The sequence below is a fragment of the Polypterus senegalus genome, chromosome 13, assembly GCF_016835505.1.
Source record: "Polypterus senegalus isolate Bchr_013 chromosome 13, ASM1683550v1, whole genome shotgun sequence".
In the NCBI taxonomy this organism is placed as follows: Eukaryota; Metazoa; Chordata; class Cladistia; order Polypteriformes; family Polypteridae; genus Polypterus; species Polypterus senegalus.
This window is the reverse complement of record NC_053166.1, coordinates 115299660-115588017: the sequence shown is the minus strand read 5'-3', so window position 1 is coordinate 115588017 and position 288358 is coordinate 115299660. Positions and strand designations below refer to the sequence as shown.

General features: G+C 38.4%; 2 protein-coding genes across 6 annotated transcripts; one reads left to right on the top strand and one right to left on the bottom strand.

Annotated features, from left to right (window-relative positions):
* The first annotated feature begins 101669 nt into the window (after positions 1-101669).
* On the top strand, positions 101670-231392 carry cdhr2 (cadherin related family member 2). The gene is made up of 32 exons (XM_039776154.1): positions 101670-101694; positions 101937-102005; positions 122302-122370; positions 123986-124125; positions 127839-127892; positions 128829-128918; positions 133408-133491; positions 133581-133706; positions 135554-135697; positions 139242-139317; positions 139436-139554; positions 141725-141955; positions 160045-160200; positions 163641-163805; positions 169302-169363; positions 173268-173517; positions 179291-179530; positions 182472-182541; positions 183281-183880; positions 185492-185563; positions 186336-186385; positions 191608-191759; positions 195721-195823; positions 200421-200509; positions 203487-203555; positions 204961-205038; positions 215960-216020; positions 217130-217254; positions 222749-222862; positions 222982-223065; positions 227834-227897; positions 230637-231392. Exons 2-32 carry the CDS (start codon positions 101963-101965, stop codon positions 230781-230783), a joined length of 3927 nt encoding a protein of 1308 aa, XP_039632088.1. The 5' UTR covers positions 101670-101694; positions 101937-101962; the 3' UTR covers positions 230784-231392.
* Positions 231393-259285: 27893 nt separating this feature from the next.
* On the bottom strand, positions 259286-287905 carry LOC120542987. 5 transcript variants are annotated; one of them, XM_039775777.1, is made up of 2 exons: positions 287661-287905; positions 259286-263970 (listed from the first exon to the last, which is right to left on the bottom strand). In XM_039775777.1, the coding sequence occupies exon 2, from the start codon at positions 263846-263848 to the stop codon at positions 262046-262048; it is 1803 nt and encodes a 600-aa protein (XP_039631711.1). In that variant the 5' UTR covers positions 263849-263970; positions 287661-287905; the 3' UTR covers positions 259286-262045. The 5 variants fall into 5 exon arrangements, with proteins under 5 accessions (XP_039631711.1, XP_039631713.1, XP_039631715.1 ...); XM_039775779.1 differs by lacking the exon at positions 287661-287905 and adding an exon at positions 287458-287625; XM_039775781.1 differs by lacking the exon at positions 287661-287905 and adding an exon at positions 284910-285028.
* Between the last annotated feature and the right edge of the window lie 453 nt (positions 287906-288358).

Genomic DNA, 288358 nt, shown 5'->3' with positions numbered 1-288358 from the left:
CAATCCTTTTCAGAGGTTGCTTCCTATTTGACAGTGTCTCCCATCTTGTATTTATAATTGATGTGCCTTTTGCCTATGTGTAGCACTTTGCACATTTCTATATTAAACTGTATTTTCCAGGTGTTCATCCAGTTCTGAAGGTTGTCCAGATCATTTTAAATTTCGTGTTGCTGCCTCCTCAGTGTCTGCCATTCCTCCAGTTTTATTTTCATCTTGAAATTTGATAAGTCTATTAGCTATACCAGAATCAATACCACTAATATAAATCAGAAAAGTAATGTTCCAAGGACAGACCCCTAATGGACTCCACTGATGAACTTGCTCCATGTGGAGCATTCTCCTCTTATCTGCACCTTTTTTCTCCTGCTGGTTAATCAACTAGATTTCAGATTTTGCAGGTTACCTCTGATTCCAGCTTCTAATTTCAGAATTAATATTTGGTGTGGGACTATATCAAATTGTTTTTGTCAACTATTCCTGTTGCCTCTTCAAAAAAATCTAAAAAGTTTGGTTTGGCAGGATCTACCTTTTATAAAGCCACGTTGCATGTTATTTAGAATATTATTTTCATTTAGGTATTTTTCCAATTTATTGTCTATTATAGTTTCCATTATTTTGCATGGCACAGAAGTAAGATTAATTGGTCTGTAATTACTATGATCCATTTTGTCTTTTAATGAAGATTGGAGTCACATTTGCAACTTTCCAGTCCTCAGGTACTTCTCCTTTCGGAAGTGACTGTTGAAATATACCTAATAAGAACTTATAGATGACATCTTTAATTTCTTTCAATACAATTGGAACAACCCCATCAGGTTCAGGGGTTTTATTAGTTTATTGAGGGCTTGAAGCACATCTGACTGTTCTATTTTAAAATCTATGAACTCAGAGTTTGTTTTTACAGTACTTCTTCATGAGGCATCAAACTTGTTTTTCCCTTTATAAATATTTGAGTAAAATATTTGTTCAGTTCATTTGCTATTTCCTTCTCATGTTCAATGATTTCACCATTTATTCCTCTAAGGTTTCTTAAATTCTCTTTTATCATCTTTTTACTGGAGTAATACGGAGGAAATTGCTTGTTGTTTGTTTTGGCTTCTCCAGCATTTTTTATTTCAGTTTCTGTTTTGACATTTTGAATGTTTTTATTTGATCTCTTGCTGTAGTTTCTGCTATTCTTCTACATCAGAATTATCTGTCTGTTTTAAAAATGTTCTTATACAGTGGTCTTTTCAGTTTTAATTTTTTAATAATACTCCTATTTATCCATTTTGACCAATTCTTTAGTCTTTTTGTTTTATTGCTTTTAAGAATAAACTTATTTTGAGCCTGGATCAGAAGATCTCTAAAGTGACACCGTCATTTGCAGAGTTTTTGTTTTCTCATTTGATGTTCTGTGGAAACTTCCTCGTCCCCATAAAGACTGTTTTCCTCAAGCTATAAGTTTTTGATTTGGTGTACATTTGTGTGTTTTCAAAGATTATCTCAACTTTTGCCATGTTGTGATCACTGTTGCTTAAAATATCAGTAACTTCTGTTCTTGTTACTCTGTCTTTATTGTTTGAAAAGATAAGATCTAGAATGGCATCACCACGTGTTGAGCTTGAGACAAACTGAGTAAAAAAACAGTCATTTGCCATCTGCATTGTTTCCTCTTTTGTATTCCTGTTAGGGGCTTCCCAATCAAAGTTCAGAAAGTTAAAATCACCTATGACCATTACGTATTCCCTATTGCACATATGCCTTATTTGGTTAAATAATGTTATTTTCTAAAATATCACAATTTGGCAGCCTGTAGCAAACTCCAATAACCAGACCTTTTTCTTTATTCCTCACTAACTTAATTCACAGTGATTCTGATGTGTCTCCTTCTTCCATCTTGAAGATGTGGGCCTGAAAATTATTTTTCACATACAATGCCACACCCTCTCTTTTCCATCCACGTCTGTCTCTCTTGAATCATGTGTAGCCACTAATATTATATTCCTTTCAATCACTCTCATTTTGCCAAGACTCTGTAATTCCCACACTGTCATAGTCCCACATCAATACTGTTGCCATTCATTCATTTTATTTTTAATTCTTTTCACATTAAGTAGTAAACTTTTTAAATGATTTTGTATTTTCAGTTGGGTTTTCTTTAGGTTCAGTTGACTTTTTTTTTGCATGTTCCTCAGATATTCCAACCACATAGTCTAGTTTAAATGTCTTCACATTTACCTGAAAATTATTGCTCCTAGAATGTTTGTCCTTTTCTTTTGTAATTGTCCATCTCATCTGTAAAATAAATGTTCATGGTAAAAGGCATTCCAGGGGCTGAGAAAAGTAAAACCTTCCTGTTGACATCATGCTTTCATCCATGCATTATGGCTGAATATTATATTCTGCTAGTGTAGTCTTTTTTTCAGGTACTGAAAGGATTTCAGAGAAAATTGTGGTGGGAAGATTATTCTTATGAGCCCTTAGTGTTTCATATGGTCTACAATATTCAATGTAAGAATAATCATATCATTACATGTGCCAGATGATAGCAGCTATCCTCACAGTCAATTATGCCTTACACTTTCCTTGGACCTCCAAAGTGCATATGAGTGGCACTATAATGCTGCTCATGATCTTGAGCACTCAGTTGTGGAGCACAACCAGATATTTTTGAACGAAAGTGGCAGAGTCTTGATGTGTCAGGAGGGAGAGGCTGCTCTACCAGCCAATGAAATTCTGTGGCATTGTGATTGCATATGTATGAGGTTGATCAGTATGCGTTACATATGGATGTTTCACGGTAGCATTCGAGGCATGCTCACATACACATATTTACAAGGTGATTGTGATTTTTTTTTTTTTTGCCATATACATTTTCCTGCTTTTTTTTAACATACACATACTGTATTTTCATGCCTGAATCCAAACAAAGTTTTCTAAATGAGGACCCAGGGCAAGCAATAACACCTTATTTATTTTCTGGGAAATTCTTTGCCCTCTTTTTTGAATCATCCTGAGGTTCGTCAGATGATGAGTTCCACTTCCTTGTTGGAGAAGCTTTTGGGCTGACTGGGCAGCAGCGGCCCAAAATCCTTGAGGGGTTTGCATGTCCCAATGATCCTAGGAGCTATGTTGTCCGGGACTTTATGCCCCTGGTAGGGCCACCCAAGGCAAACTGGTCCTAGGTGCGGGATGAGACAAAGAGCGGTTCAACAAACCTCCAATGATGAGAGAAAACTTTGGACGATGTTATCCCTTGCGCCGACGCGGGTTACCAGGGTCCCCCTCTGGAGCCAGGCCTGGAGGTGGGGCTCGATGTTGAGCACCTGGTGGCCAGGCATGTACCCATGGGGCTTGGCCGGGCACAGCCCGAAGAGGTAACGTGGGTCCTCCTTCCCATTGGCTCACCACCTATGGAGGGGCCAAGGAGGTTGGGTGCAGTGTGAGTTGGGTGGTGGCCGAAGGTGGGGACCTTGGCGGTCTGATCCTCGGCTACAGAAACTGGCTCTTGGGACGTGGAATGTCACCTCTCTGAAGGGGAAGGAGCCTGAGCTAGTGCGCAAGGTCGAGAGGTTCCGGCTAGATATAGTCGGACTCACCTGACGCACAGCTTGGACTCTGGAACCAATCTCCTTGAGAGGGGCTAGACTCTACCACTCTGGAGTTGCCCCCGGTAAGAGGCGCTGAGCAGGTGTGGGCATACTTATTGCCCTCTGACTTGGAGCCTGTGCATTGGGGTTTACCCCGGTGGACGAGAGGGTGGCCTCCCTCCACCTTCGGGTGGGGAAGGGTCCTGACTGTTGTTTGTGCGTAGGCGCCGAACAGCAGTTTGGAGTATCCACCCTTTTTGGAGTCTCTGGAGGGGTGCTAGAGGGCATACCTTCTGGGGACTCCCTCGCTTCTGCTGGGAGACTTCAATGCTCCGATGGGCAATGACAATGAGACCTGGAAGGGCATGATTGGGAGGAATGGCCCCCCCCGATCTGAACTCGAGCAGTGTTTTTGTTATTGGACTTCTGTGCTCATCACGGATTGTCCATAATGAACACCATGTTCAAGCATAGGGGTGTTCATATGTGCACTTGGCACCAGGACACCCTAGGCCTCAGTTCGACGATCAGCTTTGTGGTCGTGTCATCGGACTTGCGCCATATGTCTTGGACACTCGGGTGAAGAGAGGGGCGGAGCTGTCAACTGATCACCACCTGGTGGTGAGTTGGCTTCGATGGTGGGGGAAGATGCCGGTCAGACCTGGTAGGCCCAAACGTGTTGTGAGGGTCTGCTGGGAACGGCTGGCAGAGTCCCCTGTCAGAAGTAGCTTCAACTCCCACCGTCCGGCAGAACTTTTACCATATCCCGAGGGAAGTGGGGGACATTGAGTCCGAATGGGCCATGTTCCATGCCTCTATTGTTGAGGCGGCTGACCGGAGCTGTGGCCGTAAGGTGGTCGGTGCCTGTCGTGGCGGCAATCCCCGAACCCGTTGGTGGACACCAGCGGTGATGGATGCCGCCAAGCTGAAGAAGGAGTCCTATAGGACTTTTTGTCCTGTGGGTCTCTGGAGGCAGCTGATAGGTACCGCAGGCCAAGCAGAATGCGGCTTCGTTGTTGCTGAGGCAAAACTCGGGCATGGGAGGAGTTTGGGGAGGCCATGGAGAACGACTTTCGGACGGCTTCGAGGAGATTCTGTTCCACCGTCCCGCGTCTCAGGAGGGGGAAGCAGTGCAGTGTCAACACTGTCGACTCGGGATGTTGTAGGTCGGTGGGTGGAGTACTTCAAAGATCTCCTCAATCCCACTAACATGCCTTCCAATGAGAAAGCAGAGCCTGGGGACTCTGAGGTGGGCTCTCCCATCTCTGGGACTGAAGTCACCGAGGTGGTCAAAAACTCCTTGGTGGCAGGGCCCGGGGTGGATGAGATAGCCCGAGTTCCTAAGGCTCTGGATGTTGTAGGACTGTCTTGGTTGACACGTCTCTGCAACATCGCATGGACATCGGGGACAGTGCCTCTGGATTGGCAGACGGGGTGGTGGTCCCCTCTTTAAAAAGGGGGACCGGAGGGTGTGTTCCAACTATAGAGGGATCACACTCCTCAGCCTCCCTGGAAAAGTCTATTCGGGGGTTCTGGAGAGGAGGGTCCGTCGGATAGTCGAACCTCAGATTCAGGAGGAACAGTGTGGTTTTCGGCCCTGGTCGGAACAGTGGACCAGCTCTACACCCTTAGCAGAGTCCTGGAGGGTGCATGGGAGTTTGCCCAACCAGTCTACATGTGTTTTGTGGAGTTGGAAAAGGCGTTCGACTGTGTCCCTCGGGGAATCCTGTGGGGGGTGCTCTGGGAGTATGGGGTACTGGACCCCCTGATAAGAGCTGTTCGGTCCCTGCACAACTGGTGTCAGAGCTTGGTCCGCATTGCCAGCAGTAAGTCAAGCCTGTTTCTAGTGAGAGTTGGACTCTCCAGGACTGCCCTTTGTCACCGATTCTGTTCATAACTTTTATGGACAGAATTTCTAGGCGCAGCCAGGGTGTTGAAGGGGTCCGGTTTGGTGGACTCAGGATTGGGTCACTGCTTTTTGCAGATGATGTTGTCCTGTTTGCTTCATCAGGCCGTGATCTTCAGCTCTCTCTGGATCGGTTCGCAGCTTAGTGTGAAGTGGCTGTGATGAGAATCAGCACCTCCAAATCCGACACCATAGGTAGAATGCCCAGAGGGGACTGGGCGGTCTCATGGTCTGGAATCCCTACAGATTTTATTTTTTCTCCAGCCGTCTGGAGTTTTTTTGTTTTTTCTATCCCCCCTGGCCATTGAATCTTACTCTTATTCGATGTTAATTAATGTTGATTTATTTTGTTTTATAATTGTGTCTTTCATTTTTCTATTCTTTAATATGTAAAGCACTTTGAGCTACTGTTTGTATGAAAATGTGCTATATAAATAAATGTTGTTGTTGTTGTTGTTGTCCTCAGCTGGAAAAGGGTGGAGTGCCCTCTTAGGGTTGGGGGAGAGATCCTGCCCCAAGTGGAGGAGTTCAAGTATCTCGGGGTCTTGTTCACGAGTGAGGGAAGAATGAACTGTGAGATCAACAGGCATCGGTCTGTTGTGGTGAAAAAAGAGCTGAGCCGTAAGGCAAAGCTCTCAATTTACCAGTCGATCTACGTTCCTACCCTCACCTATGGTCATGAGCTATGGGTAGTGACTGAAAGAATGAGATCGCGAATATAAGCGGCTGAAACGAGTTTCCTCCGCAGGGTGCCTGGGCTTTCCCTTAAAGATAGGGTGAGAAGCTCAGTCATCCAGGAGGGGCTCAGAGTAGAGCCGCTACTCCTCCGCATCAAGAGGAGTCAGATGAGGTGGCTTGGGCATCTGATCAGGATGCCTCCTGGACGCCTCCCTGGTGAGGTTTTCCGGGCACGTCCAACCGGGAGAAGGCCCCGGGGAAGACCCAGGAGACGCTGGAGGGAATATGTCTCCTGGCTGGCCTTGGAACACCTTGGGATTCTCCCAGAAGAGCTGGAAGAAGTGGCCGGGGAAGAGGGAAGTCTGGGCCTCTCTGCTCAAGCTGCTGCCCCCGCGACCCGATCTTGGATAAGCAGAAGAGAATGTTTGGATGGATGGATGGGCAGCAGTGGAATTTAAATAAGAATGAAATCAGGAATCAGATAATGTTTTATTAACAACAATGATTAATACATGGAAGACGATACAATAAATAAGCCCAAAACATGACATCAAAATCATAATAATCATCATTCAAAGAATGCAGAGGTGGAGTCGGTACCAAAATAGTTTCACATAACCAGAAACATAAAGTAAAACATAAATTGTAGTCAATTAACAAAAGATTTTGTTGCCAAAAATCAGACTGAAACACTACTGAAAATGCTAGTGCTAATCCCGACAGACACAGGATTTCAGGGGGTGACTGGAAGAAAAGAATGTAGTAAAAAAAAATGTAGTGAGAGTCAGAACCTTGAGAACAACTATTATTAACCAAAGCAAACATCACAAGATAAAATCAAAGTCAAAACGACGGCAGAGAGTACAAAAACCAGGGGAAAAAAAACAAAGAAAATATTATGAAAGGTTTGAAGAGTTTTGGAATCCAAGTAGTCAGATGAGGAAGTATACCCTTCAAAGTCCTTTTATCCAGTCTCATTGTAATTGTCAGGGCCACAACCTCTGAGGACATGTCCACTCTGAGATTATCCTTGCAATGTGAATCACCATTAGTTTTGTTAAAATGGCAGCAATAAAAACAGGCAAAATCAGAAATCAAAACCATGATATATTTCCAGAATAAATGAAACAATGCATTCCTTGGGGATAAAAAATATCCAGTTGAGGCAAAAGTTTACATAGATTACATAGACCCCTAGGCAAGATGCAAAAATTATTCAAAATAGGAGATCTAGACAGCTAGCTTTACTTTGTTGTATCCACAAAGGTAGACAACCAGGAAGATGGCATCTGCCACATACCTCTGGTTGACATTGCCTAGCTTGGCATCCAGACCAAACAAAATGCACAAAAATCACAAACAAAATCATGCTGCAGCAAACCCTATATATTTTTTAAAGTTCTTACAAATGTGTCCAAATTAAAAAATATTACACCCACTCAAAGTGTTTCACTCAAAATGATGCCTTGGCCTTGGTTATTTTTAAAGGTCAGGGAACAATTGCAAAATAATACAACGTAGCTCTGATCTTGGCATCTCCTGCCAATTAACCATCTGACCCTGCCCAGCCCAGGAAGAGCTGTCTGCTGGCTGCTACAATATTTTCTTACAAAAAAAAAAATAATGATTTATAACACAGTAGTGTACTTTTAAAATGTGCTCTCACTAATGCCCTAAAATGTTGACTTTCAGTAGGTTTATAGGGTTAATTAGGGAGTTCCCCCAGGACCCACCCCTTATTATTCACCAATATGTCCTTCAATCTTCATTCTGAAATATGCAGCAGTATAGGTTAACTCACTCTACGCAATGATCTAGAACAAAACCATGTGTAATGTATTAACAAATACACCTTTTAGGTTAGTCACATAAATTCCGAGGTACTTTACTGGCATTTTTTATTAATTTTTTGCCTGGCCTTTCCCAATGGTGCCCCTACATTGGTCTTTTCAAAAATTCCACCCTGGGCTCCACCCATTATGATAGTTCATTCTTTGACTCAAATTATGTTAATGTAAATGGCCCACCAATTTCCTAATAACTATTGATTAGAAGGCAGATATATAATAGTGGGGGAACAAGAGAATAAAAAAGTAGTGGTTTGTCTCATGGTTCATGCACCTACTGTATTTGTGTTTCCTCAAGATTTTAAGGGGATTTCTTGTTTTTTTCATAGTTTTATAGTTTAAGGTTTTGTAAGTATTTGTTGCATTTTCTTGTTTTCCAGAAGTTAGGCTTATGGTCTTCATTTTCATGAATGGTAGAGCTTAAATTTTAATTACTGAAATTACGTATATTTATGATCAAAGCTTTAGTTTTAGAGTTCTAATTTGCATTCCAAACTGTTAATTAAGGTTTCAGTCTAGTCTTTAGAGATGGCTTGATTTCTGAAAATTAAGAACTTTATGTTCTTTTTGCTAGCAAAGTTTATTATATAGTTTTATTTACAATTGCTCTGATAATTTTTTCTTATTTTCAAATTATTTCTGTGTACTGATTTTTCTTCTTGAGAAAACAATCTTAGAGATTTGTCTTTGTTTAATCAATTCCAATTATGCCCTTGTTAGAGTGTCTAATTTTGTTGTTTCTTTTTGTGCGGTTTTTCTTTTCTTCTTGATAATTTAGGATTTTGTCTTTCTAAAAAATATATTAATTTCCCTTTCAGTTTTCTGAATTGTTGTTAATGAAGGTCATGCAACTACATTAACTGGGATATTCACTGAAGTGCTCACTATTAGGTGCTTTTTTAAGTTCAAGCTTTTGTTAAAGTACTTCAGCACATGACACTTACTTTTTGCAATTTATGTAAAACTAGCTGTGTTACCCAGCTTCTCCTGGGAAATTTTGTAAGACAATGGATCTTAGTTGTAGTTCATAGTATCAGAAGTATTATGTAACTGACCTAGTGCTTTTCTTTATTTATGTTTTTTTTTAAACCAAGGGTTTATATTATTGCCAGGCAGAGTGTTGTAGTAGTTAAGGCTTTGGACTTAGAACTTCAAACCCTAAGGTTGTAGGCTCAGATCCCACTACTAATACTGTGTGACTGTAAGCATGTCACTTTACCTGATGTACTCCAACTAGAAAAACAAAAAAAATGCAACCAATCTCATACGTATCTCATATGTTGTAAAACACCTCGGATAAAGACATCAGTCAAACAATCAAGTACTAATAATATTATTTCAGGTCACTTAATCTTTAACATGCTATACACAATTATCCATGTGTAAAACATTTCTGCATTAGGTCAATTCCTGCTTTTTTCCATTTTTCCTAGTGATCTGGGTTTTTGTTGATGGTCATTACAAAACTCAGTTTTACAGGAAATTATATTCTATTTAATTGAACAATGCAAAATTTGAGTATCTATTATTATCATTATTAGATGTTTATGATTTTCATTTGTTTATACTGTTCTTTCACGCTCAGTGTTTATTTTCATGTTTTTCATCAGTTTTATATAGTCCCTCTTTAAAGTCTGCAGATGTGAATGTATATAGAATGCAGTACTTGAAGTGGAGGTACACAAGTGCCAATACCCTTTGTATTACATGGGCAATCTGCAGCAACCTTTGGAGCATTACCCTGAACTCGCTAAACTATTTAAAATATTGTGGCAACCTTTAATGGAGAAAATAATACTTGACTATTCCTAGTTAATCACTGGCTTGCACTGTGTTGCCTTCATTGAGAAAAAGATGAAATCTATTGTGAACACGAAATATCAAAAGAAAATAAAAAGAGACATTCATTTTTCTGGTAAAAATGAGGTGGATAAGGGTGCTAACCTCCACCCACAACTGGGAAAATGAAAGATCAGGTTGCACTTTGGCACATATGTTTAAAGTTTTTGGAAGATGCTTTACCCTTTCTAACTGGCAGATTTCAGTTAATAGGCTTCAGTCTTATGGAACTATGTAAATTTGAAGGGCAAAGCTGAATTCAAATTATCTTACATATTTAGAAAGTGAAGCAGCACCTTACAATGTTTGTAAAGTGTGTTTTTGTGCAGCTTTGAGTAGTTTTTACTTCCTGTGAGAATATAACCTTAAGAATATGATAAAGATTTAGTACCATTTTCTGTGTTTTGAGAAACTGCCCTCCCTGCTAGGTGTGTGTACTCTTTTAGGGTAAGAAGGAAGGGAGGGAGATTGCCTTTTGTTAGACTATTTTCAAACAGAGTTCACTTAGCTTAGTTGCTGTCTTGTTGCAAAACTGGGGCCATTTTCTCTGTTCAGTTGCTGCTTTTCTGACACTTTTCCAAAGAGGTCAGCTCTGGAAAAATGGACACTTTGAAAAGTACCTTTCTCTTAGCTAAAACTGACACATCAATTGAGTCTTCTGAAGTTTCCCTCCAGCAAGAAATCTTTTTCCTTTCATTTTATTGATTAAGCATATAGATATAATATTCAGCTAAAGAAAAGATGCCATCCGAGAATTGTCATCTGGGAAAGAATGAAGACTTGGCCCAACAAGATTGTATAATTCTTTGTTATTACTTAAATTTGAGGATATTAGTTTTCATGCAAATAAATATAACTTTAGTTGAAATCTTAAAGCCAGTGTCTCTTTGTCTTATGTCTATTAGCATAACCGAGAAGCTGTATTTTTTATTCTTGTCTAGCTGCGGTCTCTTAAAGACACCAGAGGACATTCTTGTAAAGCCCTGTCTTGGATGTAAACTGGGTTGAAGTTATTGACTGAAAGTAAAAGACAGTCAAGTCAGATCACCATAGAAGTCCCTGGGGTTGAATATGCACGTTACAGTACAGACAGTGATACAGGTAAGGGATTACAGGTAATAGTCATGTCGCTGGTTTTGACATTTCATCCCTGCTTCCAGCTCCTGCCGTTGTCTGGGACTTAAGTCCGTACCGAAGTTAAGGTTGTGTGTGTGAGTGAAGAGTGAGCGGGGCTGGCCGGAGGAGGGATCGGGGTCCCTGTCCTTCCACAGTTTCAGCAGGTTCACATGATAAACCCGCTCCTTCGGCCGACGATTGGGTTGACTCACCAAATAGTCGATCAGTCCCTTTCCTCTCCTTAACTCCGTAGGGGCCTTGCCAATGGGCAAGCAACTTAGAATGGGAGGTAGGCACTAGGACCATGACCTGATCTCCCGGGTGGAACTCCCAAAGAGAGGTGCCGCGGTTGTAATAACGGGCCTGTGCTGCTTGAGCCTCTTCCATGTGACTTTTAAGGAGAGGCCGAATCTTTCCAAATCTATCGGGTAACTGCGCGATATACTCCAATATGTTTGTAGATGGAAGAGCCTCTTCTTCTCATCCTTCTTTTAAAATATCTAATATGCCCCGAGGTTGTCGTCCATACAGTAATTCAAAAGTGGAGAACCCCGTGGAAGCTTGTGGGACTTCCCGATAGGCAAAAAGGACGAGGGGGAGGAGCTGATCCCAGTTCCTTCCATCCTCGCTGACCACCTTACGCAGCATTTGTTTGAGAGTTTGATTAAACCTCTCCACTAATCCATACAGTATATATAATTCTCTGTAAAGGTGCAATTTATAGTATCATCACAGTCTTCAAATAACGTTTGCATTGGTTTTACATTCCAGATGTGTTTTAAATCACCAGGTTTTTGGCAGTTTGTAAAGATAATTGGTGTACAGAGCAAAGTAAACAAGGATGAATTACAACAGAATTTCTTTTTCATGACTAACAGCTGGTAAAATTTCATTCTTAACTGATTCTATCAGTGGTTTCATAGTGTATGTATTCACAGCCCATTAACCGAAAGGCAAGGCACTGTCATGTTCCCATCTACTTTAGGTCTCTAAAGAATAATTTCTTTTTGTCTTTGTGTTGCTAATGAAGAAAGTAATGATTACATTCACTTTTTAAAGAAGGATTTGTTGATAAGATAGAATTCAATTAGATTATGCTTTATTTGGCCCCAAGAGGATATTAAAATTTTACAGAAGCTGCCCTCAAAACCAATCTTTCATTGTTTGCACAAGTAGATACTTGGAGGTTTCATGGTGACGTGGAATTAAAACAGTGATAAGGAACACCCTTTTTTGTTTTAATGTTATAAGAAGAAATAAGAAGTTATATTATTTGTGTGAAATTAAGTTTTTAGGCTGCATTATAAATTTAATACATGGACATGTATTAAGTTCAAACTCAGATTTATATAATGTGATGAACAAGTGATCTCATTTGACATGATGGAAGATTTTCTTTTGTATCTAAAGACAGAAAGATCTCAGGAAGATCTATAGCTGCTCAGGCATCAGTTGAACATCATGACGGCACTAGAGACTGGCAGCATATTGCGTGTTGTTCCCTGCAGATACATTTACATGTACAGTATATAACCATGTTGTTTTGTTTGTAAAATCAGTAAAACCATTGTAAAACCATGGTTTTTACCTATGATCACAAAACACTTTCAACCATGAGACCTGCTATCATCATTTATCTACTGATAACACAACCAGGATCAACCTGACAAGCAGAACTCGGAAGCATGAATGAAGGAGAGATGTCCAGATAAGGGCAAAATATCATGGCAGCTGGTCTCCTCTGCCCAGAAAGTTTCTAGCCAAAGGTCAGTTGCTAAATTGTCTTCTCTAGCTGGTGCATGAAACAACCAGACAACTTGTTTTAGTTTCCCTTTAATGGAGGGATGACTGGCTTCAAAATCAAATCAACTTGTCATCCCATGATGATCATAGACACTTCTAATATCCATAAAAAAAACAATGTTTCATGTCTCACAACACCTATCTCTTAAGATTTCTAGCATCGCTCTAATTCTCTAATTGTCTTCACAGGTTTAACTGAGAGAAGACAGGAGGACCAACACTAGGAAATGGTTAATTTATGATTGTGTGCCACATTATGCAGCATGCTATATGCTTGTACAATGCAACACTTTCTGTGGACTATAGAGTAGCACATTAATAGAGTGGAATTACTTTCTATTTACATAGGAAAATGAATTCTCTTGAGTCACCTTTATAGTGTAGCATTGGCACCAAGTGCCACAATGGACAAATTATCAGCTCTTTACATGGCTCTTTGAGGTGACTCACTATCCTTTTGCTGCACTAGTTGGAAAAAGCATCTTCGACTGTGCAGAGCTGCCATTTTCATAGGCTCTCCTGCTATACATGATGTAATGCCAGCTCATTCTTTTGGAGATTCATCCTTGGCTGATGTAATTTGCCCAGTGATGTTTCAATAGCAATGTGTGCAGCTGAATATTACATTTGGAAAACAGGACATTGCTGTGAATTGTACTTTGATGTTTCCCAGTTTAACCACAATGTAACAAAGTCTTCTATATCTGGATGACAGACGGGTAGTACCCTCTCATACATTTGGCATGGTGCAACTCAGTGATGTTTGTGAAATACCTGATCAGTCAGCAAGTTCACGTTGAGAAGCTCATGTAGCTAAAAACCTGAGAGTGGACAGAACTTGCAAAGGAGCAGGTAGAGCACAATACTGTACCTCAAAGTCTGCCTTTGTAAAGCCAGCGCCAGTTAAGCACAGAGCTCCAAGAGAAATTTGGAAATTCAAATCGACTTAGAAGCCAGTCATCATTATCTAGAAATACGCACTCTCTTCTAATTCTTCCATTTGCAATGTCGTCTAACAACGCTGAAGCAGCCATGATAGTTTGAATAGCTCCATTATATTGTTATAGAATGAATACAATCAAGTGAATACAATTTGTAAATGATCTGCAATTAATTTCTGTGTATTTGATAATGCCTGTGTCATGGATGTAAATATAATAAAGAAAGGGAAACAACGCAGAAGCAGTAGCAATGCTTTTATGCTAGGTGCTACTTATTTGCAAAATGTAGCAGAAAAGTGCTTACGCAAGGTGTACGGCTGCTGTGAAAATGTACATGGCCAAGGTTAGTTGTTATACATCTGTTTCATAGTGAGAGTTGAAATGGGCATACACAACATTTTTGTGCATATGCACCATTTATACATAAGGCCCCTGGCATGGAATATTTAATGACTAAGTGCTATCTGTTTTTACTTTTCCCACCACAAGCCTACTGAATTAATAAACTGTACAGTCCATCTTAATTACCAGAAAAGGGCATTTAAATTCTGTGGAATTATCATCATTGAGGATTAAGTAGATTCAAGGCATATTTACCCTAAAATTTATAACATGTCACTTATCCCACTTTGGTTTTAATAGTCACAAAAAAAACCAAAAAAACTTCAAACGTGGCTTGTTTTGCTTTTATTTTCCAAAAAAATCTGAAATTTGCTGATGGGATAAGCAAAGTTTATTTGACAAGATTTCTTAAAGTAAGCTTAAATGCAATTTTTTCTGATAATTCAATAATCTTCCAATAACAAAAACAAAGTTTAATGGTTTGATATGAAAATTCTTCACTGCCATGTGCTTCCCTGTCCTCACCAGTCACAGTGCTTCAACTTCCAAATTATAAGTAGAGACTGAAACAGAAGAAACTGTTAAGGAAAGTGGTTTGATGTTGGACTAAAGAGGCATGGAATTATTTTGAATCTGTAAATTACAACATGTTTAGAGATTCCTTATCAGATCTGGATGAGTGTACAATGGTAGTAAAATGACTCATTAAAAATGTGTGGACATCACCTGCTACTTTCAGAATTTATTGAAAACTTGGGGATTTATTTCATTATTGTAACATAGAAATGTACAATAAATGCAGGTACGAGGTTAGGAAAGCATTTAAAGCAGTTAAATGTCAAAACTAGGATAAGCTGTAAACTGAATACAGAAATCCTCACACATGTAAAACATGGACAAGTGTTAAAATGTTTACTTATTACAAGTTAAAATCTCATCCAATTTCATCTAATTTCTTTTCCAGGATTGTAGAGTGGACTCAGTTTCTTGGGAGCAAATGTCCTACCTTAATAGATAGAACAGGAAAATTTGTAATAAATGAAGAGTTTTTCAGAAATGTGCCTAAAAATAGGTAAATATACTTACTGTAAATAAAATTGTTAAGCAAAGAAAAGTAACTCTGTAGTAATGTGTGACATTATTGTCATTGAGTTTGATTCACTCTACAGATTGGTCTTAGCAACTGGTGCCATGAGCTTAAATTTTATAGGAGATGATTCACTGGTGTAGCGCAAAATTAGTGCCCCCCCACAAAGCCCACTTCTTGAAAGAATGTTTTGTATTTACAGTAGAACTCAATATTTTAACATTTAAAATTTTTTGTATGGTGTTGTTGACTATCAACAAACTCTTTTCTGATGAAGCACAAGTCTTTTAAGGCTATGTTCACACTTCAGCTAAAAGTGACTGTATCCTGACTTTTGTCTCATATCTGATTTTTATTTTGACTGCTCAGATTCATTTTGTGACAGATTGAAATTTTAAATTATGAGTTCAGATGTCTATCCTGAACATCCCCCACATGGACAAAATGAAAAAAAAAAAACAATTTTATCAGACAAACTAATCAGCAGATGCTGGTTGCTGTGCTATTTCTCATTGTTTCAGTGCAGGATGTTTGTAAATTTATACGTTAGTGATAGCAAGGAAAAGAAGCAGGAAACAAAATGTTATAGCTGTTGGTTTAAGTGTATTTATCCCTGAAAATTGAAACAACTTGTCCAACTAAGGGGAGACATGACAGGTGGGAGTGCAACATGGAGGGCCTGGATACAAAGCAGTTGTTACAAGAGCAGCGTAAAGTTTTTATTCCATATAATTTTTTTGCTATTTACACTTTGCTAAAAACATTAGATCTGTGTCACATATAAGTGAAAAAATGTAAATTGGGCTTTGGGTGAACATAGCGTTTTTTGGTTTTATAAAGCAAAGTGCTGCACTGCAATCACTGCCATTCATTTTTCTTAATTTGTGTATGTAGTTGCTGTTTACACCTGAGTACTACCACAGATTATGTCTAAATGTCAGGATATACTTTTCTTTAATCTTTTTTTTTGGTCATTTTCCTTCCTTTTGTTCAAGGTTACAAAGGTCTTGCTAAAATATGCAAAAATACCATGTACTGTAGAAGTTTTTGTTTTACTTTGTCCCGATTTGCTTGCCGTACTTCATGCCTAATAACTGTACGATACTGGACTACTTCTTCTTCTTTCGACTGCTCTTGTTAGGGGTTGCCACAGTGGATCATCTTCTTCCATACGATACTGGACTACTAATAGTCATAAACGTTTATTTTAGATCAATACCTTAATTGTATGCATCTATGTGCAAATATCACCCACATACTGTAATTACAGAATGAACTGTGTCTGAATATTGCCTGTTTTAATCTTTTCTTTTTATTTACTGGTTTCAGATATGGCTTTTTCTTTGAAAGTCTTATTCTAAAGCTAGCATTTTGGAGTCCTCTTTTCAGATGCAGATAGCACTGGTATTTGATGTATACTGTTTAAGAAAACAAACTAAAGATCTGTTTCTCTTTTCTGTGTCTCAAACTACAGATTCTGATGTACCTGTCTCTTCTGCAGTTGTACCTCTGGGTCTTTGGTTCCCTTTTAATCCTAGTTAGATTCAGTTTGCCATCTTCTTGCTGTAATGGAGAAGCACACAAAATGCTGTGAGGCCTTTAAAATACCCACAAAACCAGGTCAGAGCTTTTCCTAGTGAACCTAGAACAGGCCTCACACTAGATATTCTGACCCACAACTCCACAGGCAATCGTTCGGCTCAGGGTGGCTTGGAAATTTCAAATTATTTTAAATGTCCCAAAATATATCAAAATAACTGTCAAAGGAAAGGAAAATCAGAAATATATTTGGCTTGAGAAAAAATCCACAAGGAGTATTTGCACAAGAAGACTTTATTTATATAAACAAAAAGAAGAATAAAAATAGCAAAATAAGGCAAAAGAATTTGCCTAAAAAGACAATCCAAGGTGAACAATTACAAACACAAATTCCTAAGCTAAAACCACAAAACAGAAGTTAATATCCATAATCCGAAAAACAATATTCATTATAGCACAGAACTCTCCAAACTTCAATGAGACACTAAATGTTCTGCACCCAGCTTCACAACACAAACGCTGAGTGGCATCAGAGTGGCCCCATGTTTTGGGGGCACAACCACAAGGAACATAAGGAACATAGAAGCACAATATATAGATGCTGATTAATAAATAAACAGAACAATATTAATTTAAAATACATTAATTTAAAATTATAATAGACACATAAAAAATGATACTTTAAGATAAACAAAAAAGCCACAAAAATACACATAAGTCAGGAAACAAACCCTAACTATAACATAATGCTTCTCTCAAAATAGTGGTGAATACCATTAGTGTAAAATAGTCAGTTACTTGGTAATCTGTTGTATAGAATAATCTTCATGTTGCAAAACAACAATAAACTGTCATGTTTCTTGAGAAAGCAGTTTTATTTTGACCCACTTTAACCTAGGACTGAACTTCTGGAATACCTGAAACTCCAGAAGTGGTGGCTCTGAGGCTAGGGATGTACACTGGCAATTGAAAGGTTGCAGGTTCAAATCCCATAAATGCCAAAAGTAATTTCACTCTGTTGGGCCCTTAAGCAAGGGCTTTAATCTGCAACCCCTAAATGTTCACTTTCAAGTTTTGATTACTTTTTAAAAAGTATGTGTTTGACATCCAAAGTTTTAGTTAGGTTTGTTATATGTAATTCTTGGTTATGTATTATAAATTTATATATTTATTGTTCAAATTAAAGCAAGAGGAAGAACATAAGAACTACTAATGTAGTGGATTCAGAGAGGGATGGGGAGGGGCAGCGCAGGGTGTGAGTGGGGTGAGGGCTAGAACTGATTATACCAATGTAGCAGACACTTTAAGGCTGAGATTTTACTATCAGTTTCTCTTGTACATGATATTCATTTATTCAAGCTGTTCTTAACTTATACATAATGTAATCTATAGAAAGAATTTGGCATCTGAATCTTTTTATTTGAACAAGTCTTCCTCAAATACAACCTTCCAGTAACACATTTCTTTCACCTTCCAGAATAGACAATGTTTTAACAGAAACCTTCCTAGCTTTCCTAAAATAACATTAATTTTCATTGTTGAAGCTGTTTTATCTACTCTGGTCTCTCTATTATATAAAAAAATCAGTTGACGTAACAAAGCTTTTTGGAGGCAAGACTTTTTGGAAGAGAGATTTTTTCAAATCCCACAAGTCGAGACTTTTGAAAATTCTTGAAATTTTTTCCAAGTCACTCCCTCCATTGCCTCGCAGTTAGTTCACTTCCTGGGTCCTCCCTGCGTGGAGTTTGCATGTTCTCCCCATATCTGCGTGGGTTTCCTCCGGGTGCTCCAGTTTCCTCCCATAGTCCAAAGACATGCAAGTTAGGTGCATTGGCGATCCTAAATTGTCCCTAGTGTGTGCTTGGTGTGTGGGTGTGTGTGCATGCCCTGTGGAGGGCTGGTGCCCTGCCCGGGGTTTGTTTTCTGCCTTGTGCCCTGTGTTGGCTGGGATTGGCTCCAGCAGACCCCTGTGACCCTGTAGTTAGGATATAGCGGGTTGGATAATGGATGGATGGACTCCCTCCATTTGTGTGAATGCTTTTGTCAGACACACTTCCTGCGCTCTCAGCTCTTATACATTTTAATGTTTTCCTCTCTTTAAGAAGTGCACTGAGAAGTCAAACTAATTAACGCCAAAAATGTCAATCGGTTACACATCAAATTGGTTAAATGCATCCAAAAATGTCAAATGGTTACACGGCAAATTGGTTAAATGCATTTATTAGACTATGCTGAAAACAGTTGGTGGTGATCGTGCAGAAGATGAAAACAACAACTTACAATATCACAAAGAATATCTACAACTGTTAACAACATCCGGTCTTACAATGCATGAATTACTGTAGAAAGAAGGATGTATCCAAGAAAGGTAATGTAGTACATTTTCTGTGGATAACATTAGACAATAAAGGAGATCTTGATATGTCATTCGTATTAAAACATTTACAGTTTCCCGTTAGAATAGCTTTTGCAAAGACAATTAACAAATCTCAGAGCCAAACATTTGAAAAAGTAATTTTATTTAATAGAGAGAAAGAAACAAAATTCAATCCCAGGCAGTTATACGTTATGTTGATGCATATGTAACAATTCCCATGACAATACAAATCTGTTTATATTGTACATCCTCATTCCCATACGCGAGCGGCAGAACTGCAAACAGACTAGCGAGTGGCGAGCGAAGCGAGCAGCAGGCAAACCCCGTAGTAATTATAAAGATTCAGGCAGCATCCACAAAATCAATGCATTTATTTCAAAGAGTGCATCCCTGGAGGGTCTAAGGTAACTTAATAAGAATCTCTGATAATGAATGGAAATCAGTTACTTTAAAAGATGCCTTGTTCATTTATTAGTATGATGAACTCAGTTTAAAACTGTACATTACATGGAACTATTTGAATTAAGACTACCCAAAATATAATATTCAAAGTCATCAGGTGTCTGCCTTGACAGGACATAGGTTCTGGGAATGTCATACACTAATACATTGGGAGAAATCTTTGCTTCTTTATCAGGCACTATGAATTCAAACTTATTTCAAATCCACTGTACTCTGTACATGTAACAATTATAATCATCAAATCCTAAACCTTTAGATAGATAGATAGATAGATAGATACTTTATTAATCCCAAGGGGAAATTCACATACTCTAGTAGCAGCATACTGATCAAGAACAACATTAAATTAAAGAGTGATAACAATGAAGGTATAACAGACAGACAATAATTTTGTATTATATTGACGTTTACTCCCCTGGGTGGAATTGAAGAGTCGCATAGTGTGGGGAAGGAACGATCTCCTCAGCCTGTCAGTCGAGCAGGACAGTGACAGCAGTCTGTTGCTGAAGCTGCTTCTCTGTCTGGAGATGATACTGTTCAGTGGATGCAGTGGATTTTCAATTATTGACAGGAGCCTGCTTGGTGCCCGATGCCAAACTGTCCAGCTCCGTGTTTACAATAGAGCCTGCCTTCCTCACCAGTTTGTCCAGGCGTGAGGCGTCCCTCTTCTTTATGCTGCCTCCCCAGCACACCACCGCGTAGAACAGGGCGCTCACCACAACCGTCTGATAGAATATCTGCAGCATCTTATTGTAGATGTTGAAGGACGCCAGCCTTCTAAGGAAGCATAGTCGGCTCTGTCCTTTCTTACACAGAGCATCAGTATTGGCAATCCAGTCCAATTTGTCATCCAGCTGTACCCCCAGGTATTTATAGGTCAGTACCCTCTGCACACAGTCTCCTCTGATGATCATGGGGTCCATGAGGGGCCTGGGCCTCCTAAAATCCACCACCAGCTCCTTGGTTTTGCTGGTGTTCAGTTGTAGGTGGTTTGAGTTGCACCATTTAACAAAGTCAAATTAGTTTGATTAGTTTCCTATACTCCTTCTCCTGCCCACTCCTGATGCAGGCCACAATAGCAGTGTCGTCTGCAAACTTTTGCATGTGGCAGGACTCCGAGTTGTATTGGAAGTCTGATGTATATAGGCTGAACAGGACAGGAGAAAGCACAGTCCCCTGCGGAGCTCCTGTGTTGCTGACCACAACGTATTGAGGTCTGTCTGTAACATAGTCCACAATCCATGCTACCAGGTATGAATCTACTCCCATCTCTGTCAGCTTGTCTCTAAGGAGCAGAGGTTGGAAGGTGTTGAAGGCACTAGAGAAGTCCAGAAACATAATTCTTATAGTACCACTGCCCCTGTCCAAGTGGCAGAGGGATCGGTGTAGCATATAGATGATGGCATCCTCCGCTCCCACTTTCTCCTGGTATGCGAACTGCAGAGGGTCGAGGGCGTGGCGGACTTGTGGCCTCAGGTGGTGAAGCAGCAGCTGCTCCATGGTCTTCATCACATGTGACGTCAGAGCAACAGGCTGGAAGTTGTTCAGCTCACTAGGACATGATACTTTTGGAACTGGGGTGATGCAAGATGTTTTCCAAAGCCTCGGGATTCTCTAAGCTCTCTTCTTACTTGGGCTGCTGCAATTGTGGGTTGGGGGAAACTCTCTCCTATGCTGATATCAACAGAAGGATGGGTGGAGGGTGCAGTACTCTGAGGTGAGAGTGGGTTAGGGTGGTCAAACCTGTTGAAGAAGTTGTTCATCTAGTTTGCTCTCTCCACATCTCTCTCAATGGTGGCCCCCCGCTTCAAGCTGCAGCCAGTGATGATCTTCATCCCATCCCACACTTCCTTCATGCTGTTATTCTGCAACTTCTGCTCCAGCTTTCTCCTGTACTGCTTCTTCGCCGCCCTGAGCTGGACTTGGAGTTCCTCATTTAAAAGCCCTTTTCTTTTGGTTCAAAAGGCCCTTGATGTCACTTGTAATCCATGGCTTGTTGTTAGTATAGCAGCGTACTGTTCTTACTGAAACTACAATGTCCATACAGAAGTTGATGTAGTCAGTAGTGCAGTCAACAACCTCCTCAATCTTTAATCCTCAGACAGCATTATTAAGTGTAACATCTGGTGGGACAACATTATCTTAAGAAAAATCTTCGGTGATATATTACTGACTTATCTTTTTAAAATTTTCAGTTGGAAGAATCCTAATGGAGCATCCATAAATCAGAGCAAATAATTTATTTTTAATTTAAGAGAAAAGCCAAGCAAAATTACACCTTTTATTGGCTAACTAAAAAGATGACAATATGCAAGCTTTCGAGACAACTCAGGCCCCTTCTTCAGGCAAGATGTAAAATTAAAGATGTAAAATTAAATTTTTGAATTTAAAAAATTAAAATCCAAACTTTCAGGTGCTGTACAAGCAGCAGCCTTTTTACAGAAACTCCGTATTTCACATTGTTTTTCTTTTTTTCTGAACTTATTTACAAGTTGCTAGTGTTATTTAAAATTTGAATTGATCTGGTTTATCAATGATAATAACTACTGGAAATTGGGGGAATGGATTTTAAATGGGTTTAAATTTACCAATGTACTGTAGTACATGCAAACCCAGGTGTGGTTTTGTCACGACTGCACTTCAGATGCGATAAGAATTTGGATGGTGTTGGAAAGAAGTCTCAAAGGCTGCCTTATATCTGCAACACCTGAAATAGTAAGAGACACTGAGAAAATGAAAATGGGGTGTATTAAAGACTCTTGTATTCAGCTACCTGCAGTGCGATCATGAGTGCCAAATCAACTCAGTTACACTTTACTGCAGGACCTGTTTGTGCACAGGTGGCAAGGGCAGCATGGTGGTGTGAGAGTAAAAACAAAATGAAAAGGTTTTAGAACTGGTTTACCACTGTTAAATAAAATGGATGATCTGTCTACGCTTATAGGAACCCATGGAGCATACAAGTATAGAGACATTTTGTGCTTTATGGAGAGCTGGCTTAAACCTGATATACCCTGACACTATTTAATTGCTGGATGGATTTCATCTTATTCAAGCAGACAGAGACCCAGTGCGGTGTGGAAAAAAGACAGGGTTACTATAGTTGGTAATTCAGACATTGAAATCCTGGCTGTCAGAATTTGTCCACGTTATTTGCCCAGGGATATAAATTACATCATCCCTATTATTGTTTATATTCCTCCCTCCACAAATGGGGACCTAGAAACGGGAATGATTCATTCTGTCACCAACACTTTAATAATGACTCACTCCAACCCTGCAGTTATAATATGTGGGGACTTCATCCATGCAACTTTGGAACAGACTATTACAAATTTCTGTTAATTTGTAACCAGTTCCACACGAGGTAGACTTGCTGTATTCAAATGTTAAAGATGCCTTTGAGGGTAATCTGTTGGTTCCGTTAGACAAATTTGACCACAACCTGATTCATCTTATTCCTAGCTACCAGCCTGTTATTAGACGGCAACCTGTTACGAACGAGAGCATTGTGGAAATGAAGCCTGGAGGCTGAAATGGCATTGAATGACTGCCTTTAAATGACAAATTGGGAAATGATGTGTGAGTCCCATGGCGACTATATATATACTGTATATCTCTGTGGTGGCCAGTGTAGTTTTCAACACTGCGGTGTGCTGGGCTGGTAACATCCCTGAATCAATAAGCTAATTAAAAGGACAAGGTCGGTTAATGGATGCACTCTGGACCCTCCAGAGTTTGTAACAAAGGAGAGAATGAAAACAAAACTGAGTACCATTATGAACAATGCTACACATCATCTCTCTGACACACTATCATTGAGTACTTTCAGCAAACAATTGTATTTAGCAGAGGTGTGTCAAGAAACACTACTGTGGCTCCTTTATACCAATAGCAATACAGCTGCATAATGCCTCACCATGACTGTGACAGCCAAGTCAGAACTTTTCTTTCTCTTTAATTTTCTTGCTTTATAGTCATTCCTGTGCATGTTCAGAGCAAATTGTGTGTGTTTATTTATGTATGTAAGTATGCATGTATGCATGTATGTATCTATTTAAAGCGCTTCTATAAAAAGCTAAATTTTTCCTTGGGGACCATTAAAGCTCTAATCTAATCTAATATAATCTAATCTAATGTATTTAGGATGGCCCAGAGTTTTTCTAAAATTTGGTAAGAATCTGCCAATATAAAATGGTATAGTCTGTCCAATTGTCACACAATTACCCACAAACTAATACAGCTAGAACCTTGATCTTGGCCTTAATTAAAAGCTTATGACTTGATATGTTCTGGAAATTAAAAAAAATAGGTAGCGGCAATCTAGTGGGCACTTTATGGTGGGCAGAAAAGTTTATTTTAATTAAAGCATGGTCCCTGCAAGCCCATCTATTGACATACTGTATGTGTTCAGAATTCATAATCAAGTGTAAGTTGTTACATTTACAACATGTGGAAAGTTTACTGTTGTTTATATCTAGCTTTTTGTATCATTTTGTTTTATGACTGTAGATAACCGTGTTTCACTACTTTATTAATAATGTTCAAAACTAAACCAGCTGGACCTCTGTTAACTTGTTTGATGTCTCAAAATCTATGAGGGACTACTATATTTTGGTCTCCCTGATCACATAGTCTTCTGAGATGGGTAGGGGATGGGTGTTGAGATTGACTTGAAAAACACATCTATGGGATGGGGTATAGATTATATCTTTTTCTGATTCATATTGTATTCATAGTAATGTAATTTACAAAATTAATTAAATAATAAAAGTAAATTAAATTGCTGATTATCATCTTTTACAATTTCATATTTAGGTTAGCTCAGAGGTCATTTTTTTGTAAAGATGGAGGGTCCTATAGATCATAGATTAGACTAAACTAAGTCTACTCAATGTTTAACTCTAGTGCTACATCCCAGGTGTCAATCTTTTTGGAAGCGTATTAGCTCAGGTTGTAGTGAAGACAGTAGACTAAGGTTGGTGGTGGTGGAAATTAGCGTGGGAGCAAAGAGAAGAGATTATGCAACATGCAGAGCCACTTGGTGCAAATGTTTAACCTGTAATAACTTATAATTGACTTTAATTTACATATGTTGTGTGATTTATTTATTTATTTATTTATTTTTTATCAAATAATTGCTGTCAGCACACAGATCAAAGACAATTTGGAAACCATGGTTACAAATATTAGTGAGTCCATGTATTTATGAAGCTCCCATGAGATGTATTGCTTCTACTTGTACTTTACTTAAGGCCTGTACAGCTGGTCTTGAGCAAATAACCTGCATATTCATGCTTAGTAATATATGCATTTTGTTCTGCATTTTGTTCTGTTACACCCATCACCTGCATGTCCTCTCTCATCACATCCATAAACCTTCGCTTAGGCCTTCCTCTTTTTCTCTCCCCTGGCAGCTCTATCCTTAGCATCCTTCTCCCAATATACAGCATCTCTCCTCTGCACATGTCCAAACCAATCTCGCCTCTCTGACTTTGTCTCCCAACCGTCCAACTTGAGCTGACCCTCTAATATACTCATTTCTAATCCTATCCATCCTCGTCACACCCAGTGCAAATCTTAGCATCTTTAACTCTGCTACCTCCGGCTCTGTCTCCTGATTTCTGGTCAGTGCCACCGTCTCCAACCCATATAACATAGCTGGTCTCACTACTGTCCTGTAGACCTTCCCTTTCAGAAGAAGAAGAAGAGCGACGGGCGCTGAGCAGGCTCCTGTCAATCATGGAGAATCCACTGCATCCACTTAGCAGTATCATCTCCAGACAGAGGAGCAGCTTCAGCAACAGACTGCTGTCACTGTCCTGCTCCACTGACAGACTGAGGAGATCTTTCCTCCCCCACACTATGCAACTCTTCAATTCCACCCAGGGGGGTAAATGTTAATATTATACAAAGTTATTGTCTGTTTTACCTTCATTTTTATCACTCTTTAATTTAATATTGTTTTTATCAGTATGCTGCTGCTGAAGAATGTGAATTTCCCCTTGGGATTAATAAAGTATCTATCTATCTATCTATCTATCTATCTATCTATCTATCTATCTATCTATCTATCTATCTATCTATCTATCTATCTATCTATCTATCTATCACTCTTGCTGATACCCGTCTGTCACAAATTATTCCTGACACTCTTCTCCACCCATTCCACCCTGCCAGCACTCTCTTCTTCACCTCCCTTTCACAATCCCCATTACTCTGTACTGTTGATCCCAAGTGTTTAAACTCATCCACCTTCACCAACTCTACTCCCTGCATCCTCACCATTCCACTGACCTCTCTCTCATTTACACACATGTATTCTGTCATGTTCCTACTGACCTTCATTCCTCTCCTCTCTAGAGCATACCTTCACCTCTCTTGGGTCTCCTCAACCTGCCCCCTACTATCGCTACAGATCACAATGTCATCAGCAAACATCATAGTCCACGGGGACTCCGGTCTAATCTCATCTGTCAACCTATCCATCACCATTGCAAATAAGAAAGGGCTCAAAGCTGATCCCTGATGTAATCCCACCTCTGCATTGAATGCATCCGTCGCTCCTACCGCAGACCTCACCACTGTCACACTTCCCTTGTACATATCCTGTACAACTCTTATGTACTTCTCTGCCACTCCAGACTTCCTCTTACAATACCACAGCTCCTCTCGAGGCACCCTGTCATATGCTTTCTCCAGGTCCACAAAGATGCAATGCAACTCCTTCTGGCTTTCTCTAAACTTCTCCTTTAACATCCTCAGAGCAAACATTGCATCTGTGGTGCTCTTTCTTGGCATGAAACCATACTGCTGCTCACTAATCATCATCTCACTTCTTAACTTAGCTTCTACTACTCTTTCAAATAACTTTATGCTGTGGCTCATCAGTTTTATGCCCCTGTAGATACTGAAGTCCTGCACATTACCCTTATTCTTAAATTTCGCCACTAGTACACTTCTTCTCCACTCCTCAGGTATCCTCACACTTTCTAAGATTCCATTAAACAATCTGGTTAAAAACTCCACTGCCATCTCCCCTAAACACCTCCATGCTTCCATAGGTATGTCATCTAGACCAACAGCCTTTCCCTTTTTTGGTCCTCTTCATAGCTGTCCTTACTTCCTCCTTATTAATCCATTTTCACTATCTCCACATCATCCAACCTCTCTCTCTCGTTCTCTTCATTCATCAGCCTCCCAAAGTACTCTTTCCATCTACTCAACACACTCTCCTCGCTAATGAGTATGTTTCCATCTTTATCCTTTATCACCCTAACCTGCTGCACATCTTTCCCAGCTCAGTCTCTCTATCTAGCCAGTCAGTACAGATCCTTTGCTCCCTCCTTAGTGTCCAGCCTCTCATACAACTCATCATATGCCTTTTCTTTAGCCTTCACTACCTCTCTCTTCACGTTGCACCTTATCTCCTTTTACTCTTGTCTACTTTCTGCATGTCTCTGACTATCCCACTCCTCTTCCGCTTTAAACTCTCCTGTATTTCCTCATTCTACCACCAGGTTTCCTTTTCCTCCTTCCTCTTTCCAGATGTCACGCCAAGCACCCTTCTTGCTGTCACCCTTACTACATCTGCTGTAGTTTCCCAGCTGTCTGGTAACTCTTCACTACCACCCAGTGCCTGTCTCACCTTCTCCCTAAACTCAACCTTGCAGTCTTCCTTTTTCAACTTTCCACCATTTGATCTTTGGCTCTGCCCTTACTCTCTTCCTCTTCTTGATCTCCAACGTCATCCTACAGACCACCATCCTATGCTGCTTAACTACACTTTCCCCTGCCACCACTTTGCAGTCTTCAATTTCCTTCAGATCAACTCTTCTGCATAGGATGTAATCTACCTGTGTGCATCTTCCTCCACTCTTGTACGTAGCCCTATGTTCCTCCCACTTCTTAAAATACGTATTCACCACAGCCGTGTCCATCCTGTTGGCAAAATTCACTATCCTCTGACCTTCTTCATTCCTCTCCTTGACACCATATCTACCCATCACCTCCTCATCTCCATTGTTCCCTTCACCAACATGCCCATTGAAATCCGCTCCAATCACTGCTTTCTGTCCCTTGGATACACTGTTCATCACTGCATCCAACTCACTCCAAAAATCTTCTTTCTCACCCATTGCACACCCAACTTGCGGTGCATATGCACTAACAACATTCATCATCACACCTCCAATTTCCAGCTTCATAATCATTACTCTGCCTGACACTCTTTTCACCTCCAAAACACTCTTGACATACTGTTCCTTCAGAATAACTCCTACCCCATTTTCCTCCCATCCACACCATGATAGAACAATTTGAATCCACTTCTAATCCACCTGGCCTTACTCCCCTTCCATTTAATCTGTTGTACGCACTATATATCAACCTTTCTTTTCTCCATCATATCTGCTAACTCTCTCCCCTTACCAGTCATACTGCCAACATTCAAAGTTCCTACCCTCAGTTCCACTCTCTTTACTTTCCTCCTCTCCTCCTACCTCTAGACACGTCTCCCCCATCTTTTACTCTTTCTTCTTCTTCGGCCAGCAGTAATTAATATAAAACATGGAAAAGCCCTTGGTGGGATGTCTCTTAATTCCTGGGCCAATGAATCATGTTACTTTAATGACAGACCATTGTACATTTCATGTTTTTAAACTATTTTCTACAGTTAATAATTACATTATTGGTTTTGACACTTGTGTAAATCTGCTTTCTATCTTTTATTCATGGCTTCTGGAAAATACAGCCTTGAATGTAAGGTGTGGATGGGTGATTTTCAGGAGATGTTGTAAAGATATGTTCATTTTCAAAAGGCATTCAGAGTATACCTGATATTAAATAAATGCTTCATGAAATGTTTGCATTTTTGATCCAGATGACTAGGAAATGGCACAATCAAAAATCTTCCAATATTAACTAATTGAAATGTATGCTTCCATTTAAATTGTTCAATTGCCTCTTCCTTCAGTTTTGTATTAAGTAATTACTTGATATAATTTTATGTAACAGAATTTAGCAGAAAGATGGTTAAGTATTATATGACACAACCAATGATTTATTTGGAAAAATAAATTGCTTGCTTCTACACATAAGATATGTCACAATCATCTCTCCTGGCATGAAACTGAAACATCATCATGCAAGAATGAAGAGTATCTGCTTTACAGATTAGATAGAATGGTGCAGGTGTTATGAGGGTTGATACTTTTATTCTTTAAATGTATTAGACTTGATGATTTTCTGTGATTTATTAACCTTACCTTGAAAATATATTGGTTATTATTTACACCTTCAACATCAAGAAAATTCAATAGTTTGATTCCCAGTATGTATTTCATCAACATGAGCTACATGTGTAAACATGCAAAACAGACTCAGAGTTCAAGTTTTTGAAGAAACAAATAACTACATGAATTTTCAGTGCTTTTGTTTAAATTTAAAAACCTTAATAGTAATGTATCCATAACCTAAAACATAATGCATAACCTTCACAGTAATGACTATAAAATGCGATTATACAGTTATAACATACCAGGCACGCTGCTGTAGAGTATGATGTCTGACTTGTTATATTACTCATTTTATTTTGCACCAGCTCAGGGCAAGGTGCCCTACATTTTCCACACTGTTTATTTTGAAATATTCATAATCATATATTTTTATTCATCTACTATCTTTAAATGTAAGCTATGTCAAAATAAAATGATATTGATGACTGAAATCTGGCAAGAAAATAAATATATGATTATATCAGTAGTTATTTTATTTCCTTGCACAATTTAACTTTTTAGTTGCTTATGCTATGGAAATTCCTTAAATAGGCAGTCTGCAATTATATAGCATATTGGTTTGTTTGACTGTATTTATTGTATGTTATTTATTAAATATGACACATGTCTCTTGTTGACTTGCTGCTTTGCAGGCTCTGTGTATCCTTGCACAAAGAACATTGGTTTGTATTATAAACATTGTGCACATAAGAAGGTGTCCTGTGAGTAAGGGGACATAAGGAAGGAAAATGACCAAGAAATGGAAGAAGCAGTCAAAATCAGTCCAGCAATGGGTTGAAGTCATGTAAAGAGACTGAACCAATAGAATGTAAAATCTAGAAAAAGAAGACCAATGTCCAAAATACTGTAGCAAAAGCAAAAACCTAAAGTCAAAGATCAGAAAGGAGTCTAAAAAACCTGACACTTGAGCCAACCTGGAACTGAAACTAACTCTAGCTAGATTCTTCAAACGTGGATCCACACAGGGAAAGTTATGTTGTGGCCAGGGTTCTTTCCTTGGCTTATTTTTTTTTTTTTTGTCTTTTTCATTAATTTTAAAATTGTAATAATTTACAATGATTATTTCTTCTAAAATTCTGTTTTTTGTTATTTTGTCAATATGTCCATCCATCCATCCATTTTCTAACCCGCTGAATCCGAATACAGGGTCACGGGGGTCTGCTGGAGCCAATCCCAGCCAACACAGGAACCAATCCTGGGCAGGGTGCCAACCCACCGCAGGACACACACAAACAAACCCACACACCAAGCACACACTAGGGCCAATTAAGAACCGCCAAGTCTTTGGACTGTGGGAGGAAACCGGAGTACCCCCATGCAGACACGGGGAGAACATGCAAACTCCACGCAGGGAGGACCCGGGAAGCGAACTCGGGTCTCCTAACTGCGAGGCAGCAGCGCTACCACTGCGCCACCGTGCCGCCCTTTGTCAATATGTTTAATTTCTTATTTCATTTGTTATGTTTGAAAACATGTATATATTGTTTCTTTAGGTGCCTTTGTGTTCCATATATTTTGTGGTGTCAATCACTGTTTAGGAACTGCTCCCAGCCCAATAAAGGCTGATGGGATTTACAGTCCCTCTGTGGTTTTTCAGATAAAAAAAATTACAAGACATTTACAAAATAAACTACATATGCCCATTTAAATTAAAATAGAAAACTAACTACAGAAATAGAATCTTTGATGCAAAAAAAAGAACATGATCTGAATACAATTACACATAAAGAATGGTAATATTATATGCTGTCCCATTTGGGAATTCATCTGCTCATTTTTATGCCATTTGTGTGCACTAGGTCTTCACTTATTAATGATAATTACATTTTTCTTTCAATCTTCTTTCCACTACCTAACAGGCTTGCTTGTTCTCTTTGAATAAAAAACAAATATGCAGTTGAAGGGTTGAGGTCCACTGTTTCATGTCCACCAAATTCAAAATAAAGAAACAAGGATAAAAAGGTTTTCTGACTTGTCGTGTCCGTCCTCAGAGGCTTGAAATGAGTAGATAATGTGCTTCTTTCTCCTCCACTCTAAAGATGGAAATGGAACCAAATTAGTGATAGTGCCTCAAGTGAAGTGGTGGTGGTGTGCAGGGAAAATGGTGAGAGAGAGCTCAGCTGACATCACCACAAAGCACTCTGGTTGCAATTTTCAGAAGCAGTCCCTTCATGGCTAAGGCTAGGAGTTCTCCTATTAGATCATGCTATAAGGAGGCCACTTTTGAGATAGTTGTTGTGGGTTTTTGGCTGGCCACCGGCAATTCACCACACAGTGCAAATCTGTAAACTGAGATGCTTTGTTGTATGAATCCACAGTATTTCACACGGTGACAAGGATGGGATTAGCACTGGATAGGTGGAGTGTAGTGGCAGTGTAGCACAGAAAAGGTGGGGACTAAGAGAGAGCGAGCTCTGCTGATGTCACTAGGAAGCACAATGGTATTGTTTCTGAGCCAGACAATCATCCTTATCCTTGCCCTTGTGTTTCTTATTGCCACAGCCCATGAGGCACTCCCCATACTTGTGTGTCTGACACTTCATACTGGAAAACTTTTTTTTTAGACTATTACCCAGTCTATGTTTTGCTTCATGTCTTTTAAGTTTTAGCTACGTGTTTGTAAGAAATATGATTTATGATTATATTGCAAAAAGCAAAATACATATTACTTCATACATCACTAAAAAGCTGAGATTATTGGTACATACTCTTAGATTTCCAATATTATTTTATTTTAGATATAAACAGTTAGATACTGCCTGGGTTGTAAGATCATAAGCCTTACATACTAAGTTACAGCACTTCTTGGTGCAGTGATTGCTGACAGCGGAGTTCTGTCCTGTACATGGTTGCAATACTAGCGAATTAGATTAATATTAATGAAAGTCCTTTTTTTCATTGTCACATACTATGACATTGAAAATATTCCATGAGTTATTAGAATTACATCTTAAAAATGCATCTGTCCATACATCCATTTCCAAACATGCCTAATCAAATTCTGGGTCATGGGAGACAAAATCAAGCACAAGGCAGGAAGCCGGTCTGGACTGGGTATTTTAAACATAAATTAATTTTTTTAAATGTCAGTTTTCTGTTGTGTGTACTGAAGTAATATATGAAAACATGTTTTTTTTATAGTAAGCCAACTAATACACATATAAATAAATATATACTGTATACTTGTAAATGTATACAGTATAATGCAGTATTTATACAGTTTAGCACTTAATGTAATTTTTTTAAGTATTTGGACTTAGTTGTTTTACTTTTTACTTTCAAGTTACTCTGTGTGAACTTTGATGAGGCTGATGGCATTGAGCCAAGGTTACAGCAGCCAATTTTTTTTTTCATTTAACAAAGCTTATTGACTGTTCGACTGAATGCTTTAAACCACTTGTCTCGGATAATTTTATTACTAAACAGACGAGACTGCTGATTTCATTTTTAGACAGTGAATCATAAATGAAGCAATGTTACTTCCAGTCATATCATACAACATTCCTGTTCTGAAATCTGAAGCCAAGTAAAGAGAATAAGTTCTTAAATCTGTTAATGGAAAAACATGGTCATAAATCAGGTTGTCTTACATTAGTTTGTTTTATATGATCTTAAGTAAGTGACCAGGAAAAGGTCATTATAATCATACAAACAGTCGAAGCAGAAACAGGCAAAATTTATTTCCACATTTAAAAATGGAGTTCTAAAAATATTGATTTGCCTGTTAGTTCTTCATTAAGTGTGTGGTCTCAGACATTTCTTATGTTGTATTGGCCCTTTTTTCTCTATAAACAGTTTATTGCCTCTTCTGTATACCAGTGTCATTCTACTCTTACTTGTCCTTGAAAACTGAGTTAATATCATAGCAGACCATAGCAGAAGACTCACACCAAAACATTTCTTCAAACAGGAATACACAAAACAAGGCAAAGTTATTTAAAGCTTTTGTTTTAACTATGTGACCATCCTGAACTGGATTAAATGCATTTGAAAATATGATGCAATATAGTATGTTTTAATGGATTATCAGTAGTTTATACTGTTATACTTTTAATACTTAAAAAATAATGTGCTTTGAGATCTTTCAGGTGAGGAAGACAGAAGGTTAGGTAATTATACTTAATAATCATGGCACCAGAGACTAGCGGTTTGTTGCATGGTGATTAGCATACGCGAGTAAGAATTTCATTGTACTCTGCGCAAAAATTTCATTATACTAGACTATTATTAGCTGAAAAAAATGATGGAGGAAAATTTCAAGGGATAATAAATAGTTTCAAATGAAAATAAGCAAAACAACATTTTGCCCAATTAGTCTTGCCTTTACTGGGTTTTGTCTGTAGGGTCAGGTGACCCCCACGCCTCCAAATGACACAAAAAAGCAGCTTCCATTTCATCCTTTCTTACTACTTGTGAATTACTCCTTCCTGTCTGCAGACTCAATGGGCCTCTCTGGCATGGATCAATATTTGAAACCCATGCAAGTTGTGATTTCTGGACCAAACTCAAGTATTACTTCTAGGGTTAGAGGTGTTCTATGAAATCTGAGGCTGCAGGATGCCAGTGACCCCAGTAGCTCCTGTTGGAATGAAATTGCTGAACCACAATCCAGGCTGGGCTCTCTACTCTTCGCTCTGAGATATGTATGCATTTGTTTCCCAAACTGAGTGAATATAATTGTTCTTCATTCCCCATCTGTCCTCTCTCCAGTGCTTTGATAATATTACCTTCCAGCACACCACCAGGCAAACACAGTGTACTGTATAGCATCGCTGGTTCTTTCTGCATACTGGTGGTGGCATGATGACACCCTCTATGTTTAATAGCTTGAAGATTCTCTCTCCCCCTCTTCCTCCTTCTCACTCTCTGCCCGTTTCAGACTCCATGTCATTCTGTACCACCCAGCTGCTGCCTAACTTTTTGGCAAGGCAAAGCCAGCTTGGAAACTGGCCACAGGACAAGTAAAGATGCTTTCTTCTTCATTTGTTATGCTTTATACTGTAGTCTTTTCAAGAATTCTATGTTAATTATACTTTAACAAATAGTCTAAAAAACGTGACTTCAATCAACCTCGTGTGAGAAGAAAAGGATCATTAGGCAGCATGACCTGTAGGGGGTATCATAGCACTCTGAACCCTAGACACAACCATACAAACACAAGTCCAGGGTGCAAATAAAATGTTTATTTCAACCAAATAACTTATAAAAGGCCTCTTTCCACACAGTTGCAAAAATCTGTTCTTTTCCTCTTACTCCACTCCACCCAGGCGAGCTTTGTCTGTCTTCCATTCCTGACTTCAATTCACTCGGATAAAATGGAGCACCTCTTTTTAGAAAGAACTCATGAGTACTTCTGTTGCCATGGCATAGCCTGCAAGAAGAACGTAATGTATGAGTCAAATGAAAGTCCCAAAAAGTTTGGATCATGAATCTGGCAGCTCCCCATAGCGGCACCCATGAAACCAACCAGGACTGGCCCACAGGACTATACTTTCCAGCATACCCTGCAGGTGTCCAAATTTGAACCAAGGCCCCAAGATGTTGCCATCCACTGTGCTGGGGAGAATATAGTCACAACTGGTTATCTCCGTCAGTCCCTATATTATATTGGCCTCCTGGCCAGATGAGGGTTTTTGCTCCATCCAAGTCAGGACACCAGCCCTTGCATATGGTCTGTCACAGCTGTAAAGGTTTGGGGTACCAGTTGGTAATCCCCCTTTAGTAATGGAAGCTAAAAAAAGTGGAAACAAAATGTATTTGCTGGTGCAAAACAGGGTTGGCATCAGTCAGTGCTAAAAAAAGTAGTAGCCCTTGAGAGTTGTTCTGACCTACTCTGGTCTTTTAGTGAATAGCTATTTCTGGTGGCCTTGGGAGTTTTTTTTTATCACTGTCCTGGAAGGGACATGACTTTGCGGCAGAAGCATGAACTGGGTTGCTCATTATCCAGCCAGTGACCTTCTGAACTGTGAATAGAAAAGGAGATGGTGTTTACCACCATGAGGAGAGTCATTAACACCATCTGACTCTCCTCAGGGTGGTATTGCCTCCCTTACCGGAGTCTTGCAGATATCCCTGAAGTGTGTGTGCTTGACTCCCTATATGCTCAAGATAAATGAATTAAAAGGTTGATTTCAGATTATAATGAACACTGACAAAAAAATCTATAGAAAAAAAAATAGGGAGGTGAAAGAACTCAAAGGAACAGATAAAAATCATTGTCAGGGGACAAAATAAAAACGAGAAGGATGATTATGAATCATAAATTAAAAAGTCATAGCCAATAAATCATAGTGCCACCTTGTTTTAATTACCCCTACCTGCAGCTAAAAAAGTGTTTTTGAGAGAAAATATCTAAAGACAGAATATGGGAAGCTGTGTGCCACCATCTTAAATAAGACATGATAATATCACAAAACTTGTCACATGACTGGAAATGAGTACAGCAACTGTAGACATTATGGCCACGACCATGACAAATATCCAGAAAATAGTAACTTCCAAGAAGAAAAAATGTCCTAAGATATCATCGTCACAATGATAACATTTTCTAACAACACAAAAAGCAAACGCACAAACTCAAAATGGTAAATAAAACACAAAAGGAAGTGTGAAAAGCAACCCATACACAATTGTTAGTTAATTATTTTTTATGATATCTATATAGTAACACAGCTCTGACATTTATAGCAACAAACAAATTCTTCTTTACCCTACACATCTTTACAGCAATTCTCAAATGAAAACACACATACTATTTAATGTGCCCATAATATAGTGACAAATTCTTATTAACCTATACTTTAAATAATTCAGAATATCAATATTTTGAATATTAATAGGTACTATAGGTGGGTTTTCATACATTGTGAATGTAGTTTTTTAATAAATTCAGATATATTCTGGACAAGTGCAAAATTTCAAATCTTAAGCAAAGTAATGTTGGGGTGGCAAATCAGTTATCCCTGTTTATGTCTTCAGAATTATAACAAAAATAAAGGCCCTCACAGGGGCAAAGGCAACAAAATAATAACAGCTAAGTAGCGGCAGTCGAACTTAGATCAAGTTGAAGTTTGGGTCACATCATGCTACAGGATCACTTTCGTGCTCTGCTCACAGAGTGGTGTCTCCTTCTGCCAGCTCACAAAAATTTGCAGAAAAACCAGAAGAAGCAGTGTCAGGTGCTCTCAGGGGGCATTTTCTTGGTCTTGCTGGAGGAAAAGGTGAGGACATGGTTAGTGATGGCGCCCACTCTCACCCCGAGATGGTACTTACATATCTTAGAGAAGCCCTGAGGATGATCCACAGATGCCCAAGTGTGGCAGCATATCAAGCTATTTAGTGACTTTCCTCATATCAGTGAGTGTGTGTGTGTGTTAGTGTCTCCTGTGGTGGGCTCACTCCAACTCTAGATAACAGACAGATAGCCATTCGTGAGAAATTCACCTTTTTAATATGTCTCCATTTTGAATTCAAAATAAAAGAGTTTAGAAATGAGTCTAGGCTTTTATTGAAGAACTAGGCTGACCTGCCTTTTAAGGCGACCGACTTTTAAGTTGACCACTTCTTAAGGCAATTCAATATGTAGATCAATTTGATATTTTATACGAACTCGTTAATTTGGTTATATTGCATTTGAGCGGTATTACTTTAATACTAGTAGTTTCTGTTATTTTTGTGATGAAATGTAAACTTTTTTTCTATATTGAAGTCGCCCTTTTGAACCCCCCTGATATTTACTACGTGGTGAGGCATTTGTACTCCATTAACATTAATCATTTCCAGAGACATAATTTTGTCTATTTTTCCAGCGCAACGCGCACAAAAGCAAGGGAACGATGGGAGCACCAGAACTCTGCTCACATCATGTCGCTTCGTACCGCAAGCTGCAAGTAGTAAGTCTGTGATAAGCGGAATACCGCCACGCTTTCCATTCACGGGACGGAAGGACAATCCCGACCGCTTTTATATAGTAAGAAAGAAGAAGAAGATATCGCACAGTCTGGAGTAGAAAATCATCTTTTACCTGGAAAAACGAAACAACAAATCCCATTGTGCATTGCAAAATGGACGGGACGTGTGTGAAACTTTGCGCCTGCTTAGCACTCATGGGACGGAAGGACAATCCCGACCGCTTTTATATAGAAGAATGTGTAAATGTAAGGATGCTATGAAAAACATGAGCTTTGGGAGGATATTCATTTTGACATATTCTTGTTACTAAAGTATGGCAAAATATGTCAATGGAAATTTATTAAAATCCTGTTTTATTGTTAATCTTTTGAAATTATGTTTAAAGAGATCAGTTTGTTTTATTGTAATCATAATTCCCAGGTGTTTAAACTGTTTGGGTATAATCAGTGAAAAGTGATCCAGCTTGATATGCTGTGCAAGGGATACAATAGAAAATGCATGCTTGTGTACAGATTTATTTTGAATCAGGAGATTTAATGAAATTATCCCTATAAATTTGATATAAGGAACAAGTCTGGTCACAATTTAACTTCAGTCTGTCATATTTTGCCTTAAAATCAAGTAAACAACACATGAACTGCAGTATAGTAAAGAATTTCCCCTCCACCCTATAACCTCTCGTATCTTGCTGCCCTAAACAAGGCTAAAGCCGATGTCACAATACACAACTTTTAGTAAGAGAGGATGTCAAAAATGATGACTGCAGTTGCCGATCTCCCTGACTCTGTGTGTCAGTATATCATATTAGATGACTGCACAATGACTTTCTAGTACAGTTTCACATTTCAAATGTACTCCTCATTCGTTCCTTTTCCAGATAGCTGATAATACTGTATACTGCCTGATTGAACCAGTGCCTGTACAAAGGGTTTATAAGGATGGGGAATACAGCAATAATAGCAGACTTTTTTCTATTCTGCAATGAAATTTAAATCATGAGATATCAGACAGAACAGCCATGTTTTCTATTCCCTGTCACTGCTGTAGGGCAAAGTGGACATTGCCCATTCTGCTAGGCTTTACAAGGCCTGTTAAGATAGAAGATTTAATTGGGATGCAGAAAGCCATTTGCACCCCATCAGCATTTCAGGGTGAATAGCTGAACAGCAGCTTGTACCACACTTTGGATAGCAATGTACTTCATCTGATAACAAAGATTTGAGCTGATACCTTTGCAGAGACTACTTCAAATGAAAAGGTGTCCAAATGGACATTCATTTTAGGCTTGTGATCGTGGACTGAACCATGTCTGGATGTGATAGACTAAATAAAATATCTATAAGCAGTCACTGGATCAGTAACTGAAAGACACCTTGATCCAATAACCTGAGGTTACACCTTCCTTCAAAGCTAGCTCACCTCTTGTCTCACTTTGAAAGCTGAAAGCAAATGATTTGTTTCTCGTTGGGGGATAAACTCATGGAGCTTGATGCCCTGAGCTTAGCTTTGAGTCTTGCATGAGGAAACTGAAAAATAAGTTGCAGAAGATGCAAAAAAGAGACTACCAATGAGCTGAGGGAAGTATCACAGCACACATATTGGAGCACAAGCCATGGCAGAAGGATATGAAGATCAAGCTGTTGCCCATGCAGCAGGTTCCCCTTCTCCACACAGATGACAGGTCCAAAGGAGCAGCATAGACCAATACAGTTTGGCATCAGCTGTGTTGAAAACAATGTATGACTGCTTGAGGAATGCTGGCTTTTGATTTTTGTCTCGGGGTTTACTCCCAAAGCCTTTATCTGACCAAAGATTGCCCACAAGGCAGTGGAGGACTCATGGAGGGCAGGATCGTCTGTTTTCCACTGGAAGTCCCACTGCACACCATGGACAAAGGGCCATGTACCAAAAACCAAGAGTGCACTACAACACACGAAGAGTTCTCTACTTGAATCCAGACCAACATTTTGGTAACACCATGTGGAAATGACAACACTTTTTATACATGACTCCTCAATTCATGCCATCATAATATTTGGGAGAATTACTGTCACAGGTGTTTATGATTACTCAGGTGTGTTTCATTGCTTCATTAGTACAGACATAAGATATTAGGCTTGCTTCTATTTTTTGGAATCTGTAGTTGCCATTGTTCAACATGAGCCCAAGAGCTGTGACATTGAACAAGAATAAAAGCATTAGAGACATCGGTAAACTCTTAGGATTACCTAAATCAACTGTATGGCATTTAATTAAGAGGAAAGAATGTACTGTTGAGTTCAGTAATCTCAAAGGGACTGGTAGGGCATGGAAGACCTCCACTGCTGATGAATCCTTACTATGGTAAAGAAAAAAACGTCCCAAACACCTGTCCTACAGATCAGAAGCAGTCTTCAGGAGGCAGATGAGTATGTGTCAGAGATTACTATCAGCAGAAGACTTAATAAATAGAAATACAGAGACTAAACTGCAAGATGCAAACCATTAGTTAGCCACTAAAACAGAAAAGCCACATAACAGTCTGCGAAAAAGGACTTAAAAGAGCTTGCAGAATTCTGGAGAAAGGTCTTACGGACAGATATGACAAAGATGACTCTGTATCAGAGTGATGGTAAGAGCAAAGTGTGGAGATGAAAAGGAACTGCTGTTAAACATGTTGATGGGGTTGTTATGGCTTGGGAATATATGGTTGCCACAGGCATTGGCACACTTCTTTTGATTAATGATATAAGTGAATTCGGTGGTGTATGGAAACATCTTATCTGCTCAAGTTTCAGTAAATGCCTCCAAACTCATTGGACAGAGCTTCATCCTACAACAAGATAACGATCCCAAACATACTGCTAAGGCAGCACAGGAGTTTTTCAAAGCATTCATCGTGGAGGTGGGATTACACCACGGATTGGCTCTGAGCCTAACCATAACCCTAACCCTTTCTCACCTGCAGTGGTGATGGACAGGTTGACAGACGAGATTAGGCAGGAGTCCCCATGGACTATGATGTTTGCTAATGACATTGTGATCTGTAACAATAGTAGGAAGCAGGTTGAGGAGACCCTGGAGAGGTGGGGATATGGTCTAGAGAGGAGAGGAATGAAGATCAGTAGGAACAAGACAGAATACATGTGTGTAAATGAGAGGGAGGTCAGTGGAATGGTGAGGATGCAAGAAGTATAGTTGGCGAAAGTGGATGAGTTTAAATACTTGGGATCAACAGTACAGAGTAATGGGGATTGTGGAAGAGAGGTGAAGAAGAGAGTGCAGGCAGGGTGGAATGGGTGGAGAAGAGTGTCAGGAGTGATTTGTGACAGACGGTTATCAGCAAGAGTGAAAGGGAAGATCTACAGGATGGTAATGAGACCAGCTATGTTATATGGGTTGGAGACGGTGGCACTAACCAAAAAACAGGAGACAGAGCTGGAGGTAACAGAGTTAAAGATGCTAAGATTTGCATTGGGTGTGACGAGGATGGACAGGATTAGAAATGAGTACATTAGAGGGTCAGCTCAAGTTGGACGGTTTGGAGACAAAATCAGAGAGGCGAGATTGCATTGGTTTGGGCATGTGGAGAGGAGAGGTGCTGGGTATATTGAGAAAAGGATGCAAAGGATGGAGCTGCCAGGTAAGAGGAAAAGAGGAAGGTCTAAGAGAAGGTTTATGGATGTGGCAAGAGAAGACATGCAGGTGGTGGGTGTAACAGAACAAGATGCAGAGGACAGGAAAATATGAAAAAAGATGATCCACTGTGGCAAACTCTAATGGGAGCAACCAAAAGAAGAAAAAATGGAAAATTCTTGAAAGGCCAAGGCAATCATCTGATTTAAATCCAATTGAGCATGTCTTCCATGTGCTGAAGAGAAAACTTAAGGAACAAGCCCCCGAAACAAGCAGGAGCTGAAGATAACTGTATTAGAGGCTTCACAGAGCATCACTAGAGAAGATGTCTATGAATCGCAGAGTTCAAACAGTTATTGCATGCAAAGGATATGCAACAAATACAAAATATGACTGCTTTAATATCTCTGCCATTGCTATATCCCAAATTTAATGGTGCCCTGAAATGGGGGACGATGTAGACAGAGAGATGTCATTTCTACATGCTGTGACCAAAATATATGACAATTCTCTAAAATGACAGTCTGCAATCTGCACTTTAATCAGTTCTGGATTATTTGATTTGTAACTTCAAAGTGTGGAGCAGAGGGGTAAATCAAGGAAAAATGTGTATTTGTCCCAGACATTATGGAGGGCACTGTATATACAGAGTTAGCATATTTCTTTAATCCTGGTGTTAATCTGTAAATTGTATTATTCTGTTTGGTAAAGCAAATGTGCCTCAGTTACCTTGATACAAGCCTAATGACCAGAAACTCCAGATACAAATAAAGTTGGAGTCCCTTACCAAATTATTTAATTAACTAGCTGTGCTACCTGTCTGAAACAGGTTGAAATCTAAATATTTAACATAGACCTCAGCATTAACATTTGCAGTGCACCATGTAATGCATGTGCCTCTATTCTATGCTATTTGGTATGGGAGTTGTAAAAGCAGGGTTAAAGTTTATGATGGGCCGTCTATTGGAATGACAAATGCAATGCATTTTATTACTTAAAATGCTTGTGATGTGCTGTCTTCTGGTATGACAGAGAAACAGCAACTGGGCGGAGACACAGGTGCTTATCTTTGGTGGATTACTGGTATTGCCAAAGTCAAAACTGATAATTAATAAACTGATTAATGCCATTATTTTTTTTTCACATCCATACACAAGTTTCCTATATTTATTTGGTTTTCCTGGGTAAATGAAACAGAAATCACTAAATTTCCTGCACTGTATTATATGCAATTGTACTTTGAGGTGAACTGTTATTGGTTGTCATCTCTCATGCCCACAGTGGCCGCTCCTACAGTGTAAAACGAGTCACAGCCGTTGGGTATGTCACAATACTACTTGGTAAGATTATGTGCACGGGGTCTACAACTGAAAATTGCTAAAAAAAAATTGTGTAATGTGACATGGCCTTAAGATTAGACATTTCACAGTACCAGTCCTTGAATATTCCAAAAGAATTGGTAGGTCCAATCATGCAGAAACTGCTCTGAGGTATCAACAATTACAAATCTTCAAAATAATGGTCTTAGGAGGACAGACCTAGGGTAACAATTGCACTAAAAAAGGGAAAAAAGCAGAAGAAAAACACAGCTAAACAAACCAATACTATATTAACTACTGCATAGTTAAAATACAAAGTGACTAGTAACATCTGAGAGAGAAAGAAAAGAAAAAAATGGCTTAAGGGAATATGGTTTCATTATACTTTATGAACTATCGCATCAATTAAAATAGTAGAAGTGATCAGGAAGTACATTGGAAGAATGGTACTGAGGTAACAAGGCAACTTACTCCTTATCCTTTTTGCTATAGCTGCAAAAATACACCAGATGAAGAAACCTAGCTCCACTCCTTCTCATCCAGCCATTCTATAATAAAGAAAGAAAAGAACAGGAAACAGTCATCATTATGATGGGGCAACAACTCAGAGTACTCATCTGAAGTGTCTACTACCAATAAACTCTCAAATGTGAATTTCCAACCATCAAGGCTAATAATGATTGATATATCACCCTTTACTGTCTCATATTGTTTCTTTCCTGTGTTTACAACGTACAATATACTGCTTATGTGTTCAGCTTATATATGAGCACACACATATAAATATATTTATACAGCATACTGTACATACTTTATATATATATAAAATCTTGTTCATATATATATATGAATATTTTTTTTCAAAAGGAATGAATAACACAAGGAAAGCTTGCTTATATTAAAACAAGCCAGACATTCTCACATTACTGACATACTGTATTTATCACAATCCCCTGACTTTAAACTGTCCATTTGCAGTCTCTGCTCCAATACTTGATAGGATGTATTTGTGTTTTAAAAACAGAGGGAATTATTAATTTTAGCTCTTGCTCGGCTGCCTCTGGAGAGTTGTAGATGAGGCTGTGACCAAGCACAATTACTTTGAGTCTTGCTGCTTTGCTCAGACACTGCTTGATACATCAAAAAAGGACGTACAGCATGTGCTAAAGAAAAAAGCTAAGTGCAGGAAAGGAAGCTTACCACGCTAAAATAGAAAACAAACTCATTTTAGAATAACATGAAGGATGTCTGGGATGGACTGGGTATTATTACTGGGCTCAAACAATTGGGGGCTAAGGTGGTAGAAGGGGCAAAGCTAATGCCCTGAATCAATTTTTAATAGAGTTTCCCTCCCACTGCCACCTTCTTTCAATGACCAGCCTCTCCACACCAACCATAATATATCAACAACTCCTACTATGTCAACTAGAATGGCCAGTGACAAAACCAACTTGACCATCAGTGTGGACTGTCTATAACTGAAGACCAAGTAAGGAGACAACTGAGGAAGCTACATACAGAAAAAGCTGCAGTACCATATGGAGTCAGTCCTCGAGTTCTTAAGGCCTGTCCTGGCCAAGTTTGTAATGTCCTTTGTCATCTGTTGAGTCTCTCCTTAAAGCTTCAGAAAGACCCTGCATTGATCCTGCATTGTTTCTGTTCCAAAGAAGGCAGGTGCCTCTTCTCTTAATGACTGCTGCTGAATGGCACATATGTCTCACATCATGAAAACCTTTGATAGACTAGTCCTGGACTATAAGAATCCACTTGTTGGTAAACTGCCTGATCCCACTGGAGTTTGTCTATTGGACAAAGATTAAAGTGAGGTATGCCATTACCTATCTGCTCCACAAGGCTTATTCTCCCCTGTAGAAAGCTGGCAGCACTGTGAGGATTATGTTTTTTTAATTTCTCCATAGCCATCAATGTCATCCAGCCATCCATGTTAAGGGATAAACTCAGAAGCATGACAGGTCAAGGAGCCTATGGTGTCCTGGATAATGGACTATCTGTCAGGTAGACAACAGTTTTTGAGACTCAAGAACTATGTTTCTAATATGCATGTGAGCAATATGGTAACATCACAGGGAAAAGTCCTGTCAAATATTCTCTTCACTCTGTACACCCCTGACTAGAATTATGACACCAAGTCATGTCACTTGCAGAAATTGTTAGATGGTTCTGCATTTACGGGGTGTTTTGATAAAGGGGATGAGACAGAGTATAGGAGTCAGGTTAAGAAGTGTGTTTCTTGGTGCAGAGAATTCTCTGCTTCCTAATATTAGCAAAACCAAGGACTTGGTTACAGTATTGAATTTCGAGAACTAAAGAACCTCCTACTTGGAGGTACACATTAATGACAGGCTGGACTGGACTGGCTCATTTTTCTTAGGAGACTGCATTCCTTTAAAGTGGGACATGTGATGTCCTTCACATCTTCTACAACTCTGTGATGGGCAGTGCGATTTTCTATGCTGTGATATGCTGGGCCAGTACCATCATTTCAAGAGAGGCCCACCAAATCAACCAGCTAATTATAAGGGGAGGCTCAGTTTTGGGATGCACTCTGGATCCCCTGGAGGTTGTAGTGAAGTAGAGAACTAAAACAAAACTGAGAGACTTTATGTACAATGCTGCACATTGTCTCTCTTACATTAACACTGAGGACTTCGAGCCAACAAATTATTCAGCAGAAGTGTGTCAAGAAACGCTACCGGGGCTCCATATTATTAGCAACAATATGTGTGTGTAGTGCCTCTCCATGACTGTGAGAATTCAGAAGTTTTCTTTGTTTTTAATTTAATTTAATCTATCTATCTATCTATCTATCTATCTATCTATCTATCTATCTATCTATCTATCTATCTATCTATCTATCTATCTATCTATCTATCTATCTATCTATCTATCTATCTATCTAAAATGCAGAACTTGTTCCAGTGGTTACTGCAGAAAAATCCAGAAATCTGTGGATTGTTTGAAATATGTTTTCAAACAAAATCTTTTTCTTCTGTCTCCTATGAAGTAGCAAGAAGCAAATTTAAACATAAATCATTGTGAGAATTGATTTGCATGGAGGTGATAAGTACTTACTCCTGAGTTTTCATTGATGTTATCGCTCAGCATTCCTGTCATGAATTTCACTGGATTCTATCGTTACTAGCATTTGCTGCAATGCAAAACACTTTAATGATATTCAGTTTTTTTTAACAATTATGAATTGATCTTATCTGTTCCAATGGCTTTTAAATTAATAGCACTAACCTCATACCTCAAATAATTCTAGTAATTGCTTCTGGCACTATCTCTTCTAAAATGTATGTACTCACTGGGCTTAAAGAGTTTCTCAAACTGCTTCTTCCACCTACTGTATTGCTGATGAAGAACTTAGTCAAGGTCAATGTTTCACCACCCTTACTTAGAATGACTTGGGTAATGCCCTTCTTACCCTTTCCATTATATGAAATGTTTTGCCAGAACTTATTTAAGGCTCTCTGGAAATTGTTTTTATAAGCCTCAAAACCTTCACTTTAGCCACTCCTGCAGCTGCCACCTTACCGGCCTACTGGTACTACGTAATCAAATTCAGAGATTCTCCTGCTAACATTTCAAAGAAGGCAACTTTCATTATTTGACATTTTTCCCTCGTCATTACTTTCCAACATAGGACTCTGGAACCGATGGTCACCTTACAGGTGGTGAGGCCATGTAGCCACTTCAGTGGCCTTTTCTTGGGTTGAGCTGGACCAGAGTATGTGGGTCACCTAACTAGAAGATGTTTGATCATGAAAACTATTCTCAGTTGTTCTGAGTAGATTCAATTACATTTATTTAAAACCATCACAGAAGTATTTTTGGACTGTTTTTGCATGGCTTTTCCTCTTAGACTGATTTGCCATGTGTAAGTCAAAATCAGAAACTCAAGTCTCTTAATAATCTAACTCTAAGGAACATGAAGTTACACAAGGTCCTTGATCATGCCAAGATAGAAATCCTAGGAGGAAATATTATAACCCTGTTATTCATTTTTCAAGCATAACGTTTTTCTTAAGCTAGTGAAAGATAGCTTAATCTTAGGAGTTCCACTGCAAGGCACGCTCAAACACACACTAATACTTATACACACTGGACCAAATCAGAGCTGCTAAAAACTAACATACAATTCTTTGGGATTTAGAAGGAAACTGGAGTCCTTGCAGCAAAAAACAACAACAATATGAGCATTGGGAAAATTGGATTTCACACCAGATCCTTGGAGCAGTAATGCAGCAGTGCTAACCTCGGCCACCATGCTGCCTTGCAAGTTAATAAGAGAAAAATCATTCACATTCTTAATGCCAAATTACAACTTTATACTTTTGTTCACACACTCTACATATTATCTCAGTTCATTGCCTCTATATGCAAAATGTGCTGGAAGCAACAGGGGAGCCACTAAAAATAAGGCAGAGAACTCAGAATGCCTTATAGCCTATTTTGCTGTTTTGTCTGAACATGACTGGAGGTGCATCACCTAGGACATGCCCCAGAATGACAATCAGGGAAGCCAGGCCAGCTCAGAAAGGTCCAAGAGTAGAGGAATGGAAGTTCATTGCCATGTTCAGTATTGCAAAACTCTGTCTGACAGCCTGCTCCACTCACTTTAAAGAGGACCAGATCCATGTGTTAAAAAAGAACTACTCTATTAGCTGAGACCTGAGAAGTTGATACACAATTTCATTATAATAACCTCCTTATTTTGGCAGGGAGATATTTTGTTTTATTTGAATGATCAAGAACTATTGTCAAAAACAGGACGTTGTCAAACACATGTACAGTATGTTGAGAGAACTATTCAGCAAAATCAAATATCATTCCAAATATCTTTGTTAAAGGACTAATCACAGTCATTAATAAACTAAATTTAATACATTCCTGAGGGTTATGTTCCTGTAAAACTCCACGGGAAAAATGGGGTTGAGTTTTGTCAGGATGGCAGATTGACTGGATGGATCCACTGGCCCTACACTTTCACCACTCGATGCTTCCACTGGTTCACCTACAGAAGCCTTGTTAAGATTTTTGCTTCCTGTATAGTCAATTTCCACCATCTTCTAGGTGTTTCACCAGAGCCTATGAGAGATCACAGATCAGAGAATCCTCACCAAACCATCTAATCGGTACTAGAGATGAGTGTGTACAAAGGGCAAGGACTTAATCAATGTGAGATTATGATCCACATTTACTGGAAATTCCTGGTTCATGGGGAACAATTGCAAGCCAACATGTGTTCCTACCCATCTTTTAGTGCCGAGTAGAACACATTCATTCCTTCAGTGTAGTGCATGTGCAGACAGGGACATCTAAGAGCATCACAGGCCTACCATTGCTCAATCTCAAGTATCACTCTGGCGTGATGGGCATCTTGAAAAATTTTTTTCTACTGAACATGGCCATTATTATAACCATCTGATAATCCATCCCTGCCTAGTCCTGCAGCCCACAGAGAGGACCTTCTCCGGGAATAGGCGTGATTAGGTCGCAGGTTGTGCAAAATGGGACACACTTTTATAATAACAGATAAATCAATCTGCAGGAACGAGATCTGTAAGGATTTACTGTAATTCTTAGTGTCTTTGAGCCTCTAAGCTATTGCAGAGTTCTTCCTTGGTGACCTTTACTGGTGTCTTTTATAATGGCAATATGATGTCTTCACATGATGCATTGGCCTACATGACTATTAATGGGTGTTACCATCAGCAATAAAGCGGCACCCATTTAAAGCATGAATAAAATGGAAGCCTCCATTAAACAAAGCATAGCAAAGAATGTTATGTTGTTTTTTTTGGTAAATATATCTAACTCCATTCAAAACACAAAACAGCAAATAGAATTTAAAGTGCTTACTTCAATTCTGTGCTGAAAAGTGTTAAATGTAGAAGCATTAATAATGCATAACCTGTACATTTTGTCCAATTCCCTTTACTGCCACTGCTAAAGTGTGAATTTTACATTAATATATGAAAAAAGGAGAATGTTGTCCCCTTGTTGGGTCATCTTGGAGTAACCACTCAAATCTGAATATAGAAGAAGGCTGCAAACTTCACTTTTATATTCTGAAGACACACGTGCAGAAGGCTGATGGCTGCCAGCTTTGACCATTGTTTATTACTTTTGTTGAGAAGCCCCTTTAATTACTGATAACAGGCTGCTAATTTCCTGCTCAGCAATTTAAAGCCCATTGTTCATGACAAAAGCCTGGCAGTGAATCACAGTTGCACTTTCCTGCTTATAGTCTCCAAGCTCTTCATTTTTCATATCAATCAATCCAGTCTCTGCAATAAGTGAAAGTTTGTATTTTCCCCTCAGGTGACCTGCATGTTGCTATTAAATACAATTTGCACTTATGGACTGTAATCTCTGTGTCTGTCTGAGCTCCACATTAGTGGAGTTTGTGCCACATGTCAGAAAGAGAGAGAAAGAGACAGAGAGGCAGTATTATGCAATACTGTAGACAACAAAAGCTCTTTCATTAATGACCCTGAAAAGCAAGGCAAACAAGGAAAGAACATAAAGTGAAAGGAAAAAAAAGCAAAAAAGTGAAACATAAAAGAGACTAATCAAACAGAATGGGTGATGCTGTAAAATCATCCAAAAGTTAACTCCTCAAAGTTGAAGTGTTGTGAAATTAAACAAAAGAATTACGCAGAAAACAGAACTTACAATTAACTAAAGAATTATAAGATAAAAATCAGCAAGATGGCACAGAAATAAATCAAAAAGAATGAGTGTTAGATTTAAACACTAAATGATGGAAAAGGTCATACTATAGTGTAGAATAACCGAAAATTGGGTGATAAGAGATATAAAAAACTCTATAAAATAGATTAGTAGACAGATATGAAAAGCCCTATAAGACAGACAGACAGATAAAAAGGTAGATCTGAAAACTGTGACCTCATGGTAAAGTGAAGTAAACAGGGAGACTTAACTCTTAAGAATGTCTTTGAGCCCACTGTCACAAAGATGAGACATACTCAAGGAAAGGTTTGGGGCAGCCACCCGTATAAATTGTGAATTTCCCCTTGGGATTAATAAAGTATCTATCTATCTATCTATCTATCTATCTATCTATCTATCTATCTATCTATCTATCTATCTATCTATCTATCTATCTATCTATCTATCTATCTATCTATCTATCTATCTATCTAATCTCATTTCCTGGCTGCAAAAGTGTTCTTTTTGTAAAGATACAGTACAGCACTTAAGTGCATACAACGAGTCCAAGACAAGACTGAGGGAAAAGGGAAAAAGAGCAGGCTTTTAAAGGGGAAGACAGGAAGTGAGGTCATAAGGATCGGGCACGTGTTCATCACTCATTGGATCAGGCCCAGACGTGACATCAGGGGGGCCAGAGCTGGTAAGGTTTGTTTCCATTGGTTCGGTCCCGGAAGTGATGTCAAGAGAGCCAGGTGGAGTCTCCCAGGAATGGTCTACAGGGAAGTGAGAAAAAGAGTCAGTGCACTCTGCCACATCCCGGCATGCCTCAGAACTGCCTTCACTCAAGTCCTTTAGCTGCCTCCCATACGCACATGTGTGACACCACAGATTCTGGTCCATTTAGTTAAACAAGTAAACTCTCTTTTTTGACCTTTGGACAGGCCAGACCTCCTGGACTACACTTTGTCCTCTGTGGCAGAATTGTTTTTTAAATTGTGGTCATACATTGCCATTTGTCAGCATTTGTGTCATTTTATATTCTTTGAGGAAGCTGCAAATGAAGGAGTGGTCCTCATCAATCCCCATGACGTCTAGGGTGGTGTTATAGACCCTCTCAGGGCATACATTGGGCACTTCCATTTCTTATAAGCAAGATAATGTCAGGTTCAGACATGTGGAGTTCTCAGTCACCTCCTTTGTGGTCTAATATGTGCTCCCTGAGCATTTGATTAAAATCAAACCAAACTGTGTCAATATACAAAATGAATACAAATTAATATTGATAGATACTTAAAATATTTCTATACAGTGATTTAGTTTAAAAAAAATCCCCTGTTCATGGGAATAATACTTTCTAATAAAGGAAAATCATAAGGAATCTTATATGTAAAATGTATTTTTTTAGAGTGTTAAGTGCTGCCACCCAAGCATGTGTTCATGTGGTAGATATAATTCCCAAGGATCAAACACAAAGGTATCTTGAAAAGAGACTTCTCTTCTTTTTCAAGTATATTTTTACATGTACAATTTCTGTGGATACTGCTTCTTTATTCATACAGATATTTTGTTTTCTTGTCAATCTTTCTCTTAAACAGTACTATCCATTGCAAACATTATATCAAGTATATCATCCATCTATCTCACTGTATCCTAACTACAGGGTCTCGAGGGTCTGCTGGAGCCAATCCCAGCCAACACAGGAATCAAACCCCAGGCAGGGTGCCCAGGCACACTAGGGACAATTTAGGATCGCCAATGCACCTAACCTGCATGGCTTTGGACTGTGGGAGGAAACCGGAGCACCCGGAGGAAACCCACGCAGACACAGGGAGAACATGCAAACTCCACGCAAGGACGACCCAGGAAGCGAACCCAGGTCTCCTAACTGCGAGGCAGCAGCACTACCCACTGTGCCACCGTGCTGCCCTCAAGTATAACAATGACTCCAAATTAAATGGCAGTTCTAATTAGCAAACCTTGGTATAATATGGAAACAAACATTTGAGATTATTTTTCAGTGTTCTGTGTGTATTTAAAAAATAGTTCAGATGGCAGAAGATCTCAGTATATAACAGCAAAGAATTAAATAAGGTATGACTTCTGGAAATAATATCAAGTAGTGCAGTACAAAGCATAAATAGGAGTTAAAACAGGCAGCACTGCAATTCCAAGTCACCTGTACATTTTGAAGACAGGCCCAGATTTTGGAGTAGGCAACATGAAATCAGTAATAGAGTCAGTTTAAAATGATTATGAACTGTACAGAAAAACTGAAGAAAATTCTGCTGCATATGTACGTGTTTGATCAACAGTTACCTGTAAAATGTGAAATAAATGAATAAATAACTTATTAGAATGTTACCAATGCATTCAATACACACTTCAGTTCTCAGTTAGGAATGCTGCACACCTTTGGAGTGGGCATGAAAGGCTATCATGCACACTAAAAACAAATTAAATAAAAGAAAACCCTCAGTTTCTAAAGATGAATTCAAATAATGACACACATTGACAAAGGAGAAGTAATGCGATTAGAATAAATGAGTAGTGAGCACTTAATCTTTATCAAACAATAAAACATAAATTTTAAATCTTCCAGAAGAACTTATGCAGTAAATAATATTGTTATAACATCCTAAAGGGTTTGGTTTGATAACACCTTCCTAATGTTTTAAAGACAACAACAGCAGAATTCTGTTCACATAGAGTCTTTTGTCGTAAGAATAAAAAATATTTAGTAATTCAACTAACCATTACCTGTTAAATATGCAATTCAGTATTTTTATATCTTTGATCGTATCCTAAACTGAATAATAAAGATTAATATTTTAAGTGATAGATAGATAGATAGGTGAAGTGGCAGCTGCTGGCTAAAGTGAAGATTTTGAGGCCTAAAAAAACAATTTCCAGAGAGCCTTAAATAAGTTCTGGCAAAACATTTCATATAATGGAAAGGTTAAGAAGGGCATTACCCAAGTCATTCTAAGTAAGGGTGGTGAGACATTGACCTTGACTAAGTTCTTCATCAGCAATACAGTAGGTGGAAGAAGCAGTTTGAGAAACTCTTTAAGCCCAGTGAGTACATACACTTTAGAAGAGATAGTGCCAGAAGCAATTACTAGAATTATTTGAGTATGAGGTTATTGCTATTAATTTAAAAGCCACAGGAACAGATAAGATCCTTCCATAATTGTTAGAAATGTTGAATATTGTTAAAGTGTTTTGCATTGCAGCAAATGCTAGTAATGATAGAATCCAATGAAATTCATGACAGGAATTCTGAGCAATAACATCAATGAAAACTCAGGAGTAAGTACTTATCACCTCCATGCAAATCAGTTCTCGCAATGGTCTATGTTTAAATTTGATTTGCTACTTGCTACTTCATAGGAGACAGAAGAAGAAGATTTTGTTTGAAAACATATTTCAAACAATCCACAGATTTCTGGATTTTTCTGCAGCAACCACTAGAAAGAGTTCTACATTTTAAATAGATAGATAGATAGATAGATAGATAGATAGATAGATAGATAGATAGATAGATAGATAGACCTGTATGGCATCCTTTTGTGGAAAAAAGCACAAAAAGAAGTTCTTTATAAAAATAATCTACTAATACTGATGAAACAGAATAGATAGACAATTAAAACAGAAACAATGGTTTAGCAGAAAATAACCAATAAACCAACATAAATAAAACTGTAGCTGCTGCTCTGTGCCTAGCTAAACAGATTTTGGACCCTGTCTGTTATATGGAGTGGCTTACGTACTTTCCCACAATGCCACAAGTCCAACTCACCATGAAGCTCTCCAACTCTTACTCCTCTGATCATAAAACTTTCCTGCCACATAAGACTTTTTCATATCTCTTATCCCCAAACTCAAAAGGTTGCTGCCACCAAAAACACACCCATGATGCCCTGTGACTATGCACTAGAAACCCCCTTGGTGGATCTTGAAGCTATGCACATACTTAAAGGGCTAAACATTTCCAGTGTTCCTGAACTCACTTGCTTCCCTCATAAGAGAGCATAGGACTTTATCAGATAAGCATCGAGTGTTACATCATTGCATTTTGGGAGGAATCTACAGTACCAGGTTCCTACTCAATAGTCCAACCTCCTTGTTGGCCTAGTTTACATCAAAGAAAACAACCCTCTAAAAGTCACTTACTCACTCTTGGGGGTTTCTGTGTTTATAAACTGAGAAGGTATAGGGAACACAGCTTTCCAATACTTGCAAGTTCCTGCAGAAAAGGACAGACTGTGCCACCTGCATCTTCTCTTGACTTTCTGCCTCTTGCACTTTAAACCTGCTGCACCACCTAGTCAGGCCAACTTCCTCACACAATAGTTTGATGGATATACAGACAAATCTTTGTAGCCCTCTCTAATGAGCTTTGAATTGAATGATAGATTTATAGAAAGATTTCTCTAGCCATCTCTAAGTCAATAGTCTGGCTGCCAAGCCTAATAAAATTTGAACATAGCTTTTTACATTACAAGACAACAGAGGGACAGAATTAGCAAGCACCCTAATCCACTGAAAGCATCTTACAGCACTTACAAGCGTGTTGTCAAATCTAAGCTTTAAGGTTTATCTTGTGGTACAACTAAATTCTGCCTGACACATAGATAAGCCTTAGATTAACAGAATGCAAAGCAAATTTTCACAGCTGCATATTAGACTTAATTAATTGCACTTATATTTATAATAATGTACATAGTATATATACTTATTTAAGCTTGCTTCGCAAATCTTTCTATATGTGATATTGATTTCTATAAAGTGGTTGTGTTTTTGCAATATAAATATCTTTCAGTAGATGGCGACCTACGCACAGATTCAGAGTAAATAAGATAAAAATCTTTAACATTGAATACAAACAAAAAGTCAATTTAATAGTTTTTCTCACATAAAGCTTCTGTTATTATTATTGATCTCAGATGACAAATAGCTGTATTATTTGTTAACAGAACATTTGTTTTGTCATATCGTTTTTGCTAAAAAAATTTGAGAACACTTGTAGGAAAGTGGTAAAAAGTAAAAAAAAGTTATGTTCAGCTCCCTTTGGCAAGACTTCTCACACTTAATTTTTACAGATAACTGAAATTCTGCATGCTTTTTTACTAATCAAATGTGAGCATTGTTTAATAGGTTATGAAAGGGAAATCGATCATTATTTAGTATAAACATTTTCTCTTAAGAACCCAGTGAACTATATAATAAACAGAAAATCAGCATATTTAGAAGACAGACATGGTCAGGTCAGGGCATTTTGGGGAGCATGCACTGGTACAGCCTGTTGCTGCACCCACCTTTTGACAAAACACTTCAGGATCCTGGTTAGCAACCCCCCAGGCAGGCACGCAGCTCAGTCCAATTCTTCAGAAATAACCATCTATCTGCCACAGCCAGGTGTTACGTGGGTGTCACCTTGGCTTGGTCCAGCCACTTGGATCCTCAACAATGAGGATCACCCTCAAGAAATTGCGCCACATGGCTGTAGTGCCATAACTGATGCTCCTTCACTATGCAGGTAATGTGCCTTATTTGGGGCTCCATAAACAAACGCATATTCGACACAAAGTCAAGCCAGTGGTACCCAAGGATTCTCCAAAGAGACATAGTGTTGAAGGTGTACAGTCTTCATCTAAGGTCACTGGATAGCATCCATGTCTCACAACCATATAACAAAACAGGGAGCCTCAGGATTCTAAAGACTTAGACCTTCATCTTTTTGCAGAGATATCGGGAGTGCCACGCATACCCTTCTAGCAACCTCATTATATCCTGCAAAGTCTCAGAATGTCCCATAGGGCAGCTCGATCAACTGAGTAGAATGCTTTATCAAAACCACCAAAAGCTGCAAATAAACTCTGCTGAAATTTGCTTTTCCGCTTGATGAGAGCCCACCGAGTCAAGATACAGTCGATGGTAGATTTCTTACACATAAAACCATACTGCTCTGGTCGCTGGTAGGGGAGTAAGTGATCACGGATCCTATTGAGGATGACCCTAGCAAAGATCTTAACAGGCACCGAGAGCAGTGGTATCTCCCTGTAGCTGCTGAAATCCAAGTGATCACCCTTCCTTTTCCAGATAAGAATGACAAGTCCTTTTTTCCAGTCATAAAACAGAAATATCATAAAAATATACATGTGCCTTTTTTTACAAATCATACAAACATTTCAATAACACATTGGCCCTTTGACTTTATTGGTGGCTTCATATCTCTCATACTTCCTTCTGTTCCATAGAATATTAAGCCTATTTGGTCCTAGAAAAACTGTAAACTGGCTATGGTCAAATAACATGGAACATGCAAGAAGGAAAAAAGTGGACTGTTGCAGAACAGGATAGAACAACAATTGTGTAGCAGTAAATAACTCTTTTGCTTACCTTGCTTATGATGTACACTAGCAGCTTCAAATAATCAATGGTCAATGTTGGACATTTTCACTGTCCTACTTCTCCAGGGTCTTGTGCCCTTTTGCACAAGACAGACCAGATTGCACCCAGAACTGGCTGCTACTGTCCTTCATTTTTCCTATTAGCCAATATCTTCTCTTTATTATTCATTTATACTCTAGGCATCAAGAGAGAGCAAATATTACATGCAAACAAAGATAACAGGCAATAAACTTTTATTTACTCATTATAGCTTTTAAATTTTCAAATATTCTCAAGGTTCCCAAAACATAGGAAAAAACAGATGGATGTGGCAAATCATTGGTACAACCTGGATATTTCAGGAGCTGTCATAGATGATCCTGGCCAACACCCCCAATCAGCATATTATTCAGTATCTTAAGGTTACATTGCTGCATTTTCCAGCATGGGTTTTGGTGGCTTTGTTCTCCCAGGTTCTCCCTCTTCCTCATTTCCGTTCTTCTTTATTCTTCCTCAAACTGCTGACTTTTAAAAGCTTATCAAGGCCAAGGCAAACATCCCTATCATGACTCTATCCAGTGTCATTTTGACAGACCATATCAGTACATGTTCAAAAGGTTTGCACGCTCAGAATTCAGAAGTTTGAGGGCTTTGTTTTTATGTATGTGGAAAGTTCAGGAAATGACAATTTTACCATTTAAAGTTTTGACCTTTCATCCTGACAGACTGTCCTTTTGCTGGGCTAAGTTTAATTTTTGATAGTTTAGCCTTTTGTCTGCTATGTTTTTCTCTTCATGTGGTTTAGAGAATCTACTGTTACAGAGCCTAAAGGCTTAAGTTCAAATCGCAGTTCTATGTTGCACGTATTGTTCAGAAAATCCTTTTTAACACTTTAAATCACACGAAATATAACATAACCAGCCATGAGGACAGGCAATAATTTTAAAATATTTGCTTTCTCTTGCCTTATGTGTACCTTCAGAGAATTTTCTCTGCATTCACATTTGTCTGAACCTCTCTTCACCTATGCTCCTTCTCTTGAGTACATTCCCATCAAGTCTGCTTCTCAGACTCTGTCATTATTTTTGAGGCACCTTTCTCGGCCCCTGTCCACCATCTTTGAAGGCTTCTCAGCTTCTCTCACAATTGCACTTCCTCCCTCAGTTGTGTCACCAAAGCCAAACTGACTAATCAGTGTGTTCTTAAGGACTAGACCTGTATTTTATGATATAGTAGACAAAATATCCTTCCCCTACATGTGTGTAAAAAGAAAGTTATTTAAAACCACTTTTCATCTTATGAACCATAGTGAAGCAAAATTTTCAGTTTTACAAAGTGTGGCGGACGCCCCTTTGTCACTAGATGCAGGTGAGCAGCCATGGGACCCACGCTACGTCCCTCAGAACCTTTGTTAGTAGTGCCCCTGGGTTGCTTCAGGGCCACTTTTGTGGAACACCGGAGCGGATCTTGGTTGGGCTCCGTGGCCTCCGCCAGGGGGAGCTGCATAGAGCTGCACAGCTTAATGAGTGGGTAGGTTTTAAGAGGAGCCTGCAGCCACTACTCAGGGAGCCAGAGTCAGGAGGAGGTGGACGAAGCTGCCCTGGGAGGAGTAGAAAGAAGAGTGTGATTTGGGGTGATTTTCTTTGTATTTTGGGACTGTGTTGTGCCTGTGGGGTTCACGGGGGGAAAATCTTTTTGTTTATTTTGCCCGTGCCTCTGGTGTCAGTCTGTGTTGGGTCGACGCCAACCAAGCACCAATCTCACAAAAGATTGGGTCTGAGATGATCTTCACTGTTTTTGTAGCAAGGTTATTTGTGCCAAATGTAATTTTCACAAAAGCCATGCAATTCAGCTGAAAGAGTAGAGACAGCCAGGGAGACTGACAAATGACAGCTGTAAGTCAGGTTAGGGAGACAAGCAGAAAACATGAGAATGACACAAGCAGGTTATTTTAAAAGGTGTTGATGTCTGCTTGACCAATATGGTTAAAAAACCCAGAGTCTGTGAAAATATTAATAACCAGCCAGACAATGTCAGTTGTCACCCATATCTGATATGAATTCTATGAATATGTAATTATGCGAGTGTTTATAATGACGAAGATCCAGCATGACATCAGAAGCATCTCACTATGGCACCGACATTCCTCACCGCTGGATGGGACATCTGTGTGTCAGCATTCTCCCACTTGGCTGTGATGTCTTTTTGCTTCTCTCCGGCCTGAATATGTATGTTGTAAGAACTGGAGACCAGAGGCGTGGAAAGGTTTGGGGCAGCCACCCGTTTAATGCGGTTTCCCGGCTGCAAAAGTATTTGAGGCATTTTCAAACAGTTGTTCACACAACAGAGTCCAAAACAGAACTGCCTGCCTAAGCAAAGGCAGTGAGCTTTATAGCTCAGAGGGCGGAAATGATGTCGTCCTCTGGGCCGGAACTGGAAGTGACATCACCCTTGGGGCCGGAACCGGAAGTGACCTCATTCTTGGGGCCGGAACCGGAGGTGGTGTGTCCTTCCTGGAAATGGCGGCTCCTGGTGGGATTTCCGGTAAGACCTGCAGAGAACTCAGAAAGAGCGTCAGCGTCACCCGCCCTGGGCAGATGTATAAACAGTATTGTCTAAGCCCTTCAGCTGCTTCCCATGCACACGTGTGTGACAAGACTCCCCCCTCAGCCCAGACCCGTCGGGTCGGGCGACCTGCACCGAGAGGTCGTGGGCCCGGGAGAGGGCATCGGCGTTGGCATGAAGGGACCCCTGTCGATGAACGAGCGTATATTTGTACTGCTGCAGGTCAAGAAACCACCTCGTGACCCGCGGATTCGACTCCCTGTGAAGGGCCATCCACTTTAAAGGCGCATGATCCGTCACCAGAGTGAACACGCGACCCAAGAGGTAGTACCGCAGCTGCGCCACCGCCCATTTGATCGCCAAAGCCTCCTTCTCCACCGCCGCGTACCTGGTCTCCGTCCAACAGTTTCCGCTCAGGTACATAACGGGTGTTCAACACCGCCGACGCTTTGGCTCAACACGGCTCCCAAGCCTGTGTCGGCGTCCGCCTGGAGGACAAAAGGGAGAGAGAAGTTAGGGGAGATTAAGATAGGTGCTGAAGTCAGAGCCCTTTTTAAGTCACTGAATGCAGCCCCCGCTTTATCAGACCATACCACCGTATTAGGAGCTCTTTTCTTTGTCAAGTCGGTCAAGGGCGCCGCTCTCGGAGAACGAGGCACAAACCGGCGGTAGTACCCGCCAAACCGAGAAAGGATTGGACTTGCCGCTTGGTTTATGGACGGGCCAGGCCATTATGGCTTGCAACTTGGAACACTGTGGCCTCACAGTACCCCGCCCACTAGGTAGCCCAAATATTTGGCTTCTCTCAACCCAAGTAACATTTCTTGGGGTTGATGCGAGCCCGCCTCTCCCAATGTCCGTAATACTGCTGTGACCTGCTGTATGTGCTCCTTCCAGGTGCTGGAATAGATGACAACGCGTCATCCAGATAGGCAGCACAGAACGAGTTATGGGGCCGGAGCACTTTGTCCACCAGACGCTGAAAAGTCGCAGGCCCGTGTAACCCGAATGGAAGGACACGATACTGCCAGTGTCCGCTAGGAGTGCTAAACGGTTTTTCCTTCGCGGACTCCGTTAAAGGAACCTGCCAGTACCCCTTTGTCATGTCAAGTGTAGTCAAGAATTTGGCTGGTCCCAGTCTCGAGGAGGTCGCCCACGCGAGGCATGGGATAAGCATCAAATCGGAAACTTGGTTGAGCCGACGGAAGTCATTGCAAAACCTCCAACTGCCGTCAGGCTTAGCAATCAAGACGATGGGGCTGGACCAGGGACTACTACTTTCCTCGATCACTCCTAGTGCCAGCATTCGCTTGATTTCCAGTTCCACTTCTACTTTCTTTGCCTCCGGGAGTCTGTAGGGTCGCCACGGACGATCACCCCGGTCAGTCACTATATGTCGCGCAATCAGAGAGGTCCGACCTGGTTGTTCACTTACCACCTCTGGGACCGGCGGATAGCTGCTTCGAGCTCCTGTCTCTGTCTGGGAGATAGCTGTTGCAAATTAAGGGCACTTACTTCCGCAAAGAGAGCAGGGCTGTCCGGAGGAGGGATCGGGATCCCTCTCCTTCCACGGTTTCAGCAGGTTTACATGATATATTCGCTCAGCTGGTCGGCGATTGGGCTGTTTCACCAAATAGTCGACCAATCCCTTCCTCTCCTTAATTTCAGAGGGGCCTAGCCAATGTGCGAGCAGTTTAGAGTGTGAAGTAGGAACCAATACCATGACGATCCCCGGTTGGAACTCCCGGAGAGTCGTACACGGTCATACAGGCGGGCCTGTGCTGATTGTGCCTCCTCGATATGACTTTTAGTATAGGTCTTATTACATCAAATCTATCGCAACTGGGCGATATACTCCAAAATGTTAGTGGAGGGCTGTGCCTCCCCTTCCCAGCCCTCTTTAAAATATCTAATAAGCCCCGGGGCTGTCTTCCGTATAGTAATTCAAAGGGAGAGAACCCCGTAGAGGCTTGAGGGACTTCCCGGTAGGCAAAGAGGACAAGGGGAGGAGTTGGTCCCAATTCCTCCCATCCTTGCTGACTACCTTACGTAGCATTTGCTTGAGAGTTTGATTGAATCTCTCCACTAGCCCATCGGTTTGAGGATGATACACCGAGGTTTTAAATGCTTTATTTTCAGTAACTTGGCAGTCTCCTTGAACGCTTCCGAGGTGAAAGGCGTTCCTTGGTCCGTCAGGACTTCTCTAGGAATGCCCACGTGAAAAGACTCCTACTAGTTCCGTGCAATATTTTTAGTGGTAGCCGAGCAATGGAACGGCTTCAGGGAATCGGGTTGCATAATCCACGAGGACGAGTATATATTTATATCCTCGGCTGAGGGCTCCAGGGTCCTACTATATCCACCCCAATCCTGTCAAAGGGAACGCCAATAAGGGGAAGGGGAATCAGAGGAGCACGGTCCTTCCTAGGAATTTGCCGCAGTTGACACTCCGGCAGGAAATGCAAAAGCGCTAACCTCCTCATTAATCCCCGGCCAAAAAACGGAGCTTAATGCGCTCTAATGTTTTATCGGAGCCGAGATGGCCTCCAAGAAGGTGAGAGTGGGCTAACTCGCAAACCTGCCGCCGGTAGGTCCGCTGGACTAGCAACAACTTCGGACCTTCCCTCATGTTCAGCAACCCGATACAATAATTCATTATCCATGACAAAGTGAGGTCCCTGTGGCATGGGCAAATGCGTGCGTTGGCTGTTAACGAGAACCACTGCATTCTTTATGTGCTTCAGAGAGTCGCCATTCCACTGTTCTCTCTTGAAAGAAGCCGAGTCGCTCTAAACTGAAAGTGCAACTCAGAGAGCGGGTCGGTCTGACCTCAAGGGGCGGAGAATCCTCCTCGCTGCCGGGCGCTAGTGGATGACGTAGTAGCCCGCGACGGTCCGGGAGTATCTTCGTCACTCTCTTGGCCTACCGCCCCACTCCCTGTCGGCTGATTACACGGTGTGGAAGCAGCTTGAGATGAGTCTTTATCATCTATAACGAGGCCAAAAGCTTTTCGGGGAATGCTTTCTAAACTACCGCGGTTACTGTCAGACCAGTCCGCCCGAGGATTACGGAAACGGAGGATCCGGTGTACCGCTACGTAAGCGCGAAGGGTTCCTCCGAGACATACGTAACACCGGGCGGTATTGTACGAGCGGATATCTCCGTGTATACATTTTAGACTGGTCTTTTCTTAATCCATTGTTGCGGTAGAACAAAACGGCGAGCAACGACAGACACGCTACTGCCGGAATCAAACAGCGCTGTTATCATATGTCCATTAATAAGAAGCTCTCCCGTATGTTTATCCGCCAGGGGATTGCTAAGGGCACACAAACAACCCCGCCATTGTCCCCTACGGTCCGCCTTGTTCCCCGACAGGTCGCAAGCCAGACGGCCCGGCGACTTCGGAACAGGCTCTGGATTGCGTGGAAGGGACTGCTTTTGTAGGACATAACTCCCGGTAGTCCACAGAGCGGCTGTTCTGCCTCCCGGTTTTCACAGCCGGCCTCTAGGGTTGCAAGAGCTGTAGCAGCTCGTCCATGGAATGGAATTCGCCCCAGGCCGGCTGGGCAAATTCCTGGGGTATCCGCTGTAGCAGCAAAAAACAGGCCACTTGCTGCACTATTTGCAAGGGGTCAATCAAATGGCCGTAGCCACTCACCCACCTGTTGCCAGAGAGCCATAGCCTGCTCTGACAGCCCTTTGTTGGGTTAAACTCCCAGTCTATTATATTCTTCCCCTGCCGGCCTGGGGACAGCCCATCGTTAACAGGGACCTTGGTCCCGATGGGCGGCTCGGCTTTCCTACCCAGAAGAGCATACTGAGCCACTCGTGTGTTTTCCCCAGAAGCCAGCCCACGCCTGTGGGTCCCCTCTACCTTCTCCACGAGATGGGTTGGTAGCCCCGGTTATGCTCGTGGAGCAGAGCCTGCACCGCCCTTCCTGACCCTCCGCGCACTCCCTGCCCCAAACTCGGCCCCGTACTCACCCACCTGGTTCCTTGAAGTCCGTGTCCCGGTTCTTCGGGACACCATCCTGCCGACTACGCCACTGTAAGAACTGGAGACCAGAGGCGTGGAAAGGTTTGGGGCAGCCACCCGTTTAATGCGGTTTCCCGGCTGCAAAAGTATTTGAGGCATTTTCAAACAGTTGTTCACACAACAGAGTCCAAAACAGAACTGCCTGCCTAAGCAAAGGCAGTGAGCTTTATAGCTCAGAGGGCGGAAATGATGTCGTCCTCTGGGCCGGAACTGGAAGTGACATCACCCTTGGGGCCGGAACCGGAAGTGACCTCATTCTTGGGGCCGGAACCGGAGGTGGTGTGTCCTTCCTGGAAATGGCGGCTCCTGGTGGGATTTCCCGGGTAAGACCTGCAGAGAACTCAGAAAGAGCGTCAGCGTACCCCCCCCTGGGCAGATGTATAAACAGTATTGTCTAAGCCCTTCAGCTGCTTCCCATGCACACGTGTGTGACAATGTATACAAGATTACACATATTCTGGGAATTAATGTTATCTTTTAAAGCAAGTTAAAAACATATACATCTTTTTGTGCCATATTTCTCTCTTGTAATTATTTTCTGCCATGGGTGCAAAAGGGATGGTATTGGTTCTAGTGAATTCTGCATCAGGAAACACATCCCAGGGGAGAAACAGTGTCCCCTACTGGATATGGTTCTGCCAGTACTAATACTGTCTCTTTGAAGTCATTCTACATGTAGATTACCTCACTGCAGCCTACAAAATAGAGAAGGGCTGGATGTTTGAGGCAGGGATGGATGTTGGAGATGTTCAAGCACAGTCTCTGTAGCTATCTTAGCCAATTCTGCTTTCACATGCTGTAGTTCAGTCAAATTATCACGTGTTCACATATCTGCTGACATTTTCTTAGGCAGTCTAGTTCCAAAAAGATGGTGAAAGAGTTGGAAAAGTCAAAGCTATTGATAATGAAAAGCTATTACTTTGAATGAAAAACGTGAAATAATAAAGGATAGGTTAGCAGTCTTATCAAAGTGTATTTAATGTGGGGAAAATGTCATATTAAAACTTATGTTGATGAATGTTATTATTGAACTGAATACATTTCAATGTATTTTGTTAATGTAATGTTATTTGAGGAAAATTTGGATAATGTTTAAGGCCAGGGAACACTTAAACAAGTTTTAAATTCAGATAAATCAATTATATGTTCACATTACAAAAAAAATTCACCATTTTCAGGAACAGGGAAACCTGTATATTTATAATTATACATGTGATTTTTCATGAAAAAGGTCAGAGAAATTTGAATGTGCAATATTTGATATTAATATACAGGGATGCAAAAACTCACAGAAAAATTATGTGTGAGGAGCGAGTAAATGGAAGCAATTTTCAAAGTGGAACGTGTCCTTGATGGCATACCCTTATCCGTACTCAGTGGAGATGTCATGTCAACAGAATCTTGTTTGGGTGTGAACTCAATAGGAGCAATAATTCCTGTGCCCAGTGGTGGGCAGCTGCATTTTTTTCTGCTGCAAGGGCAAAACTTTCATTAAAGCTTCCTTGGAAATGTAGTATGTGCGGGTCTCTGTCAGAATAGAGGCAAACTGGGAAGTTATTTCTATTTGACTGGAGTGGCAGAAGAAATATTCCTTGGACTAGTCTTTTCCTCGGCTAGATGTGCTTGGAGGGTAGGACTCAGGTGCTGAGAAAAGGAGGCGACCAGTGTGTTGTGGAAGATGAAGGCTGAAAAGCAGGTGAGAACATTTTTTATTTTATTCTTGGGTAGTATGAAAAGTCCAAAGGGTGCATAGTTTTGTGATTTTTTTTACTGTTTGTGTTATGTACATCTTTTCCCACTACCATCTATTGTATTTTTTGAGGTGTTCTCTTCCTCACTTCCTCACCATTATCTGGACAATACCAGTGTCTTTCTGGGTTCGGGGTCTGATTTAGAAAGCCCTCATTTGGTCACACCCTACATAATAAAGAATTTTAAATTTTGATTCACCAAATCACAATTACAAATGAAGCTTCACAGTTGAAGTAGGGCAGACTAATTACTAATTTTCAGTATGTGTCCACTGTAAAGGATGTCTGACAATATGTCAGTTTTAAAAGTGACGTAAGGCAACTAAAAGAGATTTAAAAAGCCAAACTTTATAGGAGCATTACTTTTATAAAGAAGTTTTAACAACAGTTGCAAACTACTAAAAATTGTCAATGATCCTCAATGTTTCGGACAACCATCTTGTAGGAGCAATTAGTTCTGATGACTGTTCTTCATGGTTGTAAAATAACCAATGGATATGAGCCATTTTATAGGTGCAGCCTATGTTGCAAACATTTTTCCCCCATGCAGTTCCAGGATGAAAATGTCCCAATTTACTGAACACTGCAGAACTAATTGATGAGCTGTTTCATTAACATCAGGATTAACTAAAATGCTTTTCATAGCTTCCCCAATTACCAGATCTAAACATCATTTGTCCTGTGTAGAAAGTTCTGTAGTGCAGATTGCTAAATAGATTTCAATCTCCTTCATCACTAAAAGTGGAGGCTTTTTTTGAAGAATGGTGTAATAACTGTCATTAATCTCACAAATGGTAAAGTCAAAACCACCCAACACAAACATTTTAATCTTTAAACTAATTTGTCCTGCTAAACTGAAACATCTGACTATAAAACAGCACAAGAAAGAAAAGAAAAATTGAAAAGAAAGTCAAAATGGTCCAAGATCAAAACTAGAAGTCAGAAATTGAAATATCAAAGCCCAGTATGCGAAGTTATTGTCAAAAACTCACGCAAGTATCCCAAGTTCATAAATAGGTTTTGTATAATTAAGCACACAGAAGTCTTTTGATAACAATGCAGAAACTTAAAGAGGGAGAGATGGAAATAGCATGCTTTATTCTACTGGTGAGACTGTAGAACACCACAACGTCATGTCATCATTTTGATAGCAATGGAGCATTTTGACCAGCACCAAAAAAAAAAAAAAACATGTAATGACACTGTTCACAACCATAAATGAGAAACAAAATAAAGGTGAAAACTATTCTGCCAAAGGATGATATGTGGCAGGTTTTGAGGAATAAGGGACTTGAAGAAGAAATGTTGTCAATGATATCAGCCAAGGTTTGTTACCAAGAGATCAGAATTTGAAATATTGGCAGGTCAAAACACTAAATTTAATTTGTAGCCAAATTTCTTAGTGAAATTCTAATGTTACATAAAAAGCAACAAAGAAAACATGCTGGAATTTGAATGATATCGACAATTCTGGATGACCAGGAAGTGTATGGCGCCGACATTTATACCGTCACAAATGATAATGTCATGCGCTGTGCACCATAAATTGACTTGCATACCCATCCCATAGCAAACAGCAACAGAACAACCCAAAAACAGCATCATCCATAGAAAAGCAATATTGTGAATAATGTTAGTTACTTCAGAAAATATCCAAACTAAAAATAAATGATTTAAACACAGTTATATAGACAGAGACCCAATAAACCTGAAGCTAAAAGGCCACAAAATCTAGTACTAAATCCTAAATCGCAAAATTTAATAAGGGAAAATTCAAAATGTAAACTTGTAAACCGTGTGTGGTGGGCAGGCAGTGAAACCGCTTGCCGCCAGGAGCCGCCCGAGGCACACTACACTGCACAAGCAATGAAGTCGCCCCCCTCCAGCCTCCGTCCAGCCACCGCTTGCAGCGTCTCCAGGTTGAAGGTGATGGAGCGGCAGTTACTGAGGCGCATGTGTTGCAGCTGCGGCCCCATTTGTAAGTCGTAGGTCAGATGTCCATGACCTGGGGACTACCTGTAGTCACTTGGTTCCTTTGCCACTCAGGGAAATGTTTGGTTATACAGTAAAACAAAATGTAGTTCATGTGATTATATATAAAATATGATTAGGTCATTGTTGTTGAGCAGAGTTGGACATTTTTTAATAAATAATAAATAAATAATAAAATATTAAATTTGTGATTCAAGTGTATGGAGGAAACTAAATTGTTCTGTGGTTGAACAATATAACAAATCTTTTTTGACTTCTGTCTGGGAATAAGGCTTAGGGAGCGCACTGGACTAATCTCCAAGTTTTCACTGTGTAGGCCCTGTAGCCATTTAGCTCAGGATTGACAGCACATGTACATGTACAGCATGAAACGTTTTGATGGCTATCATATGCTGGATTAAAAAATGGTTCACAGAAAAGGAAGAACATTCTTGGCAGCTGATAACAACTTATCACTCATTCATCTTTGCCATGTCAGATAATACGATTGTACTCTCCTAGAAGCTTAACTTGCTAGTGGATTCTGAAAGTATTCAGACCTCTTCACTTTCTGCACACTTGTGTTGTAGATTTTCATTTTATTTGGGTAAATTTGAATTTTCTGCCAATGGATTCACACGCAATAACATAAACATCAAAGTGAAAATATATTTTCACAAAGGTTAGCAAATGTATTAAAAAGGAAAAACTGAAATCTCTCCTTCATATAAGTATTCTGACTCTCATTTCAGTACTTTTGTAGAAGCCCCTTTTGACAGCAATTCCAGCTTCTTATCCTCAAGCTTTGTACCCCTGGATTTGAGTAGTTCATGTCATTCTTCATGGCATATCCTCTCCATTAGATTAGGTGGGATGGGATTAGTCAGGTAATGAGCAGTGCCTGGTCATTGCCAGACATAGTACTTTTCCCAACTCTCTCAGTGTCCTGTCACATGCTTTTTACTCAAGAGTGGGTCCCATCTAGCCATTCCACCATAAATGCCTGATTGATGGAACACTGCTGAGCTAGTCATCATTCCGACTGGTTCTCCCATCTCAGCAGAGGACTTTTGAAGCTCTGTTAGTGTGACCATTGGCTTCTTGGTCATCTCCCTAGCCAAGGCCCTTCTTGCCCAGTTTGAAAAAACAAATAAGAGAACAGAGTAAAGAGTTGGAGAATCCACCACATATAATGCAACAGCAAATTGCTGGAACAAAATGAGTAATCATACAAGAAAGAGTCAACACTGATTGAGAAGAAGAATGAATGCTTGGGTTTTTATAGGTGAAGGACAGGAAGGGGTGGGATCTCAGGCAGAAATGAGGTCTGCAGGATGGCGTGACAAAGAAATGGGTGGAGACTTAATTGGTTTGACCTTCTGGTGGGTTGTGGAAGAGGGAGAAAAGGTATTAGTACTGTTCATCAACCCCTGTCTCTGCATCTTACGCCCAGTTAAGCCCTTAGACTGTCTTCCATGTGCACGGGTGTGACACCGTTAACTTAGTTTGACCAGACTGCCATCTCTAAAGAGTCCTGGTGGTTCCAAACTTCTTTCTAACTCAATTCTAATTTATTGAGGCCAGTGTGTACCTGGGAACAATCAAAGCTTTCAAAAGCTTTTGACCTCATCTATGCCTCACCACACATAGAAAACAGAGGTCTACAGAGAAATCCTTATAATTAACAGCTTGTTTTTGTCTTGACATGTAGTATGAATTGTGGGACCTCCTATATACAGATGTGTGTCCAATCAATGCATTCTGCTACAGTGATCTCCAATCAAGACACAGACATTTCTCAATGAGAATTAAAACAAACAGGATGCACCTGAACACTATTTATAGAGTCACAACAAAGGGACATGATACTTACATGAATGACAGATTACTGTTTTTAATTATTAATAAATCTGCAACTAAAAGAAGTGTGCAGAAAGTAAAGGGGTCTGAATACTTTATGAATCCATTGTACTCTGAAAGCACAACCTGCATCATGGACAGATTTATTAAGCTGTTCTGCTATATATATCTATTGTGACAAATACGAGTATAAGCTATCTCCTATAGGGAATATTTCTGAAGAGATGGAGCATTACATTTCTATAAATAAATAGATCTTTACATAGCTGTTATTGCAAAGAACCTAGATTTTGAGCCCCTTTCTCTTCTCAGCCCTGTGGTTTTATATATAATAATGTTCTGATAGATAACAATACTTGCCTGATGAGCCGTGAAGTAGTTAGGATAGCGTCCACTCAAAAGACAGAAGATGTTCAAGAGTCACACTGAACAGCTCTGCAGCATTGTGCTCTATAATTATTCCTGGTAAAAAAATATATTTTTTCATGATTGGTTTTCATCTCTACAGTTTTTTTTTAGTAAAAAAATAACCTGGTTGATTCTCTGAGTCTTTTTGATTGTCTCATATCAGCTTCTTTGAAACCGCACAATAAAATCAAGATGACTGGTTATTTTTATGAAGAACAATAATAAACAAAGTCATTGTAATATCTGTAAAACCATTAAAGCAGCTAGTGAATGGTATGTCTACTGTTGTACACCCTAATTTGTGTCTTCTAATCAAACTATGTAAATAATAAATATGTAGGCTACATTTAACAAATTACCAAAATTTATCACTGATTATTTTCTAACAATATGATATAAACTGGGATTGCAATGCTGCATAAAAAGATCTAGCTCTGTGGTTATGTTGTGATTTGGAGTAATCATAAAATTTGTATGTGCAAGTAACAATTCTTCATGCATGCAAATATGATAAACACACATATTTGCTTAGAAATGTTCCTCCACACGTTATACACACATTTGTTGCACCCAAATAATTTATAATTCCCAGCCTATTTAGTGGATCTTATCCTGAGTGGATCCTTGAGGCACAGGCCAACTCTGTCTATTGCACTTGATTGAAAAAATACATTTGGTAGGGCAGCTGAGCCGACTAAGAGTTACAAGAAGATGGAGATGCCACAATGTCAAAACAACCTCAGCTAGAAGTTACTTTCCCACAACTACTTTTTTTTCTCCACAGTGGTTCTTTGTATCGTAACACAGACTTCAAGGTAACTGTTCTTTCTCTGTCTTTTTGTCTCTTTTCAATATAGACGAGTGCTTAGGTGGTTCACAAGGAGGTCCACCAGGGCATGAAACCAGCCTGGGTTCAATTTGGAGCATGCTGGGTGCAAACAAATAAAAAATAAATTAGATATACAGTATAGATAAGAGGAAATGATTAGTCCAGTAGAGTCTTAAGTAGTATAAAAGGCTAGGTGTGCTACAGAGAAGATAATAATCATGGAAAAAAAAAAACAGTAAAGAATCTGTGAGGAACATCTGACTTGCTCATCAATGTCTGCTTTGCGATATCTTAGCTCTACTTTTTGCTATTTTAATACTCCTCTTAATTTGTCATCATTACTCTCTCACTCCTAGTATGATCCCTCATAGTCAAACACTCAATGGCAGTTGATCTGGTGTCTCTCTTTGACTTGCCTTTTCCTTGTTGAACTTTAGATTTTTTTTCAGTCTTCTCATTTAAAAATGATAGTAACCATTGTCACCTCTGCTATGGAAGGACCGGGGGAGCCAGTGTGGAGAGAACACTAACTCCCTCGAAACACTAGATGGCAGCCACCCCAGGTGGAAGCCGTACCTTGGATTCCCACAGGACTTCATGGGAGATGGAGTCCGATATAGCCCTGTTGGGATCTGGGGGGCACTGCATATGTTCCTGAGCCTGTGTGGGTGGCTCTTCTTCCACACCCGGAAGTGCTGCCCGAAGTAAGGCAATGAACACCAGAAGCACTTCCAGGTGCCTTATATAAGGGACCAGTGGACAGTACTCGGGGAACCAGAGTTGGGTGGAAGGTGGACGAAGCTTTCAGAGGAGGAGGGGAGGAGTAAAGACGGAGAAGAATTGTTAGTATTGTGTGCTTTTGTGTTTGTGGGACTGAGTTGTGCCTGTGGAAAATGTGGAAGGCGTTTCACACGCGGTGAAGAAACAAATAAAAATATCTTTGTTTTTATCAGTGTGCCTCTAGCTTCTGTCTGTGTCGTGTTGGGTAGCTGGCACGCACCCTAGAGTTGTTACACTATGTGGCTGACTTCTGGACTCTTTGCAGCACACTATAGTCTTTTTTACAGTACCTCCCCATAATTGCACAACCTTCGTTTACTTGCTTATTCCAGTCCTGGCACACAGCCACTAAGTTGTTCTAGACATCATGAAAATCAGTAAATGCTACTTTTGAGAAACATGTGGGTATCTCACTGCATTCCTTTCCTTCATTTCACCATTGTTAGCCTTGCGTAGTCATAAGAAAGCTATGTAATAGCAATAATTGTCATAAAGTGAACACACGGCAATAGCAAAGTTCATCCCCAGTGGATAAAAATAGATTTGATTTTCATATTTCAGCATGTTCAGTTATTGATAGCGTCAGTAGGGTGTAGACGCTTGCTGTTCTTTTAAAGTCTAACCTAATGTGATTTAATATCATTAATGGAATACGCCACCCAACATGATTTTTTTTATGTTACTTGTTCCATGTACTATACTTTTGTAGTGGCTGCCACGAAAAAAAAATAATCTCATGTTTTCATGCAGAATGGAGAGAGAGAACTTCCCGTGTAGGTAGAAGGCTGAAATTTGGCAGGCTCATTCCTTACGGCTTACTTACAAAAGTTAGGCAGGTTTCATTTTGAAATTCTACACGTAACGGTCATAACTGGAACCTACTTACGTACATATATACGGCCATAGCCTGCAGCTTGGTCGCCGTGTGAGGCGGAGTTGCGGCCCTCATCATCACGCCTCCCACATAATTGAGTGCCTGCCCATATAAGGCCGTCCGTCAGCAGCAATCCAATAGACACGCTGCCGCTAAATATTCGCGGGTGAAGGATTGTGCTTATGCAAACGAAGATGAGATGGTCAGGGATAGACAAGTGTTTAGCGCAAACTCAGAGAAAGTGTGAGAGAATCTTTTAAGTGCCGGGTCTTAGCTAACATTAAATAAAGCTGTGGACATCGCAAGATCGCACAAGACAGCACAAGCACAGCTGAGAACCTTTGATGCATGTACTCCAAGTGGCTCATGTGAACTGACTGTGAATGCAATACGCAAAGAACAAGCAAGAGCTCCAAAGAGCACTGAACAAAAAACCCATTGCACAATTGAGAAGGCAGCAAAAGAATATGAAGCGAGTGATGCATACAAGCATATTCATAAGTGCAGCTACTGCGGAAACAAAGCACGGTGTAAACCTTAAGTTTAAATTAAGTTCATAGACATGCTGCTGCTAGCGTTTGTCATGCCTACAACGAATACGATATTCATGAGATACAAGTTTAATGAGAAGACACAGGGTATAAACAAGACTTTTGATCACTTTGTAACGAAGTTAAAATTGCTGGTGAAGGACTGTGCTTATGCAAACGAATAGGAAAGCAACTTGTAAAGCTTAACTTTAAATTAAGTACATAGACACGCTGCCGCTCGCGTTGGTCATGCCTGAGACGAATACGATATTCGCGAGATACAAGTTTACTGAGAGGACGCAGGGTATAAACGAGACTTTTGATCACTTTGTAACTGAGTTAAAATTGCTCGTGAAGGACTGTGCTTATGCAAATGAAGATGAGATGGTCAGAGATAGAATACTGTTTGGCACAAACTCAGCAAAAGTGCGAGAGAAACTTTTTTACGTTCATAGACACGCTGGCGCTAAATATGCAACTTAATACCGGGAATGCCTGTTGAACATCTTAAATTCACAAGTACCGATTTGGGTAGTGATCACTAGACAAACATGGAATGTAACTTGAACACAACACATCCTCCAAATACGAACATGATTGAAACAAATAATGATAAATCAAATCCTTGATGACAGCAACACTCATAACAGTCACAAAACAATTACACTGACAATAATGTTACGTTATTTTTAAAATGTTTCCTTTTCTTTTTCACAACTTCTTTAACACACTACTTCTCCACTGTGAAGCGCGGGTATTTTGCTAGTGATATAATAAAAGCCAACAGTGACCAATGCCGTACAACAGCAAACAATGTGAAAAATGTCAATTGATAAAAGAAAAATAAAAAGAACTGACCATTACTCATGTCACATAATCCACATGTCAGTTATCCAGTCATATGCTTACAATGTGTATAATATAGTAAAAGACTTGACCTTTTTCTGTGATGCATTTGTTAATCTTCTTAAGCTTTCTAAATTGGAAGGAATAGAAAATTTCTGCTATGTACTGTGGCATTTAAAATTATGTTTGTGCTTTACAGTTTACGTAAGAGGTTATGTGTATGTTTGGGAAATTCTTATTTAATCATTTAATCATTTAGAGTGAGTTTATGGTGATTGTTTTGCCCTCTGCTGATTTTTGGATTTCGGTTCTTTTTACAGTCAGATCAGGTAATTCTGTCTTTTCTTGTTGATTTCAGGAAGCGTAACAAACTCATGTGGATGATTTAAACTGAGCCTGTGTAAAGGGAATACAACTGCAACAGTGTTTTCTTAATCCAGGACAGGAGTAGGTCTGTAGGATACCCAGGTGGTACATACATTGGCAGCACTTTTAGTGCAAGAAAAATGGGGCACTTTCAAAAGGGGAAATATTCCCTGATATTACACATGACCCCCAGGAGCTCCTCTACTACAGATATGAATCTAGGGCACTGGGGAATGATGGGGATTCTGCTATAAGTCTACCACTCCCACATTTAATATGTGTCTTTTTAATAATGCAAACCAGTGTCCGGCCCTGTATTAGAAGGCGTGGATCCAAAAAGACAGGGACACCTGTGGAGTTCTGGCCGGGCAACTTCCTTTTTGACTCTGTAAGGTGTAGTTGGGCTACTACTGCTACCTATCTATCGGTACTGTATCTACAGTACACTGGTCCTCTGTGTGGATGTGTGTAACACACATTAACTGTAGTATACGGTATATAGTTGTATAACTATTTTTGATTATTTCTCTTTTATTTAGTTTACATTTCTCATTTTTTGAAATTACTCATTTCAAGACTTTATCTATGTATTCTTTTACTATTCTTTTCTTGTGCTCCATGACACACTCTAAATGTTTAAATAATTGTAATGTTCCTGTTTTATTACAATAGTTATTTTTTCAGTAATTGTCAGATAAAAGATTAAGTTTGTGTAAAAAGGTTTTGCTATAGTCAACTTCAAAGTTTGGGCTAATATAAGAATTGATTGGGTGGCTCAGTGGTTAGCACTGCTGCCTTATAGTTCCAATGTCTTGGAGTTGAGTTCTATGGTCAGTTTAAAGATGGTCCCTTTGTCTGTGTTTTTCTTTCATGGCGTTTTGCCTTGATTGAGTAATATTTAACTTTACTTTCCCCTTTTGTATTATTAATATGTAACCTTTGTCAGAATGCCTCAAATCTCACAGACTTACCACTGTTTATAAGGTACTGTACCATATAACTTCTCCCTACCTTTCCTTCTACATCTATAACCTCAGGTAATTAGGTGTAGTAAAAGACACACAGGAGTTAAGTTACAATTAAAATAATGTATTATTGATAATATTCATAAATAATAACAATATGCAAAGTACATTTAAATATTAGAAACCATACAACCTGATAAAATGGTTATATATAGTTTCACGCGGCACACAGTCTTGTTAGTTACTTAAAATGTCTCTAGTTAAGGCATCATTTGTGGTGAGCGTTCTTCAAAACAGGCTGCATGCCTGTCTCAATATGGCTGCCGAGCTGTGCTCTTCATTGTCCTGTCCTTTTCAGTTCATGATGTGTGAGATGGTCTTTCTTCAGTTTGGTAAATGGTGGGTAAATCAAGCAAATTTTCTGATTTTCTGCCCAACCCCTAGAGCCAATAGGGCATCATGGCACTTAAAGGCTTCTGCTACAAGCCAGTTCCAAACAGCCATACTTCAGACCAAAAGGGGGACAGAATACCTTCAAAACTGCCCTCCAAACCATGTGTTAAGGTAAAGCTTGGCAGTTAGTCAGCTTGGCTTTCCTGTGGTGGTTGACTGAGAGACTTTAGCAGAGAAATATTAGCCAAATTTGTTTAAAGCACTTCCCCCAACCATGTCGCAAAATTCAAAGAGACTCAGTCCTAAAAGTGGGGAAGGAATTCTTAAGCATCAAACCACTGCTGTTATTATCAATCATGTAACACTAATATTACATTGCTTAGTGTAAGTTACAAATAAAGACACAAAATATTTATCAACTTGTATGCAAAATTTCACATCACAACACATGGGAACATTGGTGTTCTTCCCATATAAAACACACATGCATTTTCATTTTGTTAACAATTCATAATTGTACCTGTGTATCTGTGAGAGAACATTATGGCATTTTTTGAAGAATAGTATTCTATACTTATCCTCATGAGGAGTACTCAGGATTTCCCCCCATTATAAGATTATCCAGATTTTAATATGTAAGCAAAATGAAAAGGAAATTAAATATGTATGTCACAGGCTATGTCAGTGGTTCCAAAACTCAGCCCTGGGGACAAACTGTGGCTACAGGTCTTTGTTCCAACCAGCACATACATATCTACATATATATATATATATATATATATATATATAAACATACATACATACATACATATATATCTATATATATATACTGTATATAGCAAAATCCCAGCGTTCAGAGCGAAGAACTACTTTTAAATTTTTATTAAGAAGAAAAGAAAACCTTTTTAAACTGAGGGAAAATATACCAATAACTATCTGTTAAGGATCTCTTTGTATACCACGTTGTCAGTTCAGCAGTCCGGTTGTAATATGACCAAGCTGTGCACTGAGATTACTTTTGAGAATGCAACGTATAGTTTTGTCTGGGAGGAAAGCAATGTTGCCTCAAATCAATAGCAACCTTTTGTAGGGTCTGTCCCTGACTTATTAATTGTCATCGCAAAGCAGAGCCTTACTGGAAATTTGAGGCATTTTAATTGAAATGTTTGTGTAGCTGCCTTCACACAGGTTCTCCGCTGCTTTATAAAAGAACGCCATAAAGGGCCTAGTTTCTCCTTGCTTCGCGGTTCTGTACTGTTTTATTGTCCTTTTATTATGATTCTTATAGTTATTGTGTAGCTATTCAAGACTTACTTTACTGTTCAGGTACTCATTTCCTTTATTGAATCCGCGGCTTGTACATTATTTTTTGTTCGCGTATTGCGATTATAGATATTTATTGATTCCCTGCTTTAGCTGACTGCCTGCTCATATAAGAGGCCCAGCTGTTTTTTTGTGAAACAGCCTTTACACAGCATCTCCACTGTTTTATAAACAAACGACATATAAAGCCATCACCTTGTCAATTGTGTAATGCGTTTTTTGAACAGGTTTGATGCATGGAAGTGATCACTTGTACTGCGTTCAGTCAGTTCACGTGAGCTGCTCTCTTGTGTGATGTTGTGATGTCCACGGCTTTATTTAATGTTAGCTAAGACCCGGCACTTAAATGTTTCTCGCTACAGCAATTTTAACTCCGTTACAAAGTGATCCAAAGTCTCATTTATACCTCGTGTCTTCTCATTAAACTTGTATCTCGCGAATAAAGTATTCAGCGTTTTTCTTCAGCGCTCTTTGCAAGCTCTTCCTTCTTTTCTACGTACTGCGGTCACAGTCAGTTCACGTGATTAAGTGGGAGGCGTGATGATGTCACACGCAGCTCCGCCCCCCCACGGCCATCGAGCTAACGTCCATTCCAGTATATGGAGAAAAATAGGTTCCAGTTATGACCATTACGTGTAGATTTTCGAAATGAAACCTGCTTAACTTTTGTAAGTAAGCTGTAAGGAATAAGCCTGCCAAATTTCAGCCTTCTACCTACACGGGAAGTTGGAGAATTAGTGATGAGTGAGTGAGTGAGTCAGTGAGTGAGTGAGTCAGTGAGGGCTTTGCCTTTTATTAGTATAGATTTACTAATTATTGGGTCCAATGACAAATCAGTTGCAGCCTTTCATCATTCAGCATCGTTTGCCCAGGTGTCGGCTCTGCTCATTTTTAATTATCATTATTAAGATACAATGAAGGGCGCAAACTACACAGGAAGAGGGCAAAATAATAAGAGAACAACAAATGACACTTAAGCAAAAATAGAAATATTTCTAAAGGTCTTATCCACTGTGCTTTTCTGAATGCAGAATAAGAGAAGAGAAAAAAGACCAGCTAATTACATGAGATCAATTATTATCACTAATTATGAATCTGGATGGAACAAAAACCTGCAGGCACAGTGGTTGTCCAGGACTGAGTTTGGCTCCACTGGTCTATGTCATTACTAGGTACTTTCCATTAAAAGATAATTACTTTGATGAGAAAACCATTCAATCCATTTAGATGTATGCTTAGGTAGTCTAAAATAGTATCAAATATTTTGTTTGCTTATTTCTGGACAAGATATTAAGTGCATAACACGACCGGGCAGTTAGTCAATTTGCCTGTAGTTTTCACTTTTTCTCAGTTTTTACTGGAAATCTTCCACTGTGGGCTTTAACACTGAATTCATACAAATGTATTAAATGTAAGGAAATTAATTAGTTTCCTCTGATAGACAGCTAATTAACTGAGAAGGTGAGCACTATTTACAGGATTAGTTGCCTCCTTTTGCCTAATGCTGCTAGAATAGGCTGTGCCCCCTGACACCACTCTGAGTTTGAAAATGAAATAAATGGATGTCAAGGACAGAAAGTTTAATTAAGAAATTAACTGTTTCAGCATTGAATTGCATGTTATGGTCAAATCTGCTTCATAGGCAGATAAAGAGAGTGCTGGAAGACATCTGGAAGAAGGAGAGTTGCCAGTAAGTACAAGGAAGCGACAATCTGAAGGTTTCATTGAAATTGGCCTGAACCTCTAAGACGTAACCACAATTTGTAATACCTTACTGCACACTCCCCTCTCTGGCTCATTAGCACTAAAAGATTTTAGCTTATGAATTATTGAGCAGAAATGCATTGAGAAACACTACTGGGGATCCTTTATACCAACAGTGATTCCACTTTATAATACTTTACTAAGAGTTTTCTTTTTACCTTCAGAACAGTCAGAAGTTTTCTTTCATTTTTTGTTAGGTTTGTTGTCTGATAGACTGTCCTTGTTCTTGTTTTTAATAGTGTAATTTATTTTTTAATTGATTTTTTTTGAAAAGCAAATTACCCCTTGGGTCAAATAAAGTGCCATCTATCTAACTCTACATTTAAATAAGTATGTATGCTTCTGCACATAAATGTTACTTATATACATTTGGTATGAATTTGCAAATGTGTATATGCTCTCTGAGATTTTATAGGCAGAGAGCTCCAGATTTGTGACTGTTTCAGAATTATTTTTTGATTTGGTGTTATAACTGGCCATGGTCCCTCCAGAGGTTTATTTTCTCCAGGGTTGCCACTGCATGAAGTTTTGGTTTTTATTCTCCCTCAATTTAAACTGGCTATAGTTCAACTGTAGTATTAATGGACATACTGTATATTTGTAGGATTCAGTTATGTTAATCAGCTTTGAATTGACTTCTGTTATTGTTTTTTTGTGTGTCTATGAATTATGTGATTAGTCATTTGTGAAATCTGTGACATTGCTACAGCTCTCTAAGGCTGTACTCAGTGAAGCATTATACAAAAATAAACTGAACTGAATCCAATATAAGAAAGTCTACCTCCCTGTGGCTCCTATCTGGCCTGTATAACCCTTCTGAATGAATATGAATGAAGCTGCACTTTCCTGTCCAAATGAAGCATAGGAGGACCTCGTTTCCTGATTGGCTTGTAGTTATCAGACAATATTTGAACTTTAAAAATAAAAAGTTAAAGTTAGTTTAACGCTTTAGTTCAACTTCATGTTCAAGTATCACTGAAAGTTTCTTATTTTCTTGGTTCAGATGGCACCCAGTAGTTCCAATATTGTTATTTATGAACTGATGTTTCAATCTAAAGCCATCTTCAAATGACAATTGTCTAATATTAGTTTTGAATGCTGGACACTTGCACACGTTAATTGTTGTCCAAAGTTTCTAGAGTTTATTTGGCCTTTCTCAGGATGTGTACGTTGATCTTTGCCTAAACACCATATTCTGGCAGCTCCTAATGATTTAGGACAGCTCATGAGCTCTCCTAAATCCAAGGGAAGTTAGGAGCAGTTTGTTAAAACGGGGAAAACTGATAAAATGTTTTATTCCTGCTCTTAAAAGTAGAATCAAATTTGCACCACTCTGAGATCTTTGTGGAAGTTTGGACTGTTTTACTACTCTGGGATGCTAGATACATATGGGCTCTGGGCACTCTTAAGTAGCCACACTAGACTGATCCATCCGAGAGACCATAATAATAATAATAATATTTCACAAGAATGACAATAAGACATCGTAAAGGTTTGGGGCAGCCACCTGTATAATATTTCTTTGACTGCAAAAAGTTATTTTTAAAGTTAGCAAGTTGTTCACACAACTGAGTCCAAAAACAGAACTGTAGTAGACAGACAAAATGGTGGCTTTAAAGGCCAGTGAAGGAAATAAATGCCGGAAGTGGAAGTGGCATCATCAGATGTGGTGCCGTAAGTGACGTCTTCAGAGGCGCCAGAACCTTGTGGGATTTCCCGAGAATGGTCTGTAAGGGATCGAGAAAGACGGTTAGTGCACCCAGCCGCCCCCTGGTCGGACCTGGAATTGCCATTATTCAAGCCCTTTAGTTGACTCCTACTCACACATATGTGACAATTAATAATAATAATAATAATAATAATAGCACACTTTATTTAAATAGCACCACGATGCTCAAAGTGCTTTACAGAAATTCAAAATGAATGACAGGGCATATACAACACACAAATAATCTCTGCATAAAACACAAAATAAAGACAAACACAGGAAACACATATTATAATTAGAATAAGAGGCAATAAACTAGAATAAAAATACAAAACGTACAAAAATACTACAGGAAAACCTTAAACATATAGCATCATATAACATCATTTGTGATTTGTGAAATCATCTTGAACACCTGGACAGAGAGGTCAGAAAGGCAGGGTAAGTTCAATGCCTTCCTGAACAAATTAGCCTTTAGTTGTTTTTTAAAAGAATGAACAGCTGAATGAGTCAGCTGATCTCATTAACTTAGGGTGGTTGTTCCAAAGTCTGGGTGCTGTAGACCTGAAGACTCTGTAACCCACAGAGTGCAAGTTAGTTTGGGGCACAACAAGATGGACAGAATCAGTGGATCTTAGCTGATGAACAGGAACATAGAGATGGACGAGGTTACTGATGTAGTCCAGTGTAAGGCCATTTAAAGCTTCATAGGTTGGCAATAGAATTTTGTATTCAGTCCTATAAGACACAGGGAGCCAGTGAAAGCAAAGTAGGATAAGTGTTTTTATGTATGCGCTGAAGCAGGTCCGTGTAAATACTCTTACAGCAGAATTTTGATCCAGCTGCAGCTGTGATAAAACCTGGAGCACTTGCCAGTAGGGAATAGCATTAGTCGATGTGGAATGTGATAAAAGTATGAATAAGTTTCTCAGAATCAGAAAAGGAGAGGAATGAACGAACATGGGATATGTTACAGAGATGGTAGTAAGAAAGTTGCTTAATGTGATTTATGTGGAAGGAATAAAAAAGGGAGGAATCAAAAATAACACCAAGATTCCTTGCAGAAGAAGAAAAAGGTCTGATGAGATCACCATCAAGAGTGACTGAAAAGGAGCTCATTCTCTTAAGATGAGCTTTAGTGACAACCAGCAGGATTTTTTGTTTTGCTGTAGTGGTTTTAATTTCACTGAGGCAAGCTGGGAGCTGGTAAATCTGAGGAGTTTTCACTTTTAACACTGAAATAATTGTGAATGTCATCTGCATAAAAGGATAACATAATTTGAAGCTACAGCATTTATGACCAAGGGGAAGCATGAAGATACAGAACAGCAGAGGGCTGAAAGGCAGGTGTAAACGATCACATTTGTTATTGTCTTTTTGTTGTTGTACCTTTTCTATTGTTCTCATTTGTTTATTGTTATTTCAGCAACAAAGTTTGAAATTTCAGTACATCAAAGAGTGTCACTTTTTTGTTCAGCTGGCATAAATTTGAGATTTCTTGAGCTAATGTGTTGTGTCAGGATGGTGATTTGCTAAATGTATAATTTTAACTCATCTCATAAAACCAGAATGTGCCAGCCTTTGTTATTCCAGTTATTGTTATTTACTAGAATACTAGGGGGCTTTGCCCCCTGCTCACTTTGCTCGCTAACCCCCGGGTGGGCACTGAGGGCTAGCAACTTTGTGGCTCTGCTGCTCACGTATGAGGAAGTGGATGTACAATTTAAACAGATTGTTTTTTCATGAAAATTGTTACATATGCATAATAAAACTAGCTATTTTGCATTACAGCAAGTAATTAACCATATTAAAAAATAGTAAAACATAATAATTTGAAAGTAAATTATGTTTCATGTTGCGTTAGAGTTTTTCGTTGCGTAATACGATTTTGTTCTGTTTGGCTTTGAAATTAACAGGCAAAAACTTTTTAAACTTACAACTTAATATTGTAATTTGATGTTTTCATCTTCCGCATGATCACCACCAACTGTTTCAGCATAGTCTATTGATACTCATTTAACCAATTTGCTGTGTAACCAATCAAACTTTTTGGTGTTAATTCATTTGACTTCATCGTTTCTCGGTGCTAGGATTGCCGTGTAAGGGGTTTTAAAAAAAAATTTTTCAAATTTTTTTAAAAAAAAAAAACCAATCAAAAAAAAAAGTTGTCCCCCCCCCCCCCCCCCCCCCCCCCCCCCCCCCCCCCCCCCCCCCCCCCCCCCCCCCCCCCCCCCCCCCCCCCCCCCCCCCCCCCCCCCCCCCCCCCCCCCCCCCCCCCCCCCCCCCCCCCCCCCCCCCCCCCCCCCCCCCCCCCCCCCCCCCCCCCCCCCCCCCCCCCCCCCCCCCCCCCCCCCCCCCCCCCCCCCCCCTTTTTTTTTTTTTTTTTTTTTTTTTTTTTTTTTTTTTTTTTTTTTTTTTTTTTTTTTTTTTTTTTTTTTTTTTTTTTTTTTTTTTTTTTTTTTTTTTTTTTTTTTTTTTTTTTTTTTTTTTTTTTTTTTTTTTTTTTTTTTTTTTTTTTTTTTTTTTTTTTTTTTTTTTTTTTTTTTTTTTTTTTTTTTTTTTTTTTTTTTTTTTTTTTTTTTTTTTTTTTTTTTTTTTTTTTTTTTTTTTTTTTTTTTTTTTTTTTTTCCCAGTTTTTTGGTTTTTTAAACTTTGAAATTTGGGGCTTTAAGGGGTTTGGTTTGGGTCAGGATGGTGATTTGCTAAATGTATAATTTTAACTCATCTCATAAAACCAGAATGTGCCAGCCTTTGTTATTCCAGTTATTGTTATTTACTAGAATACTAGGGGGCTTTGCCCCCTGCTCACTTTGCTCGCTAACCCCCGGGTGGGCACTGAGGGCTAGCAACTTTGTGGCTCTGCTGCTCACGTATGAGGAAGTGGATGTACAATTTAAACAGATTGTTTTTTCATGAAAATTGTTACATATGCATAATAAAACTAGCTATTTTGCATTACAGCAAGTAATTAACCATATTAAAAAATGGTAAAACATAATGATTTGAAAGTAAATTATGTTTCATGTTGCGTTAGAGTTTTTCGTTGCGTAATACGATTTTGTTCTGTTTGGCTTTGAAATTAACAGGCAAAAACTTTTTAAACTTACAACTTAATATTGTAATTTGATGTTTTCATCTTCCGCATGATCACCACCAACTGTTTCAGCATAGTCTATTGATACTCATTTAACCAATTTGCTGTGTAACCAATCAAACTTTTTGGTGTTAATTCATTTGACTTCATCGTTTCTCGGTGCTAGGATTGCCGTGTACTCAGTTTTACTGTTGATAACCCTTTGTGATGAAATTCTTCAATAAGATTTGGACATAATACATCTTCTTTAATTGGCAACTTAAAGTGAGAAAAATGTTAAAATTTATAAGAGCTGAGAGAGCAAGAACTGTGTCTGTCAAAGGCATTCACACGAATGAGAGGTGAGAGTACTGTGTGTGTGGTTGAATATGATTGAGTGGATGGCATGATTTGAAAAAATCTCATGGCCAAAGTCTCATCTCACGGGACTTGAAAAAATCTCTTGAAAAAAAGTCCTGTCTTGTTGCAGGTTTTTTTTTTTTATATATAATAGAGAGATAAGAACATAAGAAATTTAACAATGAGAGAAGACCATTCAGTCCATCAAAGTAATTTGTTTAGCTAACAGCTAAACTGTCCTAATTATTAAACAGAAATTTATTACGCAGTGTTGATAAATATCAATAAATACTGTAAACTTCTTCCATTTTACTATCATTCACCTGTCAAGCTGTGTAAACTCTTTAATCCATAACAGCTTCTTAGCATAAACTAATATCAACATAAAGTAAATCAGTTTCCCTCTGGTAAACTCAGAAAGCACTAATCTGAATTTAAGCCTTATGATAAAGTTATAGTACAGAGCTCTGTTTTGGATCCACGCACCTGTCCACACACTTGTCAGTGACCACCATTTTTTATTTCTGTATAAATATATACTTGTATCTCACTTCTTTCACAAACAGCAATTTCTTCATGTTTTGTGTTCTTTGGCTTCTACCCTTTCCAAACCTGTTCACACTCCATAAACATAATAGAAATTACAGTTATAGACTGAAACAGAAGTTGCAGTTGGTGTCTGCAGAGGTGGGCTAATGGGTCAAATGTTGGCAATGACAAATAAAGCAAAACTCTTACATTTTTCAAGAAGGATCTGAGAGGCTAAGAAGAACCAAGTTATGGTAGGGCTGGATGTTCAAGAACAAAGTACAGCATTTAGATCAATGATTTTGGAGCGGTGGAACTCCATTCATAGTGTCCATTTTCACATCCTCCATTGACTACTCACCATCGATGACTCCTTTTGTTTTGATGGAAAGGAGGAGAACCTTGACAGCTGTCTGCATTTCTGTTACATAATGCTTAATTCCCAACTCCCCATACAGATAGGCAGGTAAATCCACCACTGGAGGGAAGCAGCATATTGGTGGAGAAAGAGACATTGATCAAAGGAAAAAACAAAAACAGGCTGCAAGAGTTTAAAAAAATACAGAGAGCTAAAGAAGACTGAGAAGTGATTTTAAGTTAAAAACGAAACAATGGAGTGACACATGCCTTTGATTCTAGGCAACACACGCTATACAGTGGTGTGAAAAACTATTTGCCCCCTTCCTGATTTCTTATTCTTTTGCATGTTTGTCACACAAAATGTTTCTGATTATCAAACACATTTAACCATTAGTCAAATATAACACAAGTAAACACAAAATGCAGTTTTTAAATGATGGTTTTTATTATTTAGGGAGAAAAAAATCCAAACCTACATGGCCCTGTGTGAAAAGTAATTGCCCCTGAACCTAATAACTGGTTGGGCCACCCTTAGCAGCAATAACTGCAATCAAGTGTTTGCGATAACTTGCAATGAGTCTTTTACAGCGCTCTGGAGGAATTTTGGCCCACTCATCTTTGCAGAATTATTGTAATTCAGCTTTATTTGAGGGTTTTCTAGCATGAACCACCTTTTTAAGGTCATGCCATAGCATCTCAATTGGATTCAGGTCAGGACTTTGACTAGGCCACTCCAAAGTCTTCATTTTGTTTTCCTTCAGCCATTCAGAGGTGGATTTGCTGGTGTGTTTTGGGTCATTGTCCTGTTGCAGCACCCAAGATCTCTTCAGCTTGAGTTGACGAACAGATGGCCGACATTCTCCTTCAGGATTTTTGGTAGACAGTAGAATTCATGGTTCCATCTATCACAGCAAGCCTTCCAGGTCCTGAAGCAGCAAAACAACCCCAGACCATCACACTACCACCACCATATTTTACTGTTGGTATGATGTGCTTTTTCTGAAATGCTGTGTTCCTTTTACGCCAGATGTAACGGGACATTTGCCTTCCAAAAAGTTCAACTTTTGTCTCATCAGTCCACAAGGTATTTTCCCAAAAGTCTTGGCAATCATTGAGATGTTTCTTAGCAAAATTGAGACGAGCCCTAATGTTCTTTTTGCTTAACAGTGGTTTGTGTCTTGGAAATCTGCCATGCAGGCCGTTTTTGCCCAGTCTCTTTCTTATGGTGGGGTCGTGAACACTGACCTTAATTGAGGCAAGTGAGGCCTGCAGTTCTTTAGACGTTGTCCTGGGGTCTTTTGTAACCTCTCGGATGAGTCGTCTCTGCGGGTAATTTTGGTTGGCCGGCCACTCCAGGGAAGGTTCACCACTGTTCCATGTTTTTGCCATTTGTGGATAATGGCTCTCACTGTGGTTCGCTGGAGTCCCAAAGCTTTAGAAATGGCTTTATAACCTTTACCAGACTGATAGATCTCAATTACTTCTGTTCTCATTTGTTCCTGAATTTCTTTGGATCTTGGCATGATGTCTAGCTTTTGAGGTGCTTGTGGTCTACTTCTCTGTGTCAGGCAGCTCCTATTTAAGTGATTTCTTGATTGAAACAGGTGTGGCAGTAATCAGGCCTGGGGGTGGCTACGGAAATTGAACTCAGGTGTGATACGCCACAGTTAGGTTATTTTTAACAAGGGGGCAATTACTTTTTCACACAGGGCCATGTAGGTTTGGATTTTTTTTCTCCCTAAATAATAAAAACCATCATTTAAAAACTGCATTTTGTGTTTACTTGTGTTATATTTGACTAATGGTTAAATGAGTTTGATGATCAGAAACATTTTGTGTGACAAACATGCAAAAGAATAAGAAATCAGGAAGGGGGCAAATAGTTTTTCACACCACTGTATTGTTGTTTGTTTCTTCTGAGAAACAGAATTTCATTATAATCTTTAAAATTAATTTACCTTTGAAAGATGGGTACAGATTTATGAAGAAATGTAAATAATTGTTTGGCTATTGTGGGAACGATGCTAGACTGATACCGGACAGATTTAAATCTAATATGGGCAGACAAAGACCCAGAATGGGGTGGAAAAAAGTACAAATGGCTTTGGTCATCTATGTGAATGAGGAATGGAGTTAAAGCAGCAAAAAAAAAATACAACTAAAGCAAATAATCCAGCCTTTGAAATACTAGCTGTAAGAATTCACAGCTTTCCAAATAACAAGCTCTAGATTTCTAAACAACTAACAGTTTCCTGAATAATAAGAGAGCCCTCAAATCTGAAGACAAGAAGGCTCTGAAAGGTGTGCAAAAAGTGCCAAAAAGAAGATGAGAGGAAGCTTACAAAGTTAAAATAGAAAGAAAGGTCGCTTAGAACAACATGAAAGGTGTTTGGAATTGACTGGGCATAACTACTGAACTAAAGCGATCCAACAAAAGGAAAGGGAACTTGAACAAAGCTAATACCCTGAACCATTTTTTTTATTGTAAATTTCCCTCCTATTGCCACCTTCTTCCAATGTCCAATCCAAACTAACCATCCCTACTTCATTAACAACTCCCAGTATGTATTTTAGTCTTACACTTCAACTGGTATAGCCAGTGAGGAGTCCACCTCAGACCATCAGTAGAGACTGTCCATAACTGATGACCAATTGAAGAAACAGCTTAGGAGGCCACACCCAGATGTCCTCCAGTATTCAAGTGCTGACCAAATCTGTGGAGTTCTCTGTTACCTGTTCAGTTTGTTACTAAGGTTCCAGGAAGTAACAGTATTGTGGAAAACATCCTTTATTGTTCCAATTCCAAATATGTCAGCTGCATCTTCACTTAATGACTTCAGACAACTGGCCCTTACATCCCACATTATGAAGACTATCAAGAAGCTGGTCCAGGACTATATGAGTCCTCTTGTTAAGGTCTACTTGGACCCACTGCAGTTTGCCTATCAAACAAAGACTGGAGTGGAAAATACAATTATCAATCAGCTCCACAACATTTATTCTCATCTGATCAAACCTGGCAGTACTGTGAGGATTGCAGATGGATATGCCAATGGTGTCCTGGGTAATAGGTTATCTGTCCAGCAGACCACAGTTCATAAGGCTCAAGGACTGTGTTTCTGATAAAGAAGTGAGCAAGACTGGAGTACCACCACAACAGCAGTGCTGTCACCTTTTCTTTTTCCCCAAGTACAGCTCGAAATATATATATATAACTTCAGGTCATGTTACCTGCAGAAATTCTCAGATGATTCTGCACTAATGGTGTGAATTGACAAGGAGGATGAGATAGGTAGAAAACTGTTTTTTTGGTTCAAAGAGAATTTTCTGCAACTTAATATCAGTAAAACCAAGGTACTGGCTGTTTATTTTGCCGGACCAAAAAGCCTTTACACCTGGTCACTATTCAGGGGGCAGATGTGGAGGTGGTGCACTACAACAAGAACATGGGCGTGCACATCAATGACAGGCTTAAGTAACACAGAGGAAGTATATAAGAAAGAGTAGAACAGACTCTTTTTTCCTAGGACACTGCACTTTTTTAATGTGGGAAGTGACATTCTTTGCATCTTTTACAACTCTGTGGTGGCCAGTGCAATTTTCTGTGCTGTGGTGTCCTGGACTGGTAACCTTGTCATAGGTGGTCCATGGCATTTGGATGATTTTAAATAAATAATTGTGCCCCACAAATGTGCAGGCTTTAATTGGGTGTTGGTGGGTGCATGAATGTGCTTTGCACTGGTTGCCCTGATGATTGTTAAGGCACGTGTGAAGGCAAGCATCAGTCAGGTGCCTCACTATTGCTTTGGAGGAAGTGGCACATTCACAGCTGAGCCCTATTAGAGTAGCTGGCAATAAAAGGATGCTGCTTGGCAGAGAGGGAAAAAACAGATCTGAATTAAAAGAGACAAAAGAGAAAGCCGGGTTAAAAGACAGAGAGAAGGGCAGAAGAAAGAGAAAGCTGGCTGAAGTGACTGAAAGCAGGTGATTGGGAGGGAGCCTTGGAGCTACAGGATCTGGAGGTTGAGGAAGCGGCACTCTTTTTGAGTAACTGCCGGGATGGTACTAGATGGTACAGGTAGTGTGGAGCTGACCCACACCATCACAAACATCACTTCAAGAGACGAGGTAACTGAAAAGGTAGACTTATTTATTGGAGAAACTGTTGACCTGCTGAAAGAAGGAGCAAAAAAGAGATTGAAGATAAAACTGAATACCATTTTGAATAAGGCTGCAGATCCTCTTTCTGACACACTAACACTGAGGACTGTCAGCCAACAAATTAGTCAGCAGAAGTGTGTCAAGAAGCACTACTGGGGCTCCTTTATACCAACAGCAATATGTTTACATCTTGCCTCACTATGACTCCTCTTTTATCATTAGGCAACTCAGAACATTCTTCTATCTATCTATCTATCTATCTATCTATCTATCTATCTATCTATCTATCTATCTATCTATCTATCTATCTATCTATCTATCTATCTATCTATCTATCTATCTATCTATCTATCCGAGTTACTTTATGTCTTGCACCCAGTACTTTTTGGATTGGCAATGTGACCCTAAAATGGTTTGAGCAGGTTTGTAATGTTATAATAACTAGGATGTCAACGGCTTTGGCTCTCAGTCAACTAGTAAAGACAGAACATTTTGTTCAGAGGGTGAAATCATGGACAATTCTGCCAACCTTTAATACAAATCCCAGCGAGTTATATAGTAGCTTATTTTACAACAGTTAACTCAAAATGAGATGAAATGTTACAATGCAGGTAATACAGCAGAGAGGTTCCAGATGGTGATGTTTTCAGATTACCATGAGAAAGATCATTTAGTAAAGGACTGTGCTGAAGTGTTATTATGTAACTTGTGCAGTGGGGTAATTCATAAGTTTAGAGATTATCCAGTGTCTTATTAAACTTAAAGAAAATATAAAAGATACAAATAAGAAAATGACACTGAATATGGAGAATTGTGGAGAACATTGGAAGAAATGTAGGATTTTCCTCTAATGAGAAGTAAAGTGCAAAGCTTTGTGCAGCTGGATGAGACTAAATAAGAGATTATAATGTAAAAAGGGAAAGGATACAACTATTATTGTTTTATTTTTCTGATATATTTAGTCAAAGTAACTCAGAAGATCAAGCTATATTCAAATTGCTTACTTGTATATTTTTTACAGTTAGTGCACAAGCTGACTGAGCGACTTGTTAAAGGTCATAAAGTGAGGTCAGGCAGGAATTAAATTGACAATCTTGTGCTTTAAGCTCCAGTGCTTTAGTCACCACAACACACTTGCTGCTTAATAAAAATAGGGTTAGGAGCTAAGCTGTGCCTCCTTTGTTAAACTCTTTCATAAGTTTAGTAAGTTAAGTCTCATTTCAATAAAATCATTCATGACTGCTCACTACTTGTTTTCCCTCCACCACTTCATGACAATTTTACCCAATACATACTTCAGCAACACATCCATTTTCTAACAAGTCTATCAAGTTCAGGACTTGGGAAGCCTGAGATTTTCCCAATGGCGTTAGGTGCAATGTAGAAACCAAACATCTGGCAGAAGGTATACTGCAGCATTCAAACCAGTTCTTCCAGGTACTGTCATAGCTTGTACCCCTTTCCTGTCCGGACCCTGAGCTCTGTGCTGTCCCTTCCCTACAGATCTGTTCCTAGCAGATTATTTACATGCAGTGTATTTGTTACACTTGTCAGTGCTTTTGTTTTTATTTTTAGTTGCTATTATTTTTAATTTATTTAGTACTACCTATTTCAATTTGCTACTCTCTATTAATTTTTGTATTATTTATTTATTTATAATATACTTATTTGCCTGAGTTGCATGTGTCCTATGTTTATCTATATGTTGCAACACAGTCTTGGGGAATGTTATTTCATGCCACTGTATGTTGCAATATGGTGTGTGGCTCATATGACAATAAAGCCACTTGACAGGAACAGGGTGCTGGTCTGTCATAATGCACACGCACACACACACACACACACACACACGCACACGCACACACACGCACACACACACACACACACACAATCACATATTGCCAATTAGGCTAACATAAAAATATTTTAGTATGGAGGAAATCCCTTACAAATACAAAAGGTGCTATATCCGTTGCCACAAAACGACTCTAGGCAAATACAAAGGTTTGGGGCAGCCACTTGTATATTGAGTCCTGGCTGTAGAAAGGTTGAAATAGAGCAAGTTGTTCACAACACTGAGTCCAAAACAGAACGGATTATGTGGAGGTAAGATGGTGGTTTTAAAGGCTGGTGGAAGAAATGATGTAATTTATGCTGGAACCAGAAACGATGTCTTTGGAACCGGAAGTGATGTCATCAGAGGCACCGAAACCAGAGGCGATGTCATCAAATGTGCTGGGACCAGAAGTAACGTCATCAGAAGTGTGGGAAAATGGAAGGGATCGTCAGAGGTGGCACATCAGAGTCATCAGAGGTGCCGGAATCTGGCAGGATTTCCCAGGAATGGTCTGTAAGGAACTGGGAGAGACAGTCAGCACACTTTGCCACCCCCTGGTCTGATGTAGCATTACAATTACTCAAGCCCTTTAGCTGCCTCCTATTTGCACAAGTGTGACAACATAAAATGTATTATTATTATTAAGCAGAAGGAGCACACTCTGCTCAGACAGCACCATGGACTAGGGATTCTAACCTGGGAGTCTGGAACACAGCAAGCAGCAGTGGCACTAACAGCTGTGCCACCCTGCAGTCATACACAAATAAGAAATTCACTTTTTTCTAAAACTGTTATCTAAGTCCAAAACTATGTTTGAGCTGTCATGGATGGTTAGTTTAATATTTTGTAATGTTTTTTAATATATTATTAATATGTCCATATTGTGTAGTAAACTGCCAGTCACCCCTATGAGTTCAGTGATAATCTGTAAAAAATACAGCGCCGTAGTGAGGAGCTGGACAGCCATTTATGCTTGTTACTGTGTTTCTTTACTGGAGACGACTTACATTGAATGAGGACCACTGGACTTTACTTTTTCACACGTGGTTTCTTTTTTGTACTTAAGTTTCATTTTTCATTCCTCTGTTACTGAAAGGACTTAACTAACCTGGCCTTCATTACATTAACATTTACCTGCCATTCAATATCACCATTATTTTTTATTTTCTCTCACCCCAGCTAATTTTATTTTGGGGAGCCATAGGTTTTTCCAGTGACTTTGGGCATCATTCATCCCAAAACAGGGACCATCCTAGGATGGGATGCTAGTCTTTGAACATGTACTATACACACACACATACATAAACTTAAGTATTTCTTTTCTGCATTCTGGATCATCAACTCTTCTGGCTCTACTATCCACAACTTGCTTCATGTTGTTCAATTAGTAAAGAGCTGGTCAGGGGTTGCTCCGTGAGGCAGTTTCTTCTGTCCACCTTCCCCCTTTTTATTTTCTCTTTGCATGGTGGATATATGTGTTCACCTATTAACACTTTTTTTTTAATTGTGTTTCCATTAAATTAGTTGTCTCAGGTGGACTGGGACAGGTGGACATCAGTTTGTGTTTTGTTTTTTGTTCTAACATAGCTCAAAAATCAGTTATTATTGTTTGTTTCCTTTTACTGTATTCCTTTTTCATTTTATCAATACAAATTTGAAAACAAAAAAGCTAAATTTTCTATATAAGAATTCACTTAACATAATGAATTTCTGAATAAAAGTCTGTGAGTGGCCTTTTGGATGAGAAGCATTCAGCTGTAGTGGACTTGTCCTTGTACATTAATTGTAAAACTGGACAGAGTGAGTCACAACACAGTTTAGCTTCGGCTGTTATTGGGCCTGGACAGTTCTGCTGGTTTATCTTTGCAATGCAAAAAATTAATTGAAATAAAAAGGACATTAAAGTATAACATTACTTTAAAATAGAAAATAAATGTGAAGGCTGTAATGTAGCCTGCATTATCTTTAACATGAAGGCTACTAAAAGGAACCACAGAGGTCTCTTTTTAATCGTTATCGTTAAGTAGGTCAGGGTAATTGCGCTTTTATTCAAGTGTGTTTTGTTTTAGTCAGCCCAACAGTGGAGTCCATTATCCATTGTCTGTATTAATAAATAACAGTGGCTTCCTGGGTTATAAATGGAACGGCTCTTCAACACCCATATGGGCTTGATGTGGGCATTAGCCATGGATTAGAGCGCTGATAGAACTACAGGTATGCCAATGGACAGAAAGTGGCAAGGAACGTCATTAATATTCTACTTGCTATGCAGCCAGTGGTATATTGTCTGTTTAACCTGATGATAAATAATACTAGTAATCATAAAAAAAGAAATTCAGGGAAAGGCTAATAAAGGCTCAAAAAGAAGACTTGACAACGTTCTGTTGTGGACCTCAATTTTCAACATACACGATCACTCAATGTCACACTGTGTCCCAGACACCCACAGAGCTGGATGTTGCTTAAATTGTGATTTCTTTGTGTTAAAAATATTGGAACTTTCCTTACACACTTCAATGAAATTTTGTCTTTGAGTGCAAGAAAAAGGTGATCGAAAGGGCAATAGAAAGCTGAAGGTTGAAGGTAAGATTTATTGTATCTGAAGACTTTATTTCCATACAGGCTGGGGAAGGTGTTGCTTGTGTTAATTATGTGTGGAAGACCCTGTCTTTAATGCAGGTCTCTTAGCCGCTAAGACAGTCAGCCCCCTAAGCAGCTTTGGCTGAACGCTGTGTGTTTGAAAGTGAAATGTTTTAAATTAGAGTCTTGTCTTTGACTCGTTAATGATTTACATTTATGGCAGGTTAAGGTTCAGCCTGTTAAACAGTTAATTGCCAGTAAGGAACCAAAGGTTTGCTGCGCTTGTGCTCGTCGTCTTTACCTGAAAGTCTCTTTATTTTAGGAGATCCCACCAGCCAAGGTAAGTAACCAGAAGGTTTTAGCTTTGGTTTTTACTGTCTTAATTTCAGTTCTTGTCTAGAGGTGAATATACTAACTGCAATTCTGCCAACTTCCAATTGGCTCTCCTTTTCTTCAAGCAGTTTTATGCTGTTGAGCTTCCCTGTGTTTGTGAAAACTCTTTAATGTGAAGGATTTTAAATTATCCCTGCCCAAAAGCTTGCTTACCTTGGGAGTTATTCTAGTTAAACAAACAAGCTCTGTATTCTGAAAAGCTATTAAGCTTGGATTTGACACTTGAATCAACTTTATATTTTTACATTAGAATTAAAAAACTAATGTCGACTAAGATAATAAAGCTTAAATACTTTTGTAAACACAATTTAATGTATATCACAAGAAGTGTGACTTAACTGTACACATGGACTTTTGTGTAAAATGTGGAATATGCTGGAAATGTAAAAATGTAATAATGCAGTGAGTAAATTCAGACACACATGGATGTATTTGAGTATTGTATAGTTATGTAGATCTATCTATCTATCTATCTATCTATCTATCTATCTATCTATCTATCTATCTATCTATCTATACCGTTGCTCAGTATATATATAAATATATATATGCATACATATATATAAATCATATAAACACATACACATACAAGCACACATACATGCATGGGTTATAAATTGTTTTTGAGTTCTTTTATAAATGTATTTGGAAGCTGCATTTATTTGTATACATACATATTAACATTAAAGGGTGTGTGTATACTTATTTTTTGAGTTCACATATAAATATATAAATGCAGTAAAGTATATTTCTGCATACTGTATTGCATAGTATAAACGTGTGAATGCATCCAGCAAAGCTGAATTGGATTAATTGGGCTAAAAAATGGATGAATGGATGAATGCAGGCATGTGTGTCTCTTCTTCTTATATTTCAAAATGAATCAATTGATCATTTCTTCATTTAAAGTAACTTCAACTCAAATAACTCTTACATGGCCACTAATTTGTTATGCACTATTAATTCAGCACCTCTCTTTGTTATAGAGTTTACTACCATTTAAGGGCCTAGCATAGTACACAATAATTTGAAAAAAAAGTATGGCTAAAAATACAGATTCTTTATAATTAACATATGAAGGTTAATGAAAAAGTAAAGGCAACTTGAATTTGTGTTGCAATGCATCAACTTCAATCTGTTGCAATTACTGTGTAATTTTCAAAATTCTTTTACTTTTTTATTTAACCTTGTATGTTACTTAAGAATTATGAAAATAAAAAACACATGTATTGTGGATAGCATGGTGGAGCAGTGATAGCGCTGCTGCCTCACAACAAAGACACCGGGGTTTGCATCCTGGCTGCTCCCTGCGTGGGGTCTGCATGTTCTTCCTCTGTCTGTGTGGGTTTTCTCTTAGTGCTCAGGTCTCCTCCCAAAGACATACAGGTTGGGTGAATTGGTGTTGCTAAATTGGCCCTGACGTCTGTGAGTGTGAGTGTGTTCATTCTGTGATGGACTGACACCCTGTCTTGGGATTGTTTGTGCCTGATGCTTGCTGGGATAGCCTGCCCTGTGACCCTGCTCAGGATAAGTGGGGTTTGGAAGATGAATGGATTATGAATTGTAATATCTGGGTTTTGTCCATTACACTGGGTACTGCTCCAAACATATAGCAGCTTATTGCACATTTCATATTTTCAGGATATAAAAGGCATGTCTTTTTGACAAAACTTTGTTTTTCTCTGCCTTCCTGTAGAGTACGCTTGCGGTGTTGGTTTTTACTCTAATTCTAAGAGGATTGGGAACTACAGGCGAGTTAATCTGTTAATTGTACGATGGGATCAAACTGCACATGAAGTGACTGTAATCCCATGTGAACATCTCCTGTCCCGGTTTAAAACACCCTTGTCTGAGTCCTTAGAGTGCAGGAGGATGAGTAGAGAGAGTGCTGTATAAATGTAACTACTTAAGAATGTGCAACTCATTTTAATGAACACATTTTCAAATTCTTCGTGATATGCGCAGTCTTTGTAACTACATTTCTAACATTTTTATGACACATTTGATTCAAAAACTCTCTGCTGGCAGCACTAGGAATAGTGCAGTATCATTATGTATATAAATTGTGCAGACATATTCTGGGCCCTAGACCCCCTTTGGGATACCTAGGACAGTTTAGGGCAGGCATCCTAAGTCCTGGTGTGTACTTTTTGCTGCTTTTATTCCACTCAGTTTTCTACAGCTTCTGCCATACCCCAGCTCCTGACTTTTTGGACTTTCATTCCAAAGAGTAAGCTATATCTTATGAAGTATTCTTAAAAGTTTCATTTCATCTAATGAAGATTATTTTTTTTCCTTGCAGTATAAGTGGCAAAAATATTGGAAATCTAAGGATCTAAACTTAGCATGTTTCTATTCCCAGAGCTCCTCATTTGCCAGTCCATTCAAATGTCTCTCTTTGGAGCATTCTCTCAGTGCTCTTGATTCATTTGGTTGCAGATGGTTAGTTATCTGTGTTATTTGTGTCAATTTACACATACTTGGCAAAAGTAATCCATTATATTTCTAGGTAGCCAACTTGTATATCGCTCTGTGGCTTGCTTGTGCCAATTTCAGGGACTCAAGACTACTGGCAAAGTATACAGTAGTGTGTATTTAAATTTGCCTAGCAATGGCTCATAATTTCCATTCCTTTTATATGGCAGGCACTTTCTAACTTATTTTTTCAGTGTTTTTATCTATTAGAGTTCTGTTTTTCTATCTCGTTAATGGTAGTTGATTATAGTCTATCTGAACTTTAGACAACTTAGTCACTTGCTGTGTCATTTAGGCATGACAATCTCTCTGTGAACAGAGTTTACTTGCTTTTACTCTCTTATCTCTTCTACATATGACAACTACATTGTTAGGAAGTAGTTTACATTTGTTTTTTAGAGTGCCATGGAGGATTTTGTAGACTTCAGGTGGGGTTTTCAATTAATTCAATTAATACTTATAATAGCCTAATAAGGTATTTATCCACCCATTGAACCTTAAACATTGGGTCATGACCCAAAGCAGGTCTTGGGCATGTTTTTGATGAGTTGCCAAATAATTGTGTAGTTAAATTAGCCAAGCTGATTTATATATAGTTATTTTTATACTGTTTATTATTCTGGTATGTGAAACAACACTATTGATGCATCACAGGCAGCCTTCATTTCTAAGGCACCAAAATACAATAAATATTCCTCATGATACCCTCTACCCTCTCATAGCCAGTGAAATTCCCTTTTTTTCTTTTTTAAAACCCGCGCCCTTTCAAAAAAAACAAAAGTTTTCTGATATTATTGTCCTTTTTCCAAAATCAAAAATTTTCCCCCAATTTTTTCCCCAAAAAATTTTAAAAATTTGTCTTTTTTAAACTTTTTAAAATTTTTCAAAAGGGTATTTATTAAATCCTATTCCCTTTTTAATTATGGGTTTTATTGTTTTGGGTTCAAAATTTTTTTTTTTATTTTTTTCCCCTTTTTGGAACCCCCATCAAGAAACACTAAAAGGGGAAAAAAAAAAAACTTAAGCCCTTTTTCTAAAAAAATAAAGTTATTTCCTTTTTTTCCTTAAAAATGGGGGACCCCCCTTTTCCTATTTTGGGTTCCCCCTTGGGATTAAAAAAAATTTTAAAAACTTTTTTTTATTTCTTTTAAAAAGGGTTTTCAAAGAAATTTTTGTTAATTTTTATTAAATTTAAACTTTTTTCTCATTTGAGGGAGCCCTTTTCCCCCAATTTTTTAAAAGGGGGTTCATTTTTATTTAATTTTTTTCCAAGCCTTAATTTTTTTTTTATTTTCCCCCCTTACCGGAAAAGCATTTAAAGGGGGGTAATTGGGAAATTTTTTCATCCTTCGCCCTAAACTGCAAAAAAGAAACCCCTTTTTAAAAAATACCGCCACGCTTTCCCCTCACGGACAAAACTTCACGACCCCCTTTTTTAAAAAAAGGGGAAAACCACTTTAAATTGAAAAACTTTTCCCAAAAAAAAATTCAAAAATTTTGATTCAAAATTTTTAATTTTAAAAATCCCTTAAGGTTAATTCAGGGGCGGAAAAAATCCCGAGTTTTTTATTTTGGGATAAATTTAAACCCCTTTTTTTTATATTAGGTCCCTTTTGAAAACCCCTTTAAATTTTTTAAAACCGTGCGGCGGCATTTGAAAAATATTTAAAATTAAATTTTTTTTAGAACATTAATTTTGGGGTTTTTTTTTCCGCAAAAGGGCAAAAAAAAGCAAAGGAAAACCAATTTGGGGAAAATGGTCTAATAAATTGGTAAAAATTAAAAACCCCAAAATAAGTTGTAAATTTTAAAAGCCCCCTTAAAAAACAAGGCAACCAATTGGTTTTTTAAAACAAGAAAGAAGGAAACACCAAGTCGGGTGAAAATCATTTTTTTTAAATGCACAAATTGGGGCCAAAAACAAACCCTCCTTAAAAAGTGAAGCAAAAAAACGGGGGAAACAAAATGTTTTAAAAAAATTTTTGGGAAAAAAATTTCCTCTGGAAACCTTTCTTTTGTTAAAAGGTTTTGAAAGGGGGAAAATTAAACAGAAATTCCCGAAATTTCCCAAAGAGGTCCGAAAAGGGTTGAGGGAATTTTACCGGGTGAGGAATTTGAAAATTAAAAACATAATGAAAAAAAAGCAGCACCAAAATGTTGCTTTTGGGAAAAAAATTTTTTAACCTGAAAAAGCTTTAATCAGAGTTTTTTCCAGTCCAAAGGAAATTTGAAACCCGCTTTGGGAAAAGGCTGTTCGTAAAACCCCTTTTAAAATGTTTTTTAAAAACAAACCCTGTTTCACAATTTCCAAAACTGAAATTTTCCCAAAAACACAAATCCCCACTTAAAGGGTGGGGGAAAATTTTACTGCGGCGAACCCTTACTGTTTTAATAAGGGGGGAAAATTTAATCACTTTCAGAGAAAACCCGCAATTTCCCCAGCATTTAAATTTTCACCCTTTTGGGGTTTTTTATTAAACAAAAACAAAACCCAAAAAATAAAGCGATCCCAAGGAAATTTTTAAAAAAAAATCTTTAAAATTTCCAAAGGGGGACCTTTTTGGTCAGAGTCTAGGGGGTTTTCCCCGGTTCCCTTTTAGGGAAATTTGTAAATTCTAAAAGGGCCCCCGGGGGAAATCCCTTTCCTTCAAAACCAACAACCTGTCCCTTTTTGTTTGGGAAAAAGGCCATTTTGGGCCTCCCCTTTAAAAAATGAATCTTACCCTTTTTTCAAATTTTTTTTAAACTGGAAAATTTTGCAAATTTTGGGGGCCCCAAACAAAATTAAATCACTTTTGTTTTTTGATTAACCATCAAAAAACCAAAAATAAAGCTAAAATTCAAGTTGAAAAAAAAACAAAATTTAAAAAAAACCCTTTTTAAATTTGACGGTTTTTTGTCCCCCCTTTTTGGCATGGATCAATTTTTTTGGGTTAAAGGGGGCCCCAAAACCTGAAAAAAACTTAACCTCTATTTTATTTTGGAGAAAAACATCCTTTTTTGGTTTCCCCCCTTTAAAGTGTTTGTAAATTTTTTTTTTTTTGTAACCAACTGGAAAAAATTTTTTAAATTAAACTTTTAATTTTATTTTTTCTTTTAAAAATCCCCCTGGGTGAATTGAAGAAAGGGCCTGGAAAAAAAATTTCCTTGGGAAAGATGCAGGTCTTTTTTCCCTAGTGGGTTTCAAAGGAAATTTCCCACCCCCCCCTTTAAAAGATAAACCCGGCCCGTTTCATTTGATTTATGAACAAGCCACTACCTGAGAATCAGGCTAACAATTCTTGTTCATTTGATTCATGAATAAGTAACTACCTGAGAACCAGTGTAATATTCTCGTTTATTTGATTCATGAATAATTAACTACCCGAGAACCTGTCTAATATTCTATTTCATTTGATTCACAAACAAGTTATTATGAGTTGCACATTTCACATTCACTTGTAAATCTGTAGCAAAACATCTTATTTTAATTATAAATCTTAAATGTGTTATCATGCTTTGTGTTAGGAAACAGGACAATGGCATATGAATTACTATATTAAATACGTAATTAACTATATGTAAATAATTACAGGAAATAAAAATATATAATTAAGTATATATATTTATAAATAATATTATTTAAAATAAAAATTATAAAAGAATGCATATATATAAATATATTTATAAATATAAACAACAATAAAATATTTATTCACAAAATTATATATTATTAATTATATATAAATAATTATGCATGTAATCAATCTATACTAATAAAAGGCAAAGCCCTCACTGACTGACTGACTGACTGACTGACTGACTCACTCACTCACTCACTCACTCACTCACTGACTCATCACTAATTCTCCAACTTCCTGTGTAGGTAGAAGGCTGAAATTTGGCAGGCTCATTCCTTACAGCTTCCTTACAAAAGTTGGGCAGGTTTGATTTCGAAATTCTACGCGTAATGGTCATAACTGGAAGCTATTTTTCTCCATATACTGTAATGGAGTTGAGCTTGAAAGCCGTGGGGGTCAGAGTTTCGTGTGACATCATCACGTAATCACGTGAACTGACTGTCAATGCAGTACGTAGAAAACCAGGAAGAGCTCCAAAAAGCGCTGCATTAAAAACACGCATTATATAATTAAGAAGGCAGCGAAACAATAAGAAGCGAGCGAGTGACATATACAACCATATTCATGAGTGCTGCTACTTCGGAAACAAAGCACGGTGTAAACCTAAAGTTTAAATTAAGTTCATAGACACGCTGCCACTGGCGTTTGTCATGCCCACGGATAATGCGGGATACAAGTTTAATGAGAGGACGCAGGATATAAACGAGTTTTGATCACTTTGTAACTAAGTTAAAATTGCAGGTGAAGGGCTGTGCTTATGCAAATTCCGAGAGACTGTGTTTGTGGGGGATTGACAGTAAAGGCGGATGGGAGAGTCACGTCATCATCTCCCCTCCCATTCACCTCATTTCGCTCTGAGCTGATCTCTGCAGCTAATGCAGTCTTAAGGAAATGACTTTGTGACGCTGCTACCAAATACTCACAGAAAAATCCACAAGTTAATACACACGCTGTCTCTAGAGTTTCTCCACACTGAATCCTCCAGGCACTACTTACAAAAGGTTACATTGACAATCGTGTTACGTTATTTTTAAAATGTTTCCTTTTCTTAGCACAAGCACAGCTGACAAGCTTCGATGCATGTGCTCCATAACGCGTTAAAAAATAATGCATTTAATCACACTTTCAATTCCAAGCAAAGGGAACTTCTGTCAATGCATGATTTCCTGGTACACGATTACATTGATCAGCGCATCCCGATTCATTTTACCCTTGCACCCCCTTGGTTTGAGAAGAAGTATGAAAAAATATGAGGTTAACACAGAAAAACAGATCATCAATTGAAACTTTATGAATAATCGATTCTCCATCAATAATTGTTTTGGTAAAGCCATACTCAGTGTAATCCTCCTTCCATTTTATAAATTTTCCGCCGTAGCCATGATTAAATGAGCGGTAAAAAGTAAGAGCTGAGCGAGGTGACTTATTCAGGCAGGCAGGCGACAGCTCAATAGCTCGAATTTGGATATAAGTAGGTTCTATTTAGTCACCAGAAATATCTTTGGTAGGAATGGAAGTTGAATTTAGTGTTTAAATTTCTATGGTAAAGAAAAAGTTATGCAATGATGACTACATTTAACTATATAAAGTCAAAACTTGTATATATAAAGTCATTCCCGAATATATAAAGTCAAAACTTGATTATATAAAGTCAGCTGGAATATATAAAGTCAAAACTTGAATATATTAAGTCAGCGTCGGAATATATAAAGTCAGTGGTGGAATATATAAAGTCAGCGCTGGAATATCCATCCATTTCCCAACCCGTTGAATCCGACCACAGGGTCACGGGGGTCTGCTGGAGCCAATCCCAGCCAACACTGGGCACAAGGCAGGAACCAATCCTGGGTAGGGCACATGCATCATTTTCAAAACATTAACCGAACAGCGTTTTTTAATTTATTTTTCTGAATACGTTTTGTTAACTTAGTTCAGTTCAGAGTCGTTTCAATCAATACATTTTGACTTTGACTTTATATATTCAGGAATGAGTTTATAAATTCCGACGCTGACTTTATATATTCAGGCTTTGACTTTATATATTCAAACGCTGACTTTATATATTCAGGCTTTGACTTTATATATTCAAGCGCTGACTTTATATATTCAAGTTTTGACTTTATATATTCTGACGCCGACTTTATATATTCACAAAACAATGTATTTGCCTGTTTGGCACCCCATAGTATATGTGTGTGTGTATATATCTACACATGTATGTATATATATTGTGAACTGGGACCTGGACAACATAGTTCCACCACACACCGTTTATTTACAATAATATTTACAAATTGTGCTCACGTGCACCCCCAGTGCCTCTCGCACCGTTCCCCAAATGTCCAGGCCACACAAGTCCTATGCCTTTCTCTTGGCCGCCTCCGTCCTCTCTCCAGTTCTGTCCTCTTCCACCCGACATCCACTGCTGACTGGAGGAGACGGCCCTATATTGGATGAGTGTTATTGAATGTTGCTGTCATCAAGGATTTGATTATCATTATTTCTTTCAATCAGGTCGTATTTGTATGTGATGTGTTCAAGTTACATTCCGTGTTTGTCAATCGCTGTAAAGATAAGAGGTTTCATTCATCGATTAGTTCCTTACTGCATCAATAAACAGCTCGCCTTCCTCTTTATCTGAGATGTGACAAACTGCATGCACGGTTTTTTTACACTGTCTTCCTTTAGCAGGACATTCACTTTTTCCACCGTGTGCTTTGTTTCGCAGTAGCTGCACTTATGAATATGATTCTATGTATAAGACGCTCATATTTTTTGCTGCCTTCTCAATTGTGTAATTGGTTTTGTTCAGCACTCTTTGGAACTGTTGCTTTTGTCTGTGCACTGCGCCAGTTCACGGAGCCGCTTGGTGTTCTTGCATCGAAGGTTCCCAGCTGTACTGGTGCCATCTCGTAATGTCAGCTAAGACCCGCACTTAAAAGTTTCTCTCGCAGTTTCAATGAGTTTGTGCCAAACACCACCCTGACCATCTCATCTTCCTCTGCATAAGCACAGTCCTTCACACGCGTGAATATTTACCGGCAGTGTTTGTATTGGATTGCCGCTGATGGACGGCCTTATATGGGCAGGCACTAAATTACAAACGCTAGTGGCAGCCTGTCTATGAACTTAATTTAATATAAACTTACGGTTCACGCCGTGCTTTGTTTCCGCAGTAGCTGTACTTATGAATATGCTTGTATGCATCATTTGCTTCATAATGTTTTTCTGCCTTCTCAATTGTGAAATGGCGTTTTGTGCTCATCGCTGTTTGGAGTTCTTCCTTGTTCTCTACGTACTTACGTAGGAGGCGTGATGATGTCACACGAAACTCCCCCCACGCCATCTCCAACTCAAGACTCCATTACATTATATGGGAAAAATAGTTCCAGTTATGACCCTTACGCGTAGAATTTCGAAATGAAACCTGCCCAACTTTTGTAAGGAAGCTGTAAGGAATAAGCCTGCCAAATTTCAGCCTTCTACCTACACGGGAAGTTGGAGAATTAGTGATGAGTGAGTGAGTGAGTGAGTGAGTGAGTGAGTGAGTGAGTGAGTGAGGGCTTTGCCTTTTATTAGTATATATATATATATAGATATGACAACAACACTCATATCAATGACAAAACAATTACATTAACAATCGTTACGTTATTTTTAAAATTTTTCCTTTTCTTTTTCATAACTTCTTTAAAACACTACTTCTACGCTGCGAAGCGCAGGTATTCTGCTAGTTATATATAAATTAAGAAAATAATGATATTATTTATATACACACAAACATATACTGTACTGTGTATCAAAATAATGTACAAATTATTAAATTCCCAAAGATGTCAGACTGTAAATCAGATGTGAGCAACGTTGGTCCTTTGGGGCCGCAGAGACTGCATGTTTTTGTTCAAACCCAGTTTTGTAAAGGGAAGTCAGTTATTGCTAATGGAGCACTTATTGCTTAAGCAACATTTCAATGCTTCATTTTAGTTGTCTTGCTTGTTAACATTACTTACCCTTAATTAATTATTTTGTGTTAGTTGCGTTTACTGTTTTAATTGCTTTCTATTATCAATAAAATGCAAGCAAAAAAGGAACCAGTAGTTCTCCAACCAACTTATCCCAATTAACAGCTGTGTGCATTCATCGTTAACTATTTGGTTTAATAAACTATTTGGATAGAAACTGGAAAGAAAAAAGCACTGAAAATTATTCAGTTGTTTTAGGTTTCAAATCATTTGGCTGATATTCTTGGAAAGGAAAGAAATCTGCGAAATAAGAATGACATGGCAGAATTGAAACACTTACTAGCCATGAAATTAATTAACATCTGTTATCAGTAAGGATTGGTTTCTAATTAAACAACAAGGTTGAAACATAAAAACTGCAGCCACTGTGCCCTTCTAGGGCCGATGATGCTCAACACAGCTGTAAATGAATCAAATGAACTAAATAAATTAAAAGAATCAATTCATGTAAATGGGTAGTTTGAAAGATTTGAATCAGTAAAGTGATTAAATGCCTATCACTGATGAGCATCTTCAACCCCACCTAGATGAAATCAAGGAAATATCTCTAAAGTGCTAAAAGTGCCTGGTACTTAATGAGGTTTAGGCATTCATTTTCTTTATCTTTTATATTTTTTACATAAAGATTTTAATAAAATGCAGTATTTGGGGTCTTGCTTCTTAGATCATATATTCATTTTACTTGCAAAATGCATCAACTGACATGATGGTTTAAGATAAATATCATTAAGTCATAACCCATTGTGTTCACTGAGGAATGATCTTTTTAGCACATCATTGTTCTCATTGTGCTCTTGTGTTTGATTTTAGCATATCTGGGAGCGAGGAGAGAGAAGATGAAGTACGCTTTAGTACTTCTTCCACTCTTCTGCTTAGCAGGTAAGGTAACATGATTTCTGAATATTCTTCTAAAGGTTCTCATAAGAAACATGAACTTCATTACATGTCCAGAAATCAGTACTACCAGATATGATAGTGAAGCACTTTACTGTTTAAAATTACTTTCATAAATTTGGATTGTTTTGCATTCTAAACAATATTAATGATAAACTGCACCTAGCAGCAAATGTGACAGAAGGAGAGCCTTTAATATGACATTAAGTGAGAAGGAGTGATGTTCATTCTAAAGGGGATATGTGAAACATTTCTTTTCTGTCAATTAAAAATTATTTAATTGTTTTTTTTTTTAATTGCTTTTTTGTATTAATTACATTTTTGGTAATATTTATATCCAGATTTTGTTGTTTAAGTATTTTGTGTTTATGTGTTATGAAAAATATTTTGTTATATGCCATTTGTTGCATGGGAAGAACCTGATGAGGCAGGACCACCATTGTGTCACTACTGGAGAACCTCACTCTGCCTATATCTTCTTCCTTCAGAGTAGCATTCCGCATTGTTGATTTTAGACCATTCTTTTGAGTATTGTTGGAGTTTTCTGGTTTTGGAATTTACAATTTAAGAATTGGATTATGGACTAGCTGTGGTTGTTTTGGGTGGCCTTTTAATGGAAACTTTATGTTGATTATTTCTGTCTTACCTTTTGTTACTCCCTTTCCTTCAATAATTTCTTTAAATATAATCAGCTTTGTTTCAATTATTGGTCTAGAGGATTTTTAACTTTTGTTTTTCTTCTCTCCTCTGATATTTTTTGATATTTAGACTTCAAGACCCCCAGCCCCATTTTCTGGTTCTGTGAAAGCTAGAGCCTGCTATTTAAGATTAGGGCTAGGCTGACTAGGATGAGGCCTGCTTTTTGGACATAGACCTGGTGGAGCACTAGTCTGTTTTAAGTTATTTTGAGGCCTGCACACATTTTGCTATTCTTGCTTCTGGGAAATGACAGTACACACAGTTCTGTAATTTAGCCACCTGTAGCAGAGACTACATTTGTTAACCAGCCCCTCCTTCTCAGATAGGTTGCCTCAAATGATAGCCTTTAATTGAATGTCCAAGCAGGTTCTCAGGGGAGCAGAAAAAATATATGGGCTTTTTAAATCAACTCAGACTGATCTTTAACCATCAGCACCAAACATATCCCGCTGACCAGTCATCTCACTAGTAAATGATAATGTGACCCACCCTAAAGGATGTGTGTCACATAAGACCCCTCATCTTTAACAGGGGCAAAAATATATAAGACAGCCTTCACTCTAGCACAAACCTGACCAATAAAACAAACAAATTGTACAAAAGTAAAAAGGGAGTAAATTATATTGAATATTGTACATAGCATCAAAAACCTAATATAACAAGCAAAATACACAAATACCAAAGGAAACAATCTTCCTAAACTTACTCTTCAAAAAATCCCTCTGGTTTTAAGGAGTCCTCCTTCTTTCAATGATCCACTTAAACTGAGTAAGCATTGCTCTTCTTCTAGCATCTTTACTCTCTTACAGAACCATTGTAAATGATGCATGGCTAGACAAAGGTAGCAACAAGAAAATGGCCTCCAGATAAATTACACCCATCCCTTCATCTACATCTTCTTGTCAAACCCAGAAATTAAAAGTTCTGGAATAATAATTGGGTGGACAGCAAACCAAAAAGCAACACCTCAAATCTTCACTTCACCCTCTAGTGGTGTATCCTAAATACCCTACCCTTCATTCATCTACTTCCTACCTTTGTAAAACAAATACCATTATTTTCATTCCTAGGGCTTAAAACGCATACATTAGAACCATAAGACAGAGGTGTAAAGAACATAAGAATTTGACAAATGACAGACAGAGTGCATTCATTTCATCAAGCTTGTTTCTTTAGCTATTACCTAAATGGTCCCAATGTCTCATGCAGACACTCTTAAAGACTGTCAAGGTTTCTGCTTCAACCACATGTGTTGGCAGTTTATTTCAGATTCCCACAACTCTGCACATACATTTCCTCCTGGCTTCAGTCTTAAAATGCACTTACCGTTAATTTCCATTGGTGACCTTGAATATTTCATTTTCCCTTAAATTAAAAGAATGTTGCTGGATTTACTTTATCAGTGCCTTTGAGGATCTGGAAGACCTGGATAAGGTCCTCATGCAGTCTCCTCTGCTCAAGACTAAACAGGTTTAATTGTCTGAGTCTGTCGGTGTATGACATGTCCTTAAGTTCTGGGATGTGCTTGGTTGCTCTCATCGTCACAACTTCAAGTGTTTTTTGTATCATGGTGACCTGAACTAGACACAATACTCAGATGCGATCTCACTAGTGTGTTATATAGTCCGAGCATAACATCTCTGGATTTATATTTAACATTTTTTACAAAATAACCTTTTTTGCCTTTTTAATTGCTTCTGCACATTGCTTAGATGATGAAAACATTGTGTCAATATAACCCTAATTCAATTTCAGAGGTTGCTTCCTGTGGAGCAGTGTTGTCCATCTTGTATTTATAATTGGCTTTCCTTTCCCCTAAGTGTTTACACTTTGCTACATTAAGTTGCATTTTCCAAGTGTTTGCTCAGTCCTGAAGCTTGTCCAAGTCTTTTTCAGATCTTTTTGCCCCCTCCAAGTGTCAGGGACTCCTATTTTGAATATGTCTTGCTTCTGTTGGTGAATTTTATACCCTGAGTTATCCAGTGGGTTAATTTGCTTTTGAGATATAGTTATATTTTAATTTTTGATTTGTGATTTAGGATGTTATAATGCCACCATTCTAAATATGCTATTGTTGATTCCAGTTGCTGTGACCGTCTTCAAGTGGGCATTTACTTTGAGGTTGTGGTCTGTCAATCATGATACGGTATAATGAGATAAAAAATTATCTGGAGTATGTTTCTATATCTGATTAAAAAGCTTCTAAAACCCTGCAAACCTTTTTTTTTTTGTTTCTCTGGTCTTTGAACTATCTGCTATCCCTTTGACTTTGAGTTTGTCTCATGATTCTAGGTTTATATTACTGATAGTTGTTCTCCTGCTTTTGATCATCACTCCCATTTTTTGACTACATGCTTATCTTCCAGTTGCTCCCTGACGTCTTGTGCCTGCTGGGTATAAAACTGAGTGTCTGCCATTTTCCAATTTTAGTGCAATTTCCAAATTTTACAAGTTTACCATCCACACCAGAATTAATGTCATTAATATAAATCCTAGAAAGTAACAATCCCTGAAGAACTCCACTGATAGCATCCCTCCAAGTTGAGCATTCTCCACATAACTTCACCCTTTGTTACCTGTTGGTTAATAAACTTGAGATTCAGTTTTGGAGGTTATCCCTGATACATACCACTCATTGGAATTGAACTGAGTCAAAGGCTTTTTGAAAGTTTAAGTAAATTATGTTTAATGCTTTGTTTTTGTCAACTATTACAGGTGCCTGTTTAAAAAATATAAAAGACTGGTTTAGAGTGAACTTCCTTTCATAAAATCATGCTGGCTACTATATTATTTTAATATAAGTACTTATTCAATGTTTGGAAAGTTTAAATCACCAATGACCACTGAGTCATTTTTTTGCACATATGTCTTATTTGATTAAATAATATACTATCGCCTGGAATATCAGAATAGGGCAGCATGCAGTAAACTCCAAATCCCAGACTTCTGGCTTTGTTCCATACTAATATAACCCACAGTGATTCTGATGTGTTCCGTTTTTCCATTGTGAATCGATGAGTCTGAATAGTATTTTCCACATAAACCGCCACATCTCCACCTTTCCTTCCTTGTCTATCTCTCCAGAAGCATGTATAGGTACTAATATTATATTCCTCTCCATCACATTGGTTTATCCATAACGCCATAATTCCTTTTGTATCATAGTCTAAAGTCAATACTGTTGCCTGTAGTTTGTGCATTTTCTTTTCAATACTTCTAGCATTAAGGAGTAAACATTTTAAATGAGGAAAGATACTCACAATTCTAACCGAGTTTTCCTTAGGTTGGAATGGCTGTTTTGCCTCCACACAATCTATTTTATATGTTTTTACACTTCTCTGATGATTCTAGTTCCTAGAATACTTTCTATTGTAGATGTAGTCCATCTCATTCATAAAGAAATTGTTTACAGTGAAAGATATTCCAGTGCCTGAGAATAGTATAATCTTCTTGTTCGTACCATCCGTACATCCTTATATTATGTTCTTTTTGTGTATTTTTTTCCAGGTGCTGGTAGGAATTCAGAGAAAATAACTGATTTATGTTTGGCCTTTAATTTGTTTCCTAGTTCCCTATTTTTTCTTCAAGGAAGTAGGGGGCTCTGCCCACTGCTCTTTTCGCTCACCAACCCCTGTGTGGGCCCTATGTGCTAGTAATTTCCCAGATCTGCTGCTTGCGATGAATTGTGCTGTGCTTTTGGATAAACACAAATATCAACTCTGTCTTTGATATCTCCCTCTTCGAAACTATTATCACTGACAATTTGTCACAAGTTGGTTTATTATATATGTGAGCGTGATCTTTCGGATTCATATACAAATCCAAGAAAACTTCTTTTTCTGTGTTTTCAGTAAATTTCATGTAAAGTGCGATACTTTTGGACATATGGATTTGTATCCATTATTGGCTGCAGAATTTCTAATATGTCCGAGCATTTAACTCTTTCGACTCTATGTTGCATCACTTCTCTGTGATCATAAATATAAGTCTGACTAAATTGTGGTTTCTTTGAAATTAAATGTGTAGTAGTCCTGTGATATCACCTCTATCCATATATTCAATCTCTTTTCGCTGTTCCATTATTTTACCGAGTAAAAATGTCCGTTTGTTAGTGCTAATACAATCTTTACTATCAGTTTTTTGAGACTTTCGAATTTTAGTACTTCATAATCTCTAAATTGCTCTACATACAGTATGTATCGCACCAACATTTTTGAACCTCTTTACGATGTTCTACTTTGTCTTCTATTCTTTGTCTTTTCTTCTTCTACCGTTTGTCTTTTATTTCTGCCCCTGCATGGACCTGTTAGGTTTTCAATTCATCTCTTGGCACAAAGTTTATTCTCGCAGGACGTGAAATTATCTTTCTGAAAATGTCTCGTCTCATCTCTCAGAAAAAGTCTTGTCTCATCCCAATATGTTTTTTATATAATAGAGAGATATGCTTTTGTCTTTCTTGACATGCCCTCACTAGTAACAAGTTCACTCTTAGGCTTATGTGGGAAGCTTTCACTCCTGGTAAGCAGCACATAGTTGTTGATTCCCAATTTCTACTGCATATTGAGCTGCTGGTATGTCAGGGGATGGAATCCCCAGCGTTTAGTATTCTCTTTTCTGTGCCTCATTCACTTGTTTCGACTGCAGAGTTCTTTCATGCATTTGAAGTAAGGTAAACCTGTTGGTTAGTTAAACCTTACTTTGTGATGAGATGCTGTGGTGCCTCCCTCCTCTTTTGACTACCTGAGTCCAAGTTTGATCTATTGTAGGCTGTAGCTGGTTGCTATTCTCTTTAATTTGGACAGGATGTGATGCCTGGGTTGCCCGTAGCTTGCAGAATCTCCTTGAGCCTAGACATCACTAGTCTTGACTATATGAACATATAAATAAGCAACAAAATTGTTGCAAATTTGCATTCTGTCATTTTATTTGAAAACATAGTGTCCAATAAATGAAAACAAAAGTGTGGTGCAGTCAATTCAAAATTCTTCATAAATAAATCATCCAAATAAATAACTACATAAAAGTACATGAAAGCATGTGACTCAAAAGGTACTCCCTTAAAATCTAGCATAAAACCAAAGTCACAATTGCCTTTTACTTTGCTCCCCAGTGCATCCATCTCTCTCTCTGTTTTGCCCTGCTCATCCATATGTCAGGTATGCTCAGTGAAGCCGTGACCCTAGTGAAAGCAGTTCACTCCCAACTCCCATCCCAGTCACTTTCCCTTGATGTCCACTGGGATGTTCTGAGCCCAACTTCATCTTCCCTCTGTCTCCATCGATGTTTGTGGGGTCCTTAAAAGCCCACAATCACTGTTGATCTACATTATACAGCAGCACCTCTCACCACGTTCTTCTGCAGGGTTTCCTCTGACCACTTTGCCACCTCCTGTTACCACTGGCTCAAACCTGATTCTGTCCTGTCTCTGTTCATTCAGATCAGTTCCTTGATTTCTTTTCTTTCAATTCATTCCCTCCCCATGCTCCTTTATACTTTGTGATTGTAAGGTCTTTGCTTAAAGACTCCCAGTGTGTCATTAAAGAAATTATCTGAGCCGATCGCATTTCCATGTGAATGCTTAGTCAGCCAATTTCCCCATCAAACACTCTATGTTTACGGCTTTTAAGAAGCACACACCTGCAACCAAACGTCTGAATCTCCCTGATTTTACTTTAAAGCTCTGCACCTCCACAGACCCCTTACTCGCTTCACTACACAGGAATATCAAAAACTTTTGGTTTGTCTGAGTCTCCAGTCTCTGGAGCTGTTTTTCAAGAGCATAAACTTGATAACCATGTGAGATGATGCTATACTTGAAAATAATTTTGTAGCATGAGCTACAAAAAGTCACTGGAATAGGCCCCGGCCTTGTATGATGCCAAAAATGCTAGTTGTTTTTTCCTCCAGGCCTTTCAAAAAAGAAAATAAAGCTACTTTTGATTAGCCTGAGACTAAAGATGTTACCATAAACTGTCTTCTCGGTTTTAAACAAGACAATGAAAGAGTTAATGATTACATTGTCACATTTGAAACCATAGATTGGGAAATGTACACTTCAGGTACACTTCATGTTCACTGTTTAGAAAAGGTCTTTTTGATAAAATTAAAAATGGCTAGTCAGTCATGACATCAGAAACATCCTGGATAAACAATTAATATTACCTTAAAGATTGACACCCTATCATTTAAATAAATGCATACTGGAGCACAGAATTAGTAAGCCTGTTTTAGAGAAACCCATCAAAGAGCCAAAGGACGCATCCGTGCCCATGGAACTGGGAAAATACATTTAAGTTTAAAAGAAGGAAAAGACAGATTTTACACAAAGTTTGATTTTATTGTGAAGCTTTCAGACATATGGTGATAGTTTGCCCTACATTAAAGGAAAATGTTAAATTCACCACCCATAGTTAGTAGGGGAGGGCCATTGCAATCAAACCCTCTAAAATACTTTTTTAAGGGTTCCTGTTATAATAAATTATCTTAATTACAGTGGTACCTTGAGATACGAGTTTAATTCATTCCGTGACCGAGCTCGTAAGTCAAAATGCTTGTATCTCAAATCAATATTCCCAACTGAAATTAATTGAAATGAGATGAATTCGTGCCAGCCCCCAGAAAACCACCCCAATTTTTTGTTAAATGTTTTCAACACAAGAAAAATGTACTTATAATGAACAAATATTGTATACAAACAAAATAAAACCTAATACTTAAGAGAATCTCAAGAAATAGACAGATGTTGGCGAAGCCGATTTGCATATTGTAAGGTTTTTTTTTTCACTTTTGCTTCACTTAATTTTCTTCTTCACTAATTTTTTTTTTCTTTTTTGCCACGTTTGCCTCACTTTAATTTTCAAGGCGTTTCAATAGAAACCTATCCAAGGAGCTTTGTTTAGTCCTCCCCTTTAGAATGTTTCTGAAATGAGTTAGGCAAATGTCATTAAATGGCGCCTCTGCACTATCAGTTGTAACTTTTTCAGATGTTTCTTTTCAATAAAGTCAAGCGTTAGGCAAGTGTCATTACATAGCACAGCTAAACTATCAGTTGTAACTTCTTCAGGGTGTTTCTTTTCTTTAAAGTTCAAAACTTTTTCCCACATTGCAAACACTTCCTTTATCTCACTTTATGAGGCAACCTCCTCCGCCTCTGCCTCCTCCGCGATACCGATCTCCTGCAGAACCTCCGTATGTTGCCATGTCTGTAGTTCCGTCAACTCCTCCATCGTCAGTTTCTCGGAATGTGCAGCGACAAGCTCTTTGATGGCTCATATTTCGAATTTTGGCTCATAACTCAAGGCAAAAAATCAACCTAGTGACGGCTCATATGTTGGGGCACTTGTATCTCAAAGTACCACTGTATTGTGTTCTTACTGATTCAACAGCTGTAAAGAATTTTATTAATTCTGAGTTGCTCTTTCAATTATGGTGAAAAAGTGTTTGACTCTTAAATATTCAAATTTTGTGTTATCAATAGGTAATAGGGTCATAGGCTAACAGAATTTGAGACCCATGCTAAGCCTCCAACTGAGCAACCGCTGATGTGAGAAATTGTCATTTTTTGTGATTCATAGTTCCGCTCTACTTTTTATCTTTGTGTATGCATTGCTAAACAAACAACTCTAGGATTACTTGGAAGACAGAAGAATTAGACTTATGAGTAACTTTTGTTTCAATGAATGTATAAAAAATTTCTCTTCTGGTATTTAAATGTTTCACGGATCAAACTTTGCCCTTTCAATATGATGATTTCTCCGCACAGAGAGAACAACTCTGTGATAGATTTACTGCAAGAAGCTCCTTTTACTAAAGCAAAAATATATACTTTATGGAGACATGAGTCAAAAGCAATGGAAAAATATTTTAAAGAAAATCTCCAAAAAAGGATTGTCTAAACCTTTTAGCAGTCCTATTTGATCCAGGACCCCGTATAGTTTATCATAATAATAATACAATTACAAAAAGAACAATTATTCTCTCACATTATAAAGGTCTGGATTTACCTCATATTGAAACATAGGCAAGGATTTCTGACCCCCTCAACTCCACCTCCTAGAGCCCAGCCCCTCATGTCATATCACATTGAAAGATTTATTTTTTTAAAGGTTTTTATTAAATCTAATAATAAACTGTCAAAGAATAGATGAGGTGCAGGGCCTTCAATTTATTGTTTTAAAAATGTATATACATATAAAGTATAAATTGAGTATTCCTAACTCAAAATTACAAAATCCCCCAAAATCCAAAACTTTCTGTGTTCCATAATGGTGCCACCTCAGTTCCCTGTCATTTTTTTTTACTGCTGAGTTGATTCAAAACACTGTATGTACAGATTTCAAACTGAGTTATTCATTCTGGTCCCAGAGGATGAACAACTACAAACCTTGAACACACGATCAATAACTGGAGTTGGAGTCCCATGTGAAGCAGCAAGCACCATGACGAATCATCACTTGATCGACTATTGTGGGGGTCCTCTGTGAAGCTCTGTGATGTTGGAAAGATGCTGCACGGAGGATTCGGTAACAAAATTATAACACCTCTCCTAGGCGTTAATGGAATATCATTGCTAATGGTTAACAAAAGCAGCTTCATTCTCACTAGGCCCTCATATTGCAATATGAGTACAGTAAGTTGCTCTGATTACATTAAGAAAATCATACACTGCTGCTATTTCCCTTTTCATGTGGCAAAAAACGTGTTATGCTTTATGTATGATCACCTGCACCACATAAAAACTGAATGTAGAGTCTCATCCATTGGTTAATGGCTTCCAGCACAACAGGCATGATGGAGAAAAGATGGGCTGAGATATTCCTGACCTGTCAACCAGTTCTCTGAGAAGTGACAACATGTAGTGTATATAAGCTGGAGTAAAAACAAAAAGTTCCTCAGTGCAAATATGCAGAATTGGCCCTCTTAAAAGGAAACTAAAATACATTCTGTACATTATATTCATTACTTTTGAGGTTAAATATGTTGGTCATGTAAACGCACATTAAAATGTAACAATGGCTTGGTGACATGAATTATTATACACCAGTAACAGCACACTGCACAATAACATGCAGTGAATACACTTGACTTGAGCATTCATAGTTTTCATACTCTTTCTCTGTACGTTTAGTATTCTTTAACTCAGAGACTGATGCTCTTGCTGCTTTCTCAGCAGCTCTTCTTTTCTCCACCATAGTGGCCTGGGTTTTCTCTTTTTTTGTCGGGATTTTTTCGTGTTAAAACTGATTAAGTCAGTGTTTGTGTTGCAGTTACTTAGTACGTTTTCCTTAATTTTTCACTAAAGCTGGCACTTAAGTCTTCAATCTGTCTCAAGACTGATTTAAGATATGAAGAGGTAGGGGAAGTGATGGCAAACGTGGTAGGTAATAAGAATGGCGCCCATATGCATGCGCCACATGGCTGCCCTGCTGCCTGCTGGCGAGAATTGATTCTACAATAAAATAAAATAACAATAAAAAGAGGAATAACCTTGGAGGTCAATCATTGCACTGAAAGCGGATAGTAGATGTCATGTAGTTTACAGTTAGGTTCATAAATATTTGGACAGAGACAACTTTTTTCTAATTTTGGTTCTGTACATTACCACAATGAATTTTAAATGAAACAGCTCAGATGCAGTTGAAGTGCAGACTTTCAGCTTTAATTCAGGGGGTTGAACAAAAAGATTGCATAAAAATGTGAGGCAACTAAAGCTTTTTTTTAACACAATGCCTTCATTTCAGAGGCTCAAAAGTAATTGGACAATTGACTCAAAGGCTATTTCATGGGCAGGTGTGGGCAAGTCTGTTGTTATGTCATTATCAATTAAGCAGATAAAAGGCCTGGAGTTGCTTTGAGGTGTGGTGCTTGCACGTGGAAGATTTTTGCTGTGAACAGACAACATGCGGTCAAAGGAGCTCTCCATGCAGGTGAAAGGAGCCATCCTTAAGCTGCGAAAACAGAAAAAACCCATCCAAGAAATTGCTACAATATTACGAGTGGCAAAATCTACAGTTTGGTACATCCTGAGAAAGAAAGCAAACACTGGTGAACTCAGCAACGCAAAAAGACCTGGACATCCACGGAAGACAACAGTGGTGGATGATCGCAGAATCATTTCCATGGTGAAGAGAAACCCTTCACAACAGCCAACCAAGTGAACAACACTCTCCAGGGGTAGGCGTATCGATATCCAAGTCTACCATAAAGAGAAGACTGCATGAAAGTAAATACAGAGGGTGCACTGCAAGGTGCAAGCCACTCATATGCCTCAAGAATAGAAAGGCTAGATTGGACTTTGCTAAAGAACATCTAAAAAAGCCAACACAGTTCTGGAGAAACATTCTTTGGACAGATGAAACCAAGATCAACCTCCACCAGAATGATGGCAAGAAAAAAGTATGGAGAAGGCGTGGAACAGCTCATTATCCAAAGCATACCATATCATCTTTAAAATACGGTGGAGGCAGTGTGATGGCTTGGGTGTGCATGGCTGCCAGTGGCACTGGGACACTAGTGTTTATTGATGATGTAACACAGGACAGAAGCAGCCGAATGAATTTTGAGGTGTTCAGAGACATACTGTCTGCTCAGATCCAGCTAAATGCAGTCAAATTGATTGGGCGGCGTTTCATGATACAGATGGACAATGACACAAAACATACAGCCAAAGCAACCCAGGAGTTTATTAAAGCAAAGAAGTGGAAAATTCTTGAATGGCCAAGTCAGTCACCTGATCTTAACCCAATTGAGCATGCATTTCACTTGTTGAAGACTAAACTTCAGACAGAAAGGCCCACAAACAAACAGCAACTGAAAGCCACTGCAGTAAAGGCCTGGCAGAGCATTAAAAAGGAGGAAACCCAGCATCTGGTGATGTCCATGAGTTCAAGACGTCAGGCTGTCATTGCCAGCAAAGGGTTTTCAATCAAGTATTAGAAATGAACATTTTATTTCCAGTTATTTAATTTGTCCAATTAATTTTGAGCCCCTAAAATAAAGGGATTGTGTGAAAAAAAATGCTTTAGTTGCCTCACAATTTAATGCAATTGTTTTGTTCAACCCACTGAATTAAAGCTGAAAGTCTGCACTTCAACTGCATCTGAGTTGTTTCATTTAAAATTCATTGTGGTAATGTACCGAACCAAAATTAGAAAAAAAGTTCTCTCTGTCCAAATATTTATGGACCTAACTGTATCTGTACCAAATTTTAGGTCAATAGTTCAAGCGGTTTGCGAGCTATAGGAGATTTAAAATCCTTTACAGACAAATGGACAGCCACTGCAGCATATTGTATAAGAAGACTTGAATCGTCATTTAGCTTGTTTGGCTGGATTTCCTTGCTTGACTATTGCAGTTTCTAATAGGCATGAATTTATGTTCAGCTAAACTTTTTAAAACCATACATTAAAATTTTGGAAAACTATAAAATTAATTTTATTGAAAAAACTCAGTCTTAGATGCCTTAGTACTAGCTTTCAAAAAATAGCAATTTGAGGATCAGGGGTGTACATTTATATTTAATGGGTAAAGACAAAGATATACCCATTAATAAAAGTAATAAAAGTAGGATTTGTCGTAGAAGAAGAGAAAACAATCAATTCTGTGGAATAGAACGTGTTGCAAAAACTGAGGTGTGTATTATAATTCGTGTGCCATCATGGACACAGACAATTATTAACATACCCATTAGAATAATTCCTTTGGTTTGTTACTTTCTATTTATTTTTTTTAAACAAAGACTTGATTAACTTAATTTTTTACAGAGGGATAAGTGAAAGTGCTATTCCAGTTTTAAGCCATTACTTATATAGGCATAAACAGTAGGAATATTAAATCTGAACAGCCACAATAATCACCACTTATTCTTAAAAAGTTTCTACACTCAAACAGTGTGGATATCATGCAAATGACAGTAGATGTGCTTAATAATAAATATTCAAGCAACATACACAAACTGAACAAAAAATCCACAGAAACCTCTGCAATAATGTGTTAAAAGGTTATTAGATCATCATTAATATCTGTGTAACTCTGAAACAAGACTCTAATTGGAGCAATAAGGGGGTAACCTACATGACATTATGAAATTATTTAGACCCCTTCACTTTTTTGCAGATTTTGTTATGTTGCAGCCTTATCCTAAAATGTTTTACATTAATTTTTTTCCCTCATCATAAAACACTAAATTTGCCCAGAATGACCAAGCACTTTTGAAAAATATTTTAAAAATAAAAAAGTGAAATATGACAATGACAAAATTATTCAAACCCTTTGTTATGACACTTGGGCTCTGGCTCACATGCAACCTATTCTAAAGATCATCACTGAGATGTTTGTCTGGAGTTCACCTGTGGTCCATTAAATTGAATAGACATGATTAGGAAAGGTACAAGACTGTCTACAGAAGGTCCCAGAGTTGAAAATGTGTATCAGAGCAAAAACCAAGCCATGTGGTTAAAGGAAATTCTGTAGCATTGAAAGTTCCCAAGAGTGCAATGGCCTCTATAATTCTTAAATAAGTTTGAAACAACCTAAAGCTGGTTACTCGACCAAACTTAACAATTGGGGACTGAACTCCAGAAAACCTGCGTAGAGATGGGACAAACTTCCAGAAGATCGACCATCACTGCAGCACTTCATTAATGTGGGCTTTATGGCAGAGTGACCAGAAAACACATGAAAGCCTACTTGGAATTTGCAAAAAGGCACTTTAAAGGACCTTCAGACTGTGTCAATGAAGATTTTTTGGTCTGGTGAAACCAAGTTTGAATTAAAATACTGAATAATTAAAGCAAAAGATAATTCTAAGTTGTCAAAACAAATCTGTATAACCAACAGTGTTATCCAAGAACCAAAATTCAAAAATACCTTAAAAGTGGTCAAAAAGACCACCATAGCTCTCATATTCAATAAGAATAAAAGTCCCCCAGGTCTATAAAAGTTCCACCTGACCTGTAAGTGTGTCTTGGTGACAATGATGTTGCTTTGGAAGTACTCCTGTGACCAGGTTGAAAAGGAACTACTCCACCTCCTTCAGTTGAGTCAGAATCAGGAGAGAAGGACAACACTTACCTGGAAAGGAATTAGAAAAGAAAAGAAAAAGAATTGTATTGTGAGGGGAGACTAAAACCTGTTTACAGGATTTCATTTAAAATAAGCAGTGTTTTGAACCTGGGACAGTTGTTGTTATAATTGTGTCTGCAGTTTGGGGGTCTGAAACACTTTTTAGTGGTCACAACTCAAATTTTCTTACAGCAGGGGTTGTCTATATTTTGTATAATTGGCAGAGTAAAACATTGTGCCTATATTTTCTCAAAACTACAGCAGTGATAGATAGATAGATAGATAGATAGATAGTACCACTGTATATTTACCCCCATAGTTAAATGAACATGCTCCAGCAACAAGACAGAAATAACGCATGGACAGGCTGTAACCAGTAGGTCCAGTAGGTGGCACCACCAAGCCCCAAACACAATCACACTCTTCTCTGTCACAGGTTGAAATATTGTCCCTTTTATTAATCACAGTACTGCAAACACAGATAAGCATAGTTCCTCTTTTCTCCATCCATGCCTCCAAAGAGGTTTGCCCATTGCCTCCCAATGCTGACTCCTCAAGGTGAGGCGTTTTCTTTCCTGTTGGTGTACTTCCAGTGCCATAGCATTGCTTGGTGGAAGCACTTCCTGGTCATGTAGGAGCTCCCAATAAGAGGGAAGTCTTCTGCCAACAGCTCCCTCTGGTGCTGCCCAAGGACCCCAACAGGGCTGCTAAGCAACCCTACAGGTATCCAACTTGGGATCATGCCAGAGAAGCACTTCTACCTATCATACTTGGGGATGAACTATGTTTGTTTGACACACTTCTCTAGTCCATCCATTAGTCTTTGTCCCAAACTGAGATTAAAATCAGAATTCATACTAGCCATTTTGTGCCTCCATGCATGCTGTCCTTCTGTTATGGCCTCCTAGCTGGGTAAGATCTTATTTTTCTTCCTAGTCTTTCCATTATGACATCTGCCATACAAGACATAATGAAAAACAATAAAAATTAATGTACAAATCAATATACTGTAGAAGTGCAAAATGTTTACATACAACATGCCCAGTGTACAAAAAATGTATAGAGCCCCTAAAGTAATATCCATCCATTATACTGTACATAAACATATTTTGCTCCATACGTTTTATAGGTATACATACATACCTATAAACACACCTATGAAACTCCATTTTAATGTTTTCATTAATATTTTGTATTTTTTTAACTAAATCATACTCATAGGTTTTACAACACACTGTGTTTGCTGGCATGTATTATGTTACTTAAAAAATTGTGTAATTGTATTAATTGTGTAAGAGAAAGTAATTAACCCTTCATTCAGATTTTTAAATATTTCCATTGATAACAGTTTGGATGAACTGCACTTATGAGAAACCACCACTAGAATCCATCATACATTAGACAACACAGGACCAAACACAGATCTGTTTAGGTCACAACCAATTACTTTTCAAGAATATTTTTCACTTTTATTTGTTTTTACTTTTAAATTATAGCACATAAACAACAACCTCACACACATGGCCTACACCTTCAGCCATCTATTTATCTGCTTTTCCTCCTAACTCCAAGGTCAAATGGCTACTGGTAAGCAGTGACTTTTATTGATAGCTTAATCTGGCTACTTATCAAAGTTCTCCCATCACATATTAAAGGCATTAAGTACTGTTCTTTACCTGCATGACTGCTTTCAATTTCAGGGCCTTGATTTTTTCACCTTCATCATGGATGTCCTTCACTATGATGAAGGCTTCATAGCACTCAAACATGCCTTTCACAGACATTTTCTGTAGGATCCTACTGTGCAAACTCTCATCAGATTAGTAGAATTGGTTAGCACTCTTAAGACTTGTCCTCTAATATATATTTATATCTTCAGGTTAGTAGAAGGTAGTGCATGGACAGAACCTAGTAATACAAACACATTTACTGATTTGGTGGAAGCGGGCTTCAATATTTACTAAAATTCTGCTGACATCCATAAGCTGTACACATTTGTGCACATATTGGTCAAACGTAGTTACTCTTTTATGACTGATATTTAACTTTTCTAGATATAACCCATCTAGATTTTTTAAGTTAAGAAATAAGCAGTAGAATGCCACTGGTGCACATTGGTTAGCTCTGCTGTTATACAGCCCCAGGGTCCAGAGATGAAATTCCAGCATGGTCGCCACTTGTGTTTTTCTTGTGCCTATATACTGTAGATCTTCTTTGGATACTCCAGCTTCTTTTCACATTGCCTGCCAGATTAAGTGAACTAGTGCATTAGAAATTTCCAAACATCTTATCCAGATTCCTCTTAAAGGTTGTCAAGGTTTCTGCTACACATTTAGGTAGTTCCAGAGTCCCACACTTCTTTATGTAAAGAAGTGCTTCCTGGCTTCTGTCAGAGTAAGACATGTTCTTAAGTCCTGAGATGCACTTGTTGCTTTCCTCCTCATGAGTTTAAGTGCTACTATGTCTTTTTTGTTCGGTGGTGGCCAGAACTGCGCACAATACTCCAGATGTGGTCTTACTACTGCATTATGTGGTTCAAGCATAACGTTCCCTGACTTATATTCAACAATTTTATGATATAACTTAACATTTTATTCACCTTTAAATGTCTTCTTTACATTGCTTAGTTGATGAAAAGGTTGTTTCAACATAAACCCTTAAATCCCTTTCAAAGATGTTGCTTCCTGTATCACAGTGTCTCCCATCTTGTATTTATAATTGATGTTCCTTTTGCCCATGTGTAGGACTTTACACTTTTCTACATTAAACTGCATTTTCCAGGTGTTTGCCCAGTTTTGAAGGTTGTCCAGGGCTTTTAGAGTTCTTTTTGCTGCCCCCTTAGTATTTGCAATTCCACCAATTTAAGTGTCATCTGCAAATTTCTCAAGTTTATTAACTATACCAAAATCAACATCATTAATATAAACCAGAAAAAGTGACAGTCCAAGGACAGACCCCTAAGGAACTTCACTGGTGAAAGAGTACCTCCATGAAAGTGTGTGTTTGTGCCTGGATATTAAATACGATGGACTGACAACACATCCATTCCTGATTCCTGCCATGGGTTTGCTAAGTGTAATTGTGCAGAGGAAAAATTAATTATTGCATGAACACATTAATTAACAAAATCAGAAAAATACATTAAAACATTTTTCTTCAAACCACTTAAACATTCAGGAGAAACAAAATAAACAAAGATTTTAAAATACAAATGTGATTAAAAACATTGGTACTTGTTCACTTAAAAAAAAACTCGGAACTGTGGTAGAAATCAACTTAATCTTAATTAAAGAAAGAAACATCCTCAGCCGTTACAAGTTTGATAAAACCTTTTTGAGTCAGTAATCAGGCAGGAGATAAGCTGTTCATTGCATCATTTAATTAATGCATTAGAGGGAGCATCCTTCACAGCAGTCTGTTACAGCATGGTCAGAATGATCGGAGAAACAAAGGACAGAGGTTCATTTTATGAACTATTGAATTTATATACAGTGTCAATCAATGCATAAAGTTTACTCTGGTTGGTTCTTCGCTTTACACCTGTAACCCTTCCTTTAATCAGTATGCAAGACCCTGAGCTCTTTATTATGGAGTTGCCACCTCTATTGTTGACATGTACAATATATGCCACCTTCAGCCTTTAAACACTTAACCACATCACAGTTACTCAAATTTTAAGTAAAAAAAACCTCTCTCTACTTAAATGCAAAATGAACAGGTTTCCAAACTTGGTATTTTACAAACATATAGAATACATAATAAAACACAAGCATTGAATTATTTACAGCTATGCATATATATCGTCGGTCCGATACTACTGGTGAGCTCACCCTTATTAATTACCACAGTCAGTGAAGTTTACTCACTACATTGGGGGCCCCAAACCGTAGCTCGGGTGCGTGGTGGCCAAACAAACAAAACAGAACTGGCCCCTTCACTTGAGGATTTAACTCAATCCACTTAAAACAAACAAACAAAAAAAAAAAACACACAGACCTTGTTTGAATGCACTCTCCTTTATCCTCGGTTATCTCCTTTGAGCCTCTCGTCTCCCTCTCCGTTGAACAACCTCCTCATTCGCTGTTCGTCAGTGCTGAACTCGTGTCCTGCCATCTTTCTCTTCTTCAGGTCACCAAATCACTCCATCCACCACGTGTCAGTCCCTCTCCTCTTTTCACGTTGTGCAGTGGCACACTTACTTGTCCTTTCCATTGGCTATAGACACCCTCTGTTTGATGGTGCCCCCTTACAGTGTTCCCCACTTGCTTTCTCCTCTCTGAAATATCTATCACCTCGGTGCATCACTTTGCGCAGCAGTGTTTTGCTAGACTGTTCTTTCTCACTCGTTGCGGCCTTTCAATACACTATATATTTCACGTTTACGTTAGTGTTCTTCTATCACTTCTTTCTGTCTAATCAGTTTAGCGTGTTGCTAAATCTTTCTCTTCTCCCGTCTTCTCCTTTTATGTTTAAGTGGTTTGCTAAAATTATTTCCTCTTTCTTTTTCCGTCTCGTTTCGGAGTTCTGCCGCAACTGTCCCTCTCACTTCTCTTTCTTTTTTTTTTTTCATTTCGGTGTTCTGCCTCAACTGTCCTTCTTTCCTCCTTGTTTTGCCATTTTTCCTCAAACTCCCTTTCTTTCCTCCTTGTTTTGGCATTTTGCCTCAACTGTGCCTCTCTTTCCTGTTCTTCTCCTTTTTTCAACTATCTTACATACACTGTCGGCCAATCAGAGGACACTTACCTATATAACTTACCTATATAACCTTACCCAACCCCCACAACTTGTACCCCATTTCAGTCAATAAACTTTATTAACACAAACTTGCATTCGGATGTTCCTTTTTTTTCTTCTTTTTAAACCTAGCCCAGGTTACACACCCAAATGACTTATCCATCCATCTATTATCCAACCTGCTATATCCTAACTATTGGGTCACGGTAGTCTGCTGTAGCTAATCCCAGCCAACACAGGGCGCAAGGCAGGAAACAAACCCCGGGCAGGGCGCCAGCCCACAACAGCCAAATGACTTATAAAAATTAAAGTCTGTTTTATTATATTCTTATTCTTCTCATACTGTTTGGGTTGAGTCACCACCCTTGAACTTTCTCTGTATGTGATAACTGTTCATTCTGTGTTGTTTACAGGACATCTGCTGATTTCTTAGTCATTTTATGTATTACATCTGCCTTTCCTTCTGGTACATCCTTTGTTTAGTTGACCATCTCAGTAGTTTTCCAAAATCGTTTCTTATATATTTCAATGTACACCACAAACCAAAATAGTTAGCTATTGTTACCTCTAAATTATTCTCTCACAAAATTTTATGCTGAAACCTGTTCTTTTTTTTCTCTTAACACAGAGTTTGTGTGATTTACCAAAAAGCTCTTCTTTTGTTTTGTCTGATCAGTGGATGTTCTCTTTGCTGGACTATGGCTTGTCAACATGCATTGTGGCAAACTATATAGCTTGTTTGTGTGTTTCTCTTAGAAGTGTGTTCTTTCTAGGTCTTCTACCATGAAGTCCATTATCATCCAGACAGTGATAGATTGTGTGGTTTGAAACTGTTGCCCCTTGAGCTTGAGGAACAGCTTGGATCTGTTTTGAAAATTTCCTTTGTTCTTTCTTCACCATTCCATCAGTCTTTCTCTTCATTTTTGGTTTAATTTCCCTTGTGCAGTCACATCTAGTGAGGTTGGGTACAGTCGCATTGGCCTTAAAATTCTTAATATTGGCAACAGTCACAGGAACATTAAGCTGTTTGGAAATGGCCTTGTCCGTTGACCATACTTTGGCTGTTACTGTCTGTCTCCTCTCCTTAGGTAACTCTCTGCTTTTCCTTTTATTTCCCATGTTTAGTGTGAAACAGAACAGTTGAGTGATTTCCTTTCTCCGTTAAAAGTGGTTGAATGAGTTATCACCAGATTGAAGACACCTGTGATAACCATTAAACGACATTAGGCTGCATGAGGGATCTCTTCAAAATTTCAATAGTTTTCAGAACCGATGGTGCATTATTTGAATTCTAGCTGTGCTACCTATCTAAGACAAGATTAAATCTAAGTAACAAAAGTAGACCTCAGTGTGAATGTTTGCAGTGCATTTGTTTTATGTGGTATGGGATTTGTGAAAGCAGTGTTAACCATCTGTAGAAATGACAAATGCAATGAATTTTATTACTAAAAATGTTTGTGATGCTTTGTGTTTTTTGGAATTATAGAGCCATACAGACACACAGACACTTATCCTTTTATAAAGGTGTAAAATGCAGGTGTACTTTAATTTTAGACTAATTAATATTTAAGGTAATGATTATAGACCTGCAATTTTGAACACAGTCATTGGCATCTGGATGTTGCCACCCAAACGGTGTAAAATGAAATTAAACCTCCCTCCAAAAAAAACTCTTTTGGAACAAAGAGAAATCTTAAAAAATAGAAATTTACATGCCCCCTCTGCCTTTTTATTATTTATTTATTTTTATTGAAGTTCATTTACTTGATTCATTTTTTTTGCCTAGATGCCCAGCTTGCTCCTTCATTTTGCTCAAATATGACCTATGTGGAATTATGTGAAAATATCGAAATAGGTAAGCTGGTTTATTGTTGAAATTAAAGTGTGAGATTAAGTTCCATTAATTAGTATTTCTTGACCATAAGATACTGGTCATGTTAATGGGAAATATCACAAATGAATTACTTATAATTACCTTTTGGCACATCACTCTCTAAAGATACTGATTTCTCCAATTCCAAAGGTCATGTTTTAGGTCCTGTTCGATCTTTCATAAGGAATTCCATGCATGACTTTGGGAGAAATTGCTGTCATCAATAAATGATTTATAAAATTAAGGATGTATACATTTATATTAGAAACTATATATATATATATATATATATATATATATATATATATATATATATATATATATATATATATATATATATATACTCAGCAAAAAAGAAACGCCCCTTTTCAGGACTGTGTATTTCAACAATAATGTTTTAAAAATTCAAATAACTTTACAGATCTTCATTGTAAAGGGTTTAAATAATGTTTTCCATGCATGTTCAATTAACCATAATCAGTTAATTAACATGCACCTGTGGAATGGTCGTTAAGACCTTAACAGCTTACAGAAAGTAGGCATTTGAGGACACAGTTCTAAAAACGCAGGACACTAAAGAGACTTGTCTACCGACTGTGAAAAACACCCAAAGAAAGATGCCCAGGGTCCCTGCTCATCTGCGTGAACGTACATTAGGCATGCTGCAGGGAGGCATGAGGACTGCTGATGTGGCTAGGGCAATAAATTGCCATGTCCGCACTGTGAGACGCCTAAGACAGCGCTGCAGGGAGACAGGAAGGACAGCTGATCATCCTGGCAGTGGAAGACCACGGGTAACAACACCTGCACAGGATCGGTACATCCGAATATCACACCTGTGTGACAGGTAGAGGATGGCCACAACAACTGCACGAGTCACACCAGGAACACACAATCCCTCCATCAGTGCTCAGACTGTCCGCAATAGGCTGAGAGAGGCTGGACTGAGGGCTTGTAGGCCTGTTGTAAGGCAGGTCCTTACCAGACATCACCAGCAACAATGCCGCCTATGGGCACAAACCCACCTTCACTGGACCAGACAGGAGTGGCAAAAAGTGCCCTTCACTGATGAGTCACGGTTTTGTTTCACCAGGGGTGATGAACGGATTTGTGTTTATCATCGAAGGAATTGAGCACGTCTGGGACCTGTTGAATCGCAGGGTGAGGGCTAGGGCCATTTCCCCCAGAAATGCCCAGGAACTTGCAGGTGCCTTGGTGGAAGAGTGGGGTAACATCTCACAGCAAGAACTGACAAATCTGGTCCAGTCCATGAGGAGGAGATGCACTGCAGTACTTCAAGCAGCTGGTGGCCACACCAGATACTGACTGGTACTTTTGATTTTGAGCCTCCCTTCATTCAGGGACACATTGTGAAACATTTTTAGTTTATGTCTTATGGTGTTGACTCTTTTAGTGTTCATACAAATATTTACACATTAAGTTTACTGAAAGTAAAAACAGTTGAAAGTCAGAGGACGTTTCTTTTTTTGCTGAGTATATATGCTCTGTTAGAAGTTTCATAGACATTATAATGGAAATAAATTGTAGTTTGAATGTTGTCGTTAAAAAAACAAAACCTGTGTTATTATTTGTGTAGGAGATCCAGCTTTCCAGATATGTGCAACAGACCCTGATAATAATCCTTTAATATACGAGATTATAGGAGAAAACAGTCATTACTTTAAAGTGAATCAATCCACAGGAAATGTGAGAATAAAATCAAACCTAAACAGAGAGGTGAGTGCATATATTGTTTTATTAGGAACTGCACTTATTCTATTGTTGACATTTTGATAATGTCATTGGGGTTTTTGGACTTCAATTAAATATTTGCTGGTTGGACATTTTAAACTTGATTGGCAAAACTATGTCTAAACTGGACCAGGGTATACTGGCTGTAAGATAAAGCTAACTTTTTCTTCTTATTCCTCTTTATCTTTGTCCATTTCCATGTGGGGTTAATTTGCTTGATCAGCCTTCTTCAAACAGCTCAGTCCTGCACCTCCTCACCAGTCAAGCCCTTTTCCTTCAGATCTTCATTTACTTTATCTGTCATTCTCACTTTGGCCTCCCTTGCTTATTCTTCCCCTGTACATCCATTCTGATTACTCTTTTGCCCACATATTCTTTGTCTTTCCTCATCATATGTTCATACCAATTCAACTTACTCTCCTATGCTATCTCTCCCACTTTTGTTGTACCACTGATTGTCTCATTTCTTATTCTGTCCTTTTTTGTAACTTCATACATCCATCTCAGCATTCTCATTTCTGCTACATCTAATTTCTTCCCCTGTGCTTCCTTTACCCATGTCTCAGCTCCATACATCATTGCTGGTCTTATCACTATCTTAAAAACTTTACATTTAATCTTAACTTAATTCTTTGATCACACAATACTCCTGATAACTTCTTCCAGTTGTTTCACCCATACTGCACTGTATGGGTTATATCTGTACCTAGTTTTCATCTCGGGCTACCATTGATCCTAGATATTTAAATGTATCCACTCATTTCAATGGCTCTCCCTGCAGGCTAAACTCTGAATCCTGAGCATTACTAAACCTCACATATTCTGTCTTCTTATTTACCTTCAATCCTCTATCTTCCAAAGTCGTTCTCTCTTCTTCAAAATTCCTCTCCACTTCCTCTTCTCTGGTGCTACAGAGCACAATGTCATTGGGATTAGTATTTTATCCCATAACTTAACACATCCATAACCATATCAAAGAGTTAAGGACTTAATGAAGATCCCTAGTGGAGACTTATTCTAAAAGGAATCTTGCCTATTACCGCAACACTTCTTTAAATACACATTCTCGTACACATCCTGGACAATTCTCAAATACTTCTCTGGTATTCCGTTCCCTCCAGACCTCTTGACGTGGCACCTTATCCTAAGCCTTCTCCAAATCAATAAACTGATTGATAACAACAAACAAAATACAATAAATCACCACAAACTAGTAATAAGTAATAAATATATCTTATATATAAACGTCTACGAGTGGAAGTGTGTGTGTAGATCTGTCCGGTCCGAAAGTAAAGAGTGGATTCGGGGTAAGGGCTCCACCTCCGAGGATACACAAGCGTGGCCAGCATGTCAGCAAAACGATACATCCAAAGAAAGAGTCACTCTCTTAGCTGCTAATACAGAAGCAAGGTGAGCACATCAGCAAAACTATATCCCTTTTACTATTCCTCCTGCTGCTAATACACCAGCGTGGTGAGCATGTCATATATATGTGAGTATCTATATCATTGCACTCACAGAGTTCCAATCTTACGGAACACATTAACGATGCAGTGATGCAGAGGCTTGACGTATTGCTTGAAGTCCTGGGACTAGATGTCTCTTAAATATCATTTTTTGTTTTTGATCTCTATGTAGATGCTTTGCACGTTATTCTTACATGAAGAAAGTAGAAGCACCTTGTAAACAGTAATACACTGTAGGGCCGATGCTGCACAAGATGGTTTAGGCTGACACACAAGAAGATCAGCTGATGTCACCAGGAGGCGCACCTCTCACAGTGGTCAGAGATATACTCTATACAGCAGACTAAAGGACTTCTCCTTTTAGCTCACACTTTCTTTTCTTATCTTGAAAATTTGCTCTGTGGTGAACTGTTGCCAGTGAGTCGTGAACCTGTAGTCTGCAGCTCAGATGTGAGTACTTGCAATGTGAGCTAAACAGAGATGTCCTTTCATCAGCGATGCAGAGCCTGTCTCTGACTACTATGAGTGGTGCACCTCCTGGTGATGTCAACTAATCTGTCTCTATGTCAACCCCGACCATCTCACGCAGCGTTGCCACTACACTCTACTCAGTGCAAATCCCACCCTTATTACCAATTTCTTTTTTAGTTAGAAGATTTGCTCTGTGGTGAAATGTTAGCAGTGAGTCAGAAACCCACAGTCTCCAGCTCATGGAAGAGCCTGATTTATATCCTTTACTTTTCCAAGCAATACCGTGATACACCATATAACTCATCAGCTTCACACATAAAGTCACGGCCCTTCAGCCTTTGGATTTTATATTGTCCTCTGTGTGTTTCTGAGCGGTGAAAGATGTTTCTTAAATATCTGAAGTGCACTACTAATGGATGAACATCCAAGCCCATCTTCAGTTAATGAGAAACACTTTGTGTTAGTGGAAGCGATAAAGCCTCAATTGTAAGACTGTGCGTATTTAAGCAAAATTATTCAGCTTAACCTGGACATCCAGACAGCCAGATGTAGTCCGGCATTACAACATAACACAAGGCTTTTATTGTAGATGAACAAACACAATGATCACCTGTCACAAGACTGTACAGTACTCTCTAACTACTACCTGTCAATATAGCCCAACAGCTATGTGTTTTCTGACATAAATGGTGAGCCCCAAAGCTGTATTTTTCCCAGACAGTTCACTGAACAAATGTTGACATAAGTCATCAAATTCACCTCTTAACATTTCTGAAATTGTCACTCCACTGTTTTACACTGAATCCCTTCATATCTTCCTCTCTCCAACCCTGGTTCCTCATGTCCATACGTTTCTACATACAGATGCTATATTGATAACTGCTCAGAAAGGCCCAGAGGGGACTGGGCGGTCTCATGGTCTGGAATCCCTACAAATTTTATTTTTTCTCCAGCCGTCTGGAGTTTTTTTGTTTTTCTGTCCCCTGGCCATTGAACCTTACTCTTATTCGATGTTAATTAATGTTGATTTATTTTGTTTTATAATTGTGTCTTTCATTTTTCTATTCTTTAATATGTAAAGCACTTTGAGCTACTTTTTGTATGAAAATGTGCTATATAAATAAATGTTGTTGTTGTTGTTGTTGAAAGTGACAGCTGTGATTTTTTTTGTTTTCTGTGTCTTTTACCTGCCATCATGAGGTGATGAATTCACAGCTGTGCTGCAATAAAATAATGTAAAGTAGAACAGCAGCCATTATGCTGTGTTAGTTCATGGGTGGTTATTAGAATGTCTATTTGTCTGACAAATTTGTTTTATTAATTTTGTGTATGCAGAGCAAATTTAGGATGAATATCTGCACATGCTCATATTGGACTTTAATTGCTAGCAAAATTAATTTGAACAGTCAAATAAAGTCATGTTTAGTTCTAGTCATAAAGTAGCCTTAATAGTCTGTCTCAATGTATATTTGTAGAAACATTCTCTATGGACAACTCACCATTGTGACTTTATCTAGTATTGCTCCAGGGTTGGGGGACCATTGATGGTGACTATATCTAGGTTAACTATTCCAAATTGCAATTCTAAATTTGTTAAGAGTATGCACAACTGTGCCATTTAATTAAATAGCATCCTATCCAAAGTATAAGAATCCAATAATTGAAAAAGTGGAATGACAAATATTGGTGAACATGATATCTGATTATATTTGTGATTATTGCACGATAATATTTATTCTCATTTCTTGATGTGTATTTCAGAGTATGGAAACCATTCCTGTAACATTGAGTGTTACAGATGAGATTCACGATCCTGTGAGTAAATTTTAATGTTTGTTGAACTCAAAAGAATATATATTATGAGTTATGAAATGAAGGGAACTGCTAATTAACTGTAATCTGCTATGTAATAAAACACTAAAGTGCCTATGTCCAGTCCCTCTGAGCAATCTGCTAGGTCAGTTTGGATTTGGTGTGATTGGTCAGTTTGGATTTGGTGACGTGACAAAAGAGGAAGTGCGAATGTGAGATGCATGATGAGAAGTAAAGTGTGTATGAGGCATTCAGAGAGAGTCGCCTTCAAGTACGGCAAGTATAAAATCAGACAGGAGGTAAGAACAGAACTTTGAAAATAGGCAGAGCCTGAGGAGCAGTCAGGAAATGCGCACAAGAGAGGGAACGCCAGGGAAGAGGTGTTCACAAACACAAATACGGAAGAAGGCACATGTAAGTGCAAGAGACAGAAAATATTTATTAATTATTCTGTTACCTGTCTTTGACAGTTACTGTGGTTAGTGCCAAATAAAAACCTTTTTTATTTCAATAGAAATGTCTGTCTGGTAAGGTAGGATATGCTGGTACCCAATCTCTTAAGGAGCTACAAAAGTAAATATGTAAATGTTCTATTCTTGGCCAAAGCTATGTAATTAGAACCTCGGTGTAAAATTCTTAAAATTGGTTTGTCTTAGCTGTGTTATTGATTATGAACACATAAACACATTGAAACCTTTTCTATTTGTATGCCAAAAGTCTTCTGAAACTTTTGAAAGATGGTATTTATATAGTTTAGTCTGAACACACAATCCACTAAAACTTTAGAGATGCATTAATTCAAGTGCTGCTCAAACAAAATTAAATGAACAAATAACTGTTTTTTATGTCTCTCAGTAAAACTGTACAGTTATTACAATGTTTTTTTTAAATTTCCGCTTGCTATTTCTCTGTTTTCTAATTTTCTTTCTTTTTTTACAGATCACTAAACAATTTATAATAATTGTAATTGATGCAAATGACAATCCTCCAATATTTAATGGACTCCCATACATTACAGATGTCTTAGAGGTGAGATATTATCTCCGTCTCTACACCAAACCAAAGTAAACATTATAAACAGAGTCAAAAAGGTGTATCTGTATCTACTGGCTGAAGTTCATTGAACCAACATTTTTTGGAGACAGGACTCAGCTTTCATGTTTTACCACCTATAAACCTAGCTTGTAACATCTATGATGCAAAGCACTTGTCTCTCACTTTTGTTACTCTGACATATAATAATGAGGAGTGGCTCTTCAGTAGTACATCAAGCAAGTGAAGCCTGTACCTGAAAGAGGAACATCTACACCACTTCAAATCTCCTACAGACTAGTGACTGTATTACAGTACCAGTAACAATGAATACAACAACATGTATTAAATATATCATCTACAACAAACATTTGTGCAGTTGTCAGTGTAAGCTGAGTTGTCTTATGACTTCTCTCCAAATCCAGTGGTTCAATTGCTAAAGGTCCTGTTCTGCTGCCAGAATGTAACGAGGAGTAAAGTGCCTATACAGGATGGCTGAAGTCTTTAATAATATTGTTTGTCTTTCTAAGGCAGTGTATGTTAAATATACCCTGGGAAGAAGGGAACTTTGTGTCATATGGGTGCCTTTGCCTGTGGTGATGCATGTTAGGGGCTGGTGACAGTGTGTGGATTTGTTTAAAATAGAAACAGTGCATTTAGGGCTTGGTAAATGCAAGCAGTTGCAGGGCTGGGTGACCAAAGGGAGATCGGTGTGGAGGTGAGCTTATTGCTTGATTAGTTTAGTTCCAGATCAGAAGTCTGCAGGTCATAATTAGGGCATTACAGCCAAACAAGCATAAAAGACAGCCGGTGGAAAGTGTTAAGGAAGATCCAAAAATTAGAAAGCAGGCTTTGGCTGGAAGAGAGTGAGAGAGAATTGGGCAAGCAAGAGCAGATGGGGCAGGGCTGCTCCTCCTTATCACCTTGGAAGCAGTAGTGACCAATAGGGCTCTGAAGATGCCTAAGGGAGAAGGTGATAGGTTGGTGGAGCTGCATTTGGGACATCACAGCTTTGACTGGCTGAGGTGACTGGAGTGCAAGTCAGATTTTTAGATGTTGAACGCACAGCCCTTGTCTCAGCACCAAGCTGAGTATAACTGGCGGGTGAGCTGGGGCTGAAAAATTTTAAAAAGGCACCCAGGAATAGAAGAAAGAGGAGTCCAGATTTTATTCCAGTTGTAATATTTGCTTTTACCTTTCAGATTATTTATTGACTGGAATTTAACTATCACAGTGAGCGCTGGTTTTATGGAGGATTATTTATTTGTTTATTGAACTTGCACTGCACTTGTTGTAGCTGCCGAAATAAGGTATGGTCAAGCATGGGTAAACGTGTGCCGAAAGAAATCTCAAAGTCCAAAAGTTTGTTTTTAAAATATTTAGTGAAAGTTAAAAGCAAATAATCCACACAAGAATAAAATAAAAATTAGTTACACACATAGAATAAAAGGCAAAAAAAAGGGAAAATGTATCTTGTTTAAACTTGGCTTTTCTTTAGAAACGTTAGTTATTTCTGTACTTAAAAGTTCTTTACTTCTTCTCTATTTAAGATTCTTAGATTCTTATAAACTTAAAGGTTCTTAGCTTCTTCTTCTGTACGCTTAAAACGTACGGCACAGCACATAAATTAAATGCTGTTTTCTTACATATTTAATTCACACACTCAAAAGACCCGAAGGCCGATTGGCACATAGACATGTGCCCAGGCACGGTTTAAAACCTTATGCCTTCCATACCTTACTCAAGGCAAGGCTGTCACTAACTGAACATTAATGTTTTAGTCAAAGCTGTTAGAAATAGCAGGAATATACCAATACAATTCTATTTATGTGGGTTATAGGAACCTCCCATAGATTATGCATTGTCATCTAATAAAATATTCATGAATCTTATAGAACTAGGAAAATGGCTCTTACACTTGTTATGAACACTTTTTGAACTGGAATATAAGCACTTTGCACCTATTCTTGCTGTATTGTGTGTCCTCATTGCCTAGTCCATCTCAGCATCATGATGACCTGGGTTCAAGGTGGTAATGCCTGTTGCGGGAATCTGGGCATCACACTGACTCATGTGGTATGTTGCTCTCTGCTCAAAGTGGATAAGTGAAGTAGTAGTGTATGTTTGCACAGAGCAGGGTACTACATGGGTTCAGATGGGGAAGGTCATTTTCACTAATAAACTGGAATTCTATAAGGAAGCAACAAAATCATACAATGAGAGAGCTGCATATGATATTATTTAACTGGATTTAGAGAAGTTTTTTTGATAAGGTGCAGTGTGTAGGTGGGTAGAAAAAAATTGATTCAAACACAGATAGCAAAGTGATATGGTAATAAGGGAAACATTTTCAAAATTAGGCGATGTTAAAATTAATGTCACACAGGTATCGGTGCTGAGCCAGTTGCTCTTTTTTATATATACAAACAGCCTGGGCAAGAATCTAATCAATAAGCTGGTTAAGTTTGCAGATGATATCAAACTAGGTGGAACGGCAGATAATCAGCTAATTTGTTACAGAAGTACTTGGACAGGTTAAAGACTTTGGAAGATTTATGACAGATGAAGTTTAATGTAAGTAAATGTATGATATTACATGTAGGAAGTAGAAATGTTAGATTTACATACATAATTAGACGTCTGAAACATGAAAGTACCCCTTTATGAGAAGGATGTTGGAGTCATAGTGTACTCATCACTATCTACATCTAGACAGTCTACAGAAGCAAACAAAAAGGTTAATAGGTTGTTAGGTCATATATCATGATGTGTGTAGTACAGGTCAAAGAAGGCAATACTTACAGTATGTTATATAATGCTCTAGTCAGACCTCATCTGGAGTACTGTGTACAGTTGTGGTGTGTATATTGCAAAAAAAGAAAAAGCAGCACTTCAGAAAGTCCAGAGGAGAGTGTGTAGGCTGATTTCAGGACTCGGAGGTCTGAGCTGTATGGAAAGACTGCAGGAGTTAAAGTTTTTCAGTTTAAGAAAATGTAGATTAAGAGGTAACATGATTGAAGTTTTCAAAATTATGCAAGGAATTAATACAGTGGTTCACGGCTCATACTTTAAAATAAATTCAAGTACACAGGGACACGGTTAAATGTTTGTTAAGGTTAGATTTTGAACAAATGTTGGAAGGTTTTTCTTCATGCAAATAACCAAAAGCACATGGAATAAATGTGTGGTGGAGAGTAGAACTTCAAATATTAACTAATCTAGATAGGATGGACAAACCTGACGTTGTTGTGACTTGTTATTGTCACAATTGTTCTAATGTTCTAAAATTCTATGCTGTGGACTGCTTCAAGTATTGTTTTGAATTCTTAATCTTACATTAATCAAAAGAAGTACCCTTAATTAAGAAAACTGATCAACTATAATTTTTCAATGAAAAATTAGATAAGAAAACAGAATAGGAACAGACTTATTTATTTTAAGTATTCTTATTCCAGTAAAGTAATTTATAAACACAGAGTGGACACAATTTGTAGACAGTTGATAAACAGTTGATGTCACAAAAAAGGGAAGAGTATAACTCCTTAGCATTATGTTTACCTCGAGAAAAATAAGCCAAAAACATTGAATTTTTCTCCAACAATAAAAAATGTTATTAGGTATAACAGAAACATGTAAATACCAAAATGTCAACATAAACACAATAGAAAACCTATGTCTAGTGCTCACTGCTGTACTGATTCAGATTTATTACATGTCGCTTGTATGATATGTTTTAAAACAGTCACCAGCGTACAGTCTGATGTGTGGTTCTTTGCACACTTCTCTTAATTATTTTCTGTTTCTTGCATTTGAGAGGGTAGAATGCCAGTGCCTGATCCGCACAATTGATGCAGCACATATGTTATGCCAGACTACCACAGTGCCAGGCTTAGTGACATTTCCCCAGACATGAATGTTGACAGTTGCCCTATTGTGAACACAGCTTAGAGGGCTAATATCTCACTTCTCCTTGCACTTCGTCAATTTTTCCTTATGCTGCTATTATCACCCCAGGATAAAGCTTTACATAACTGAAATCACCAAGCATATTACGGTGGTATGGCTGTGCACTGCCATATCATGCATTAGTTTCACTTTCTTTGCTAGTATCTGATGAGCAATTCACGTCCTAATCGCTATTGCTTGATTCAAGCACTAATTCAGTTTCAGTCCATTCCAAAACCGCCTTTACAGCTTTTCATGTGTCTTTATGTTTTATATTGGACACTCTATATCACTCATAAATATTGATGAATTTGCCGAGAGTGGCAAATGCTTATGATGTTATTTCATCCACTAGATGGCAGTAGAATACTGTCCCAAGTGTTATTCAGGCTTAAAAATGTGCAGTACATCATTAAAGATCGCCCTGCATTTGACTCGTGGTTAACAATAATTACGCAGAATTCTGAATCCGAGTCACGCTCAGGCTTAACACCAAGGAGGTTAAATATTATTATTTTTGTTTATTTTTTTTTTTACACAGGATGCATTAAACTGGACAGAAATATTCAAAGTCCATGTCACTGATTTGGATCTTCCAAGTCCAATACATCTCTCCATCATTGAGGTATGAATGAGCAAACAAGACTTCAGGTAAGCACTATAGGTGTATATTATTTTGTTTTCAAATAATATATCCATGTTTGTGCTTCACAGGTTATTCCAGATGACTCTAAAAACAGAGGCCTTTTTGCCATTCAGAATGATGGGTCAGTAAGACTGAATGGCACACTGGACTATAATTCTAAGGGTACCAACTACAGATTGAAGATATTTGCTGAAGTAAGTGAAAACTGATGGTACAAAAACCTTAAGGTTAAAACCTTTGACGCATGCCGTGACTGATAAGTTCAATGGTTTCTCCATGCATGTTCTGTATGTAGTTATAGAAACATTTCTGTCCATATGTGATACGGTTTTGCATGCAGTTAAATGATGGTAAAGTGAAAAATAAAATTACCTGCTCTTTTTTATTGCACTTCTGATGCTTTAGTGCAACTTCAGCAATGACATTTGTTTGACTACCTCAAATTTATAGTAAATATTAAGACAAATCAACATACCAAGTACAAAGCTGTCCAACAGAATTGCACAACAAGCCACAACCTTTGAATTGCATAGAAAATAAAAAATGTAAAGCAATTTGTCAATAATAGCTCCCGGATATTCATGCACATTGTATTTATTTCTCATAAGAGGTTTCACTCAACATACTGTACAAATTAGGTTTCAATGAGTCACAAGTCTGTCTCTTCAGATAAGGGGTTAAAATCTGCCCCAAATGTTTAAGTATCTCATGGTCTTTTTACTAGTATTATGACATTGGGAGGCAAACTGGTTCAGCAACAGAAGTTTTTCCAAAGTTTTATACTGGATTGGCAGGGTGAAGTGGGAGCTAAGTCCTCAGACAAAGCTTTCAGCTTACTAGTGAGTCTACATCTGATCCTTGCCTGACATCACAAGCTCAGGGTGGTGACTGAAAGAATGATATTGCATATATAAGCAGCCAAAGGAAGGTTAAAATATAAGAACATACGAAATTTGGCAAATGAAAGGAGATCATTCAGTCAATCAAATCTCTTTGGTTCCTACACAAAGTTGCAGTCTCTATGAAAAAGTGAGGAGCTCAGCAGTACAGGAAGACTCTGGAGTCAACCCACTGGTCTTCTGGATTGAGAGGCCCCAGTTGAGGTACTTTGGGTGTATAGTTAGAATTCCCACTTAACGCCTCCTATGGGAAATGTATAAGGCATATTCACTCAAAGAAGACCTGAGGGCAGACTCAGGACGTGCTGCAGGGGCCATATCTCCAAAATGCTGGGGTAGCTATGAAAACAACATGGAGACTTTGATAGGAGTTATTGAGATTGAGGATTGGGTTGCCTGGTCAAGCTAGCTTAGTGTGATACTACTATGACCCTTCATGGGATAACTGGAGTAAGGGTGGTGATGATGATGATGAAGAACTGAAGATACAGTTGTTCTTGTACATCAGTGTAATCTGATCTGCTTTTCTTATTTTTAAAGCTAAATTTAAACTATTAAGCAAAATTTAAAACTCTAGCTTTTTGAAGAACTATAGAAATACTACTGTTGACTCTTGCATTAATATATTGGGATTGACCTAAATTACTGTATATAAAATTAAACTTATAGAAATTTTTGCATTTATGAAAAGATTGAGTTTTGCCCACAATTGCTCAAGCCAGACAAGGCTGCAGATGGTCAAGATAGGATGTAATCATATAACTGAAGTATTCAAACATTTTCAGAACTGGATAATATGTTCATATGCGTTATTGGTAATAAGTTAATTTAACAGTGGTGAAATCCTCCTCTTTAAGGTGCTGTTAAAAGAACTGAATAATAGGTGTAAATGTTTCAAATGTTTTGAATTGTTATTTTAATATTTTTACAATAAATCCATATATCTCTGTTGCTATCTAATTTATTTGTATTGCTTTCAATGTTCTTGTAAAACATTTTATAACAATGTTTGATTGGAAATGTGCTATGCAAAATAAAGCTTGAGTGATTATTAGAAAACTTAAACTGAATTGGAGGAGCTAGTTATTTTTGCATTTGTAGAAGGAACATCATTGATAGTCGTTAATATTTTTCTCTTTCAGGATAGTGGTATATCAAGCTGCCATCCACCAAAACCACTAAATGCCGCAACATTTCTTGTTATTAATGTTGAAGATGTCCGAAATCTGGACCCTGTGTTTTTTAACACTCCATATCTCACTTCCGTGGAAGAAAACACTCCTGAAGTGAGTACTTTAGCTGTTCATTAGATTTTCTAATGAGAATGACAAGGAAATGCATGATTGATTTTGTCTCAGCTGCTTTACTGCGTGCAGGTCCTGTGTTTTATCTAAATGTAGCTACAGTAAAAACTCACAAAAAAGGCCTTCAAAATGAGGCATGATGGTGCAGTGATTAGCATTGCTGCCTCACAGCTGAGGAGTCCTAAGTCTAATCCTGAACCAGGTAGCCGCCAGCACATTGTTTATATTGTCACGCTTGGGTCACAAAGTTGCACAGGTACACTCAGGAGATTCTAGAGACAAAAACTTTATTCAAACAATTCAAACAAACACAAGTCTCTTTCAGTAGTGAATTGAGCTCCATGTGTACCTGGAGGGCACAGCTCTGTCTCTCAATTAAAAGAATAGAAAATCTTCCTCTTTATTATGCTGCGGGAGCCCCAACAGGAGCAGAGGATGTCTGGGAGGAAAGAGGGACAAGGCAGTGAGACAAAAGGACAGCTGTAGTACAGACTTTTAAATGTTCGAAGTGCTGTGCGAGATGTAGATCACGCAGCACGGCAGCAGCGACAAGCCGTCAGCTGATCTAGCAAAGAGGAGGTCAAAATTTGTATTTGTTTCCCATTGAATCACCGTTTAAGAAGGGATTTCGGAGGAGCGACCGCGTCTCCTTATGGTGCGTTCTGCCCGTTCACAATATATTCTACCTGTGTCTGCTTGGGCTTTCCTCTAGGCAGTTGAGTGTGCATGAGGAGAGCCATCTCAAGGGGTAAGTGGGGACGGGTGGCTTTGTTGTTGTATTGTAGGATTCCGTTGTTGTGTGGTGGAGGCAGGGAGTAGCTTTAAGATGATGCTAGTCTTGTCTGTATCTTCAGGTGTTTCACTAGCATTTTTGCTGTTGAGATCACCTCCCATGTTCATTTCTTCTTCGCTACTCCATCCTCTCTTTTCCACTTCCTTTGTCTTTTCTTGCCTCCACTGTAGTCATTTGTCCCTAGATCTGCTTGTGCTCACTATCTTTCTGTCAGCTAACTTTTCTTGAGGCTTGTTTAGCTCTGCCAAATTCTTCAATGATTTCTACCTTGCAATTGATAATGATGTTAAAGTGGGACATGTGGCACTGCACTACTGAATAATGCATTTAATCTTCCACAATTTTTTGGATTTAGATTTCTAATAAGATTTTTGTGTGTTATTTTATTAGAAAATTGTAACAGGCACATTTATATATTTTTATGTGTTTGTGAACAGGGTGTATAGATTAGGGAATGAGGGTCGGGCTGGTTGCCATAAGGAGAAGGTCTGTCCACCTCCCCTCCCCGTTGCATAGCTCTGTGCTTGAGTGTGGTCTGTGATTAACTGGTGTTTGTTCAGGTTTGGTTCCTCTCTTGTACTCAATACCTCTGTCCTACCGCAAATAAATTAGACTGGTTTAAGTTGGCACATAGATAGATAGATGTGGCATTTTGGCACAGTAGTTATGTATGCTGCCATACAGCTATGGACAACCAAATTAAAATCTTGTATTGATAACTGTCTCTCTCCCCTCTCCCCATATCCACATGGCCTTCCCCTAGGTTACTTATTCCCCTCTGCCAATCTAAAGGAAGTGTGTGTTTGGTTAATTGGTGGCTCTAAACTGGCACCATTTGAATGATTGTGTATGTGTGCCCTTTAACATACAGGAGCTACATCCAAGGCTGCATGTCTTCTTATGCCCAGTTTTCACAAGATAAGGACTAACACCATGATGCTCTAAAGTAAAATAAGTAAACTAGAAAATGAATGTTTGGACAGATGCCCCCCATCTACTAAAAATTCAGGAAATATCAAATTGTTTAAATATTGTTTTATATTTCAGTTACTAGCCATGTTTGACCCTGACAACCAACACAACCCTTTAATGGGCAGTCTTCCAAAATTCCAGGTTGCTGCACTGTACTGAGCTTCACGGAGCTCTCAGCTTTTTGATGAACTTTGTTTCTTTATTTCCTTCAGATGCAAAGTCATAGTTTTACTTTTGTTTTTGTACTCTTTCCCTTTCATTAAGTTTCTTATTTTCCATCCTTATTTCGATGTTGTGTTGATGCAGATTTTGAAGGAATGCATATACATTTCTGTCCACTGCTTCCTTATTTTGAAAGCACGGTGCATTGCCAATATGAGCAGTTTTAGAAAGACTGTTATGTGCCTGTTATGAATCCTAAATAACAAAGCTGCCCCAAAACTGGAGTTTTGTCTAATTGATGAACGGGTCAGAACACACTTAACAATTCTGACATTTCTTGAGTTGCTTATTTAATACTGTGTATATTGTGGCTGTTTACTATTACTACTAATTTAATCTTTATTTTTATGCATTAGAATTAACGTGAATAATTTTAAAAATTTAGAAGTTATAGAAATATTATATCCTACAATATGAAAACCATACACACACTCACACACAAGTACATACTGTATATATAAATATGGATTTATATGTGGTTTATATATATTATATTATATAAGTGTTATGATTCACTAGTTTAGAGCAAACTTATCAGTAGAGCATGAATGAGCCCAAGCAATGGATTTAAAATAAATTGTTGCTAAGTTTGCAAAGATGAAGTCAAGAAAGCAGTTGTAAATTTCAGTGGTTTGTATTTTTATACTTGTAAATAAAATTAGTTAAGCATATTCTTTTTTTATTTTTTATACTGCAAATCTGTTTGTAAATTGAAACTACCATCAAGCATTTTATCTACTGTATATACAATTTGTATATTGTTATATTTGTATTTACAAATTTTTAAAGTAAAGCAAAATTAATTTCACATTAATTTACTTAATATCTGTAGTAAACTGCAGGTTTTCTTTGACATCATTTACCAAGAATTTTGAAATTCATCGAAACAAATATATACCTGTTGTCCACATAAAATGCATAAATGAATGTGAATGTATAAATCAGTTCATAATCCATTTAGACCACCATATTACAAACAAAATGTTATATAAAGATAAAAAGATATCAAATGGTAAAATAGCATTAATCCTACTTTTATGAAGCTCTTATGTTGTAGAGGAGGGTCATATGACTGGCCTTTTGGGAGCGCCACTTACAACTTTGCATAGGGTGGCAAAAATGACAGAGCTGGCCCTTTATTAACACCATCAAGAATAAAAATAAAGATGAACACTTTAAGATACATTAAGGAAATAAATCACTAATGAAACAAATTAACATATTTTTTAATGCCAGACCTCAACATCATTCTGATTTTATGAAGTAAGAATTTAGGGATTGTGGAAGAATAAAATAAAATGAACTTGTAATAGGGAGCATTCAGGAGTATTACCTTCATTGTATGGTCCCTAACATCATGTAGGTCACAGGCTCACCTGCAGCAAGCAAGAGAGCGTTGTTTTTTCACCTAAAACGTGCCAACTGCCTGCATAAAACTGAATTTAAATGGGTGCCTTGATGGCTTTTAATGAGGTGACATTATAGGCAGAAATGATCTTTCACAGGTCTAATCTTTGTGCACGTGTCTCGTTTTTGCAGGGCACATCTGTCTTTCAAGTTCATGCCTATGATGGTGATAAAGGAATCAATGATGAGATCATCTACAGCATTAATGGTGCGTGTCTTTGGAAGGCTGTGTGTCTTGCTTACCATGAATAATTTTGTACATTGCATAATACACACTGAAACAATGCTTTTCTTTCTCTCTGATGTTCTTCGTGTTTTTTATTTAGAGTCTAATTGGAATGGATTGTTCAGAATCAATGAGTCATCTGGAATAATTTATGTAAATAGAAGCATCGACAGGGAGGAGTTATTGGATATTAATACTGTGGTAAAACTCAAAATTAAGGTAACTTGAAAATCACTCTTTCTCTTGTTTTTGTCTCAGATGTGGAAAAGTAACTAACACTGTAACTTTAAGCAAATTTGGAACACTGGTGAACAAAAATCAAAATGCTGTGAAATTTAGCGAGGCTACAAACCGGAGTATTCAGATAAAAATGAAATACATGGATAGCTGCCAATAACTGAAAAGCATAGTATACAATAATCATCATTACCTAATGATTAACATCAATGACCAGAATCAAATTAAACACATGTAACAATACGAAGGTCTGAACGAAGACTTTTTAAATTATGCATAGGCTTAAGAGTATGTGGCTGTGCATGGCTGGGTAGCCTGACCCTGTATCCCTGAACCAGGCTACACAGACTGGATTAATGGATGAAAGGCCAAAATGAAATGGACTGATAAAGTGAAGTAAATGTCACACCACATCAGGCTGTTAATCACCTAAGGCAATGAGCCTGCCCTTCACCAGCGTAGCATTTTGCCTTTTGTAGTGTATGAGGCTGCTTGGTTAAGGTTGGTTAAATACTGACCACTCACCTGTCTACTGCACGCCAACAGACTCAGTGGATTTTGATTCAGATCCCACGGTTGGCACACTATACACCAGGGGTCCCCAACTCCGGTCCTGGAGGGCCCCAGTGGCTACAGATTTTCATTTTAACCCTTTTCTTAATTAGTGACTTGTTTTTTCCTAATTAACTTCTTTTGAATTAATTTTATTTGATTTGCTCTTGAAGACTCAGACCCCTTATCTCTTTTTCCTTAATTAGCAGCCAAACAATAATGAGATACAAAATGAGCCAAAACATTACCAGCAAACGGTGTATATCATACAATATCTGAGAATAAATAAAGAAATCCATCTGCTCAGGTCTCCAAAACATTTTAACAGTGCTCTTGGAAAAGAGAAAAATGTGTGCTATTACACAATGAGAGCAGCAACAAGCCCTGGAATTAAAGAACACATTTAATTAACAAGACTCTGCGCCTATTTAAGCAACTGCTTGTAGTGAAATTGGTTAGAGTTTGAGGCCCTGACTTAGGTGGTCTTCTGTTGGCTCACTCACTTCACATTTCATTTCTGTTTAAGGAAAGAAATGAAGCAATTCAGAGGAACGATAAAGAAATTCAGGGGAACAAATCTTAAAAAAAAAACCAAGTCAATTAAAATTAATTCAAAAGAAGTTAATTAGGAAAAAACAGGTAACTAATTAAGAAAATGGTTAGAATGAAAACCTGCAGCCACTGGGACCCTCCAGGACTGGAGTTGGGTACCACTGCTATACACATCTAAACAAGTGTCTGCAAGAGTGAGAATGGCTTAAACTGAATGTTTCTGTGTAATTCCCATTTATTTCCATGCTGCCAAAATGTTTTTTTAATTCAAATTGGAAACTCAAAATTAGCGCTGTAATGACTGCACAGGAACAAACAGTCATAGATGTTTTTTAAATTAAGGTTCAGCAGATAAAGTGGGAAAAGCACGCCAAGATCAATGCCAGTAAGTAAGAAAATTTGTATTTTAAACAGAGACGAAACATGAAGCAGAAATCTGTGTCATAAAGAACACAGTAAGAAGGTCAGGAGCCAGGAAGCAGATTAATGTTTATTAGCCAATACAAGAGGCAAGTGAAAAAAACTTTCAGGAAAGTGAAACAAGTCAAGCCCACAGAATCAAACTGCAATAATACGCTGCATGACAAGTTCTTAGAAGTAGTATGAATACTCAGATGATTCAAAAATGTGTGATGCCAACCTTTATCCTGTCAAAGTGATGACTTTACACGACATGCGCCTTTGATCGTTAAGCCTAGCAAATACAAAACAATGCCAGTTCAGGTCCCGTTACTGCTAGAAGGGATCCTGCATTGTTGGGACCTTGAGCAAGGCCCTTAAGCTGAAAATTGCTCCGGAGTGCTGTACATTAGCTGATTCTGCACTCTGACCCCCAAACATCATGTGAAAAAAAAATTCAACTCAGGGATTAATAAAAAAATCTAAATCAAAAGAAACAATGGCTGTGTTTATACAAAAACAATACAGTGAGTGACTGGAAAGATTGGGGGAGAGACATGTAATGAACAGTGTGAATAAATGAATGGATAACATTTGATGTTTTACTGTCATAATAATTTGATTTTCTTTATATTCATTGATATTTTAGGCTGAAGAAAAACACCCTTCTGTAAGTGGAATGCCAGGCCAAGCTTTTACTTATGTTAATATCACAATTACAGATATTAATGACAACAAGCCCATATTCTACAACTGCATCTCAGTCATTTCCTGCAACTTCAACCAAGAAGAAAACATATTTGTTGGTGAAATAGAAGAGCACTCAGCGTCTGGCATTTCCGTAAAAAATCTGACAATTGTTGCTCGTGACTTAGACAAGGTCAGTCAGTCATTTTCCAACCTGCAATATCCTAACACAAGGTACATTTTGAAAATGTTATTATTATTTGCAATGAAGCTAAAATTTTACCTGTACTGCTTTACATGTGTAAGGTGACTGCTGTGGGGTTAAATTAGCGCTATATGTGCAAATATCATCCCATGTTAATACTTGCCATTTCCAAAAATACAATACAATACAATACAATTTATTTTTGTATAGCCCAAAATCACACAAGAAGTACCACAATGGGCTTTAACAGGCCCTGCCACTTGACAGCCCCCCAGCCTTGACTCTCTGAGAAGACAAGGAAAAACTCCCAAAAAAACCTTGTAGGGAAAAATGGAAGAAACCTTGGGAAAGGCAGTTCAAAGAGAGACCCTTTCCAGGTAGGTTGGGCGTGCAGTGGGTGTCAAAAAGAAGGGGGTCAATACAATACAATACACAGAACAGAACAAATCCTCAATACAGTATAAAAAATAAAAATGTACAAGTATGGAGCAGAATTTAACAGTAGGTGATATCCCATAATATGATTTGGATTTGTTTAGAGTCCTGAAGACCTCAGCCATCAAGCTGCCTCCCCCATTTGGCCATTCCACAGCTTAAACAGTGCTGGGCCAGCCAATCTGATGTAAGGACCCCTGCAATCCTCCACCAGGGATGACTTTATCTTAGGCAGGCAAAACAACTTGGCAGGTGCGCCGTATCACCAAGTGCCACATTTGAGTACCGAGAGGAGAAACAGAATAGGTGTGATATATAGAATTTGTGAATTAGTCACAAATGAATTTTACCTTTCAGATTGAAACCTTTCATTAATTAGGCTACTGATTTCTCTTTTGGGGGAAAATGAAAGTTTAAAGCAGCGGTGGCAGTGGGAAAGCCAGCAGGGGCTGGGGGGGAAATTGTCACTGTAGAGATGGGGAGGGCCGAAACATGACAGAAAATGTATGAAAAAATTTTATATATATATACAATGTGTAATCATTTTCTATCAAACCTCACTCTGCTTATTTTCACATAACTAGTTAACATATTTAAAAAATGTTTAGATCACTTGATATATTTATTAGCTTGCTCTTATGTAACAGTTTACACTGCAAGAGTCAAACTCAGTCTCTGGAAGGTTATAATTTCTATTGGGTTTTGTTCCTGTTGTGAATTAGTCACAAATGAATTTTACCTTTCAGATTGAAATCTTTCATTAATTTGGCTACTCATTTCTCTTTTGGGGGAAAATGAAAGTGTGAAGCAGTGGTGGCAGTGGCAAAACCAGCAGGTACTGGGGGAAATAGTCACTGTAGGCCCCATTCTAATGGGGAGGGCCAAAACATCAACAACAACAACATTTATTTATATAGCACATTTTCATACAAAAAATGTAGCTCAAAGTGTTTTACAAAATGAAGAATAGAAAAATAGAAGGCACAGTAAGAAAATGAAATAAGTCAACATTAATTAACATAGAATATGTAAGGTCTGATGGCCAGGGTGGACAGAAAAAATAAAAAAAAAAAACTGCAGGGATTCCAGACCATGAGACCGCCCAGTCCCTTCTGGGCAAAATATGACAGAAAATATATGAAAAAATGAAATCTATATCATAACATTCTCATAAATCATAATATAAACACTCATAGAAATAATAATTACAACAGAAAGCAGTTTTGAATTTTAAAAAAAGCCCAAACTGATTGCTTGCACGTTGCCACACATGCTGTCCTCCTACAAAAAGGTTGCGCAACTCAGACTCATTGAAGTGCAAAAAATTGAGAGAGGGCTCTTTTTACTTCAGCTTTCCTTCGACTCAATTAGACTTCCTGGTTCAACCGACCAGCTACACCTGGTCAGAGTTCCAGTGAGAAAGTGAACTACAAGAGCAAAGTGACTTGAGGTAGAGAAATGGATCATCCAATGAATTGTGCAAAAAACATAGAAAATTTCAGAGAGATAAGGGGGCAGCTCAAATGATGAAGGTGATGACCAAGCAAGTGACACTGAAGACACTGCAATGGATACAAATGAATGGTATAATAACAAAAGAGAGACAAACATGTCGAAAGTGATGTGGCTTATCATAATTTGCCAGTGCTAACTATGCTATCTTAGCACTCTTGTTCAGCTACCCCACCAACCTACTGTGCTCCCAAATTCAGTCACAAGAGCTCTTACAAATCATTTACTAAATACTTTGCAATTGTGTGCATTATGTACTGGAAGTGCATTAGTAGCATGGGGTGGTTGGACTGAGGGGTCCAACTAATGAGCTTAAACCATGCAGTCAAAAGCCTTGCTATGCCACTGCCTTTTGGAGAATGGCTAGTAATGAGTATGTTTTATAAGAATGTTTAGTTCAGGTGACAAATGATTTTCTTTAAGGGGCTTTCCAAAATCCTAGTGGAAATGAATGGGGGCAATTCGTGAACTGAGTTTCAAAGTTCAAACCTAAATTCACAATTAATGAAAAACAAAACAAGAGACTAAACATGCTGTAATGCCTTTTCTCTGACTAAATACTTTGAGATTTATTTCAAAGCTAATCCAAAGATTAAATGTGTGGCAATGTGAGCCACTCTATTAAGAAGTGATGCTGTAATAACATCATATACCAAGGTACCAACCAAGCACTTGACATGAAACATGTTAATATTTAGTGTCTGTTTAGATTTTTTATGGGTTTCTCGCCACCAATTTGTATGGTCAGACTTAATTTCTGATGTTACTTTTTCATTCTATCATTTCCCTTACGAGTTGTTTACTTATTTAATGTGTTTTGCCCACCATCTTTAATTTTAATGATTGCTGTTCTTTTGCATATCTGTTGTTAGGGCAACAACCTTGTGTGCCCAGGGGTGTGTTGACCGGGGTGTGGGTAATTAATGTGGTTCTGCTTTAAACTTCTTTCATTTGATTTTTTTTCTTGTTTTGTGGGTATGATTTTTGGCTCGCATCTTGTCTTGACAACCATGTCTTTTGATCTCCTGGTTTTGACCCTTTTCATTCTTATGTCTATATCTATATCTTATAGTATTGCCACATATGGGGGTTTTCTTTTTGTATAGTTTGTCCTGTTTAATGTTAGTAATATGTTAGTAATAATACTGGTGGCACAGATTCCTAGGTTGTAAATACTGGGGTCTGTAGCTTTAAAGATGTTTTCATTGGATTTGAAAGGCTTTTGGGATTTGTAATTTGTAATACTAGGCATTGTACATATAAAACTAGAAGAGAAGGATATGGCGGGACTTTTTAACTTTATCATTTTTTCATAAACTCGATCATTCGCAGCAGCAAGAAACTTTTTTTGAACTGGATATTCACACCAGAGGAGGATTGGCACAGCATTCAAATACAGAAATGGTGTTGGGCATTTTTCTCATTCCTGTCCTGTGTGAAAAGATCAGACTTTAAACTCTTAAAAAGGTTTGAGGCAGCCACCCGTATATTATCCTTGGCTGCAATGGGCTTTGAGAATAAGACATTAGTGTCTTTGATGGAGTCCAAACCAAAACTGATGAATAGTGGTTAAGATGGCAGTTTTAAATGCCAAGACCAGATGTAATGTGAGGGAACCGGAAGTGACATTCTTCTGACATCATAGCCGGAAGTGATGTTCTTCTAGGCACCAGAACCGGAAGTGACATTCCTCTCGGCACCAGAACCAGATGTGATGTCTTTAGGGATGAGTCAGACAGGTTTTCCCATTTTTGGTCTTTAGAGGTAACAGAAGAAGGTTTAATGCACCCTGCCACCCCCTGTCCTGATGTGGAATTACACGCACTTTTTCCAAACAGTTTCCTACTACTCACACGTGTGTGACACTTGGTTTAATATTTATGGAAGAGGCATGCCTCAGAAGATTAGAAATCTTCTTGGCACTGGTGATAGGATTGTGTTATATTATTCATTTTTCCCAAAAGCAGTTTAGAAATAGGACTATTCCATTACATCTTTCTGTCAAGGAACTGTTCACTGCACTTCAGGATTCGCAAACACAGTTTACAGTAAAGACTTTTGCGACATGGCATACATTTTATATCACTTTTCAATGCTGTGTTTGTAAATAGTTTTATATGTTTAGAGCTTAATATATTTAATTTATTTTGATATTTTTCTGGTGTACTTGCTAAAATTAGGTAGTTTAGTGGAAGAATACTATAGTGACCTAACTCTATCCATCCCTTATTTTACAAGTATAGCGGCAAACCTATTTGCAACCTCTTCACCCTCCAAAAATTTGGTTTGCTACGAGTTTGCTGTCATAACACCTGTGTGTGAAAAATGTACAAAAAAGTAAATGTTTTGTGGTTTGAAAGTAGAGGTTCTTATATACTTCTAAATACAGCCATTCAAGGTATGGAAGAGGCACTTCTTGTAACTGGTGTTGCTCTCCTGATGATTACTTCATGTCTTCTTTTATACTATCTGAAGCAAAAGGGAAGGAGCAAGTGGCAGTGGAAGTGATGTCAGTTGGTATCAGGTGGGACTTCCTCCTTACTAGTAATGGAAATTAAAATTTTTATTATGCACAGTGTAACGTCTTCACCCCATAGTCCCCATAACATACTCATGATTGTCTTGGCAAGTCCGTTCCCAAAGAATATGCTTGCGTTCTTGACTTAAATGAGAAACAAAATGGTGGCATGTACAAGTAATAAACAAAAAAGATAAAAAAAACATTAAAAAAATAATTTAAATCAAAAACACTACTGTAGGACATGGCACACATTCTTTTTTTAAAAAAACTAGCCTGCTGTTGGGTTGTATTGCTGGTAGAGTGGATTTCATGGTGTTTTCATTATTTTTTGTTATACAGTATATGCTATTTACTTTGTTTTTGATTTTGTGTTGTTTCTCTCTTTCAATCTCCCATTATTACAAGAATCTAGTGTCACTTTTGTATGTGACTGGGAAGTGGTCACCTGAGTTGCCATGTGACAGACAGCATGGCAGCCATTTCTTAATGAAAGGAGGCTAGTTTTTTTTTTGTGGTAGGGTCCTAGAGTGATGTTATTTCCCTTTATACTCTTTATTAAATAGACTTTAACAGAAGTCCCGAATTCCATACTCTTACCACACTGTCATGATTTATGGAATGGAGGACAGTTCATAGCGGTGATTGGCAGATGGCCCCACCTCTGGGGTGGGGGGACCACCAACAAAATATACAGAACATAGAGAAGGCAACCTATGTACATGGACAAATCCAAAAATAAAGAATGATACACATAATAAACATTAAAAGAATAAACAATGAACAAAAGAGACATAGAACATGAACTTGAACATCTGCCAGGACAGGAACCCTGACTGAGATATGACACTCTTATTGTGACTCTGTAGCTCCTGATTCACCAGTGAAACAGGTCAGATACACAAGATTCACTGGCATCTAAGCATCTTGACATTGTTTAGCCAACTCTGCTCAGTTCAACCCCTCTCCAACACATATGGCCAGAGAAGGACATTCTTGTCCATGATCACATTGTTAAAACTTTAAGGAGTTACAGCGGGTCATTTTTAGAAAGCTGCTTCTTTCTTTAAGTCATCAATTTAAACTCCTCTTTAAATGATATTATAACAAACAATTATCATATTGCAAGATATTACAAATACACAGCAAAGTGAAAACAATATTAACAAAGGAATGTTTCAGAATTGAGCAGCCCTGTATCTCAGTCCATTTCTCCTCTGAATATTTTCATTTCTAAACATCTTAATTATCTTAACAGAGGACCTGAAGTAGAAGGATATGTGTCACAGATTTTTTAATACCTTTTTAATACCGGCCCACCTTCTAAAGGTTTCATTTCACTCCTGCCCGTTCCCACATACAGCCAACCCCAATAACACATTATATATTTTTTATTGCCCTTACAGTCTCATGTCCTTATCAACCTGACTATAAAAGTGGGATGCACATTGCTGCTTGTTCAGTTCAACCCCTGCCCGCTCCCACACAACCAACCTTAGTTTTGCCTGCTACTCTCTACAACACTAAACGGATGTCTCATTTTACAAAATATTAAGTTGGTTCCTATGACTGACATGAGAGTTGTGAGGAAATGCATCCCTCTGTTTTGTAGCCTATAAGGTTCAAAGATTATCTCTTTTTGGAATTGCCTTCTTTTTTTGACAATCGTTTCACTTCAGTTTTGAAGTAACCTTTTTATCTCTCTCTGTGTAATTTCATGTAATTTTCATCATTGCATATTTAGAATTTACTGACTTTTACTGTATTTTTTCTGAAGTTTATTCTAGACTGGCCTTCATGCTATAACTATGTATAGACAGATGAGAGAGACAATAAAGTCTGGACTAAATCACCTTATTAAGTTTACTTTAAGACTAATTTAAGACTAGTTTAAGACTATTTGTCTTACTGCCAGTGCTAAAATACTTAACAATCAAGCTGCACATGCTGTGCCTACAGAGTTGTAACATTTATGGCATCTTTCTTAAATAAAGTATTATGTCAAATTTTAGCACTGGAATGTGTGTCCTGTGTCACCAGTACTTTTTTTCCAATTTAAAGACATGGGTATGCATATTAAATAATTATTAGCACCTAACATGATATACAGTATCTAGATATTCCTCTATGCTTGATAAAAAGGTGTCTACTTCTTATTTTCTCACTTCTATGTGGGGTCAATGTGCTCAAAAAACCTTCTCCAAACAGCTCGGTTCTACACCTCTTTGCCAATCAAGCCCTTTTCCTTCAGATCTTTTATTTTATCCATCAACCTTCATTTTTGCATCTTTTGCTTCCTTTACCCCTGTACTTCCATTTCTATCAGTCCTTTGCTCACATATTCATTGTTTCTTCACAGCACATGTCCATAATCACTTCAACCTACTTTTCTGTACTTTCTTAGATGTCTCTCCCACTTCTGTTGTACCTCTGATTGTCTCATTTCTTATTTGTCCTTTCTCCATTCATCATTGCTGGTCTTACCAAAGTCTTTAAAACTTTACCTTTACCTTAATTCTTTGATCACACAATACTCCTAGTACTGTCTTCCAGTTGTTCCATCCACACTTCACTCTGTGGATTGCTTCTGAATCATGGCACTATATGGGTTATGTCTACGCCTAGTTTTCATTCTTCGGCTATCACTGATCCTTGATATTTAAATGTATCTACTCTTTTTAACACTAGAATTACCAGAGCCTACGAAAAAACTCGTAAATCCAGCCCACCTTAAATCCCTTTGCACCTCTCCATCAGCGTCTTTTGTCTTCTAAATGTGTCGATAAGCCCAAGCAGCAAGCAGCCTGCTATACCATCCCCCCCACCACCTCAGAATGGGCAAGAAGTTCTCTCAGTTCCTTCCTTGATTGATTATCTGAGAGTGAGCTACCCAGAATTGTAGGAGGAAATAACTTGATGTGTGTTTTGTGTCTACAACAATCTATGTAAACACATCATTAAAAAAGAAACGTTTTTCATGTTTTAGTAATAAATGACAAAATGTAGACATGAACTGTATAATGTGTGTGAAGGCTGATGGCCAAATATCAAATAAACACTTTCACAAAAGCTGCAAGTACAATACAACAGCTTCCCTGGCAAAGTTAGCATACTGAGCTACTCTTATTGTTAATATTATACAATAAAAACATACATTTGTTTAGTGTCTGTAACAGCCTCTGTAAATTTATAGCACTTGTAAAAGTTAGCGTTTTTTTTTCACTTTTATTCTCTCAGTCGCAATCACGATACAACAAGAGATCTGACGCAGTTACTTTTTATCTGAAACTGGAAGTAACTGTAGATGTGTGGTGTTTTGAGACAATGGAACTGGAAATTCTCTGATCTGGAGGGACATAAGCTGACACACAAACGCTGGTGAATCTGCCTTCTTCGTATCTCACTGTCACTTGATTTTTTTTTTTATTCAGTTTTATTGAGTGTTTCTACTCACGCTGAATTAGTATGTACCTTATGGTCCATGATGTCAAAGCCGCACTGACAAAAAACAGAGACATAGGTATATATGATATTTGGAATAACTCATTTTATGACCTGTATAGTACATTTCGGAAAACGTGGCACTGATGCAACATATTATTCATATTATTCATATTCATTCACACACCTTCTTGCACTTGTAATCAGTGACCGCATTTTTTTTTTCGATCTTGCCAGAGTCCACTTTTGGGTGCATGGGGTATTTCTTTTGTACTCCAGGACATGCAGAGGAAAGAATAGTACAGTGAGATCAGTTCCGCGCTATATGCAATCATAAGATTCAAATGTTAACAGTTCCCACACATCCAACTACATTTACAACATGTGTACCTGTTGCAATGTACACACTTCTCTCTGTTCTGTGGTTTGATTAATTTTAAGTTTTGATTAGTGACGAACAAACCCTGCAGAGTTTGCTTTTCTCTGAGTTCGGTGAAACCACAGAACTATTCTGGAACTTCACTGAACTCTGTGAATTGCTTTGAAGTTAATGGAGAAGGAGGAAGTTAAGTAGTTTTGAGTAGACCATAATGAGGCAATTTGTTTTGATTGTCACTGAACGCTAGGGAAGCACTATGTTGGCCAGAATATTGAGGCCAAAAATGTGATCTAATCATGAGCAGTTGTGCTAAACACTAGACCACAGTGCATCGAACAACAAAAGATGCAGACAAAATGATAACCATAGCAAAATACAACAAATGGCCACAAACTAGCAGTATGTTAAAATATTTTTGTTTCAGTTGTCATATATCTGGTGGCAGTGCTCATAACATTCTCATTATGGTCAGCTAACTTACCTCTCAATTGAAAATATTGCAAGTTTTTTTTTTAAACATATGCACACATGCGGGTTTAAAGGTTGGAGTACTGATTCAGGTTCTAATATCACGCATGGGCGAGGCAGATTGTCAATGATCTTACAGTACGAGTGCGTGAAAGTTCTGCACATAGCTGCTACAGTTCTGTGATGTCCCACTGGATTCATAAGGCATCATGGGGCACTGGGAAAAATGCTTTGATGTAAAGCAAATTTCCTTGAAAATATTCAGCTAACAAGGTATTAGCAAATACAGCATATTCACTGTGAAAAATGCTTTGGCAACTTTTTCCTATTAACTTTTGACCTTTGTTACATAGACTCAGTTTCCTAAGTGATATGATGGCTATGATTTTGCTTACTCTTTAGTAATCAAAAAAGAAATGTGTGCTGTATTACTTTTTTTATAGACTGCAGACATGCAGATATGTTAGTCCTTTAGGAACTTAGTTTTACTTCCACATTTTACTGTTTATCTACCACCTGAATTTAAAAATGAAGAAAGAAGAAACTCAATTATGAAAGGAATTGAATTTGAAAACAAAAAAACTCCAGCCTTTGATTTTCTTTATTTCTTTCCCTCAGCTGCACTGTTAATTTTTCCTTTATGCAATAATGTTTTATCTAATGCAGTGTTTTTATAATTTATAAAATATATTAAGATAATTAATATGAATTACTATTAATTAATTATTAAATAAATATATATATTAGGTGGAGTGGTGGCTCTGAGGCTAGGGATCTGCACTAGTAATTGGAAGGTTGATGGTTTGAATCCCGTAAATGCCAAAAAGGGACTCTGTTCTTTTGGCCCCTTCAGCGAGGCCCTTAACCTGCAATTGCTGAGCGCTTTGAATAGTAAGAAAAAGCGCTATATAAATGCAAAGAATTATTATTAAGAGAGACTAAACAAGTATAATAAAAGAAAATACAATCCCAATTCCAAAAAAGTTGAAATGTAAATAAAAACAGAATGAATGCAGTGATTTGCAAATCTCATAAACAGATATTTTATTCACAGGACACAGAAAACATAACAAATGCTAATTTCATGGCAGCAACACATCTCAAAAAAGTTAGGACTGGGCTGGAAAAGTAAGTGGTACTAAAAAGAAACAGCAGGGGGAGCATTTTACAACTAACTAAGTTAATTGGTAGCAGGTCAGTAACATGATTGGGTGTAAAAAGATCATTTTAGGGAAGCAGAGCCTCTAAGAAGGTAAAGATGGGCAGAGGTTCACCAATCTGCAAAAAACTGCATCCACAAGTTGTGGAACAACTTCAGATTAATGTTCTGTAAAGACTTTGAATATCTCATCATATACAGTACATAATATCATCAAATAATTCTGAGAATCTGAGAGTTCAAGGGATAAAGTCAAAAATTATTTGGATGGCTGTGATCTTTGGACCCTCAGGCAGCACTGCATTAACAACAGGCATGATTCTGTAATGGAAATCATTGTACAGTATTGGCTCTGGAACACTTCCAGAAATCACCGTCTGTGATTACAGTTTGCTGTGCCATTCACAAATGCAGGTTAAAGCTCTATCATGCATAGAAGAAGCCAAATGTGAACATGACCCAGAAATGCCGCCGTCTACTCTGAGACGAAGCTCATTTAAAATGGACTGAGGCAAAGTGGAAAACTGTTCTGTGGTTTGAAATTCACTTTGGAAAACATGGATGCAGAGTCTTTCTGATTAAAGAGAAGAGGGACATTCTGGCTTGCTTTCAGTGGTCAATTCAAAAGCCTGCATCTCTGGTGGTATGAGGAAGTTATGGGGATGCATTAGTGTCTATGGAATTGGCTTGCACATCTGGAAAAGCACCATCAGTTTTGAAACGTATATGCAGGTTTTAGAGCAACATGTGCTTCCATCCAGATGATGTCTTTTTCAGAGAAAGCCTTGCATATGCTACACAGATACTGCTTCTATTACAACAGCATGGCCTTGTAGTAAAAGAGTCCAAGTGCTGAACTGATCTGCGTGCAGTCCAGCCCTTTCACAAACTGAAAACATTTTTGCACATCACAAAATGAAAAACACAACAAAAAGACCCAGGACTGTTGAGCAGCTAGAATCCAGTGTCAAACCAGAAGGGGACAACATTCCTCTCTCAAACGTCCAGCAACTGGTCTCCTCAGTTTCCCAGACATTTATGGTCTGTTGTTAAAAGAAGAGGGGATGCTACATAGTGGTAAACATGGCCCTGTCCTAACTTTTTTGAGATGTTTTGCTGCCATCAAATTCAAAATGACCTTATTCTTTTTTAAAATGGCACATTTTCTCATTTTAAATATTGGATATGATTTCTATTTTCTTTTGTCAAAAATATATGTGTTTATGAGATTTGCAAATCATTGCATTCTGTTTTTATTCACATTTTACACAGCCTCTCGAAATTTTTGAAATTTGGATTATATGTAATTAACTAAGTGATGGATCAATTTACTAAATCTTTTTCATTGCTTAATTTGTGCTAAAATTATAACTGCAAATAATATATAATTTACCAAATTTATCCATATTATTTTAAAATCTTTGGTTGTTGGAGTTGACAATATCAGCAATTGTTGCAACTGACTATGTAGATTCTAACAATACTGTAGTGTACAGTAGCTACTGTATGTCTGTTGGGTAAAAGTCAGGGAAAATAATTTGGCTTTGAGTTATCCTGCCAAGAGATTCTCATCCTGATCAACAGAAAAACAAATGGAAATCAGCCTTCGAATGGTCACATCATCCTCAGGTATTCCTGTGATCTGGAAGTATTTTGAAAAGCTGAACTCAAAATTTTGATTCTGTTGCAATACCTTACTGCATATTTTAATTTTGGTAGCAAAACTACAGTTGATATACAGTGGATTCAGAAAGTGCAAATGCTCCTTTACCTCCTGCACACTTCATTATGTTGTAGATTTCATTTTAAATTGATTTCATTTTTAGAGGACATATTTGCTATTTTTGCCCATCAATCCACTTTCTAGAAAAAATGTACAAAAATATTAAAAAATGACAACTGAAATCAGTCATTCCCATAAGTATTTAATAGTTTGTAGAAACCTTTTTGGCAGCAATTACAGCTTCTAATATCCTTGGCCATATGTACAAGCTTTACAACTGGATTTGAGCAGTTTGTCCCATATCTTCTTGGCAGATCCTCTCAAGGCCTGTTTGATTGGCTGGGAGGCGTCTGTAAACTGCCATCTTTAGGTCTCCCCACACATATTCTATGGAGTATGTCTGGGCTTTGGGCCTTTCAAGGACACCCAGAGATCTGTCCCAAAGCCACTCCAGTGTTGTCTCGGCTGTGTGCTTTGGTTCATTGTCATGCTGAAAGGTAAACTGTTGACTCAGTCTAAGGTCGCTTGCACTCTGGAGCAGGCTTTCTTCAAGGACCATTCTGTGTTTTCATCAGTCTCTCTGTCTCTACTGCCGAGATGCACCTTGCAGTATGGTGCTGCCACCATCATGCTCTACTGTAGGAATGGTAATAGGCAGGTGATGAGCAGTGCTTGGAGTTCTACCCAAAGTGTTAAAAGTTTTGTCTTATCATGCTTGAGAATCTATTTCCTCATACTGTCAGAGTCCCTTAAATGTCATCATATGCCTTTTACTCACGAGTAGCTTCCATCTAGCTGATTGACTGCTTCTGAGATGGTCGTTCTTCCAACAAGTTCTCCCTTTTTAACCCACGCCTTCTGAAGCTCTTTTAGAGTGACTGTCGGGTTCATGTTTAACTCTCTAACTGAAGCCCTTCCTGCATGATTATTCAATTCTGGTGATTGCAAATTTCAGCCATTTCACAATTAATGAGTCCAATTTGCTCTTGGGTGCACTGAAAGCTTTACAAATGATCTTATACCCTTGCCCTGATCTATGGCTCACTACAGTTTGATTGCTGAGATCTACAGACAGTTCCTTGGACCTAAAGGCTTGTTGGTTGTCCTGGCATACACTGTGAATTGTGGGACCTTCTACACACAGGTGTGTGCCTTTCTAAACTATGTCCAATCAATTCAGTTTATCATAATTAAGTTGTAGACACATCTCAAGGAAAGTGAAAGCAATCAGAATGCACTTGACCATAATCTGGAGTGCCATAGCACATTGAAATGACAGATTTCAGTTTTTGTTTTTGATAAATTTGCAAACCTTTCTGAAAACATGTTTTAACTTTGAGGTCATCACACTTGCCCCAATACACATCAAAATTCCTAAAAAGAAAAACCTTCTGACTTTGCTAAAAGTAAAATGTCACAGTAAACAGTCACAGTAGGGTGTTTCATTTTTCCAAAGATGTGATTTTCATATGACTTTGCTTACGCCCCGAGTCTCAGTGATGTAAAAGATATATATGCCAAATTTCAAGAAGATTGAAAAATATTTAGGGGTTACACACATTGATCACTTTTATTTCAAACTAGTGACATTTCTAATATTGAAGTGATTTGTACTAATGGGCTTCTCATGTATTTCTTTTATATATGCACTTAAAATTGTCCTCTTCACTAAACAGTTGAATATTCCTCAACGAGAATTGAAAGGAATGAAATGGGTTGCACATTTTTTTCGCTTTTGGCACGAGGCAATTGTAAGATGATGGGCTCCAAAGAATGATTTGGATATGCTACAGCTTCTGAGCACTTACCCAGATGAAGACGTCAAAAAATGTGCTCTCACAGTTGTTAAGAGACACCTTTGGTATCTGTCAGAAACAAACGTAGGATTGGCTTTTTTGAATGAATGTATTACTCAGGCTGAAAAGGAAAATATGACCAAAAATTTAGAAACCAAACCTGCAAAGAAAAAGGAAATGAAACGACTAGAGGGTAAAAACCTAGTTTTTGAAGGAAAAGATCTGAGCTATTTCGTTACTAATAAAACAAAGACGTTCTTTGAATTGTTTGGGATCCACAACGTGACAGAATACTGCAGTGATTCTCTAAGAAGCCACGTGAATGCTCTTAAGGTGGTCAATGATACCGCAGAAAGAGGAATTGCTCTGATAAAAAAGTTTAACAAATCGGTCAGGGACGAACAACAAAAACAATTCTTGTTGAGGGTAGTCAAGCATCACAGAAAAGTTGTCACCAAGCGAACAAAAGAAGGGATTGCATCGTTCAAAGCTGATTAATATAACACATATTTTGCATACTACCTATTCATCTTAGTGTCTAGTTTTAATATTATTTTAAGTTTGTGATTTCTAGTTTTCCCAATAAAAGTAATTAACATTGAAAAATCATATTTTTTGCCTACTTTTACAAAACTGATCAAAGTGTGCAACCACTAAATATTATCCAATCTTAGTGAAATTTGACATACTGTATATATCTTTTATTTCACTGAGACTCAGGGCGTAAGCAAAGCCTGCAAAAATTTTACATTTAAATTTTAAATTTTACATAGAGTCACAGTGAAACATTATTAATTATTAATTAATTTTTACTATGTCTTTTATTTTTCTATTCTTCATTATGTAAAGCACTTTGAGCTACATTTTTTGTATGAAAATGTGCTATATGAATAAATGTTGTATGTTGTTAAGGTGTATTGCCGTTGGTATAAAGAAGTCCTGGTATCATTACTTGACACATTTTTGCTAAATGATTCAAGGTACTCATTGTTAGTGTGTCAGAGAAAGAGGATGTGCAGCATTCTTCATAATGTCTGTAGTAGTTGCATGACACTCATTCACACCATCCTAAAACAGTGGTTTGTTTAGGTTATTTTGGGGACCACAGGAACACGTAATGAAGCGGCTAAAATGAATTGGCATATAAAGAACATATTAAACAAATAAAGAAGGCAAAAAATAATTATTAAACAAACAATCTTCACACAAAAACTCACCCAATTTCCCAGAAAAAGATAATTACTTAACTAACACAAATAATAACAAAACTTGACAAAACACAAAATGGTAAACACAAAACAGTTCTCAACAGTCCAGTTCCACAGATATAAGTGATGATGATCAAGCGACTAGCCTCCTGAATATTACGAAAAGTATTGACCCACTGAGTTCCAGTTGTTACGTGAGGATTTGAAGTTACTGGGGGCACTCCCCAGACAAAAACGTATCGAACCAAGACTAATTCACATGAATAAGCAGGCACAGGATAACTACAGAAATTTAGAAAACTTATACAAGGTGGTATTTGTAATCCGATTGGGGGTGAAGTGATAAAACAAATCAACACAGAGGATTGCAAACCTCCTCGGGGGCTTATGGGTCCTTTTTAAAAGTAGCTCCTCATTATGTTAATCTCATCCAGCAACCCCTGTGGCAGCCTGATGCTGCACAATAGCACAACACTTCTGGGTTGTCTGGTATTGAAGTCCACTGTAAGAAACACAAACAACAATGTCAAAGAGTTGAGGAACTTACCCAGTAACCGCATATAATTGGTTCGTAGGAACAAGCAAAAGATTGCAGAGAGTTGTGAGTTCAGTACATAACTGGCAAGTACATAAGTACATAAGTTGGTGGAACTTCTGGCTTTCAGTCCTCCCGGCCGGAAGAGGTGGGTCTAGGTGGATGGACACTGGTTGTGACATCAGAGATGTTCTATCCATCAATCATCCGGTCTGCAGAAGGAGAATAAGTGAAATTCCTTAAGACACAGTGCCAATCTCTGGTGTGGCAATAGAAATACAACCACTATAGCCCTTCAGCTGACCCCTATGTGCACACATCTGTCACCACCTAAGTAGCGCTGCTACATAGCCATCAGTTTTGTTTTAATTTTTACCTTTGCTACTTCCTCCAGTAGGTCAAAAGCGTGTCCCTCAAAAGTGTGTCCCTTCACTGAGCCTGCTTTCTTAATCATCTACTTAATAGGTGGGCATCTCTTGAAGTGATGTTACCGTCCTAGTATACCACAGCGTAGAAAGCCAACTTGGCCACCAAAAAGTTGCTGAATTTGTAAATGATGTCACTACTGACATTAAAGGAACACAGTCTCCTGCAAAAAAAAAAAAAAACTCTACTATGCCCTTTCTTATATAGTTTCCCTTTGTTATGAGACCAATCCAGCCTGTCATTGATGCGGACCTACACGTACTTGTAGCAGTACCACACCTCTAGTTCCACTCCCTAAAATGTGACAGGGCATAGGGGCTCTTTGGTGGATTGAAAGTCAGTAACTAGTCTCTTGATTTTGCTGCTGTTGAGTTGCAGGCAATGCTGTTTGCACCAAGAAAAAAAGGTCTTATGATACGTCCAAACCACCTTCACTGGTGGTCCATAGTAGCAGCGACTCAACACTGAAACTTTCCTGAATTGCTGTGATTCTCACCATATCATGAAATGTCAGCCCAACCACCTTGCGAAGAAACCTCATTTCTTCTCCTTGTACTTGTGATCTGATTCTTCCATCATTAACTCATTAACAGCTCATGACTATAGGTGAGGAGATTGACCAATAAATCGAGAGGTTTATCTTTAAACTCTCGTTCTGCTCCAATCCACTTTTCTATCTCATGCTCCCCTTTCTATCTCAAGATCTTAAGATACCTGAACTCCTCCACTAAGGGCAGTTGTTTGCCCCTCACTGGAAGGCAGCAATTCATTGTTTTCTGAGAAAGAACCATGACGTGACATGAGACTTGAAGGTGTGGATCCTCATCGGATCCACTTCACACTCAGCAGCAAATCGCTTGCGTGTGTTCTGATTGTTACAGTTAGATGAGGCAAAGAGGACATCATTCTCATTAAGGCAACAATGCTACACCTAGCCTCTTCAACTGGACACCTTCACATCCGTGGCTGTATCTTGATATCCCATCCGTGACAACCACAAACAGGAGTGGTGAAAAAACACAGCCTTGACATTGCCTGACACCCACAGTGAACAAATTCAACTTAAAGGCAATAATTTGGACACAACTTTCACTACATTCAAATAGGGAATGAATAGAACACAAAAGAGGGCCTGTTACCCCATATTCCTGCAGCACCTCCCCCAACACATGCTGAAGGACACGCTCATATGCTCTTTCCAAACCAACAAAGTACATGTAGACTGAGTTATCATATTCTCATGCACCCTCTAGCAACTGCACAAGGTAGAAGAGTTGGTCTACTGTTCCAAGGTCAGGAAATAATCCACATTTTCCTCCTGTATCTTTGGCTGAACCATTGGACAGTCTTTCCTCCAGCACTCTTGCATATGCTTTACCAGGGAGGCTGAGGAGTGTAAACCCTCTGTAGCTGGAACACATCCTCTGGTCACCCTTCTTAAATATGGAGACCACCACAACCATCTGCCATTCCAAGGGTGTTTTACCTGTCTTCTATGCAACTTTGCAATTTAAAAAAAAATTATAAATACCTGTAAATGAAGGTAAAAATGAAAAAGTCCGAATTAGTGTAAACCATTCTAGTTTAGGTTGTTCATAAGAGATGTAATAATTTTACTGTAAGAGACAGAAGTACATGATAGACAAAAATAGCTGCGTCAAATATTTGAAATTTTAGAATATGTGCTTCAATATAAACGTTTAAAGTCGGAATATTTTCAAATGTAATAGATATTTGTAATTTTTCCCTCTAATGGAGATCCATAGAAGGCTAGGTAACTAGTAAAGGATTAAAAATAAAAAAATGACACCATATTTGTAATCACTAATCTTGAAATCATCTAAAATGACACCCACATGCTTATATCTGAAATTTGAACCCCTGGAGTTTGATGATGTGGCATACACAACCTTAAGTCCTTCTGATCATTTTTGATTCTTATCAAGGAAAGGGTGTACTTTCCTGCACAAAATATGGCTGTACAATTACCTAAAAATGAGGGTCTTGGGGGTCTAGAGAGAAAAAATAGGGGAGAACCCCTAAAGGCTTGATGTTTTCCATAACTAGACATCAAGGCAAGTCATGTGGTTTATGTGGGAGTTTTCTCTTACTGATGAGTCAGGGGCACCGGACCAGAAAATCTGAAGTGATTTCAAAGCTTTGATAAGTAATTGTTAAGAACGCAATAACATCAGCATATAGAAACAAACGTAATAAATAAAGTAATCACTTATAGTGGATGGATAGATGAGTAATTAGGCTAACTGTCAAATTCATTAAAAGCTATAAACCCCCAATATCTTAAAGTTAATGGCAAAACTGGACTTATAAAAAGTTAATCTTAAGAATTGCTTTTGCTGAACTATCAAAATTTTTCATAATTGGTGTTATTTTTTTTTAAAGTTGAATTTAGCAGGTCCTTGCATTTGAACATTTCACAAATTTCTAATATTTAATTTTGTCTCCTATCTGTGCAGGATGAAAATGCAATATTCAAATTAGAACTACAAGGGCCAGATGCTGACGCCTTCTCCGTACGGCCTAGTGAAGTGTCTGGCAGTAGTCAGGTGGATATTGTGGCCAAAAACCAAAATGCTATTGACTATGAAAACAGAACTGAAATGTTTGTTCAGGTAAGAGTTTGAGCCAATGGCAATTTGCATTTTTAACTTATTACATAGTGTTGTGAGTTTTTTCATTTTATTTTAATCTGTGTTTGACTTTAGTGGGTGGAGCAGCAGTTATTGCATGTTGCTTCATAGCTCCAAGCTAGTATCAAATCTTGGCCTAATTGTTGATGGTGGATTTTGTACATTCTCCTAATGTCTATGTGGAATTTTTCTCTGTGGTATCAACTGAAAAATGTGCATAGTGACTCTAAATTTCAAGAGTAGGCATGCGTGAGTATGCCTTTTATATGAAAAGACATCCTTTGAAGAGTTATGAGATCTGAAAAATATTATTTAAGCTGAAAATGTATGTGAAGATAGGTCCACATCAAAAAGTGATGCATAAACTACTGGTATGTGGGTGTGTTACAGGAATATGAAGCTGCTCAATAAAATATCTAATTATTTCAATTACCTCACTATGGAAATGAAACAATGATGAAAATGTAATTTTTGTTTTATTAGTTGCAGAATGTTTGTCTGTAATGAATGGTGACATCAGAATAGTAATTTCAAAATACTGGATTATCACTTAAGAAGTCTTGTCCATTTTTTGAAGGCATTTTTTGGAATAAGAATTAGAAATAGGTCTTCTGCACTATACTGTGCTGCCTTGTACAGTATTCATGTTTGCCTTGTAAACTAAAAGTGATGCAAAAATAAAGATTGTTTGATGATAGCACGTTATCATTGCTGCCTCACAGCTCCAGAGTCCATGGATCCAATCCCAGCCCAAGCGCTGTCTGACCCAAGTTTACACTTTCTCCCCGAGATAACACAGCTTTGCTCTGTGCACTATGATTTCCTGCATCATGTAAAAGATTTGTGTTAGTCCAACTGCCACTATGTGTGTGTGTGTGTGTGTGTTTTGCGATGTACTGGCCTTCAGTCCTGGCTAGACCCCTGAAAATATCTGATTTTAACAGCTCCTAATAACCTTGCATTAGAAAATGAATGAATTAATGAATTAGTGTGACATGCCATGATCTGGCACCCGATCCAGGCACCCAATATCCTATACTACTGAGGACTTCAACTCTATGAAATATAACGTTTCAGAAAATGAATGAATAAATTACTCAATGAATGAATGGAAGTTGGGTGGCACAGTCCAGTAAGAAGACCAGGGTTCACGTCTTGGGTCCTCCTTGTATCTAGTGGCATGTTCTCCCCATGTCCACATGGGTGTATTCCTACAGTCCAATGATATGCAGGTGGATTAGCAATGCTAAGGTGGCCCCTGATGGGCATGTGTGGCATGTCTGTGAGTGTGTTCCCCTGCAATAAACTAATGAACTTTCCAGGGGCTGTTGTGATCAGCACTTGCCAAGATAGGGTTGAGTCCCCCCATGACCCTGCTCAGGATGACGCAGTTATGTTCAGTGCATGGAACAGATACAACATAGAACCACATGCCTGATTTTTAAATTTTGGTCCGTGACTAAACAATATCACTTAACTAGATACAATGAAACTTGTATCCCTAAACGGGCCTGTCAGGTCCATGCTTTAGATTCCATAAGTCCTGATACTGATACAGTTTGAACTCAAAAGAATCATAAATGAAGCAAGTCGAGACTCCTGATTCGAGCAGTTCTTGCACATTCGCTTTAAACATCTACAAGCATCAGTGAAACAAAAGATGCTGATGACATCAATAAGGACATGCATGCACTTTAGCACTCCTCTTGAGCTCCACTAAATCAATTTGTTTGTGCTAGCAAATTGATTATGTATGATACACTGAGAAGAGTCATTTATAAAGAACAAATCATTTGGAAGTCGCCCATCAGTACAACTAAGTCTGTAGGCTGATTCTGGCTGGTAGAAGGGGATGGGTCGGGGGATGCCTGATGGCTTGGCAGGCCCTCGGACCCCCTGTACATGGGGTTAATCCCAGGACAAAATGACAAAGATCCTAGAGTCAGCTGAATCATTACAGTTCAAATATGCATTTGAAATATGCACAGCCATTTATGTTTTAATGGTGGATAGAGGCAATATAATTCATTTTATTGTTTTTTAATCTTGAAACATTTTGCATCATTTATGTTTCATACGTTTCATTAGAGGGTGGCATAGTGGTGTAGTGGGTAGTGCTGCTGCCTCGCATTAAGGAGACCTGGGTTCACTTCCCGGGTCCTCCCTGCATGGAGTTTGCATGTTCTCCCCGTGTCTGTGTGGGTTTCCTCCCAAAGACATGCAGGTTAGGTACTTTGGCAATACTAAATTGTCCCTAGTGTGTGCTTGGTGTGTGTGTGTGAGTGTGTTTCCTGCGGTGGTGCCCTGCCTGGGATTTGTTCCCTGCCTTGCGCCCTGTGTTGGCTGGAATTGGCTCCAGCAGACCCCCGTAACCCTGTAGTTAGGATATAGCTGGTTGGATGATGGATGGATGGACATTTTGCTCCAGTGCTCACTTAGTTCATATGGCAGAAACTAGAAATAATTCAAATTCATGCACATAACACACATCCTGGCCAAAACAAATTGGTTAGAGAGTTATTGATGAAAGGCAGACATTTTATTTTTTGCAAAATTGTGATCAGGATTTTTCAGATCATCAAAAGAAAATTAAAAAGGTTACATTTTTAATTCACTAAGGCAAAATTCTCACATATATTATATTTGAGTACACCAACTTGAAATAACACTTATGAGATGGATTTTATAGTTGTAGTAGACTAATCACCAGCCACATCCAGGCGGTATACAGAAGCTAGTAAGAAGGCTTCTGGAATGATAGGTTTAATAGCGCTATGGGTTTACTGTGAATCAAGTGTGCTTAATTAAGAATATTGGGTGCAGTTCTGGTTTCCGTATTACAAAAAGATATAACGGTGCTAAAAGAATCTAGAAAAGTAATACTCGACTTATTTTAGGGCTGTCCAATATGAACTATGAGGTAAGACTCAATATATGGAATCTATTAGTTTTTCAGCTGAAGATCAAGGTGTGACATGACAAAAGCACTTAAAATTATAAAAGGAATTATTAAGATATATATCAGCTGTTGCTTTAAAATGAGGTTTTCTGCAAGAATATTGGGGCATAGAAGGAAAATGGTTAAGGGTAATATGCACACAAATGTTGGAGGGCTTTTCTTTACATAAAGGACCTACGATGTATCGAATAAATTACTACATTTTAGGTGAATAAGGATTGATGAGCTACAGTATGTTGATCTGAATATCCTGTTATCATCTAAATTCTTCATATTACCTTATATTTTGCACTTTGCTGTAATTACCACTATAATTAAATGATCCATAAATGTCTATCTTCTTAAAACATAACTTATTTTGGTGATGACTTTTTTCATGTGTCTTCTTGCAACTAGAGCATTTTTAGTTCCCCAGGGTAATTTTGAAAATCTGTCTGTAAAACTTTTTTTTGTTTTTTTCCAGATTATAGCCTCAGATGCTAAATCAATAGGTGATTGCTGCTCAACAGCTGATGTTACAATCCATGTTCTTGATAAGAATGACAATATACCAACCTTTGCAAATGACACATACACACTGTATGTTAAAGAACATTCTGAGAATGATGCCATCATTGCAGTCATCACAGTAAGTTCTTCTGTTTTTCAGTTTCAATAATTCTGTCTATAGTATTCATAGCTAAAGCATAAACTGCTCAAAAAAATTAACAGAACACTTTGAAAATACATCAGATCTCAAGGGAAAAAAATCCTGCTGGATATCTATACTGATATGGAATGGGTAATGTGTTAGGAACAAAAGAATTCCACATTGTTTGATGAAAATGAAACTTATCAACATACAGAGGGCTGAATTCAATGACACCCTGAAAATCAAAGTGAAAAAATGATGCAGCAGGTTAGTCCATTTTGCCAAAATTTCATTGCAGCAACTCAAAATCATACTCAGTAGTTTGTATGCCCCCCACATGCTTGTATGCATGCCTGACAATGTCAGGGCATACTCCTAATGAGACAACAAATGGTGTCCTGGGGATCTCCTCCCAGATCTGGACCAGGTCATCACTGAGCTCCAGGACAGTCTGAGGTGCAACATGGTGGCGTTGGATGGACCGAAACATAATGTACAGGAGGTGTTCTATTTAATTTAGATCAGTCGAGCGTGGGAGCCACTCAATGGTATCAATTCCTTCATCCTCTAGGAACTGCCTGCATACTCTCACCACATGAGGCCGGGCATTGTCGTACACATGGAGGAACCCAGGACCCACTGCACCAGCATAGGGTCTGACAATGGGCCCAAGGATTTCATCCCGATACCTAATGGCAGTCAAGGTATCGTTGTCTAGCCTGGATGGATACATCTCCCCAGACCATCACTGACCCACCACCAAACCGGTCATGCTGAACGATGTTACAGGCAGCATAACATTCTCCACGGCTTCTCCATATCTTTTCACATCTGTCATATGTGCTCAGGATGAACCTGCTCTCATCTGTGAAAAGCACAGGGCGCCAGTGGTGGACCTACCAATTCTGGTATTCTATGGCAAATGCCAATCGAACTCTACAGTGCTGGGCATTGACCACAGGGCCCACCAGAGGACGTTGGGCACTCAGGCCACCCTCATGAAGTAGGTTTCTGATTGGTCAGAGACATTCACACCAGTGGCCTGCTGGAGATCATTTTGTTGGGCTCTGGCAGTGCTGATTCTATTCCTCGTTGCCCAAAGGAGTAGACACCAGTCCTGCTGATGGGTTAAGGGCCTTCTACGGCCCTGTCCAGCTCTTCTAGAGTAACTGCCTTTCTCCTGGAATCTCCTCCATGCTATTGAGACTGTGCTGGGAGACACAGCAAACCTTCTGGCATTGGCACGTATTGATGTACCATACTGGAGTAGTTGGACTACCTGTGCAACCTCTGTAGGGTCCAGGTATCACCTCGTGCTACCAGTAATGACACTGACTGTAGCCAAATGCAAAACTAGTGAAAAAAAAATCGGAAAATTTGAGGAGAGAAAAATGTCAGTGGCCTTCACCTGTTAAACCATTCCTGTTTTGGGGGTCATCTCATTGTTGCCCCTCTAGTGCACCTGTTGTTAATTTCATTAACACCAAAGCAGCTGAAACTGATTAACAACCCCCTCTGCTACTTAACTGACCAAATCAATATCCCAGAAGTTTCATTGACTTGATGCTATACTCTGATTAAAACACGTTCATTTAATTTTTTGAGCAGTATATTTTATTTGGGGCAACACTCTGGCATAGAGGCCTATACATTGCTTGTCCATACCTGCCTAATTGAATCAATTATACTTTGCATTTGATGCTGGCAGAGTGACATCAGGACTCTCTTAAACCTGAAGATGCTTCTGAATTGGTTTAAAAAGAATGTGTTTTAAAGACTGACTGTAGAATAAGTTTCAGAATATTTCAAGTCCAGGAATTCAGTTGATACAAGGACTAATGGGTCAGTGTTAACTAAGCTTAGCTACCATGACAAAAAATAAGCAACCCCTAGTCCACTACAGAAAGTGGTCCATTACTTGGACATGAAGGCTCATTCTAAGCATGCATACAGCAGACTTTCCTTACATCTAATTTGTGAGTTACTAACAAAAATTTTACTACAGGGAACTGAACATTTGAACATCTTGTTAAATGTCAAATGTACTTATGATTGTCATATCACTAATTAATTGGGGCTAATCAACTAGTAACAGATACTCAGTCATTCTCCCCATAATCCCTTAGGTGCTCACCTTTTACTGTAAAAAATCTCAACACAGTCATTACTGACACTGAGCTTTCATATTTTCTTCATGACTACTTTTTTTGACTGAGTACTTCAGTTTTCTCCCACATCTGAAACAATGTGAATTCCAGGGTAATTACCATGGAGAGAGTGCCCTGTGATGGAGAACTGATTCCTAACTTGCATCCAAACCTGCCCCAGCTCTTGTGACTCTGACCTGAATTAAATGAATCTGTTCACAGGTGGATATATTTAATGAGTCCCCTACTTCCTCACTGCTCTGAGCTCAAATGTTGGCTCTCTAAATGTTTCTGTGAAAACCAGCATGTGTTGACATTTTTGGTATTTTGAGCCAGATATGTGCATATTGTTTCTTGTATCTATGATTTTATTTCTTTGATGTAATCCCTGTATCCAACAGGGGTGCATGCTCCATGGTAATGTGTTCTTTTAGAATCGCAGCTCATACCTGAACCTATACTAATCCCTTCCCAGTAACCACGGCAGAGATACTGACAACAGGAATGTGGTACTTCAGTAAGGATATTTATTTAGCTTGCTGTAAAATGCAGCTTTCACTTCTACTATACATTACAGCATATAATATAACACATACATAGAGATGAAGAGAAGCCATGGAGCAATACAGTTGTCTTACAGTCTTCAGTGTGGTCTTTGCCTGTCTTTGGAGGAGTTGGGAGGCAGTTTTTTAGATGAAGACTTCTTCCATTAGTGCAAGGTGGCTTCTGGGTCAATTCAACTCTGCAAATGCCCCCTCCCCCCCCAACACACACGCACATGCAAGCACACGCACACACACACACACACCTCTGTCAAACGTCACAGTTGGCAGAATGCAGTAAGGCAGGTAATGGTCTCCCGGCATCTGCCAAACCTCTACTTGCCCATCTGACTGACAGATAAAGAAGCATGATTTGTTACTCCATAGAACGCATTTCCAGTGCTCCACGGTGGACTTGGTGATGTGAAGCTTGCATGCAGCTGCTTGGCCATGGAAACCCATTCCATGAAGCTCCCGATGCACAGTTAATGCCGGTGGAAGTTTGGAACTCCAGCTATGGAATCAGTAGAACGTTGGTGACTTTTACGCACCGTGCACCTTAGTAGTTCTTGACCCCTCTCTGAGACTTTACGTGGTCTTCCACTTCATGGCTAAGTTGCCATTGTTCCTAAACACTTCCAGTTTCCAATAATACCACTTATAGCTGACCATGGAATATCCAGCAGGGATGAAATTTCATGACTGTCTTATTGCAAAAGTGGCATCCTATCAGAGTAACACGCTTGAAATCATTGAGCTCTTCAGAATGAAGCATTTGTTTCACAAATATTTGTAAATGGAGACTGCATGGCTAAGTGCTTGATTTTATACACCAGTGGCAATGAGTCTGATCGAAGCACCTGAAATCAATACTTAAGATGTGTGTCCCAATACTTTTGTCTATATAATATATATATATGTAGTGGGCAGTACGGTGTGCCCCTGCTCCTCAAAGAGCCTTTTATTTGTGAATAACTCTTCTAGATGAGCGTTTCCCACCCCTATAGTCACAAGTATACACATAAGTATAAGTACAGCACAAGCACAATTCTATTCCTTCCCTCTTTCCTGGATCACTGGCTCCCTCGCTCCTCCATGCAGGCTTTGTCCTCCTCCTCCCGACTCTGAAATAAAGCAGGCAGCACCTTTTACTTAAGCCATGCCTAAAGTGCTTCCGCTCTTCCGCTCACATGGTCTGCAAGCACTTCTGGGTAAGGCGGAAATCCCAAGATGTAGGGACTCCCCAGTCCTGCAGCTTCCCCTCGCAGCCCCCATGGGCCTATATATATATATTAGGTTCTGTGAATAGATTACAAATTAACTAATTAATCCTAAATCCTAATCCTAAATATGCTTTCGTATCTCGTGCACCAATTTAGCACATTCTGTGTTACATATTTTAACTTCTGTTACCTATTCCAATCACTAACCTTCATTAGGGTCCCTTTTTACAATCTTGACATAGCTATCAAGAAAAGGCAAGTCTTATAGCATAAACATAAGTATATTAAACCAAAATCACACTCACAGATGACAGTATCATGCAGTTATTTTTCAGCTCTGCTTAAAATCCCACATCCTGAAAGTGTCCAGATTAATTTAATTACGACATATCATAAGAATAACAGGTATACTGCTTCATGTGTATAAGGTGCAGGATGCCTTTAGAGCCTGTGCAGTCATTTGGGCTTGAAGCCCCTAAAGGTTTGTTTTCACCGGCTTTTCCAGCTGCATTTTCCGTTTTCTTGTCCTTGGCCATCAGACCATAGTATAGGACTCTGATATTTACCATTACAACTATTAGTGACGGGGCGGCATGGTGGCGCAGTGGGTAGCGCTGCCGCCTCGCAGTTAGGAGACCTGGGTTTGCTTCCCTGGTCCTCCCTGCATGGAGTTTGTCTGCTCTCCCCATGTCTGCGTGGGTTTCCTCCAGTTTCCTCCCACAGTCCAAAGACATGCAGGTTAGGTGCATTGGCAATCCTAAATTGTCCCTAGTGTGTGCTTGGTGTGTGTTTGGGTGTGTGTGTGCACTGCAGTGGGCTGGCACCCTGCCCGTGGTTTGTTTCTTGCCTTGCACCCTGTGTTGGCTGGGATTGGCTCCAGCAGACCCCCGTGACCCTGTAGTTAGGATATAGCAGGTTGGATAATGGATGGATGGACTATTAGTGACTTAAAGCTGCATGTACTGTAGGTAACAGTACTATAAGTTATGCCTGATTTAATTTTAGACTCTTCTATTTTAATTTTATAATTGTTTTCTTATTTGCATTGTTAAGACTTTGAGCTGAACTTTTTGTATTTAATTAATGGCTTGAAATTGTTCATATGTGAGTGTGTGTGTGTGTGTGTGTGTGTGTGTACCATATTCTGATTACTATAATGCACTCAATACTCCCATCATAGGCTTTGTCACCTGAGACTGGACAGATTGCAGTGCAGGTTTGGTTGATTGTTGACTCTGAACTGGCCTGGCATGAGAGCGTGTGTTTGTGTATTGGTGAGTGTGTGCACTAATGTGTTTTGTGATAGACTGGCCTCCTGTACTCCATCTGACCACATTTAGTTAAGCAAAGCTTATTCCTTCCAACTTTTCATGAACATGTTTTAGACTAAGCAGATTTAAAAAATGAACCAATGAATGGATGAATTATCTGTTTTTCCAGATATATATATTTCTTTTGACTGGCTGGTAAGGTTTTTATGATCTCTTATTGTTTTACAGGTCTGATATTGTTTTAACAAAGGTACAGGGCAAAAAGTAGGTCAATTTGTGCATTTTACAGATATCTATGCATTTTTTACAGGCTACTGACCCAGATACAGCTGACCAGGGTAAACTAACCTATAGGCTTGAACCCAAAAGCATGTAAGTAACTTTACAATAAGTTTAAAGTGCATTTTTAACAGTTTGAGCTGCATTTAAAGATTACAAAAGTAGGTTGTGGAAGTGAAGCCATGGCTTAGAAGCAATGGTATGTTATTGTCCTCATCATTTGGTTTAATAAATGAAAATACCATAATGCTTTGAATTCAAGACACCTTGGTGCTTGAAGTGGTGCAGTTTCTGTTTAGTACCAGCAGCATTTCTTATATGAGTTTCAGTTCACAGTACCAGTAGCATTCAAGGTTTCAAGGGGGAACTCTCTTCCTGCTCTTCAATCAGTGTGGTTGAAGCTTCATAGGGACCCTTCCTCCTGTTCATCAATTGAATGTTATTGTATCAGTGGAGCTCGAAGCTTCATGGGGGACACTAACCCCCCACTTGTTGATTGAATGTTAGTGCATCACAACTCTCTGACTTCCCCTTCCCCAGCTCGACTAATATGTCATGTAAAAGTAACAACAAAGGTTGAGGAGGAGCAAGATGCTGACTAAACAAAGTACCACCAATAATTTGATTCTACTTCAAGCACTGAGGCGCCCTCAAATTCAAGATGCACAAGAATTAAATCTAAATATACTGGTGAAATAATACCAATTTTTTCCTTTCATGGATTCAATTTCATTAGACAAGTATGTATGCCAAAATTGTTGCCTTTTTACAAGCTTGAACGTGCTGAATTGCTTTCTCCTTCACCAGCTGCATGAGTCAAATAGCTTTGTCCTTCACATGCCTGTATGCATTGAAGCTCATTGCTGTTCACAAGCTAGTACACGGTTATTTATTGTTTAGTTACATCCTGAATTTAAGAACCATCCCAATTTTATGCTTGGAAAAACACAAAAAAGTATGTCTTGAATTTTAGGCAGTAAGATCTTACAAAAATCATACCACATTAACAAAGACATCAAGTGCAGAATCTATGGAACGACTGAATGAACCAGTGTTCACAGGCATTTGCTCCATCTTGAGTGCTGTTCCCCCTCTCTAAAAAAATACTTTTATTAACTATTTCTTGCTTATTTGTTGTGAGGAAATTCTTTAGACTGTTAACTTTTAATAAGATGCTTTACCTAAAATAACAAATTTCAATAGTATTTCGAATGCATATGAAATGCAACAGATGTGGGCTTTGGCCAGGCCTGGTTTCTACCTTTAACCCACTGCAGATGGGAAAGGTTGAAGTAGACAGGTCAGAATATTGGAGACTTGGGAATCTGAAATTGTGATACATAGTTGTAGTGGTTCTGCTTCCAAGGACTGAAAGCCGCTTGCTATGTTTTAGTGAAAATGAGGCCAGTGATTGCGTAGCTAAATTATTCCTATACTCATAGGTTGTTTTTCTAATGTAATTCAATGGAAAACACCCATACTTAAATCAATTTTCTTGTGCTGATGCATACTTTAAATATAGTAAGACCCCCATTTAGCATTTTTCTAGGGACCAGCTAAAAAACGTGTTGTCAAATTCATGAAAGGTGTTAACTGAAGGAAATTGTCACTATTTATCAGGATCCCACTAGTGCATGTTTGAGTTCGCTATGTTTAATATTTTGTATAGTTTCACTGCAGTTATTTTTATAGCTACTTGTTATGATCCAGTATGAACATGTCCTAATTTGTTCTGTCTAATTGGTTTCATTATTATTTTTTCCTTTTTTTCAGATTGTTAGTATATTTCATGAACACTGCTGTATTCAAAGCAAGATCACTCCGGTTAGGTCATAAGGGCTGTCAAGTGCCCGAACCCCGAATGCACATGCAGTACAACCTGCATTTGATTTTTGAGAAAAAAATCAGGCTTTGTTCACACTGCACTTCAATTATGATTGTTTCACACATGTGTGACACAGATTAGATCTTTTTAGAAAAGAGTGACCAGCAATAAACAACATGGTGTCACAACTTTTCAGAAAGGATTTAAACTACCTTCGTAAGCATTGTTTGCACCTACATTGTCCACATCTTGCTCACACCAGTCCTGGCTTCTCCCTCGTGTCCACAGTACGGATGAAACACTGATAACTGCACTCAATTTTTTTGTTTTTTTATTTCTCTTCCTTTGCATGATGAGCTGACAAATTCACAGTTGTCAAGCACTGAAAACAATTTGAAGTAGAGCAGCAGGAAGCAGGCACTTGTTATTCTAGGTAGTTTAATTAGGTCATATCAGTCCAACAAGATTATTTTTATTGTTTTTGCTCATATGAGGTACATACAGGGTGGATATCTGTACACACTCATATCAGTCAAAAAAAAACCAGAGTGACTTTTAGCTGCAGTGTGAATATAGCTTTGCTCAAACATGAGCTTACTTTTTAATGTAGCAGCCAAAATGTGCGAAAATGATAAATATGGTGTGATAATAACTGAGACCAGACATCATGAAAAAGGTTTGGGGTAGCCACCCATATAATCTCCCTGGCTGCAAAAGGCTTTAGAGTAGAACAGAGTTGTTCATTCGACTGAGTCCAAGATAGAACTGACTTATTGATGTTAAGATGGCGGCTTTAAAGGCCCATATGGGAAGTAACGTCATTGAAGGGTGCAGAACCAGAAGTGACATCTTGTGAGGCGCCGGAACCTGGCAGGATTTCTTGAGAAAGGTCTGCAGGGAACTCAGAAAGACAAAGCTGCCTCCTACTCGCACATGTGTGACAATGGGACTGTTAAATCAAGGGACTGCAGGGTTCACTGAATACCCAATTCATGAGGTGCACCTCCCTTTAGCACATAATATCTTGCTAAGGCAATTGCGCCTCGTATATGCAGATGGTGCAAGTACCAACCATATGTCACATTTAGAGAAAGAATGGAGAAAACTAAAGATTTAAGAGTTTTTGAATGGAGGCTAATTGGAGGCTGACTTTAATGAAGTTATTTTTTCTTCAAGTTAGACAAATTTAACTTAATTTTCAATATTTTTATTTGCCATTTTTTCTTTGGGCCAGATGAAAAACCTGTATTGTTACAGATTTGGGCCTTTGATTTGCAGAATGTTTTCTCACAGTCTCTTTTTCAAAATCATACAAATGACTTTAAAATTCAGTTTCCTCCTTTATGTTTTTACCTGCTTCAGAACAATGGAGACAATAAACTGTACACTTTTCTGTATCACACCAGGTAATCTCCCATAGCCGTGAGATTTTAAATTTTCATGCAGTTGGTTTGGTGACGGTGATGTATTTTTGCCTTCAAACTGTAATTCACTTGTTGACTGGTCAACTAATGTGGTTTAGTGGTTAAGGCTTTAGTCTGGTTTATTCAACTTTAATTTAATAATAATTGTTGAATATATTATTAATATAATTTGATTTGTTGTTGATGGTTCTTTAATGTACATAATATAAAAATATAATCATTGTCTTACAGTTTACTCCTCAAATATCCATCCCCATATCTGAGTATACGAGAAAGTCTAGTGGAGACCACTTCTGATTTTTTCTATTTACAAAGTATCTGGCATTTATTCTAGTTAGCATCAATAGCAAACCAACACCTCTGTTGGTGATCCAGTCCATCACAGTGCACAAACGTAAAATGCTTAGTCAATTAGGCTGCAGAAGCTGCCATTTTGGACATTCTGACCCGAGTAGACTTGCAAGCAGAAATTCAACTCTTATAGAATACTTTAGTATAATTACAGATTGTTTTTCAAACAATTACCACATATACACCCAAAAATCTTTTTAATCCTGAACATTCTAATCTCTGACCGTGCGAATTCCACAACTTTTTCCAGCAATGGGTTGTAGGGAGTCAGAGGGAAATTTGGATGTGATCACTAATTCTTAGTCCTTATGCTTAGCCAAACAAAATCAAAACAAGTTAGAGAAAGAGGGACATTCTGAATGTTTCTGTATTAATATTTGTATTTCTTTTTGGACAGAACAAAATATTTTGATGTTAACCAAAAAACAGGGGCGATCTTTGTGAAGGATAAAGAATTACTGGACAGAGAAAAATTTCCAGATTTTATTGCCACACTGCAAGCAATTGACACCTCAAATAAAATAGGTTCCACAGCAATAGAACTAATTTTGGAGGACATTAATGACAACTCTCCCAGAATTTCAAGAGATGAATATACTGCTTTTGTCAAAGAAGGACCAGGTGAACATGTAACGATTGACATAGAGGTATCTAATTTTTGAATCCTTTTTTGCTGTTAATGTTTATCTTAATCTCTTTCAAAATTGTCTGGCTGTGTTTGGTAAATAAAGCTTGCTTCTTCAATAGTAAACCATTTATATAAATAAATTGTATATATATATATATATATATACTGTATATATATAAATATATATATATATATATATATATAAATGTTAGTGAAGTTCAGTTGTATTATGTAAAAGGATTAAACTCTAAGAAAACAATTTATCCACAATCGAGATAAACTTCACCGATACCATTTATCTTGAAGTGACTGATGTACTAATTCTTATTACATATTTTTAAACGTAAACTGTATTTAAATTTACCTTTGGACTAAAATCTAAATTTTTCAAATGTAATTAGAACACTTACTTATTGCTGCATCATGTGCACTTCTATTATTATAATTTTATTAGCTTTAAAAATGCAACTTCATATATAAAAGCATACACAAGCGCAATGCCTTGAGCAGATGAAGCAAAATTATTACATGTCTGTAGATCTGAATAGGCCCGTATGTTCACTCATGGATAGATGGAGAATATAAAAATTAGACAGATTTATACACCAAAATGCTTATGGTTTCTTGTAAGAATTAGGTAAGATTGAGTAAAATCATTACCTGATCACACTGCTTGGCACTGCAGAAATGTTAGACAAATTACAGAAAGTAAGGTGTGATTGGGTTGCCCAATTGTGCTAATTGAAACAATACTCAAATGGTAGAAGGTGAAGATTTTTTTAAAGTGCATTTAACATCCTTACAAAGCTTGTGCTGCATTCTTTTCTCCCACAGTTAAAGGTTGTTGACTGTTTCCAACTAGCTGGTTTTGAAACTGAAGCTTACTGGGCTTCAGTTTCAGTGATGGCTTAGAAGGTGAGTATAGCTGGCAACACAAATAGCTAATGAAGCATCCCTACTGGAAAACTGATCATTCCCAAAGTGCCAGGCAGTATATGCTGAACTCAACTACAGCACATAATCAGAGAATGTGTATAACTTCGGAGCATGTTACTGTGTAATTTCTCTATTTATGCAGAGGCACCATTAAGATGAATTAGGCATTCACCCATGGTGCAGATCATAAGGGAGGGGGGGGACCCATCCACACGGGTTAGCTACCGAACAGTTGGTTGGCACACTAATAAGCTTGGCCTAGGGTGCAAAATAACCTAGCACTGGCACTGGGCAGACTACAACAGAAAATCTGTTTTCAATTTTAATTAACTTTACTTTGCCTTCCATTTCCTTAAATCCAATTCATTCAGTATATGACTGACAATTACCACAATCTTAGTGTTGTGTTATGGTAGAAAAAAATGAGAAAAAAGGATCAGGAAAAGAGATAAAGTCAGAGGGCAAGCAAAGATCAATATTCTGAGCACCAAAACTGTAAGATGAGAAACTAATTGACAACCTTTTATCATTTTGCTTCTGTGATGTCACGGGCCACACACATCTAACTTGTTATCCAGGTAACATATAAACAAACAGTGGAACTATAAGTTAACAAAACATAGATGAAACATTTAATATAAAACTTAAAAAAAAAAAAGCTACAGGAGTCAAGACTAAATAACATAAAAAGTAAATTCCTAAAATTCAAAAACACTATAAACGTGTAAACAATCTAAGAATAACTGCAGGATGAGGCAAATTAAATACAAAACACCAATATAATAATTAGTTTATAGTAAAACCCTTTTTGTTTTACAGATTAATGCATCTCCTTCACTTGCGATTCTGATAACATTTTATCACAGGGTCAGAGGCCTCCCTCCACCTCCCCTCCAACAGCAGCTAACATTACAACAAAAATTATATCACGTATTGGATTATTTTAATAAATATACCCACCTCTACAGACAAGCAATGTATTTCCAAATTGCTTAGGGTAATATTACATGCAGTCTCCATACAGGAATAAATTGCGCGCAGTATAAGCTATAGAAAAAACAAAAAACAAATAGCTAATCATGTCTTTTATTTTCCCTCTCGAATTTTAGTAGCATTGATCATTTCTATTGACAGAGTTGCAGTGCAGAACCTAAGACATTTGACAAACAAGAAGATACTAATCCATTCATCAAGCTTGTTTGTTTACGTGATAGCTAAGCTGTCCCAATATCTCATTCAGATTTTTCTTAATGGTTGTCAAGATTTCTGCTTCACATTTGTTCCAGAGTCCCACAACTCTGTGCAAAAAACTGCTTTTTGGCTTCTGTTTTAAATGCACTTCCCCTTAATTTCCACTGATATCCTTGAGTACGTGATTCATTCTTAAGCCAAAAGCCAACAAGAAACCATAAGCATTTTGGTGTATAAAGAATGTTGCTGGATCTACTTTATCAATACCTCAACGAACTGGCTGCACTGGTGAAAAATGTCAGGATCTACAGAGAATGCAGTTTGCTGTGTTTTAGTGAAACGTGGCTAACAACTAAAATCCCAGATGCTAACGTGGAGCTACCTGGGTTTAGCACAGTTAGAGCGGACAGAGACGCAAGTACCTGTGGAAAGCAGAACGGAGGAGGTCTCACACTCTATGTCAATACAAGATGGTGTAACTCTGGACATGTAAACGTTAAAATCTCCACTTGCTGTAGGGACATCGAACTGTTGGCCATAAGTTTGTGTCCCTATTACTTGCCCAGAGAGTTTGGACATGTGATTGTTGTTATTGTTTACATCCCCCCTTGAGCGAACACGAAGATAGCGAGTGACGTCATCCATTCCGCAGTTGATAAGTTACAAATACAGCACCCTGAGGTGCTTGTGCTAAACACTGGAGACTTTAACCATGTAATGCTGGACAAAACATTACCTGCCTTCTCCCAGTATGTGGATTGTAACACCCACACTACTGTATGCAAACGTCAAAGAAGCATACAGCGCCACCCCGCTGCCTGCACTTGTGAAAGCAGATCATAACCTGATTCTGCTTCAGCCTCACTACAAACCAAGAGTGAGGGAGCTAGCTACAACCACATGCTCATTCAGAAATTGGTCCCCTGAGGCATGGCAGGCCCTGAGAGACTGCTTTAGAACTACGGGCTGGGATATCCTGCAGGGATCACATAGTGAGAACATTGGTTGTTGACTGCACTACTGACTATATCAACTTCTGTATGGACATTGTAGTTTCAGTAAGAACAGTACGCTGCTATGCTAACAACAAGCCATAAATTACAAGTGACATCAAGGGCCTTTTGAACCAGAAGAAAAGGGCTTTAAAAGGCGCTGATCAGCATGAGCTCAAGCGCGTGCAGAAGGAACTCTGAGTCCAGTTCAGGGTGGCAAAGGAGCAGTACAGGAGAAAGCTGGAGGCATAAGTTGCGGAATAACAGCATGAAGGAAGTGTGGGATGGGATGAAGATCACTGGCTGCAGCTCAAAGCGGGGTGCCACCATCGAGAGAGACATGGAGAGACTAAACCAGATGAACAACTTCTTTAACAGGTTTGACCACCCTAACCCACGCTCACTTCAGAGTACTGCATCCTCCAACCATCCTTCTGCTGATACCAGCATAGGAGAGACATCCCCACCCACAATTACAGCAGCGCAGGTGAGCAGAGAGCAGAGGAGACTTCATGCCAGCAAAGCAGTGGTTCCAGATGGCGTATCGCCACGACTGCTGAAGGCCTGTGTGCTGGAGCTGGGGAGTCCTCTACAGCGCATCTTCAACCTGAGCCTGGAACAAGGGAGAGTCCCGAGGCTTTGGAAAACATCTTGTACCACCCCAGTCCCAAAGGTATCACGTTCTAGTGAGCTGAATGACTTCCGGCCTGTCGCTCTGATGTCACATGTGATTAAGACCATGGAGCGGCTGCTGCTTCACCACCTGATGTCTGGTATCCCTCCAATTTTAGTGTCATCTGCAAATTTGACGAGTTTACTAATTATATCAAAATCAATGTCATTAAAATAAATCAGAAAATAAATGGTCCAAGAAGAAACCCCTGAAGGACTCCATTGATGCCCTTGCTCCATGTGGAGCATTCTCCTCTTATCTGTACACTTTATCCCCTACTGGTCAACTAACTAGAAATCTGGTTTTGTAGGTTACCTATGATGCCTAGAGCTTCTATTTTGAAATTTCTTGTGTAAAGATAGTGAAAGAATAATTAAATCAAAGATAAGACAACACACTTCTGAAAGATCACTCTATTTTGCACTACAAAACAATCACAATTCAGAAGAGAAGAAACATTATGATAGTACAATACACACAACTACTCTGATGTATTTAATAAACACTTGATTTAGCAGAAAAAACAAGTTAAGCCCCCTATTATACTGATTAATTTTTTCAGTAATTTTCAGCATCAGACTACATAATCTCTGAGAGTCAGCGCCTCAGTCAGACGTTTGTGTCTCCAACTCTCCCTGACAAAATCAGTTGTCTTAAGTCATAGGGTGGGCTTGTATGCATGTGTGTGTGTGTGTTTGTGTGAGAGCTGACGACCAATAACTGCACACCCAGAAACACAATACATACAATGTCAGCATAAGGGAAGGAATGTGGTTGTCATGAACCATGCAAACAGAAGGCAAGCTTGTCTCGCTGATATTTTGTATTTGTCTTACATTGATAGAATTTGAAAAGGAAAATTAAAGGGCTGCATTTACCAAACCAAGAAAGCCTTTGTACAGGCAAAATGTCACTTGGCTGTTGGCATGCTACAATCTTGAAATACTTTAAAATTTTAACACTGTGCTGAAAAGTAATGGAGTAGTTTTATAATTTGTTATCCCCTGCAATTCCTAGTCATGTAAAGGCAAGGAGATCCAGCAACAGGCATTAAGTTTGACATCTCCTCTGACTAGAAGTTGTGTAATGTGCTGCCAGCTTTAGTTGCCTATTCATTTAGAAATCTTTACTCTCAATTTGGTTTAGTTGGGGCTGGCAAATGTAACAAGGGTCTCGAGTGACAGTTTTGAAAACTGGACAATTACAGTTAATGCACACTGCTTACAGCACGGGTTGAACAATTCTTTAAAAAGGTCATCATGACAAAAGCTGTGGACAGAGAAAGAGACAGAAATTGCGTGCCTTCATCCTACCCCTGTCAGCACTTCAATATTTATAATAAGATCTCAGTGTATGCTATGGTATGCAAGATTTCCCCCTAAGATATTTAAAGATAAGGTATTTTTAATTTGGTTAAATTATAAACGGTCTTATCTGTAGCTTTCTAACATGCAAAGCAATTAAATATAGACTACAAATTTGTATTCTGGTCAATGTGCATTTTTTCAACCATCTACATCTGACAGATTGCACAGGTACATAATGTAGAATTATCTGTTGTAGGAGTATGAATTTTTTTGACACTTGATTATTTAATTTGCGTTCTGCCATTTTAAAATACCAGCTCTAATTAAAGGAATTTTTTCACGTTTTGTTTATCATTGGTGTTGACTGGCAAATTTGCCAAAGTCTTCTTTACAACCAATTTGCTGAACAATTAGATAGATAGATAGATAGATAGATAGATAGATAGATAGATAGATAGATAGATAGATAGATAGATAGATAGATACTTATTATTTTCCTTCCTTCCTGGTACAAGCCTAATTCCAAGCCCCTTAAGTATTATTTTAGTAACAAATTATTTTAAACCAAAAATGATTTTGTAGTGTTAGGGGGAGTCAATTCTGCCATTTTCAGTTCCATTTTTTAGGAAATGTGTATTACTTCTATGCTTCTTTCTTTCTGTAATTTCTTTCTTTTGTATATTTATTTTACAGGCTACTGACAGGGATGACCCAAATACTAACAACAGTATGATACGTTATGGCATTATACCCAGTAAATACAGTTCCAACTTCAGCATTGATCCAATAACAGGAGTTTTAACAAATAATGGAACCTTATATCGGGAGAATATAGACCCAGCATTAAATGGCAAAATTCAACTGAATGTGTCAGCCTGTGACTTGGGAGTTCCCAGCCTCTGCTCATTTGTATTAGTCGTCATAAATGTGGAAGTAAGATCATCTTGATTTCTAAGTGTTATTATTTAAGGGATGCCACAAATTTAATCAGGGAAATCATTGTGTGCTTGCAATAAAGTTACAGTTACATCATGTACTTTTATAAACATCCATCAGTTATTTGCAGTAGTTGCAAAGTGATAACCTGTGCATGTGACATCATCTGGTTTCTGGAGCAGAGGAGTAAAAAGCCAAGATGAATGAGAGATACCAAGCAAAGAAAAGGTGATGCCTGTTAGCCAAACATGTTATCTGAGTGCTGCATTATGGAGCTATTCAACTTGGCATACTTCAAACTGGAGATGATGGCTCTTTCTGGGTAACTTGAATGTCCAAGTTCTGCAGTAGGGTGTACTCTACTTAGACATGCGTCCAGCCAAGGAAAGGTAGCTGGCCTAGCACTGTGTTTTGGTGTTTTCTTCTCAGCATTACCTTTGCTATTATTATTTAAATAAACCATGCCCCATGACATTCTCTAGGTTGATTAGTTAAAATAATACAATAATCAAGCCATAAAATATATTTTTATTTCACTGTATTGCTACTCTCTCTTTGTGGTATATGCACTGTATGACCAAAGGTAAAATAGACCAGGTCTAGTATATTGAATACATAACTAGCAAACTGGATAATAAATATTTATGATTAGGTTAGATTAGATTAGATAAAATGTATTAATCCAATCGGGAAATTCAGATGCATACAACAGCAGAAACATAAAAAAGCATACAGATTTGCAGAACAGATAATTCAGCCAATCAATGAATCAATTGTTAAATAAATAAAAACAAATACATGTATATTGTGCAGATATTTCAAAATGAACTTAATGAATACATCAGGAGGATCCACTGAATTGCCTGATAGCAGTGGGCAGAAAGGATTCCCAGAGGCACTTCTTTCTTCTGAACTTGTAGCTAAAAGCACTCCAAGACAGGTAGAAGATGGAGGGGATTTTTCATGATGGCATCCAAATTTGCCACCATCCTCTTTTTCCACAACAGCTTCCAGTGTGCCAGGGGTTCGCCCTGTAATGACGTAGGCTTTCTTGATGAGTTCAGGAATTGAACAATGAAGGGCCTTGCGCTATGAAATAACCTGGGTCTCATCAGAGCTCTTGAGAAGCCTGCAAAATACTGTGACACGGTCTTATACTTGTATTTACCTTTTTTTATTCCTTGTTGTGTATGACCAGACAAATACCAGCCTAAGAGAAAGGTGCTCCTCTCTTCTGCCCAAACAGAAAATTTAGCAAATTTCTGAGCAGGTTTCTGATATTGGAGCTGAAACAGAAGACTTCCCAGTTTCTATTTTGGTTTTGGGCTTGGATGCCTTTCCACGGGGTGGGGGTAATTTTTAGGTATCCCTTTAAGATAGTTCTGTCTAGGAAGTACACCTGGACATTCATCTTAGACAATGATGAGAGAAGCTATTTGTGTAAATTTCACAATGAAACTAAATGAAAATAAATTACATTTTGCTTTTAGCAAAATGTGTACCATTCACACAAGTAGAAAGTTGTAGTTGCTGTCTAGAAACATTATCATATATTAATGCTGCATATGTCTGCCGGTCATTTAATGTTTAAATAAAGATCTCCAGTGAAAAGAAATCACTGAAAGTGTGCCTATTCTCAATTAGGATTAGGATAAAGCGGTTTCTAGGAAGTACAGCCCTGGGCTGCTGTCTGCTTACTGAATTTCTGTGTGGAAAATATCAAGCATGCCATATTTTGAAAAATGTTCTGCACTATTCTATGATGATTTGAACAAAAGGAATGAAAAGAATTGATTTTATCGGTGTGGTACAAATTACAGGGGTTGCTAAGGGTAGTCCTGAGATAAGCTTCAACTCTCATTCCTTAACTTTGAAGTAATTTGGGGAATTGCAGCAGTAGTGATCCCTGGCTGGGACTTAAAACCCCTTTCGTTCACTGCTTGACTGAATTTGGAGTTGGGAATGAGCTGGACAAGAGTTCTGCTGATATGAGAAAGAGAGAATAAAGCTTTGTAAAGCTTCCACACAGGAGATGTGGAAAGAATACTTAGTGGCGGTGCTGATGGTACGAGGGTGAGAAATGGATCTTCCTCTCCTCTATAAAAACAAAGAATTATGCTCTTCCTTATGTATAGAAAGGCCCTGAGAGGTATCTGGGCTTTATTTTCTTTTTGTTCCTACTTGTGTTGCTCCTTCTATTCATCTGTTTCTTGTGTTTTATTTATACTAAGCTCCACTTTTTATTAAATTTGGTTGGCCTCCTTGGCATTATTTGGATTTGGAGATGACTTAAGATCACCCCCAAGGGTGATCACAACATTTTAATAAAAAAGAGCGATTTTATTTCTGTGAAAGTTAGTGAAGAAAACTCATCACAAAGTAGTAGTAGCATCACAAAAAAATTCATTGTGAGCTTGAGGAGACACAAAAAGTTGTGTTCCAGTTTTTATGAACAGGAGCTTCTACAACATACTGAGTCATGAGGTCTGCATACTTTTTAAGATGTGGCTTCTGCTTGTTGTTCTTTTTTTGGAAAGAAGTAAAATGTGACCTTTTTTTGTTGTTTGTTACCTGAGATTAGTTTCATCTAATTATTGGAGATGATGAGAAATCAATGATTGTAAAACCAGGGAACTGAAAGAGGTTGTACTTGGTTTTTCAAAGAACTGTTTGCATATTTAATGCATTGATCAATATACAGTATATATGTTTTCTTTCATGTGACAGTAATAGGGCATAATATCACTCATCAATGGAACTAAGATAATAGGAACTGTATAATTAAGGATAACGCATGACGTTTTATCAGAAAAATGACACTTGCAAAATTTATATTCTCAAATGTGCCAGGGCCTATTATTTAATTCACGTGTTTTCTAAAGTATGCATTGTATAGCATATACTGTACTGGACTAAGTGCTATCCATTTCTCTTACAGGACATAAATAACAACAATCCAGTCTTCTTTCAGGATCTATATAACTTTACTGTGCCAGAAAGTGAGCCAGGTATGCTACCTAGCAGTTTAAATTTGATGCATAATTTTCAAAGCAGCATTTTTATAATATCTAGGTTGATGACAGAGTTGGGTTGATGTCAGTGCAGGTCCAAAGAGGTCCTTTTGATTGCATAGGAAGACATTAAACAATAAATTTGTGGTGTCAGCTCAATGTACTTCTCCAGATATTGAAATGCCAATATGTAAAATAGACAGGTGGTGAAACAGTCTCACCTGCATCTGTAATCATTTGCTTGTTCTCCACTGTATGTCTGTTTTTTTGTTATATATCACAGACATACATTCTACAGTAGGTTTAATGGATACTCTAAATTATCCCAATGTGGGTAAATGTATGAATATATTATATTATGTATTGCATACCCACTCCTGCAGCCTTATGCCTAAAGCTGCCATGACAGAATCCATCTTCTCCCAATGCTCCATGGTCTTCAAATGGATTATGGCTTTGTGCTGGGCCGGCTCCTCATCCAGAGTTGGTCCTGCCTTGTAGCCAGAGGCTTCTAAGATAGATACCAGGGCCCAGAATTATATTGGTGGGTTTAAAAATGTTATAAATATAAATATTAAAGTATATCATGACATAAGTGACAGAGGTTCTGTCCTATTAAAACTTTTCATTGTGATAAAAGAATAAATTTTTTAAACTTTGCATTTAAGTATTTAGACTCAGTTCCAAGTTTTCTTAATGCTAACTTGATGATCTTTTTTTTTTTCTTTTTTTCTAGGAGCTTATGTTGGAATTGTGACAGCTCAAGACCCCGACCAAACTGAAATCAATAATCGCATTACTTTCAGCTTTTCTCGTGGAAATGTAGGGAAGTTTATAATCAAATCCAGCAAAGCCAAAGACAATCAGAGTTATATTGGGAATATTTCTGTGGCTCAGGATGTTTCATTAGACTATGAGGAACAAAAAGAAATTATTCTGTCTGTTATTGCCAGTGACGGTGATAGGACGGCAGACGCCACAGTAAACATTATAGTGACAGATGTTAATGATGAACCCCCAAAGCTGGATGCCACCACATTACAAGATGTTTCAGTCAAGGAGAACAAATCGACTCTTGGCATAGTCAGAGAAATCATTGGAACTGACAAAGACACCAATCACTCTTTAGTCTACCAGTTGGTTTCAACAATACAATGCAAATGCAATGCAGGTGTGGACGATACAGTCTGTCGCAACTGGTTTTACCTGGACCCAAATGGCTCAGTGATTGTGAATGAGAGCTCAGTCATTGACTATGAGGAGTGTCATCAAGTAATAATGAAGGTCAAAGTTGTTGACATACTTACAGAAAAAGGAGTTAATCACAGTGAAACAGGTGAGTACTATGCAAATGTGATCATTTTGAATTGGACATGTCGAGCCATCGAGTGTGTAGGTTAAAAATCACCTCTATAATAATTACCACATCATTTAACTTCACCTACGGCCTAAGTAGATTGAGGAGAGAGGTTGATTACAATGGAATATGTCATGCAGACTTAAGATGGATTGAATTGTTGTTCGTCTACTCAACACTTTTTACAGAAACGTGCAATGCAGAAAATAAATTCCTGAGAGACACATTCAGCAGTAACGATTCCATTGAAAGCATCTTTGAGCAGCGGCCACTGCGTGCTGACCAGTTCATAGACATCCTGGAAAAAAAATTACAAGTCAGTAGTATGTAGCTGCTGTTCATGATTATAAGTTCTGATTAATTATTGTTTATTAATTTTGCAGATTCAAGATAGATATCAGAAAACTTAACACCAACCATAGGCTGGCCTGTGGCTTTGAAAAGCGCATGCACTGTTCTGATCTTCAAATACTCACAATGTGCTGAAATGCCACATTGCCATGCCAGATTTGAAACTTTTACAATTTAAATATTTCTCAACCATTTTTAAAGGGAGTGTATAAATAAGGCACTGAAAGTATGCTTAATCTTTTGTATTATTTTGTAAAAAGTGACATGAAAATGCCAGCCTGACTAAAGTGCCACCTGAGGTGATTTCCTCATCATCTCACCGCACGTGTCAGCCCTGAATGCGTTACACTGTTTGTCGACTACATCATTTAATTAAAAATATATGCATCTTTAGAAATGTTGATAAAATTTTTATTTACTGTTTGGTCTGTTGTTTCTATATATGAGAAATATTTCAGTATGCCATATGTTCATTTCTGCAAGGAATAATTTAAATAGTAGGCCTACATGTAATTGGATGCCATGTGCATACTTCAGCAGTAATTGGGCATGCATTTTACAAATAATGACTATCCAGATGACAATATTTTGAGATGCAGGAAAAATCCAAACAGACATGGGAAGAATGTGCAAACTGTATATTGACCACACTAACCAGTGTGCCACCCGGAATATATTTTACATTTGCCTGTTTTATACAATCAGAAAATGTTGTACATACTTCATTTACAAGACACTGTATATCACATAGTCACATTTAATTACACTTGATATTATTATGTGCACTGAACTTCAGAAGAAGTGCTGATTATGCTTTGCACGAGTGGTGTCTTAAATATTGATATGGTGGATTTGTTTCCAACAAAGGATTTCATTTTGTAAGATTTAAGTGAATAGCAAAGCAAGTTAATTATTTATTTATTTTTTAAGTTTATTTGTAAAACCTAAATTATGTGATATTTTTTTCAAAATGTTTCGTTTATTTGTTTTTAATAACCTAATAGAACTCGAGCTATTCACCCATTTTCTGGGTGCACTAAGTCCAATCTCAGGGCCAGAAGGGCTGGAGCCTGTCCTAGCAGCAGATTGATTTTAAACACGGTCATGAGAATTGCTTGCCTTTTTCCCAGTCCAGTGAAGGGTGCACTTAACCACGGTCTCACAATGGACAAATGTACTGTACAGTGACCATTAACCAAACATGCTTGTAGTAATGCAGTTTTATGTTCTGTATTTCAGGAACTTTGATCATTAACATCCAGGATATTAATGACAATGCCCCCGTGATCACTGTTAAGGACAATGTATTCGGTATGTTGGGTTTTACTTTCCCATGAGAACGCACATTATAGTGATAATAAAGTGCCATTAAGACATTAAGAGCTCTCTGTTGTGCTGTGGAATCTGAGGAAGAAATCTGCTATAACTTAAAAGCATTTGAATCATTAAAAACATGTTAAAGAATATATTAATGCTTGATATTCCCATTCCCAACAATTCCACTTTATGGTCAAATATGGATAGAAACAGTTTGACTTTTTAAAAAGTTAAATGTTCATTTATTTTTTTAATTAAATGCTAACATATTTTTTCATTACACTTTACCAGGTAAAGTAGTAAAATTATTGCTCTTTTTTTGAAAAACAAAAAAACAAACAAACAAAACAACAACAACATGTTTTATGTATATATAAAAGATTTTCAAAGCAGGTATCGCATCAAGAAAATTCCTTGCCTTTTCCTAAATTTTCTATGTGTATTTTGTTTAAATTGTATTATGGTTTACAAGGTAACAGAGGCAAATTATGAGGCGAGTTCCCTTATAGCTTATCTGGGTAAGAAAGCACATTCTTATCTCAACCCCCTGAGTTCATAGCCAAACTCTCTGTGTAATGCTATGAAATGAAAAAATGGCTGGCCCCTCAGTGCCTGCCTAATGGGAAATGTATAATAAAACAATGAGATGAACTGAAAGGCACTTGTGTATTTTAGTTGATTTTAAAATTTTACAAAGTATAAAATTTACACACAAACAAAAACTGAATCTCAAATTGTGTCACTAATGCTGTCTTTCTTTCAATAGTGGTGGTCCCAGAAGTAGCCAAGAAGGACGATTTAGTCACTTCATTGTCTGTATGTATTTTCTTGAACATTATTAAGTTAAAAGCTGAAGGCCTAGTCTAAGGCAAACATGCTGATCATACCTCAACTTTCATTTTCTGAGTCTGTGACTTGTGAATTCGCTGTACAAAAAGAGTTTTCCCTGTTTCTTAAATTTTTGGATTTCACCACTTAGCTCAGTCCTTTTATGTTTCCACTACAGCAGCACTTTAAATATCAAGAAAGGGCTCCAAAGCTTTATTTTGAATTATGAGAATAATCAGAGGATTCTGCAATATTTAACTATTAATGTTAAGGTACATTAAATAATTGTGTTAATAATTATTATTAATGATTTACACATTAAAGGTTAATTACTAAGTTCTTATTTTAACACAGAAGGAAATTATTCAAAGTGTAGTACAGTGTATATATTCTGAACATTCAACCTGGCTACAGACAGACACCAGGACACACAGAAGTCCAAACATACGCTTTTATTTGTTTTCATAATGCATAGTCCTTTAGCAGCACACACAGTGCAATCGCAAGCTCCGTCCTCTGCCTTCCGACTCCAGCTCCCAGAATGGAGTGAGGTGGCCATTTTTATGTTGCACCTGGATATGCTCCAGGTGCGCCCGGATTCTCTTCCAGTAGCACTTCCTGGTGTAGCAGAAGTGCTGCAGTCCAGGTATCCTTGTTCGCCAAGGTACCCCATGGTGGTGGCCATGGCTCCCAACAGGTTTGAGCCTCCAAGCTCCAGTCCCGTGGCCCCGATGTAAACCAGGGAGGCTGCCCTCTCGTGTTCTGGGGGAGGTGTCGTCTCTCACCCGGACCTTCCATTCTCCAGGCGTCCCAGTCATCCATCGCAATATATAAGTGTACGTATAAGAAAAGAATGCACTGGTGAGTTCAGTAATTGCAAAGTTTATAGGTTGGCCAAGGAAGGCCTCTACTCCTGATTACAGAAGAATCCTCACTGTGGTAAAGAAAAAGCCACAAATGCCTGTCCAACAGATCAGAAACAGCTTCACATTTTAATAGCCCTGCCATTGATATGTCCTAAACATTATAGTACCTTGAAATAGGGAGACCATGTTGAAAAATGGTTTCAATTGCAATAAGGTATAGCTGAAATGTATGTTAATACCCTTAAATTAACTTCTGCAATATGCACTTAAATGATGATATATACAGTATGTGTGTGTGTTTGTGTGTATATATGAAGAATACCTCAGGTTTTTCAGTTTTTATGGAAATGCACACAGTTTAATGTCTTAATGTTTCATGAAATCAAGGCATAGAACAAATTAACAATGTCAAATAAAAAATAAGTCAAAGAATCATTAAGTGCACAAAATTTTATTCAAACGTTTGATTCATCAAAGTAGCCACCTTTTGCTAATATAACAGCCAAAATGTGGTAACCCTTTTGATTCAGAATACTAGTCACTCTGTACTCACCTACTCTGCCTCCTCTTCCATTTTTGATAGTTGGTGTCACACATTGAGGAACCATCCTTTCGTCAGGTTGATGGCCTACAAACACCCTGTATGATGAACTGAAGATTTCAAATTTTGATTCATCGGTACATAACAATGGCATTCTTACTTCCACTTGCCCTGACAAAGCTGTTGCACAAAGTCTCCTCTTCACAATAGAAACCGAAACTTGCTTTTCTCGACCACTGTTAAACTGTGCTTGAAGCTATTGTGCTAAGAGACATATATCACACAAGCCGGTGACCATCAGAAACCTGTCTTCTGACTGGGCCATGACTTTGGGTCTGCTAGATCTCTTCCTATCAGAGTTTCTTCCAGTTTCCAAATGCCTTTGGATTGTGTAGGATACCACACTCACTCACACTTTGATTTTTTTGCAATTTCTCTAAATGAAAGGCCTATACTTCTAAGGGTAATGATGCTCTGTCTTAATTTATTTGTTAATTACCATTATCTTGTCATTATCACTGGAATATAAAATTTTCTATAGTGTAATATTGTCCAAGTAGTACTTCAGAGGGTGTAGTATCACAGTCTGTTTCAACTCGGCTTTAAGAAGTCAGAGGGTTTTTAAGTAATCAACAGAGTTTGGGAAATTTGTACAAATTGTTTGCTTCATCTTGCAAAGCTTAATTTATTTAATTGCTGCAGAACATCTGTAGGATGTAACATATTAGTTGCTCCCTGAACAAAGCCCATTTGTAAAATTCTGAGATTTCATTTTTTTCAGTTTCTGCTTACCTAAACTTTACATTTAAACCACTGGCAGTTTACTGATGACCTTTTCATGATTTTAGGTCAGTCATTACATTTCAACTGTTATATATATATTTACATTGTCCCCTTAAACTTAATACACTTACTCAAACACTGTTGCAACATTTTGATTGTTGGAAAATAATAAAAGGTGTTTAATGGCGGTCAAACTACCCTTTTACAGTAGTCATCAAATCTTCATTGCGTAAGGGTTTTGTTCCTCTACATGCAAGATCTGGGGTCCTAAAGATGGTCCAACTGCTCCAACCTAATTTACGTTAGGAAGTGTAACACAAATCTTGTGCATTGGTAAATTGTCTTGATGAAACAACATTTAATAGCTCAATTTTGTGCACCTTTTTTGTGCCATACATACTTCCATATCACATAAGCAAAATACTTTCTTGCAAGCATCTTTTTGCAATGTTAAATTGTCAAGAAAAAAACAAAAACAAAAAAACATTTCAAATAAACACCACAGTGCTACCAACACTAATTTGGACCTTATGATTCTTAAGTGAGGGAAATCTATTTTTTGTCTCCTTGGATTGCTGTTTGGCCTCGGCATCAAAAGGGTGCACCCATAAGTCATTTTCTGTGAGTGACCCGACATTTGCGTGATAGACATATGAGCGCCGACAAAATAGCGCCCATTAAAATTGATTGAAATGTTGATTGATTGATTGATTGATTAAAACGCAGCGTCAAAATTGCGCCGTCAAAATCGCGAAATTTTCATTAAATATGAATTACTAGTTTAAAGCATATATAATAATGTTTATTTTAGAAGTCAATATTATGAGACACGGCATTCAGATAATCCTTAAGATCACACCCTGCATATGTAGGAAGAATTGCAGCAAGACATCTTGATAGTTGAGCGTATTTAGACTTGCTGGCTGCCTGAGTGCTGGTAATTCCGCTTTGTATACAATGCGTTATGCCAACCCTCGACTGAGTTATTTGTTCAGGGCATGCCATCAGCAACACGTTCTTGCATGTTCCACATGGTGATAGGAAACAACGGGTTGGCTCGTCGATTGCATCTCAATCGACCAACATAATTGTCCTCCCAGTAATCATAAACATTCTGGAGATTGTCGGGTGTACTCTCACTCAGTTCATCGAAAGCGGACCCAACATCTTTCGGAGGAACGAAACTCAGTGCAATTAGCATCTTCGAATACAGTTATAACCTAGCTCATAATGTGTACATAATGTACACGTACGCGTCCCACTCTCTTGGCCTCTCTCGCGATTTTGTCGTGGCGATTTTGTCGGCGCGCATTTATCAAAAACCAGTTAGCGAGTTTGTCGGCACTCATTTGTTCGTCGCGGTTTTCATGAAGAAAGTTTCAGAATTCTTTTATAATCTTGGCAAGAGACTTTGTGAACTTTTTAATTGCGTTATCTTCTAATCTATGAACAAGACCAATCTTGCAGATACATTTATTGTGTTCAAATTCCCAGTTAACATTGTGTGTATTTACAACCCCCTGTAACTGCAGCTGTCTTTCAAAATGTGATTCGAGAATCCACAATCACTATGTCATTATTTTTTGTAACAACCACTGTCACTGCTGACTATGCCATAACAATGAACAGATTCTCATAATGTATCCACCAAATCTACTGCTTTTTCAGTTACACTTAACTGTTTTTCATCAAATACTTTAGGACTTCCCAGAATTTACTTTGCTTTATTTTCTGCTTGTTCCTTTACTTACTTATTAACAACTTTTTGAGATAAGTATAATTTTTAAAGGTGTGAAATGTGGCACTTACAGATAAATTTACTTTGGCATATTAAAACACTATTATTTCCCTTTAATATTTAGGACTGATCTCCCCAAGACAAAAGTCTACACCAGTGATGTGACTTGGTCAAAAGGAACATCATTATGCAGCATTCAATCAATGATGTCTTTTGGTCAGGGCTTGACATGGCCAGTCTAACTGAAACTCTTGTTGCTACTTCCCTGCAGTATGAGTTGATAAATTAAGCAGACAAATGATATTTTACATAGTACTTTACAAATCATGCCAAGTTTTTATCTTACATACTTCATTGTGTATAACGCCAGTAAATGCACGATCTATCTTCATCATGTACAGTGCCTATCATTTGGAGAACACACAAAACACCTCAGTGCAGTTCGGTTTTGTCTTTTGATCAGAGCATTTAAAACTCTTTACTAAACAGTTCAATTATATTACAAACCACAATGAGCAAAATCCTAAAACATAAAGAAAGTAAAGTGAAAAAGAGCCATTTGGAAGAGTCCTAGAGGATTATGGATATGTAAGTAGTTAGACATCTTTTCCCAGTCTGTATCATTCAGTTTATTCTACATGGAAGCGTTTTCATTATCTCTTCATATTGAGTAAATGTGTCATTTTCAGAATTTCAAAGTGAGCTATAACAAATTTTCAAAGAAATCATGCAAGATGTACGCTAAGCCTACATGTCTAGTCATTAGCTTCTTTCCAAAAGGTTATAAATAATTCTAAGGCTCAAATTCTCATAGCCATTATAACTCAGATACTCGCTATTGTAATTGTGATAACAATACTCAAACAGTATAAGAATGATGATGGTAACACCTATGCACCACCTTGTGATTTCTGTATATATTTTCTAAATTCACTATTCTTTTCTTGAAATGAAGTAATTTTCACAAAAATTCCTCAAAATACATAGACAACTGGTGTAACTTTAGCTATACTACACATGTCTAACTATACTACAATATTATTTTCTTTACTTCTGTAGTTATGTGCCTGTTTGTATTTTTACATTTATTTCATTTTAAAACATCTGCTTTGTCTTAAACAGTTACAGTAGAGCTAACAAAGGGCTTGCATGCTAACACTTCTAGAACAGGGCTTCCAAGTACACAGCATTCTAATGAAAATGGAGAGATAATTGTCAAAGTATACTTGGTGGTAAGATTTTAATGACTGTATTATTTTCAATATGTTCATTGTCTAAACAGGCAAATGATCGTGATTCTGGAGTAAACAAAATCATTGAGTTTGTAATTCCAAAAACAGAATTTATCTCAACTGATGGAAAAACATTGCCCAAGAATGGAAGCTTCTTAGTACGAACAACTGTTGTTAATAATATCTACGAAGGCTCTGTCAGGTGAGAACAAACCTTTTAAATGTATTGTGTAATAAATAGAATCTTTTCGTTTTCTTCATTTCTTTATATTTTGCCTCTAGTAGATACTATTTCTGGGAAAGTCGATCGATTACATTGTGCATGCTATGTTAGTCGTGTTTCACCTCAATCATTTTTAATGCTATACTCTCTATGATATATTCATGAATCCATTTTCAAAACCCTCTTAACCAGTAAAGGATGGTGGGGGAACACCAGTTGTTTTTTGATTTATGCCATTCTTCTCTGATATGTAGAATATTTAATGCAGAGATTTGCATATTAATTAACTGCAAGATTACAGAAAAATAACCCTTAAATTAATACACTTGCATAAATACAAAACACTTTCATTTTTCTGCAATATCAACAGCATATTCATAACAGCAATTCATTTTTCAATCTAGTGATGAGGAAAGCAATTTGCACAAAATTTAAATTGAATCTGAAAAATAATTCATGAAATAAGCTTCCAGTGAAATTTCAGCCTATTAACACAAGAAGGATGGTGTTTTCTGGTAGGTCCAGTCTGGAAGCATTATTGTGCATTAATGATGCATGTAGAGAGAAAAGAAATATCACTGGAAGTGTGCATATCCTCAACTGGGATAATGTGGTTGATCGGTAACAGTGGAAGGGGTTTGCCAGCTGCAGCTTTCCATGTAGTAAATGATGGTATGTTATGATGGGGAAAATAAGCAGCATGTCATATTTTAAAAAATGTACTGCACTTTTCCATGTAAGAGAGGCATTAATTTTACCAATGTGGTATAGATTACGTGCATTATGCAGCTGCAGAAAAGAAAACAGTCAAAAATGGAAGTGTGACTGGGACAATGGAAATAATATATATTTTTTTGCCTACTGCTAAAAAAACTTTCCCAAATGTGAAATAACATACAAAACAAATTTTAGTGTTGCTTTCACAAAACTATCTGTGAATCAGAACTTATGTGAATACGCTCATTACTATTCTACACATTTCATATTTGACTGTAAATTAGATTCTTATGAGTGATGGTGACATCTTGTTTAGTTGTGTTTCTGTTGTTTCTGGTACTGCATCAAAGTGTTTGCTCCAGGACAGTCAATTACACTTTATAAACTTTAATGTTAGCTTCTGACATCATAAGGTAGAGACCGAGTGCACAAAGGCATAACACTCCACATCCTTTAATAAGAGTCTAAAGAATCTACCTCCCTTAGAAGTATAAATGATCACAGGCTTTTGTTCCAAAGGGGGACTGTGCATGCTTTCTCATGTAGTCCCTGCTTTATGATGGCAGCAGCCCACTTTAAAAGCTGATTGGTTGAAGTTAAAAGACTGTCCTGCAAACGTCAAAAACCCAGAACTAACAAAAATGGATTCCAAGACCAAAACAAGTCCTGTGAAGCATGTGAATGAATATCCAACATCCCGGATACTCACTGTGTACTGCTTTCTTATACAAGCAGAACATACTGACAAATTATGTTATGTGACCCTCTTGTCAAGGAACAGACATAGAAAATGTAAACAACATCGCTGTGGCCACTGAAAGATAGCTACAAAACAAACAAACAAAAAAAATAAAATAAATAATGATAATAATAATAATAAACACAAAATGGTGTCACCTGAATAGAATAAAGATTTGAAATAAAACAAATACATGTTTAAAAATTAACTGTTCCATTGGCATGGGCACAGAGAGGGAAAGCAACAGAGAGAGTCAGAAACAGGCACATGTCAAATATGGGATATCAAGCCAACCAAATCATAATGAGCATTAAACAAGAATCAAACACCAAAAGATGAAAGCACAAAGTCAAATAATGAGAGATCAAAAATAATTATTTGCAAGGACAAGGCACAGAAAAGGTTTTAGGATCATAAATTTGGACGCCAAGTCATTGATTTGGGTGATAATTAAACCCATCGCCAATTCAGAGGACATCAGCACTGCGTTCACATGAATATTTTGCTTGTTTCCATGGGTACGGAAGACTCCACACAACACAATATAGTGGCATCTGTAGGGATCCAAAATGACATCACAGTAAACAAAAAAATACATAGTCAGCTTTCAAATAAAGATTACATTAGAAAACCAATGGAATATTCAGAATCCTTGATCTAGGAAACCCGCAGCACTATGTATAGATATCACTGGGGATGATAAAAAGCCTGAAAAAACTAAACAAATATAACTAATAAATCAATGAAGATCTCAGGAAGTCAATAACCAAGATATATAACACACACTTGCTTCTTTCAGTCACTTTTAAACATTTAGTCAACATCTTGAGTAGGTCTTTTCTTGCTCCCTTAACCGATGTTCTTTTGTAGACCCACCTAACCAAAGGTCCAACATGCCTATTGGTGTAATGGATTCAGAGAAAAGAAAAATAAATATGTTCATGAAATGAGGAGACAAGTAGAACTGAAGCTGTAAAAACAAGAAATATCCTGTACATTAGGCTTCAGACAGTTTTGTAAAATTAATATATTTCTATACAATACTTTTCCCATTATGTTTATTAATGCGGTGGGTTGGCACCCTGCCCAGGATTGGTTCCTGCCTTGTGCCCTGTGTTGGCTGGGATTGGCTCCAGCAGACCCCCGTGACCCTGTATTCGGATTCAGCGGGTTAGAAAATGGATGGATGGATGGATGTTTATTAAAGCTGTCTATCATGTTAAACAGCTAGAACATTAAATGCATACAGTTGGTCTGCTCACCTGTGCCAGAGGAAGCCTCCCATAGTAGAGGCTGCACCTGTACTGACTCCGAATGAGGCACTGAAATTTTTTATAGCAGAGAATCAAAGGATGAAACATAGTTCAAGAATAAAGGTGAAGTCATAACCAAAGGTCTAACAGATCTGTCATCAATATCTGAAATGCTAACCAACAACCAAAGACATACATGCTATTAACAAATTCATTAACCAGGAAAAAGTTTCATTACAACAATCACATACCAACACAGTTTTTATTCAATCTTGGAAATGTATACATTTGACATCTAATGAAACACAGTGTGTGACCCTGGACATTACACACACAGCAAATTCCTTAACAATCTTCACAACAGAAGGGCAAAAAATGTTGCCTTCCAAGGTCAAACAAAATGGTGTTGAGGCAAAACAATAGATTGTACTTTTTCAAACTGACACTGTGGTTGAACAGTAGTGAAACCTGGATTCAAGGAAGAAATACTGGGACACCAACCGGGTTGTCCCCTTTAATTCCTTCAAACAGAAAATAATATAATGTGTAATGGTGCTGCAAACAGAAAATGCAGGCTGTTGACTTTCTCTTAAAGTAATCGTTGCTCGCCTGAGTGGGTCTTTTTTCTCTTGGAGCTTCGTCTCTCCAGTTAGATTCGGTCAAAGTGAGATGCCTGTTTCTGGGGATGCACGGTTTTATAGGAATAGGGGTGGAGTCAGTTGCCTTTATTGAAGCTTAGAGCTGTGGAGGCAGAAATGGGTCACAAGGTTAGCGACAGTGTCCCCTCCTCATACCTCAGGAGAGTCTAGAAGGTTTTCAGATTCCTCGATATTTAGCCCCTTAAATGATGCAAAGATTTGAAAAAAAAACAAATCACAAACTACCATACAAAATTAAACAAAATACCAGATCGTAAAAGTACCAAGTGGGAGTGATTTTAAGTAAGCCTTGTGTATAGCAGAGATGGAAGACAAAACTGGAGATATAGGTAAAGTGATTAGGAACCAGTAGATCGTCAAATGTTAAAGGCAAGACAGAAAATACTAGTAAAATAAGCCAAACTGACGTGCAGAAATGAGAAATACCAAAGCATAGGCTTATGCACAATAGTTGGTGCCCAGAAACATCATACAGAGGGCAGAATCAATGGTATTTATCAGAGTGTAATACAGGATGGTAGTCAATGAAAGTGTTTGCTTATGTAATTTTTTTTGTTTTTATTTCTCTTTAGGATTGCAACCACACTAGACAGTGAATTAAAAGGAAAATACAGACTAACCATCATTGCTAAAGATATGGGTGATCCTTCTTTGTCCAGCACAACAGAAATTGAAGTATGTACAGATTTTTTTATCCAATTTAAAAATATGTGATTTGCACTTTCAATTCACTGCACAAGCAGACTTGGTCCTACTCAGTGTCTGTGCTTTTTGACCCTCATGTTTGTTTATGTGAGAGATTTCCTCCCAAATCATAAAACTGTGTAGACTAGGGTGGTTATCAGCTGTTAGTTGTCCTGGTGTAGGTAAGAGTGGGCCCTGTGATGGACTATGTTCTGGGTTAGGTCTTGCCTATTCTTCAGTACTACAGAGTGGGTTACATCTTCCTATATGTCTAAAGTTGGATTAAGTGGTTGTGGAAACAGGGAGCAACTAAGCTGGTCACTGTTTGCTTTGTTGGTCACATACTGTACATTAGAACATTAGAACAATCTAGATGAGAACAGGCCATTCAGCCCAATAAGGCTCGCCAGTCCTATCCACTTAATTATTCTAAAAAAACATCAAGTTTAGTTATGAAAGTCTCTAAAGTCTTACTGTCTACCACTTTACTTGGTAGCTTATTCCAAGTGTTGATGTGTATGTTTTCTGTGTTAAAGAAAACTTCCTGATGTTTGTGTGAAATTTACCCTCAACAAGTTTCCAGTGGTGTCCCCTTGTCTTTGATGAACTCATTTTAATATAATAGTCTCGATCCACTGTTCTAATTCCCTTCATAATTCTAAACTCTTCAATCATGTCACCTATCTTCTTTTGCTTAAACTGAGAATTCTCAGCTATTTTAATCTTTCTTCATAATTTATCCCCTGTAACCCTGGAATGAGCCTAGTTGCTCTTTTCTGGACCTTTTCTAGCGCTGCTATGTCTTTTTTGTAGCCTGGAGAACAAAAAATTCACACAGAACTTGAGATGAGGCCTCACCAGTGCATTATAAAGCTTGAGCATAACCTCCTTGGACTTGTACTCCACACATCGTGCTATGTAAACTAACATTCTGTTTACCTTCTTAATGGCTTCTGAACACTGTCAGGATGTTGACAGCTTAGAGTCCACTATGACTCCTAAATTCTTCTCATAAGGTGTATTCTCGATTTTCAGACCCCCCATTGTGTATTCAAATCTAACATTTTTACTTCCTATGTATAATACTTTACATTTACTGAAATTAAATTTCATCTGCCACAGATCTGCCTAAAGCCTATATGCTGTCCAAGTCTTTATGTAATGATTTAACTAATTCCAAATTATCTGTCAATCCACCTATCTTGTTATGATTTGCAAACTTAACCAGTTTGTTACTTATATTCCTATCTAAATCATTTATATATACTAGCCAACCCGCGGCGTACCATACGCCACATAATCAGGACGGTTTTTTAATGATTTTTAAGCACAGGGAGAAAATTAACATTTGAAAAATTGGTAATGTAATAAATCAGCAAGAAAAGCAACATTGTAACAATGCACGGAACAAACCAACACACAATCGTCCGTGACTGAAAACTGGCGGACCGCAATCGCACCTTCTCTTGCCAGAAGAGGGATGGGGGTGCACGGCGTGGAGTGTGGAACGGGAGGAGAGGAGAAGGACGTCCATTCAGCTCCCTCCGTCATGCTAGTCTGCTGAATTCTCGTTCATGTGCCCACCTCCAACTCGTCACTTGAGTCGTTGGCTGCTTTTCTATATATAATCCACCATACCACAGTAGTAGCGAGGTGAGAGGGGGGTGTGCACAAAGGGTAGGGACGCAACCAGTGGGAGCGTATGAGTCGCACTTATTGGGAATTCCACAGTTTGCAGCTCGAATGGGGTTCAACGGCTTACCCATTCCTCTCTGCGCCGGGTAGACACACGCTCAGTTTCATGCATAATTATTTATTGAATACTAAATACTTCTGGAAAGGCACGGTTGTCTAAAATGGGTTGGTGTGAGAAGTGGTAAGTGAATGAAAAGATGGAACTCTGGAGAGAGCAAAATACAACACAATAGTGAACCCGCGGCATAACAAATGCCACATAGTTATTTATTGATGGCTGAACACTTCTGGAAAGACACAGTTGTCTAAAAAGGGAGGGTTTGAGGATACAACAGAAAGTGAATGAAAAGATGAAACTCTGGAGAGAGCAACATATAATTGTCTGTGAGTGAAGAAGACGCATGTTTGTCGCGGATGCGAATTGCTGTATGCAGCGTGTAAAACAGTTTGCTATGGTGCATGCGGTCATGCGTCATAACTGAAAACTCGGTTTTTAAAGACTGCTTACTTTATTGTGTTTTAACCTCAGTTGTAAAGGATTGTTTTAAGGATCCCATGGGATACCCCTCGCAAACTGTTTTACACGCTGCATATGGTGACTCACCTCGGCGAGAAACATGCCTCTATGAACAGTCAAGGTGGCTCGGAGGTACATGAAGCCTCTACGACAGACGAATATAAATGACGCCGTTCTTTCTGTGTCGTCGAGCTCGAGTTGGTGGGCGTGGCTCTGCGAGTTGCCGTTGTTTCCATTGGTCTTGGAGTTGGTGGGCGTGGCTTCTCCCTGCGTGCGCCATAGGTATCTTACTTGTCGGTGGCTTAGTGAATCTACGCCCCTTCCGGCGTACTTTCTATGGGTGTCTTGCCTTTCCATGGGTGTCTTGCCTTAGTGAATTATATATATATATATATATATATATATATATATATATATATATATATATATATATATATATATATATATATATATATATATATATATATATATATATATATAGCAGCAGCCCTAGGACTGACCATCAGCTAATTCTGATAAGGTTCCTCACATCATGACCCTCTGCTTCCTGTGTCTGAGCTAATTCTGCACACATCTAAAAACATCACCCTGAACTCCCACTTCTTTTAGTTTGAAGCCCAGCCTCTCATGTGGCACCTTATCAAAATGCTTTCTGAAAGTCAAGATAAATAATATCATATACTTCACTTTGATTGTATCCTTTTGTTGCTTCCTCATAGAGTTCCAGTATATCAGTCAAACATGACCTCCCTCTTCTGAACCCATGCGGACTGTTCAGAAAAACTCCTGTACTTACCATCAAGCTTATTCTTAATAATTCCTTCCATTAATTTTCCTGTGATGCATTTTAAGCTTACTGGCTGGTCACCCTTTTTATATAATGAGATAATTTTTGCCATTTCCCAGTCCTTCGGAATCTCCCCAGTGTGCAGTGTCAAGGGTTTATATATGTACTCGCTAGCCTCCTTCAGAACTCAAGATATAAAACCAGAAATATTATCTGGTTCTGGTAATCTGTTTGTAGCAGACGTGTTAACTAGGAGAATGGGTGGTAGAGGTCAGTAATTACCTGTCCTTCATTTTCAACACTTTTCACAATTATAATTTCCTAGTTTGCTATAGTTAGATGTACACAAAAAAGCCTCCTGATGCTAAGCTGTTAAAAGAGTGAATTATAGGTATTTTATCAGTGCTTGCTAGTGCTAAGTCAGTGGATAATGTTATTGAATATGCGAAACAAGCACCTCTGTCAGCTGGACTGCTGCAAGTAGTGCTTATGTCTTTGGTAGAGAATATCCAAAGATGGTTGGTAGAGGGTGTCAGTCAGGCTGATAATAAATCCATAGCTGTTGATGAATAGACAGACAAAACATACACAACGTGATTAGCAATTTATGTCCAGTATTTGATGTAGTAGTATTCATTGAGGAACAGCAGGCGTATGAACTGAGAGAGCCTGAGCACTTGTCTCTTTTGCTTCAGTGCTCCTTGTGCCCCTTGCATTTGAAGGAGAACCCTGTCACTCCCATTCCCTTCTAAGTGCTTACTTTAAAACAATGTTCAAAATCAAATTCTCACTTAGAGGATCTGTGCAGAACTTTTTCAAAACCTGGCAGATTCTAATCAATAATATTTTAGAATAAGCTCTTAAAGCACTGAGGAAGTAGATTATCTTCCCATTTCTTTTTCTTCTCCATTTATCTGTATCCTCATATTAAACTAATCAATTTTTTAATTTTTACTAGTTTTAAGCTTTATTCTGTTGGCTATGCCTTCTTTTTCAGGGATGGGGGTTGATTTGTTTTCAGTCCTATTTTTTGTAAAAATTGATCTATTTGTATGGAATGATTACAATAAAATCCCCGTGTCTGCGTGGGTTTCCTCTGGGTACTCCGGTTTCCTCCCACAGTCCAAAGAAATGCAGGTTAGGTGCATTGACGATCCTAACTTGTACCTAGTGTGTGATTGGTGTGTCTGGCTGTGTGTGCCCTATGGTGGGCTGTCGCCCTGCCCTGGGTTTGTTTCCTGCCTTGCGCCCTGTGTTGGCTGGGATTGGCTCCAGCAGACCCCCGTGACCCTGTAGTTGGATAATGGATGGATGGATATATATCTGTTTGTTTTTGTGAACAGGGTTTCAGAAGGTTTCTCTTCCTTTTTAGTACTTGTTTTGAAGCATAGCGCAACATTTGACCTCTCATCATTCTTCATTTACTCTTCAAAGTGATTGAGGGTTTGTCAAAGCTATTGAACAGATAATTGTTTTGACCACTGAAAAATCTCCAGAGAGGGAAATGCATTTTTAAGAACTAATTAAGACTGTGAAAACATATGTAGTCATAAAGATCATATTAATTACTTTTTAACATTTTTTTCTAGATATTTACAGTTGACAAGAGTTATCGAGTTGGCCTTGAATTTAAAACGCCAGTGGAAGAGGTTGAAAAGAATTTTAATTCAATTAAAGCGTAAGATAGCATTCTTTCTTTGGAAGTCAATTGCTTGCTGGATTTTTTTTATATAAATATCATACAATGATGATTTTGTTTCTTCAGTTTTGTACAGTGAAAACAGCAATGAAAACTCAGCCATCTTATACCTTACTCTAGGTAGTGCATTGCTTTACAAAGCCATGTTAAATTCACTCTGATGAAAGCTAACGATTGCTTGTTCACTCTTTTGTGGAAAAGACCTGTTGCAAAACTCCTAGTATATATAACAATGTGTTATTCCAAAGACAATGGTCTTTTATAAGCTTTCACAAGCATTGGTTATTTCTTTATATACTCTGCAGAGATATATTTTCATCCAAGCAAATGCTGTGTGGTTTGTGGGGGGCACTCGTTGTTCCCAAAACCAGATGAAGAAAGCTATGCACAGATAGTCTTTTGTGACAAAAATTAAAGACACAAGAAAATGAATAAACATAAGAAGTATTAAGTACAAAGTAAGCAGATGAAAACAAACCTTTATTCATTCTGTGGGCCTACCTGGCTTGTCCATAGGTATAAGCATTGTTAATAAGCACTCCAGTCTCCCCTTCTGTTCCTCTCTCTATAGCAGAACCTAACCTAACCTGGCCTCACATCCATTCACCATTAAAGCTCTTGCCAGACTCACCTTCTGATTCTCAATTCACTAAAGTCTTGGCAAGAAGGAGCTTTTAAACTGCTAGGATCTTATTCTGGAGGACTATGTTTGTCCTTTGGAACTCCTGGAACTATTCTCCTAAAAATCTCCCTACAGGCCAAAAGTATTCCTGCACTCTTGAGGCTCAGAAAAACTTAAGAAGATAGGCATCCACTAGGTAGGCTTGCCAGCATATTTATTGCAGATGAGTACACTTACTGCATTTGCCCTCCCATTTGTCACCTGTTTGAGGCCAACCCTTAATAAATTTGACAATTTCAAGTTCTTCGTATCTCTGTAGCTTAGAGTTGTTGTTTAAACAACAACATATTGTCCCCAACAGAACTTCAGCGAGGCTCCTTCCACATCTGCACATGTTGTGTTTTCTGGAGTTCATGTGTACAAGGGCCACATATCTGTCAATCCACTGTATTTTGTAAAGTGCTGTTAAAAGCAGCACCATCACAAGGCCCTTCACAGGGCCTAACAAGATAAGAATACAGCATCAGATACAAAAGTGAACAGTACAAACGAAAGATTAAAACAATAAAAAACATGAAATGCACAACGGAAAGTACAATGAGAACCTTGCAAGGATATTTATGTGATTTTAAACAGCAAATATGAGAAGTGACTATACAAATCAATGTTGCTGGATTGTAATATTAGAAAACACATGGAAGTAGTGATGACAAAAATCCAGGTCAAGTTTCATTTCAACAAAGTGTGTAGGACTGAAAAAAATAATTAGTTATAACGTGGATTTCATTATAACAGATTTATATTTTATAATTGGAACATGGCATAGTGTTTTGGCATGTACATTACAGGACGAAACTGACTGCAGAATGCTGAACTTGATGACAACATCTATTTTGTTCTTATTAGCATCAATGGCAGCAGAAAGTTCCAACTTTTTCTGTAAAGATTTTGCTTTAGTTGCATGTTATTAGACTTCAAGAGCCAGGGGGTTTACTCTTTGGCGTCCAGAGCACTCACTGCTAAAGTTACATAAACAGCATCCCCTCAGTGTCCATAATGTGCACAGTTTCAGATATCTTGATCTGTAATGATGGACGTAGCTGTTCTTATTCTTGCTTAATCCAATTTAGGGTCATAAAGCCTGTACCAGATGCATTAGGCAAAAGGTAGGAAACAACCCCTGACAGAACATCACAAAGTACAATCCTGCACACGAATAAACTCATAGTGGGTTAATTTGGAATTACCATCTTCAGTGATGTGGTAGGAAAGCCGCATGAGTACAGAGAGAACATGCAAGTGCAGAGGATGCGAGCTTAAAACACAGGCACTGTGAAGCTGCAACACTACCCAATATGCCACCTTTTCATCTTGTCTTAAATGAAGTTCACTTAAAAAATAATCAGAAAGAAAATAGTCACACTCATGGCGATAAAATCATTCCTTTTTAATAATGCTTTTGCTGTTTCAGAGTGCCTTAAGTTTTGAGTTTTGCCATACTTGTCCTTGTTGAAGAAACAATTTATGTTTAAAATCTCGTCATTTCGTTAATGTTTCATACCACACATTAAGGTTATTTGGTAGAAAACAGTTTATTAGAAGAAACATGGGACAATAATTCTGCGGTGAAGTGACGGTGAATGTGCATATAATTCCATTTACATCTAATAAACAATTTGAATAATACATAACAATTAACACTGGTTACTTAGATCTACACTGACTGCTGACAATTAACTTATTAGGAACTTTGTTGTTCATGCTATGTATAATCTTTGTCATTCATTTCCTGGTTTATCTTATTAAAACTGTGACCTCAAGGTAAAGCTTGGTAAAAAGAGAGACTTAACTCTTAAGAATACCTTTGAGCCCACAGATACTGGCCCATCTAGTTAAACAAGTAAACTCTCTTCTTTGACATTTTGACAAGCCTGACCTCCTGGACTACACTGTCCTCTATGTCAGAATTGTTTTTAAATTGTCCTTATAAGTGGCCATTTGTCAGCATTTGTGTCATTTTGTATTCTTTGAGGAGGTTGCAACTGAAGGAGTGGTCCTCATCAATCCCCAAGACGTCTACTATGGAGTTACAGACCTTCTCAGGTTGAGACATCTGGAGATGTCAGTCCTCTCCTTTGTGGTGTAATCTGTGCCCCCTGAGTATCTGGGGCTCAAACAGTGTCAATATATACAAAATGAATAGAAATTAATATTGATATTTTAAATATTTCTACACAGTGATTTATTTAAAAAAATCCCTGTTCATGGGAATGATACTTTCTAATAGAGGAAAATCATAAGGAATGTTATATGCAAAATGTCTTTTTTTTTTAGTGCTTTGAATACTGCCACCCAAGCAAGCGTTCATGTGGTAGATATAATTGACAAGGATCAAACACAAAGGTAACTTCAGATCAGGCTTCTCTTCACTTTCAGGTATATTTCCTCATGTACAAATTCTGCGGATACTGTTTCTTTATTCATACAAATATTCTGTTTTCTTGTTAATCTTTCTTTTAAACAGTACTATCCATTGCAAACATTATATCAAGTATAGCAATGAGTCCAAAATAAATAGCAGTTCTAATTAGCAAGCCTAGGCATAAAACTGATATGGAAACAAACATCTGAGATTATTTTTCAGTGTTCTGTGTGTATCGAAAAATATAGTTCAGATGGCATATGATCTCAAAGAATAAAAAGGTATGACTTCTGGAAAGTTCTTTAATATCAAGTAGTGCAGTAAAATGCAAAAACAGTAGTTAAAACAGGCAGCATAGCAATGCCAGCTCATCTGTACAATTAGAAGACAGGCCCAGATTTTGGAGTAGGCAACATGAAATCAGTAAGAGTGTGCCAGTATAAGATGATTATGAACTGTACAGAAAAACTGAAGAAAATACAGCTGCATATTCTGAATAACTGTTCTATCATAAATGTCAAATAAAAGAAAAGCCCCAATTTCTAAAGACGATTTCTAATAATGGCACACATTCACAAAGTAGATGTATTGAAATTAGAATGAACTTGTAGTGAGCAATAAAACACAACTTTTAAATCTTTCAGAAGAACTTATACCATAAATAATATTGTTGTTACATTCTTAAGGTTTTGGTTTGGTGACGCCTTTCTAATGGTATAAAGACAACAAGAGCAGAATTATAGCAAGTCTGTTCACATAGTGTCTTTTGTCGTAAGAATAAAAATATTTATTAATTCAACTAACCATTACCTGTTAAATATGTAAATCAGTATGTTTATATTTTTGATTGTATCCCAAACTGAATATATTAGGAGATAGATAGATAGATAGATAGATAGATAGATAGATAGATAGATAGATAGATAGATAGACAGAAATTTGGCTTTTTACACAAGCTCAAAAAATAAATGAAGTACTTAATTAATAATTAATATATTATTACAAACTATCTCTCTAAACAGGGGTCCCAATCTCCGGTCCTGGAGGGCACTAGTGGCTACAATTTTTCATTCTAACACATTTCTTAATTAGTGCACTGTTTTTGCTGCTTTTAGCTTTTAGAGACAGAAATACAGAAATGTCATAACAAACAGCAACCACCCTCAAACATACACAAGATTTACACACATACAAAAAAGTCTGACTTGGCTAAAAATAAGTGAGCACTCAATATATTAAACAGTAAATCCTTTAGCATGTTTTATACAGTGTTCTACTAATCAAATTAAATCAGTTTTCACATTCTATAGTTACAGTAAATGTGCTTATTTAATTGCTGGCTGCACTGTTTTGCACTTATTATCATTTTTATCTTATTTATTTCAGAAATACAATCCAGTCTGTTATGGAAGCATACTTTGTTTATCTTAATGGAACAGCTATCAGCCCAAATAATGTCATCTCGTAAGTATAAAGAGTTTGGATGCATTCCATGAGGGTACAGAAAAGCAACTGGGCTGAGCGTGCACATTATTGTTTTTTTACTATGACTGCAGCGTGAGGTCAAATTGTCAGTTCTTGAAATGCACCTAAGAAGCAAAGTATAGTTGGGACAAGCTGAGGCATATTGAGTTGCTCCTTGCCATGTCTTGCCTTATTGCTTCATCACATCGCTTTTAGTCCTTATTCTTTTTTACAATACTTGCAGGTCCAAAAACAACTGCCATATGGTGACTCATTTTCTGTGAAAAAAACAGCATGATAACTTGTGCAGGCTTAGTGTGAGGAATGTTTTTTTTTTTTTTTAAGAGGTTTATTACTTTTCCACTACTGTACAATACAAACATTTCTTTTCAGTTTTTTTTTAAATTGTATTATTCTTAAATTATATTTTCTTTATTTTGTAAATATAATGTGTCCTTCTAAGCAGCAACATTGCCTGTGCTTGTTGTTTTTCTCCTAGGGTCATTTAAAAAGAGATTCTGTACTGGGTGATGACCAATAGAGAAAAACAGAATCATATACAATTATCTGTTTGGTTTTAAATATTATATGTTGATATTCATTGCAGTTTAATTCATAGCTTGATCACAATGTTTTTGTTTACATGGGTTGATTTCCATATGTGAGTGTATCTGTAATGGACTGGTGTTCCCTCCAGGAGAGCTTCCTGCTCTGGACTCCATGGTTCCAGCATAGACTCAGCATATTTTCAGGTGGTTCATACTTTTGTGCTGTAGGAATATGTACAGAAGTAGCTTTTAGCAGGCATGTAGTGATAAAATACACCAGAACATTGATCAAGTCTAGATTGGATCATAAATTTAATTCATGACATATTTATATGTTGTGACAAATTCATCAAATTCTCTACAAAAATATATTTAGGCATTAATTATGAACAATCCCTATGCCCATGAATTATGGACCTGAACTTCAGAACAGGTAATTCACCTAAATCTAAAAATTTTTGAGCCAAGCGAGTACTTGGGTGGGAGACCATCTAGGAAAAGCTTAGGTTGCTACTGGAAGTGGTATTAGTGAGGCCATTGTGGGCACTTGCTTAATGGTCTGTGTGGGAATCCTAATGCTCTTGTACAGTAATGGTGACACTGTGTTTTCTCAGTGTCCTGGCTACATTAAAATAACAACATTAATTTATATACCACATTTTCATACAAATGTAGTTCAAAGTGCTTTACAAGATGAAGAAATGTTTATATAAAAAATAAATATATAAAAGATTAGGCAATACTAAGTAGCAAAGAATAACGTAAGGTCCGAAGGCCAGGAGGACAGAAAAAAAAAACTCCAGAGGGCTGAGGAATAAAAAACAAAATCTGCAGGGGTTCCAAGGCCTTGACGCCACTCAGCCCCCAATGGGCATTCTATCCAACATAAATGATCTAAATTAGTCCTCATTGTGATGATGCGGGTTCTCTTCCATGCTCCCTACGTTCGTCTGGGAGCCCTGAACCCAACACCATCGATAATGTCACTGAGATGAGCTGACAAATGGGGACAAATCTCACATGAAACCAGGGGATAGTTCTAAAAGTGAAAAAGTGCTTTTATTTAAAACAATCAGAAAGAAAAAGTGCAGTGCAACAAGTTCCAATAAATAAATTCGTAAAATGAGTGTCCAGTGGGGTTAAAACCATCAATAAATAAATCCTTTAAAAATCAGAAGTTAATACGCAGTATCTCTCACTCATTACTCTAAGGCCCACCTCCATCTTTCTTTTCCCCCGGCTTACCCATTGCTCTTACATCACTGCCTGACCGTCGAGGTTGGCTCTCCTCCCTTCATCTTTCGCGCACCCAAAGTCACTCCTCAGATCCCTCAGGAGGACATCTCTCCGCTCACCCCACTCGCTAACTGTCAGTAGGGCGAACTAGCCCCAAGAACGCCTCCATCTAACGCTCCTTCGTGGGGCCCCAGCTCGTTCTGTCTCTCTTTTAAGGTGGCCAGATCATCCAGCCTAGACTGCCATTACCGCCCTTTAACCTCCTTCTTCTCCATACATCTTTCTACCTCCTCCCATTTCTCTCCCACGATTTATCTCTCCCCTGGTATACCTCTGTCTATCTATATATACATACACATACACAGGTGACTCCATGGGCGCAGCATCTTAATTACACACCGCAGGAAGCCAATGAGACAAACAAGAATGACCGCACCCACACGTGCAGGTGCGATTCGCTCCAATCACCCCATTAACTCCCTGCGGTCGTGTAATCGCGCCCACAGAGAACGACGCAGCTACAAAGTATACGGATTTAAAAACCTGACTCTTTTTACGGAAGCCGCGGACCCACTATACCACACTCATGGTTTTCAGGCTTCACATGGAAAAATTAGATGATGATGGTCATGTGGACAACTAGCCTTCAATCCATCAAAGTAGGGACTGCATGGTGCCTTGATTAGTAGGTAGTGGTTGTGGTGGCATAGATCACCACCGCAGAAAATTGGTAAAAGAACTGCAGAGAAAATAGGGGTTAGTACGGATTAATAAAAATGATAATTAGATGTATATACAGAATATCAGGATTACACTAAAATGTAGCTCTGAGAAAGCCATGTTAAAGTAATGGTTTTTAGCAGTTTGTTTTAAAGTGCTCCACTGTATTAGCCTGGCTAATTTCTGTTGGTAAACTGTTGTAGATTTTAGGTGCCTAACAGCAGAAGGCTAGCTCACCACTTCTTTTAAGTTTAGCTCTTGGAATAATAAGCAGACACTCCTTTGAAGATCTAAGGTTAGGATTAGGAGTGTATGATGACAGGTATTCAGAAATATAGGACAGAGCGAGACTATTTAAGGCTTTGTAAACCATTACCAGTATTTTAAAGTCAATTCAGTATGGCACGGGAAACCAATGTAGTGACATCAAAACTGGAGAGATGTGCTCAGATTTTCTTTTCCTAGTTAAGATTCTAGCAGCTGCGTTGTGCACAAGTTGCAACTGATTGAAGTCTTTTTGGGTAGTTCTGAGAGGAGTGTGTTACAGTAATCTGGTCGACTAAAAACAAAAGCGTGAAATCATTTTTCAGCATCTTGCAAAGTTATAAGGGATCCAATTTTGGCTGTGTTTCTTAAGTGAAAAATGTTATCCTAGTAATATGATTAATAGGTGATTCAAAATTCAGGTCAGAGTCAATATTTACCACTAAATTATTTACTTCTGTCTTAACTTTTAAGCCTAATGGATCAAGTTCATTTCTAATACCCTCACTACAGTATATCCATTTTTGCCAATCACTAAGATTTCTGTTTTATCCTTATATAGTTTGAGAATATTACTTCTCATCCATTCAGAAACACAAGTAAGACATTGGGTCAGTGAACCAAGAGAGGCGGGGTCATCAGGTGCTATTGATAAATAAAGTTGTGTGTCATAAGCATAATTGTGGTAGCTCACCTTATGTTTTAAGATAATCTGACCTAATGGAAGCATGTAGATCAAAAAAGAGCAGTGGACCCAGGATAGACCCTTGTGGAAGACCATATAGAATATCATTTGTCAAGTGTATTATCTCAACTAACAAAGAATTTTCTGCCTGTTAAATAAGACTCAAACCAATTTAAGACACTGCCAGAGAGGCCCACCCTCTGGCTGAGGCAATTTATAAGAATATTGTGATCAATGGTATGAAATGCTGCACTCAGACCTAAGAGGATGAGAACAGATTAACATCCTCTATCTACATTTACCCGCAAATCATTTACTACTTTAACTAGCACAGTTTCTGCACTATGATTTGTTCTCAAATCTGACTGAAACTTGTCAAGAATAGAATGTTTATTCAAGTTATCATTTAGCTGCATAATGACTGTCTTCTCTAGAATTTTACTTAAAAAGGCAGGTTAGAAGTAGGTCTAAAATTGTCAAAAACAGAGGAGTCAAAATTACATTTTTTTTGAGCAGGGGTTTAACAACAGCAGTCTTAAGAACGTCTGGGAAGACCCCTATATCTAATGATGAATTTATTATGTTAAGCATACTATCAATTAGCACACTGGATTTTTGTAAAAACTTGTTGGTATTGGGTCAAGCATGTAGGTGGAGGATCTCAGTTGGGAAATTATTCTATATAGATCAGGTAAATCTTTCCTGGTAAAAGAATTTAATTCACTTAAAATGGAATACTGGGATTTAATAGGATTGGTATTGGGGAGATGTACTATATTATTTCTAATTTCATTAATCTTGTGATTAAAAAATATAGCAAAAGCCTCACAAGTTTCACTGGAAGTTTTTTGGAGGCAATCCATTGAGTGACCTGGGGGTCATTTGCCCTCAAAGTTTGTCCTCTTGACACTGCAGATGAAAAAAGAGATTATAATGTTAGCGACAATGCCCCCTCCTGTCCCAGGCATGGAATAATAAAACCCTTGACAAGACTGGAAGGTGATCCTCCAACGCTCATACGTAACACAATGTAGACTTCAGCATAAACATTTGCAGTACACCATCTACGGGAATGTATTCTGTAATGCATATAGTGATGCATGCAGTGATAAAAACATTGTCATTCCAATAGGTGGAGTATCACAAACATTTGGAGTAATAAAATGCATTACTATAAATGTTTATGATGTGCCATCTATTGGAATGACAGAGACATAACAACCAAATGGACACACAGATGCACAGGCACACACACACTTATCCTTTTATTAAGTTGGATAATAACTTGCAATCACAACTACTCCTTTAAAATAATAAGACGATGCAATTCAAATCCCATTCAACCATCAAAGAGAGGAAGAACAATAACAAAACATCACACCTCTGCCTGCTTACTAGTATGAGCTCATTGAAATTAAACCAAACATCCACATTGATGTTACCCACCTGCATACCCAAAGGTTCTCTTCAGGAGAAACACCTGACCCAGCAACATTTGAGCAGAAAGGAGGGTTCCATTTCATTCCATGTCACAATTTTCCCACAATTTATTTACAATACCAAGGTGCAGAATGTTGGACCCAATAACCCTTTAAATTAGTACACACTTAATCTGATTCCGTGTCACAGGCACCTGGAGCCTATCCTGGGGTTGTTGGGGGGCATGATATAAAATAGCCTTTGGAATAGCAAAATGTTAATTGTGGGGTTCTTTTCACACACACTTCCACTCCCAGTGAGACCAGTTTGGAATCAGCAATTAACATAACCTGTATGTCTTTGGAGATGTGGGAGTAAAACACACTTGGATATGGGGAGAGCATGTAAACTCCACTGGGACAAAGGATGTTTGATCCATGAGGCACCAGGGATTATCAGCATGCTTTTCAATTTCTGTAATGTTCTGTGTGTAGCAATTTGAATAGCAGTCATTTCCATATCAATTTCGATATAGAGCAAACACAGGGAAACAAGGAATAAAAAACTGAAAACAGTCACTCACTCAGTTTCATAACTGGAGACACAATTAATGGAGACTATGGAGAAGACATGTAGACAAAATGCAAACACCATAAAGACAGTGAATCTATATAATCATATGTAATATACAGCACATTTCTAACAGGAAAGGACAAAAGACACACAAATGACATTGGATGTTTCAGGGGAGCACATATTGGCAAAACAAAGTCTGCCAGTTTTTTGCCACAACAAGCACAGAGCTTTCGTTACCATCAGCAAACCTGGCAGACAAAGGATATTTTAAATGATCTATCAAGACTGTCCGAAATAACAGTGTCTACATGAAGGTTAATTATTACTTGTGCCTTCACCTCAACTCACTTAAGCCAGTGTCACAAAACATAACATTTTCTACTATCTTCAGCTGTTGCCTTCATTTACAGAAATTACAACGTAATTACAACCCTTCACTGCATGTTATATAGCATGACACCCCTCATAGCGCTCCTAACAGCCCACTAGAACTCTATGTGACTACAACAAAATCAAGCTGGTTTAATTTTCTTGTAGCCAAATGCAAGGTGTAAAGGTGTGCGGTTTTTGTCGATGAGAATTAACAACCAGTGAACATGCAATCCCAAAGTACAATGCACAAAGTGAAGAAAAATGCTGGCTATGAGGAAAGAAGTAAAGTGAGTGTTTTGGACTGAGCAAAGAAAAATAATCTTGTTTTACTTTATAGCCAGTACAGATGTCTAACTGACGTTTCATGATTGTTGTGTGACAATAGAAAAAGGAAAAAGAATGGCTAAACCTGGCAGTTCTCCTTGTTTTTTTATTTTAGAGTGTTGCTTTTTCTTCTTATTCTTGTGTGTTCCATATTAACTGGCTGCCATATGTGGTATGCTTGCAGCACTTTAATAATGCATTTGGAGATTTAGAACCTTGATGAAAAGTCATGAAAGAATCATGTCACTTGGTGCTAATTCTAATTTTAGAGTTGGACATTCGCAGAAGCAACAAGATTGAGTAATATATATCTCTCTATTATAAAAAAACTTGTGACGAGACGTGATCTTTTGAAGAGAGACAGACAGACACTTTCACGTCCCGTGAGACAGTCAAGTCACGTCATACTTACAACCTTTGGAAGCAAGTCCCGTGATACACATGCAGAGCAGGTCAGAGATAATGGAAGTAGGAAAATTTGAAAATCTCAAAAAAAAGGAGAGTAAAGATCGCATTAAAAAAGCAAATGGAAAATATTACTCGGTGAAATAACGGAACAGTGAAAAGAGATAGAATAGTGTTTGAGGATGTCTGGAGGAGAAGAAAGACGAAATGCAGATAACGCTTCCTGGCAGCAGCAGCAAGCCAGCAGCTGATCGAACAAAGAGGAGGTAAAAAATAAATTGTTTCCTATTGTATCACCGTTTAAGAGGGGTTTTGGAGCGTAGTGCTGGTTGGTGGGGAGAGGGGTTGGTGAGTAAAGCGAGCCTCCTAGTATCTTTATATATAATACACTACCTTGGCTGTTCATTTCTCTATCCAGGATATTGAATCACCTGGGGCCTCATGTATAACGGCGTGCATAGAAATCGCACTATAATATGGCATAAGCACAAAAGCCGAAATGTGCTTACGCACAGAAAAATCCAGATGCAGGAATCTGTGCGTACTCCAGCTTCCACGTTCTTCTGCTACATAAATCCCGATCAGCGTGAAAACTAACGCTCGTGCATGCGCTTTATGTAACGCCCAACTCCTCCCAGAATTATGCCTCTTTGAATATGCAAATGAATATAAATCGCCCTTAAGCTCAGCCTTCTGTGAAAAGACAATGGGAAAAGCATGGGGGAAAATATAAGAATTTCAGCGAATACCAAGTGGAGGCAAAGGAAAAACATACTATTTGTTCAAATAAACCGTGGTATAATCAACAAAAGGAAGTTGATCAAGTGACATAACGTGTTGGAGAAACTTGAAAGCTCACGTTCACAAAATCGCACAGTGCCGGAAATAAAAAAGAAGTCACATATCAAAGTCGCCGTGAAAAGCCGAGTTGTAGCCCACTGTCTGAGTGTCATATGAAAGCTTATTATGGTACAGAGAAAAAAGGCACACAGTGGGGAAAAAGCACGAAATGTCAACTTCAATCTCGACATTTCCACTTTAATCACGTAGTTTATTTTGTCATTAAAGTAGAACATCATAAACTTTATCTTAAAATCATTTAATTAACCAGTTTCTCAAATCACATCGTAATTAAAGTAGCACGTTAAATGCTTTGTTTTGTATTTGATCTTCTATGTGCCTATGTGTGTGAATCACTACTTGCTTCTTAAACCGGCTCTCTTCCTCCAACTGGACACAGAATCCATTACATTCGTGATATTACAGCTCTCTGAATAACTAAAATACTGAGATGTATATGATATCATTTTCATGATGATAGGAGTTAAAGCACGTTATTAAACATGTGTTTCACTTCGATGAAATAATTTATTGCAGCAGTACTCAGGGCGGCTCCAGGCTTGTGGTGGCACTGGGCAGAGGAAGAATCGGTGGCTCCTTAGCCCGCCAATGTCAGTAAGGTAGCTTATGCACGGTGGATGGCCACGTCCGTTGCAGACACTGCATAGCCGCCTCATGCTCATGACACAAGCATTTAACTTTTGCCGAAATTTGTCGCTGCGTTTTTAGCTGTGTTGTTATTTTCTCTTTCTGTTTTATATTCAATATATATTGGCATAGCCGTCACTGCAGTCAGTGCTTTTCTTTCCCAAGTAACCGATCGCCACACAATCAGCTCTGTAATAGAAGTTAAGCCATCTGTAAGCTTAGCGCCGATTCTTCAAAACATTTAAGGAACATTGAAATATCTTCGTAGTACATGTTTAATTATTCTATCCTTAACGACACTCCCAGTGAAGAATATAGATTATTTAAATGAAGTTAAAGTTTTATCTGTATAATTTAATAAACATATTTTGCTGCATTTCACCTTAAAAATGATATCGTCATCATATGTAAATACGCGCTTTATAAAGTGGCTCAGGTTGTGCGATATTATAACTGTAGTGCAAGTTTACAGTGGGGTGATTGTACTTATAAGTACAAACCGTTCTACAAGGAGCAATTGATTGAGTGCATTTAAAGTTCTTGGGATGAAACTGTTTCTGAACCGCGAGGTCTGTACAGGAAAGGCTTTAAAACGTTTTGCAGTGGCTGAGACAGCGTGTCCATGAAACTGTATACCGATAATTCTCTTTCCGATCAGCTGCTGCTGTGATTCACACTCAGATACAGTGATATAAATACTCCAAGTGGTGCAGTGAGAGTAATATGGAAAAAGATGATCCGCTGTGGCAGGAGCTGAAAGAAGAAGAAGAAGAAGAAGAAGGAGATGTGAGAGTAACAACACTAAAGCAGTTATGGTATTTGGAATACTATGGCTGTTCCCTGGACCATTATATTGTTACAAGTTAATTACAATCAGATTCATTACACTAATAAACAATATGTGGTTAGTTTCAGTGTATTTATAAAGCTGCGTCAGGAAAATAATGAGTAACCACACAGGAATAGTACCATTGCTTTGACGCTGGGTGCCGCCAGTCTGCAAAACTGAGCAGAGAACTTGCGTATGACAAGGCATGAGGTACCGTGGAAAAGTGCGTGGCTTTACGCCAAGTGTAGGTTTTATACATCGCGATTTGAACGTGGAAAAGTTCTTACGCAACATTTCTGTGTGTATGCACCGTTTATACATGAGGCCCCTGTAGCTCACAAACCATTTGACCTATTGATCTGAAATTTGGTACACATATACTACGTGACGTCTACTATCCGCTTTTGGGGTGATGATTGACTTTCAAGGTTATTCCTCTTTTTATTTTTATTTTATTTTATTGTAGAATAAACTCTCGTCAGTGGCCAGCGGGCATACCAGCGCCGTTCTCATTCCCTACCACCTTCGCCGTCAATCCCCCTACCTCTTCGTATCTTAAATTAATTCTTGAGGCAGATTGAAGACTTAAGTGCCAATCACTGACTTAATCAGTTTTAACATGAAAAGATGCCAACAAAAGAAGAAAAGAAGCGGGCCACTAGGCTGGAGAAAAGAAGAGTTGCTCAGGAAGCAGCAAGCGTGTCAAACTCTGAGTAAACAAATGCTAAACGTACAGAGAAAGAGTATGAAAACTATGAATGCTGAAGTGGCATATATTTATATTTAGTATTCATTAAACCTGACATGTGTCACAAAAATGAGACATAAACAGATAAAGGTTTGGGGCAGCCACCCGTATAATATGGTATCCCGGCTGCAAAAGTCGTTTTTATCAAATAATCAGCACTGAAGGGCATACAACTGAGTCCAGAACAAGACTGAGGAAAAAGGGAAAAAGGGCAGGCTTTTAAAGGGGAAGACAGGAATTGAGGTCATAAGGATCGGGCACGTGTTCATCTATCATTCGATCAAGCCCGGACGTGACAGCAGAGGGGCCGAGGCTGGTAAGGTCTACTTCCATTGGCTCGGTCCGGGCAGTGACGTCAAAAGAGCCAGGTGGAATCTCCCGGGAATGGTCTACAGGAAAAGGGAGAAAAAGAGTCAGTGCACTCTGCCAGCTCCTGGCATGCCTTAGAACTGCCTTCACTCAAGCCCTTTAGCTGCCTCCCATGCGCACGTGTGCGACACATGCTTTAAAACTAGAAACCTTGTTCAGTCTTGTAGTTTAACACCAGCCTAAGCAACACAGTTGGGAGTTGGTGAAGTCAACAATATGAACATCATACACAGATCTTTTGGAGGACCAGTAGACAAGTTCATATAGTAACTGGGAAACAGCCATTTAAATATGGAGAGAAAAACATTCACTTTATGCTTACTAGTACATGTGAATACTTTATTTCTACTTCAGAATGCCGAAGACCAATGTTAATTCTGTAAGTTTCTTAAACATGAACATAATTTCTTTACTAGACATATATTCTGAAAAAAGAAAAACGTCTTCCCATTTCTTTGGTACATGGAACTTGTGTATTGAGTAAATCATGGGGGTTATGGTCATAAAAGTAGCATAATATAAAGGGCACAAATGAGAAATAATTGCATAACAACATAAAGTAGTCTGCTTGCACACAAACAAAGGACTTGATCTTTGCACATGGTGAGCATATTTATAATGCAAATCCTTCACTTCTGTAATTTCAATCAACCTCTTAACAGGATGATGCTAATATATTGCATAACTGTGTAAAAAGGTATATATTCACAAGCATACAGATATACATAGTTTGTTTTGATCTAATGTAATAATGATAAATATGTATTACCTAAATTAACTATTGATTAATACAGATGAGCCAGTTTTTATCTTCTATACCACATTTTATTCCAAGCACTGCACTTTGCCCCATCGCCATATGTAAACAGACATACTGGTACAGCAGGAGCACAAATAAGTTGCAAAAAACTAATCCTTAAATGTTTCTTTAAAAACAGGATCCTTCAGAGCGATCAGGCTGCCTTTATTGAACTTGGCAAATACGGACTCTGGTACATTGTAAGTATTGATTTTTTCATTTGTACTCTATGGTGTAATTTTGTAAAGCAATTCTGTTCTTCTTATGATTGAAATAAGATCATGGCTTGGCCAGAAATTTTGGTTCAGCTTAATTAATTCAGTCCTAGCAGAATATTTGAATAGTATTTTACATATATATATTTGCTGTGTATGTATTTGTATTAGTTGAAGATCTGAACATAGTTCTGTTCATTCTGAATATAGAGAAAAAAAATATTTTTCTCAACTATTTAGATAGATAGATAGATAGATAGATAGATAGATAGATAGATAGATAGATAGATAGATAGATAGATGAAAATGCATTTGCGCCCAGGGGAAATTTGGCTTTTTATACAAGCTCAATAAATAAATGAAGCAATTAATTAATAATTAATATGTTATAACAAACAACCAGTCTCTCTAAAGTATACACCAGAATGACTAAAATGAAACAAAAGCAAAACTAAAAAGGACAAACCTGCAAGAATTGAGTGTAAAAACAAAACAGTATGCTTAGCAGAAGCAGGTTTTGCAATCTAATCCGATTATTTTCTGTGGAGTGGTCTCATATTTGAAACTAGCAATCCTTTCAATCCATTTCATCTCTTTTAATGTTTTCTTCCTCTAGGTGGCACTGTTTACCAAAGTGCATGTTATGCTCTACTTTTCACACTTTAAAAAAGAAGTCTTAACCCTGCTACTTTCGCTGTAAGAATTCTTATCTAGTGCTTTACAAAACATAAATATGAGCTTAAAGCTCTGTTTTAAAGTTTCTTTAAACAAATGCTTCTTACTTAATTGTATATGTATGCAATGCCTCATTAACTGTAAAAATGAAAACATTTCTGTTTCGGGTAGATATTTGTGAAAACTGCTTACAGTAAAGTATGATGAGCATAACAATATGCGTGAATTGTTTCAACTCCTAGCACAATTGGTTAAGCTACTTACAAGTCTTCCACCAAACACAAATCAAAGGCCCTCTTCCAGAAACTTGAGTAGACTTTATGGTGCATTGACAAACATTGTTTAGCTAACTTAATGCTTAATACTTTTGATAAAAACATAATTTGCAACATAAATTACTTTTCTTTTTTAATTTGCAGAGTGCAGTAGAGCCAACACAAATGCCAATAACAAAGACATACTTTTTTGTGATTGCTGGCTTGGTGGTGTTTTTTATTGTCATTTTTTCAATCATGGTAACTGCCCTGGTTTGCACCCGAAAAAGGTAAGAGAAACTGCTCATTTACAGGACACATTTATAAAGAATTAAAAACTGGAGAGTGTGCCAGGCTGAGCTGTAGAGGTATCTCATGTACTTTAGTTTAAATCTCTGTACAGAACTGCTAGAATGAAGTCTTCTAATTTTGTGACACAAAAAATGAAGCATGGTGTTGAACAAAGGCAGAGCAGAACTAGGGTTAGCTCCTGTTGAACAAGAGAAATATAAGGCTAGTCCTCCATATCACCAACAAAGCTCATGAGCTGGGTTATGAGGGCTAATTTAGCATCCCTTGTGATTAAGTGTCTCTTATTGCAGTGTGCATTCCCTGTAATTAGTCATTAATACCTGCAGAAGTACAGTATGAATTATCAGTTACTTGCTGAGTGACTTGAGCAGCAAATTCTTAGCCAGTCATCCATCATAGGGTGGAATCAGGTCAGCCATTTTTCTGTAGTCACTATTGTTCATATATCCAGGCATTTATCATGACATCTAAATGGGAGCTCATGAACCACAAAGAATTTTGTCTCTTGACCTTTACTTTAGCAAGCTACTTATAAAGAGGTCCAGCTCTAGCATTTTTCCTGCCCTAGATGAATGGTACCTTTCACCGCCAATCATATGATCGTTTCTGTGACATAAAAGTTTAATAAATGTTGGATTATTGCTAATTTACTCTTTGATATAGTATTAACTAGACAGCATTTTGTTTGTGTACTTTTAAATTGATTATGAATCTATTTATATATTCACATTCATTCCTGCATTTTATATGGATTAAAGGTATTGTATGTATTTATTTTAATGAAAGTCAAAATTCTTGGTTACTACAGAGGGTGATCATAGTGACACAAGGCTGAGTAGACCAGGTTCTTTTGAAACCCCACATTAGAACCACTGTGGTGAGGGAAGCAGGAGCAACTAGTTCAAAAAGAAATGAAAGCAGCAATTGCGGAGGAAAAATTATGCAGGGCAGTCATGACGAGACAACAGGCAGCATGATGGGGATGGGAGAATGCAGTTAAGAGGAAGGTAACCTGGGCAAAGTTATGGAAATCTGAACAAAACCACATAAACTTCCTTGTTAAAAGCAGTGTATGATGTACTTCCCACTCCAATGAACCTTCATATATGGGGTAAAACTGACTGTACAGTCTACCCACTGTGTTCAAGCGAGGCAAGAAGAAGAAATTCTGAGCAGCGTCCCCAAAGCACTTTGTAAGGGACGTTGCAGATGGTAGCATGACTAAGTATTGAAGGCCGTTACCAAAACTATCAGTGCAATGATTACTGTAGCCAAGCATTCCCACCCCTCTAAACAGATGATTGTATTTGTCAGAGCTTGCAAAAACTACAGGAAAACATTTGTAGGCACCTAGGCCTCAGCAAGGACTGGCAGTTACTAGGTGGACCTTAAATGGCAGCTGAAGTTCCAGGGCAACATTGTTGTCACTAACTGGCAATGAAACAATGTCATCTTGTCTGTGGCTAACATGAATGTGGAGATATTAGAGCAGACAGTCTAATGGAAATAACATCTGAAAATAGCTTTTGAGAGGAAGCTTACCAAATATGCAGAACTGGTCAAGCAATTTAAGCAAGCGGGATGGAGAGCCAGGTACCTCCCAGTGGAGGATGACTGCAGGGGCTTTGCAGACCACTCCTTAATCAAGGCCTTCAATTTTCTGAGCATAGTAGTTGGGATGTGTAGTGCCATTTGAAAAACCATCAAAGTGGCGGAGAGAAATTCATGATGGCTGTGGCTCAAGAAAACAGATTATTGGGGTTTAAGTAGCTAACATGCCAACTGAACAGCATCTGGGGTTTGATCAGCCCCAGCGTGATCACCTGGATGAGGATACCTGTTCCCACTTCACTGTGGGGTTGATGTGCTTAATCAATCTTCTTCTTATAGCTAAGTCCTGTATCTCATCCTCAGTAAACCATTTTCCTTCAGATCTTCTTTTACTTTATCCATGCACCTCCACTTTCACCTTTCTTGCTTCCTCTTCTCCTGTCCTTCCATTCCTGTCACTCTTTTGCCCACATTCTCATTGTCTCTCCTCATCCCATGTCTATACCACTTCAACCTACTTTCCTGTACTTTCTTAGATATCTGTCCCTCTCTCATTGTCTCATTTCTAATTCTGTCCTTTTTTGTAACTCCACACATCCATCTCAACATCCTTATTTCTGCCAAATCTAACTTCTCCTGTGCTCCCTTTAGTGCCCATGTCTCAACTGCATACATCATTACTGGTCTTACCACTATCTTAAAAACCTTACCATTAAACTTCGCCTTAATTTTTTGATCACAAAATACTGCTGATACATTGTTCCTTTTGTTCCATTTACACTACAGCCTAAGGGTTACCTCTGTATCTAAATGTCCATCTTGGGCTATCACTGATCCTAGTTATTCAAATGTATCCTCTTTTTTTAATAGCTCTCCCTGACTTCTGAATCCTTTATATAGTCTGTCTTCCTCCTGTTTATGTTTGATCTTCTATCTTCTAAAGTCATTCTCCATTTTTTCAACTTCCTCTTTTCTGGGGCGACACAACTCAGTGTTATCAGCAAAAAACCTGCACCAGAGGGATTGGTCTTTTATCTCATAACTCAGTAAATCCATAACCTGATCAAACAGGTAAGGACTTAAAGAAGATGTCTGGTGCAGACCTACTCTAAGTAGGATCTTGTTTGTTTCACAACACTGCTTTTAATTCGATTCCTCACTCCTTCATACATACTGTATCCTGGACAATGCCGCCATACTTCTCTGGTACTCTTTTGTCTCTCTCATGCACCTCCAGACCTGTTGATGTTGAATTCTGTCGTAAGCCTTCTCCATATCAACAAAAAAACATTTGCACACCTTTTTATTTTTCTCTATGCTTCTCTGTGTGCTGTCTCAATGCAAAGACTGCATCAGTTATTCTTCTCCCTGACATAAAACCAAAATGCTCCTCCCTCATGATGGTATCTTCCCTAAGCCTTTCCCAAATTTTCATTGTGTGCGACATCAGCTTTATCCCTCTATAGTTTCAACAATTTGGAATATCACCCTTCTCCTCATAAATGGGTACAATTACACTGTTCCTCCATTCTTCTGGTATTCTCTCCTGTTCATAGATCTTCTGCATTAGATCCCACAACACATCTACTCCCTTTTCTCCTAAACTCTTCCTTAGTTCTGCTGGTATGACCTAGGTGAGGGTCAATGGTGTTGAAAAACCACGGAATACCTGATGATTCCAGAAATATAACTGATGATGTGTCCAGTAGCATCAGTAGATTTATTCGAATAGTACTGAGGTAAATGATTATAAAGTAAATGTATTTTATTAAGAACTAGGAGGTTTCAACCCCTGCTCGCTTCGCTTGCCATCCTCACTGCCTGCACAACGCACCAGCCACTCACATATGTGGATTTCACTTTCATCAAACAACAAATCTTTTAATTCTCATGGATAGGCCTCTTCATTGGGAAGAAACACTACTTTTCCCTGATGGTAACATGAATTAGATGATTTACAAGTCTCCGACTTAAAGTTTAAAGCCAAACAATATCTACAAACTTCTGTCATATCACCTACAGTATGTCCATATATTCAGTCTCTTTTTGCTGTTCCGTTATTTCACTGAGTAATAATTTCCATGTGTTAGCACTACTCTTTAATCTTTATAATCTTTACTATCAGTTTTGAGACTTTTGAATTTTAGTACTTTCATAATATCTAACCTGCTCTGCAATTATGTTTCATGTTGTGTTAGAGGTATTCGTTGCATTATACGCTTTTGTATTTTTTGGCTTTGAATTTAACATGCAAATACTTTTTAAACTTACACTTTTACTATAACACTTTAGTAAAAACAATATTTGGAATTACCTTTTCATCAATATCACATTGAATTTTGATTCTGTGTTTGGACTTACATCGTGACGTAAAATTGTACAGGAGCTGAGAGCACATGAACTGTGTCTGACAATAGCATTCACACGAATGAGAAATGATTGTACTGTGTTGATGGTTGTAAATATTTGAAAGGAGGGCAGTACTTCTCAAAATCTCTTTGCATAAAGTCTTGTCTCATGGGACTTGAAATTATCTCTCGCAGGACTTAAAATTATCTCAGAGAATGTCTCGTCACAGGATTTCCTTTTATAATAGAAAGATATAGATACACACAAATATAATAATATGTACATGAAACATTATAATATAATAATAAATATGTCATTTTCTGGATAGGAGTTTCATTTTGTACAGAAAATACCAGTTTATAAAGTAAATAATAAGTTTAATTAAGGTTCTTTACAGCTATATAATACAAATCACAGAAACTCAAAACTGATTCTTGAAACATACTCTAAAACATCCATACATTAGCATGTCAACTCTGGGTTAATTTTGAGTCACTGCTAACCTAAAATATACCTTTTTGTGGCTTAGTAAGTATAATGGAGAAAATGTACGCTCAAGTAGGGAAATCTACACATTTAGTGACTGGGTCCAGGGTTAAGGCCATGTCTCTGGAGCTGTGCTAATCGCTGCTCAGTGGTGTTACCTACTTCTTGATTCATGAAGGATAATTATTATTTTCTTAAATATAACTATTTGGATACACCACTCTGTTTTTATGGAGAAATGACTCACTCTGGTCTGATTCATAAATGTCATAGCTAAAACTAACTTCATGCTAATAAAGTAAAAAAAGATGAGAAACACAATGTTTGGCAATATTGATGAAATGGAAATACAACCCAAACATTGTGTTTCTAATTTTCTTATGGTTAGTTTTCCTGCTTGCACCATAGCTGCATAATGGAAATATCGATTTCACGTTTTTAATGGATGTACACATTTTGTGTAATTTTGATTGCAGTTTGAATACTTTCACATTGATAACTGAGTGTATGAATCAGAATGAATCTGTGCACACAATTAGCCAAAGACAAATCACTCAGTCCGAATGAAACTTAGCACAGTTATTATCATTTGTAAATGCTAGAAGCATCTTGATTTTTATCAAAATGTCTCCAGTAGACATTGCTTTACACTGATAAGAACATACACTTTGAGGATATATAAGGAAAGTATTGTGAGAGAAGCAAAATTTGACTTCAGGTTTTCAGTGGATTTGCAGATTTTAGGCAACTTGAAACACAACTTGACCAAATTCCGTATGATATCTGCCTGGGTTTGCATCACTGGGTCCGGATACAGTTTCTGGGCACAATAATTCAAAAATAAGTTGCTCAATCTCAACGAAATGTGGCATAATAAAGCTATTTCAAGAGATTTACATTCATTACAGATATTATTTATTCATTTCACCCAAACTGCAGAATGATTAGGGAAGGACAATAAACATTTTATCAGCAAGATATAATTCAATAATTTTATTCTATGTATTATTGTTAAAATCACAGCTCTAGTCAATTATTTTATTATTACTAATATAAATGTTATGTTTTCTAATTGTTTAATTACAGCTTTAAAAGGAAATTAAAGGCAAGTGATGCTCTGAGGTCAGCTGTTCTAATCACCCCAGGCAACTTGCAGACTGGACCAGTGGTCCCAGGAACCAATCAGTACACCATGGACGGGTGAGAATTATCTGAGCAACACTTTCACTTATGACCATTAACATGTAAATAAAAAATAAAAAATGTATTTGTGAATGGAAATGTGTCCTTTATATATATATTTATTCATTTTTTTTTAGGGCCAACCCTGTTCTCAACATGAAATTTGACACCCCAGCAGACCTTGGGTTTGACGAAGAAAACTCCAGCAGTGACAGAGCCAGGTAAGAATTTCCTTATTATGTCCTACAACTATTTTGGCTGATAACTGCAGCTTTAGTTCAGAGGCCACCTGCTTTTTTTATATCATTTACTATACTTTGGGTTCCTGTGCTGATATCTGCTGATATGATAAATTGGTATAGCAGTGTTAATGGCTTCTCCAGTTTGGTAATGATACTTGGTAATGATGTTTTAGAGCCCTGAAAGTTGTGGACTTTTTGAAGACTGGAGGATACAATTATCTATCTGATCCACAAGGCTTATTCTCACCTAGACCAAGCTAGCAGCACTGTTAGGGTTATGTTTTTTGATTTCTCGAGTGCCTTAAATACCATCCACCGATCCCTGTTAAGGGGTTAAACTCAGATATATACAGGTGATTGACCCTAAGGTGCCCTGGATAATGGACTACTTGGTGGTCAGCATCAATGACAGGTTGGACTGGTCTCACAATACAGAGGTACTATACAAGAAAGGGCAGAACAATTTTCCTAAACATCTTCTAAAACTCTGTCACGGCCAGTGTGATTTTCTGTGCTGTGATGTTCTGGGCTCGTAACATCAATTTAAGAGAGGGCCACTGAATCAACAAGCTAATTATAACGGTCGGCTCAGTTAAGGGATACACTCAGTAACCCCTGAGCAAAAGAGAGAATCTCAGACACACTAACACTGATGTGTTCGCCAACAGAAGCATGTTAAAAAACAATACGGGGGCCCCTCTTTATCTATCTATCTATCTATCTATCTATCTATCTATCTATCTATCTATCTATCTATCTATCTATCTATCTATCTATCTGTCTATCTATAGATCTATAGTGCCATTCATATCTATCTATCTATCTATCTATCTATCTATCTATCTATCTATCTATCTATCTATCTATCTATCTATCTATCTATCTATCTGAGAACTTTACTTTTTGCCTGAATGTGTACCTCAGGATCTATCCATACACACAGAACTTCATTCTTTTTATTTACGTTAAGTGCAATTATGTTGGTTATTCTTTCTGTTTTGCTCCTACTTCTTGATATTAGACATTAATGTAATGATTTGTGTCAATTCAATGACTCCTAATGTCTTATTTTGGGAAGACACTGACATCAGCTCACATAATTTCAAATCAAGTGATATGAAAGCAAATGTACAGTTCCTGGGAAATATGGTTGATGAGACTTATCTGACCACCTGTTCACACACTTGGGTCCATGTCTCTTGGCTTCTTATTTTATACTGTTTCAAGTGATTCCAGCAGCTTCTGTCCAATTGTTGTTCAAGCATAATGGAGAATTGTCTACAACACTTAAGCTCATAGTCCTTACTGGCTCTTGCATTTCAGTAGTGAGGAATGTCATAAATATAATCAATCATAAATGCTATATTTTGTGAAAAGTAGCATATGGATGAATTTTTTTTTCAATATGCTACCTTATTTCAATTAGCTATGTTGATCACTGAAACTAATGTAAATAGATATTTTGACATAAGGGATTGAGACAGTATGTGGATATGTAAGAGAAGAGCACCCCTAGACAACTCTCTAACTTGAAATAATTTCAAGAACAACAATCTATGAATCAAACCCTGAACATTTCATTCACCAAAAGCCCTCAAAAAATAAAGAAATGACAGGAAACCAAACAAAAACTTATTGGCCCACTGGGCCTTCACTGTCAGGTGAGGTGGTGTTTCCAACTTACCCACCTTCGTAAGTTCCATGAAAGAACCAGTGCAAATTTGTATACTCACCTTACCCTCCCAAATGGGCTCATTGAGGGTCTTTATACACATTCTACAGTTATATTACAAATGTCCCTGAGATTACTTGCTAAAATCCGAGGACCACCAAATCAAATGAACCTGAAATAACTGCAAACCTAACCCTTGTCCATGGCTAAGAAATATTGGGGCAGCCACAGATCTCTCAGGAGCACTGCACTCCTTCTTTTCATAAATGTTAGAATGTATTTTTTTACAGTGTCTTTCTGTCATACAGTGGTGTGAAAAACTATTTGCCCCCTTCCTGATTTCTTATTCTTTTGCATGTTTGTCACACAAAATGTTTCTGATCATCAAACACATTTAACCATTAGTCAAATATAACACAAGTAAACACAAAATGCAGTTTTTAAATGATGGTTTTATTATTTAGGGACAAAAAATCCAAACCTACATGGCCCTGTGTGAAAAAGTAATTGCTCCCTGAACCTAATAACTGGTTGGGCCACCCTTAGCACCAATAACTGCAATCAAGCGTTTGATAACTTGCAATGAGTCTTTTACAGCTCTGGAGGAATTTTGGCCCACTCATCTTTGCAGAATTGTTGTAATTCAGCTTTATTTGAGGGTTTTCTAGTGTGAACCACCTTTTTAAGGTCATGCCATAGCATCTCAATTGGATTCAGGTCAGGACTTTGACTAGGCCACTCCAAAGTCTTCATTTTGTTTTTCTTCAGCCAATCAGAGGTGGATTTGCTGGTGTGTTTTGGGTCATTGTCCTGTTGCAGCACCCAAGATCGCTTCAGCTTGAGTTGACGAACAGATGGCCAGACATTCTCCTTCAGGATTTTTTGGTAGACAGTAGAATTCATGGTTCCATCTATCACAGCAAGCCTTCCAGGTCCTGAAGCAGCAAAACAACCCCAGACCATCACACTACCACCACCATATTTTACTGTTGGTATGATGTTCTTTTTCTGAAATGCTGTGTTCCTTTTACGCCAGATGTAACGGGACATTTGCCTTCCAAAAAGTTCAACTTTTGTCTCATCAGTCCACAAGGTATTTTCCCAAAAGTCTTGGCAATCATTGAGATGTTTCTTAGCAAAATTGAGACGAGCCCTAATGTTCTTTTGCTTAACAGTGGTTTATGCCTTGGAAATCTGCCATGCAGGCCGTTTTGCCCAGTCTCTTTCTTATGGTGGAGTCTTAAACACTGACCTTAATTGAGGCAAGTGAGGCCTGCAGTTCTTTAGACGTTGTCCTGGGGTCTTTAGTGACCTCTCGGATGAGTCGTCTCTGCGCTTTTGGGGTAATTTTGGTCGGCCGGCCACTCCTGGGAAGGTTCACCACTGTTCCATGTTTTTGCCATTTGTGGATAATGGCTCTCACTGTGGTTCGCTGGAGTCCCAAAGCTTTAGAAATGGCTTTATAACCTTTACCAGACTGATAGATCTCAATTACTTCTGTTCTCATTTGTTCCTGAATTTCTTGGCATGATGTCTAGCTTTTGAGGTGCTTTTGGTCTACTTCTCTGTGTCAGGCAGCTCCTATTTAAGTGATTTCTTGATTGAAACAGGTGTGGCAGTAATCAAGCCTGGGGGTGGCTACGGAAATTGAACTCAGGTGTGATACACCACAGTTAGGTTATTTTTAATAAGGGGGCAATTACTTTTTCACACAGGGCCATGTAGGTTTGGATTTTTTTTTCTCCCTAAATAATTAAAACCATCATTAAAAACTGCATTTTGTGTTTACTTGTGTTATATTTGACTAATGGTTAAATGTGTTTGATGATCAGAAGCATTTTGTGTGACAAACATGCAAAAGAAGAAGAAATCAGGAAGGGGGCAAATAGTTTTTCACACCACTGTATGTTTACTTTGGGGGCATCATCTTTTGACACCCCTTGCTTGACATTGGTATGTAAAGCAGGTTTCAAACCTCCAGGGTGGGCTCCTGTTTCTAAGTGCGTTCACAAAAAAAAAACAAACCAAAAAGCGCAGTACTGTCATCATGTCTGTCGGTCTGTGTGCAATGTACAACTTGGTTCCCTATGGACTATTTTGCTATGCTTCAAAATATTTCAATCTGAGATATCTTCCATAGAGTGAAGAGTTCATATTGTTGAAATTTGAAAAAGTCCAATTTTTAAAGCATTTATGAATTTTCAAAATCTTCTGTCTTAAGACAAAGAAACATTCACAGTGACATCAATTACTGAATAATTTACTGTTTCAAATTTATCTTGAGAGGTTATTTCAACTTGTATATTTTGTGTATAGCCCTCTATTGCACATCCAATAGTTGTTTCTGATAGCAAACCATATCCACAATACAAGTTACTGAAACGTGTGTGGGTGGAAACGCTTCTTTGCTTTAGTGCCTTGCACACGTTAATGGTATCTTGTAAGCTAAAAGATCTTTAAAACCCCAAAAGTAAAAAAGAAATGGAAGCAAAGAAGGAAAAAGTCACTTAACTTATGTTGAAATTAATGGAAGGGGAAAGGAACTTTCTTAGCATGGCTCCGTAATTTGTTTGGCATACAGGCAATAGACACCTACCCAGTTTTACATTATGCTTAAAACAACCTCTTCACTGTATTTTCAGCGGATTACAATAATTTTCTATTTCAATGACATTGTAATTTTCTACCAAAATACTACATCACAGTCAACAGCATTGTAGCCAATAATTTTAGCTTGAGACTTAATTTTAATATATTTTAACTCTCCATCAAGCACTTCTTTCAAATATATACCATTTAAGAAATATGAAGTACAGTTAGCCATAAACCCTAGACCACCCAAAACTAACAATAAGCTGAATAATGCCAAAATTCTTTACTTCATTGATTTTTTTGTAAGGCTAGGTGATTGGGTTTTTTTTTTTTTACTCACTTCCACATTTCTGCCCACGATTAAAATTAACATGTAATTAATTTTAATACATAAGGAATATACTATTATAATAGTAATTCTAAATAATACAGTATATGTTATATTTTTATCTTAATCTGTATTTTCATTTGCTTTCTTTTTAGCTTCAGCTCCTTGGATTTGAATGTTGAAATGGAAATGACCGATAAGGACACAGCACCTATGATGGTAAGTTAGGCAGAGGATAATTTAAAAAGAGAGGATATGTGTGTTCAGAATCTACACAGCATTGTAGAGGATATTGGAGATAAACACCCTGTCACCTCTCATGACACTACTGAGGCAAAGCCAAACCCAAAAAAAGAAACCACATAGAAACCCAGGCTACTACATACAAATAAATCCACCCTTTTTCATTCACATGGAGGCACAAACAAAAACTAAATTTCAGTCAAAGAGCCCATTAGTGTAGTATACACCACCACCTTGATCTACAAACAGAATTCCATACTTTCTTCTTGCTCATTCAAGGCTTTTATTCCTGTCATCTCAGGGAGCCCTTATGATTGCTGCCCTCCCACCTCTGACCTGCTGGAAGGCAGATCAAGAGGACTTTTTAGGCCAGGATTTGTGATTTCAAGGTCACTGCTGTTCCCACCCAAACTAATAGGTTAAGTCATTTTCCTTTAATTTCAATAAAGTCCTTGACTATGTTATTCACTGTTTTCCTGAATCAAATCTCTCGGATCAGCTTTATTGATGCCCTTGAGAATTTTAAAGACCTAAATTAGGACATCTAGAAACCATATCTGTTCAAAACTAAAGAGTTTTAGTTGTTCTTTGTGCTCTTTTAATCCATGGTAGTCTCATGGGGTCAGACGTGATTCTCAAATGAGACTAAACATCTGGGAACAACCCATTAAAATATTTGTAGTGAATGGCGGTAAAATCCAGTGCTGCAAAGGCTACAACCACAGAGCTTCTTACTTAAACCTGTCCCTAATTCCTTCAGTCCATGCAGAAAACCAAACCGTTAGTGTTCAGGGAGAGAGCAAATAAAACTGAATAAAAGACTTGACGCTGAAAGGAAATACAAAGCTGTATCTGCTGTTATCCACTCAGAAGCTCTTTAGCACAAGGAAACATAAGCTAATTAATTATTAATTGTGTACATTGTAATGACTGAGGATACATACACACACATACGTAGACAAGTGCTTTAGTTTTCTATAGTATCTTTCTGTCTTTTTGACTATTGCATCACTATATGGCATAACAACAGCAAACAGAATTTAGATAAGCATTGTGGTCTATGGACATAAAAAATGTTAAAATGCTGCAACTCTTTTGTCATGGCATGTTTGCATTTCCAATTAGTGATTTTAACTAATTTTAGTTAAATGTTTAGATGTGCAGTCAGAAGGTGGATGTTGTGCAGCCTCATCTGTAGATTTGTTGATTTGAATGTTTTGAAAACTGAAATCTGCATCTCCTGTGGCTCTTTGTCATCGGTGCTCAACCGCAGTCCTTTTGACCGTGTGTAACACACCATTTACTTCAAATGCATATTTTGCAGTTCATATTTTCATGAACATTGCAGCCAATTCTTTTAAGCTTAAATAGACTCCTACACTATCATCATTACGGTGAACAACAAAAAGCAAATACAGCACCTGCGACAACATATCATATAATCTGATGTTACGGAAAGGTTTTTCCCCTGCAACAGGTTATGTTTATTTTGAACATGTGCATTATGCTCTCTGCACACGCAACACATATTTTTATGCTTAACAGGATTTTTTAAGGAGACTTTTCAACTGTTCATAGTAATCAGTGACTTGTTTCTGTCAGACCGGGTTAGCGAAAACACCACTACTTTTTGTGGTGCAAAATCAGCACCCAAACTTTGAGTACCACCTTCATGAGGCTTTGGATTGGTTTAGAAATATGAAATTTGGTAAGCAGTCTAATTGTTCCCAACCAGTTTTAAGCAAAATTCACTCATGGTTGTCTTCAGATGTATAAATTATGCGTCTGGCTTCGGCGAGACTAATCCATGGGTTATTCTTCCCTGCAAAGTTTCTAGTGGGGCTTTGATTTTTAACTTTGTATGATGACCAGTGCAGTTACTTTTGCACATTGCCTGGGCTATGTGAAAGAAACAACAACATAAAACGCAAAGTTCTCCTCCTATGGATCAGCATCCTTCTTCATTTATTTATAATTAACTTTTTTTTTCTAACATCAGAATGTGTTTTTCAAGCCTACATCCAGGTTTTGAAGATTACCCAGGTCTTTCTGAATATATTTTGCTGCCTCCTCTAGTTTCAGTTTCACAAGTTCACTAACGATATCAGAATCATTATCACTAACATCAATTTGAAAAATTAATGGCGTGAGTACAGATAACTGAGGGATTCCACCACAGATCTCGCCCTCTTCTGTTTTTATCTATCCATCATCATCCAGCATATTATCTAGCTTGAAATCCAGTTTTTAAGTTACCTCTGATGTCAATGAAAATGTATATTTGGCTAATTGGTGATTCTAAACTGGCCTTTTGACAGTGTAAATGTGGGCATATGGATGAGTGGGCCCTATGATGGACTGGCACTTCATCCAGGATAGGCACCTACCTTGCATCTGATAGACTCATGTCCTGTATAAACCTAAACCAATCTGAAGGGCAACTTTGTTGGGGGTACTCTGTATAATAAGGATATAAAATCCACTACAGAAGAGTGATTACACACACAAGACAAAACATTTTATTTAAGTGGCATAGAAAAGGTCTGTAATTTGTATAACAAGGGTGTTAGTGATCACTTGGATAAAAATCTCATTTGATCACCATTAATAATATTTAACTTTCAGTCAGTCAGTCATTCTCCAACCCGCTATATCCTAACTCAACCTGAAATATTATTCATTACTTTATGCATGCATACCTGTTGTGCCTTTCAGATAATTCAAGAAGAAGATGAAGACTACAGCATCAAAGAGCCGCATTACATTGAGCCACTCAGTGCTGCTTTAGCTCAACACAAGAATAAAGAACCAGAAACAACCATGCAGTTCATCAACCCCACACTTGACACCACTGACCTTTGAAGATAATACACTAACAACATCAACAACTGCCTTTGAAAATGATTTGAAGCCTTTGCATCACTTTCATATTTTATGTTCTTATTTTATTTAAGTGTCTATTATCTCCTCTTATTATTAAAAGGCATTTTTTCCAAGGCCCAGTTTTGGCCGCCTTATAATTTCTTTCTGTTCTTATGTTTGCTTTGCTTTTCTTTGCTAATGTTTTATTCCAAGACTCACTCTGTTCCTTTTAACTGCTTGTATTGTAAACAAACCTTAAAAAGAAGAAACTAAACAGACAGGCGCTAGTTGTACTCTGTGACAGAAAAAGTCAAAACAAAACAAATGTTGGCCCTTGATTTTGGTGTTCCTCAAACAAGTGTGGATGATATAGGGAAGGCTATGAGATATATAGATCATTTATAAGCAGTGGATAAAAATAACCTAAAAGTCAAAATTATCACTAAAAATGTACATTTTGCTTTTTTAAAATTATAGAGACAGAAATAGGAAAAAAAAACTAGTTTTACATGTTGCAATTTCGTGCGCACTTCTCTTCTTTTGTTGTATTCCTACTTTATGTTCATAAGTTATGACCACAAATTAAGAAAATATACTGATTTACCTTCATTTAGGTTAACTAGTATCTGTACTTAAGGAAATAGGTAATAGTTATGTGTGTCATATTTGGAGTTTTCAGTCATCATCATTTCGAAAACTCTTTATAATAACTTTCTTTAATAAACATTTATAAACCTTTACAATGGATGTATGATTCAAACTTTTGCTTGGGTGCTGCAGGAAAACTTGTGATTAATTGATAAATAATTTCTAAACTTATAAAGTGTTAAAGCTTGCATTAGTTTTGTTAGTGTATGAAAGCAGGTAGAAACATCAAAACCCCAGCTTTACAGGCTGTATACATCTAAGAACAACACACTTGCATATCATAAACAAGAAAGGTGTAATTGGTCTTTAAAGGTTTTTGTCACTGTGGTGAGGCTGTTATAGAGAGAGTCCATTGTGAAAAAGAAACCCCCTTGCCATTAGAATTCTGATTGTTCAATAGACAAGGAGAGTTCTTCTTCAGCTCCACTGACTAAGATGGCAACACTGTGCACTCTGAATCTTCCAGAAACAGTTAACAGTCACTAAATAGCAACACAATAACAAATAATTTCTCAACATGAAAAATGTGTTACTGAACAGTTAAAAATATATTATTAGCCATTTGTTAAATCACTTCTATTTGTCAAAAAACATGACCTCATATATGAATTATGAACTCTCTGAATGTGCACAAATCAATAATTTAAGTATTATATGATGTTTGCCCAAGACTAATAAATGAAAGTTACAATAAAGTATTAGCTTCTTGAGTATTATAAAATGTTTGTCTATTACTTATTAATGACAGTTATTATAAAATATTTCTGTGATTTTTGTATAAATATACTAGGGGGCTTTGACCCCTACTCGCTTTGCTAATCAACCCCCCTGCCTGCGCTATGCGCCAGCTACTTCACGTCTCTGCCAGTGTCGTATGTGGATTTCACTTTCACCAAACAACAAAACTTTTAATTCTCGTGGATAGGCCTCTTCATTGGGAAGAAACACTACTTTTCCCTGATGGCAACACGAATTAGACAATCTACAAGTCTCCGACTTACAGTTTAAAACCAAACAACATCTACATACTTCTGTCATATCACCTATGTCCATATATTCGATCTCTTTTTGCTTTTACCTTTTTATCAATATCGCACTGAATTTTGATTCTGGAATTACTTTTTGACAATGCAACGTATAACTGCCTGTGAGTGAATATCGTTTCTTTCTCTCTAAACGAACTGTGTCTGACAATAGCATTCCCACAAATGAGAAATGATAGAACCATGTGCGTGGTTGTAAATGTTTTAGATGTGGGCAGGACTTTTCCAAATCTCTTTGCATAAAGTCTTGTCTTTGGGGCTTGAAATTTTCTCTCGCGGGATTTCGCTTTCACCAAACAACAAATCTTTTAATTCTCACGGATACACCTCTTCATTAGGAAGAAACACTACTTTTCCCTGATGGCAACATGAATTAGGCGATCTACAAGTCTCCGACTTAAAGTTTAAATCCGAACAATATACATTCGATCTCTTTTTGCTGTTCCATTATTTCACCGAGTAATAATTTCCGTTTGTTTGCGGTAATGCGATCTTTACTGTCACTTTTTTGAGACTTTTCGTACTTCCATTATCTCTAACCTGCTCTGCATGTGTATTGCGCCAACGTTTTTGAATTCTTTACGATGTCATCTACTCTTTGTCTTTTATTTCTGGCCCCGGGCTTGGTTAAATCTCTTGGCACAAAGTCTTGTCTCACGGGACGTGAAAGTGTCTCTCTGAGAAAGTCACATCTCATCTCTCTTCCTAAGATTGTTTTATTATAATAGAGAGATAGTATATGTTGAAAATGTTTGGTTTACAAATAATTTTTGTAGGAGTGTAGTGAGAAAAAAGCCAGGACACACTCTACAGCCATCAGTCAATGCTAAGAACATTCAGCCTCACATGTCACGCTACATGGCTTTTCATGTAAGTAATTTTTACATATGGTAAAACACCTATAATATTTAACAATGATAACACTATAACAATGCAAATATGTTTTAAATCAGTATGTTCTTTATGGTACTTCTTAAAATAAACTAAAATATCTTCTACAGTAGCTTACAAAAAATGGCCACTTTAGGGATGTCATCTTGGAAAGTCCAACATGGTAAACATTAGTTTTGTGATCTCCCTGGCTCAAACAAATCTTTAAAAAAGGTTTAACCTTTAAACCTAGGCCTCAAGGTTTTTATGAGAAATAGAAACAAAAACTGCATGACCCCAAACTTCAGAAGTTCACTTTCTGGCTTTCTCACCAAAAAGAAGCAAAACTGGTAAATCTCAAGAGGGAGAAGGGAACTGCATACAACTCCTGGTCCAATTGATCGAACAAAAGTTCCACAACAATTAAACTGTTTATTTTAAAAAATTCTTAAAGACAGAAAGCAAAATTCTAAATCAAAAAGGTTTGCCTACAAGAGGCAAACTAGAAGGAGAACAAAAGCCAGTCAGAGAGCCAAGAATCTAAAAAAAATGGTCAAAGATTTAAAACCAGAACAATCAAAAACATGAATCACAAATACAAATACAAATACAAAGAGGACAACCAAACAACAGTAGTAGGAACGAATACCACAGGACTGGCACTGAGTTTTCCCGCAACATACAGTATATACACCTTGGTGGTTCCCCGCAGGTGCAGCATCAAAGGGTCCCATCCCCTAAGATTAAAGGTAAAGCAAACAAGGTGCATAAAAGAAAGGACTAATCAATACATAGACAATATAATAAAATAATAAAAGGTAATTAGTGAAAGAATACTCATAGACAAATAATAAAGATTAAACAAATCACAAGCAGAATTAACAAAATTATTACTTTTAAGACAAAGAGAAGAATACATAAAAAAGAAAAGACACTTGAACTAGGCCCATTCCATAACTGCTAAAATACAGGTGTAAAGTGTGTGCAGCTGCAGCATTGTGGATCACAGCTTGATACTTTTTCTAAACTACAGTTTTTTCATGGAGTAAAGTGATTCTAACTACTGTATTTGTTTCCCAAACAAATCACTGAATTTAGTCCTTGTTTAGATATTTTTCATGGATGAGTCTATGTGCAATTATTTTGTTAAAAAGTATTTTTGTTAATCTTATGAAAATGAGAAAGAAAAACATACCTGTTTGATATTAAAAGAATTATTTTATTTAATAAAATTCAATTTTATTCCACTATATGTTAATGATATTGGATTTTACTTTATAATGACAAGAATACAGAGTTATGTTCTTCTTGTTAATCAACACCTTCCTTCCTAGAAGTAAATCAATATTTATGGTTTTAGTAAAACCCACTTTAGTCCAGTTACTTTCTTGCTTTTGTTACCAGTGAGAAGTAAAGCATGCCAAAAATAAATGATTTATTTTGCCTTTGTACTGAAGTAAAAATTTCCACTTGAAGCTTGTGTCGAAATTACCCATTTTAGGCTTCTCTGAACATAATTAGATCACTTTTAAATTCAATTAACTATTGTGTAACATTCTTCACTGAGTACAGCTCAGGGTGCCTGAACACATAGAAGAATAATCTGTCAATTGTAATGATTAATCCTAACAGTTGTCACGGAGGCTGGGTGTCATGCCCAGCCTGGACGCCTATATAGCGCCTCTGCTAGGAGAGGACAGCCTCCCTGATTCCTATGGGGGGTCACGGGAACCGAGCTGGGAAGCTTAACTCTATAGGGGCCCATGGCCACTGCCAGGGGGTGGGTTCTGGTTCCTGAAGCCCTGGAAGCCAGCACTTTCGCCACACCAGGAAGTGCTGGCAGAAGTTCGTCAAGGGGCACCTGGAGCATATCCGGGGCAACATAAAAGGGGCCGCCTTCCAACATTCGGGAAGCTGGTGTTGGGTGGAGGAAGCCAAGGCTTTGGAGTGTGAAGAGAAGGCGGCCCGAAGAGGACCATTGTGAGACCTGACAGAAGGGTGATTGGTGCTGGAGCACTGTGTGCTGTGTGGGACAATTGAACTTTGTAAATATTGTAAATAAATTGTGTGTGGTGGACTGGAAAAATGATGTCGGTCTATCTGTGGTCGGGATGGCTTTCACACAGTATAATGTCTATTAAAAGGAATATCTAAGTTATCCATCTCTTCCCAGACTAAGCAGTGAGAAGTGTGGAGGCAGATTGGACATTGGGGCAATTAAAGTTCACTCTGCAGTTTCAAATCTGTGATCCTAGCACCTGGTGTTGAGACTTTAACAAGTGTGGGAACCTGTTACACTCTGTTGTCTCACAGATGTGTTATTTAAACATCCCTAACCCTGCTTAACATTTCAATGAAAACACTAAGAACATAAGAAATTTGACAAATGACTGCAGACATTCAGCCCATCAAGCTCTTTTGTTTAGCTAATAGCTAAACTCTCCTATGGCCTCATCCAGATACTTCTTAAAACTGCTCAAGGTTTCTACTTTAACTACATGTCTCAGGTTGTTTGTTCCAGATTCTCACAACTCTTTGCAATGAAGAAGTGTTTTCTGTAGTAACAAGTGTAACAGATGTACTGCATATAAAACAAGCTACTAGGAACAGATCTGAGAGCAGATGGGTAGCACAGAGTCCAGATAGTCAAAGGGTAGATGCTGTTGCAGAACCTTGCAGAACCTGGCAGAACTGGGTTGGATGCTTCTGCCAGATGGAAGTGGGACAGCTGAACTAAAGTCAATAAAAAGCATTCTAGCATAAGTGTCTCTTTTGTCCAGATAGAACAGGGCCAAATGAAGGATAGATGATATAGCAATTCCAGTTGAATGCTTTGGCCGATAGGCAAACTGGAGAGGTTCATGTGATGTCGAAAGTCCAGCTTTCAAGTGACTCAAGACTAGCTTCTCGAAGAACTTCATGATGATAGCTGTGAGTACTGTAGGGTGAAAGTCATTGAAGCATGAGACAGAGGACTTCTTTGGAACAGGTATGATGGTAATAGTTTTGAAACACTTCCTCATAGAAATACTGAAGATGTCTGTAAAGTTTAGATTCTCACTCAGTCTCTTGTTCTAAGTTGATCCACAACATGATAAAATGTAAGAATCTAGATCAAATTCATATGAAAAGAGCTTAGCTTCTTTATTAAATACAAATATAAAATATTAAATACAAAATTAAAGTAATAAAGAAAATAATATTCTTAGAATAGTTTAGCAATTATAACACAAATTCTAATCTTCTCCCTGTCTTCAACATGATCTGTCTGTCTTTTCAAATCTCATTCAGGGTTTTATCTAGAATTCCTGCCGCAAAGTGTTCGGTACCTCCTACTTCTTACGTAACTTTTGACCCACTCAAGACTTTTCCTGCTGAGATTGTGATAATTCTTTTGACATAGTCTCTTTCTTTTTATTACTAACAGTCATTAGCAAATATGACTCAAATACACAGATTCTTTGCATGAGCAGTATTTCTTCTTCTTCTTCTTTCAGCTGCTCCCGTTAGGGGTTGCCACAGTGGATCATCTTTTTCCATATCTTTCTGTCCTCTGAATCTTGTTCTGTTACACCCGTCACCTGCATGTCTTACCACATCCATAAACCTCTTCTTAGGCCTTCTTTCTTTTCCTCTTGCCTGGCAGCTCTATCCTTAACATCCTTCTCCCAAAATACTCAGCATCTCTTCTCTGCACATGTCCAAACCAATGCAATCTCGCCTCTCTGACTTTGTCTCCCAACCGTCCAATTTGAGCTGACCCTCTAATGTACTAATTTCTAATCCAATCCATCCTCCTCACACCCTGTGCAAATCTTAGCCTCTTTAACTCTGCCATCTCCAGCTCTGTCTCCTGCTTTCTGGTTAATGCCACTGTCTCCAACCCATATAACATAGTTGGTCTCACTACTGTAGATCTTCCCTTTCACTCTTGCTGATACCCATCTGTCACAAATTACTCCTGACACTCTACTCTACCCATTCCACCCTGCCTGCACTCTCTTTTTCACCTCTCTTCCACAATTCCCATTACTGTGTACTGTTGATCTCAAGTATTTAAACTCATCTTCTTTCGCCAACTCTACTCCCTGCATCTTCACCATTCCACTGACCTCTCTCTTATTTACACACATGTATTCTGTCTTTTTCCTACTGACCTTCATTCCTCTCCTCTCCAGAGCATATCTCCACCTCTCCAGGGTCTCCTCAACCTGCTCCCTACTCTTGCTACAGATAACAATGTCATCAGCAAACATCATAGATCACAGGGACTCCTGCCTAATCTTGTCTGTCAACCTGTCCATCACCATTGCAAATAAGAAAGGGCTCAGAGCTGATCCCTGATGTAATCCCACCCTCCACCTTGAATGCATCCATCACTCCTACAGCAGACCTCACCACTGTCACACGTCCCTCGTACATATCCTGTACAACTCTTTCATACTTCTCTTCCACTCCTGACTTCTTCATACAATACCACAGCTCCTCTCCTGTCATATGCTTTCTCCAGTTCCACAAAGACACAATGCAGCTCCTTCTGGCTTTCTCCATACTTATCTATCAACATTCTCAGAGCAAACATCGCATCTGTCGTACTCTTTCTTGGCATGAAACCATACTGCTGCTCACTAATCATCACCTCACTTCTTAACCTAGCTTCCACTACTCTTTCCCATAACTTCATGATGTGGCTCATCAATTTTATCCCCCTGTAGTTGCTATAGTCCTGCACATCCCCTTATTCTTAAATATCGGCACCAGTACACTTCTCCACTCCTCAGGCATCCTCTCACTTTCTAAGATTCCATTAAACAATATGCTTAAAAATTTCACTGCTATCTCTCCTAAACACCTCCATGCTTCCATAGTTATGTCATCTGGACCAACAGCCTTTCCATTTTCATCCTCTTCATAGCTGTCCTTAATTCCTCCATTCAAATCCCTTGCACTTCCTGATTCACTATCTCCACATCATCCAACATTCTCTCTCTCTCGCTCTCTTCATTCATCAGCCTCTCAAAGTACTCTTTCTATCTGCTCAACATACTCTCCTCACTTGTGAGTATGTTTCCATCTTTATCCTTTATCACCCTAACCTGCTGCACATCTTTCCCAGCTTGGTCCCTCTGTCTAGCGAATCGGTACAACTTATTTTTTCCCACCTTAGTGTACAACCTCTCATACAACTCATCATATGCCTTTCTTTAGCCTTCACCACCTCTCTCTTCACCTTACACCTTATCTCATTGTACTGATGTCAACTTTCTTTATTTCTCTGACTATCCCACTTCTTCTTCGCTATCCTCTTCATCTGTATACTCTCCTGTACTTCCCCATTCCATCACCAGGTTTCCTTTTCCTTCTTCCTCTTTCCAGATGTCACGCCAAGCACCCTTCTTGCTGTCACCCTTACTACATCTGCTGTAGTTTCCCAGCTGTCTGTTAACTATTCACTGCCACCCAGAGCCTCTCTCACCTTCTCCCTAAACTCAACCTTGCAGTCTTCCTGTTTCACCTTCCACCATTTGTCCTTGGCTCTGCCCTCACTCTCTTCCTCTTCTTGATCTCCAATGTCATCCTACAGACCACCATCCTAAGCTGCTTAACTACACTTTCCCCTGCCACCAATTTGCAGTCTTCAATCTCCTTCAGATTGATTCTTCTGCAAAGGATGTAATCTGCCTGTGTGTATCTTCCTCCACTCTTGAACATCATCCTACGTTCCTCCCTCTTCTTAAAATACTTATTTACCAGAGCCACATCCATCCTTTTCACAAAATCCACTATCATCTGACTTTCTTCATTCCTCTCCTTGACACCCTACCTACCAATCACCACCTCATCTCCTCTGTTCCCTTCACGAACATGTCCATTGTAATCCGGTCCAATCACCACTCTCTATCCCTTGGGTACATTGTTTATCACTTCATCCAACTCACTCCAAAAATTTTTCTAATGCATCGCACACCCAACTTGCGGGGCATATGTATTAACAATATTCATCATCACACCTCCAATTACCAGCTTCATAATCATTACTCTGTCTGACACTCTTTTCACCTCCAAAACACTCTTCACATACTGTTCCTTTAGAATAACCCCTACCCAATTTCTCCTTTAATCCATACCATGATAAAACAATTTAAATCCACCTCTTATCCACCTGGCCCTACTCCCCTTCCATTTAGTCTCTTGTACGCACAATATATCAACCTTTCTTCTCTCCTTCACATCAGCTAACTCTCTCCCCTGCAGTCATAATACCACCATTCAAAGTTCCTATGCTCAGTTCCACTATCTTTACCTTACTTCTCTCCTCCTGCCGCTGGACACGTCTCCCCACTCTTCTCTTTTTTCGGCTAACAATAGCTCAATTTCTGCCAGCACCCTGTTGGCTAACCGTACTGGTGGCGGTCGATGTTAACCTGGGACTCGACAGATCCAGTATGGAAATTTGTATTGTTGTCCACATATTGATTTGGCAAAATTTTACACGGATGCCCTTCCTGACGTAACCCTCCCCATTTATATGGGCTTGGGAATGGCACGGAGATACACACTGGTTTGTGCATCCCCTGTGGCTGAATTCTTTGCATAAGCAGTATTTCATTATTTCTAGTTCTGTTTTCACTTCTGTTTGCCATAAGCTTTATTTTTAATATCTGCAATGACCCCATGGTGCAAGAGACAGAGGAATGGAATTATCCTCAACACTGATTGCTGGTGAGTGACGCTAAAAAGGACAATTGCCATCTTCAGCGCTGTTTCTGCCCACCACTCAGGTTCTCTGGCTACTTGCCACTTCTCATGTTCAGGAGGAATAACATAACAATGTAGAGTAACACCGGTGCCAGGAGCCACAGCATTATACTGTGGAAGGGAACAGAACAGAGGAGGATCTCTAACAGATCATAATAATTGTCAGGCTTTCCTTATCAAGCAAATTGCTAACAAGATGAGCTGAGTTAATCAGCAACTCTAATCAGGGCATTCTGAACATGATGTACATGGGACTTCTGCATGGATTTAAGTTATGAGACCAATATGGCATTTTTAACACAAGCAGGTGGGTTGTTCCATGACGATGTGACCCTATAGTTGAAGGCTTTACAAAGTGTTACATATTCCTGAAACATTTAGAGAACCAGAGCCTTGAGATCATAATATCAACTCCATTATATATGCTGTGGTCTTCTGAGAGAATGATGGGTCAAAAGACAAGATAAATGTTAGGGTCGCCAGTCTGGTTTTCCACGTTTACTTATATGTTGAAATATAAACTGTGCTTGATGGTGTGAGAACAAACAAAAATGTCAACCTCTGGCACTCTAACAAAAAAGGTCACTGCCAATAAAGGCTTCTTTAGGTGTTTTTCCCTTTTTTTCAGGAGCTCCACCTCCTTTGCTCTCCAGTCAACAAGTGACACCTCCTTCTGGGCAGCTGGGCTTTTGAGGTCCTGGGACCGGAAGGGGTGGGGTCAATTGACCTCATGGACGGTTTCTCAGCACTATGGAGGCAAAAGAAAATGACACAGTTAACAGCAGTGCCTCCTCTCAGCTAGCAGTGTATTACATACCTGGGAACAACCAAGATCGTGACCCTCTGACTTGCATGCATGATAATGCATTGATAAGTTCAGTTAAGTTAATGGTACCTAAATCATTTATAGCTTTTATGGTAGAAAGAGAATTTTGAATTCAATCTTAATCTTAAGTGGAAGTCAAATTAAAGACCAAAGAACCTGGTTGGTTTTTAAGTTCTTATAATGATTTTTTGCAGCATCATTTTGAAATAAATGAAAACTACCAATTAAAGCATTTGAACAGCCTGTGAAAAACAGATTTCGGTAGTTAATTCTACTCAGAATAAATACAGAAATGAACTGTTCTTTATCATGCTGTTTTACTGAGATTAGATGATCACACAACACACACACATTTTTAAACAAGCAGAAGAATACAAAACATTATATGGCTACAGCATTTAGTTTGGTCTTTGACTCTGGTTTGACGTGAAACATAAAAGTTACATTGTTAGGTGAAAAATGCAGGATTTTGTTAGTGTTCTTATTAGTGTGGTCAGAAATGTGATCAGTGATAACACCTAAGTTATGTACTGATTCAATAAAACTAGTGTTTAGTCAAATTTATATTTGTCCTTAGGCACAACTGAAGTATAACAGTTGGAAAAAAAAAAAAAAAAAAACATTCAGTGATTTAAAATGACAAGGCTGTGGGCTGACTGGTGCTCTGATTAGTCAGCCAGGCAATTTTTCAACATATTTTGGAGTAAGATGTAAAATCCCTCTTAGTTAGAATGAAACATCTCTAGCCTTTAGCAGAAATCATTCCAATTATTTACAAAGGCTTTAGTTTTATTTGCACATCAGGCCACTTAGCATCACTGAAGGGACTGCAGTCTAACATTACTACACCCTCTCTATATACTCTTGGCAAGGGCTCTGGCACAATTAAATTCTGACATTTTCTTTTATCTTTTGTGTATATTGATGTAAAGTTCATCTTAAATACTTCAGTTTGCTGCAAACCAATATATTTGAAAATACAGTATTTCTTTTACTTAGCAGAATACACAAATAACATTACCTGAACTCCTCCTTTATCCTGTTACTCGGCTTCCATTACCTGAAACTTTTTTGGGGGGAGAACAAGAAAAACTTGAGCAACTTTGCTTAATAGCAAAGGTCACCCTTATAGTTAGTGTCTGTCCACACAAAGAATGATGTCAAGAAGTCATAGATGTCAAAATGTTGTGCTTATTATAAAAATAAAACCACAATGATAACCAACATGAAGCACCAATAAATAAACAAACACAAGAGAAGAGAAGAGAAGCAAAAGAAAATTCCTGCTTCTTCCAAGGTGGAACTGTTCTCCTACTTGTCCATCTCTCCAGTGTCTCTAAAGCACTCTTCCTTCTAACATCTCCATCACGACCCTGGCCTTGTCACGATTAATTAGTGCCTTCTCTCATTATTTGCCTTCCTTACCTTTAGTGACTTATTTGTATTTTTTTTTTGCTCTGGTTTCCTATAAACAAGCCCATTAGAGTAGGAAATGTATTTATTGACTAGAACAGTGAAATGCCCTGTGACTACAATTGAATTACTATTTGATAATGTAATTGTTGAGCCTAATTATGTTTAGCATACAGATATTATTAGCTGAAGTAAGGATAATTCATCAGGTGGGGACCTTAAGTGATTAGAGCGGATGCAGTGTTCAGAAATAATGAAAGAGTGTGCTATATTGGAGTCTTAGAGAGTCTATTCTACACATACAGTGGTGTGAAAAACTATTTGCCCCCTTCCTGATTTCTTATTCTTTTGCATGTTTGTCACACAAAATGTTTCTGATCATCAAACACATTTAACCATTAGTCAAATATAACACAAGTAAACACAAAATGCAGTTTTTAAATGATGGTTTTTATTATTTAGGGACAAAAAAAAATCCAAACCTACATGGCCCTGTGTGAAAAAGTAATTGCTCCCTGAACCTAATAACTGGTTGGGCCACCCTTAGCACCAATAACTGCAATCAAGCGTTTGCGATAACTTGCAATGAGTCTTTTACAGCGTCTGGAGGAATTTTGGCCCACTCATCTTTGCAGAATTGTTGTAATTCAGCTTTATTTGAGGGTTTTCTAGCGTGAACCACCTTTTTAAGGTCATGCCATAGCATCTCAATTGGATTCAGGTCAGGACTTTGACTAGGCCACTCCAAAGTCTTCATTTTGTTTTTCTTCAGCCAATCAGAGGTGGATTTGCTGGTGTGTTTTGGGTCATTGTCCTGTTGCAGCACCCAAGATCGCTTCAGCCTGAGTTGACGAACAGATGGCCAGACATTCTCCTTCAGGATTTTTTGGTAGACAGTAGAATTCATGGTTCCATCTATCACAGCAAGCCTTCCAGGTCCTGAAGCAGCAAAACAACCCCAGACCATCACACTACCACCACCATATTTTACTGTTGGTATGATGTTCTTTTTCTGAAATGCTGTGTTCCTTTTACGCCAGATGTAACGGGACATTTGCCTTCCAAAAGTTCAACTTTTGTCTCATCAGTCCACAAGGTATTTTCCCAAAAGTCTTGGCAATCATTGAGATGTTTCTTAGCAAAATTGAGACGAGCCCTAATGTTCTTTTGCTTAACAGTGGTTTGCGTCTTGGAAATCTGCCATGCAGGCCGTTTTTGCCCAGTCTCTTTCTTATGGTGGAGTCGTAAACACTGACCTTAATTGAGGCAAGTGAGGCCTGCAGTTCTTTAGACGTTGTCCTGGGGTCTTTAGTGACCTCTCGGATGAGTCGTCTCTGCGCTTTTGGGGTAATTTTGGTCGGCCGGCCACTCCTGGGAAGGTTCACCACTGTTCCATGTTTTTGCCATTTGTGGATAATGGCTCTCACTGTGGTTCGCTGGAGTCCCAAAGCTTTAGAAATGGCTTTATAACCTTTACCAGACTGATAGATCTCAATTACTTCTGTTCTCATTTGTTCCTGAATTTCTTGGCATGATGTCTAGCTTTTGAGGTGCTTTTGGTCTACTTCTCTGTGTCAGGCAGCTCCTATTTAAGTGATTTCTTGATTGAAACAGGTGTGGCAGTAATCAGGCCTGGGGTGGCTACGGAAATTGAACTCAGGTGTGATACACCACAGTTAGGTTATTTTTTAATAAGGGGGCAATTACTTTTTCACACAGGGCCATGTAGGTTTGGATTTTTTTTTCTCCCTAAATAATTAAAACCATCATTAAAAACTGCATTTTGTGTTTACTTGTGTTATATTTGACTAATGGTTAAATGTGTTTGATGATCAGAAGCATTTTGTGTGACAAACATGCAAAAGAATAAGAAATCAGGAAGGGGGCAAATAGTTTTTCACACCACTGTAGCATATGCAAATAGCTCAGCTGGCAATTATCCATAACTGGTATTTGTCACCAGTCACTCCCTGAACATTCTAAAATTGTGGGTATTTAGGACTTATCAGGTTGCTTCGAAGCTAGAGGCTCATTGGCACAGATGTGATGTCATCTCTGTGCCAAAATGTGGCTGTCAGGGTCGACTCCACACCCCTGGCAATTTGAACGTGGAACCGTAAATAGTCATAGGCTTAGGATGAGCTGGGCAAATGAAGACATACAGTATATTGTCAGCAGGAGGGGCACAAAGTTTTTTGGTGCTTTTATTTGAAACATTTTCCAAAAGTGCAGTGTTTCAAAGAATAAATAAATAAACACCCCATTAAATGAGGTGCAAAGTGGAGGTTAAAATCCAAAAACAACAATCCTTTAAAATGAGGTTAAAGAACAAGCAGGTCTTCCTTTATAAAAACATAAGCCCCAGTGCCTCCTTCAAAAATTATTTCTCCTTTGCTTACCCCATAAGGGCTTTGCAGGTATAATAAGAAAGAGTCAGAGACAGAAAAGGGTTTGGGGATGGCCTCTGATTAACAAGAAAATTCAGTCGTAATTATATTGAAAAAAGGAAGAGGCTGGAAAAGGAAGTGATGTCTGTAGAGGTGAGTTCTGGAGACTGTATAGGACCTCATTAGATGGAGCCGGAAGTAATGTCATCAGTGGGTGGATCAGAGGTGGTGCTACTGAGAGGTATGGTCTTCACTTGGTCCGTAGAGGGTCAAATATTAGATGGCAGTGCCAACCTCTGGTCTAGCTGAGAAATTACATTACTTTAGCCTGTAAACAATCTCCTATATGCATGTGTGTGACACACCCAGGGCTCAGACCCATTGTAATGTTCAGTCCGAGCCAAGAGGGTCATGAACGCAAGAAAAAGCATCAGCGTTGGCCTGGAGAGAACCTCATTGATAAAGGACAAAAAAATTAAAAGGCTGGAGGTCTAAAAACCACCTTATTCACGCCACCCATGGCAAAGTGGCATGATTGGTGACAAGGGTGAACTTACGCCTCAGGAGGCAGTACCTCAGTTGTCTTACTGACCAATTAATCACCAAAAATGCCCATTCCATTGCCGCAAGCCTGGTTTTCCTATCCAGCAATTTCCAGTTCAAAAACATAACGAGGTGTTCGACACCATCGACACTTTGGCTCAACACAGCTCCTAGTTCTATGTCCGAAGCGTCAGTCTGGAGAATAAATGGAAGAAAAAAGTTAAGTGTAATCAAAACTAGTGTAGACATAAGGGCCTGCTTAAGGTCACAAAAAGCAATGTCTTCTTTGTTATTCTGTACCACATTATTTGGAGCCAGTTTCTTTGTTAAATCCGTTAAGGGTGCAAATCTCTTGGAGAATCTTGGAACAACCGGCAGTAGTTCCTGGCCAACCCAAGAAAGGCTTGGGTCTGCCTCTTCATTTTTGGATGGAGCCATTTCAATATGACATCTACCTTAGAACACTGAGAGTCTGACCTTGCCCCGATCCATTAGGTATCCTAAATATTTGGCTTTGAGTAATCCAAAGAAACATTTCTTCAGATTAATTCTGAGGCTGGCTTCACCTAGAGGCAGGAGCACCATCTGAACCTGCTCTGTGTTTCTTCCATGTGTTACAATAGACAACACTATAGGCATTGCGGTGACATAGCACTCTACCTACCAGACGATGGAACATAGCTGGGCCCCCATGCACCCCAAATGAAAGAACACGATATTGCCAGTGTCCACTAGAGGTGCTAAATGCTGTCTTGGCCGTTGCGGATTCCTTTAAAGGAATTTGCCAATACTGTCATCATGTCTAGTGTGTCCAGATATTTTTCCTTCCTGAGTTGTTTGAGGAAGTCGTTCACGCATGGTTTCTGATAAGCATCAAATTGGGAGACATGATAAAGGTAACGGAAGTTGTTGCAGAACAACTCCAGCTTCCATCAGGCTTTCCAGCCAAGACAATGGGACTGGACCAAGAACTATGGCTTTCCTCTATTACACCTAGGTCCAGTATGAGCTTGGTACGGGTGCTCACTATCACCCTGAGCTCTTTTATAATATCATGAGCAATCAGTGAGGGTCTGCCCGGTTTTTCGTTCATTACCTCAGGAATTGACAGAATCATTGCTTTGAGCTCCTGTTGCTGTTGGGTGGTCAAATAAGGACCGAAGTTAAGCTCCAATTTGTGGGCAAACAGAGGAAGAGGTTGGCTGGAGTAATGATCCCTCTCCCTTCATGGCTTCAGCAAGTTGACATGGTTTAACCAAATAATCATCCAGACCCTTTCACTCCTTAACTTCATAAGGGCCCTGCCAATAAGCCATTCATTTAGAATGCGAGGAACGAGGACCATAACCCGCTCTCCAGGCTGGAACTACCAGAGTACCGTTTTATGGTCATAATACTGGGCCTGTGCTGCTTGTGCTTTGTCCATGTTCTCTTTTAGAACTGGTCGGATTTTGATGAATCTATCACGTAACTGCACGCTATATTCAAAAATATTGGTAGAAGGTAGGGCTTCCTCCTCCCATTCTTTCTTTTAGTATGTACAATAAGCCTCAGGGTTGACACCCATAGAGCAATTCAAAAAGGGAGAACCCTGAAGAGGCCTGTGGCAAAGAAAACTAGGGGGAGGAGCTGATCCCAGTTCCTACTGTCCTTGCTGACCACCCTATGCAACATTGTTGACACTTTTTCTATGGTGTCGTTTCTTGTGACTGAAGAGAGAGAGATATAATTAAAGTTAGTAAAAATCTTTTATTGATATACACCAGGCAAAGGTTAAATGACAGAGAAGCACAGTCCTAGGACACCTGCCCTTCATCTGCCCTGATGGGTCTGTGTCCCAAATTTTTATAGGGCTTTTGTCTTATGACTTTAGTTACACAAGTATTTCAAAATATTAGCCTGAATCAGCATTACCAGATATCTAAAGGTGGAATACATCTGTTAGTTTCCTTAGTTTGGGGCTCGATGAGTACACACTTGTGGTTTTTTGTGTAGTAACCTTAAAACAATAAGTAGCTCTTAGCACGCACACTTTGGGCCCGCAAGGTTTTCATGACCCTTGTCACGTACACCATGGGCAAGCAGAGTTTTTCATGGCTCTTGTCATGTACACCAGATTGATCAAGCTGTTTTGTATTTTTCCACAACATCTTCTCTGATTAAATCTCTATTCCATTAGTTTGAGGATGATATACTGTGATCTTTATATGTTTGACTTTAAATAATTTGGCAACCTCCCTGCATGTTTCCGAGGTAAAAGGTGTCCCCTTGATCTGTTAAGATCTCTTTAGGGATACCAACATGAGCAAAGACCCCTACTAACTCCCTCACGATGGTTTTCGAGTTAGCTGCTCTCAATGGGATAGCCTCTGTGTATCGGTTATTGTAATCTACAATGATAAGAATATATTTGTGTCCTTTCAGGCCAAAGGATCAAAGGAGTCCTACTATATCTACCCCTAAATGTGTGAAAGGGATGTCAATCAAGTGAAGAGGATCCAGTAGAGCATGGTCCTTTATAGGAATCTGACTTAACTGACACTCCAGGCAACAAGTACAGAAATGTCTGACCTCCTCATGGATTTCTGGCCAAGAAAACTGGAGTTTAATTCTCTCAAGAGTTTTGTTGGTTCCCAAATGGGCACCTAGGAAATGGGTGTGTGCCAGTTCACAAACCTGCCACCAACTGGTCCAGGGTACCAACAACAGGGACCTTACCTCTACATCGTGCTCAGCTACCCTATATAATAAATCATCTTTAATAACAAAGTGGGATCCAGCTGGCATGGGATGCAATGTGCATTGGCCGTTCACAAAGATGACTGCATTTTTGTCAAATTTCAGGGAATCATCATTCCACTGTTCTTATTTAAATGAGGCTGGTGTTTCCCTAAATTAAAAATATAAAGAGATTAAAGAATCCAGACTAACCTCAATGAGCGGAGTTCTGATAGCAACATTGCAGGTTTAGAATCTGATGTCTAACTTGCAGTGGGTAGGCTCAGAATGAGTGACTTAAACACTTTTGGGTTTGACGTGAAGACTGTTCTGACCTTTCAGATGCCGATCTATGTCTTTTGACCATTACAATTAGTACATTTTTGTATGCTTGCCTGCAGACTGGCTAGGTGAGGAAATCGGACAAGATGTTCATTAAAAGATCACAGGCCACCTGCTCTAGGACCTGTTTGACGTCATTGATATCTAGCCTTAACCAGCACCACACCTTGCCCCAGAGATCATAAGCTTATGATCAGGTGGGCTACTCAGGGTTGAGCCACCACTCATGACACAGCCACACCTGCTGGTCTGCAGATACTCCATACCTTTTCAGGATTTTGGTCTTTAATGTGTCATAATTTGTGGCATCCTCAGCCCCCAGGTCCTAGTAGGTCCTCTACACCTTGCTTTTCGGGAAAAGCATCGAAATGTCGGTCCTCTCCGCATGCTACAAAGAGTGCTTAGTTGCCTTGCACTCAAAAATAAGGAGACACGACTTGAAGTCATCATTCTTCTGCAACAGCATCAGCACCTGAGATGGAACCCATGACCTGTCCTGCTGGACAGTGGCACATACTTGTGCCCTTGCCTCTGACTCAGTGAGCTGCGTCCAGGAGGTTTCCCACTGCTGCACCTTACTTCTCAGAATTTTCGAAGCCATATTATTGAGAAGTGTTGGTAGGTCCTGCTCTTCCAACATTTCAAGGAAAAATCCTGCCAACTACGCCATTGTAATAAGAAACAGCCAGAGGCAAAAAAAAGTTGAGGATGGCCACCCCATATTCTGAAAAATATACAACAAGAATGCAAAAAACATGTTTTTCCATTTGGAGTTCAAAATAGAACTAATTAACAAGTAAGTTCTGTTGTAAATATATAAGGAGATGGACTCAGGGAGGCTGGAAAAGGATGTGATATCTATAGAGGTGTGTTCTGGAGACCAGGTACGAAGTCATTAGATGGTGCTTGAGGTGACATCATCAGTGGGAGGATCAGAGGTGGTGCTACTGGGAAGTAGCGTCTTCACTTGGTCTGCAGAGTGGCAAAAGAAAGGATTATTAGATGGCAGCACCAACCACTGGTCCAGCTGAGAAATTACATTATTTGAGCCTGTAATCCATGCGCATGTAAGCAACACAGCAGATCTGAATATTTCTCCCATGGTTACTGAAGAGCAGCATTTTCACAGGGAGAATGTACCCCTTGCTGGACATAAGGTACAATAGTAAGTCTGCCTGTTTTGAGCATGTTATGCATTGTCACAAAATGAGACAAAGACAGATAAAGGTTTGGGGCAGCCACCCACATAATTTGGTATCCTGGCTGCAAAAGTTGCTTTCAAAGCAACTAGCACTGAAGTGCATACAATGGAGTCCAAAACCAGACTGCGGGAGAAGGGAAAAGGGTAGGCTTTTAAAGGGGAAGACAGGAAGTGAGGTCATAAGGATCGGGCACGTGTGCATTATTCATTGGATCAGGCCCAGATGTGACATCAGGGGGGCCGGAGCTGGTAAGGTCTGTTTCCATTGGTTCGGTCCCAGAAGTGATGTCAAGAGAGTCAGGTGGAGCCTCCCGGATTTGGTCTACAGGGAAGTGAGAAAGAGAGTTAGTGCACTCTGCCACATCCCGGCAGGCCTCAGAACTGCCTTCACTCAAGCCCTTTAGCTGCCTCCCATGCGCGCGTGCGTGACAAGGCCCCCCCCTCAGCCCAGACCCGTCGTGTCGGGCGACCCTAACCGAGAGGTCGTGAACCTGAGAAAGAGCATCAGCGTTGGCATGGAGAGCACCCCGACGATGAACGAGCGAAAACTTGTACGGCTGCAGGTCAAGAAACCACCGGGTGACCCGCGGATTCGACTCCTTGTGCAGGGCTATCCACTGTAGAGGTGCATGGTCCGTGACAAGGGTGAATTCCCGGCCCAACAGGTAGTACCTCAGCTGAGTAATCACCAATTTAATCGCCAAAGCCTCCGTTTCCAACGCTGCATACCTGGTCTCCCGGTCCAACACTTTCCGGGTCAGTAACATGACGGGGTGTTCCACACCATCGACACTTTGGCTCAGCACGGCGCCCAGGCCTGTGTCCTAAGCGTCCGTCTGGAGGATGAAAGGCAAAGAAAAGTTAGGTGCCATCAAAATAAGTGCGGACGTAAGGGCCTACTTCAAGTCACCAAATGCAGTGCCTGTCTTTTCAGTCCATACCACAATGTTCGGGGCCCTCTTCTTTGTTAAATCAGTCAAGGGCGCCACTCTCTCCGAAAACCGGGGTACAAACTGGCGGTAGTACCCGGCTAACCCGAGAAAGGCTTGGACCTGCCACTTGGTTCGTGAATGGGGCCATTTCAAAATGGCATCAATCTTGGAGCACAGTGGCCTTACGGTACCCCGGCCCACCAGGTAGCCTAAATATTTGGCCTCGCTTAATCCAAAGAAGCACTTCTTGGGATTAATCTGGAGCCTGGCCTCACCAAGTGTCCGTAATACCGCTTGGACATGCTGTAGGTGTTCCCTCCATGTGCTGGAATAGATGACCACGTCATCCAGGTAGGCAGCACTATATGAGTTATGAGGCTTTAGCACTTTGTCCACCAGACGCTGGAAGGTGCTGGAGCCCCATGTAACCCAAATGGAAGGACACGATACTGCCAGTGTCTACTAGGGGTACTAAAGAGTCCATTAAAGGAACCTGCCAGTACCCTTTGTCATGGGAAGTGTGGTCAGTAGCCTGTCCAAGCCTCTCAGGATAGTGGTCGCGTGGCATTGGATAGGCATCAAATTGGGAGACTTGATTAAGCCGACGGAAGTCATTGCAGAACCTCCAACTCCCGTCAGGCTTGCCGATGAGCACAATGGGGCTGGACCAGGGACTATAACTTTCCTCAATCACACCTAGTTCCAGCATGCTCTTGATCTCGAGCTCCACTTCAGCCTTTTTTGCCTCGGGAAGACGGTACGGGCGTTCTCGGACAACAACCCCGGGCTCTGTCACGATGTTGTGCTCAATCAGAGAGGTCCTTCCGGGGTGTTCACTGACTACCTCCCGAACGGTCCGGATAACTGTTTCCAGCTCCTGCCGTTGTCTGGGACTCAAGTCCGTGCCGAAGTTAAGGTCGTGTGTGTGAGCGAAGAGTGAGCGGGGCTGGCCGGAGGAGGGAGCGGGTCCCTGTCCTTCCACGGTTTCAGCAGGTTCACATGATAAACCCGCTCCTTTGGCTGACGATTGGGTTGACTCACCAAATAGTCGACCAGTCCCTTCCTCTCCTTAACTTCGTAGGGGCCCTGCCAGTGGGCAAGCAACTTAGAGTGGGAGGTAGGTACTAGGACCATGACTCGATCTCCTGGGCGGAACTCCCGAAGAGACGTGCCACGGTTGTAGTGACGGGCCTGTGCTGCTTGAGCCTCTTCCATCTGACTTTTCAGGAGAGGCCGAATCTTTCCAAATCTATCGCGTAACTGTGCGATATATTCTAGTATATTTGTAGAGGGAAGAGCCTCTTCTTCCCACCCTTCTTTCAAAATATCTAATATGCCCCGAGGTTGTCGCCCATACAGTAGTTCAAAAGGGGAGAATCCCGTGGAGGCTTGTGGGACTTCCCGATAGGTAAAAAGGACGAGGGGGAGGAGCTGGTCCCAGTTTCTTTCATCCTCGCTGACGACCTTACGCAGCATTTGCTTGAGAGTTTCATTAAACCTCTCTACTAACCCGTCGGTTTGAGGATGATACACCAAGATCTTTAAATGCTTTATTTTCAATAATTTGGCAGTCTCCCTGAACGTCTCTGAGGTGAAAGGGGTCCCCTGGTCCGTCAAGACTTCCTTGGGGATCCCCACATGCGCAAATACGCCTAGTAATTCCCGTGTGATGGCTTTAGAGGTAGCTGAGCGCAATGGAACAGCTTCGGGGTATCGTGTAGCATAATCCACGAGGACTAAAATGTACTTGTGTCCTCGGCTGAGGGCTCTAGGGGTCCAACCAGGTCGACCCCGATTCTGTGGAAGGGAACATCAATCAAGGGAATAGGAACGAGAGGAACACGGTCCTTCCTAGGAATTTTTCGTAGTTGACACTCCGGGCAGAAAGCGCAAAAGCGACGAACCTCCTTGTTGATTCCCAGTAGAAACGGAGATTGATCCGCTCCAGAGTTTTCTCGGTGCCCAGGTGGCCGTCTAGGAGTTGAGCGTGTGCTAGCTCGCAGACCTGCCGCCGGAAGGTACGTGGCACTAGCAGCAGCCTCGTCTCCTGCCCGTCATGCATTGCTACACGGTAAAGGAGGTCATTATCTAACACAAAGTAGGGGCCCTGTGGCATCGACTGATCAGTGCGCTGGCCATCGACAAGGACCACTGCATTTTTTGCAAAGTTTAGGGAGTCGTCGTTCCATTGCTCCCTTCTAAAAGAAGCCGGCGTCCTTTTAAATTGAAACCGCAACACGGAGAGAGGGTCAGCGTCGACCTCAATGGGCGTGGTTTCCTCCTGCTCCGCTGCGGCGTTGGTGGATGACGTGTCAGCCTGCGACGGCCCGGGAGCTGCCACGTCACTTAGGACGGCGCTTCGTCTCTCTCTGCCGGCTGATTACACGGCGTGGAGGCAGCTTGAGACGGTTCATCTCCGTCCACAACGAGGCCCAAATTAACCCCGGGAGTGATATGTGCCTCACCGCTTTTAATTTCAGACCAGTCCCGCCCCAGTATCACCGGGTGTGGAGGATCAGGACGAATTGCCACGGTTACATTCTGGACTGATCCTCTGCAGCTGATGACACAAGTGGCGGTCCTGTACCAGTGGGTTTCCCCGTGGACACAGGTTATACTGGTCTTGAACTTTAGCCATTGTCGCGGTAGCACACAATGGAAATGTTGCTGCCGGAATCGAGCAGAGCGGAAGTTTTAAACCCGTTAATGATCACCACGTCTGTGTGTGAGACCGTCAATGGGTTTGTCAGAGCATACCAACCCCTCCTCCCCCTCCACCTGCATTCCTCGTTGTCTTGAAGCGGGTTGCGAGCTCCAGGTTGTACAAGGAGGGGCTAGGTCTTGGGACGTACCCCGACTGAGTTTGACAGAAGGACGGTTCTGCTCTCCTAGAGTGTGAGGCCGCCCTCTGTGTCTCCAGAAGCTCTATGAGCCCTGACATGTTTGTAAACTGCTTGCCCCAGACCGGCTGGGTGAAGCCATGGGGAAGCGCTTTCAGGAGCAGATAGCAAGCTACCTGCTCTATTACCTGGTAGGGCTTGTTTTCTAACGGCCGTAGCCACTGCCATACCTTTGCCCATAAGGACCAGGCTTGTTTACTGGTTGGCCGCTCAGGGTCCAACCTCCATTTTTTTATTTCACTCACCTGCCAGTCTGGGGCACCCCTAGGTGGTAAATGGGGCTTTGGTTTCACTGGGAGGCAGGTACTCTCTTCCAAGAGAGCATACTGAGTCCCTCTTGCCTCCCCCCTCCAGGGCAGCCCAACTCTGTGAGCCCCACCCGCACACTCCCTGGCCTCTCTAGGTGGCCTAGTTCTGCGTGCCGGGAGCGGAGCCCGCACCAGGTCTCGCCAAACTACGGGGCACCCTCCCTGCCTGAATACTCGGCCCTGGTACGCTCCCACCTGGGTGTATTGCAGGTCCTGTCCCCTTCTCTTCTGGGACTTCTCCATCCTGCCAACTACGCCACTGTCACAAAACGAGACAAAGACAGATAAAGTTTTGGGGCAGCCACCCATATAATTTGGTATCCTGGCTACAAAAGTCGTTTTCAAAGCAACTAGCACTGAAGTGCATACAATGGAGTCCAAAACCAGACTGCGGGAGAAGGGAAAAGGGTAGGCTTTTAAAGGGGAAGACAGGAAGTGAGGTCATAAGGATCGGGCACGTGTTCATTATTCATTGGATCAGGCCCGGATGTGACATCAGGTGGGCCGGAGCTGGTAAGGTCTGTTTCCATTGGTTTGGTCCCAGAAGTGATGTCAAGAGAGCCAGGTGGAGCCTCCCGGGTTTTGTCTACAGGGAAGTGAGAAAGAGAGTTAGTGCACTCTGCCACATCCCGGCATGCCTCAGAACTGCCTTCACTCGAGCCCTTTAGCTGCCTCCCATGCGCGCGTGCGTGACAGCATTTAAGAACTTCTGCTCAATGGAAGCACAATCCCTTACATCACCCTTTCTTTGTGGTTTGGTTTCCTTCATTCATTGAGCATTCCAGCCCTCTTGTGCAAGCCAGATGACATTTTGGATGATGTTTTAATCAAATATTGTGTTATATCTAAAAATGCTAAAGGACAGTTTTCTACTGCCATTTCATAAATTAAATAACATAATGGTTCAAAAAATCATTAATTTATTTTTTTTTTGTGTTCTGCCACTCTATGGTGACTCATCAAAGTTCATAAGTGGGGTAAAGCCTTCAACCAAAAAACACAAAAGCACGTAAACAAAAAGTTGTAAAGAAAGTTTTAAAACAAAATGAATTGAATCAAGCAATAGTGATGACCATGACAAAATGGTCATCAGGCATTGACATGAATAGTGAAACTGATGTACATGACCTGTATGACCAAGATACCACATCATGATATGCCTGATACGAACAAATCGATCAGGGGGCAAAGTCCCCTAGTAAGGTATAAATAATAACAATAATAATTGACACTATGGGCAATGAGTATCTCTGTCCCATTGATATGCTGCTGGTTACTTTTCCATGCCATGCTGACTAAAACCACCTGAATGCTTGCTGCCATATGTCTAATCAATGTGGTATAGAATGTGGTACCCATGATTCTACATGACAGGCGCATGTTTCTGAGCTTTGAATGGCAGGCTCCCTGTGGCACTCACTGAGAAGAAGATAATGAGGCAGATGGTGTTTTCCTGCTACTCATTATTTGCATGGAGTTACTGACAAACAAACCCACAGTTACTCAACTGCATGAATATTTCTTGTATATATTTAATGTGCAAGGTTGCAGTTAATATGGTGTTGTACAGGGTGGCCCACGAAAAAGTAGCAAAAAAAGGCGCCCTTCCATAAAGAAAGAAAGAACTTGAAATGCAAAAATCTTTACTTACTCTTTACAGAAAGTGCTGAAAGTGATCTCTTTGTGCATCAATACATGTCACTTAGCTCGTACTCACATGTTTGCACTACGTCTACACAGCTTTCGTGATGAGGGTAGTCAATCCGCGCGCCCCTCTGGCAGGAAGGCGGGCTACTTTTTCGTGGGCCACCCTGTATTTGATGTACAGTATGTTTTTGGTATTATACTGTACTACCATCACAAGACTATGGGTGTCATGCAAGTAAGAACTTCATTATATTCTTTACACGTAACAGTAAATTTGATCTTGAACTTGTAAAACTGAAGAGGATGTGCTTACAATCTAATTTTCAGAAAGGTTGTTTGAACCATTTATATTGCTCTCATAAAGAATATTCTTCCAGATTTACATGCACATGCATAACTGGTTTGAATAACCTGATTAAAGCACAAACTTGCCTGGACTTCACCTTTGGCACCTTCAGGTGCTGTGAAGTAAATAACATCCATCCCCAGTTTACATCCTTGACCTGCGTCACCGATCATTTGCAGTTTAAACAATGGCCACTGGGTCACCCAATTACACTGTTTCAACATATGTATAACAAACTGCTGGATTAAAACTAAACTGACACTTTATTTATAGATTTCAGTTACTGGAATGCACTCAGCACACTTTTTATGCTTGACTGTGCGATTGAATTCTGCAAAGGGCCAACATATTTGTATGTGTGTTTCTTGCCTTACACCCAGTGCTGCTGGGATATTAATGCAGGTATTTTTACTCCAGTAAAATAACTATAACTTTAGGTTACTACCCCAACAGCCCCCCCTTAATTGTGCTGCTGAGCTTAGCACTCTATATTCAGCTCCTTAACATAAATTTCTTGATTTCTGAAACAGAGACAGATTATTTTAACAGGGATAAAAAATAATATGTTTTCTCAAGCATTTGCCTCGTGACATGTATCTTGTGGATGCTTCTGTGGCTCCTGAAAGTGTGTGTGAAGCTAACATATACGCAGGTGAACAGATTTGCAATGGACATGCACAGAATAGAAAATCCTTTACTGTAACCTGGTTAAAGGTTTACATGGCCAAATAACCAAGTTACTCGTGGAGAAATCTATGTATGCATACCAGGTTTCACAGAGACCAATAACCTGGTTTCTCCAGCCTGAATAATGGTTAATATGCTATTTTCAAACCAGGTTTCTGTGAAAAACTGGGTTATTAAAGTCCATCTAAATACACCAAGTAACAAACTTATAGACATTGTCACACACGTGTGAGTAGGAGACAGCTAAAGGGCTTAAGTAATGATAATACCACATCTGACCAGGGGGCGGCGGGGTGCACTGACTGTCTTTCTCAGTCCCTGCAGACCTTTCCCGAGAAATCCTGCCAGGTTCCAGCGCCTCCAAACACCTCACTTCTAGTTCCTGTCCCTTCAATGACGTCACTTTGTTCCTGGCGGATCCAGAAGACGTCACTCCTGGTTCTGGCCTCTTATATGACGTCACTTCCTGTCCAGAAGACGTCACTCCCTGTTCCGGCCTTTTCAATGAGTACAAGGGCGTTATCGTAGAAATATAAACTTGAGGGATGAATGAGAAAACCTGTTAAACCAAATAAGTTGGAACATGTTGGCTGTGCAACAGGAATATCCCACCACCAATGGGTAAATGCTGTCACTCACCAACGTCCTTGATACACACAGCTTTTTTTGTACATAGAAAAATATAATGAAGACAACAATAATGGACAGAGTTAAAATTACTCATGTAGCCATGCCATTATCACCACCACGATCATGGACAAGACAAGTACAGTTTGACATTGGCCACATGATGAATGTCATTGTTGGTATTTGATTCATATCCTTTTGGTATCTGGTAGTTTACTGGCCTGGCATATTTAATCATTATGATTTGTTCTTCCCATTTCAGACTTAGCTTGGCAGAGAATTTCTGTGCTGTATCAATGAGGTGGTGGTCCCCAAGTACAGACTATGTCTCCTACTGCACTATTTTATGACACCATTGGAATACTTAGTTTGACTACACATCAAATCCACCTTCCTCTAATGAATTCTCACTTGTAAATGCTCTGGGTGTTAAATGGTGGTCTATGGTTTTGAGCACAGTGCTGTGGACATCAGTTAGTCAGGTAGGCTATTTAAAAGTCTGCCTCATGCAATAAAAGTAATTTCAACACTAGGCTTTATACACAGCATTTTATTTTTTGAAAACTGGAGCTCTAGGAGCCACTTATCAAGTCCTGATTTGTGTTTACTCATTCTGTCAGGTTTGTCTGTTTTGTCCTTCAATTCCAAGGTAATGTCCTCCAAAATGGAAATTGTGAACTATGGACCCTGGACAGACATAATGTACTTAAGGTGAAGATTCCATTCTTTAGGGTGGAGTAGATTTTGTAGGACTTTGTACCAGCTAAAGAGAAACGTTCCACTTGCTTCAAAAAGTCATCAAGAATGACCTTCAGAACAGTTTTTCACGATAATTTAGCAGTAAATGGCAAAATCAAAACCACACCAACATGTGACAGTGAATGATTGCATATTCTGTGATTTTCAACTAGAGTTGCTATGCAGGTTTACCATATGGGTTCTTTTGCTGTTGACAAACTTGATAGGTCTTCACATGCTGAAATGTGTCCTTGCAGATAATGGGACACCAGATCACCTTCAAAATCTTTAGTAATGTCTTTAGGTGTCCTAGATGGGCATAGAAAGGGCTATTATGATAATAAGCCCAGAAATTGAGGATGTGCTATTGTAATTTTCACCATTTGATGTTTTGGACTTGTAAGTTTAGTTGGTACTGAATTGTGGATAATGAGATGGAGGCTGGTTCAATGCATGTGGCCTGACCTTTGGTCATTTATCTTCCTCCTAAAACCCTAAAAGACATGATTTTTGGACTACGCACAGGCAATATTATGTAAGTTCAGTTGCAATTTAGAAGACAGACACTGAGTAGCCCCAATGGAAACCAGCCCTGAAAGTGCCAGTCTCTGAAATAGGTCCCTGGAGGGAATGTTGTAGTAGCTCTTCTGGCAAAATACCATACCATACCATATTCTAAGCCCGCTAAATACTGAGCAAGTTCACAGGGGGCTGAAACCTATCCCAGCAAGAAAGGGGACAAGGCAGGAACAATCTGGAGGAGAGGGTGCCAGTCCATGGCAGGGGATGGTATAATACCTTTAATGAAAAATTCTAAAGTGCTTTCCTCGGTACCTGGAAACATATTTTTGGTTGGTCAACCTCCATGTTAGAACATTATTGTCAATATACACTTTGAACTCAACCCCTTCCGGAAATGGTTCTACTTGTGTAATGCCCTAATAACTGCCAGACAATGTTCTTAGATGTGTAAAAGTTGAACTCAGTTCTGTGCCAATCTGGATTCCCATGCAATTAATATTTATTCATTTCTCTTCTTTTGGATGAGCACAGGGCACATGTTGTTGACAACGGTCTATACCTGGAAGATCAGCAGTGAATCAAGCTGTGCTGGCACTGGTGATGATGATAATGAAAGATATTTAGTTGCTCCACCGTGTCTTGGTACTTGGCAGTTGATTTGCATTGGATGCGTTTCTACTTAAAATAATTAGAAGGGCTGAGATATCAGCAGCTCTTGGTAAACAAATGATGGTGCCAACAAATGAACCCAAGTAATCAGCCCCTTTAGGACAATGAGTGTGGGTTGATCTCAGATGGCACTGACCTTCCCAAGTTGACCTGCTCTTCTCTGCTCATCACCATGTGCCCCAAAAAGTTGATTAGATTTGAACCTAGTCCCATGGGGCTGAAAAGCAATGATGCTAACCACTGTGCCACTATAAATATCGATTTTATTACAACAAAAATATTGTCTTATATAAATAAAAGCAGAAAATGTTTCTGTAATATTTTATAAATCAAACAATAAAAGGAAATCAAACAAGAATTTAGAGAGTCACTTAGATGGAGAGTAAAGTGGTTTAATATAAACATTGATTACACAAAGATTATTTTAAATGTAGGATCCTTTTGATAAGTGCAAAACTAACCTGTACAAGTTGCTTGCATTCAGAAGGAAAGTGTGCATTCAGACTGAGAGACAGAGCTCCCCCCTACAACATTTATATTCGGCTGATGTTCACTAAAGAATTGCAGACCTTTGAGGTTCAGCGATGTAGAACACATTTAAGTCTTTTTCCAGCAACATCTAAGTTGATTTTGACATAGGACCTTTTAAAATTGGTATATTTTAGGAAGCCTGCATACTGAGGAAGATCAACCTGCCACAGGGTCACTGAACCTTTTCTCTTTTTCTGGGCTTTCTGATGTGTAAGTTGACTTTTGCAAATCCACTTATTTTGCTGCTTCAGAGTGGAGCGAAACGTGTACAGAATTCAAGTTGCTACTGAAGAAGCATATAATGCACTGTGAGATTATCTACAAATTCCTTCCATAGGAGACTATCAATAGCAGTTCTTTGCAGGCTGAAAAATGAAAAAGATCATTTGGCAACCCAAATGCCTGCTAAAGAAGAAGTGGATAATTCGACACTGAACTGACCTAACTTGGTTTGGTAATAGACGTAGAGATGGTGTTTGGATGGACAGATTGACATACTGTATAATATTAGTAGTAGTAGCAGTAGTGGTATTGTCACGTGTAAAGAATATAGTGAAATTACAGATGTGGATGATGAAAAAAAGAAATAAAAGATCAAAGGGCTGACAGATCAGAGAATGTGTTAAAGGCATCCATCAAGAAGATAAAGGGAGATATTAACAGGTTAATTAGTCATTCAGTGCTGGAGAAATGTGAGATCAGAGTTTGAGAATGAGTTTAGCTTTTTTGTTTTTACTCTGTATGATGTGTTTGAAATCTGTTAAAGAACACAAGCAGGTCAGTGGGACTGTGATCAAAGGGTGTGAAATGTTCTACAATAGGTTTTTAATCTTGACTGCTTGAATACATTCCTTAAAATGATCCTGCAAACCATTAGTGTCACGACTTGACATTTAATTTTTTTATATTCATTCCTTACAATTTAAAAAATCACAAAGGCACCTTTATGAGTTTTTGAAAGGGTAAGGAATTCATTGTTAACATTAATTTTTTGTTCAGTAATGTTTTAACAGCATTAAAAATTAAATACATTCTTCTACAGCACCATTTTGTTCATATTGTGGACTACAAATTTTCTTCTGTGATCAAGATACTATTTAGTCTCGCATTCTGACATTGGCTATACTTACATTTTACTTACTTCAGATCTTTCTTGCTTCACTTATTTTATTTGATTTTGGTTTACTTTATTTAATTTTTTTTTGGACAAAATCAGAGTCAAAATGCTTCTACCAAGACAAACATTTCCCTAGAGTACAAAGCCCAAAATATTAACAAAAAATCACTCTCCAGGATACTCGCAGTAGTTTCAAAACCTTATGTTCATCTTGCATAACACTCAAACAGAGAAAGTTTTTTGGAGATTATCCAGAATCTTAGACAATTAGAAAGTGTACAATGTTGACCTTTATAATGTCCCAATGGTAACGTCACATGTCATAAATTCTTGATGTGATATGGTAGGAACAGGGATGGAAACTATGTATAAATGCTCCTCAAAATAACAATTCCCATAAAATCAAGATGGTGGTAGGCAAGACACAAACTATAGCTAAGTACTGTACTAGAAAATGACCTCAGACTTTAAAACCAAATAAAGAAATTGATTCCATGTATTTTTAAACTGCCAAACAGAAAACAGCACAAAAATAATAATCATGTAGGTAAATTAAAAGGTGTTCCAATTTACAACAGCCAAATTGCAAGACACAAACTTGACAACACCTAGGAGAGATTACATTTGCATTTGAGATGGAACTTTCATAAAAACTGATGCTAGAAGCTCAAACAAACTCCATGCTGTTAAAGTGTAGCTGACACTAGCAGATTTTAAGAGCTGAATAAAAAAATATGCAGTTTAACTAAACCTAAATAAGCATAATGAAATGAATGATTTCTTGCTTTTAAAGTCCACTTTTTCATGTATTCTCTCCTCGCCCAACAAGGAACATTTAAATATGATAAGACCATTTTCCATTGAGTTACATTTCCTTAATTTCTTCTCCAACTTCATCTGTACCATAAATAGACCAGATAACTTTGTCTCCAATCAAGGTTTTTAGGTCTCCACAATGATTACATCCACATAAGCATATGACTCATAATGGAAGGCTGCTATTTAACTCCAGAAAGAAATTCATTCATATATAAGAGATGTGCGAGAGGCCATGCATCCTGATAGAGAACAAACAGGAACAGAAATATAAGTAGTGAATAGTGAGAAAAGAGGAACTTTGAAATCCATGACTATGGATTGCAAAAGTTTGGTTATATTTATTATGTGCAGTTATACAGCAACCAGCCAATAAATAACCTCTTTGCTCATTAGGCATATTTATTTATTATTTATGATCAGAGACTTTAGACAGGTGGTGTTTATTCTGCAACAATAAAGGTCACAGCAAAACAATGCTAACAGGGTGCAAAAACACTCAATTTTGTTAAAATACAAAACACTGATATTGATTCACATAAAATGTACTCAAGCTGTATCGTAGCCATCTAGTAGTTGTACATGTCAGAGAAGTGGAAAGAAGTGAATGAGTCAGGAGTACATAATAGTCTGAATAAAAAGAAAGTGTGTTCACCTCTTTGAACAATTTTTTCACTCAATGGTATTTCGCCTAGAACAACACTGTGGTCGGCGAAAGTTTTGCATTAGCATTTGCAGGAGACTCCGTTGCTGTCTTTTCTCTTCAGTTGTCACCTCTGAAGCTTTCAGAGAACCGCCTCGCTGTAATGCTGGATTTGGATGACGAGGGGGCAGTTGCTTCTCATGTTCTTCGATTTGTTTTTCCAGATGTTTCTGGATGACCATTCCCAGCACCTCCACTTCCATTGAGGCTCCATAAACATCCCAGGTCATGCCCTTCTCATCCCACCTCACCTCACGTACTGGCTCAGGTAGGTCATCTTCCGTAGCTCCTTTTATGTGAATTTCAGGATAAGGAGCTTGGGGTGACTTTCTTCCTGAACTCATGGGAGTGGTGGAAACTGACTTGGATTCTATATGTGTTCCCACTTGTAATTCCGCATCCTTAGTGGGGGGTTTAATAACTGGAACAATGGGCACTGTACAGTTCATGTCATAGGAAGGAAAGTTGAAAGCAGGAGAGCCTTCAGGAGGAGTCATGGGGCTGGTGGCTGCTGACTTGCATGGTACACCCAAGCAGACTTGAATCTCAACATGCTGTCTGAGTGGTGATGGAGCTTGAGTTGTCCTCATTAGAGAACAAGGGATATTCTCACTGTCTTCATTTTTCACTGTGCAGCCGATTAAAACAGCTAAAGACTTCACTTCTTGCGCCTCTAAGTTCATTTGTTGAATTTGCTCAATACTAGACAAACTGACCATTTTCCCTGACTCAATGGATTGTTCCTGTGTGTTTTGGCTTGTTGCTGGAATCATATTGTGATTTGAAATGCTGGTTAGTTTTAACTCTCTTGGATGCATTGTCTCTTTCTGAATGTTCTCTGTGACTAGGTCTCCAGCCTTTTCAGAATCCGAGGCTGCACTGACTGACGGATTTTTATCATGTCTGCAGGTGGATAAGGCAACCTTTACAGCTGACTTGTCAATGTTCATATTTTTGCTCATGTGTGGAATCAGCTCATCATTTTTGATTACAGCCACTGTAGACATTTCTAGATGTCTAGAGATGTCATGGCTTGCATGTGATGAAGATTCATTGTCTGTCTTTTTACAACCATACATACCTTCCTGATTTGGTTCACTGATGATACAATCATTGCCTTTTATTGCTTTTAAAGCCATGGTGCCACCAACCAACTGGCTGCTTAATACAATTTCCTGTTGATTGTTTTCTTCAGATTTGTTCAGATATGGCTTAGGCTCATCAGGTAATGTGTTTCCTTCTGCACCTTCCTTCATTAAAGAGTCTCTGAGCTTATGATCAGTCACTTTCTGACTTGTGCTCACAATTAGTTTTTGATTTTCGGCTGAACATTCAGCCAGTGGCATGTGCTTCAACTGGCTAGTACCTGTGACACAGAAATCATTCAAAATACTTTTTTCTTCTTCTTGTTTTGATTCTTTTTCCAAGCATCCATCCTCCTCTGCCTTAGAAACTACTGTCTCTTTTGACACAACTGCTTTTATTGAATCTGGCTCAGGCTGGACCTGCATTGCCTTCTTGCCCAATGAAGTTTTTTGGGAGGTGTCCACGCTCATTTCATCCTTTTTCAATAGGACTTTGGAGGGAACCATACTAACAGCAGCACATGCATCTCCTCTACCATTAGTCTGGCAGTTGACATCATTCCCATTATGTATACTCTCATGACTTTTATATAAAGAGGAGTTGATATCACAATTCAAACCTTCATTATTATTGAAAGAAATGATGGCATTTACATATTTTTGTTCAACTGTGTTATTCATCATCATTCAGATGATGCCTGAATGCTGGAGGCCTTTTTCTCCATAATGATGCTCTTTCTTTTTAATCAATCATTCAAGGTCAAGTTCTTGAGGTGGTGGATGATGAAGGGCAGTGTTATTGGGCGGTCCTGTAAAGGAAAACAAATACAAATTATTCTTACAGTTTAAATTCTTACTAAGATTATTGGACATTACTGTGGGCAACTTCAACAATATTAATAATAAAAAATATGGATGTAAATTTATTGTCTAAAAATAGATTTGAGTTTTACTAGCAGCTCATCTGTAGTCAGATCTTGTCCTTCTAAAACTTCCTGGACAAACGTCAGCCTTGAATCAGTGACTTTGGTTTGTTTGAAACAGAATAACCTGATATTTCACCCAGGGTTAAATTCTGCCTTGGATGGAGAGGATCAATGCATAGCTTCTATGTTATTATTTTACGAATGTTCCCCTTTTTAACTTTTCTCAAAAAGCAATGAACTTAAAAGAATGTATAGTAAAATACATTTATGGCAAAATGGATTGTGTGGCGTGAGGAGGACTCTGCAGGTGACAGTTGAGCAACTGAAGGAAATAAGAGCAAATTGTTTTTTGCAGGTACACAGAAATCATTCTTACTAATAAATATTAGATGGAAGACAATGAGCTGCACAATGTTTGTGTAAAAGGTTTAGCTGGACAAATATATCCAATTAAAAATGCGACTGCAAAAGCTTTTGAACATACATTAAGATATTATGCTCTAACTGAATAGAGTTTTAGTGGGACCATATCTGCAATTCTGTAGCAGTTCTGATAACTGCATTACAAAAAAAGACAAAGCAGGACTAGACACTAGAGAGACAGAAACAGCTTGGTGCCAGTGTAATGTGATTAGCCATACTCCCTCAATTAAATGAATCTAACCCAGTATTTCAAAAAATCTTAAAAGTGAATTGTGACCTTAAAGACAAAGGAGGAAAATATGGGGAAGTGCCTTTAACATGAATATTAGGAAGCCCCTTTTACAACATGGAGTGGAGGATGCCTGGAAAGCACTATGGGATTTTAAAATTGTTAAAGAATGAAGCGGATGGGACATTGCAGTTATGATTGGTTTATGGGGTCATTATACGCACATGTACAGAGTACAGAAACATTCTTAATTTAGGACCCCAAAAGAGTGATACAGATGGAATGTCATCCTTTTGTTTGGTAACTGTTATGTTATTACTTTACATTCTTGAAAAAACACCACCTTCAAGGCACAAATAAACATCACCAAAACCCAGCCTTTTTGTTAAAGAGAGAATGGCCTCAGTCATCTTTAACTACAGTGCAAATGTTCATGAGTATCTGGTTAGTGCAATTGACCTGTTTGTCTTCCAACAATTCTACACTTTGTTTCTACAAATGTTTAGCTGTTTGTCCACCTTCTACATACAATATTTATATACCCATAACAGGAATATTTTAGCATCATCTTGCACTCAATTATAAGGCAGGTATTACCTCCCCAAAAACTGGTAACTCTAAAACTGCAGCACTTCAGGAAACATCATACACTACAAGAGAGGCCCAATTTACAAAAGTTTATGAAAAAAATAAGTGGTCAGTATCTACTAAGAGATAGATAGATAGATAAATAATATATGAACTAATATCCAATAAAAAGCCATTGATGCTTTTAGCATGAGTGCTATTTTATAAAGTGTGAACCTTAAATTCTTACACACTAACACTTACAAAGGATGGATGGTTTAAGGATCCAGATGGTTTAAAGGATGGTTTAAGATGCAGATATTTCCCATCTTCTGTCCTCAGTGTTGTTCATATTTTGTTTTATGTTACTAAATGTGTAGTTTTTATTAGTTAAAATGTACATGCTGCTCAAGGGTCTTTGAACCTATGGCTTTGATCATTTATCCTTGTTTATGGTTATGGAAAAACTGGACTTCATTGTGTTTGAACTAACCGAAAGTCTTATTCAGCCTGTCTTGTAGAAATCATCAAATAAAAGGCTTCTAAAAGATAGATACCATGATAAAAAAAATGGAGAAAACTGATGTTTCTTTGCTTTCTTTGGTTTTTATTGTAGTAGTAGGGTGTTGTACTGTGTTAGCCATTATGAATGTAGTGAGAAGTCAAGCAAAATGACACCTTTTATTAGCTAACTAAAACGTTTACAATATGCAAGCTTTTGAGGCAACTCAGGCCCCTTTTTCAGGCAAGATGTAAGGAAATGTATATTTAGATCAGACGAGATTCATTATGTAGATTCAGTTGTGGTTGCCTGGCTTAATATATTGCAGTGACTTTGAAAATGTGCCATTCCTCCTGTGAATCATCCAAGCTGCAGCACATGTCTTGGCTGTGCCTTTTTTACCTTGTCCTACATTGCTTTAGTAGCTGGCACAAAAAACGGTGTTTAAACTCATTCCAGCTCATTGTGAGTAATGTGGTGATCTTCACTGAGTTGACAGCTAGCCACTTTTGGACATTCTGGTTCTGACGCGCTCCACTCACTGAGCTGTCACTTGAGAACCTCTGGTCAGCCTCCCGGAATTTAGCCTTTGAGTAACATCCAAGTCAGTATAGTTGGACTACTGAATTACAAACATTTTAATAATTACAGTATTAAGTAGATTTTTTTATTGTGAATTTTATAATGTGGAAGCTATTATATACATTTTACATTTGTTTTCTTTACTGAAAGCAAAGGCAAAAAAGTATTCTATAGTCTTTTTGAGATATGGCAATAAAATAATAATGCAACTTTTGGATTATCAACGCAGGCTTCCTCTAAATTACAAACAACCCCTTTATGAAAATATAGGTGTATGAATCATTTAATACCCTTTTTGTCTTACCAATCAAAATGCAGTCTAATTTTCATACTTACAAAGAGTGAGTTTGGGGTAATTTTCAAATATGCTCCACTATTGCTAAAACCAGATTATCTTCACCTTCATTCCAAGTGTACCTCACTATAGTCTGGAAGGTTGAGGTGGGATTGGATTTTAGTGACAAGTCATTCTCACAGCTGATTCCGCACTCACTATGGGTCCATCAGTGTGTCACATACAGTATATTGATCACGTGTCTTCTCACATTATCTTGAACATAATTGCTCCAAAAAAAGGCCATGAATGAGTTTGAAAAACCCATGAAAGACCAAGCGGCAGTTATATAGTAGGTGAAATTTGAAGTAATAACAGTATAGGCAAACAGATTACTAAACAGCATTTAATAAAGGACAAGTGTCCTATTGGCAGTGGTTTTAATTACTAATATTATTATTAAACTAATTCTGTCAATTGAACAAAAATCTGGATCTTTTTTTTTTTTTGGGGTCCAGGCGACATTTACATTTTTTCCATTTAAATGAGTGGTAATCATACGTTTTCATTATGAATATTCACCATATGAAGGAGTTTTTGAGAAACAGATTCATTTCACAAAGTCGGTTAAACTTGTAGTTATTCATAAATCAGTATTAGTGGTAGTTTTGACTGTAAGTTGGGTCATAAAATAAAGTAGAAGAAGAAGTATGACGACATCTCTATATAGTGTGATTAACAAATGCCTACAAATTATTAGTAGAATAGACTTGCCTTTATAATTATGCCTTAAAGTAGTTAAATAATTTACTTTTACACTCATAAGTTAAGGGTGTTGTTATAAACATTGTGTAGCATTTTAATACACTAATAGTTTCCCTTTGATACAATCAGTAACAAATATCCAACTTATTTAAGTGTGACGATTAATTGTAGAGTGAAGTGTTTTTGTCATTTTAAACCCTTAAATGATGAGGTCTTAATATCTTGAGAGCTATCCCATAAAAAGTTTTTTTTTGATTCCATAAATTAATCACATATAGCTTGTAGTATAATTGACCCCTGGTGTCAGGAACCCATTAAATACTGAACTGTTTTGAATTAGTTTTTTAAGTATATTTATTATTTGTGTTATTTATATTTTTGTTGTGCTTTCTGACATCATTGTGTTGCTGTTTGCACAGCGGCCACCACATTCTTTATAGCAACAATCTCCATTGGTTGTCACATGATTCACAATGAATTTGCTTGGTTTGTTGGTGACCATGTGCAGCAGGCTTAGGTACACCTTTTTTTCCAGTGCCCCATGATGGTTTGTGAGGCCAGTGTGACATCACAGTGCTGTAGCCACTCATGCCGGATGTGTCACCTCTGTTCCCATCTTCACCAGCAAGCTGCTTGAGAACACCCCTAATACCTCTCACCACCTCCTTACCTCCCCACATGCCCATCAGAGAGCTGGCAGTAGCAGCCTTGGTGGTGGAAATCTGAAAGATATATTGAGATTTTCTTCCTGCCTCAATGACCCAGTCAGACACAGGTTGTCACTAACAGCAGTCACTGCTAGCTGCTGGACTGCATGGTGAGTAAATACCTTTAGGTAAATTGATGCCCATAAGTCTATGTGCACCAATGACCATATGGAGTTTTGCGTCACAAGCCTGTATTTAAGCTGCAAACTTGTTGAGTATGCACAGGAAGTTCTGTGTTGTTCAACCTCCAGCTTACTGTCTGAGCGTGCTTTCAGTGCTGTAGGCAGGGTTAGTAAACTGACATTCATACAAATGAATGAGTCCGGGATCAACAGAGACTTCCAGCCTCCTATTGCTGCTTCCAGGGACTAGATGGATCCACTGGCAGTCCCTCTTTATTGCTCTCCCTCTGGTTTTCTGTACCTCTTATATGCACTGGGTATGGGACGGGGGTGTTGGTTTGTAAACCTCAATGAATTCATGCTTCCTGCTTCAATTGGTTGCAATAAATGTCAATGTATTGATATTAAATTCTATCACTGTTATCTCAAATGCATCTTGTTGGAGCCAAACCTCAATAAATTCATGCTTCCTGTTCCTGTTGCCACTATCTACAAGAAATTATACTGTTCTGATATTTAATTTTATGGTGGAATGGTGGTGCAGTGGTTACTACTGCTGCCTCATAGCACAAGTCATATATTTGGCCACCATAATCAGTCTAGCATAGATGGAAAATGTTTCCCTCGCCTTCAGGGACGCTTAAAAGTCAATTGTACCATTATAATCTACTCAAAACTAGTTCATTTTGTATTTCACCATTGACTTTAATGTGTTTTGCATAGGGTGGTGAAATTCACAACTCACAAACAATTTCATGATTTTTAGAAGTAAAATCAAAGGGTTTTGTTCAACACCATTTACAGCTTGTGATGTCATCACACTCCTCCTATATAAGATGGCAGAACACTCAGTAACTTGTCTGAATTTTTGGTAAAACTTCTTAGTGATTCTAAACATCTTAAATCTTAGCAATTTTAAATTTCAGCAAAAAATACTTTTTTGGCATTGACAACATTACATTTTTGAGGAAGAATGTTGATCAAAATCATGCTTTTGAGTACTAGTGACCTTCATTTCTCATGTATTGCTGTCTGTTACTTTTTCTGATGACCCTTTAGAATTTGCTTTCAAAACAAATGGTAATTTTCTGTTGCTCAAGTCAATGTTGGTTTTGAAAAGCCAAGTTCAACACAAACATACTGCAAACCCAGCAGTCATTGAGCACTTATTCAAAGCAATAAAAATGGGAGGGAAAAATGTCACATCAAACAGTGTAAAAACAAGAAGCCTGATTCTCCAGTGGCTTGGTCTCACAGGATGGCTCTCCGATTTACCACCTCCTGATAACATAACAAGCCATTCTTATTCTCATTGTCTTTCTCTGTGTCTTTTTTAAGACTTTGATATCTCTTTTTCCCTGAAATGTGGCTTTGATCCAACTCCCCTCTTTAATCAATAACTGTTCTTACACATTTTCCCAGATCACTTCCATGCAAAGGCCTAGAACTGCCAGCCTAGAGCTGCCCCTTGTGGACACCTACACCTATGTGCCATCACAATTACTAAAAGGGGTCAGTTTTCCAACTTCCATACTGATTTTCCTCTTAAAGATAACCATGGTCTCTCTACCATTGTCAAGAGTAGTACCAGACGGTAAGAAGAGTGATAGCATCCTGACGGCCCTCAGTTTCCACAATTCTGGCATTTTTGAAGCCACAGCAAAACTACCCTTCAGAATTCCATACTTTCTTACTATGGTGTCCTCCGGGATCTTATTTTTTGTGCCACTACTCATAAAGACAGTGACCACCCCAGAGAGGGTACTGTCCATCCACATTGTGTGGGGCTAGCTCTTTTGGTCCTCACCCATAAATTACTCTTAAAAGGATACTTGATTAAAAGTATGTTTTGTTGTAATGTCAACATAATGAGGAGCACTATCCTACTTGCTGTTAGCCCTAGAGTATTGAACTGTCAAAGTGACAAGTAATGTAACATCAGCCTCTGCAAATCTGCCAACATGATGAAAGGAACACATTTCTTTAAAATGTATCCTGCCAGCAATTCTTTATTCTTTTTGCCTTTGTTGAGAAGAAAGCTGAGCAGTGATATGGATATAAATGGATTACCCAAATCGACTATCTATCAATCCCAACCCTGAACTCTCTTCTTCTATTACATGGAGCTTGCTATGTTTGAACTAACCACAAGGCTGAAACAACCCCAAGGATGCCAGTCCATTCATGGGCATATTCTCACACTGTGCCAATTTAGGTCCTTTACTTACCCAAACCAAACTATTTATAACTATAGAAGAAAACTGAAATACACAAACAAGTCCATCATAGAAAATATATGTATATTTGAAACACATAAAAGCTGTGTTTGAAAATGAATCAAAATTGTGAGACAGCAAACCTAATCCTTGTGCTGCCCTGCCAACCTGCAAATTAATCAGACAACCCACAAAAGAATGATTTAAATGCTTTGGTAATACAAAGTGCTATTTAAAATTTTGCTTAAAATCAATTAATATCAGTAGATTGCATGAGCTGTTTTAAAGGTGTGATTACTTCAATGCCATGAGTACTGTTGAACATAAATATACATGGGAACAAACAATTGAGGAGGCAGGCTTTTACTGCAACAAATCTCTTAATCAGAGAGTAATTTGCTTTCAAAACTGCAGACAGCTTACACTGACCTGCTTCAGCTTGTAAGTGGTAATAAATGAACAGAAACTTGTGTGTTGGAAATGATTTCCACAGTTTAAAGCTTGTTCAGATAGAGAGCCTAATGGACACATCAATCAGTCAGCACAAGGGTGCTATAATGCTCATTTTCTCTTGGCATTTGTTGTAATTGTACACAAACAATTTTATTTTCTGATACTTATGTACATGTATTGTTATAATGGTGATATAATTATGGCACCATTTTGGAAATTACTTTTCATCATGAATGGTACCATTTTGTGCCCATAGTTTAATGGCTTTATATGTTTTTGCATAATGAAATTGCTGGTTGGTACTCAAGTGATCATCAGCATTGTGGTGGGCACAGACATCACAAAATCATTATTTAAGATGATAATGCAGCATTTACACCAGTTAAGTTTTTGAATAATTCTATAACGAATCTGTTATGGTTGCTACTTAGTTATATTTTGGCAAAGGACAAGTATTGTTAATTTCAGTTTTGACATTGCTCCTGCCTTTTGATTTTTTTTTCTTTGTTTTGTTTTTGTCAGTTAGTTTTCTTAGTTTTATTGTGATTCCTGACACACAATAATTTCAAAAATGGGTGCATGGTTCAAAATGAAAAAAAGTTCCCTCTGGATATGTCTTCTCCTAGGCAGACAAGCTCCACATTCAAAAGACAAGCTTCTGGCTTGCACAGACCCAAAAAATGAGGTTAAGGCTTTTAAAGATCAAAAAATTCAAAAATATCCCAATACACACCAAAAAAACAAGAGAAAATCTGTAAAGATTCTGGTCCTAATATCAGTGAAGTTCTTCTTTAAAATTTATTAAAGAATTAAATAAATGAATGCAAAAAGCAAGGCAAGACAAAAGAGCTTTTGCCCAAAAGGTGAAATCTAAAGCAAAAAATCCAGATCATAAATGAACAATACCTTAGAAAGGGTCTAGGCCGGTAAATCCAAATACAAAAAGATTCCTAAAATCACGAAGCCAAAAAGGCTGGTTCAATTCCATAGCTGCACCAACAGGTGGCACTGCCCTCTTAGGCTCAACATAAAGGAGACAGGGCAGGAAAACATCCAAAACTAACATGAATACTATTAATATAATTGCAGACATGTAAAACAACTAATAAACAACACAATATATTAATAAACATCATATTACATTCCAAACAAAGCCAAAAACTGAATTCATATCGCAACATGAAAAATAAAATGTGTAAAACAACACAAAGATTAAAAAACAAAGAACATATTTGTGCCAGGAAAAATACCCTACCAAAAAAATAACACGTACAACTTCTCCATTGCCCACAGCGCAGAGAAACTGCCCAGTGAGGATGCCCAGTCCTGCCAACAACTTCCTGCACAAGTCCCATCCCATTTAGACCTGGCATATTTTGAGGACCTAACCTTAAACAGTGACAGAGCTCCTATTTGTCTGATTACCTACTCATGTAGAGCACAGCATTTGGGCTACAACAGCCAACATTATCTTTTGTTTTTTTGTGCAATCAAGCATCCATTACTTTCTTTTGCTACATTAAATGGGGTTTCACCCAGTTAGTGCCCTAACGTTTCCCACGCTGGTTTGCATGGCTTGTCACCATTCACACCTCAAATTCTTAAGTTGGAATGCTGAAAATGAAAGAGCAGGTTGAGAAATTACCAGTCTTTACAATGGTATGGATTTAGCATGTTCAAATAAATAAAATGCATGTTTTCTGGAAAGTTTCACATGAAAAGATGGAAACAGAAACTACTCCCAAGTGCTGCTTAGAGCAGTTACTACTTTGACAAGCGGGACATTTGAATTGTCATTTAATATCGCTCCAAATATCATCTTCTTTTTTTAATTTCTTTGTGTACAGAACAGACAATATAGATTTCACAGTCATCTCAGAAACTTAGTACAGTGGAATCTATCTTTCTTAAGCCTCTCCTTGCGTGCACTACCTTAGTAATTTTAACTTAATAACAGAACAGCAAATTATAACTTTAAGATCTAACATTTAACCCAATACCTGTCTTTTAGACCATGTCCATCCAAAATTAGTGAAAAGTTCAATCACTTTTCTTGCAGTACCCATTATCAATTGATACAGTTCCTAAAGGCTACGTCACATAATGCAACCTTTGCAGCAATTTTCAGTCATAGTCTTCATTTACATATTTTTTGTGAGTTGGAGGCAGTGGGTGGCACAATGTGAAGCCAGTCGCCATATGTGATATGCATGCTCTGTGAATCAATCCAGCTAGTCAGTGACTTTCTTCCATAAAATCAAATAGGTTTGATTTTGTCTTTAGTCATACAGGTGGGCTCTGTGTGCATGAGAGCTGATAACCAAAGAATGGCCATCCAGAAGTATAATGCATAGAAGATGGCAATGAGAAATAAGGAATGTTGGCACATTTTAAACCTCACAAACAGAAGAAAAGCTTCCCTGTCTGATATTGCATTCTTTACATATCACTACAGAATAGAAGAAGAAAGAAATAGGACAGAGACTCTGGCTGAAATTGTCACACTGGTTCACCCATCATACAGCAAAGGCCTTATCAGAAAGCACGCTATTGGCAGTCACAAAAAGGGGAGAGCATGACTGTGTTGGAAGATCAGCACTAAGTCAGTAAAAGTAACCTGTAAAGAAATGTATATTCATGTAACATGATCAGGCAACAAGATCATCAACTGCAGTTAGCAAATCTGGCAACCCAACAACTAGAAGAGACATAATACTGTATGACATTGGCGTAATACTTTGGCAATGCTGATGATTAGATTAGATTAGATCTTAATTGTCATATACACTGTGAGAACATAGTGAAAATCTTGTGTAACAGTTACAGAAGGGGAATGGGGTCAGGAAAGTATATACAGGCAATAAAATAATAAGATGATGTATAAATAAATAAATACAATAAATAGGAGTAGCAGAGAATGGCCTAATATATAAAATGCAAAATATAACTCTACAAACAGAAACAATAGAGGAGACAAATGCAGGTGGCAGTGTGCATGTACATAAAGCAGAATTACACATAAAGCAGGAGGGAACATAATTTAGGTTTTGTGAGACTTTTCTGGCTTTTAGTAGAAGGCAGAAGTGAAAGCATATGGATTTATACAGCTGGAAGAAAGGTTAAGAAAGTTTTTGCTTTTTAGAGACTTCTAGAAAAGGAATGACAAAATTCCTAGCTAGATACTGATTAGTTTATTGTTTCAAAAAATACTTTCTAATGTTTCAAAAAATGTTATCATACATTGGCATATTGAGATCTCACAAATGATGGATCCTGGATGCCCTATAGCACCAGAGCTGCTGATCTTCTCAGCCCTAGGACTTTTGAATTACTGTTCCACATAGCCTTCCACTCATAACCTCTGAAGACTCCTACATCATCTGGAGTAGAACTGAAAGAACCTTAGCTGACAGCTGTGTTCATCTATGTTGACTTCTTTCTTGGGGTTTCTTGACACAGTCTGTTTTTGAATTTGTATTCATAAAAATGTTTTAATACAAACTAAGTATAAACTAAGACCAAAGCCTCTTATGTAACTCACTTTCTTTAGAAGGATCTCAGACTCTCTGTCCTAACGTATTACACACAGATATGTGTTCACTCCCACCCTAAGTAACAGGCCACTAAATGGTCCAACATCCTCTTTAGTACTTATTCCTCTCACTAAACATTTTGTCTCTTCAACCTTCTCAGAAGCTCCAAAAGCATCTATCTGTCCTAAGCTCACACTGACCCAAAAGAGTCCGGACTTCCAATTTGTCTTTGGCCAAACAGCAATTAATAAGCCAAATAGTGTCATTTCATACTCTACACACATGTCTTTTAGAAAAAGCGCAAGTTAGCAAGAAATATGGGAGGAAGATGCTCACAGAGTACAGGTCTTCTGTATGTAGTATTAGAAATGTTTTATATTAAAATGTGTTACATAGGGGGCACTTTAAAAGACCTGGGGCCTCATGTATAAACGGTGCGTACGCACAGAAATGTTGCGTAAGAACTTTTCCACGTTCAAATCGCGATGTATAAAACCTACACTTGGCGTAAAGCCACGCACTTTTCCACGGTACCTCATGCCTTGTCGTACGCAAGTTCTGCGCTCTGTTTTGTAGACTGGTGGCACCCAGCGTCAAAGCAGTGCTACTGTTCCTGTGTGGTTACTCATTATTTTCCTGACGCGGCTTTATAAATACACTGAAACTAACCGCATATTGTTTATTAGTGTAACACATCTGATTGTAATTAACTTGTAACAATATAATGGTCCAGGGAACAGCCATAGTATTCCAAATACCATAACTGCTTTAGCGTTGTTACTCTCACTTCTTCTTCTTCTTCTTCTTCGTCTTCTTTCAGCTCCTCCCGTTAGGAGTTGCCACAGCGGATCATCTTTTTCCATATTACTCTCACTGCATGACTCGGAGTATTTATATTACTGTATCTGAGTGTGAATCACAGGAGTACAGCAGCTGATCGGAAAGAGAATTATCGGTATACAGCTTCAAGGACACGCTGTCTCAGCCACTGCAAAACGTTTTAAAGCCTTTCCTGTACAGACCTCGCGGTTCAGAAACAGTTTCATCCCAAGAACTTTAAACGCACTCAATCAATTGCACCTTGTAGAACTGTTAGTACTTATAAGTACAATCACCCCACTGTAAACTTGCACTACAGTTATAATATCGCATAACCTGAGCCACTTTATAAAGTGCGTATTTACATATGATGACAATATCATTTTTAAGGTGAAATGCAGCAAAATATGTTTATTAAATTATAGAGATAAAGCTTTAACTTCATTTAAATAATCTACAGTATATTCTTCACTGGGAGTGTCGTTAAGGATAGAATAGTTAAACATGTACTACGAAGATATTTCAATGTTCCTTAAACGTTTTGAAGAATCAGCGCTAAGCTTACAGATGGCTTAACTTCTATTACAGAGCTGATTGTGTGGCGATCAGTTACTTGGGTAAAGAAAAGCACTGACTGCAGTGGCGGCTACGCCAATATATATTGAATATAAAACAGAAAAACAAAATAACAACACAGCTAAAAACGCAGCGACAAATGAATGTCGAGGCCATCCACCGTGCATAAGCTACCCTACTGACATTGGCGGGCGAAGGAGCCACCGATTCTTCCTCTGCCCAGTGCCACCACAAGCCTAGAGAGCCCCTGAGTACTGCTGCAATAAATTATTTCATCGAAGTGAAACACATGTTTAATAACGTGCTTTAACTCCTATCATCATGAAAATGACATCACGTATACATCTCAGTATTTTAGTTATTCAGAGAGCTGTAATATCACAAATGTAATGGATTCTGTGTCCAGTTGGAGTAAGAGAGCCGGTTTAAGAAGCAAGTAGTGATTCACACACATAGGCACATAGAAGATCAAATACAAAACAAAGCATTTAACGTGCTACTTTAATTACGATGTGATTTGAGAAACTGGTTAATTAAACGAATTTAAGAAGAAGTTTATGATGTTCTACTTTAATGACAAAATAAACTACGTGATTAAAGTGGAAATTTCGAGATGTCGTGCTTTTTCCCCACTGTGTGCCTTTTTTTCTCTGTACCCTAATAAGCTTTCATATGACACTCAGACAGTGGGCTACAACTCGGCTTTTCACGGCGACTTTGATATGTGACTTCTTTTTTATTTCCGGCACTGTGCGATTTGTGAATGTGAGCTTTCAAGTTTCTCCAACACGCTATGTCACTCGATCAACTTCCTTTTGTTGATTACACCACGGTTTATTTAAACAAATAGTATGTTTTTCCTTTGCCTCCACTATTCAGGTATTCGCTGAAATTCTTATATTTCCCCCCATGCTTTTCCCATTGTCTTTTCACAGAAGGCTGAGTTTAAGGGCGATATATATTCATTTGCATATTCAAAGAGGCGTAATTCTGGGAGGATTTGGGGCGTTACATAATGCACGTGCACGAGCGTTAGTTTTCACGCTGATCGGGATTTATGTAGCAGAAGAATGTGGAAGTTGGAGTACACACAGATTCCTGCATCTGGATTTTTCTGTGCGTAAACACATTTCGGCTTTTGTGCTTACGCCATGTTATAGTGCGAGTTCTACGCACAGCGTTATACATGAGGCCCCTGGTGATGGTAATGTCCTGCTACTTTAAGGGTTTGCACTGTGTGCTAATGTGTATTCTCCTACTCCCAGCACAGACCTGAAGATTGATGGCTGTACTGCCAATGATGTCACTTCCTGTGCACTCCCCCTTAGATCCACCTCATCCTGCTGGAAGGACTCAAAAACAGAAGATCTGCCATCTTAAGAGAGTACATGATTGGACTTGCGTCTGAGAGGACGTTATCACGACTGTTCTAAATTCATGTTTCACCTGTTGGAGCCCCAGCTCTTCTTGAATTTTTTGTGCCATTTCTTACAACTGGAAGGACTCATATTGAACTGTTTACTTAACAATTTTAGACATCTAAAAAGAGACCATAGAAATAAAATTGCATTATTATTATTATTATTATTATTATTATTATTATTATTATTATTATTATTATTATTATTATTATTATGCTTGTCATTTTATTAATTCAATTGATATGACTATAGCTCTGGCAGCCCAAGCATTGCTATGTGTACTTCTATTTATGGATGTGTGAAGTGCTTTATCAGTTTGATGTTTGAAAACCTTTGCCTATTGAGTCCAGTTAAACAGAAAAATGGTCACAACTTGCACAGCACTCTGAGCTACAAAATGTGTATTTATTAGCGTCACTCTTTATATCATTACACAGTGTAGATTGCAGATGTGCAGAATGCCAAATTCAGCATTAGTTAACAACTAAAGGCAAATACACACAAAAAGTGAATGATACGTGTAAAGGACATGAGATAACCTGATGAAAACAGAAAAAAGAAAAACTAATAATAATGACCACCAAATTTTAAATCAGTTATGCAGTTCAGGGTCATAAGGAGTACATATTTATTTCGGCAGCGTTGGGTGTGAAGAGTAAACCTACCCTGATGAGAGCGCCTGCCATTATAGAGCTCACTCACAACTCATGTTTATCCATACAGGGCTAAGTCTGAGTCACAAATTCACCTAACATGTACATCTTTGAGATGTAACACATAGGAAAGGATTGAATAAGCAACTTCTACACAAACAATGTCCCAACCCATGTTTCAAACATAAAAATCTGCAACTGAGATAAGGTAGCACTAATCACTGCATCACTATGTAACAAATATCACAGCAAAAAGCAAACTCTTGGTGGTTCATGCTCATTGTGCAAAGTTGCTCTAATATAAGTCAGCCAGATGCTTATCACTTTCTAACATGTGGCTTCACCTCTTGATAAAACAAAAAAACAATGGACTAACAATTTAAATTAATTCATAAAAAATATGACACCAAAACCATTGCCCAGTTGTGAAAACAACCCCCTGGCTGGCTCAGTCTGCCAGTTTTCTTGTATATGCCGATAAGCTAATAAAGCAAATTACCTTTGTGAGATTTGAAGACAGTTTCTCCACTACCCAAGTGATCTCCTGTTATTCTGCTATAAAGATAACACTGGAGTGTGTGAGTTTCTAATTTATGGCCTGATTATATTCTGCCATTCACAATTGCTATAAATGCACAGTTGTCTGTTGTGTATCATCAAATTAAATGCATCATCAAATTACAGAGCGTAAAAACATGCAAATATTGTACTGAAAGTAATTAATGTTTTGAGCTTTTTCTCTGTCGAACGCCTACGTTAAGTCACTTGCCTACACATTTGTTTGCCTGCAGTTTTCTGAAAAGCCACCCTTAATTGAATAAAGTGCTAAAGACAACAGTTCTGCTCTACTGGCAACAACATTTTGTTCACATTTGTAACAGGCCAATCCATCCACTTATATTTGTTCATATGCCCTATATAAAATGGACATATTGTTCAGGATATATTATCTTGGCTCTAAAACATTCACTGAACATAAACCTCAAGCTGATTTTCTAATAGATATAAATTAATATAATACTGTTAAATGAATTGAAACGTGAAAATAATAGAATATGACAAATAAAACCTGTAAAGTAGCAGGAAATTAGTTTCAACACAGCCTGTGGTGTTTTTTGTACAAAGTTTACATGATCTCTCTGTGGTCACTTGAGCACCCTCAGGAGTTTTAGTTACTCCCACATGCCAAAGAAGTGCAGGTCAGGTTGAGTGGAAACTCTTAATCTGCCCAGTGTGTTTGTAACAGTGACTGTGTGTGTGTAAGTGTGCCCTGAGATGGACAACTTAGTTGCCCATGATCACTCAGAGCCAACTACCAGAGAACCTAGAGGACAGCCCAGAAAGAATCTGGGAGAATGACATTTATCACAATCACTTTCATTTCACTTCATTTACCTCTTAACTTTAAACTTGATTAGATGTAGCTGGGAGGAGACTTTAAATGCTACAGTGAGTTTGCTTTTAAAGCATTTCCATAATCTTCTCCCAGCATAACTTCCAGCACCAAAAATGCTTTCACAGAGTATCAAGGCTGACAGTAGACAGTCCTCTGTCTCTGTCTTATAAAGGTCCAGGTACAAATGACTACTCTAAGGTCATTGCTTTGCTTATTTGCAAGTTATCCCCTGCTATCTGAAAGTCTTCATGTGTTGTGCAGCAGTACACAGGATAACAATGGAGATTTCCTTTCTGGCTGCCATAACCTGTCTGACTATTTCTTCTTTCTGGAACACCCCTTAAATACAGAGGAGGTTTTCCATCCAACAGTGTGTTGTTCTACTGTCTTTAATTTGGATGTTATTAGGCTATTCATTTACTCCATACCCTGCCAGATTCCAATTCACTCAATCAGATCCTTGCCAACTAAAAAACATAACTATAAATTTGCAAGCAAACATGCATCTAGCTATCCATTTTCAGAACTCTTTTTCTAGGATAGCACCATGGGGAGCTGAAACCTATATCTGTAGCACACTGCAAAGACATCAGTCCATCGGAATGTGATTTCAGCTTTGTAACATTTTTCCCTCCAGATTAGTCAAGTGTAAATGGAGAACCTTGTATTGGTCCTCATAGATCCCTGATTGAACAAATCATGCTTCCTTTTTACACTCTTAAAAATTGCCAAAGTGGTTCTTCAGAGCAATGCCATAGGGAAACCATGTTTGGCTCCCAAAAAAACCCATCCAGGTACAACAAAGAACCTTAATTTATTTGGATCTGTAACAAGCTCCATATAACCATGAATAGGTGGTAACACATTTATGAAATACTAATAAGTCATGATTTTAAAAGAACTGTTGCTGCATACAATAACACAGGCTAAGTCTAGGTTTTCTTAATCTGTGTAGGTAACCTACCATAATTAAAGATTTCAGTTTTTATTCTACATATTAGGAAGTTTTTCAAAGTTAATGTGCAAAGAACTCTTCCCAGAATGAAACGGTGCTTTGTCAAGCAGCAGTTCCACTAGAAACCACAAGACCCAGTAAAGAACCGTAAAGTGCCATTAAAGAACCATTTCAATAGCATGCAAAAGTATTCAATCCCCTTGAAAGTCATCATAATTTTCTGCATGATAAGAGATTTGTACACTTATTTATCCATTCAGTATTTTTAATGTGAACTCTTATGCTGTAACAATACACTTCCAAAGTCAAAATAAATTTTCTGTAGATATTTAACTGAAGAAGAAAAACTCAAAAGCTAGTGTTTGCATAAGTAATCAAGCCCTATACATTAATACATTGTCAAGAACTTTTTTGCACCAATAACAGCCTTGATTTTTTTAGATTAAGTATGTAGCTATTTTGCACATTGTTCAGGAGTAATTCTTACTCATTCTTCTTGGCAGAATTTATAGAGATCCTCTAGGTTGGAGGAATGGCACCTCTGGACAGCAGTTTTCAAATAGTGCTACAGATTCTCAATAGGTTTAAGATCAAGGCTTTGACTTGGCCATTCCAGAACATTCACCTTTCTATTTTTGTGCCATTCCAGGACTGCTTAGGGTCATTGTCATGCTGAAGGATAAATCATCTCCAAAGCTGTAGATTCATAGCAGACAAGAACAGGATCTCTTACAATATTATACAGTATTTGTGTCCATCCATTGTCCCTGCAACTCTTTCAAGATTCCCAGACCCAGCACATGAAAAGTATCCCATAACATGATTTTGCCACCACCATATTTCACCATAGGTATGGTGTTTCTCGAGGCTTAGGCAGTGTTAGTTTTACACTACACATACCCCTTTGAAGTAAGGAGAAAAAGTACTCATCTAACTATAAAGCCTTCTCTCACATTTTAACTGGGTCTTTCTCAAGCTTTGAGGTGAATGCCATATGTGCTCTTATGTGGACTTTCTTAAGAAATTACTTTTTTCTTGCTATCCTCCCATAGAGACTTGTTTTATGGAGAGCTCTTGAAACTGTGGATCCTTGCACTCCAGTTTCAGCCAAAGATTGCTGCAGACTTCTGAGAGTGACAGTTCGATTTTTTTTAGCCTCTCTCACCAGTCGATGTCTTGCTCTGATGTTTAGTTCTGAGGGATGGACTGTTCTAGTAGGAGTCTGAGTGCTGAGATGAACCGTCCACTGTCTGATGATGGATTCAGTGCTTAATGGGACATTCAAACTCTTCGCATTGACTTTGTTTCTGACATCAGCTGAATGCTCCTTTGTCTTAATTTTCAAAAGTGATTGCCCAACAAAGACAATGACCCTTACAAAGGGTGCTTTTTATATCCAGAGAGATATAAAGGACTCACAAGTAGAACCTAAATATGTTTGATTATGGTCAATTGACTGTCACCTTTGTGCCTTTTGTGAATGATTTGACATTTGTGTAAACCTGGAGCTTCCAAAGCACAGAGGTTTAAAAACTCATGCAAACACTAGCCTTTACAGAAAACAGAAAATGGTTTATTTTGACTTTGGAAATGTATTGCTACAGCATAACAGTTCACATTAAAAATGCAGAATGGATAAATATGTTTACAAATCTTTTGTCTTGCAGAAAATTATGATGACTTTCAAAGGGACTGAATAATGTTGCACGCCATGGAATTTTAAAAGAGTGTACAAAGAAATTGCTTCCATGCACTAAATACAACCACTTGTGAGGGCACTCTGGGTCCACCCAAATGCAGCACACTATGACTCTGTTAAGTTGTACTTTTAGTTGACTTTTTATAATTTTACTGATCTTTCTTGGCAACATTTTTACAGATGATAATTATAACAATTAGCAAAATGGTTTTTTTCTGTACAAAACTGAAAAGCAATTTTTGGGACACTTTACTCAAACAAATAATCAACGGAGACTTACGATACAGTGAAAGCTCAGGTGAACAACATGATGCACTTAGCATCCCGCAGAGAGACATAGTTGCGGATTAATCATAGCTTTCTGAGCAGATCAGGAGCCATTAAGCCACATGGCCTGCCAGTTGTTATTTGTGAAGATTCAGGATAAACCTAGTTCTACTAATACTGTTTATTTTTCGGCAGAATCTAAAATTAGGAATATCATGCATCCAACCATCCATCCATTTATAACCTGCTTATTTATAAGAAACACTTTAAACTGATTAAAGGGGTACACAGTTAATTTGATTTACAAAGTCAAAAAAAGAAAAAAATCAATAAAAAGTAACAGAAACACATTTTAAGAAATATTATATGGGATCCTGAGGTAGTTCATGGCAATATGCTGCCCAATCTCTCCTTTACTCCTTTTTAATTACTAAGCATTGGATATAATTATTGTAAACCTTAAATTGTTATAAATCACTTGCTTTTAACTCACCATGCGCTTCAGACCATAGCTGAAAGGATATAAGGAAGACCCCCCTTTTAGTGAACAGAAAGTGCAGTATTGTTATAACCCTGGATAGGCACAACAGAGGACACTGAAACACACATATACAGTTTAGAGCTTGCCAGTGATCCTAACATGCATGTCTCGGAGAAGGACCCAGAAAGTGGGCCAAGTGCCACCACATAATTACTTGAACCCCTGATCCCTGCAGCACTGTGCTGGCTGTGCTAACCAACGATCCGGCCCCGTCATGAATGTAATAGAGTACGAAAGGCATGCCACTAACAGAGTTTCCATACTCTGGGGCACCGACTCCAGAGATTTCACAATTTAAATATGAAGGTTACCTGTGGCCGCGTGGCCGCGTTTTCCAAACAGGTTAGCTGTGATAATTCAGCACTGTCCTTTACTGACTTTCAATTAAACAAAATATAGTCCACAGGTAATTCATAATCTAAGTAGAATCGCAATCCCCCTCGCATTCCCCGGATAAGGGAGACCTCGCCTCTACGGATTTATTTTAAGAAGTGCCAAGAAGCTCCAAAATCCCAGCATCTTCCTTCCAACTTCCATTCATATTGCGTGCAAGAAATCAATTTAACGAGAAATCCGAATCGCCTGCTATGCGTCCTGTTGCTCGGATATCCGCTCCCCGGTGTCGGCGGACTCCTCACTGTTGTGGGTTCACTGCAAGAGACTCACGGGGGATGAGGAGCACGCGTACGCGTGAAGAAAGCCCCCGCAAGCCGCGAACTACTCAAGAGCACGTCTCCTTGGAAACGAACTGCAGGAATACGTCTGATGGAGAGAATGGAATCCCCGCTTTCTTGAGTTTCTCGTTGGTATTTTGAACACATGATGTAGCATTTCTATTAATGGAGTAAAGACGCAAATGTCAGCAAGCAGTTTTAAGAAAATAACACAGAAACGGACGATGACAGAGAATCCCTTGGTTCGTGTTATTATAAAAAAAACAAAAAACAAAAACATTAACACCCCTACCCAGCCAGCTGATCAATAGATTGATCTTTGTATGGGTAATGATCTCCGTTTTATTTTCATTTTTGAAACAAATAGGTTCTGGATGGATATGCTGAAGGTTAAAAGTTCTTTAATTTTGTGCCTATCCTGTCCTCTCCACAGACACAAGCCGTACTCCAGGATGCTGCCGTGCTCCCATGGGTGCTATTGTGTGTCTAATTTCCTCTCCTTAATTATCCTCTTTAGGGCTCTAAGTCGTGCAGCCAGACTGCGGTCGGTTCTTGGCTTCGTTCCACACATAAGAATCACGTAGTCTCCATTTAGCATTAGGTAAAGTAAATGAAATCAGCTGCATCATGAGAGCTTTACAATAAAGGTCACGGTCATGATGTCTGTAAAATGCAATATGAGCAGCGAGTCATTGTCTCCGATTGCTCAGAACAAAGTCAAATGTCAATGATTCTTAAAACAATAGAGCAATGCACCTTCAGAGTATAGTACAATCGCAAGGTGCACATAATAGAAGATGTGACTAAGGCAGCGCAGAATCTACTCCTTCACCTCATATCATCCTACCCTGTCTGCTTTTCAACAAGCTGGTTGTCAACAGGTGGCGCTGTGCTTTATAGCCGTTCTGAGCGCTCAGGGCTACACCGCTGCACAGGACGCATTTCTAAAGATTCTCACTTGCTGTGTGTATACAGTATAATGTAATTCATTTGGTGGTGATGCATGTTCATTGTGCTCCACCTTTTAAAACCACTTGATCCATTTTGAACGAGTCAATCTGCAACATGGCCTCTCAAAGTCTTATAATAGCACTGAAAATATTTAAAGCTAACTCCGTGAGCTTTAATGCATTTACGCATTTTGTAATCATCAGTAATCAAACAGTTGTTTTTAAGAAATAGTATTTTAATAGCGATTACGACTGGTTTTCTGGGATGGTTTAAAAACTGCTAAAGTGGGTTTTAACCTGGATTTCCAGGCAATTGAAATAACGTTTCATACAAAAAAATTAAGTTGAAGAAAGGGTAAAATTAGAATACAATCAAAGCAACCACGCACCGAGGTGAATATAGACAAAAAAATAAATGACAGAATCGGAAAAGTGGCTAAGTTACACATATAATAAAGTATCGGTTAACTCGCTGTTACTGAATAAAAAAAATCTGACCTTGAACTTGCTGTAATATTGTCCGATGTGAATGACTTCGGCTCTCTGATGTCCTCATAAGTGCCTTCAGAACATGGACGGATGGATTGACATTTGAGTGATATTAGCCCTACTGTATTAGGAAGTACGGATATTGCTTTATTTTAAAAGTTGTGTGATGTTACAGTCTTGGTCTTCAGCATTTCTCAAGAGACTTTGCGATTAGTTTATAACTTAAAAAAGATGTTGAATTATCCGCCCATTGGCTATTTTTTCTCTACCCATTTTGTTGAGTCTACACATTCAATTATGATCACATTTTATGGTTAATTCTTACGACATAACCTATACGTGAATATCTTACAACAGGCAAAGTGGAGGTCTAGAACTTATTGTTGTCCCTCGAGAATTTAATAACGTGAACGGGAATACGACTTTTAAACATTAACGTTTAAACTCATAATTAGTTAATAACAAACTTAAACTTTATCGTACTTCATATTAATTCTAAATCATTATAATAAGCTATATATATATATATATATATATATATATATATATATATATATATATATATATATATATATATATATATATATATATATAAACGATCTATCTATCTATCTATCTATCTATCTATCTATCTATCTATCTATCTATCTATGAGAGAGAGGGAGAGATTTCAGACCGTCTTTATCTTTGTGACATGTATGTATGGGATGTTACTGATAAAAGACTTCACGTTTTATAGACAGCACGCACCTATTATCACAATTTCGACTGACAGACGACCAAGAAAAAGTTGCATGAAATCTATGAGATCTCATGGATAATAGAAATAACTTGTTATTTCATCGTTCTCTCTGTTTCTGTGACCGTCAAATTCCGAAATAATTTTCAATAACTGGATTTTGAGGGTGAAAGCGAATTATATTTGTAAGGCCCTCGAAATTCTGAAGAGAAAGTGAATCCGGTCAATTGTTGCCTAGGTCAAAATTTCCTGCTCCATCTAAGATGATATGATAGGCTTTCTTTCTTCACTTTGGTTGCTCGCCATGATAAAAATATTTTATTTTTATTGTCCAATTAAACATATCGCAGCATTATGTGGCATAACTCAGGCACCATCTTTTTGGATTGAACGCTAGTCCATGATGGGGCACGTACTCTCTCCACGTCTTCCTCACACAAACACACACACAGACACACTCCCACACAAACACAAACATACTCACGTACAGTACGTACATTTAGTACATTTCTCGATTTATTTAATTTCAATGTCCTTATGAAGTGTGAGTAAACCGGAGCCAGTCCAGAGACTTGAAGAACGTGCAGATGGTAAACAGATTGTAACGTATAGAGAGAACAGCCTCACAGTCGACACACGCTAATATAAAATGATTTGCGAGTTAATCTGCCTAAAAACCAAAAAATAAAAAAATACCCACACAAAAATATGAATCTGCTGTCATCCACATACTGTACGTAAATGTGTTTTCGCAGTTACTCCGTGAGAAGCATGTCCAGAGATATAACGAGACAGCAGGGGGATGGAGGTGGCATGTACAAAGTTTCAAACAAAATGACATTAATAGCATTGTATTCGAAGATATTAATCATAATGCTTGCAAAAAGCAAGGTTATACAGGCCTGCACATCTTTCGACCTTCCGATATAAATCCGACCTATAGCTTGATATGTGACGGCTCTCTCACTGAATGGGTAAATCCAGTCGCTCATCTTTTTCCATGTTGTTATTGTCTGACCATAATCGCTGATCTATTCTAATGCATGGGATGCCGGCTCATAACTACCACATACATTTAGACTGTGTGTACAGTATAGCAATATTAACACTTTCTTTGTGGATATTCAGTTAGAAGTGATATTTATATTTTGAATTCATATTGCTAAACACTTTATTATTAATACTTGTAAACACACAACATACTCCAATGAATCTGAAGCTCTGATTGCACATTAAAGAACAATAGCCAGTTAGACACGCACTATGGCACTCCGATAAAGCTCAAAGTGGATCTGAAAGAATAATAATTTATCTTCCTCAAATAACTGAAATAGTTTAACATTTCTCATTCTATAGCTTGCTTTTATTCAGACGCGCACTCGTATGCCAGGATAAAACGATGCATAAATTCGCAGTAAGATAAGCTGCAGAAAATCGCATGTGATTAAAATTTTAAGACAACGTGAACTCAAGACAAAGGAGGCAACGCACGACAAAATATTCTGAGTCGGATATATACAGCATATTTCCGTTCCTTAAAAGCGGCGGATTGTACAAATGGTATAATGGCAGATGGTTATTTACAATTACTTGACCAGTCAAATAATGCAAGCAAATAGAATCTTCGCACGCACTATTGATTGTCACAATTTGTACATGTTTTCTTTTTGCTACATCTTTTGGCTGCCGGATAAGCTCTGACTTATTCTCCGTACCAAATTTTAAAACCGAAGCGAACGGATAGCGGGTGGCAGCACTGATACACATTTGGCCATCCAAAGAGCCTGCACTGATAAACACGGCTACTTGTTACGTTACCTCTGGGGCGCTTGCTCCGGAGTGTAGCGCTGGGAAGGACAGCTGCTGGCACCCTTACGCTCCCTCCTGTTACCTCTAGCTACGCGGGACTTCGGACTGCAGTGGTGGCTTTCTAATCGTCTCTTTGTAACCGTTTGCACTGGAAGGAGGCGCACGTGAGGATCCCAGCACAGCCCTGGGATCCGCATAAACACATCACTCACCTGTGCGGAGAGCCTGCCGCGGGCTAGTCAGACAGTGGCACGCTGCCTCCTGGAGGACTGCATTGGCAGGATGCTTCCCCTCGGACTCTAAGAGGACTCTGTGCCAGGGATCTCATCAGCTCCCACACTGAGCCTTCCCGTTCAAGCACGGGATTGCTAATGTGTCTCGGTCACCTACTGAAGTGTACACGCAGAAAACCAGCGGGGCTTTAAACGTGCCGTTTGAGACGCGTCTTCAGTTCATGGGTGTTGTGCACTAATGCAAGGAAACATGGAAAAAGGTTTAACAGGGCGCTGGCCCATTTCCAAATGACTTTTAGGCTGCTCAAGGAAAAATTAAGGTCACTACCAAGCGTCACATATTGTGGTATACAGAATGGGTGGATTCAACACACCATAAAAAACTCTCCCTAACAAATAATCATCAATTATTTACTTTCAAAAAGTAAATAATTTTACCATTCAAAATGATGGATAATCATTACTAATAAAGGACTAAATGCAATTACATTTTATGGCTGCAATTATGAAAAACAAGCAGAGGTGCACATAATGTTGCATGGAATAATTATAAGTAATTTGATAAGTTAAGCAAAGCTAAGCACGTTTTCTGATAATCAGGTTGCAGCAACTAATCCTTCATTTCAATTAACATCTAACCATCAATCCCTGCATTTTTGTGATTGTCGTTTCATTGC

What these genes read in the sequence shown, in the direction of transcription:
- cdhr2 (XM_039776154.1), top strand. Translation starts at nt 101,963, where the DNA reads ATGAAGTACGCTTTAGTACTTCTTCCACTCTTCTGCTTAGCAG. An exon ending in TCCACTCTTCTGCTTAGCAG is followed by an intron (nt 102,006 to 122,301) that starts GTAAGGTAACAT and finishes TTTTTTGCCTAG; the next exon opens with ATGCCCAGCTTGCTCCTTCA. An exon ending in AATCAAACCTAAACAGAGAG is followed by an intron (nt 124,126 to 127,838) that starts GTGAGTGCATAT and finishes TGTGTATTTCAG; the next exon opens with AGTATGGAAACCATTCCTGT.
- LOC120542987 (XM_039775777.1), bottom strand. Translation starts at nt 263,848, where the DNA reads ATGATGATGAATAACACAGTTGAACAAAAATATGTAAATGCCATCATT.